Raw genomic sequence first — 243,793 nt, 5'->3', positions numbered from 1 at the left:
ATAAAACGGAAAGGCAGTAAAATATTGAGGTTGCTGGGAACTACTTATAAATGCCTCTACGCCACTCTTGCGTTATAAGGGCACCGGAAATTCGTGAGGCTTTATTAGTTCTGTATTTGGATCCAAGCCTTAGGAAATTACGGCTGTGTTTTGGTTAGATCATTTACTAAATGCGGCTGCTGATACGGTCTTAATGCCTGCATATGTGCTAAATATAATGCAATTTCATTGAGTTAAACTAATGGTCTTGAAGCTTTTATTAGGTGTAGCCCCTTCTCCACATATCGTGCTTATTTAAGCCATTTTTGATGTTGCCCTAATTGGCGTTTTTGGACCGATGTCTTTGTCGCGGCGACTATGAAGCACAGCGATACAAAGATTTACTGTAAAAGGACACAAATTAATCGGCGTGACAATTTTACAGGGTCGTATTATGTGGTTATGGTACCCGAGCAGGAAAACTAGTCAACAGTAATTTCATTCGTTAATATTGGTTTTATTTCCCGTTGACCATTTTACCGATCACCTTTAGGCCTACTGTTCTCTGTGTTGAAAGAGGAACCTCTTGTGCTAAGAAATGGAAAATGTCTCTTTCAGGTGAGACATAAAAACGTTTAATTATATATAGTCTATAACTACGTTAGTCTAATATACAGACTAAAATATTACCTCAGATTACAACTGTAATTAGGGTTATTGAAAATCTCACTGTCGTGTCGAATCCAGTGGCAGGTGCATGGTGATTTATAAAAGGGGGGGGGGGGGCACAGTGTGGACAGTTGGAACTATAACCAAAAATGTCATTTTTCTTATTTTAGTAGGTCAGCTATACTTATATGTAATTTTTGCTTTCCTTTCATTTTGTAAGAAATGATCCATTGTCCTGCTATACCAAGTGATTTGACCATTTTGAACACGTACACAGCTTATCACAGAACACATTGAAAATAAAACAATAAAACTCAAAGCCTGATGCCTTCGTTTGTAATATTTCCAAATGCCAGTGGTGAAAGATCACTAATGTTACCGGTAGTTAGTCCTGTCTGGATGAGACCTTGCACAGTCACCCTGTAGAGAAGCCTGGCTTCCAGGTGGGTCTGAAATATCCGACTGCAGGTCTATCTCTCCAGTCAACGTTGCCTAAGCAAAAACTACCAGTGAAGCACAGCGTTCAAGAGGGCTTTGAAGACACATCACCGCAGCATTTTCACCACTGAGCTTTTGAAGACACATCACTGCAGCATTTTCACCAATGAGCTTTTGTTGACACATCACCGCAACATTTTCGCCACTGAGCTTTTGTCTACACATCACCGCAGCATTCTCACCAATGAGCTTTTGTCTACACATCACCGCAGCATTTTCACCAATGAGTTTTTGTCTACACATCACTGCAGGATTTTCACCAATGAGCTTTTGTCTACACATCACTGCAGGATTTTCACCAATGAGCTTTTGTCTGCAAAGTGAGATACAAATATTAAAGGTACATCAAACACAAAATGGACCCTTTTTCTACCAATATTCAGCTAGCTGTAGACAAACTGTAACCTGTAACTGTAACCCTGCTAGTTGCTAACTAGTGTTAGCAAGACCTACAGGGCTTGATATTCATTTCTCACGGTGGGGGAGAATTCCCCCCTTATGTATGTGAAGCACATGGGGAAGAATTTTAGATTTTCGGCGGTGGGTAACACTGTGTGTAGCATTAGCCATGGAATTTTTAGTGGAATAGCATTGTTTGCTATTGACATCTGGGGGCAAATAGCATCTGCCATTATAAATTGAGTTGATAATGCATTTGGCCTCCTCAAATGTTATCAAAATGCATTTTTGTAACTTAAAATTTTAAAAAGAAACAACAGCTGATTAAATTAATACATTTCTTACCAATTAGTTCATTACATCAACTATATGACATTTTTGTTGACATAGGTGTATATTTTAATATACCTATTTATAAAACTAGCAAATGTAATGAAACATTGCAAAATGTAAAACAAATCATACCGATTACAATCATGGCGGCGTAACGAAATTCATCTGGTTTGATATAAGGTGTTAAAAAGCGGATAACTTCAGGCACATTTTCAAAACGCGAATTATAATGAATTTTGACCTGCGCCGCTTTTCGTAGCACGAGGTCAGAGGCTGAATCCAGCATGGAGTCCATCATCTCAAAACGTATGTAAACGAAGAGTCGAAAAACCTCATCTTTCCTCTAGCGAGCAACGTACGACAGTGAATACAGGTGAGATGCAAGCCATTTTTGGCTTATAAACATACAGCTTGTGAATTGTTTGTTGTCAGCTATTACACAGTACGTAATTACATCAGTCCACACGCTGGCTAATTAGAAACTATTTAGTTGATTAAGTATCTATTAAACACATTTAGCTATTAAACACATACGTCGATCGCATGTTATCATATAAGCAAAGTTGTCTGCTACTCTCCAGTGTTCTGAGGGAGATGTGTATATATAACCCCACACACACGTAGATCTTCTACTAAGACTACCAAAACAAGCTGATTACGCGCCAGCTGCAGTGAATATACAGCCCCCTGAATTTATTTCAGATTAGATTCGTTTATCTTAAATTAGATAAACTTTATTGATCCCGGGCGGACATTCTGCTGCATACAGAAGTGAGGTACATAAAGTGAAAACAAATAAACATATACTGCCAAATAAGACGACACACAAATTTTTAAAAGCACAGAAATGGAATCCTGCAAAACGGATTGTGGAATGTTACGGAAACAAACATTTTTCAAATAATATAAAATAGTTATAAAGTAGCAGATGGTATATGTGCCTTTTAATATTACAAATATGGGGTTTGCAGTGCGAAGTGCCTGATGGCAGGATGCACGCGAATCCTCCTGTGTTCCTCATAGCATGACCGTCGTTTGATGACTCCCCTGCAGGCGATGCCGGCTGCCTGCGACTCCCATGTGGACGACATCGAGGACATGGTGTCGGGGCTGGAGCCTACGCCCCATGACCGTCTATCTGCCAGGCGGGGCATTGTGCCTCGGCCACGGAAAAAAAACCAGAAGGAGGAGGCGGAGGAGCTGAAGGTGGACAGGTAAGGAGCCGCTCTCTGCCTTCCCACCGTGATGGGAGACGGGGGCTTGTGTCTCGTTTATAGTGCTGCTATTTGTTATTTTTCTTCTCAGCTCCGTCGTTCTCCCTCAGTCTTTAGGAGCCGCTTTCTTGCACTTTATTTCTTAGTCCAGGCTGCTCATATCCTGAACTGCATTGAAGGAGTAAACCGCAGTAAAACTGCCAGAAGAAAGCAGTTGTTAGAGGTAGCAGAACGTAGCAGAAGAATATAATTTATACAGTTCATCTGCATCTGGGCTGCGTCCTTTTTTGGGGGCGGCATGCGGCTCAGTGGATTAGGGCCTTGTGTCTGTGATCAGAAGGTTGCCAGTTCAAATCCCAAGGTCAGCGGGATGATTTCACTGTCAGGCCCTTGCGCTCCCAGTTGCTCCAGAGACTGACTGACCCTGCTTACTCAATTGTACAGTGCTGTGCAAAAACTGTAAGGTCTCTTTTTGGCTGTTTAGACTGTGTTTGGAACAGCAGCTGATGTTGCAGGGTTGCGCTTGTCTTTTTTTTGTCATGTCTGGGTGAGAGGGCAGCAGATAGGTGATGTTATCCTAAATGACGGACTGTCAACGTAATGAAAAGAGGGGGAGGCGGCGGGTTTCCCCACAAACCTGTAGCTTCCACTGCAGCATCACCTTGTCCTGCCGTGAGACTCTTCCCACCTGGATGCACACAGACGCCCAATGTATCAGCCTAGAACTTAACTTTTTTGGGTCGGAGCTGTTTGGTGCCTCAGATTTGTCTTCCTTTATCTTTTGGTTGCTTAGCTCTCATACTGCTCGTCGCCCTGTTGCCTTCCTCTACAGTGTCATCCCCGGTACTCAGAAGATCTGGGTGAAGACGTGGGGATGCTCCCACAACAACTCCGACGGCGAGTACATGGCTGGCCAGCTGGCCGCTGGCGGCTACACCGTAACGGGTAGGTGCATCCGCCTGCCTGTCTGCTTCCTTAATCGGGATGTGGGCCTGGCGAGCTGTTGTGGAGGGGAGCCAATGACAAATGGAGTTACAATGGCAACCAAAGTTAAATTCCTTCTCATTGGTTACTCTGTTGGCTCTTACTGGTTGACTTCTCCCTATAGTCCCGCCCACTCCATGTGCATCCTTACAGTCCCTTGGTTACTTTTAGTTTTTATTTACATTTTAAGGCTTTAAGAAGCTTTTTACAGAGCTGCCTAGGTAAATATCCCCCATACAAAAAGCTGTAAGGCTAACGTGACGTCATTAGTATATTCAGCGCTGTGATATTTGGATTGTGTGTGTGTGTGTGTGTGTGTGTGTGTGTGTGTGTGTTTGGCATGTGAAGGTCTTATCGCCCAGGCAGAGAAAAGTGACCAATTTCCAGCGTGGAAATAAAAACCTTATTAGGCTGTTTTCAAATTTTTTATGATGTCTTGACATTTTTTATTTGTTAAATCTGTTTTACTCTCCATTTGTTCACCATGAATACATCCTTGATGTCTGGCCTGGCGTTAAGGTTAACATAACTGACTAACCACCCAGCATGGAAATTGGTGTCTTGCCTCGTTTGGGGACTGAGCCTCTGCCCTGCCGGCTTGGGGCAGCGCCTGTCCCTCATGTTTGTGAGGTCAAAGGCTCTGGGAACAGCAGAGCCTGTATTCCCTGTGTTAATGTGGTTAGTATCGCTGATATAATATGTACTTCATCGCAAACTTTATTTGTTTGTCTGTCTTGCCGAGTTCTCTTTTTGCAGGTGGTTTTAAATTTAATTAAAATACATCAGTCTTTTTCATTCCATAAATAAATACTGCAGTGGTATTTTCGCCCCTGTTGAAGGCTGTTGTTTTTCTGACCACTAGATGGCGACCTCTGCACACAGACCCTGTCTGCTGGGTAACTGCTGAGGTGGGGTGGGGTGGGGGGGGAGATCTGCTCGGCCTGTGCTTTGGCGCGGCTTTGAACCAGCCCCAGTCGGGAGGGGGCGTGCCCCAGAGTTCACCGTGGTTAATGAACAGTGGGGAGCTTTTCACGGCTATCCCCGAGGAAACGCAAGCCCCCCCCCCCCCCCGCCTGCCTGAAGAGACATCTGGTTCTTATCAGTTCCTCAGTCTGAAAATAAACCCATTGCTTGGACTAATCGGCTAGCGGGGGGGGGGGGAGGGTTGGTTGGGGGGGGGCGGGGGGGGGGCGTGTGGACGCTGACCAGACAGCTTCTTAACCTGGAGGATTGGGAGATTGCTCCACTCTGAGGCGTCTGGAGGCTTTGCTTGTATGTCATTAACTGGGGGCATCTCACTCAGGACTCGGGTGAGGAGATGAACAGCGCCCCCACGTGGCTGCCCCGACCACTTCCTCCAAGTTTGCTGATTCCTCCTCCTGTTTAATTGTGCCTATTTAGCCCAGTAACATTTCAGGAGCCCTGTTTTTGGTCATATCAAAAGAATGAGATGTAATCCCCCCCCCCAGTCTGGGATTTAATTTATAACCCAGCCCCCCCTCTGAGGGTCTGCTTCAGCTTCTAAGGTGACACTTTATGGCTGGAATGCGTCTGTCTGCGTTTCTAAGTCTGTCGGATTAAATACAGCCCCCCCCATCGCGCTGCAGCGATTGCACCTTCAGAAAGGGTCCCTTTGGAAAGACGATGCGTGTGTTTGTTGTCCTTCGTTTTAGCTGGGATTTATGCAGTCTGAAGCCATAATCGAGCCCTCTCATTCCTCCCTGTGGGGGTATTTCCTGTGGGATCGGGGGGGGGGGGGTTCAGCAAAAATGGTGAAATAGCATGCTGCTTTCCTTCGGAAATCCCAGGAATGAATCGAGTGATTCCAGTCAGGGATCCGTCCAGCCCCTGGCATGAGTGTCGTTTAAACGTTCGGACATGGTATCTGAAGGTGCCCCCCCAGACCCCGCCCCCCCCCCCAGACCCCGCCCCCGCACTCCCTCCCGCTGCCCCGCTTTGCATGCGATTTGCATGTTGCCCAGACAGCCGCTGTAGGTGCTGCCGCTGGGACCGTTTCCTGGTGGATGAAGTGGTGCTAGAATAGAGGGGGGGGGGGGGGGCAGACAGAACATGTGGATACCCCTCCGTAAAGAGGCTGATTTCGGTCTGAATGTATTACCCCTCCGGGCGTCCTCCCAAACAGCGGTTTGGGTCAGTGGTGTTGGTGGGGGGTGGGGGCATTAATCACATACCTCGAACATGCAAATCGCCCTCGCTCGCGGGTCCTGAGGCAGCGCTGTGAAACACGCTGTAATTGTCCCGGGTCCTGCTGAATTGTAATGTTCCACTGGGGATGAGGCAGGTGCTGGAGTCCAACTCTGCTCCGTCCAGCTCCGTCCCCTGAGCTTCTCGCCGCACAGTGTGTGTGTCTCCCACCCCCCCCCCCCACGCCCCCCTCGATTTGTGAACACACTGGAACTGGCAGGACGATTGTGTGTCAGGATGTTTGCCTTCTGATGTTGTTGTTGTTGTTGTTGTTGTTGTTCCAGTAAAGCGCCCTCCCAAGTCAGTTCTTTGTCTGTAACTGCCCCCCCCCCACACCAGCCCCAGTCAGTAGTTTGTCAGTGACTGTATCCCCCACCTAGTCAGTAGGCACGTTTCCACCACAGGAACCTTCTTCAGGAACCAGGGACTTCTATCCTGTTCCCACTGCAGCCATGCCTGACTGTACTTCATTGGAGGCAGTTCCGGAACCTTTTTTTAGTCTCTACTCTGAAGTTGGTACTTTTCACTTGAGCAAGACTTACTGATAAACTTTGCTGATTGGTCGACCACAAGCACCAGTGCTAACAGAAGTGTAGCGTAAAGATATAGAAGTAGCAAAGAAAAAAATTGAGCAGATGAAATTATTTCTTGTATCTGTCATGTTACATACATTAGATGCTGCATCTCCATATTTCTGCCTCAGAAAATTCATTTGATGACTGACATACTTCTGTCTAATATCCGGTGGCGACAGTGAAACCTGCCAGCGCTTATTAGCAGAATAACGTTACACCATTTTTTCTTTATTATGAGGAAAACAAAAGACTAACCTGCTGGCCAGACGTAATAATGAACTGTCAACATTTTAAGGGGCTTATAAATGAAACACAAATAGAAGGTTGTGTCCTGTTATTCGGACTGCATGACCGACTGCCCCAGTAACTAACAAATCAAAGTGCTCTCCCTGCCTTGTTATGGCGTGGTGGGGTCGCTTCTTATGAAATTACGTGTGAAGTTTATCCTGCAGGCTTTTTGTGTCTTCCGTGTTTATTTAGCATAAAGTTCCCGGTTCGTGTTGTGAGGCACGAAACTGACACACGAAAGTGGCCGGGAATGGCAGGAGTTCCTAATTGAGATGGCACAGGAACTCAGAACCAGGAACTAGGATCCTGAGCTTTGGTGGGAAAGCGCCTAGTGCTTTGTAAGTAAGCGTCCAGTGGTTTCTGCCAGCAACCTCCCCCCATCCTTGGCCCCCTTCCTGCTGCACCGTGTTCTGACAGTGTTTCCCCGCGTTCCTGGCTGTCCTTCAGGAAAGGCAATCCTGTTGGTGTAATTAGTCTCATCTGTGTCTAATATACTCATAAGTATGTATAACCTTAAATGCGTCTCGGTGCAGGAGCGAGTAGCCAGCACGAGCAGAGCACATACCTGATGTGTGCGTGTGATGCCGTGTGTATGGCAGGGAGGGGGGAGAGACCGGATTGCTGCCCCGGAGAGGCAGAGAGGGGAAGGGAGGGGAGAGAGAGGGGAGGGGGAGGGAGGGTGACTGGCCTGCAGCTGTGCCTATGTGCCCCCCCTCAGTCCCCCCCCCCCCGCTCCTGTAATGGGTCAGACGTGTTTCCAGCTTGTGAATGATGTGAATATTTTGCCCTTATATGTCTGTCTGTGAGTCTCTGGTGAAGGTGAGTCGGGGGGGGGGGGCTGTTTGTGCCCTTTATCATAAGGGCACAATGATTGTGTTGGTTCTCCTGCTGTTCTGAAGCTACTGCTTTTTTTCCCCCCCTAGTGCCGGGGGGGGGGGGGGGGGTCTTGTCCACCTTCCCCTTCCCATAGTGCCAGCGGAATCCTGCCTTTACACACATGCTGGAGATGGTGGGTATTTCAGGACAGGTTATCCGGAGAGTGACGCCTGCTGTATTTGGGAGGCTGAGCTCCCCCCCCCCCCCCGCCCTCATTTTGGTACCTGCTTCTCCAGCTGACCCCAGCTGATGACCTAGGTGTCTACGTCTCTATCTGAACAAAGCTACCGCACCGCAGATGCTCTCCAGCCAGCGCCGACACAGGGCAGTTCACACGGCTGCCAGCGGGTGGCAGTATTAGCCCTGAGTTGGAGGCTCGCGAGGCGCGACCAGCGTCACACAAGCGGTTTAAACGCGACGCCGCTCTCAGCGCTCCCCGAATCGCATGATGTCATCCTCGATTTGTGGAGACACTTGTTAAGCAGCGAGCGCCTTTATTTATTTCGTTCTCTGCAGCGTCGTCGGTTCTTCGCCAACCTCCGTCCCCTGTAAGAAAGCCTGGCCTCTTGGGGGCGCCAAAGCACCCCCCTGTGCCCGTGATGGCGTGTCTCCTGCCTGCCCCTGTATCACACGCTGGTCTTGGTTTTGTTTGGATGACCCCAGCTGTGAAAGGTCGCATGAGGGCAGCGGTACTACTGCAGCTGCGTCTCCCCAGCCCGCCTGTAGGTGGTGCTGTGTACTCGGTTACGCCGCGCCATTCTGCTGCCCTTGGCTGCTTTGCTTGCTTGCGATAACCCAGTGACTTTCTATTAGGTTTATTACCCCCCCTCCCAACCCCCGTGCTCCACGTTTATAACTGGAACAGTATAATTATGATTTACACGGGACAAATATTGCCGCCTGTAGCCATTAACAGTCAAACCAGGCTGTTTCCTTGTTGCACGCAAGTGCATTGTGGACCCGTGGTGGCATTTATGGGGGGGAGGGGAGCCAAGCCCCTCCTGGTACGTGCGTGGACCTGCCCAGACCAGCTGTAACGGGCCGTTTGTAATTTCTCTATATTGCTTACTTGATTTGCCTGGAATTTGACATTTCGGAGCTTCTGTTTTCTGTGTGTGTGTGTGTGTGTGTGTGTGTGTGTGTGTGTGTGTGTGTGTGTGTGGTGCCAATGCAAGGGGGTCGGGGAAACATGAACACGTGTGTGTATGTATGTGTAGTATTTGCAGCTCGCGTCTGCGCAGACGGGACGTAGGCTGAAGCCCATTCATAAAACAGGTGCCCGTCGGCCGCAGCTGAGTGGCTGGGTGGCAAGTGAGGCAGCCAATCAGAGGCTGGCGGTCTTGTGTTTTTTTTTCTCCCCTTCTCTAGGAGCCGGACGGTGCGCTCTGCTGCTGCTCGCAGAAAACATCTGGGGGGGGGGGGGGGCGGCGGTGGCGTGTACCTGTGTGCCTGTCTGCATTTTTATGCCGTTTTGTCTTCCTCCCTGAATCGATTTCCCTCCTAGAGTGGCGGGGTTCTGACGGGCAGCTGGGTGACCCTAGCCCCTGCCTGACCCCCCAGGTGGGTGACCCTAGCCCCTGCCTGACCCCCCAGGTGGGTGTGACTAGTCCCCGGGGCCCTTGCTCCAGTACCATCTTGGGAAAGCCGTGAAACTCAATTGGTCGATTTTAATTTGATTGTCCTTCGCCCTCCCCAAACCTATTGGTTGAAATGCATCATTTTAAAGTCTGATAGCTGTTTAGATCAAGACCCTCCCCCTAAACGTCATCCCAGGGGGTGGGACATTAACCCCACATTGCCTGCAGACATTAGTCATGTTTCAGGCAGGGAGTTTCATTTCTGTCGCTGATGACTTCCTGTTGACCGCTATGGTGTGGGGTCGCGGCCCGATTCAGAGTAAGTGGACTGGGTGATCCAGCTTGGCACCCCCGCTCGTTGTCCTGGAGGACGAGGGACAGAGGGAGCTATGATTAAGCTGTAAATCAAGTCGTAAATGCTTACGTTCACCGAGAACCCCCCCCCCGGCTCAGCCATGAGCTGCAGGGATAAAAGCACTGCTGTACCTTCATCTCACCACAAGCACTGCCCCCCCCCCCCCCCCCCCCCCCAGCAACGGGCTGTCCCTGTGTCCCCTCTCCCCCCAGACATTTGGATCCTGTCCAAATGAATTGGCCCTTGAACCCAGTTCTCACAAAACAGGGGCGATCCAATAAGCGTACCCCCTCAGAAGGGGGGGGGGTGGCCTTCTGCCTGGTGCCTCCGACCTCGCTTATAAAGTTTCCCCGCCTGCGGTGGTCGGCGCCATGACCTTTGACCCCTGTGTAATAACTGATCTGATGTTACGTTACCATGAGTGGTGGCTCTTGGTGGCCAGCTCTTCAGATGGGGGGGGAGTGATTCCAATATGGGTGTGTCTGCTGTGGCCCCGGTGGGCTCACTAAAACTTTATCTGACCCCTGTCTGAAAAGACGCCAAAATATATTGGTTGGTGGAGGGGGGGGGCGGGGTGCTAAAGCTGCAGTAGGCTGCTGTGGGGGGGGTGAAGTAAGCAGGGCTCGCTGGATGAAAACGGATAGATTGGACTTTTAGTTGCTGTTTGTCCAGCTGCTCTGGGGGTGTCCCCCCCCCCCCCTTGACAAAAAGTCGTTGACTGTCCCAGGACCGTTTTCAATCCCTGTCTCTGTGTGCTGAATGGTGGCTGATATTTGTGAGCAGCTGATGTTTGTGAGGCCCCCGCAGCCTTCGGGGAAGTGATCAGTCATCGATATGCTCTTTTCCCTTTCGCCCCTGTCCCGGGGGGGGCACCGAAGCGTGTTAAGCGGCGCCCTCCACTGGGCTGCTGCAGTGAAAGCATCGAAGTGGTGATGTAACTCGACGAAAGCGTTGTAAGCGGCGCGCTGTGAATACCCCTATGCCCCCCCCCCCCGCCCCCAAGTATCCCCATTTCCGCATTTCCAGAATCCTTGCTAGGGCTTGGTCGTCCAGCCCGCCTGTCTTCCTGGGGAGCCTAAGCTAGTAACTGCAGTGGGTCACCATGATCGGTCATATCTGTATGGCTGATATGCCCCCCCCCCCCCCAACCCTGGGGACACGCCCATAAATTCGCTGCCCTGTAGCATCGGGCCGCTGTAACGGATATCCCAGCACAGCAGGTGGGCATCGAGGGGGGGCAGCTGGCACTTGGGGTGGCGGAGTTGTGTGTGTGCATGTACCTGCAGATCCTGCCCTGGGTGGGCAGGTGGGGGGGGGCATGGATCAAGTTGCTAGCGGCAGCCGCAGACGGAGCTGAGGCCCGGCTCGTCCCCCCCCACCCCCCTGGCATGTTTATCTCCTGCGGCCAGGAGGTGTCGTCCCCCCCCCCCCCTTTGCAACAGTAAAGCGTGGCAAGGCGTAGGGGGACCCTCTCGCGGTCGATAAAGCCCCCCCCCCCCCTCCCCGAAACACTCATTTGCATTAATGGGATTTTTATTATTATTTTTGAGGTGGCGTGTGGCTGTGGGGTCTCTTCATAGAGTGGGATAAAGGGAAGGCAATCTCCGTGCCCCCCCACAAGCGTGCCGCTTCATCCCGTCCGCTACGCCGTGCCGGAATAATCCCCCCGCATTTCCCAGAAGTCTGTGGGCTGAGGCTCTGCTGCCTTTTTCTGGTTAAAATTAGCTTCGCCTTAATGGGTCCCAGCTCTCGTCTGACCGGCATTGTTGTTAGTTCCTTAAAACGCGCTTTTGGAGGCCTGACCTCACCTTACCACGGAGCCTGGGCCGCCGCTCGCCGCCGCGCGTCTGGGGGTGATGTCATCGCCGGCCATCTGCCGCTCTCTGGGCTGTCTGGCGGTGCGGCGCCCTGGGAAGGCGGCGAGCAGCCAGGCACGTGGCGACGGCAGTCTGCCGCGGCCGCTGTCCCGTCAGACGGCGTCCTGAAGCGCGGACCAGGGGCGGGCTGTTCCACCGGAGGGAGGGAGGGGTGGGGGGAATGGAGAGACTCGGGAGGGTCACCTGCTGGGTGGCATGTGTGCCGGTCACAGCCCCCGTGGCCGACCGGCTCGCTGGTCTGTGTAAACTCCTCCGCGTCCCCGTTCTGTGACAGTCCTCCAGAACAGCAGGGGGCGCCGCCCCTCATCCTGCCAGTGTGTGCAGATCGAGGCCATATGACACGGCGTTTTAGTGTTCAGTGTTTTAGATTAACAACTGATATTGAAGATATATAATTAAAACTCAAGATTCCTCTGGAATTCAGCTCGCAAACTCTGGGTTTCCATTCCCCGGTTGTCCTTGTTTTGCCTGAGCGATTGTCCAATATGTGGTCTCTTCTAGAAAGTTCTCTGGCTTTCTTATCGGGTAACTGAGGGCCTGAGATGCACAAGCTGAGTATCAGTGATCTCATTCCCATAAGCGAGAGGCAGTACAGAGTCCAGGTGGATGGTTCTGGTACACTCTGCTCTTTGTGGTCCGGTCCAGTAGGCTTGCAGGACTGTGGGCTTTAGCGTTTCTCTGTTTTGTTTGGTTTGGACCCTCATAGAACTTCTGGATGGGGAGTAGGATTGACTTTCCATCAATACAGAGTGTTTTTAACTGCGTTTTCTATTAACTTGTGCTGGGGGGGAGGCATGCTCTCCAGGTTGGGGGGGATCAGCCTCGTTTAAGTTAAGCTTAAGTTGAAGCTTACCTTTCCCCAGACACATCCGTGGCCTTCACTTCCCCACCGTCATTCGATGCTGGCGTCGGCCGCTAGATCTGCAGTGTTTCCTTTGTGAGATTCTGATCATTCCAGTTTCTGACCGTTTATTGGTTTGCGGTAAGAAGCACGCGGTATTAACGAAGAAAAACAAGAACAGGCCACCTTTTATCTCTTATCATGATGGTAGAGGTTTGAAAGATGGGGATGGCAGTGCTTGCTGACTTGGTGGTGGTGGTGTGTGTGTGTGTGTGGGGGGGGGCTGTCGAAGGTGATCTCTGCGTTTTGGTGGCTCTGGTGCAGCCCGCTTTGGCCAGAAGCCTGTGCTCTGTCCTCCCAGATCTGTCAACAGAATCACGGTTTTTGTTAATATTTCCAGACCGTCAAACATTTTGCTTCGTTGTGGGACAACGATCATCCTGGCTGAACGCCGCACAGCGGCCTTATCGGGGTGTTTATTTGAACAGGATAATTGCTGTTTTGGGGCCAGATTGAAAGAAGTGGCTCAAACCCGGCAGAAAGCTCACAGAGCTGCCGTACCCATGTGCCATACGCCCCCCCAACCCCAGGGGTCGTACAGCCGGCCCAATCTGGGAGGGGGGGGGATTTGAGGCAGGCCACTCAACTGCAGTGCCCCCTGACTCATTAACTCTTCTCTTTGGGTTTTGGGCAGTGGTGGCTTAATGGTTAGGGAACCGCACTTGAATGATTGGTTCGAATCCCCGACCAGCAAGGCACCACTGAGGTACCCAGAGCCAGGTACCGCCCCCAAGCACTGCTCCCCGGGCGCTGAATTAGCTGCCCCCTGCTGTGTCACGACATCATATATGGGTTAAATGCAGAGAACACATTTCGTTATTGTGCGCTGTGTGCTGTGGTGTGTCAACAATGACCACTGATCACCAAAGTTTGCCTCCCCCCCCACTGCCTAATTTGGTAGGTCCTGTTCCTCTATCCAGTAGGATACTGGAGATTTGCGGTTCTGGGGAGGCCGACACTGGCTCAATGTCCTGCGTGGGCTGTCCGGCGTCACGGTTCGGCTTGGACATCGCTGTAGCAATGTGATGGTGTTCGGGGGGGGGGGGGGGGCATTACTGTACCTGTCATTTGAAAGGATTGGGGGGGGGGGTGCGTTTAATCGTGCTGTGGTCTGTTTGTTTATCTCTGGGTGCTGACGGCCTCTCTGTCCCTGCCGGCTGACCTTTGCCGAGGTGGAGGGCGGCTCTGGATAAATGACCGTCATTTCCGGAGCTCTCTCAGGATTCCCGGGCGTGTGGTTTTCCGGTACGGTGACCCCCGGGGTGGGGCCGTCCCGTGCTGATGAATGGACCCGGCCAAGCGTGAGCGTCGTGCCGGGCCGGGCCGGGGTGCCGTAACGAGCTCCGGTGCGTAAGTGGGTCAGTAGCTTGCCGTCTGGGAGCAAGTCGCTCCGTCTAATTAATCTGCAGGCGGGGGCCGGCGGCCGGGTGGCCAGCTGTCCTGCCGGGCCGTTCCTCATTGCTGCCCCCCCCCCCCCCCCCCCCGTTTCTCTCGCTCCTCTTGGTGGCTCCGTCTCTCCTCCCCCCGCCAAGCTGCCCATCTCGCTTGCCTGTCCGGTCTGGCCGTCTGGATGCTTTTCGTCCGGCATATTATGGGGGCGCTTTTGGGGCGGGGGGCCCCCTAAAGGTGGTTTTGTGGACCCTGGGCCCAGGCCTCACTGGGGGTTCTGACATGGGGTTGGGGGTTCTAAATTTTAATGTTAATTACAAACGCGTGCTGTGAACTCGCCCCAAAATAAAGCAGGCCGCTGGTGTCCCCGTTGTTGCCGTGGAGATGGCCTGACCCACTGCCCACTGAGAGGGGGAGCCGTCACATGACTCGTTATGAGTGATGGCCTGCCCCCCCCCCCAGGTGTAGCGTGACCACCTCCAGATGTGGGACACGCTCTCCCCCCCGCTCCGACCTGACCAGTGCTGCGTCGCCCCCTTCTGGCCTTCAGATCACGGCACTTCGGGGCCGGTCACATTCAGCGTCGCTGTCTTGGCCGTGCGAGTTTTATACCTGAATCCCTGTTAATCTGGCTGCTTTAGGCAGATAGAGCCGGAACCTAGGTTCCGAGGTTCTGCGTGAGGCTCAGAGGGGAACCCCACAGCGAGAGCATATTCACAGCACGATCACGTCACATTGCAGAACAGCCCCACGTGAATCCGGCGTAAGCTGCCCACCCCCAGGATCTGATGGGGGCCAGGGGAAACTGTCAGAATAGGGAGGAAGGGATGCCCCCCCCCCCCCCAGGCGACCAGGGTGTCACACTTCACATCCCTTAGTAGTTGGTAAGTGCAGGTGAGTGAAACATTGAAGAATTATGCTGCCCCCCAGCCTTCTGGACGGGTCTGGGACCCCCCCCCCCCCCCCCCAACCCCTTGCGTGAGTATTGGTTCCTTCCCACGGCAGCATTCCCGAGCCCCCTGAAGGCAGCCCCCCCCCTTCCACCCGGTGGTTATTATGGGGTGGGTACAGACCCCGCTCTTCGTCTGCCGGCCCCTGCGGCGTGCTTTCCCTTTGCTGGCTGCCGTGTATGATACCCCCCCCCCCCCGCCCTTTTTCCACGTGAGCGCCCCTCCTCATTTCCTCTGGTCCCCCCCCCCCATTGGTTTAACCGCCCCTGGGACGCCGGTGTCCTCCCACTGACCGGGATCGCCGGCCCTGTCGCTGCACTCGCAGGCGTTGAGTTTTCGGGGGGGGGTTCGGGACGTTATCTTGAAATGAATGCAGTTTGGGGGTATTTGCATGCGATTTGCATAGAGCCCCTGAGGGCTGAGCATGGTGCTGAGAGGCTAAGTTCTCTGTTTATTACCCAGGCCGTCACTAGTTTTGGGTTCTGCTGTATTTGCATGTCATTTGCATGTCATTTGCATGGGAGCAGCCTGCCTGGGAATGGGGGGCCAATGGGGAGGGGGGGGGCGACCTGGATTGTTCTGTCTCCCCAAGAAGTTGCAGAGGGGCCCCTTCATTGCTGTGGACTGAACTGGGACGCTTGAAAACTGCAGTAAACATGTGCCTGGAATTTGGGTAGAGAGGGGTGGGGCCCAGCTATCACTGGGGGGGGGGTGTCTGTAGAGGTCATTAATCTCCTCAACGGCTCCCCGGCGTCAGTTGGCTTACCATGTGAGGGGCGGGGCCTTGAGCGGGGCATCTGGTGTTCGTCCAGGAAACAGTCCCCCCCCCCCCCGTGTACCGTGTAGTTCCCAATCCCAACCGTCATCGTCACGCTCATTCTCACTGCCCCCCCCCGGCAGGTGGCTGACTGGAGGAGTCCCAGGTCCTGTTTGCGTGATCACTGCACAAAGACGCCACCTGCCCCATCCGGGACCTCCCCATGCTAATTAGCCTCAAATATTTACCTTCACCCTCCCTGCCGCCCCCCCCCCCCCCACCCACGTGCACCCTGAGTCTTTATGGTGAGCATGTTTTGCCTTCACACCCAGATTCTTAAGGCTAAAACTGGGTGAGATGCGACCTCATCACCACGCCGGGCTCGTTTGAATTATTAGAAACCGCTTTTTAAATGTTTTAGCTGCTAACGAGCTCGGGGATGGGAATCGGGGCTGGTTGGACCCCCCACTGGCAGTATTCTCACCGGGGAGGGGGGGAATGGGGTGACTTATAGGCTCTGCCGTGGTCACGCGCCCCCTTCTGGCGTGATTAAGCACCCGGCAAACCTGGGTCAGCATGCAAACCTGCAAACCCCCTCAATCCCCACCTATAGTGATCTCACTGTCACACACACCAACCTCCCCATGACCAGGGAACCTCACGGGACCCCTAACCCTTATATTCCAACTTTTGTCTCCCTCCCTCTGCAAAACTCATAATGCCTGAAACTTTTATAACACAAGCTACTGATTTAGGGAGAAGCTCGCCGTGCCCCCACCAGCAGTAATTGGCTGTGATCTGCACCCTTCCCATGTCGTCCCCCCTCGTCCCCCCCCAACACAGCTCCTGTTGACACACCCTAAACGGCAGGTGTGCCTTTCTTTGGGACACTGTCAGAAACAGCGGCATGTGTAAATATTTGCCTTCCTTGCGATGGCTGCCGCTCTCTGCGCCCTCGTTAACCTCTCAGGGTCGCGCTGTCTGACGTTCTCCCTTGAGGTATCCCGAGTCGCCGAGGTCCCCTTTCGGCTACACTGGGCTGTTTTTTGTTTCTTTATTGTGAGCGGTTCACTTTTGGGCCCTTGTCCAGGATCAGAGGGTCTCCTTACGGCTCCTGGGGACCTTCTGAGCTGTACGTTGGTTTGGTCTGCTGAGCGAATAAAAGGTAGATGTCAAAATGTCAGGAAATAAACAGACTCTGTTCCCAGCTTCATGCTTTAGCTTGCTGAGACCTTCCCAGACCTCCTCCTCCCCCCCGTGTGCTTCCTGGCATCAGGTTCACGCTCACCACCGCGGCCCTCTGCCCTACAAGGTCCTACAGCTCGCATGGATCAGCAAACTGCTTAGGAGCAGGACCCCATAAACAAAGCATTGCACAGTTAGTTGCACTGCTCTTGGGTGTCAGGTCTTGGTTTGACTCGTCGGGGAGTCCTGTCCAGTCTTGCATGGAGACCACCCACCCCCGCAAAGATCTAGTTGGTAGTGCCCGGCAGTGATGGTCATTTTCCCTGAGTGTTTATACATCTGAGTTGGGATTCTTTGGGTCATTTTTATTTCAAAGCCTCCACGTGCGTCTGTGTTAGACGGACTTTGCTCCTTCGTAACAGGCACCGTTCTGTCTATGGTTTCCAGCCATGACTTCTCCTTTTTTCGGAGAGGAAATTGAAAATTTTGCTCTGGATATTTACTACAGTGAGTTTTTTTTTTTTCCATTTCAAAAACAGTGGGTCAAAAAATATTTTAACTCCTTTAGGTTTTTCACAAACTTTGTCTTAATTAGCTGGTTTTCATTTCTTTCTTATTCTGACAGTCCTGATGACGTATCTTATTTCTGCATCTGATCAGCGTGTTTGTTCTGTAATTCAGAGGCTTGTGGTTCCACTGACCCTCATAGCTTTTTGGTGCTGATAAGCAACTTTAAGGGTTGGTCTGTCCGTCTGATTTAATGCAAGGAGATTTCAGTCTGACAGGTTAAAAATCTAGCGGCTTGTTCATGTCCGATCTTGTCTGCACCGTCTTGCCGAGTGTGATGTCAGAAATTAATGTTCAAGATGATTCCGGACGGAAGTGTCTGGGGGTATTGGTGAGGTCGCCTCCTAGAGGTCAGCGGTGGCCTTGCGGTGACTGACAGCTGTGTGAGGTGTTGGTGGATGGTGGACAGCGATGAGGTGGAGGCAGAGGTCCCCACTTAAGGAGGACCGGGGTCTGACCGAGGTTAATTTAAAAGGAGATTGTCGGTCGATGTTCACATCGACGTGTTGACCGCTCAGGACGGCTTACAGGTGCTGCGATGCTAATTAAGAGCAGCTAACGATCGGGCTGCCAGCAGGGGGGGTGCAAATTAGCGTTTCCCTCAGCGAGAGAGTCTTTGCTCCCCTGATTAGGGTGTTTAGGCAGAACCTTCACGTGGGCTGTCACTGGGGGCAGGGTGGAAAGGCCGCTGGATTGAAACGATGTTCATCTTTATTCTGGCCTTCATTCCAACACTCAACTATAAACAGGGTTAAAAATACTTTTGCAATTTCACGTGGCAAGAACCAAGAACCACGGCCCTGTTGTAATATAGTTATCTGCTGCTTTTTTAAAAGTTGGTTTTGCTTTCCCATGATGCACCTGTCATATACCGTGTGTGAGTTCTTTAGATTAACTGTCGGACAGATGCTGAAACGTCCTCTGTGCTTTATGCCGCACATCACTTGTTTTTGAAATACGAATCACTTTTTTTCTTTGACATTTCTTCGCGTAAATGATTTACTAACTGCAGATCCCTCGGGTGCCAGATACTGCAAACTTCGCTGACTTTCCTGTTAGAGAATAAAACTGCCTTGATGATTTTGTGGTTAAATAATAATCACAGATCAACAGTTAAGACACTGGGATGGTTTCTGGGGCCGTTAATATTTCCGAGAGGTGTGAGTTTGTCCCAAAAGCGTGTCGCCCGGGACCTCAGTCGTTGGGTGTGTGGAAGTATCCAGAATCCCCCCCCCCCCCCCCCGGCGGGCTGTATCCTTGCTGCGGCGTGTGAGAAACACGCCTCTGCACACTCTATATCGTAATCGGGGGCAGCATTTGCTGGTTCACTGGTTTAAGGCTCCTTACCGCCTCTTTTCAGGGCTCAGCGCCTGGCCGTGGCTGGAGCGTGTTAATTATGGAGCGCCGACATCGCGGAGTATGTTACTCCACGCTGCCCGGCCCGGTGTCTCCTCGCCACCTGATCCCGCCAAAGACCACGGCGGGTGCTGGAAGGCCTTCCTGGCTTCTAATCCGCGTTACGTGTTCAGACTCCCTGTGATTGTGTCATCAGAGCTGTGCCCCCCCCACCTCTCCCAAGGTCGCTTGGCTGCTCTCGGGACCAGCATGAAGGATGAGGGCTGGGGGGGGGGGCATGATGGGAGGGAAAGTGGGTCATGCTCTCGTCGGGGTCCTTGGCACCTGCCCCCCCCCCAAGCCGCGCATCTGCGCAGGAGCTCGTGATTCACATCCGAGCGACAGGAGCCCGGGGGACGGTGATGGGTCGCGGGTCCGAACGGAAGCGTAATTACTGGCACAGGTGCAGCGGACCCAGATGGGGTTGGGAGGGGGGTGCCGGGGTGAGTTAATGTTTCATGGAAATTAAGCCCCTTTATTGCAGGAAATCAATTAATTAATGACCGTTGTCAGAGCCGCTGATGGTATTGACCCCGCGGATGCTTCCGGAAAAGTGTATAGCACAGAAACAGCAATAAAAATTATTAACGAACCAGCAAAAAAATGGATTTCCAGTTAAAAAGCGAGGGGCCGAAGGTGAGAGGTTAGCAGGTGGTGTAATGATCGGCTGGACCCGTTCTTGTACCCTAAGGGCCTCGGATAATTTGAATTGCTTCATTGAACGACTGTATAATTGTGCAAAAACGAAACACTAAGCAGAAAAGAAGGAGGGGTATTAATGTTTCCCGTAACATTCGGTGACGCCGTGTTCCGAAGGCTTGGATACAACGTTTTGCATTTGTTTAGCGGATTCTGTATCCAATGTGACGCACGTTTTTGAGAAAGCAGCATCCAGCAGTCTCAGGATTTGGGGGTTAAGGGCCTTGACTTGAACGGGACTTGAACCAGCGACCTTCCGATCTCAGGCACAGCATTCTAAGCTGCTGAGCCACGCGCTGCCATAGGGTGAGGATGTCACTTCCTGTCGAGGGAGTGAGCGTGTCTGTTGGTGCTCTGTGCCTGTTGTTAGCATTCCCCCTTCTGGAGGATTCTGGAAGATTCCGGAAGCAACTCTGGCTGCCAGCTCTGTGTTCCAAGTCGCTCTGGGCCCGGTTCAGCCTGTCATGGCTCATTTTGGATCCCCGGTTCCTCCTGATGCCACCGCCCCCCCCCCCCCGGCTCCTGTAATAGGACGTTTCTTTTTCATAACCGCGGGGCTCGTTATGCTACAGGTCATTAAGTCGTAAAGGCCCAGCATGTCTTTCTTCTTAATCCTAATTTTAGAATCTGCTGTGGAGCCTTTAGTGCTTTATTAAATGGAACGGCTAAGCTGAAGTTTACCAATATGACACAATATGTCCCCCCCCCCCATGCCCCCCTGCAAGAGTCCTGGAGTCTAGCCTTGGAGTCTAGAACCGACGTGGAAGTTTCCAGAAGGAGATATTGGCAACGCAGCATCGCGCCGCGTGAAGGATGGCGCTCGGCTTCTTCGGCTGCTAACAGACCGGCCGCGCTGATGGAATCGTTAACAAGGCCTCGTCCCGGTGGGTCCTTCGGATCCGGATTAAATCCATCCTCCGGTACAAATGAAATCCCGCTGCCCCACCCCCGCTGTCTTCGTGTCTCAGTGACCCGCTGAAGTTAATATGTGGGACGTGCATCTCTCAAACATCTCAGGCAGGGCTCATTCGGGACCCCCCCCCCCCCAATGGTGTGTAACAGCAGTGTGCTCTTGATTTACGCCCCGGGTCCTTCCGGAAACCCCGCACCGTATATCACAAAAACAAGCGCGCACTGTGGCGTCGTGGCCCGGTCGCTGCCGGCGACGCGTTTCCACGGGGACGCCCCGGCGAGCCGCCGCCGCAGTGGCAGCGGGGCGAGCAATCAAAGCGGGGAGCAGGGACCATTCATGACGCGCAGTTTGATCCGCTTCCTTTATTTGCTATAAATAATGGATGATGGATGTATGTTCCTCTGCCAAGCCGCCAAATTCATGAATTTTAAAATATCTGTCGGGGAGGAGGGGAGATGGATGGCACACGCGGCGGGTCCGATTCCCGCAGATTCACGTGTGATTTGCAGAGGTGTGAGGGCGTGTCACCAGCCCCCTGCTGTGTCCCGTCTCTGTCACCTGTAGTTTGGTGTTGGGGACCTTGAGCCCCAAGATGCTGCTGATCCCATTCAGGGATCAGGGCTGTTTCCCGCGTTTCCCCAAAGCTCCCGCCAGCCAATCGCAGAGCTGGACCCATTCAGTTGCATTTTTTTCAACTATGTAGGTTGCTAACATAGTTAGCAAATATGCTTTTTGGAGACGCGCCCCAAGCCGGATTGTGTGTTCGTCTTACAATAAAACTGACCGCTGAATCCAGGCCGAATCCTCGCTGTCTCGAAATCTGTGTTTTCATGTTAAATGAGAATGAAATGCTGCTGGGGAGCCTGAGGCTTGTCAAGCTACTGTTCCAGCCCTCGCCCTAAGGGGCGCTGGTCCTGCTGGAGCTGGTGAAAGGGAGGCTTTGCTGGGTGCCCAGTTTGCAGACTTGGGCTGTTTTGGGTATGTGTGCGTGATTCATTACCTTTTCGACGTTGCCTCTCTGCCCTGATCTAGTCACCCTCCCCCTGTGCCGAAAGCAGCCCTGTCCTGCGGCGCCCCCTGTAGGTTTTGCGTGGGGTTGGAGCGAGAAGTGTCAGTCGTGCACCCGTCTCCGCAGGGGTTGTTTTTGCCGCAGATATAAGGGGCGTTCGGCTGGACGTGTGTAAACAATGGCTCCCCCCTGTGGCTAAAACCGGCCTCCGTGGGGGGGGGGCTGCCTTCCATTCCGCTGTCATTTCCTTGGATTTAAGTGGAATTGCAAACGCAGAAAGGTATTTCCGTGTCCCGCTGTGCTGATTTCGGTGCGGTGGCAGTTGGCTGCCTGGCGTTGGGATGCGCATTTCCATTCAGAACTCGCCACGCTCTGTCCCCACGGGGGGGGGCACGCTCTGTCACCTGCCGGTTTAACTTCGAGGACGTGCCTCCAGACGCCCAGACTCCACGCCCAGTGACTGGAGATCCACCGCCCCTGGATGATCATCTTTTGAGCTAAAACCCCCCATGTCGTCATGGACTTTGCTTGTTGTGCTCAGTCATACAGGGAACTTTTTTTTGGGGGGGGGATCTGCACTTTAGTGCTATCATGAGGCATTTTAAGGTCTGTTAGGATAAATGTGTATCTGTGGCAGCGAGGACTTGAGGATGTTTTAGGATTTCTGCGTCTCGCTGTGGGACCTCGCCCAGAAAGCGCACGTCCAGCATCAACGGGGGCTGTTACCCCAAAATGTCCGGGGTCAATCGAAAATACATGCGAAATGGGGGGAGGGGGGGCTCGCGGGGCCCGGGGTTCGCGGCGGATGGAGTCCTGTTGGAGTGTCTCATCTCCCGGGGCGACGGCGATAATTAGACCTCCGCCTCGCACCTTTCCGCTCAGCTGATGATTCGGAGAGCGGAGACGGATCCCCCCCCCCCCCCCTTACCCCACCCCCAGCTGGAGTGTGAAACCTCTCGACGTGAGACGTTCCGGCCGCGGGTACGAGGTGATGGGGAGAATGCCAGGCAGGACTCTGTTCGCTCCCGATGAAATGGGCGACGTATCTGGCAGGAGAGGACCTGTCAGATACAGAAACACTAATATCACACCCCCCCCCCCCCAGCTGAAACATTTAAGGTGCTATTAAGGTGTTACTGATGTTTTTTTTTTTACTTTATAATATGTCTGTGATGATCTTCTGTTTGACAGGCAGTAGGTAAGTCCCCCCTCCCCCCAGCTCCCCTGGTGAAGAGCACAGTAGTGTCAGGTTGAGCAGGTCAGACCAGACCTCTCTCTCTCTCTCTCCCCAGTATGTCCTAGGGCCTCCCTGGGGCCTCTGCCCAGTGGGCCAGACCCGGAGCAGATCCCTTGGGGTTCACCCAGCCATCTCTCTGCACCACACGTCTGTGCCTCCTCCGCTTGGACCCCTGGATCTGGAGGAGCAGTGGTCTGTCGGGATCTGCGGGCTCCTCGCCGCGTCGCAGAGCGAGCCTCTAACCCCGCATAGAAACCTCGTGACCCCGCCCGTCTGGCGGTTACCCACAGCTCCCGGGTGATGGGAGGACGGGGGCCATGGCTGGGGGGCGGCCGTGGGGCTGGGGCTCCCTGCTGTGTCTCTCTAATGGACGCATCCCCAGGAAAATGAAAGTAACTATTCAAGCACGAGTGTCTTGACTCCTGGCAGCTGACTGTCTCTTTGATTCAGGGTGTTTCACTCCCCCAGCACGTGTGCCTGGGGGGGTGCCGTCATCTGGCGGTTTCTCTGACAGGGCCAATCCGCTTTGTACTACGGCTGTGTACCTTCTGCCTGTATGTACCTGTAGAGGGACATGCAGGCTCGGAGCCGGAGGCTGCGTCTTTCCGTGCTGTGGAATCCCGTGTCTCTCCTCTGCTGTAGGAAAGATGTTTTTCCAGCCGGGGGCGCCTCTGTAACGTTGGCCAGTGGAGCTGCAGGCTGATGGGGGCAGGATGTTTCGAGGGGGGGTGTCCTTTGGTCGAGGTTCATCTCCCTCTGTCCTACTCTGTGAGAAACTGAGCTGGTACAGACACACACACACACACACACACACACACACACACACACACACACACCCTTGTTGTACCTTAACCCCAGCGAACCGTTACAGAGCCCTCTGACGAGTGTTTACACGCAGCTGAGCGTTAAAAGCCACCTGTGACTTCGCCCTGTTTTTCCTTTATCAACATGGTTATTATTTTAGCCGTGCCCCCCCCGGGCAGGCTCTCTCACCGTCCTGCTGCCCCCAGGGTGACCGGCGTGTCCTGGGGAGCGAGCTGCTCCGTGATTCCCAGGCTCCTCGGGTCGCTTTCGCCATTCCCGGTGTACCCCCCCCTCCCCCTCCCCAGACAGACGTACCTGTTGGAACGCTCCCACCAAGAGGAGCCGCTCCTGTAAACACCCCCGGCTGGGGGGGGGGGGGTGGCTTCCCCTCCCTATAGGCAAATACATGCAAATACCCTGGTCCCTCCCTGGCCGCTTCCCACTTGAGCCTGGAACGTGCGGCTTCTCCACGTTTCCCGTGTGCCCCCCCCACACTGCGCAACTGCACAGATACCACACCCAGAGGGCTGTCCAGGGGGCCGCTCCCCCCCTCCCCACGTATCCAGCATGTGAGATTAGATTTTCAGGGTATAAAGCTGCTTTCCATCCCCCATGCTGGAAACCTCGACTTCCCTCTGAAACCCTCTGAGTCAGCAGATGATATTTTTGAGGGGGGAGGGGGGTTCGAGTGAGGCCCCCTGACAGACCGGCAGAGTCGTCTCTTGAGGTGCCCGTCTGACGTTTTATAGCCTCAGCGTGAGCATCGGGGGTCAGAGCCCGACGCCTGTGTCCTCCCAGCCCCCCCCACGGCTTTATCGTTTAACGCACTCACACTCTCTTTACTGCCTTTATTTGTTTACTGCGGCACGGCGCGGCTGCGGCTGGCACGGCAGGTTCCCACGGTGCCGGCACGGATCTCGCCGTGCCTGCGTGCGGCAGGAAAGGGCTTCAGATGTCACACGCTGAGCCCCACGGCGCTGCCCGCAGACTCTCCTCGTGTGGCCTGTAACGGTTGGTCTCTCTCCACACGGGCGGCCGTTAAGGGCCTGTTTTTAAAGCTGCATCTATTTGTTTTTGGTGATTGAAGGTTTTTTTTTGTTTTTTTTGCTGTTGGGACGGTTTATGAATTGATTCATTGTTTTTTATTTTACTTGGTAAATATTTAGTACAAATGCTAATGTTGGCAGTACCACTAATATAAATAAGCGATAAATTTGATAAAGCGATAACACTGTTTTGGCAGTGTGTGGCTAGGCTAGATGTTTATGTCGCTGGGCCTTAGATCAGATGGTCGCTGGTTCTAATCTCAGGGTCGGCAGAGTGATGTCACCGTTGAGCGCCTGAGGCAGTCCCTTAAACCCCAACTGCCTCAGAAGTTGTGTGAGCCTGTTCTCAGTTGTATGTGTGCCCTGCTAGGCCTGAACTGAAAAAGAGAATGATCCCAGAAGGTCTGCAGGTCGTATCCCCTTGCCCCCGTGCTCTGATCACTCCGGATTTCCCACTCCCTCTTTTATGGGAACACCGCCCCCCCCTTAAAGTATGTGTGACACGTGGGTGTTTCACTAGCTGAAACGTTTGTCCCCCAATATGAAGTCTGTACGTTCTGTACCATGAAATCCTGTCTCTCGCCGCCAGCATGTGTGCCAGCCGACACTGCCCCCTACAGGTCAGTGTGAGTCATCACGGCTGCCGGCTGTGTTTGTGACACAATGGCGGGGTCCTGAGTGGGCGGCTGGTTCCTGTGCTTCCCTGTGAACGTCCAGTGTGGCATGCTGGCCTGTCAGAACATCGACAAGGCTCGAGCCAAACATTTCACTTTAATATAAATGCCCGCCCCCCCCCCCCATCCTACATGTGTCTGTCGCTCAGGGGTAACAAAGCGACATTACTGTTTTGGCAGGCCAGCGCACCTCCCGGTAAACCGTCCATCTTCCCAAAAGAGTGCCACGGGTCTCGGGATGTGGCTCTGGACAGCTGTGGTGTTCAGGGATTGTTGGATGGATGGATGGATGGATGGATGGATGGAGTGCAGTTGTGCTAATGTGTGAAGAGCTGCATGGACATGGTACAGGGAGGAGGAATGTCTTGTGTGAGCCTGATGTTCCCTCGTTTTTTCTCCTTGCCCCCCTCTCCATGCTGGTGGGGTTTGTTGGGGTAGGTGGGTGTATCAGTCATGTGACCTGAGACTGAGTGACCGACAAGAAGCAGAACGTGGTTGTGTGCTTACGCTTAACGGCGGGGTCCGTTGGGGCTATCGTGTGTGGCCGCCCCACCCCCATGGGGGGTATGGGGGTCGTGGGTGTGTGGGTCGACGCTGAGGGTCTCATGTCACCCTCCTCTGTCCCCTTTGCTCCCTGCAGAGGATCCAGCTCATGCAGACGTCTGGCTCCTCAACAGCTGTACGGTGAAGAACCCGGCTGAAGACCACTTCAGGAACACCATAAAGTAAGGGGCGCACCTCCGCCGTGGTGAGCGTGGGTGGGGGCGGTGTGGCGCCCCCCCGGAGACTCCCTGGGGCCATTTCTGTACACGTGGGCCTTGTCTCCGCAGCTTCTCTCTTTGCTTTCCTCCGATGTGTTTTTCTCTGTGGTGTCTGAACTGCTGCTGAACTGGCATCCCCGTCAGCCAGTTGGGTGGGGGGGACTTAAGAGCGCCCCCTATGGGCTGGTGGGCAGTACTGTGGCGACGCATGTACTTCAGCCGTCACTGATCCATGCTTATCGACGGGGTCAGCCTTTGTCCTGTAAGGCTCTTTTTACTTTCCATGGCGTTGGTGTGTCGTGAGGATGCGCTTTAGGGCTGGCTGGAGCAGCTAATTAAGAGGAATTAAGCTAATATGAGAGGAAGTAGCCTGAGGCCTCTGTGCCGGCCTGTGCCGGCCTGTGCCGGCCTGTGTCCTGCTAACTCCCAACTGCACCTATTAATCTACCCTGTAACTGAGGAGGAACGAGGCTCTGATAGTGTCTAGCTGTCTGTGGTCCAGGTGTGGTTACATTATGGGGACATTTGGGGACAATCGGATAAAAACCTCTTATTTTGACATTTTGGGGACCATTTTTTCAGAAATTCAGTTTTACAAAAATCCGTGACTCCAATCAAAAAACCAAAAATACCGAAAGACTTGTATTTTGTTTACTTATAGTTGTGGTTAGGCCTGGGTAGGGGATAGGGGTGTCATTATTGGGAATAGGGTCTTGCCCATAGAAATGAATGGATGGTCCCCACAAAGGTACAGGTGTGCGTGTGTGTGTGCATGTGTGTGTGTTTGTACGTCCAGAACTGCAAGGTATATAACCAACCTTGGCTGTAAGGGAAGTAAGAGTTAGTGTACGTTTATGTTTGGGGGGGCGGCAGGTGGAAGCTTCCCCTGGCTTTGGCAAGTGCCACGCTGTGGTGTTGTGGGGGGGGGGCGGGGGGTAAAGGCTGATTGCCCCACAGTTTTCCCAGAAGCACACATGCATCAGGACACCCCCGATCCAGCCAGGGCGGTGTCTGGAGGAAAAGCAATCAAGATTGTATAGTCCCCCCCCATGAATGTCGGGGGAGAGACTTCCAGCGCCCCCCCCCTCCAGGATAATGCGATTACGTGCTGTTGTTGCATGTGCTTGCGCTCCGCGGTTTCCTGCACTAGTGATTAAAATGCGCCGGACAGCCAGATGCGTCCCTGGCAGACCGGTGAACCCTGCAGCGTTTGCATAAAAACCGTCAGATTAAACCACAGGCTGCTTTACATGTTTATTGTTTTCCCTTTTGGGGGGGGGGGGGGGACGGCATTTGAAGGTGAACTTCACCCAGCACTCCCACCTGAGAGTTTTAGCTGTTGTTTTTTTTTAGGTGGGGGGTGGGGTCATTATCGGGGACAGTTTTGCAGGAATGTCTTCCTGATGTTTGCACCCAGTGAGGTAGGTGGGTGGGAGGGGGGGGCAGTCTGTGCTGTCATCAGTCACATGCTCCAGTTTCAGTAGCTGGATTGGGAGGCTGCGGGTTAAGATTTGGAGTGTCATCTGAAATATCTGATGAAGGAGGGAGATGGCCGGTATGGTTATTTTTAACTGGGATGGCGTCGGGGGCCGTGGGCCGGGAGAGGACGGCAGCCTGCCTGGGGGGGGGGGGGGACACGCCCTTCAGCTGGCCGCCGCCTTCGTGCTGCTCTTCATGGTAAGTGGACACTTCTCAAGTAGGGAAAACATGAAGCCCCCTCACCGGCACCTCCTGGTGTCTGATCCCGGAGGCGACATGTTTGCACCCCCCCCCCCAATCTTCGGCGTCTCCCCGGTGACGCAGGCTGACTTAGAGCTGAGTGCCATCACCGCTTAAACCCTAATGAATATGCTAATGGGTGGGGGGTGGGGGGGCTCTCAATGACGAGCCTTTTGGAGACAGCGCCTCAAACACTTTGAAAAGGATTTACCATGAAAGGGGGTGGCTGCGCAGTGGGGGGGGGGGGCGGGGGTGCAATTAATGTGCCATTCAGCTGCAGCGGGCGACTCGCGCCCTGTGCCCGCTTTATGTCTGCTGGGGGTCTCTCTCACCCCTTTGTTCCCCCCCCCACGAGGCCCCATCGCCGCTGGATTCAGGGTGGGACGCGTCCCTGAGGGTGGGGCATTTCCCGGGGCAGAAGCCAGCACCTTTCTGTAATAATCACGTGTCTTGGCCCCCATGTGACTCCTGTTGTCCTCGTCTAGTCACATGACTTGGCACTGTGCCCCCCCTCATGACCCTGGTATGATGGTGCTGGCTAGCCCTTGGTCCCCCCCCCCACCCCCCACAGCTCACAGTGGTCACGAGCTTCCCGCTCCCCTCCTGGTACAGCAACGTCTCCGCCACAATTGGACCTTTCTCTTCTTATTTTTATAATATGTGGCACCCCCCCCCCCCCATTTAAAACACTAATGCCCCTTTACCTCCTTTACATCCCCCCCACAAACCCAGTCTTGCACACTCAAAGGCTGGTCTGTTGTCTCTTGTTACCAAACTGGTCTGTAGGGGGCAGTGTCCTCTCACAATCTTCACTTGTCTCCAAGCTCAGCTTCACTAGGATGCTCCGGGAGAGCAGGGCCTGATGGGTAATCTGTGTGCTCGGGTGCTCACCCTTCACCTGGTAAAATACGCCCCCCTGTTCCATGTGGGTGCTGTGCCCCATGAGGACTGAGAAGGTGTCTGTAGGATTATCAATTGGTGGCTCAGTGTAAAGGCGTGTTCAGTGTGGTCTAAAGCTGCGTTCAGTGTAAATCTGCGTCAGTCTGCATTTCCAGCCTAAATCCCAGATGCTTTGTGTGTTATGGGTAGGACACATAGCTTTGAGTTGAAGCAGCAAGGGAATCAGATCTTGGCAGAATGGTGCCACCCTCCATTGCACTGGATGAACAGGACAGGCGTCTGGCCAGCCTTGAACACCAGGTTACACTGACGGGGGGTAATTCTGCTTATCCTCACTCCTCCAGGATAAGGATTTGAATCCTGATCAAGAGGAGGGCTGTTAGTGATCCATACCCATCCCAAGATCAGTGCCCCTCCCGTGATCTGTGCCCGTCGGTTATTACTGCCCCTCCCTCAGTTAGTCGTCCTTAGTGATCAGGACCCATTTCAATTATACGTGGGCCTCTCTGACCATTAGGGTACTACTGCCCATGATTGTTGATCGTTAGTGATCAGTGTCCCTCCTGTAATCAGTGCCCCTCGGTGATCACTGATCCTTAGTGTCCTTCCCGTGATCAGTGTCCCTCAGTGATTAGTGTCCTTGGTGATCAGTGGCCCTCCCCAGATTAGTCTTCCTTAGTGACTTGTCTCCTCAGTGCCTCTCCCATGATCAGTGGCCCTCAGTGATTAGTGTTCTTTAGTGATCAGTGCCCCTTTGGTGATTAAGATTCAAGATTCAAAGTGCTTATTGTCATATGTACAGTAGAGAAGTGCATTTCTCTGTGCAATGAAATTCTTACTTTGCTGTCCACACAAAAATGCCAAGGTACAATATAATGGAAAAAAAATAGAAAATAAAAACTTTTGAGTGTAATGTGCAAAAGAGCATAATGTGCAAAAATGACAGTATGAGGTAGTATGGTAGTATGGTATGGTAGTATGCTAGTATGATATCCATTAATCATACTCCTGTCGGCTGTTTAGGCAGTGGGGAAAAAGGAGTTAAGTCGGGAGGTTCTAGATTTCACACTTCTGTACCTCCGTCCTGAGGGCAGAAGTGTGAACAGTCCGTGTTGGGGGTGTGTGGGGTCTTTGAGGAAGGAAGCAGCACTCCTCTGGACTCTGCGGTGGTAGTTTCTCTGTAAAGAGGGCAGCGGAGTCCTGATGATCTTCTCCACAGTCTTCACCACTCTCTGCAGGCGTTTGCAGTCCATAGCTGTAGTGCTACCAGACCACGCTGTGATGCAGCTGGTCAGTGTGCTCTCCACGATGCAGCTGTAGAAGTTGCTGAGGATCTTTGTTGACATGCCAAACTTCCTCAGCCTCCTCAGGAAGTACAGCCGCTGTTGAGCCTTCTTGACCAGCTGTGTGGTGTTCAGTGTCCAGGTGAGGTCCTCACTGATGTGGACGCCCAGGTACTTAAAGCTGCTCACGTTCTCCACTTCAAGCTCCCAGATGAACAGTGGCTGATGAGGCCTCTTCCTCTTCCTCATGTCCACTATCATCTCCTTTGTCTTGTCTGTGTTGAGGGTGAGGTTGTTGTCCTCAAACCATGACACCAGACCGGCCACCTCTCTCCTGTAGGCTGCTTCGTCCCCTCCAGTGATGCGACCGATCACTGCGGTGTCATCCACGAACTTCTGGATGATGTCGTCTTTGTGGGCGGCGACACAGTCGTGAGTGAACAGGGTGTAGAGGATGGGGCTGAGGACACAACCCTGTGGGATGCCAGTGTTTGTGGTGATGCTGGCTGAAGTCCTGTCAAGGTCTGCCAGTCAAAAAGTCCAGGAACCAATCACAGTGCAGGCCGAGTGTGGTCAGTCCGTGCTCCTTAGTGTCATCCCTGTGTGTGCTCTGTGTTGGTTGCTGCCCCCCTTCCTCAGCGGATCTGGCCTGGGGAGTTTATTACTTTTGGAGATATGGGGCTTCATGGCATCAGGGGTGGGGCAGACAGACGAGGAATTTCACCTTAATGAGGTGGGGGGGGGGGGGGGGGGGGCACAGAGGAGCTTCTAGCAGCTTTACCCTGGCGCTTTTTATGGGGGTGTAATTCAATTTGCCGTGTCTGGGAGGTTGTAATGAGGCTGGGGCTTATTAATAAAGAGGCTCGAGACGTGGGTTTGGTGGGGGCGGGGGTGTCATTCAACCTCTCCGTCCCTCCCTGCTGTTCTGAGTGGGGGTCTGTTAGCCATGCGTCTGGGCCCCCGATGGAGCACTCTGGTCTCCGTGTGATTGGAGGAGGTTTGGTTTGCCCCCCCCAGGGGTGTATCTACATCTGCCTCTGGCTGCATGCATCTCACCCGGTTCTTCTGCGGATGGGTTCGTCAAGCTCTTCTGGCCCTCAGGCTCTCGGGTCCTGACGGTGACCTAAACTGGAGTCGTCACTGGCTGTTCGGGTTGAAGCAGATCAACCCTCTCCCAGCCCCCCCCCTCTCTCCCAGCCCCCCCAGTTTGCGGGTCCCGTTACGGGAATCAGGGCACCTGTTGCCTGTTATTGCTTTCATGGCCTTCACTCTGCATTGTCTCTCGCTGAGTGAACAGCAGGTTCCTTGTCTTGCTGATTCCTGCTTCGATTCTGGCCCACGACACATCGACTGTTTGACCTTGTTCAGAACGAGACAGAGAGAGAGACAGAGAGAGAGACAGAGAGAGAGACAGAGAGAGAGACAGAGAGAGAGACAGAGAGAGAGACAGAGAGAGAGACAGAGAGAGAGACAGAGAGAGAGAGAGAGAGAGAGAGAGAGACAGAGAGAGAGAGAGAGAGAGAGAGAGAGAGAGAGAGAGAGAGAGAGAGAGAGAGAGAGAGACAGAGAGAGAGAGACAGAGAGAGAGAGACAGAGAGAGAGAGACAGAGAGAGAGAGACAGAGACGGAGACGGAGAGAGAGAGAGAGACTATTGCACTTCACCTAATGTTCTGATAACTTATCAACATGATACTTAGGACCTGCATTTGGTTTTCTGCTCTGACTATATTGTACAAATGTAGCCCCCACTTTATTATTTAATAACATGCATTAGTCAAAATGGTTAAAATGATTAAAATTAATATTTTTTCATATCAGTGAAATGTAGCCTAGACAATGAAACTATTGCGAAAGCTGTCAGTTATGTAATTTTGCTGGAGTGATGTCAGTATAACTATCAGTGCATCTTCTAACTGTCTACTTTGGCTGCGAACCGGCGCCGCTCTGACTCCCCCGACGAGGCGGCGCTCTGACTCCCCCGGTGAGGCGTGAGCCGCGTCTCGCGCTGACAGTGCGGCTGCTCTAAACCGTTAACATGGGCGCCGAAATGACAATCAACACGTTCTGCCGCCACAGTCACACACACACGCCGCGTGTCCTGGGTTTCTCCCTCCTCGATATTCCGGTTTCCCTCAGGGCAAGAATATTTTTGGATTAGCCCCCCAGTGCTAGGCAGTGACCCTGCGAGGTTTGGTTTCTCTCCACTGCAGAGACAGAGTTCTGTCTTTTTCCCTGATTCGCACAGACATGTGCGAAGGGGCTGCATGATGCACTGTGGGAAACCTGTCTTTACACACACATAAAATTTAATGACATCCCATTCTTATTACATAATTTAATATGGAGTTGACCCACCTTTTGCAGCTAGAACAGCTTCAACTCTTCTGGCTGTCCGCAAGGTTTAGGAGTGTGTTTATGGGAATTTTTGACCATTCTTCCAGGAGAACATTTGTGAGGTCAGGCACTGATGTTGGATAAGAAGGCCTGGCTCGCAATCCTCCGCTCTAATTCATCCCAAAGGTGTTCTATCGGGTTGAGGTCAGGGCTCTGTGCAGGCCAGTCATGTTCCTTCACACCAGAATCGCTCATCCATGTCCTTATTTACCTTGCTTTGTGTACTGGTACATGCTAGAACAGGAAGGGACCATCCACAAACAGTTCCCACAAAGTTGGGCACATGAAATTGTCCTAAACGGCTTTGAATGCTGCAGCATTAACAGTTCCTTTCACTGGAACTAAGGGGCCAAGCCCAACCCCTGAAAAACAGCCCCACACCATAATCCCACCTCCACCAAACTTTACACTTGGCACAATGCAGTCAGGCAGGTACCGTTCTCCTGGCAACCGCCAAACCCAGACTCGTCCATCGGACTGCCAGACAGAGAAGCATGATTCGCATCTCCACTGCTCTAGAGTCCAGTGGCAGTGTGCTTTACAGCACTGCATCTGGATGCAGCTGCTCGGACATGGAAACCCATTCCATGAAGTTCTCTATCCACTGTTCTTGAGCTAATCTGAAGGCCACACAAAGTTTGTAGGTCTGTAGCTATTGACTCTGCAGACAGCTGGGGGCTTCTGCACACTGTGCACCTCAGCATGCGTTGCCCCCGCTCTGTAATTTTACGTGGCCGACCACTTCATGGCTGAGTTGCTGCTGTTCCCAGTTGCTTCCACTTTGTTATAATACCACTAACAGTTGACCGTGAAATATTTAGTAGAGAGGAAATTTCACAAATCGACTTATTCCACAGGTGGCATCCTATCATGGTACCACGTTTGAATCCTCTGAGCTCCTGAGAGAGACCCATTCTTTCACAAAAGTCTGTAGAATGAGTCTGCATGCTTAGGTGCTTGATTTTATACACCTGTGGCTATGGAAGTGATTGGAACACCTGAGTTCAACGATTTGGAGGGGCGTCCCAATACCTTTGCCAATATAGTGCATGTGTGACCGTCTACTGCGAAGGAATAGCGCACAAGCCCAAACACATACAAATAAGAATAGAATAGTGATACTTCATTCTTCCTTTTCTCGCTTACCCCAACTTGCTCCACTTGAGACAGACAGACACACATGCAGGTGAGAGTTTGGGGGTCACAGCACAGGGTCAGTCAGCAGGCAGCGCCCCCGGAACTGGGGGTTAAGGGTCTCGCTCAGGGTCCCAAAGGCAACATCAGTCAGCCGACCCGGGGATACAGACCGGTCGCCTTTCGATCATGGGAACGATTCCTCCCCCGCCCCAGACACACAACCCCCACCAACTCTTATCTGTACCCCCATAATGTGGAGGCATTTTTAAAACTTCCATAAATAATCACGCAGCAGCTGATCTCTCGAGCAGCGTTTGATTGAATGTCTCAGATGGACGTGGCATGCGGCTGATGTGTTGAATTATCTGCGGCGTTGCGTATTTGCGAATGCGTTGCTGCATTTCATCTTGCTTTACTGTGCTCTTTCAGTTTAGCTCTGTTTCACGTTTATATCAGCATTAATCTTTATAATGATAAATATATATCACCTTATATAATTTGCATAAATATCTATATCAATTTGTCAATATTTATTTTGAAGTATTGACTGTTGATTGTGGTGCTGATCGTCCCCATCGCTCTCCAGTCCCTGGAAGCCTCACGCCAAGCCAGTAAGCTGCGTTCTGCTCCCGATCCCATCCTTAAACGTCTTTAGTTTAGCTGATCCTGTGTTAAACATGTGACTATGTCCTTAAAGTGGGTTTTGTTTAACCTGTCCTGTCCTTCAGTTTTGTCTACCCTTATTTGTCTTGTTTGTTTATCTGACTCTGACCACATCCGTAAATGTTTTGTTCCTCCTTAAATGATTTGTTTGGTAGTTCTGTCCTAAAACAGGTTTCGTTTGACCCATCCCATGCTTAAACCTGTTTTGTTTTGCAGATCCTTCCCTTAAGGGGATTGTATTTAGACGGTTCCCTCTTGAACATGATTTGTTTAGCAAATTTGGTCCTTAAACATTTTTCATTTAGCTGCTTTCTTCTTTAAACGTGCTTTGCTTAGCAGATCCTGTCCTTAAGTGTTTTGTTTAGCTGTTTTCCTCCTTAAGCGTGTTTTGTTTAGCAGATCTCGTCCTTAAATGTTTTGTTTAGTCGCTTTCCTCCTTAAACGTCTTTCGTCTATCAGATCCTGTCCTTAAATGTTTAGTTTAGCCGCTGTTCTCCTTAAACTTGTTTCGTTTAGCAGAATCCCTCCTTCCACCTTTTGTTTAAAAGATGTGTTTTGTTTAGCACTTTTCTTTTTAGCCACTCTTCTGCTTAAATGCTTAGTTTGGCAGGACCCCGGCCTTAAATGCCTTCTTCCAGCTCGCTCCTCTGGCTGTGCTGAGGATAGGTGTCAGCTGGCCAGCAGCAGCTCTGTCACGCCGGAGCATCGCCGGGAATGATGCCAGGATGAGGGTGCTTTGTCTGACGGGCATCCCGATGTGTTCGGGCAGCAGGTGGTATGTGGTGGTCGGCAGAATCGCTACCCCTGCCCTTACAGGAACTGACCAAGGGCTCCGTTTCGGGGGGGGGGAGTCGTTAAGGTCCTCTACTCTTTTCTTTTGTGAGGGACTCCTTACAGTGGACACTCTTACACTCTTGCAGTGTGAATCCCTGCACACGGGGGCCCCTGCCCCCCTGCACGTGAAGGTTCTCCTCTGAAGGCACTCCTGGTGCCCCTGGCATGTCGTCCTCCCCCCTCCCTGCTTCCCGGGGTCTCCTCCCAAGCCTGTACTTGCTCTAAGTATAGGATCAGGCTTGAAGGGTCTGTGAGCCCCAAAGGTCACCAAATATGCTCTAAGATGCTATAGCAGGTAAAACCAGGTTTATCCTGTGTAACGGTGGCCGAAACCTGAAAAAGAGAGAGAAGTAAATCCAACTAAATTAACCCAACCAGACCCCGGAGATATTGGCTGTCATCACCCTGATGTTTGTGAGTTTAACTGGCATTTTCTTGCAATCAGATGAATGCGGAAGTGTGATCCTGCGTTGTTAGGGACCTGCATGGGATGCAGAGCGGTAATCAACCAGATTGTCAGGAAGCCTCTTCCCCTGGAAAGGGTCGGGACAACGCTAATTTAATCTGGCCGCCTACGCTGACGTGTCCGTGAGGATTGGCGTGTTTGGGATACAGCTGTTCGCCTACTCTATCATCCATGAAGGATATCGATCAGAATCCCACCCTCCCCTCACGTTAAAACAAACGTCAATCTATAAGCTGAGTCTGCACTTCAGTCAGACGTGGGCGTTCCTGTTCACAAGGCTGGGAACCGTTGGGTCTCATGGATGTTACTAGAACATGTAACCAGCATGTGTTTACGTGTGAGCTGAGCCGTGTCAATATTTAGGAGCGTGGCATTAATATATACGAGGCTGTCTTCCAATAATCGATGGCAGTTAAAGTAAAATATCTGCAGCAGTGTGCGTGACGGTCGATTTACAGCGATCCACGTCAAGTACAGACGCACTGAGCCCACTGTCAGGGAACATCGGCGACAGTGAAAACATGCAATGTTCTGTAAGGGGGGGGGGGTGGCATGTTAGGGCAGGCCTCGCTAGAGAGTGCAGTTGTGCTGCATACCATTTTCTGGGACCCCTCTCTCCATCGGCACGACCCTGGGCGAAATGGGTCACCCATCGATACCCCGACATTTTCCAGGTCCTATTAAAAAAAAAAAAACTGTAGTTCTGAAGGTGACCTCTCTGCCGACCTCCTGCCCTCTGATTAGACTATGGCGGGTCACTTTGTGGCTTTGAAGGGGGACTGGAGGGTTCTGCCTTTGTCCTGTGAAACCCTGGCTTTGGTCTCGGTGTTTGCCCCCAGCCTGGTTGTGATCTGATTGGTTGGTCCCGCCTACTGTAGCTGCATGGTATAGGTGAGCATCTCTGGTTCTGTTCCATCTCTAAATCTCCTCTCGCTCTCCTCCCTCGCTGGTTCTTCGGGTTTGATCCGCGGGCGAGCCCGTGTGGCTTTGGCAGGACGGCATCTGCACTCTGTCCCCTCGACAGGATTGGTTCATTCGGGCTAATTCACTTCCACTGTATTTATATGCAAATAGGAAAGTGAGGTCGATGTGGTGGATGATGAGGGCTCAGCTGAAGCTGGGAAACTGCGTGAGAGTTTTTGGAGGCGTCGTCATCATGAATACATAGATATAACTGGTCAGCAGACGTCTTTGTTGTTTTGCTGTGTGGGGTTTGTGTCTTAATTACGACATCCATACGAGAGTCTCAGAAATAGCGTAATCCAAGCTGGGAGCCCGTTAGGTGTTTATGGGAGGTATTGTGAGGTGTAATTGCATGCAGTAGGCAGGGCTGTTGTCTGTGTGTGTGCGTGTGGAGTGCGTGTGGAGTGCGTGTGCAGGCCTCCCTCCCAGTTGCACCATGGGTAAACAGTGAAAACGGCCGGTGCCTGTTTGTTTGTTGTTCCCACTCTTGTAAATCCCGCTTGGGCAACAGTCGCTCCTCAACCGACGCGGTGCCCGAAGCACAATCCGTACGGCCGAGCCCTGGCGTGATGCGGAGTGGGCGGTCCTGCCTGGTAGCCCCGCCCCTGAACCAAATCATTCTCATAATTTGCCTGGGAACAAGGGTGTACATGGTGGTGGTAGTGGTGGTGGGGGGGGGGGGGTAATCCTTTATTCTTGTGTGTGTAAATGAAATCCAGGGGTACGCCCTAGTCGCTGGCAGGAGTGGCTTACTCATTAATCAGCCTCATGTTTAGGTCGCCTGCCCGATGTCCCTCCCCCTATCATGAAAAACAAGAGCAGATAAACACACCCCCCCCCCCCCCCACAATGTAACTGCCTTCTGTGGTTCCTGTTTTTTTTCTTTTTTTTTCTTTTTGCAAGTAGGGAGGAGTCCGGGTTTCTGCCTCAGAGGAAACAAAATCTGTTTGAGTCTGTCAGGGGGGGGGGGGGGCGGGGGTGTCGTTCCCTGAAATGTTTGGGAGGCAGGGGCCGTCCTGTGGGCCCCCACCATCCTCGGGGGGGGGGGGCGTTTTGGGCTCCCGCACTCCCCCTCCTCGTCTTTGCGCACGTTTCTTTGAGATCTTTCCTTCTTCTTTTCGTTTGTTGTTTTGTTTTGTTTTTGTTTTTGTTCTGTTGAATGGCAGATGGCAGACAGGGTTAATCCCAGGACCCCCCCCCCAGGTCCGACGCTCAGCTGCTGCTCTATTTACTCTGGGTAACTGTAGCCTCCCCCCACCCTGCATCTGTTTGACGATCTCCCTGGGCTGCTGCCCCGTTAGTCACCTGTCTGCGAGGGCCGGTGGGTGCAAGCTGACGGGGCGTCGTCCTCCCGAATCCCCCCTGGGGGGGGGGGGCAACTGGCCTGTTGGAGAGTGCTGTCGAGTGCTGTGTCACTGCGGGGGCGGCGTTTGACTATCCGAGGCCCGTTTACCTGCCGGACGCGTCTCCATAATGAAGCGGCACGTGAGAGTAGCGGCGGTTTGGAGAAGCTGCTGTCTTTCAGTTTATTTACTGCCTATTTTCCGCTGCTGCCCCTCGGCTGCTGCCATGGCAACCTGGGCCGCTGAGCAGCACGTTAGAAGCAGCGCTGTGAGGGTTTTATAGTCCTGTGCTCTGCGCCGTCTCCGCTCCCGTCCCTGTGTACCACCTGCCGCGCCACCTCAGCCTCTACTTACCGGCTGCCTCGGCGAACACTAACAAAAAGCTATCCAATTTGCCCCATTCAGGGGCGTAATAATAGCTCCTTGGAAATTTCCCCCCTCCCTTTTTGCAGGGACAAGCCCCCATTAAAGTGGCTGCTGTCAGGGAGCCTGACCCTCCGCCAGCGGTTCCGGAATGATCCGGTCCCTGCCGTGACCTCAATGGAGGCCCGCCTGCCTGCTTTTCATGGGACCAGCTGCATTCGGGATTTTTTTGTTTGTCGCTGCAGGTCTGTGGGATGGTTGGGGGGGGGGGTGCCTGGCAGGTGGGGCTCTCCTTACTTGGGGGGGGGGGGTTGTCTGTGTATGTGTGGTGGGGGGGGGCAGTCCCCTGTCTCCATTTGTGGTCCCGAATTGCTGAGCCAGTGTCCCTATTAGTGACTGCATGGAGGCCAGGGGACGGGGAATGAGGGAGTTTCTCTACCAGTGAATAGGTTAACCCCCCCCCCCCCCCAGCCTGGCTCCGAAGTGCCGGATTGGCCTTGAGCACCGTCTATGGCAGCGTCCCTCATAGAGCTGCTGCGACTCACCGCCAGCGAGCGGATCCTGTGTGTGTGGGGGGACAGGGGGGGAATCGGGGATGTACCCGCCCCTTTCAGGAAGTCGCACAGGTGCCAGCCTGAGATCGCTAAATTCTTGCTGGCTCAAAGGGCCAAGGGTGCGAGTCCAAACCAAGCCCCAGCCCCCCGTGCGCTATGCCCCCCTTACTGAGAGCCTTCACACGTGGCTCGCAGACTCCTGTTAAAAACCCAATCCTGGGTGAGTGTTCAGGTATTCCCAGAGTGAAATTCTGATCGATCTTGTCTGGGTCACCTGTTCTGGGACTGTGGCCTCCTCAGAACAGAGCAGTTTCAACTGACCAAATAAATGACCATGTACCACCCGGCTACCTCATTGGCTGGGCCCTACCCTGCTACTTCATTGGCTGGGCCTTGCCCAATTACCTTATGGGGTGGGCCCAAATAAATGATCATGCACCACCTGGCTACCTCATTGGCTGGGTCCTACCCTGCTACTTCATTGGCTGGGCCTTGTCCAATTACCTTATGGGGTGGCCCCCACCCCCGCCCTGCCTCGCCTCTCCTCACTTTGCAGGAACCCCCTTCCTGTTTTTAAATGAAACAGCTTGTGCTGTGGTGCTCTGCGCACACAGGTGCTAATCCTCAGTGCGGAGGCCTGGAGCTCGGCGCGGGGGGCGGGGGGCGGGGTATATCTGCTTGAGAACCTCCTGCACCGCGCGTGTTTGGTGCTTGTGATTTCTGCCCTCCAGCGGAAAACAGGGAATGTATCTTCCAGTCCCTCATGTAGTGCAAAGCCACCGAGCTGAGGACGTGATTCCTGTACTGCTGTATAAAATAGGAATTTTGTCTGGGCCGTGTTGGTGCATCCAAAGACAAAACAGGACATAAATGAAAAAATAATGAAATATTAGCAGTAATTGCAAACAATCGCTAAATAATGCAAAGGAATTGAAGAGTGACCCTCTAACCACTGCGGGATGCACTGGTACACGTGGCAGACGGTTAATAATACTTTATTCGCAGAGGTGTGTAGGTACAGGTGGGCGAGGGGCAGAGACTGCTGAGAGAGTGATGCTTGGGTGCAGGGCACGGGGTCAGCCATGTTTCTGGTGCCTTGAGGGAGTTATTGGGGTTACTGACCTGACTGAGGGGTCATTTGACGACCCTGTTGGGCTTGGGATTCCTGAGGCCTGATCCGAGTCAGGAGGGAAGCTCCGGTTTGCTAGATCTCTGCATTCAGGCTGCCCCGGTTTCCCGGAAGGGAGCGACCGGGACCATGCCAACACCGCAGGTGGTATGTCCCCCTCGCACGGCCCTAGTGACACGCAAGCATGCATGCACACACAAACACACACCTCCATCTCTTCCCATCCTCCTGTCCGTTGACCCCCCCCCCCCCCCATGCCTGTCCTTCGTTCTCCTCTCCCCCCGGTGTGCAACAGGACCCCGCGTGTTCACTGGGGTGTGCTGTGTCCCGCCGGCTCCAGTTGCTGGGGCAGATCGACACACATTCCAGCCACCGGGGGCCGACACTGAGTCATTAATCATCACGGCCTGCCTCCACCTCTTCCCCAAGGCCCTGACATTCCTCTCCGAACAGCTCTTGAGTTCAGCCAGGAAATGCTCTGTCGCCTCTAAAGCATCTAATGATTCAGTTGAAATAGCACCGGAGAATACAAACTTTACCTTTAAGGCCGAGCTGCATTCTGATTGGTTCTCTTGCGGCTGTAGGAGGAGCCTTCGGTCAGCCATCCCATTACGTTCCTCTGCTCCTGACATCACGGTGCCTCTCCTGCTGCTGTTTTCATTATTTATGCCTTTTGTCTTTCCTGCTCTTTTTAATTGTTCCCCTGTACTGTTTATTTGATCGAGAACATCTCGGGTGAATTCCTTTCACGCGGATCTGCCCCAGAAAAAAAAAAAAAAAACACGGAATTAAGAAACCGTTTTGGGATCCGCAGAAGTTCTGCCATTTAAAGTTTGCTGAAAATCTGCCTTAGCTATTCATCTGGGTTTGAAATTGTTTTTGTTGTTTTAAGAACTTCACAAAACAGCTTTAGGAATCTCAGTGAATAACGAATGACTGCAATAAATAAAAAGGAACATAATCGCGGAAGTACGTGGTTTTAAATGAAAGCCTTTTGTGGTTTACCGCTGAATTTTTCCCTTCAGTTTCAAGCATTAAACAAATTGTCAGGCTTTTGTTTATCGCTGTGTTTCGTAACCTTGTATGACAACAGATTTCTAACAGTTTTTTCGTAGCCTAAATGTATGCTAATGTGGTGAACAGCACTCTGGTCTTGATTGTCTTCAGGCAGGTACACAGACAGCGTTTGTTTTCAGTTTGCAGTTCATTAATCCTGACGGCATCTCCCTTAACGCCCAGTGCTCCTGGACACGCAGCCTCCGAGAGGCGTCATGCCGGCACGCCACGCTCCCATCCGAACGGCTTTTAATTGGCCCAGCAATTAGGCGACGTTTCGGCATATTTCAGAATCGGATGGATTTCTTAATGCATAGCCGGTGTCTGTGAATGTGTCTGCGCGGCTTCAGTTTGATCTACTCTAGCAGAATTACACTTATGGGGGTAAAATTAGAATTAAATGCACATGTTTTCATCTGGTTATGTTTTAGGATTTACACCTAATGAGGACTGAGAGGTTTTTCGTATATGTTGAGTCTGTAGTCTAATTCTTGCTGCATCAGTTTACCTTTTTAGACTTCCGCTTGTCGGGCTTAGAGGTCAGCTCTGACATGAAGGGCTTCGTTGGAGTGTTTCTGAGAATTAGGGGGGCAGTGTCCCTTTTCACAGGCCAGTGTGCTCCTGTGATTGTACCAGGGACGTGCGTATTTTTAGTCCCTCTTCAAGATGGACAAGAGTAGAGGTAGGGTTCAGTGGTGAATGTAGGTAAACCATTTCTCTCATGAGCCGTTATTTTGGAGTAACTCCCGTTTGGTTATGCTGTGGTGGTTCTCCTCTAGGGGCCATTGGCGATGCTCTGCGGCTGCTCTCTTCTCTCCGTGCCTCACGTGACCTCCATGGCGCGTCTTACAGACCCTGCCTCTTTGAAAGCGAGTTACCGTCCACATGCAGCCGTGGAATGTGACGATCCATTTGACTGTTTTGGTGATCAGTATCGAGTGTAGTGGTGCTTGTTTGTTTTCTGGGGTATACTCTAATTCTTTGGTGTGGCTTACTTGTTTTTTCAATGGAGTTTGTTCTTTGGTATGGTTTTCTCTTTGTTTACTCTTTAGTATTGTTTACTCTTTTGTTTATTCCTTAGTATTGTTTACTCTTTTGTTCATTCCTTAGTATTGTTTACTCTTTTTGTTTATTCTTTTGGTGTGGTTTTCTGTTGTTTATCCTTTGGTGTGGTTTCCCGTTTTTCTTTGTTTTTTGGTGGTGTTTCGTCTTCGTGTTTATTCTTCGGCGGGGTTTTGACAGTACAGCATTGTAACGGCTCCATGCTCAGCATCGGCGCGCTGTTCCGCATTTTGTAGCATGTTTGCGCCATGAGACTGTGGTGGGGGGAGAATGAGATGCGCGCATGTGTTGGGGAGCCCGCGGACAAATCCGGAATGCTGGGATGAGCACGGCCTGCGTCTAGCAGGCAGCCGTTGGTTCTGCAGGGATCCCGTTCCTCCCTTGCCCCCCCACCCCCCACCCCTCTCACTTGCCTGCCTGTCTGCCCTACGGTTGCCTCTCCTGCCCGGTTCATTACTCCACAGCCTGCAGAGCCCCCCCATCCTCAACCCGATGCTGGGGGAGGCCTTTCATTAAGGCTGCTGCTGGGAGGTGACAGTTTGTTAACAAGGCCGTGACTCTCAGGCACCTCCGTCCTGAACAGGCCTCTAATGATGGTGCAGATACTGTTTGCTGCATTGACACGGAGCCTTTTCCTCAATGTTGTTATAGTGTTATTTTAACGTGCATGGTGATGGGATGCGTGCATAATGTGTTTAGTGTGAAGGCTTCATCTGAGGGTGCTGCCCATCCCCTATGCCTCTTAAAAGTCGCCTGATCTCCCGTGAGCGTGATCCTGCTGCTGATCCAGATATGTGTGTGTGTGTGTGTGTGTGTGTGTGCGGGGGGGGGGGGGAGGGTCTCTAAATAGGCTCAGGTGCTCACAGCCTTTGTGTCATTTGTCACCCAGCATGTGATCAAAGCCCTTTACAAGGTCAGCCTTAATACTGCCTCCGTAACTGGAATACTTTTAGTGGCGAAGCCAAACTCAATTAGCCGGGAAAAAAGATGATTCCCGGCGTACCTGGGAAAGTCTCTCAGAGCTGCGGCGCGGGATCCACAGTCCGATCGATGGGGACTTCCATGGCCGGCACGTCGCAATCGTACGTTCCGGACTAGCGAAGCCGGCTCTGTGTTCTGGGAGGAGGGGGCGGTGCCTCTGGAATCAATTAGGTCCGTGGGTGGGGCCCATCTCATTCTGACAGCTTGGGTCCTGAGTGCTGTACAGCTGCCCTTCAGTATGCCCGCGGACGGTGCACACTGCTGTGTTTCCTGGGAAATAAATGGCACCAAATTAAGCTTTTAAAGGTATTGGCCAGAACATTCCATGTGGCCCTGCTCCGCCTCATTCTGTGTCACTCTCCCGGGGTGCATTACGGCTTTTAAACAGCTGACTAATTTTATTTTCTTTTGGAAAATCAAACGTCGGAGGGAGTACAGTGCTTCACCACTAACGTTTCATCATCATTAACAAATCATTATGATATCCGTGCTAGATTGTAGGATGCGGGGGTGTGAGTTTAGAAGTCATTCAGTTTTAAGCTGATTCCTGTTTTATTATTTCTGGATAAAAGGTGAAGAGAATGTAATGAAAAGAATGTTCTGGAAGGGAGTCTCATGGGCAGAGCGGTCTTGGCAGTGGACTTGCTGTCGGTGTCACTGGAATGTGACGGGGACAGAGGCAGCGTTTGAAAGGACGCAGTAGGGATGAGACCGCACCTCTCTCAAAGACATGCCGGCAGACAGCCCTTACCTGCTTTCTGGAAATTGCTTTTTTTTATTATTATTATCTGTGACGATCAGCTGCTTAGCTACGCGCCCCCCAAACCGTGATGAAACGCTTCGGCCGTCACGGGGCCGTACGTGTGCCGCGAATTCCTTCTGCGTTTCCGTCTGTGAATATCACGGAACGGCACGAGGGATTGGAGCCTTTTAGCCCTTGAATATTTTATGAAAGGAATCATGGGAGACGAGACGTTAAAAAGGAGGGACGTGTGCTAAACCTGTAAGGGCTACAAAAGGCGGGTGGGGGGGGGGGGGGGGGGGGGGGCGCTTCGCTTCCTAACGAGCCCGGCTCCAGGAATCCAGCTCTATTAAAATCATCTTCCCTTTTTTAAAGTAATAAACCTTGCCTTGAACCTTTTTTTTTTAATTTGCCGCTGCATGCATTTGATGAGTGGATAGGGGTGGGGTGAGGTTGGGGGGGGGGGGGGGTAGAGATTTTTTTTTTTTCCCCCCGTAAATTAATTTTCAGGGAGAGACAACTGAATAGCTATTTAATTAGGCAGTCGGCTTGGTGCCTGCTTCGCTCTGCTTTTAAAGACTCTGTTCAGAAATAAATAATAATACGCGGAGTAAGTGGCTTTTAAACCCCCGGTCTGTATGGACGCCTGTGACGATAAGCCCGGCTACAATCCGCCAAAGAAAAATCAGCTGGGGAAATTAAGTGGGGAAAATAGTCTTCTGTATCCTGCCTAATGAGCCTCTGGCTCTTTGGCACCCCCCGGAGGACGGGCTGAGCTGGCGTCTCGCGGCGTCGATGCCCAATGTCCGCGGCTTGGAGCGTTTTCAGATACTTCGGGGCCTTGTTGCCTCGTTGATTTTGGCTCTCCTTGGTAACTGTGCATTGTAGTCGCTTTTCCGGGTATTTCCGTGCTCGCGTGGGAGGCCCCGACCTTGTTTTCATCTGTTGTCCGCGCCGTTTTCTCATGGCACCTGTCCGTTAAGATTTCTACTCTTTCTGCATTTTCTCAGCACTCCCTTTTTATTTGAGCCAATCGTCCCCAGTCCTGTGGGGGCTGTCAAGTAACGACATTGACCTCGGCGCCCTTAGTGATTGTGGAACGGCGTGGCCCAGCATTTAACAAGCATCACCCTCTGGAGTTCGAGCCTAGCTGGGTGACCTTGTTGTAACACGGTCGGCGTCGTTGGCGCCCATCACACACCCGTGCTCTGGCTTTGGCGCTCAGACATGCGCTGCGAGTTTCCGTGTCCGTGGAGCTCCGACGTCAACCATGCGAGACTCATCAATCAGCTGCTCCACTTCTCTTGACGAGCACCGCCAGCGGAGCATGAGGTCTCGGCCTCAATCATAGCCTGCCGGCCGCAAGCCCAGCGATGGGACCCCCCACCCATGGCGACACCCTCCATCGCATACAACAGGTGTGGCTCCGCTCAGTGTCTTATGGCCAATGAAAATCTGATCACTTAGTCTGCTGTGTACCTACTGCATTTAAACCCAGCTTGAGAGACCTTCAGAAAACTGCCCAGTCGAGCTGTGGACCGGACGACGGCTGCAGTAGGACTTCATGGTAATCCATGTAACCTTCCAGGCAAATGTGCTAGCAGTTAAACGAGGGGGCCGCGTTGACTGTCGACTTGCTTTGAGGGACGCATCAAGATGCTTGTTGGAGTGAGGGGACCCATTGGTTTACAGGTGACTGCTAAGAGTTCCTCCCTTGCTCTCTTCAGAATCTAATCCAAACTCTTGTAGGTCTGATGCCTGCTGTATGGTTTACATTTTGTAAAGCTCATTGATCCAGGAGCAGCTAAACCTCATTCAAAGGAGCTACTTAAGGCGATGCTTTTGGGAAGTTGTTCCACCACCATGGGATCCCCTGTGTTTCTTCAGTGCTTGAGTCTTTCTCTGAAATAATACCAACCAGCAGGCAGACAGGGTTACTCTGCCGTGTTGTGTAATGTCGGCGAGGACCGGAATCCCTCACACGTCATGGTGCTTTACCTGCTCATGAAAGAAGGCGCCACAAGCTCCATCAGCCACCGTGTCTTTGCTTCTGCTGGATGCGCCGCTGATCCATGGATCATCTGTGACAAACGGCTGGATGGAGCTTTTCAGCTGAACTCCAAACCACAGCCCCTCGTTTTATTCTCGTGCCCCCCCCCCCCCCCCCCCACCCCGTGTTCTTGGCTCCCCGTGCGCCATGTGTGTTCCCTGGGCCTGTCGGTACCCGCGGTTCTGGGCCAGCCTGCCTGTTCCCTGACCCCCGCGTCTGTCGCCGTTGGTCTGCGGCAGCTCCTCATTGGTTCTGCGCAGTTTGCGCCAAACAGGCCCTCTGGCATTGGCTGCGGCGTCTTGCTGGTCGTCGTCTTCTGTGTTTCCGTGGCGTTGATGCAGAAAGGCAGCATGTAGCCTTGACACACCGCCCCTCCCCCAGCCAGCATGCTGTGTTGCTAGTGCCCATGCAGAGCTGTCAACATGAGGGGGTCCAATCACCAGCACTACTGGATCCAGTGGCATTGGGGGTGGAGTTTGACATGGGGGGGCTGAATTAACCCCGACGACGGGGGTGGGGTGGGGCGCTCGCATGCCATAGTAACATCGTAAAAGGATGCAATGCAACAAATTCTAAAATAATTTAAAAATCTTTCTTACTAATAAAAATCATTTAAAATAAGACTAACACTGTTTAGGGCACATTTTCACAAATAAACAAATTAATAGCTGATCCATATGATAAAAACAAGTGTCTGATATAGGACTACAGTCTCCGTATTGGCCTTAGAAATGTGCGGATTCATATTAAAAGATAAGGAACATACTCTTTATCTATCTATCTAATCTATCCAATCCATCTATTTATTGGGGGGGGGCACCCATGGCTAGGTTCTGCTTGTTTTGTTCTACATTGTGCCTTCACAGCCACCTGCATGCTAAGAAACTAAGACGATCCTGTGGATATCCTGTCTAGGATAGCGTGTTGCGTATCGACCTTGACCACGCTATGTGGTAAGACTCCAACAGATACACTCTAGTTTAGTATTTCTGCGTGTTGCGTGCCGCCGCAGAAGTGCATCATCACTGTGACTCGCTGGATAATCTGTCACTGTTGTACTGGGATGGAGAACGTTTCACCTCAGGCAGTCTGGGCAAAGTTCGGGGTGATGGTGGCACTGCTTGTTAACCTCAAAGTCATGTTGTGATTCGTCTGAGAGGTTCAGGGTGGCATTTCCTTAGCAACGGAAGCTTCCAGAAGCGAGCTTCCGTCGCTCACCAGCCCCTACATTCTCGGGTAACGTAGGGCGGCAGCTTGAGAAGCTGAAGGGGTCTTCGAAGACCCCGACCATGAGCTGTAACTCGTAGACACATGGCAGGTTGGGTTCATGGAATACTTGTAGTTTGAGAGGAACAGTCTGCTTTCCATTTCATGAACATGTTTTCCTATAGTTAACCTTTTCAGTTCGACTCCTTCCTTTCCTTAGACTTGCGCCTCTCGATAAACAAATTCTTGCCAGCCGAAGTGTCAGCGCCCATCTCTTCATCTCCGTTGTCCTCCCGGTCCATGGACCTACCAAACCAGAGTGGTCTGAAGTTTTAGCTTCTGCAAGACACACTGAGGACGGAATTTGATTCCATGTGTTAGTATGTCAGCATGGCAGCTGAGCTGAAATTACAGTGCCCCCTCACCCCCGCCCATGCCCCCCCCCCCCCACATAGCTATGCAGAAGCAGCAGTTTTACCTTAGTTTACAGGCTAGCATCATGCTGCTCACCGGCGGGACATGGGATCATAACCCAGCAGGTCGCACACAGTCCGTTGCCTAGCTTTCTGCGTTCTCGGGCAGCGAGGCGGCTGATTCCTGACACCCCCGATGTGACACAGCTAATCAGGCTAACATGCCAGGACGTCTCTGAGTTGGGCCCCTTGAGGCTCTGGGGGGGGGGCGCAGGGTCATGTTTGGGGCTGTTGTGCGGGCCAGTGACCCAGATGCAAGCGGGTGTCTGCAGAGATCAGCTCAGAGATCCGCTGGAGCCAGTTCAGGTCCGTGAGGCCCGAGCTCCGAGCGTGTCACCCCCAAACTCGGGCGGGGGGGGGGGGGGTGTCAGGTCCATGTGCCTGGCCCGTTCACATGTGGTACGCCCCCCAGCGGGGTTTCCTGCAGCTCGTGCTGACAGACACAGCCCAAAACTGAGAAGTCCATTAATTCTGCACTGCACTGGAAGCATCCGGAAGCATCTTTCTGATTGTGTGCGTCTTTGGCTGCCGGCTCCGACGGTGGGGATTTGGGGACGCCCCTCACATGATGCGGGTCACCGACACGCCTGACTGCCCTTCCTCCTGCCAGGGTGCATCTGCGGCGTGATGCTCAGCGGGTCACGATGCCAGCCTATGACCGGAAAGTTGCAGGCTTGTCGGTTTAGGGCCGGCTAATTTCGACGTCGGGCCCCTGAGCGAGGGCCCTTCACCTCCAGGTGCTCCAGCAGCTGGTCTGACCCTGCCTTCTGAAAAATCTACGTCACTTTGAATAAAAACTTATGCTAGATAAAAAACATAAACCTGCCCAGATCCTGACTCTAAAAGGTTTCTCCTCAACCCTGGGGGACTGGAACTGTGATGATAAACCACCACCACCCCCCCCCCCCCCCCGGTTTATTTTTGTGGCATTCTGTGACATAAGGGCACAGACTTTATGGTCTTGTGCTGCAAACAGTGAGGCTGATGGAACCCCCCCCCCCCCCCTCTCTCTAAGAGGATTTAGATGGCTTGATAGAAAAATTGTGTAAAGCTGCTCGAATCGGCCTGGCTTGAGGCGTCAATTTTGCCTGTGTTGTGTTTAACCTGCAGTGTCAGTGTGTTTCCTGTGATACTTAAACTTTGGTCAGATCAGGGCGTCTCTTTCGTTCGGTGAGATGTCGCTTTGGTATCAGGGTCTGTTTTAGGACATGTAACATCTCCCGCTTTTCTGCCTTCACTGCGGAGGGCCTGTGAAATCTCATCTTTTTTTTCTGTCCATTTCTGAACGCCGTCTCAGTTTCTAACCGAGTCTGGTCCCGTTTTCCCATTAACGTTTATGCCTCCGTAAACTCTTTTGATAAAATATTGAAGAGCTAGACGGCTCGAAAGCTGTGTTTCATTTTGCGTGGATTTCTGGAAAACGTGCCCCGGGGATTTCCTCCTCCTGCTCTCTGGAATATTCTCTCCTTTTATTTTATGATAGTCCTGGGATTTTTTTCCCCCTGTGGTCAAACCTCTTCAGAAAGTGACATGTTTCTCCCGTCTGTAGTATTGTGACCTGTAAATTATTGATGTCGTCCTGGTGTCTACCTTTGATTTCTTACTTGTTCCGTTCCGTGTGGGATTTTGCCCGCTTCTGTCCCTCCCCAACCTTCCTGCTTGGGCCTTTATCACAGAGCCGGTCACAAGTTTTGTCACAGCTGACAGATGTTGTCTCCAAGTTGCCTTTCTGACTTCTGCGGTGTGACACACATACTTGTGCATCTCACCAGGGTCTAGGTGGGTCATTTACAAAGTGTGTACCCCCATCCTGTCCATGCTGCCTGAGATAGACTCCAGCTCCCCCCACCCCCCCCCAACCCCTCATCAGGGCTAGAAGTGTACGGAGGGCTAGAAGTGTCTCTTCCTCCTGATGTCGCTTTGTGTGTCCTGCAGGATACGGGACACTCAGTGTGTCTCTCCCTCCAGACTTGGTACTTTTCCCACGAACACAAACTGCTGGGGATGCGCTTACAGCCATAGCTTGCTGATTGGTTGCTGATTGGCTGACCACAAGCCCTGGCACAAATGTGGAAGTTATGCAGAAGTGCAGAAAGAGATGTAGCGGAGCAAAAATTGAGCAGAAGGAATTATTTTTGTAACTCAGTGCATCGGTAGATTTTTTTGCTTGCGTCTCCATAATTCTGCATCAGAAAATTCAATTGCTAACCAATATTCTTTTGTCTAATATCTCCAGTGCTGGCGGTGAAACTTGCCCGCGCTTATCAGTGGGAAAACGTTACGTGGTTATTTTATTTTGTGGGAAACGAAAGATCGATCTCCTGGCCACATTAAATAAGAATCATGAACATGTCGCGGGTCATATAAGTGAAATATAATTAAAAGGCAGATTGTTATCGCAAGGATCGATAACTAACAAATAACTAACAACACGACTTGCTCATCCTCCATTAAGTAACGGACTATTCTGCCTTTAGTCTTTATACTATCGGTTGTGTCACTGCCAAGCAAACCGACGGAAAATAGCCCAACAGAAGAAGGAAACAGTGCAAAGATACAAGACTAACATTACATGTGCCGTGTCTTTGATACTTATCCAGCTGGAGCGGTAGACTAATTGTGAACAGACGTAGAGGGAACATAATAAAACGAGCATATGCGAAAATGAAGACTGTGTACCAAGACTAAGCTTACTCCCGGGGGCCGAGTAAGACAGAGGTTGTCCTGCACTGCAGCCTAGGGCCACAGCAAAAGAGGGAACAGTTACACTGCTTAAATTTGGCCGATTTGATCTGCCGGTGCGATACCCATCCCCCCCCCCCTTCCCCTGATTTTACCGACAGCACTCCCGCCCCCTCCCTGATCAGTCAGCTTTACCGCTGGCCCCCCCACTCTCTGATTAGCCTATTTATTGACGCTCCGTCGTTTTTAATCCCCTCGCATTTCTTTTTCAGCTCCAAAAAATGGCCCCCCTTGGGGTCCCCTACCAGTGTCTAGGGCCCATAGAGAAGTTCATCTGCACCTGTGTCCCACGCATCTGTGTCTTGTCTGTCGATATCCCTGCTTCTGTGTCCTGTATGTCTGTGTCCCGCATGTCTGTGCGCCTCTGTCCAGTCGCCTCTGTCCAGTGCGCCTCTGTCCAGTGCGCCTCTGTCCAGTGCGCCTCTGTCCAGTGTGCCTCTGTCCAGTGCGCCTCTGTCCAGTCGCCTCTGTCCAGTGTGCCTCTGTCCTTTGTATCTGTTTCCCTTGTATCTCTTTGTTTGTGTCCTGTCTATGTGTACCCTGTGTGACATCTGTGTCCTCTTCATCCTCGACCTCCTCCCCTGTCTGGTCACACTCACCCGAGTCTCCACCCCCTTAGGAAAGCCCAGGAGCAGGACAAGAAGGTGGTGGTAGCCGGCTGTGTTCCACAGGCCCAGCCTCGCATGGACTACCTCAAGGGCCTCAGTATCATCGGGGTGAGTGACCTGCAGGGGGCGCCATCGGGCCCCCCGCTGTCTCCCCTTCCGCCTCAGCAGCTCTGCTCCTCCTCACTAAAGGCTGTTGGGTGAATTCTGATGGATGCTGAGATCATTTGACACCTAGACTGACTACAAATAAATTCCCTCCATCAGGGGTTGAGACCCATCGGAGTTTTTGTGTTTGTTCTCTTTCACGTTCATAATTACAGCTGAGTTTTATTTCTCCTTTTTTAGCTAAAAAATAAATAGTTCACCAGCCTGGATGTTTTTCTGTAGGACATGAATATAGTACCCTCTCCCTTTCTCTCCATGTCAGTCAGTCTCTCGCCGTCTGTCTCCTTTGCTCTCTGGATTGCCCAGCTGGGATATCGGTCCGATGTGTAGCGGGGGATGGGATGGGGTTCACCCCCATGTTTGCGTGAGAGGACAGCTCAGCCATCGTCTTGTGGCACTGTCAGCGTTTAGTGAGGGAGCTTCGGGTCCGGGTCCTGATGTAGCTGCCCATGGGGATGCCTGCTGCCTCACTCTGACACACACATTACCTAGCAAGTTGGGGCATGTGACACGGAGAATAGTAACTGTCTGTTCTGATAGGTACAGCTTTGCAGTGACCGGGGGCATTCCCACTCGGCCTTGCGTGCTCTCTCTCTCTCTCTCTCTCTCTCTTTCTTTCTTTTTCTCTCTGTTTCTCTCTTGCTGTTTGTCTGTCTCTCTCTGTCTCTCTCTCTCTCTCTCTCTCTTTCCCTCTTTCTCAGACCTCCGCTGTGGACTTCGTTCCCCTGACCACTTCATTGACGATTTCATTCGATCTGAAAATTACTCTTTTGGGTACCAGTCAAACACCAATTTCACTCTGAATTCTCTGACCTGCCGGACGGCACTCTCTCGCAGACCTGAGCACAATACAGATCAATGCCTTACCTTATTTTGTGACTGCTGCCTCGCTTTGACGACTATTTTTAGTTTTTATGGATTATGGTGATTTCTATTTATTTGTCTTTCTGTCTGATGTCTACCTCACAGCGTCGTGTGACGCCCTCGCTCACCTCGGTGTCTGTGTGGAACGTGAGCTCTGTGTGGGTCTTTAATGCTGTATAAAAGTCAGAGCCACAGGCAGCCCTGATCCATGGAAATGCAATTTCTGGGGGGAAATACTTGTTCTGCTGGAATGTAGGTTATCAAGATGGAGGCAAATTAAAGGACGGGGAGGTTTTCTCTGAGCCCCAGGCTGCCTCTTGAAATTGCACAGCTCCTAAGCTACTTAAGAGAGTGTCACCATCAGAGGTGCTGCTGATGGAGCCCAGAGTTTGTCTTTAATGTGTCGCCGGTACGTTATATGGTCCCGCCTTGGAGTCACTCCAGATGAGCTGAACACCTAGCGAACAGGTGACAGGGAGCTTGACCGTGGTGATGCACACAGGACCCCCCCACAGGTACCATCCTGCCCCCTCTCAGGACCCCCCCCCCCACCAAGGTACCATCCTGCCCCCTCTCAGGACCCCCCCCCCCCCCCCGGGCACCATTCTGCCCCCTCTCAGGACCCCCCCCCCCCCGGGCACCATGCTGCCCCCTCTCAGGACCCCCCCCCCAGGCACCATGCTGCCCCCTCTCAGGACCCCCCCCCCAGGCACCATGCTGCCCCCTCTCAGGACCCCCCCCCCCCCCCCCCCCCCCGGGCACCATCCTGCCCCCTATCAGGACCGCCCCCCCCCCCCCGACACCATCCTGCTCCCTCTCAGGAACCCCCCCGGGCACCATCCTGCCCCCTCTCTGGAGCCCCCGGGGCACCATTGTCTCCCCTCTCTGTTCACCTCCACATAGCTGACTTCACAACCACCTCCCTGCTGTTGCAGCCACTGAAATCTCCTGATTGCTCCCTGTTGGGTGCAGTGACAGTGGAGATGAATGTGATACTGGAGGCTTGTACAGAATCAGCTGCTCCTTAAGATCAAGAAGATGAAGGAGCTGGTGGAGGGTTTCCATCATACCAGGGACTCTGTGAGACTGGGGGAAGGGGCACAGGGACGTCTGTCTGTCTCTATAGTTGCATCTGTCTGTGTCTGGCTGGCTGTCTGTGTCTGGCTGTCTGTCAGTCAGTCTGTCTAATTGCTGTCTATCTACCTGTATGTCTGAATTCTGTCAGTCTAATCACTGCCAGCCTGCCTACCTGTCTGTCTCTCTATCCAATTGCTGTCTGTCTGATCACTGTCCATCTGTCTGTCTGTCCGTCCATCTGTCTGTCTGTGATTCCACTCTTTCCTTCATGCATTTAACATTCTCTCTCTCTTTCCCGTCTGCTATCTCTCCTGTTATCTACACATTTCATCACCCCCCACAAACTGACGGTGCCTCATAGACGTAGCTGGGGGAGGGTGAAAGATGGATTTCCCCTCCCTGTGTCGTCATACATCACCAGTGTGTGCCCCCCCCCTCCCCCACTGTGTTGCAGGTGCAGCAGATCGACCGCGTGGTGGAGGTGGTGGATGAGACTGTTAAAGGTCAGTCGCGGTTCCGTCGTCCATGGTGGGTGGAGCGCGGTTCATAGAGGACGGTGTGCGGAGTGCGGGGACCAGGCCTTTGGGGGGGGGGGCGGGGACGTATCAACTTCTGACAACAGAAAGGAAATGTTCAATTGGGGTAACTGAAACAGCCGTAGCAAAAGGTCCAGCACCGAATGCGCCAGCCGGATACTTTTTTTGGTACTTCAGTACTTTGGGTTGGGACTTGAAACGCTTTCTTTGTTGAATGTTTACGCAAATAGCCTGCCGCCGAAACACAATACATCCGCCATCTTGAGAACAGTTGCAAACTCAGAAAACAGCAATAAATGAGATAATAATAATGATGATGATGATGATGATGATGATGATGATGATGATGATGATGATGATGATGGATACGTGGACAAATGAAGTGACCCAAGCTTTAACTGCGATCTGGTCGGCAGAAGCAGAGATCAGGGCAGCATGCAAAGTAATAAAGTATTTTGTTACTAGGACAGCACAGTATTGGGAAAAATTCTGAGTATTGCAGTGTCATTTTGTTTTAATAAATAGTGGGGTATTTCAACATAATTTCTCAAAAATCTGTGTAGGATTTAAACAGCATGGATGAAAGTGATTATGATGGTCTGTGAGAACGCATGCAGCATTCATGCAAAAGCAGTGTGTGTATATCACACATGGAGCGGCCCTATAATACACTACAGCTACTTTTTGAATTCTGTACAAAATACTCCGCCTCGCGCTGTGATGTCATTCAGTGCAGGTACCGGTTTTTACGCTAGTGGAAAGCCAACACTTTGAAGTAGCGTACTTTTGGTACTTTCTTGAAGTACCAAAAGTCAGGTACCTGCTGTGATGGGATAGCGCCCTATAATGCTTGAATTGCTGCCTGATTATGGCTTATTAATGCATGTTTAAGTCTCGCGTTCCCCCAAACATCCCTCACCGCTCTCATCCAAATATCTGGGCACCTTTTTTTTGGTAAAATATCACAGTGGACGTGTGGTGAGTATCTGGAAAGTTCCCCATACGTGACCCGGGCGGGACACCCCTGCTGTCACAGTGATCCTGGAATCTGGTGCTGGTCCGTGGTCTTGGGGTTTTCAGCCTCTGACGCTAAATCAGCGAGGCGGAACGGCGCCTCCCAGCTGCAGGATGCCGAGGGTTAACCGCGACGCGGAGCCATCGCTTGTGTAGAGAGCTGAGGGGTTATGGGGGGGGTAGGGAGATTAATGACCGTGTGGGCCCCCCGAGAATATGTGTATCAGACGTGACCTTGAGATCTTTTCTGTCAGTGAGCCGTCGGGGGGGGGGTTGGCCGGACGCTGGGTACCGGCCCAGCTCTGTCGGCCCTCTCCGGTCTGGTGTGCTGTCTGGGCCCCTCCCAGTCGCTGGTTCGTTACTGGGGAAGTGAATCTGTGTGGTAATAAGGCAGGACTGCGCACGTCACCCAGTAAATGATTTATTACGTTTGGGATGCATTCTGTGAGCACTTGCCCTGGAGTGACAGCAGGCTTCTCCGCCAGTAGTTGGGGGGGGGGGGGATGTATCACCCATCCCAGAATGTAGTGGGGGGGTGGAGCTTCCACCCACCTCCGAAGCATGGGGAAGGGGTGGTGGCTTAAACTCCCCCCCCCCCTTCCCCGAATGCATGCCATGTAGCAAAGCGCTGGGGCATGGGCATCCACCCCCACCCTACACGTCCCAGCTGGAGGTGGGGGGGCTGGGGTGGGGTTTGGCCTGAAGTTACTCTGGGTTCAAAGTGAGGCTCTCATTTGAAAACGGGTCATGTTCTTAAAAAGAATAAAATGAAATAGCCTCTGCCCCGTGTCCCCACCATTCTAATCGCATTTTGATGGTGAGGCAGGGCACCCCCCCCCCCCCCCCCCGCTGTTCCCACTCGTCAGACGCCTGTGGCCCCCGCCTTGCCCCTGTGGGTTACTGCTCCGGATCCCTGGCGAGTTCATCACACCGCTCCACCATGGAACCGGGGGAGCGGGGGTGGGGGCGGGGGGGGTCCAGTGGAAAACAAAAGTGTAAAGAGCGCTGCTCCCCGTAGGCTGCCTGTAAACTTCTAAATCGGATTGACTTGGTATGGGGGTTGGGGGGGGGGGGGGCAGGGGCTGCGGCCTCTCTTCAGACGAGCTGGCCGGCCTGTTTCTGATCGGGGGGCTTACTGAGCCATAGGAGAAATGCTGTCACGTCTCCGGGAGGTTCTGTCCCAGGACGGGTTTCCTCCCTGAGATATCGACCGGCTCACTAAATCTCCAGTGTGGGATTATATGAGTGTGCCCCCCCCCTCACCTCCATGCCTGCCCCAAATTACTGCCTGGTGAATATTCTGTTCTTCCTCCTTGCTAATGTCACATTTATTATTACTATGTTTGGTTTAATCAGGTTGTAGTGTGATCTGGCTGGACTTATGACCTCAGCGACTTATTTTGGGCAGAAAGGGACCTCTGTGCATCCATCAGAGCAAACGGATAGAGTGTTAAGGACACTTCCTGTTTTTAATCATCCATTCCCTCATCACATGACCAGACAGGGGGCCACTGATTGGCTGCCTGTGATGGATGGCGATGGCCACAGTTGAAATCTGGTTGGTTGACAGAGGAAACAGCTGCTTTGTAAAGGAACAAGACCGAGCAGCAAGGATGTTATTGGGGCTTGGGGGGGGGTTAACAAACCCAAAATGATGATAGAGGAGCATCTGTTCTGGACTCACGTAAAAGGGGGGCAAATCACAGGGGCAAAAGGCAGGCGCCAAGGCCTGGGGGGGCAAGTGGCTGGGAGAATTACCATTATCATTAGTTACAGTTGGCTGGCACTGTAGCTCCACACCTCCAGGGCTGGGGTTTGGGTTCAAATCCCATCCTGGCTCAGCCTTCCAAGTAAAATGTGCAGTTAGTCGGATCAGCGTCCCTGAATTGTGTGTGTGTGTGTGTGTGTGTGTGTGTGTGTGGAAATGAAGCAGCTCAGGCAGTTATGGGTTTTGAGCCCAGCTGAGAGGAGGGCCAGGCAGTGGTGCCGGTAGGTTATGAGCCTGCTTAGTAGTGGTGCGGCTTGAGATGCGTTTCCTCCCAGAACCAGTGAACCGAAATTGTCTTTGAGACATTTGAGAGAGGGGTGCAGATCTGGCAGGACGCCTCTTTCATGAAGTCTGAAATTAAATTTGGGTTTTGGTGCCATTCTGTACCCGGAGTGTTTCGTGATTCTGGTCTGTGGATTCCTGCCATGTTTTGTTCTTGTTCGTTTTGTTTTGTTTCGATTTGGGACGTTGCGGACTGATGACAGTCTGGTTATGGGGTTCAGCGCGAGCTCGTCTGTCGATGGCATCAATGGGGGCCACCGGGAGTTCAGCTCCAGGCACTGGGACAGAACCCGGATCCTTGAGCCCATCACTGGGCCCCACTGTGAGCCCCCCCCCATCCTCTGTAATCGCGTAACTGTGGAATTTCCACGTGACCGCTGGCTTGTTGCTGGTTGGTTCTTTGCGATGATGATCTTCACTTTGTTCAGGTTGCAGACTTGTGAGCCCCCCACTGATTCCCCCCCCCCCATCCCCCTAACCATGCTTGATTTTATTGATCTTGTTATCTGGATCCCCCGAAGGAAAGGGGGGGGGGGGGGAGGGTTCCCAATGGTACGAAGAGTAATAGCTGTTGTGATTTGGGAGGAGTCTGTGGCCTTACTACAAGCATGCTGGGATGGATCTCAGGGATGGGGGGCCTGCATCCATCCATCCATCTCTGTCCACCACACGCTATCCTTTCTGTAACCTCCCCAGGGGGCCCTTCTGTCTCATGCCCCCTGCCAATGTAAATAGTTGCTGCTTTATTGCCGTGCTGTGGGGGCTTCACTGTCCTGACTGCTGTTTGTTTGCCATTTCAAGGGCACTCAGTTCGTCTTCTGGGTCAGAAGAAGGATAATGGCAAGCGCCTGGGGGGGGCCCGTCTGGACCTGCCGAAGATCAGGAAGAACCCGCTGATCGAGATCATCTCCATCAACACAGGGTAAGCCCCCCCCCACGCCACCCACTCGTTGAATATTCAGCACCCACCCCCCTGCCGATCCTCTTCTTGCCTCTGCTGGATGTGATTCCAGACGGAGACGAAGTCCCACCCCCTGTATGGTGGTCATGTGGGGGGTGGGGGGGGGTCGTTGTTTTTTTTTTTTTTGTTAAATCTGTTTGCTAGATCTCCTGCATGTTCCAGGGCTTCCACCCTGATCCACACCTCCTGAATGTGACTGAATTCAAAGAGAAACTGGTGAAGGTTTAATGAGTTTCGAAGATGTGTCGTTCTCATTGTGAAAAAATTATTTTCATTTAGGGATAATTCCACATGTCGTGACTTGCTGATGGTTCTGTGTTCCAAGGGCTGCAAGGTTTGCTGCATGTGGTGAATCTGATACACTGTGTGTCTGCTGTTTCTGCTTTGGATTTGGTGAATGTTCGGTCCAGTCGGGGAAGGGACTCCATCCTATCAGCGGTGAATCCCTGCGACTCGCTGTTCAGCGCTGTGCGTTTCAGGGTTTCTGAGAGAGTAACGGGCGTCGGGCCGACTTTGACTGAGAGAGAGGTTTGCCTTGGTGCCGTCGCTGGACTCATCTTATACCGAACAGACTGTGGACGCGTTTCCCCATCTGGCATGGGGAGTCCTTCAACACGGATCTCCGGGTGTGAAAGGGGAGCGATCACACGGCATGCCGCAGTCGGGCCGCAGCCCACCATTGGGCTGCTTGGTCTACGCCGGAGCTTTCCGCCATTGGTCGTGGCTGCAGGCTGCTTCATTATGAATGTCATCTGGGGTCTCCTCTTGGACCCTTGATGGAGGCTGAGTGATGAACCACATGGTTGTTCTGGCCACGCCATCACTGCGGGTTTTTGGTGTTACCCAGGCAGCCGCTATTGCCTGCGCCCCCCCCCCGCGCTGCTCCCAGTTACACCAGCCCCTCCCTGCGTCTTCCCCCACTGTCGCTCTGCTTTTGGTTAAGATGCTGGTAACATAGAGGAGGTCACGACCTGCCCCCCCCCTTCCTGCTCATGGCTATGATCCATTACTGTGCCAACGTGACTCTAGCAGGCCAACCAATGGCGGGGCTCCAACCCTGCCTTCAGTGAGGGGGGGAGGCAGTGCTGGGGGTCAGAGTGCCGGGTGAAAGCCATCAGTGCCCCCGCTCCGGCCCCTCCCCCACCGTCCTGACCCCCGCCGTGTGCCGGCCCGGGGTGCTGCCACAGATCGCACTCATCTCTGCCGTAACTGCTTTTCCATTCGCCCCCGTCCGTCTCCCCCCTTCGGCCCTGATTGAATTTATTGGCTCCCCCCACAGGTGCCCGTGTCCTTTTCAAAACAACTGAGATTCAATGAATTATAAATTTTAAAAGTAAATAACGCCCCCCCCCCATAAACACAGTGTTTGGCAGAATCTTTCTTGTTCCTGCATTCCCATCTTGGAGCATGGCTCGTATGGGGATGGGGGGGGGGGGGCCCTCTCAGCTGGTTATGGGAGGTGAGGAGGCACAAGCATAAAATGATCACTGGGCTCTGGAACCCAATTTATCACCCTGCTGCCGTGTGATAGTGTTCATATCTTTGCGGTGGTAAGGAGGGGGGGCGGGCGGGTCAGGGGGGCCACCGCCTTTGAACTTAGCCAGTCACCCACTTTGACCGGGCCTTGTAGGTCCAGGTGTGATGTTCCATTTATGCATCTGGCTTTTCCGATTTGGGGGTGGCAGTGCGGTGAGGGATGGAGCTGATTGGCTGAGGCAGCCTCACTTGGACACGCCCCCGTGTTCGATGGACCTCCCCGTCGGCCATCTGATCCGCCTTCCCGCGTCTGCTTTGCTGAGGTGCCGTTGGCATTGTGAGGTAATTGGGGTACGGGGGTGGGGGGGGGCTCCGTTTCCGGTCCTAGGAAGGTGAGACGGTGCCTCTGGGCTCTGTCTAGAGGACGTCGCCACCGTCGTCTGAACCGGGGATTCAATTACCTGGATGGGGGGCGGGGGGGCACGCGTGGGGGGCACTGGCAGTTCCCCAGTTAATGTGGCCCCCAGCAGCAGTAATGTCACCTGGGGTCGCCATGGCTATCAGAGCAGAGGGTTCATTAGGGATCCTCTGCAAATGACGGTTTGATACGAATCAGGTGTGAAGATGCAATGAGATGGGAAAGGGATCATCAATCGGGGGTGGCGGGGGTGACCGGTGACCGTCGGGGGGGTGTCTGGCATGCCTCAGTGCCGCAGCAAGCCAAAAGGCTGCCCTCTGGGTGCCGAAAAAGGAAAGGGGGGCCCAGGGTCCTGACAGGGTACGGCTGTGGGCTGGGGGGGGGGGCACTGTGTGACAGTAAGGGAGGGAATGGGTTTGGGAGTGTCCCTTGGGACAGACTGGTTCAGGCCCCCCGGCGAGGCATTTGCTGTTCGGGGAACGAGGATTTGGGAGACCTCTTCAGATTGATTCAGGTTATGGTGATGGGGGGTTATTTTAGGGTACAGCAGCTTGGCCTCCTCTGCCCCTCCTCCAGGAGTCATGGAAGAGGTGAACCTCCATTTTGGGTTCTAAGGAAATGTTCAGGTACTGTTATGAATGTCAGTGTTACTTTCTACTTCCTGCCTGATCTCGTGCAGGGGGGGGGTGCATTAATCACATGTCTGATTATAGATTTGTACCTGTTTTTATTTCATGGGGCCTATTCTCTCCCTCCCACCCTCTCTGTCACTCTTTCTCGTTCCCTCTGTGTTCATCCCTTTGCTTTTTAATGGGTTAGTTGGTCAGTTTTTCATGAGCACTGCACCCTGGTAACTTTTTTTCTGCTCCCTCAGCCATTGGTCGCCCAGCAGGAGCGGAGGTGGGGTGGGGTGGTGGACTGGCCAATGGCGTGGCCTGTGAGATTTGGCTTGTCGTTGTCATGCAGACAGACGGACCTTGCCGTCCCAGATGTTTGTTGACTCGCTGCAAGCCGAATTGCTGTTCTTCACAGGATCTGTCCCGGTGTCGTGGCTTTATGTCTGCCAGTGGCACCCGCTCTCGATGATGTCACAGGCCTTTCAGGGAGCATGGCCAAAGTACCACATCATCTGTGTTTTTGATAAAAAGGGAGGGGGTGGCACGCTGGTATTTTTACAGATTTACGCGTCTCCATGACTAAACAAGCTGGACATGCTTCACTTTGCCATGAAACCGTCCTGTGGTGGATGAAATATTCGTTTCACAAACACACTGGGAGCGTGCCGATGATTTTGCTTTGGAGACGGTCCCTGCCGTGTCACAGGCGGTCACTTGATTGCCCACCTGAATGGCAGGAACCTGGTGAAGTGCCCCCCCCCCCCCCCCCCCCCAGAGCTCCCAGAAGCCCCGTCATGGTAAAACCCTGAGTCTGTTGTCTCAGGCTGTTTCATTGTGCGGATTCAGGTTGGTGAGTCTTAGTTGCCTTGTGGTTATTGGTCGATCTCATGTCGGTCTGACATGTCATGAGGTATGGTGGTCCGGTGTGGGTGGGGGGGAGCACCGCGGTTCCTGGAGGTGCCCTCGGCCTTTGCCTCAGTGAACTTTCAGATCCCACGCGAGACGCCTGTCCAGCATGTTGTTCTCTTCGTGGGGGGGGGGGGGGCTTCATACACCAGAAAGAACAGAAAAACATGTGGAAACAAATTAGGCTCGTCTTCATCAGCGATGTGATCCACACCGCCCTTGTGGGGTCTCTGCACGCGCTCCGCTTACACGCGTTACAGCAACATTACAGCATTAGCTTTTCTGCTTAAATAACCTCCACCTGGCCCAGCATTAATGTCTTATTTTAATTGCACTAAAATGTTAAACACATTAGCTTACAGTCTGGTGGTCTGTGCTTTTGTTAGGGGGATTTTTTATTTATTTATTTTTTTGTGGGGGTGGCACCTAGGTTCCCTGTAGACATCATTCCCCCCCCCCACCATATATTTATGACTCTTTATTGTCTGCCGTCACTTGCCTCATGTCAACAGAATGGCTTCTGGAAGGTTGTGAAAGGGTTACAGCTGGAAACACCTATGAAATTCAATTAAGTCTAAAATTGATTTGCAATATTAGTTTCATTAGATTTAGCATTAATTTTTACACCTATTAAATTAAATTGAATTTTACACCTATTAATTTTTTTCATTAAAAATAATAAAAAAAAAAAATGTAATTCAGTGCAGTTGTGTCTAAATGCCCCGTAGCCATGTTAAAGCACTTTCTGTGTGCAGAAGGAGCGTTACTGTGCCTGATCCCACTGCAGCTGCCTCTTTGGGGTGGGGGGATGCACTGCACCCTGCCGTCTTCGGGCGAGCCCCCGTTTCCCGGGTCCGGCAATGGCCCACGAAGTTTTCGACTAGGATCTGGATGGTATGCGACGTCTGGGGGTAATTGGATGAACTTCGGGGAGACTGGAGGCGAGCATGTGGCTCAGGGACTTCTTGGGGGGGGGGGGGTGGGTGCTTTATGATGTAGAGGTCTGTCAGGGAACGGGCAGCGGCTGACCTCATAATTGTGACCCCCCTCGGCCCCACCCCTTGGGCTCGAACGACACCTGTGAGGATAGCTAACCTAGTTTGGGGGATCCGCCAGGGACACCGAGGGAGGGGGCCGCTCACTGTGGGGGAAGGGGGCACTTAGATTTATCTTGGTGGTTATGGCTGAGGACCCCCCCACCGCCACCACCCAGACCTTGTATCCCTGAACGAGGCTATGATTGAAAGGGCCCTTATTGTCCATCGGACATCTTGTTTTGCTGTCTGTTTATAGAGGGAGACAAAGTTTTTCTTGAGGGAATCTCCTGTGGAGCTTTTTGAGGCAGCCATTTTAAATCCGGCCTGGGGGTAACCTCTGCTGGGGGGTGGGGGGTTCTCCTTTACGGCAGGGCCTGCTTTATACCGCTCCGTCTCCTCCGACAGGATGCGTGTGCGAAATGCCCAAAAGCACTTCCCTATTTCCGGGAGCTGCGAGTACGACGGTTACAGGCCAGAGGGACGCCCTGGGCTGTGCGCCTGGGAGGGAACTCATTTACGGTGTTCTGCCACTTTAACAAAGAAGTAAAAAAGGTGTTGTGAGATGTGTGTGAGCACATTTGGCTGGAGTGTACTGACCAGCGCCTCCTACTGGGTGGCGTGACCACACTGCCGCAGTGCTCCTTCGTGTTTCTGTCTGTTGCCTTTCCGATACCTGTAAGTAAAACACAGCGTCCTTTAAAAAATGAGGCTGTGGGTGGATTTGTGGGGTTTGGCCAGAAGGATTAATGTCTTTTAGGGATACCTTTAATTTATTTTTCCCTTCCTGTCTACAGTAAAATTAAAAAAACTAATATAGCCCCTCAAAGTTCAATTAGAGACCTGAGGAATTCCAAGGGACTGTATGTGGGATGGGTTATGAAACTGTCCCCCCCCCCCCAATCCCCCCAGCAAGGGCGCAGTGCAGGGCTGCGCTAATGTTTGTTTGGGAAGAAATAATCAGGGTGTGAATGAAGATGTTAAGAGAAAATAATAACAACAATAATTAAAACCCGGGTGCTATTTGCATAAGCGCAGCCGGCGCGGGGAGAGCCGTTTCCGCTACACTCCGCGTGGCTCTGCTCCGCTCAGCGATCCTGAATGGGGCTCATAATCTCGGAACGCCGTTTACATGATTGGAATATTTATCTCGGACGTGCCGCTTTCGGGGGTTTAATTGCGTTACGTGGCTGGGGCCTTGTTGCTAGGCGCGGACGGCAGAACGTGGTGGGCCACGCTTACTGCCGGAGCTTCTTCGGGGCGGGGGGGGGGGGTGGTCGCGTGTGGAACATGAGTGTGTGTGTGTGTGTGTCATAAACATTTGTGACTGCAATCAGAAAACTAAAAATGGCAGAAGTCTTGTATTTTGTTTGGTTGCTTATGGGTAAGGTTAGGGCTGGGTAGGGGTTAAGGTCGTCATTGCTGGGATTAGTTTTTTTTCCATAGAAATGAAGGAACAGTGAGACAGTCCCCACAAAGGTAGGAACCACCATGAGTGATTTTGTGGGTGTGGGTGTTACTCTGAATACAACAATGCGTTACACATGTGTAGTTCCCGAGTCGTTACCCGACCGCTGCAGTTCCTGAGCGTGTCTGGCCAGCTCGATGCCCTGTGGAGATTGTATGTGCGTGGAGGGAGGGGGGGGAGGGACTGGGGGGGGGGGGGGCAGACGCTGTCTGCTTCCTGAGTGATTTCTTCTCCCCCGACAGGCCGTGTCCCAGAGGCTGAGACGGCCGGGAAACAATGGCCCTTATCGGCAGCCAGTCGCTGACCTGAAAATATGAGCCTGTTATTTCACAGCCTTTCTGTGAGCGCTATCGGGCGGTTATTGAGGAGGGGGCGGGGGGAGGAGGGTGGTGGGGTCAGAGGGTTTGCGGGCCTGCCTAGAAGGAGGGGGAGGGGAGAGGAGGCCTGCCTAGTAGGAGGGGGAGGGGAGAGTGCATTGTCTGCTGTTAGCCAGCCAGACCCCTTCTTACAGACACGTGTCCCATGGATCGATGTTGCTGGTCACATGACTGCTTATTGTCAAACAAGGAGAAGCTCCTTTGGAACAGCCCCCCCCCCAAGTCCCTGCCCGGCACACACGCGGGGGGGCTCTTCACACCTGTGGCATGACGTGGGGGCATTTAGCTAGCATATGTTTCAGAGATGCATTGATGTGCATGGGGGGTGGCGTTGGGATAGCAGCCCCCCCCTCAGGACGCCAGCCTTTCAGACAGATTTAATTGTCCCCCTCCCATGAAGTAGGGGGTAGATACATTGGATTTCTCGTAGCGTAATTGCTTATGGAGTTAGAGTGAGGAGGAATGGTTTCTGTCATACTCATTTCTTTTTTTTGGGGGGGGGGCATATGTGAACAAGCTCACTTGATGGTGACCTGCGTGGCCATCCCTGCAGTGATAGCCCCCAAAAGGGACAAGCTGCGTCGTGGCCCCCTCGCCCTGAACCACACCTAGGACAGCCGCGTCGGATCGTCTCTTCGGGGGACCCACTTGGACTTGGGTTCTGCGTGGAACTGGTGGTGACCTTCGGGTTTAGAAATTTCCAGGCCCATTAGCGAGGCCCCTTGAGGAGGAGGGGGGGGCGGAGCCTGTGATTCATCTGCGGGAGCGAATGTAAACACGGCTTGTCGATTTCACTCGCAACGGCATTACGCTGTCCAGACCACGAGTGGTGCCATGTTACCCTTTCTGCTTAGCCACGCTGCTAGCCCTTTAGTTTCTGCGTTTTGTTTTCAGAACGTCACATGTGGAAGATTTCTAAAGATTTCATTTAGAACGAAAAGTGCACCACGATTCCCCTTAGATGTGCAGGAAGCCTGTTAATTTCTCTTCCCTCGCCAGTGCCTTTGTAGAATATGACTGTTATATTCCCCCTCCCACCCCCCAGCCCTCCCAGCCGTAATCCTTTCCGTCGTGAGAATAATTCGCTTTGATACCTGGCTTTTTAGATCGGCGCTGGGGGGCACGTCGCTGTGTGTATTTGAACAGGCACACGCCAGCAGTGCGATTGGCTAAAGGGGCTCCCTCACTGGAGCATTGCAAAAGTTTGCAAGAAAAAATAAATCATTAGTTAAGCTTAAAGCGAAATTAAATAGGCATACGCGCACTTTGTAATTTAAATTTTCTCGGCAATTACAGCGTAGTGGTCTCCGGCTTTGCCGGTTTATTGTGACAGAGATGAAATTGGAACGGGGGACCGTCAGAAATGGCATCTGATGATTGGCTGCCTGGCCCACGGGCGATTTGAAGGGGTCGCACCGTCAATTGATTAAAAGACAATCCGGCTCTGGCAATAATGGTGCCCCGATGATAAATGGTGTTGCAGACGGTTATCTGTAAACAGCGAGTAGGTAAATGTCCCGGCAGGAAACCAGGACCCAGGGAGCTGAAATTCATTCAGGGGTGTTGGAGGAAGCGAGCTTGCGGCACTTCCTGGGGAGTGAGCTTAAGACGGCGCGGTGGGGATGCGTACGAGGCACGGAGCTGGGAGGCCCTGCCGTATTACATTAGTCGTCCCCCCCCCCCGGTCTGTAAGGCCTCCCCCGCATTCCCTGCTCCGGACCAGCGCTCCCCTGCTGTTTATCAAACAAATGTATGGAGTGGCTTTTCAGCTCCACTGGCGCGGGCAGATTTTTCCATTTGCCGGGCCGGACGCGCCCCCTCCCTCACAAACACGTGATGGATGGCCTGCCGACATTCACGCACTTTGGTTAGGGGGGGGGGGGGGAGGGTGTTCTCATCCTATGCTCATTCCTTCCCAGATAGTCTTTGCTTCGCATGTCTGGGGAATGTTAAACTTCATTTAAGACTTTAGTAGTTCTTTAAATCTTCATAAATAGCTTATTTGAACATGCTGCTTTATTCGGACGTTTAGCTAATCATCAGCTGTTTAGCAGTAGTTTAGTTTAGTAGTTTTTGTTTTCGTTTGTTTGTTTTTGGGCACGTTCTATCGTTCCATCACATCCAAGTCTGACTGCCATGTTTTGTAAAGCTGAAAGGGTGTTGGGGGGGGGGGGGGTCCTTCTACTGAGAGTGGAAAAAAATCCCCTTGCCCCCTCAGACCCAGGTCTTGGAAATATAATTCACAATTTTTTTTAATTATTCTTTGTTCCGGATAAGCAGAATAAGCAGGGACTGTAAATAATAATTCCATTAGATGAGCGTGTGCTGCACAGACTGTCCCGAAGCTGCTGCCGATCTGGGATTCAGGCTCGCTTTAGACTCCCAGATGACAGTCGGACTTTGTCGAGATTAGGCGGAGGCTGTTTACAGATTTCCTTAATCCTAATAACCCTCTCAAGTGCCACCGCCGCCGCCAAGGCGTAATTGTCCTCGCCTGTACGGTCGAGGGCTCTCTGCCTCGCCGCCTGTTGAACCGCCTCGTACGGCTTCCAAAAGGTGCTTAGCGGCTGCGAGGCACTCGGAGCTGACCAGCTTAAGGACGCTCGATGCGGTTTACCCCCTTTTCAAGGTGCTGAGTTAGGAGGAAACCTGCAGTGCGGGAAACGCAGAGGAGACGCCGGCTTGAAGGAGGCCCGGAAGTGTCAGGCACCCAGGCAGCATGATGAGCCACCCATAAGTGATGAGCGGAAATTCTCATCGCTCCGCCGGCATGCTATGGTCAGCACTGCGTTGTGGGTCAACAGCTCTGGAATCATAATGAAAGGAAGGTGTATAAACCCCAAATTGTGGCTGTGTTTGTAAGCTGACCTAGAGCTGCATGGGGCAGTCCAGTCTGAAGCGAGTAGCGTAGAGTAGAGTAGAGTAAGCTGACCTAGAGCTGCATGGGGCAGTCCAGTCAGAGTAGAGTAGAGTACAGTAGAGTAGGCACAGCTCTGAATGAGCCAGTGTGCCGCGATGCTGCTGTGAACTTTAAAGTCATGACAGATGCGTAGCTGTGGAGGTATTTGAGTGCTTATTCACTCAAGATCTGATTTGAGTTTCTACTGACACAGTGCAATTCAGCCACAGAGCTTTCCTGTTTTTCCGCTACAGTGTTCGATGAGTCCTTACACCTGAAAATGACTGGTCCAGAGAGAAAACCAATCAGATTGTAGACGAGGTGGGTGCAAGCGTAGAGGAGGCGGGACCAAGATATCTGGTTGGTTGGTCCTACCTGCTCTAGTTGTGGGTTAGATCCTTCATGCCTGAACTGATTTGTGCCGCTAAGAGCGAAGTAGCTCTTTGCCGACATCTGACTCAAGAATAACTTATTCATTCATTCATTCATTCGTTTTTTTAAGAGCAGTTGTCTGCATGAATGACGTGGCTAACTGGCTAGCAGCTCGCTGTCTCTGTCTCTCTTACCAAAGCAGGCAGTGGTGTCTCTACACCCCCTTCCACATTCCAGGTCACCCAAAGGTGATGGTCTATTCATACCGCTGCCGTTTACTGGAGGGGGGGGTAAATATCTTTGTTATTATTCTTATATATTTTTTGCTCTTTGAAAGTTTTCCCCTCCTTCGTTCTCTCCGTATCTGTGACCTTTTCCCTCTCTGGACGGCTTTCATACCCGCCGTGCGATTTGACGGTGCTGAATCGCGGAGCTTTGAAATCAAGCATAATGATGATGTGGCTCGTCGGTGAGACTTGCAGTGACATTTTCCGCATTAATCCCCGCAGCGGCATGACAGGTGTCCTTTCTTAGATGTGCGACGAGCCGAGCGGGAATCGCCGCGGTGGCCGGAGCAGAGCGGCGGCTTACGTTATCGCCGCCGTCTACCTGCGTTTCGCTTTGCACCTGATCACAGTAAAGCAGTGATGCTGAATGATGGATGAGTGTAAATCGGCAACTGGGTAAACGATGGCGGGCCGGAGAGGGCCGGTCACTGCGCGTCTGCTGAGTTCGGAGACGCCGGCACGTTACGAGACTGGTGCCGTTATACAGAGGCTCCCCGCCTTGGGTCACATTGGTTACAGACGGCTGTTGGCATGGCGACGCCCCGAGCTTCCATAGGCTGAGAGGTGTGTCTGTCTGACCTCTTGACCCCTTTCCTTTTCAGCTGCTGTGTGGGCCTAAGCCCCCCCCCCACCACGAGTTCCGCTGGGTCCTCATTATCAAAGCGGCCTGGGTTTGGCCCGTGTACCTCACCTGTCCAGGCGGTATCTGTTGAGGCGCGGGCCGGGGGGCGGGGGGCGGGGTAGGGGGGCTGGGGTGGGTGTGTTTTCCATGCTGGCTGATGACATGCAGGGTAAGAACCCGCCGTCCTCATTTGACGCCTGTCGCGGGGTCGTCGGGTTCCTGTGCGTTGCTGGCCTCTGCTGGCTTGTCGCTCTTTTCCTCTTCTCTCCTCTTCTCTTCTCTCCTTCTCTTCTCTCTTCTGTATTTCTTCTCATTCTTTCTGCTCCTCCTTTCTTCTTTTCCTCCCTTTTCCTCTTCTGCTCTTCTGTTTTCTTCTCCTCCTCCTCTCTCTTCTCCTTTTCTGCCCTCCTTCTCTTCTCCTCTTCTTTCTCTTTTCCTCCTCTCTTCTCTCTTCTCCTCCCCCGGCTCAACGCTCTTCTCATCCTCTTCTCTTTTCTTCCTCTTCTCCTATTTTGTCCTCCTTCGCTCTTCTCCTTTTCTTTCTTCTCCTCTCCAGCCAGATGTTCTTCTCCTCCTCCTCTTCTCTCTCTTCTCCTCCTCCTCTTGTCTCTCTTTCCCCCAGTTTCTCCCTGCCAACTTCAGCACCTGCTGGAGCCTTTTCACACGACGTCACACAGGACAGGAAGACTCGCCTGCAGTTAAACCTCCATTAGGTGGTGTCTCGTGAATTTAGCGCGCGGCTAACAGTTAGCCGTGAGTGTGACTGCTTGTCTTTGGCTTCCCCTCTTCCCCTCCACCCTGCCAGATGGGCTCGGATCTGAGCGGGGCACGGCTAACTGTCGGACGGCTGCTTGGAGGGGGTGGGGGCTGTGTAATCGAGCCTCAGGTCGGTTTAGGCATCTTGGCGAGAATCAGTTGGGGGGCGTCAACAGTCTTCTGTCTGGCTTTCAGTGGAAGTCGAAGATGGTTAAATAGGACAGACAGACAGACAGACACACACACACACACACACACACACAGGTTTGTAATTATACCTTTGTGGGGACTCTCCATTCATTTCTATGGGGAAAACTAATCCTAACATGACGACCTTAACCCCTACCCAGCCCTAACCTAAACCAAAAGCAATCGAACAAAATACGAGACTTTTGAGATTTTTAGTGTTTTGCTTTCACTTATCTTAGTGGGGCCCTGAAAAATTGTACCCACAAAGTCACAATAACAGGTTTTTATTACATTGTGAGGGACATTTGGTTCCCACAATGTAATATAAACATAATCCACACACACACACACACACACACACACAGGACTTTCCTTACCATACATCTGGCAGTTTAATTTACTTTATATGGTTTTCTGTTAAATTCATACTCATTCCTGTATGCCTTTCTTTCCAATCACAGATGTTCAAAGACCTTTTATTTTGGATGTAATGTGGGGAGGGAATCTGGGGAGGAGGGGGGCTGGGGGGGCCCGTCTCGCCCAGGCAGCTCTGGCTGAGGAGAGACGAGGCCACACGCAGCCGGAGGCGCCGTCTGGCCTCAGGGTGGCGCTGCTCGCGTGCCGGGGCGGCCTCCATGAATAAGTAATAGAGCGGCTCGCATATTTAACCACGCCTTATGCGTTTGACTGACGGGCCTCTGCGGGGGCTCCTCAGGAGGAAGGCGTGTGATGGGGGAGGGGGGGCTCTTTACGGGTGGTGCTTTGTGAGCTGTCGGCACGGCGACGCTCTCACACGCGCGGCACTCATCAAGCGAGAGTAGGCATGTAATTCTGTAGGCAGCCAGTAGGGGGCCCGGGGTGACCTCCCAGCAGGACCCCCCTCCTCTGATGTTTCCCGCCAGCTTGGTGGCGCCATACCTGCTGTGTTCCAGGGGGTGGGGGGGCTGCGATAAAGTGCAATGGGAGGGTGTCGCTTGCATGCCGGCCTGCCGTTGCTGTCTGGGCTGGGTGGACGAGCTTTGTGGAAACTGGGAATGCTGGTGTGGCGTGGTGGGGGGGGGCATGTTTTGCTGGTCTGCATCCTGTTAATGAGGTTGACTGGGTTTCTTCACAGAAGACTGTGGGGGTGGATCATCCCCCCCACCCAGGTCAACTTACTGCAGATCTACATATCTTGCTCGTAACGCAGGTCTTAATTGCAGAAGCGTTTCTTGTCTCCTTGCATGTGAGCAGTACCATGAAGGCATCTGCTCAAGTTCCTTTAGTTCACTCTCCTCTTGGGTCTCTGTTATTTTACTTTTAAACTCTTCTTTTTCTGGCGACTTTATAACATGAAAGCGATATGCGTAGAATGACCGTAACCAACTGGGGGACTCGTTTCAGGTCATGTGATGTATCCCGCATCAGCCTGAACCGCATTCCAGTTTCTTTGCCGGTTGAATTTCAGCAGGCCGCTAGCCGATGTCAGGAGGCAGACAGGGAGGCTTTTTTGTGTACGTGCACTTCTGTCTCGTTAACTGCCGAAAAAAATACACACACAGCCTCCTCGACGGCTCCTGTGGACTCAGCAGATTGGGGACGATATCACCCCCCACCCCCACCCCCCCCCGGCTTCTCTGTGTACGCGGGCTGGGACGCCGGGGCTCGTCCCTCGGGCCAGCTGGCGTTATCGCGCTCGCTAACGGCTGTACCCCTCTGCCCCGCTTGACAGGTGCCTGAACGCCTGCACGTACTGCAAAACCAAGCATGCCAGGGGCAACCTGGCCAGCTACCCCGTGGAGCAGCTTGTGGACAGAACCCGGCAGTCCTTCCTGGGTGAGTGTGGCACACGAGGACAGCCAGCCGTCCGGAACAACACCCCCCCTTAATTCTGACTTCGATTTGCAACTTTGACACTCCGTATATATATATGAATTAACAACATTAGGGATTTCTGGGAAATATCACCGTATCGCACAGTGATCTGGGTGATTAGATCATCTTCATTGGGTTGTAGGGCGGGGGGAAAAGAAACTCCCCTGAAGCAACAGAGCTATTTCTGTAGTTTGTCACCATCATTCCCAGTCACTAGGCAGACAGGCGGGCTGAGAGCCCCTCTTGCAATCTGCTTAGCCAATCAGCATAGCCGATCAGCCCCAGCGGCCAATCAGCAGCCGGTCTCCGCTTGGCTCCAGCAGCCAATCGACGCTCCAGTCTCCAATTGGCAGAAAAGCTGCCGTCCAATCGCGGCTGCGTGCGGCCCACCGTGGCGTTTACCTAATGATGTTTTGTGCTGGGTTTGAACAGGTATTGTTTTGGGTGCCCCATATTATCGCAGGACAGGGAATTAGGCTTTGAATAAGAACAGCAGGCTGCTGTCTGCATTGGTGTGGACACCCAGGTCCATTGCAAGTTTGGTTTATGAGAACCTGGCTGTGATTTAATCTCCCCTCAGTGTTAAGTCTGTTTAAATCCACTACTGGAACAGACCTCTGATTTATTACTGTCCCTAAAAAGCAGGGGCTTTCTTAAATAGGATTAGAAAAACAATCTCAGTTTGTAACGTATGAAAATATGCCGGTGTTTTGGTCTTGTCGGATGGCCTTCTGGAGCGGATGAGGGTTTCAATCCAGACGTGAGTTTGAGTTGTGGATGTGACCCCGTTCCCCAGAACCCAGTGTACGGAATTGGATCCCTAATTGTTACCGGGTTCTGTGTGAGTTACTCACATCAGCTGCTCTGCTGGGTGGGGGGGTGGGGGGGCGGGGCACCAGTGTCAGAGCCCCAGCGGTAGCCGGTCATCATTACTCCTCACACATCTCACCTGTTTCTCTGTTTCCTTCTTTAATGTGGTAATTGCAGTAGTTAGTGATGCTCCACTCTGAAGATTGAATGCCCGTTAATTCCAGGTGTGTAAATATCTCACCAGAGTTTGCCTTGGTATCTTTGTTTTCTAACTCCGTGTCCGTCGCTGAGGCCGCGCCCGCCAGCTTCCTTGAGCCGCGTTACTCGCTGTGGTGCTCACGGGGAAGGCGTGGCCCTGGGGGGGGGTGGGGGGCAGGATTGCAGAAGTTCTCTACTGCGTTTGGGAACTGAAAAGAGGAGAGGGAAGGGGGGAGGTGAATGCGGAACAGATTGGAGCGGGCCGTTGGCGGTTCTCCGCAAGACGGAGATTGGGAAGTGGGCGTCCTCGGCCGTCCGGGGGGCGGGGGGGAAGGGGGATATCGCTGTCACACAGTGACCCTTTTAGTGATGTATCCGCATTGCCTGATGGGCGACCGTGTCAATCCGAAGATAATTAAGAACAATTAACTGCTATCTTAACATCAATGTCCCCCACAACTAAGGCTGATCAATGTGAGCGGAGGACGTTCTCCCTCCTCGGGATCTGGCCTTGGCCCCCCCCCCCGACTCATTCCCTAGACATGCACGGAAACACATCCAGTCTGTGGCTCTCGCGTCGGATGGTGAACCACTTCCCTCTCTTCCGGTCACGTGGCGGCATGGCGGCTGGCGATAGCGACCCGATTCCCGGGCAAGACGCCGTGGCAAGGCAGCCTAGCTGTCCCTGGCATTTCCACTCCACAGTCAGGTACGGTGGCTTCCCGTGCCTTTGCTCCCGGGTGACACTGGACCAATTAAAAAGCTTTGAACTTACATCTGGCCTCTTATTGGCTCCCTTGTTGTGCGGTGCTGACCGACGCTCGGATCATCTCGCCTCGGCTTTGCTGGCTTCCGGGAGCGTTTTACTGCCATGCCCCAGCAGGCTTTCTGCCCAACGCAGTGCTCTGATAGGTTCGCAACAGGGTTGTGGTGACCCTGGAGCCTGTCCCAGCATGCACTGGGCCTGGGAGCAGAGTGGAGGGGGTGACAGGACCAATCAGCTGCATGCGGGAAATTTGTCGCTGGTATTTGTCCAGAAAGACTTTTCTCACATGTTAGAAAAATCAGCGTGAGAGTCTCTGTCACACTCCTGCACCCCGCTTCTCCATCCCTGTGGACAGGTGGGGGAGGAGTCTGTCATTTAATAACTCAAGGCTTGTAGACATACCCCGCCATGCCTTTAAATAATTGGCACGTCCCCTCCAGATTCCAGAATGTCACACCAGGGACCAATGTTGTTGTCTCGTTGTTTTTACAGACTGGCTGTTTTTTGTTGTTGTTTTAAGTAACTGAATCCACTTATTTTGATTGTAACACAGAAGTACTTTCATGGGCCGGGTTTTGGGGAGTAGTGCTAGTTCTGCTTCACATTAATGACCGTGACCTGATCTCCTCCCCCTCCTTGTGGGATGTTTTTCAGAACAGTGTTCGTTATGTAGAGTGTCCTGTTTTTTTTTTCTTTTTCTTTAACTGTGAAGGCTCTCATTGGCTGGAGGTAACGATGTGAAATCCTCGCTAAGGTACACAGCAGCCGTTCATCTGTTTGCTGCTGCCTGTTGTGTCGTTCTGAGGTGATGTAATATTTTACTCCTGTTTCTCGCATTGTTTGAGGCCTGCTTTTAGCCTGAGGCCTGACATTGGACTCAACCTCATCTACTTCCCTGTCCTGCGTGACGGTCTATGTACAGTCTATGTCTTTATTGTTTTGCTGCCTGGATTAACTCCTGTTCTGCCAGCCTGGACTCTCTCCTCTTTGGTCCCTGTCACCAATGCATCCTAGCGCTGTAGTCAGGGAAACGGCATGAGGGCAACCGTCTGGTGTAACACACTGCGGGTCTGAGATGGTGGTTGGTACTATGCAGGTAGTGTAAGCGTGAAGCCGTGCGAGGGCGCCCCCCCGCTGGCTGGTCTGTTGAGCATGTGGGCGCACAGCACCAGGGTGTGAATGACGGAGCTCTCCTCGGATCTGTGGATTAAACGCACTAATAAATCCTCCATGCCTGATGTCGGCCCTTGGCGTTTTCCTCTGCCTGTTGCCAGCGTCCCTGTGTTGCGTCTGGTTGGATAAGGAGCCAAGCGCGTGAATCGAGCCAATGGGGTGTGATGACAGCACATGCCCTGGCACATCTCACCGCAGTGCCCCCTACTGACCATCTCGCTCTGTAGCGGTATGTTCATTCTCGGATTTGACTGGAATTTAAGCTCTCAGTCAAACATTTCACCACTGGTGAGGTTTATTACATGGGGTGAAATTCATCCTTGTTCTTCCGGGCTCTTCCGTGACATGGGGAATCCTCTTGGCATGTTGGGCAATGTTATCCCAGCCGAGTTTAAGGAGCATCCGTGAGTTACTCCCAACATCAAAGTCTGCATGGATTATCGTGTTTTATCCCTTATCCATTGTCAGCCATTTGCCCACAAGATTGTTCTAGAAGATTCGTTTGATTTGACAAGCGGTGTACCAGCGCTTTCCCCTTCCCATTTCCATACCATCTGTTTATCTCTGAAATGTTAATAAAGATACTTGTTAATTGCTTGACTGTGGGGTACCATCGCTGTGAATCCAAACAGAGCCATTTGACGGTGCCCAGTTGCCCGTCCTGCCTCTGAGGGGCTACCCCCCCCCCCACCCGCAAAAGATGTAGTTTGTGTACTGCTCCTGTTTCCTGTTCACCATCTTGTTGCTCTGTGGCTTGGTCAACTGCAGCTCTACCTGCAGTTAACCAAATTTATCCGCAGGAATCTGGCTCTATCCACAGGTCACTGGCTCTATGCGCAGGTAACAGGCTTCACCTGTAGGTAACCAGATCTGTCCTCGGGTAACCAATTCTGTCCGCGGGTAACTGGCTCTACCCGCGGGTAACTGGCTCTACCCGCGGGTAACTGGCTCTATCCATGTGTAACTGGCTCTGCTGGCAGGTTACTGGCTCTACTTGCAGGTAATTGGCTCTACCAGTGGGCAGTCAGCTTTATCAGTGGGGAACCGGCTCTATCAATGTCAGGTCAAGTCATGCCAAACTTAACTCTTATTTCACAACATGCAACACACAGTGACACGAAACAGCACTTGTCAAAGACTTTAAAAACGGCTTCACACATAATAATCATAAATGAATGAATAAATAATCATTCTGTACATGATGTGTCCCACTGCTAACTAGGCCTGGGCGGTATGTCAGCCTGCAGTGGCAGAATGCTGGGTGTATATACCAGCCTGCAGTGGCAGAATGCTGGGTGTATATACCAGCCTGCAGTGGCAGAATGCTGGGTGTATATACCAGCCTGCAGTGGCAGAATGCTGGGTGTATACACCAGCCTGCAGTGGCAGAATGCTGGGTGTATACACTAAAGTTACAGTGGCAGAATGCTGGGTGTATACACTAAAGTTACAGTGGCAGAATGCTGGGTGTATACACTAAAGTAGAGCGCGAGGCCACTCTTCCAGTGTGACGTGCATCTGATGTGGAGTGTGACCGTGCCAGTGATGTCTGGCCCGCAGTGTTTATTGTAGCTGCTTCTCCAAGGCATAGACACCCAGGGAAGGTTCCTTTTTAAGCCTCGGTCGGTCAGTGACCTGCTGCCTGTCCCTAGCGAGCCTTCCTGTATTCAGCACAACACAGTCCTCCAGAACAAAACAATGATGGGTTATTGTGTGTGTGAGTGTGTGCGCATATCTTCTCTCAGGAGGGTGCTAAGGCATGGTGGTGAGAACTGTCTCTAGTACCCCCCCCCCCCCCCCCTCATTTACTTAGTCAGGGGGGTCGTGGTTAATCTGGGCATCTCGCTCAGTCACACCGGAGTAAGCTTGGACCTTACGGTGGTGTTTCCTCTCTGGATCACTGGATGCCATGACATAAGTCACCTGCAATGACGGTCGTGAATGACGGGAGCGAGGGAGGCGGCTGGCCAACTGTGAGTGAAACATCGCCTCTGGACCATGTGCCCATCTGAGCGTCCTGTGGGTGGCCCCTCTGACAGTGGGTGTGGTTTTGGTGGGACTTCTGGGTGGAGTTCTGACATGGGGGGTGGATTATGCGAGTGAGGGTGTCATTTTCTATGTGATGGGAGGGATAGGGAGGAAGGGTGTCCCTGCGGAGGATGAGGAGCTGGCATGGGACGTCCCCCCTGCAAGTAAGGGGCCATCTCTGGCCCGTCAGCTGACGCACGTGTCTAACGTCCTGCATGAGTTTTCACTGATCGATCCACTTCCCCCCTCCTCGGCTTTATGGGTACCTCCTGTTGCCGTCCCGCTCCACCCTCATGCCTGGGGGTCCAGCCTTCAGCTGCCTGTGCATTTATGTGATTGTAGAATTTATTTAAATTTGGGTAATTTTACTGATTTTATATAGGTTTTCGGATTTATATAGGTCTTCGTTTGGCCAATCAAACAGCCCCCCCCCATCACCAAAGCCCACCCCCAGGCTGTGGCGTGTGCCGGGGGGAGTAGACATGGGGGGGGGGGCAATCGTGCAATCGCGGCTGCGAGTTCACAGACACCCAGACACCGCGGCCTGGCTAAACAAAGACCCCCCCCCCCCCTTAATGAACGGTTCCCTTAAATATTTACACGAGCGGGAGGTGATGCCCGAGTGGCCTTGCCGGGGGGTGACAGTGAGCAGATTTGCTGACGCGGCTGGCGTGTAGCGCTGTAGCGTGTCAGAGCCTGTTTACCTTTCGTCTTTGCTGTTATTGTGGGTATGGCTGGGTTGCTCCAGGCCAGCTGGCTGGTGATGAGCCCACCCCCCCACTCTGTTTGAGCAGCTGGGTGTTTTGCCCCAAGTAACAGGGACTGGGCTGACTGGGTGATGCCTGGTCATGTGATCTCCACGCTTAGTGGCCGTCCCGAGACGTCCGCCCATGACCCGTTTGGTGCCTCTTCAGCTATTCCCCACCTTGGGTTTGCCCGTACAGTGCAGCACGCCCCCCCCCCCCCCCCCCCATTATATCCTGTGATGTGGTGTTTCATTCCGTTTCTGCGTCTGCGGCTCGTGGGGTCTGAATCCCTCCCTGTCCTTCAGCTCCATGGATCGGCACTGTTCCCTGGGCACGAGAATTAGTAAAAGTGGACTCTCAGCAATAGCGATGTGGACTTTCCGATATATTGCTTTGAAATAATCGATACGCCGCTGTCGATATGAACCGGGAGGCCTTGAGAGGGTATTGAAGCCCCCCCCCCCCCCCCCACCTCAACAGCAGAGGCAGATAAACAGCCGTGGCTTGTTGTATAATTAAAGTCGTCATGACGACAGGGTAGGTGTCTGACCCGTGTCGTGCTGGGTATCATGAAGTCTTCCGGAATAATCCGGAGGCTGATGTCTGAGGAACTGCTCTCGAAGCTTTGAATGTACGGAGGCCTTGGAGGTGGGGCTGGGGGGTATGTGCCCCCCCTCCCAGGAACTGCTGTGCAGATGGAGTGTGTGTGGGTGTGTGTGGGGGGGTTAACTCAAAGGACTCTGCTTCTGACATGCTCTGGTCCAGATCCCACATCCTTGTGATATCATGAAATCCGGGTCTAGAGAGGAACCACCTCGGCTGGGATGGAGGGAGCAGAGAAGCTCATTAATATCAATAATGTTAATTATAAAAACGATGAAGATGGTTAGATGCCTCCTGTGAAACCCTGGTGCTCTCCTGTTCCCGGGGGGGGGGGGGGGGCAGGGCCTCATCTGGGTCCCCCCCCTGCACCTCTTTGCTTTTGGAATCCTCGCTCCCGGATACAGCGACGGCGGCTGGGGCACCGATATCTGTGGTGGCATAGTGGTGCCGTGACCTCTGACCCCGGCTGGTGGGGCAGGGAGTCTTTGGCATGATCTGGTAACTCCTGCTTCAGACTGGGGTTTGGCGTCGGTGCCAAGCGGCTGTCCCCGTATCAACACAGACGACCCGGTGTAACTCTCTTACTGTCACTACCCCCCCCCCCCCCCCTCCCACCCCGTGTCACACACCCGCTGCTGCTCTGACAAGGAGGGGGGGGGGGGGGGGAGTGTTTTCACAGAGCACGTGCACCTGCACACTGAGCCGGGCCACACCCCCCCTTCTCTATTACCATTGGTTGAGTGGAGAATGACATCATCGTTCACCGAGGCCAATGGGGACCCTGTAGCAAGGAGGGGAAAAAGGAAACAGTTTGTCTGCTGTTGGGCGTCTCAATAGGCTCTGAAAAGAAAAAAAAAAAAGCTCCAAAACAAAGTGTGGGGGGTGGGGAGGGTGTATTGCTTACGGCCTGTGATTTACCGCCAAGCCACCGCGCGCCAGTACAGGGGAGCGTGTAGGTAATCTTATCCCAGCCAGGTGGCATCCCCAGTGCACAGGGCACCAATAGCTGAGGGGCAGGGTGTGCCAACACACCATCTGCCAGGCCTCGCCCCCCCCCCCCCAAACCGATGCACCCTCCCTTCCCATGCCCGGCGTCGATCTTTAGAAGCACTTTGTTAAGTCTTGTTGCTCTCATTGACCCCAAAGAGGCGTCCACGTGCGTGGTAAGAACTCCGAAAGTGAATGCCGGGGTTATTCTGCGTCCCTCGCTGGGGGGGACCCGGTGTCTGGATCTGGGTCTTAATCGCCAGGGAGACGGGGGTTGCCGGGCGATCTCTAGCGGGCTGTGTGAGGCAGCCATTGTCCTGTCATGGTAATGGGTCCATTGTGCCGACAGCTCGCGCCCGGTGTCCTGAAGCTGCCTCGCTGCTCACCGCTGTGGCGCACGGAGCTAAACTCTGGAGCCGCGCCTTTTGGGGCCTGCCTCTGAGGATTGTGGGAAGTCCCCCGTCTCCGTGCTCTGTCCGAGGTTGCCTGGGGTGAAGTGGTCGCTTGGGGTTAAAGGCGACTGCTTGTCTCGGCTCAGTGGGAGGTCTGTGGACTGGGGGGGGGGGGGGAATTCTGGATTAAGCAGGGCAGGTGTGGTATGAACTTGGGGGGCTTGGGGTCTGACGATGAACACCTGGGAAACCGCTGGGGGGGGGGTGATCAGGCACGGTCAATCAGCGGTCAGCGTCGGGTTTAAGCTAAATGATCAATACCAGTCCCTCTGATAATACACGCCAACTGGGGCTTCTGGAGGCGGCCACAACTGGGACCAGTTTAACAAAGAAGGGAATTAAACTGCGGCGTAAATGGTGAGTAGGATTAGCGCCGTGGAACCGCAGTCGCTTGGAAAAAGTGTCCCTAATTAATCTCCGATTGAGGCGTTCCACTAATGGGGGTGGGGGTGGGGGGGGCTGCTGTGCTAAAATGCCAGTTTTGTGTCCAGGTTAAAAGAAAATCTAATCGCAGACTCTGAGCACGCAAGTGAGATTTAATAACAGCCAGACTTTAATTTGTCCTTTAAATATCTGTCCCTCCCCCCACCTAATAGAAACGGTATCCTTAGCTATTTTAATGTTAGCAACAGAGCAGTCAATTTACTATTTCTTTGTCTCCCCCCCACCCCCAACCACCCCCTGGGCCTTCACTGTCTGAGGTCTGCCGTGGAAGCGCGCTGTTTTGACTGGGGGATGGTAGCGCACTCCCGGCATCCGCCTGCAGGTGGCAGCAGTGCTTTTAACTTGCTGCTGCGCGGCGAGCTAATGGCTGTCCTGCCTTGACACGCGTGTTTTCTGGTGCGCGGCTCAGCTTCTGTTGCAGCTCCCGAGGCGACACGCGCTGCGGCGGCCGCCAGTTCACCTCTTCCCCGCTCTGGGTTACTTGCAGGCTGTACTGCCCCCGCCCTCGTGTTCCTGACACCAATATTCCAGCTTGTATCGTTGTACCTGAATGTCGCCTCTCTCCTGTTAGACCTTTATATTCGCTTTAGTTTGCCTGACTTACTGTTTTTACATGGTTGTACACTTTGGGTCTTACTGGGGTAGTTCGGGTCCTCCAGTTAAGTTCCTGTCCTCTGTAATGAACTCTGAGGCTGGGAGGGGGGGGGGATGTTTCTGTCACCTGATTTAAGAATCCTGGCCCCTATCTGGGGTTGGGAGATGCCCGTTGGCCGGCTCTGTTTACATTAAATAACGGCTGTTGATGAATCAGTAGCACTTCCCTGAAAACTGCTTTCCCATAAAGTACCTTTGGCACGTTTAACTCCGGCTGCAGCTCCATGGGACACGGTCACCGTGCTGGAGCCCCCACACATTGGATCGCACGTCTGGAGCGATCTGGCCACAAGGGGGCGTTAACATGCTCGCTGGAGAGCAGCACCGTGAACCTGTGTGAGAGGCTGTGCAGCAGGAGCTCCCTGTCTGGGTGTGTGCCCCCCCCCGCCCCCCATCCCCATGGCCACGTGTACCCGTCCCCCCCCCCCCCATCACAAAGCCCGCAGTCACATGCTTTGGTGACCTGGCCAGTGCCCCCAACCCTCTGTCAGAGAAATACAGACGTGTGAGACGCTGAATTCACCCCCGACCCCCCCCGTCCCCAGTGGACTTTGATAAAGGGGTTCTGCTGAGGTGTTTACTCCGCGGAGCTAATCTTCCGCTAGCATAGCAGCTACTTGATTCGCTTCTGGCCTGTCCTGATGTTTCAAACACGCCCCCCACCCCCGCCTGGGATGATCAGGAATGAAAAACCTGATAACATGCTTAACATTTGAATCACTTTATGAAATTTAAGTGCGTCAGTAAATCAGGAGTGGGGGGCTGGGCCACAGGGCCCACTTCTGGGGGCCATTCTCTGGGTCCCTCTTCTGGGGGCCATTCTCTGGGTCCCTCTTCTGGGGGCCATTCTCTGGGTCCCTCTTCTGGTGGCCATTTTTTGGGACCCTCTTCTGTGGCACTTTTCCAGAGATCTGTTCTGGGCTCTTCTCCAGAAGGTGCCCTTTGACCTCTCCTGGCGGCAGTCCAGTCTTGTGCCAGCCAGTGCCATCTTCTCAGACCCCTTCTGGAGCTTGTGCCTGCCCGGTCGCTAGCGCCCACCTCTGTCAATCAGAAGAATAGCCGGTCGCATGTCTCTTTGTGTTTCTGTGCCACAGGATACACGTGAGGTGATGCTCATGTGAACATGACCAGCGTGTCTCATAAACTCACTGTCGCTCTAACGAGGAGCGTTTATAATGAGGGGTGTTCATAACGAGGTCTGTGCCACCCCGGCCCCCCCCCCCCACGCCCTTTATCGGGAATGCTAACCTCGCAGAGATCGCTGGAGCTGCCCCCTGCAAGGCGCTTGATCATGCGTGGCAACGTCAATGAAAGAGATGGGAAATAAAAAAAAAATAACAAATGAAAAACTTGCCCCCCCCACCCCTTTATTCTCCCCGAACTGTCTTCTGGCCCCCGCCCCCACTTCAGGCAGTGTGATTTCCCTGCCCTGCTTTCAGTCTTCAGTTTCATTACCTTTGAGGTTTTCTAACCTAGTAAATAGTCTGTCAGACATTAGCCGTCGCTCCTGCCCATCTTGGTGCTGAGGAGGATCCCACGTCCTGTTGTGACCAGCGTCCTGTTCTCGTCGTCCCACTGGGGCGGCCGTGCGGCCGGTCGCTACAGCGATGTCACCGTCTGCTCAGGTGCTGGCCGCGGATCTCGGCATCTGGGCCGGCTGCCAGGAGCTCGCCGGGCCACGGTGGGCCTCTGAGGGGTCCCGCGATAGAACCTGCCAGGGATTGGCTTTGGCGGTGGGGTTGGCGGGCAGGGGGAGGGGGCTGGGCTGGGCTGGGCTGGGTGTCAGCTCAGGGAGTTATATGGGGCAGTGTGGGGGCAGCAGGGCTGAGACCAGTCCAGGTGTGCATCCCCACAGCTCAACATCTGCTATAACTCATTGAAGGCGAGGGCAGGTGGGGTGGGGGGTGCTGCCATTAAGGGATTGCCTCCCCCCCCCCCCCCCCCCTCAGTAGAAGCTGTAGTTAGCTGCTGTTCCACAGCTGCTCTTAGTAACATGTATAGGATGTATTGGGCGGGGGGCGTGTTGGACGGACGCAGGTGCCGTGTTGTGAACGTCGATCCGATTCTGAGGGGGAGGGGTGTTAAGTCATTAGCATGCGGGAAGGCACGGTGCTGCACTCATCAGGGGCCCCTCCCTGTACTGTACGCACCAGCGTGGTGCTTTTGGAAGTGGGGGGGTGCAGAGATTTGATGTGTCATTCCTGACAGTGTGTGCTTGGGCTCATTTTAAAGAAGGAGGTGGGGGTCTGTGACTTCATATGCAAATGATTTCTGACGAGATCCATAGCTAATGAGCTACTGAAGAGGCGCCCGTCCGGGGAGGGTCGTGGTGGTCTCCCCCCCCCCCCAGTCTGGGACGTGCTCTAAGAGCTGCTATGAATGCTGTTAAACTGCAGATCACCCTTCTGGTGATACAGTGGTATTTACAAAGATGAATAACAACAAGGTATGACCCCCACCCCCCCCGCAGAGGTGCTGGGGGAGGTGCACGTCTGCTGCGTATGTACGCTCGCTCCGGCTGCTTATGGCTGCTCACAGCTAATAGGGCACAGGGCGTCCCTGTGGAAACACCAAAACTCCCCCCCCCCCCACACATTTATCAGTCACCATTCGTTTTTCCCCCCCCCCCCATTAAAAATATTCTTCGGAGCTGGCCTTCTTCCGTAAATAAATAGTATTTCTACGCTGTTTATCAAGAACGCCTTAATTTTAAATGAATATTTTACAAGGATTTAATTCAGCTAGCAGTGTCGTAACAAAGATTTCTTTAAATTTTAAATAAAGGTATGTTTTATGGATGGGCCTGTTTCCCCGCACACGTGTCTGCGTGTTGCGTGTGTTAGTCCTGTGCGGTTCACCCACTTGGAATTCTGGGAAATACTGTGTAAATGAGCAAGTGTCTGTTTTATGGCTTGTTTTAGATGTGATGCTGTACCCCGAGCGAATCCTCAGAGCCCTTCCCCGCTTTCCCTGCTTTCGCTTTAGTTCTTTAACCGCCATCCCCCTCCCCCCCACCCACGTTGATACTGTGCCCCCCAAACAGTCTAGGTGGGACGCGGCGGTTTCCTTTCAGGGCGTCTATTTTTGGGTGCAGGTTGCGTGTGTGGGGCAGAGCGTGGCGAGTTTGATCAGCGTGTATGTAAACACAGCGTGTGGCTGCGTGAGGCGGCCCGCGCATGTAGGTCACACCTGGGGGGGGGGGGCTTCGTCTGGACGGGGGGGATGGGGGGGGGCTTCTTAGGTATTTAGGGCATCTAAAGAGTTGGGGTCTGTCTGAAGCTGCTGCCTCCTGTTTGTCGATGCTGATGTCTGACCATGTCACCCCCCCCGCCCCCCCAGCTTCTGCGTGGGCTGGCTCCCCTTGATTTAGGGGCAAGCAATTTACTACGGATGCCTGCCCCCCCCCACCTTTAAACCACCCACCCTGTGCGGATGGCAGACCTTTGCAGAAATCTCTTGCCCTCTCTGGAGATGGGCCCCCTCCCCTTCGCCCCCCCAGTGACGCGTGGCAAGGATTTATGCTCGGCTGCCACACTCTGCCCACTTAGCGGGGGGCGAACCTCCGACAGCAGCTTGGGACTCGCCTGTTAAAATCCCCCCATTAATGATCTTTATAATCAAATCTGTGCGTGTGCACATCACACGTCGGGGGTGCGACACCCGGACACCAACAGGTCATCGAGGGGAAGCTGTTACTCCTGACGAGTCTCCTGGTGCATTATGGGAAAGGTAACAGAAAAGCTCCGGTGCGTCTTTGACTGGCTTCCCCTCCAGCTAAATAATTAAGTTACTGGGAGTAGCTTCAGGGCAGCAATTGATCGTGTTAGTTTCGTTCACATAAGCAATATATCCATCTGTCCACCCATCCACCCATCCATCTATCCAATTATCCTGTCGTCATGCTGTTCATGGATCTTCTTGTATTAAGTGCCCGATAGATGCCAGTCCAGAGCAGGGCACACAATCGCACACCCAGGTGGGGTCGCAGTGCTGCCATGCCAATCCCAGCATTACTGCCTTTTAGTGTAATTATCATGAGTAATACCCTTAGTGTTTATTACTGCTCACGGAACAGCATTATAAGCAAATAGTGCTCAGTAGGCAGGAACTGAACACTGCAATAACTGCAAAGACTTGCAGTTAGCTTGTAAATATTTACCCCGGGCCACTTAGACTTATATCCACAACAGACATGTTGGGGGGGGGGGGGTCAGTGCTGACAGGGTGAGTGTTCGATTCTGCAAACTAGTGAAGGTTAACATCTGTTAATTTTTGAAAGACAGATGTAACCCAGGTCACACGGTGCAGCGTCACATGGTGCTGTGAATCCGGTCACATGGTACAGCATCACATGGTACAGTGTAATTTGATGCTTAGATACCAGATTGGTGCCGCGGCTCTCTGATGGTCTGTTTTTTAATATCAGTGTGGCAGCCATTTTTGCATCATGTCGTCAACCAATACCGATGCCGATACCGATACTTGATCTGAAAGGGCCTCGGGCAGAGTGCCATCAGCAGGGGGCATCACCCTCGGTGCTGACAGAGAGGTGCGTCCGTCTCTGACACTGGGCTTCTGGGTGGACACATACTTTGGACCCTGAGCCCAGATGGGAATGGACCCAGACCTTGTACCTTTGTTAGTGAGCGGGCGGCCCGTCTCGGGCGAGGAGGCTCTGCCCCCCCCCTGGGGGGAGCTCCTGACTGGCTGAGCCCGAGTGGCCGACGCGGTGGGGCAGGGGGGCCCGATTTAGACCGGGGCGTTCCGTGGCCCCTCAGCTGGTTTCCATGGTAGCGGCGGGGAAGGTGGAAAGGTGAAAGGGTCTGATGGTGCTGATAATGGCGATGTGATTTTCTGCAGGCTTTGTTTGTCCTTTAGTTCTCGTTAGCCGCCCCGGCCGCACACCTCGAATGATCCAGAGCCTTCCGGGAGCTCAGGGGTAGTGGGGCAGGCACAGGGTGATGGAAAGATATGTGGGGGGGGGGGATCTCAGAGAAAAGCGGAGTGACCTTGTGCAGATGAAAAGCCCATCTGTGGTCCGGGAGACATTAAGGGACGCATAGTCAGATCAATCCCGAGGAATTGGGGGGAGGGGGGGCATTAATTAAGACCTTGTGGTAGAAAAATAGGAAGAAAGGGATGGGAGCCTGGATTGGGGTCGTTCCGTCTTTGTCTGTCGGGGGGGCGCCTGGCAATCCACACGCCGTGTTTATGCGGCACAAGGCTGAGTGCCGCACTGAAAGGGTTTGAGAGCGAAAGCCACCGAGAGAATAACAGCACCCCCCCCCCCGCCACGCCAGAGCATCCTTGGAAAGCCGCGTGCTTTGTCTGCCAGGCCCGAGGCACATTGGAGCCCTCCCTCCCTCCAGCGCTGTATGAAATTTGGAGGTGGGGGACTCAAGGCTGCGTTATGCTTTCAGTTTGGGTGTTGGCGGGGGGGGGGGGGGGGGCATGCTTGTAGGTCTTCCTGTTGGGGTTTTTTAAAGGTTCTCCGGTGCTTTTTTTGTGGGGGGGGTGGTTATACTCCATAACGCCCCCTTCAGGAGAGCAGCACTGATTCCCAGGTGTTTTGGATGACTTTTCTCCTCCTAAATGTCTGGCTGCTGCGGAAACGCCCAGCTCGCTCGATTGGCCACGCCCAGCTCGCTCGATTGGCCACGCCCAGCTCGCTCGATTGGCCACGCCCAGCTCGCTCGATTGGCCACGCCCAGCTCGCTCGATTGGCCCCTCCTCCCCTGACATGCTGCTTGCTGCTCCCAGTGACCCAGCATTAGTACTTTGCTTAATGGCGGTCAGATGTCCACCGACATGTGTGCAGTGCCGAGCTCCCCGCCACATTCCCATGGTTTATGTGGCAAGCAGTTTGAGCAGCTCCCAGTCTCTCACTGCCTGACCACAACTTTAGCGGCCGGTGAAGGCCGCGATCTCATCATGTCCCGGTAACTGGTGTCACAGAAATTCTTTGCCGTGACACGACTGTACTGACTGTGGCCTCGGCTAACTGAGCAAATACAGCAGATATTGAGCTGTCTGCCTCTGTATTTGGGCCGCGCCCCCCCACGTTAATGCTAGCCTCGGCAGCAATGAACCGAGCCTCAGTAGTTTGGGGGGGGGGCAGCATCCTGGGTCTGGCAGCATCGGCAGCGAATCTCACTTCGCGTCTCTGGAGGGGCTGCCGCTTGATTGATATGTCAGGTTGTGGCATCAAGGCTGGTTTGATTGGAAGGCCAGTGGGGGGGGGGGGGGCGGGGGGATCCGGAAACACCCATGTTGCTGCGGGATCGTCCGCCTTACTCGCGGGATGGGCCATGGTGGGTGAGTCCAGGCCGCGGGAGGGCGCTTGGGGCCCCCAGGGGCCTCGGCTCTGCTACCCTCCTCCAGTGCGCATGCGCTCATTCCTGTCTTCACCTCCTTAGATGGCTTTAATTCTACAGGCTGCACAGTCAGTTCGTATGGTCAGTGAACAATGAGCAGTATTAATGTCATAGTGTTGATGGAAGCCCCCGCCCCCCCCAACTGACACCGGCCTGTCTGTCTGTGGCCTTCACACTCTAACACCCCCCATTTGATGTTATTTGTAAGAAGTGAGACCCCCCCCCCCCCCCCCCCAATCCTGTCCTGATCAATAATATAGCACAGCGACATGTTTTTCACATTTAGGTTCTTTCTCCCCTGGGGGGTTCAGGGGTAGGCGAGGGCGGTTGCCACCCCCCCCAGAAGGCTGCCGAGCTGTGTATCTGAGGGGCCCCTCGGTGGCAGGTGGGGGGACAGCGCTGTAACAGACAACTGTCCCGCTCAGGACAGCCTGAAGAGGCATCAGTCATCAGTTTTGGTGGTGACGATGACTGTCATAATGACAGTGACTGTGATAATAACGATGACTGTGATAATGACAGTGACCATGATAATAACGATGACTGTGATGTAGGGCTGACTGATTTCACATCGATATTATATCGCGCATGCTCAATAATCACCAGGGATTCAGATGACGGGCGAAATATTTGGCTGGACGCCAGCATTTCACTACTATGCCAATGTTTATATATGCCCACAGTTTAAGCAGATTTGTAGTACAACTAAAATAAGGCATTTTATGGCGCCCAAAACTTCAGTATAAATTCGGCACACTGAAGTATACCAAATCATAATATACCAAACAGTATTATGTGGTGTGCCCCGCTACAGTGCATCACACTGAAGTATACCAAATCATAATATACCAAACAGTATTATGTGGTGTGCCCCGCTACAGTGCATATCACACTGAAGTATATAAAATCATAATATACCAAACAGTATTATGTGGTGTGCCCCGCTACAGTGCATATCACACTGAAGTATACCAAATCATAATATACCAAACAGTATTATGTGGTGTGCCCCGCTACAGTGCATATCACACTGAAGTATACCAAATCATAATATACCAAACAGTATTATGTGGTGTGCCCCGCTACAGTGCATCACACTGAAGTATACCAAATCATAATATACCAAACAGTATTATGTGGTGTGCCCCGCTACAGTGCATCACACTGAAGTATACCAAATCATAATATACCAAACAGTATTATGTGGTGTGCCCCGCTACAGTGCATCACACTGAAGTATACCAAATCATAATATACCAAACAGTATTATGTGGTGTGCCCCGCTACAGTGCATATCACACTGAAGTATACCAAATCATAATATACCAAACAGTATTATGTGGTGTGCCTCACTACAGTGCATATCGCACTGAAGTATACCAAATCATAATATACCAAACAGTCTTATGTGGTGTGTCCCGCTACAGTGCATATCACACTGAAATATACCAAATCATAATATACCAAACAGTATTATGTGGTGTGCCCCGCTACAGTGCATCACACTGAAGTATACCAAATCATAATATACCAAACATTATGTGGTGTGCCCCGCTACAGTGCATATCACACTGAAGTATACCAAATCATAATATACCAAACAGTATTATGTGGTGTGCCCCGCTACAGTGCATATCACACTGAAGTATACAAAATCATAATATACCAAACATTATGTGGTGTGCCCCGCTACAGTGCATATCACACTGAAGTATACCAAATCATAATATACCAAACATTATGTGGTGTGCCCCGCTACAGTGCATATCACACTGAAGTATACCAAATCATAATATACCAAACAGTATTATGTGGTGTGCCTCACTACAGTGCATATCACACTGAAGTATACCAAATCATAATATACCAAACAGTATTATGTGGTGTGCCCCGCTACAGTGCATCACACTGAAGTATACCAAATCATAATATACCAAACAGTATTATGTGGTGTGCCCCGCTACAGTGCATATCACACTGAAGTATACCAAATCATAATATACCAAACATTATGTGGTGTGCCCCGCTACAGTGCATATCACACTGAAGTATACCAAATCATAATATACCAAACAGTATTATGTGGTGTGCCCCGCTACAGTGCATATCACACTGAAGTATACAAAATCATAATATACCAAACAGTATTATGTGGTGTGCCCCGCTACAGTGCATATCACACTGAAGTATACCAAATCATAATATACCAAACAGTATTATGTGGTGTGCCCCGCTACAGTGCATATCACACTGAAGTATACCAAATCATAATATACCAAACAGTATTATGTGGTGTGCCCCGCTACAGTGCATCACACTGAAGTATACCAAATCATAATATACCAAACAGTATTATGTGGTGTGCCCCGCTACAGTGCATATCACACTGAAGTATACCAAATCATAATATACCAAACAGTATTATGTGGTGTGCCCCGCTACAGTGCATCACACTGAAGTATACCAAATCATAATATACCAAACAGTATTATGTGGTGTGCCTCGCTACAGTGCATATCACACTGAAGTATACCAAATCATAATATACCAAACAGTATTATGTGGTGTGCCCAGCTAACTGAATTTAATAAACATAAAGATATGCAAGTTTATACAGATTACTAACTTTTGGGTGTCTCAAAATGCATATCACTGACATTTTAGCCGTATTACTAATCTGCTTACCAAATTGAGGGTGTAAGTAAACATCCGTATAGCACCGGAAAGCTGGAGTCCTGACAAATGTTTCGCTTGTTATCTGAAGCCCTGGTGATTATTGCGCATGTGCGATATAATATTGATGTGATATCGCCCAGCCCTAATGTGTTGATGATGGTGACCATGACGATTACTGTGATGATGACGGTGACCATGACGATCACTGTGATAATGACGGTGACCATGACGATCACTGTGATAATGACGGTGACCATGACGATCACTGTGATGATGACGGTGACCATGATAACGATGGTGACTGTGATATTGGTGACAGTGATGATAGTCACTGGCCGAGATTCTGCTCCTGCTCACTGACCCGATCTGTCACCTGTGAGTGAGAGTGAGTGAGTGAGTGAGAGAGAGTGAGAGTGAGTTGCAATCCCGTTTGATGGCATTCCTCTCTGCTCCGGTTACCCCATAACGAGGCCCATCGGCAGTCATTAAGAAAGCTGTGATTGCTAATTAGACAACAATGCCCCAGAATGTCAATGAGCCTTTAATGGCCCCTGATACTTCAGATCTGCAGATTAACTTTGCTTATTCCTGCCCTGTCAGGATGTCGATGGCTCACTTAATGGCCTTATCTGAAGTTCCGTCGCCTGTTTACTATTTTCAAAAAATATTTAGGTGTGCCTAATCGGTCTGCCCTCACAGGTGTTTGAGGGCATGTGGCTTCATTGTTTTCTCATGCAGCTGGAATGAGTGTTATGTTGATAGTATCTTTCCAGGTATTTACTGAGTTCAGTTACCCTCATAAAATAGCCTGATGCAATGGTTCTACTTACGTTCCGAAAATGTAACTGTCAGGCAGTCTGTCTGATGAAAAGAAAATTTGGGGAAAGATACTAAACCTTGTATTAGAGTACAGTACTTAGAGTAGAGTACAGTAACCCCTTCACATGGAGTTTGACATTTGCAGTTTCGGGTATTTGTGAGTTGGCCGTGACATCCAAAAACAATAATGAAAATGATTCAGATCACATAAAATCATATGTGTAATATAGAAATATTAGTGATATATAATATGTTAGTGTAAGTGCATGCTATGTAATATTAATAGTCTAGGCTTGGGTTCACCGTGCATTGAGCACCGAGCGGAGTAACTTTTAAAACTTTGTGTCATTAATTTTGCACATACAGGGACACAATTTAGATGGTTTGTATTTAGATAAAAGGGTTTACATATGAATTAACAAAGATAGATATTGGTAATAAATAGACTTTATGTGTTATTCAGGCTAGCAGACTGATATGGGTTGAGTATAGGAGGGGCCCAAATATTATTCACGAATTTTCACATTCACTGGGACCTTCCACCACTAACCCTTGTGAATGTGAAGGGGTTAGACATGCCCCCCCCCACCATATTCCCCAGTTTAGAAAAACACAAGCATGCTACTTGTCAGCATTTGCCATCATAAAATAATTATACAATCTTGGTAATTGCTGCAATTAAACACTGTTGTAATTAGTACAATTTCACCTGCCATTGCAAATTAAAGATTAGTGGCGTTTTATTGATAATGCGTTTTTTTTTTTTTTATTCAATTATTATTGTTATTGGGAATGAATTGGCTTTCTTATTACGGCTATACAAAATCCAGTCTCCCATAATGCACCGGGGCAAACAGCTGTACTGGCCTGTGGCTCTGACATCTATAGATGCATTGAGATAAAAGCTACATCACGGAAGCAAGACTGGCAGGTAATTAAATTTGCGTGAAACAGTGAGTAATTAGTGCACGCTAATCACCACACGGTATTCATTAGTCTCAGGGAGTTCAGACAAACGATACAATTAGCGTCTTAAAGTGTTTCGAAAATATTTCCGAATTAGGCTGAAAGCATGCTGGATTCAGAGTCTGTTTTGTCTGAGCTTCGATCGGGAATGGGGTGGAAATGGCATAGCCGGCACACCCGTGATCCTCTCTCTTGTCCTGGGGGCGGCACTCTCAGCCATGAGTGGGTGGGAACAACCCACATGTGTTCTACAAACGTCCTGTATCCTGCATGTAGCAAGAGAACTAAACAGAAATTATAGAAAACAGCTTCTGCCCTCTGGTCGCTCGCCTGCCCTCTGGTCGCTCGCCTGGTCACTCGCCTGCCCTCTGGTCGCTCGCCTGCCCTCTGGTCGCTCGCCTGCCCTCTGGTCGCTCGCCTGCCCTCTGGTCGCTCGCCTGTACCACCTTTATAATTGTTCCCCGGGAATCATTATGACATTTCGCTCAGCTTGCGGTGACTGCCCTCCTACCACCCCATCGTCCAACGTCATTACCATTCCTAGATGATCCCTGTCCCCAAGTGCCACCGTCATCACGGGGCAGCATTTTCCCATGATGCATTGCGGCAATGGACCTGTGTTTGTTGCCCGAATGATTCCCCTTCGCCACTGGAGTTCTGCTTGGCACCGATTTCACATGAAGCGACGATTGACGGACAGGTGTGAAAACGCGGGAAAGCCCGGAAAACTCCTTCTCCCTGCGCAGCTTTCTGGAATCTTCCATAATCTGGTGTTTACAGACCAAGTCTAATCAGAGCATCAGCAGGGAGCAAGGATTTGTTGTGATGCATGCTGGGATGTGAAATCCACCGCGCCTCAGGCTGTGCCAGCGTGACCTGAAGGGACCGCAAACATACTGGAGGTTTCTCATGGTCATTGGGGCTAATGGTTCTGCGTCTACCTGTGCTTCGGAACCCACATTTTTTTTGAAGAATGATCATGTCAAAATTCCTCGTTAACAGATAGCCTCTTGGGGAACATCTGGGTCATCTAGCTGTGTTGTGTTTTTTTTTGCAGCCCTAAGTGGATGTGGCAAGGCGTGTCACTTTGTGGTGACAGAGTACAGCAGTGACGTCCCGGGTGTCAGCTGTGGGTCTCGATGGATCAGGCTTGAGGGCGGTCAGGTGCTCCGCCCCTGTAGCTCGGGGTCCACTTGCCTGGCTTTGGACTGCTTGCCCAGGGCTATTTCTCTGTGGCCCTTGGCTGCTGGGATGCTGGCCCACCAACGACGGTCCTGTTAAGTTACCTTTTTCAGCGTCCAGCAGGTGGCGCTCTGGAGCTCTGTCTTATTTTCCTATTTTTGTGGTGAGAAAAGGGACTCGGTGTCACGCTCTCTCATGATGCTCGCCAAGCGATGGCAGGGGGTGAGCTGGGGGCTCTCGTCATTGCCTCCCCCTCCTTGGCCTGAACGCGGGGTGCGATCCTATCAAGTCCCTCACATCTCATTTTCAGAGTGAGTGAAGGAGGAAGGGAGGGGAAGAGAGGACGGGCACAAAGCTGGGGTGCTGGCCAGGAAAAGGAAAAGCGGGGGCTCGAGGGCTGCGATGTCTTTTTGTGGGGGAGCTACAGGTGCCCTCCCACCCTGTCAGACATTATCTAGTGCGGCATGTTAGCCTGCCAGCTTGCAGTAGAACTGGACACCCAAGCCTCGGAGATGTGTTTAATTTGTATAAGTATTAATAATGTCACTTTGACACCCCCCCACTGGGCAGACGGCCTCAGATCAGAGAAGGTCCCCCCTGAAGGACACTCCCCTTTGTATGCTTGCTGGTCAAGCGGCCTCCCCCTGGCTTAAATGGAGGGGGGGCAGTGTCAGTTCTATTGGTAAACTTTGGTTGGTCCCGGAGTGTGGAAGCCACGGGCCATCAACGCAACCCCCCCACCACCACCACCAAAAATAAAGTACGCAGTGAGCTGTAATCCGGCTTTTCCAAACCGGATGCTTAAGCCCACCCCCAAAGGAAAAGGGGGGAGTGACTGTCTGGTGCGAGAACTGAAGCACCGATTCGGTCACCATCAGGCTGAAGTGTTCTTGTGGATCTTCGCAGCCTGCAGTCAGCAGTGTGTGACTCTGCGAAGGTCGCTGGTTCGAATCCCACACTTGGCCGAGCTACCCAAGGCCCTTAAACCTCTGAAATACTCCAGGGGCACCAGATAAATGACTGACCCTGTGGTCAGACCCCAGGCTTCGCTCCACTTCATGTCTTAAAAAGGAGAGTAAAATGTGATATAAAACGAACACGTTCTGACATACATACCTGCTTCCCTTCTTGTACAAATGGAAAATGAAACGTTGTTTCTTTTTTAGCGTGTGTGTGTGTGTGTGTGTGTGTGTCTTGAGTGCTCATTTTGTTTAGATATTGTGTGTCCTTTCTAAAATGTTTTAAAAATATTGAGCATGTGGGGAGAGTTATAGGTGGTCTTCAGTTTTGAAATCTTGAAAGCAAATCGCTAAGGACCCGCTGACAGGGGAGAGGACTTAATGGGAGGCTGTGTGCATCACTGACTAGGTGTTCTGGCATTTTCTTTGGATTCCAGTGATTCCCCATCCTCTTTGCTTAAGGGCATGGAGACAATTGTAAGGGTGTCCGCATGGGTACGGCCCTGGGTTGGCGGGTGCAGTATTTGCACTGTGAAAAGGGTTCAGACTTGGAAACTATAGCACTTTTCTGGTGAGGGGTGGGTAAATACTTGAGTTTTGTCCCCTTATAAGCGGCCTTGTGATCAGTGGGTACAGTGGGCTTCGTGTCGTGTGTTTCCGCCTGATGTGTCATAACATTTACATTTAGATCTGTTTGTTTAGCGGACGGCGTACGAGTGAAGCAGATAGTACATGTCGGGCATACAAATGTCATGGAGCCCAGTAGGCTTAAGCGAAGGTAGGCTGAGCTTCCAGTGAAGGACCGTAGCAAGTGCAAGTTAGCACTGGAGTGAGAGGTGTGCAGTGCATTATAGGACGTTGCAAGAACCTGTTAAAATCAAAAACATTGTGAACACTAAGTTCTGACAAGCTGATTGCAGTCAACCAAGGAATAGCTGATGATGACTGATTAGCGAGATTAGGGGGAGGGGGAGTTAACTTAGGTGTCCCCTGAAATGGTGACTCATGGCAGGGATGCCACTGCCTGCATGTGAGTGGATAGCTTGTAGCTCCGAGCTCCTGCCCCTGTTTCCTACCTCCTATGATCTGTGAACCCCTGCAGCTCCTGTTTTGCGTGTTACTAGGTGTCCATAAAGCAAGGTGGGGTTAGCTCAGGTCATAGAGTGAAGGTGGGGTTAGCTCAGGTCATAGAGTGAAGGTGGGGTTAGCTTAGGTCATAGAGTGAAAGTGGGGTTAGCTCAGGTCATAGAGTGAAGGTGGAATTAGCTCAGGTCATAGAGTGAAGGTGGGGTTAGCTCAGGTCATAGAGTGAAGGTGGAGTTAGCTCAGGTCATAGAGTGAAGGTGGGGTTAGCTCAGGTCATAGAGTGAAGGTGGGGTTAGCTCAGGTCATAGAGTGAAGGTGGGGTTAGCTCAGGTCATAGAGTGAAGGTGGAGTTAGCTCAGGTCATAGAGTGAAGGTGGAGTTAGCTCAGGTCATAGAGTGAAGGTGGGGTTAGCTCAGGTCATAGAGTGAAGGTGGGGTTAGCTCAGGTCATAGAGTGAAGGTGGGGTTAGCTCAGGTCATAGAGTGAAGGTGGAGTTAGCTCAGGTCATAGAGTGAAGGTGGGGTTAGCTCAGGTCATAGAGTGAAGGTGGGGTTAGCTCAGGTCATAGAGTGAAGGTGGGGTTAGCTCAGGTCATAGAGTGAAGGTGGAGTTAGCTCAGGTCATAGAGTGAAGGTGGGGTTAGCTCAGGTCATAGAGTGAAGGTGGGGTTAGCTCAGGTCATAGAGTGAAGGTGGGGTTAGCTCAGGTCATAGAGTGAAGGTGGCATTAGCTCAGAGCAAGGAGCAAAGGTGGAGTTAGTTCAGAATCAGAATCAGCTTTATTCGCCAAGTGTGCTGGGCCACACAAGGAATTTGGTTCCGGCTGCTAGACTCCCTAGTACACAGACAATAAATGACACTGTGCAAACAATAAATTAATAAATAAAATTAATAAATAAAAATCGTAGAGCAAAGGTGGAGTTAGGTCAGAGCACATAGCAAAGGTGGAGTTTGCTCCATGATCTAGGCTAAGATAGAGTGTTCAAATCATGGAACCTATATTGTGGGTCACCCAGGCTGACAATCGGCTCTTTACCAAGCCTAAAACATTATCATGTTTGTTTTGGACAGTGTTTGTCATAGATGTAAATATTTACTGGTCTTACATCTGCATTTATATGCACGCTGCATAACTGTCTAGTGCCATGAGTGATATGATATGTCCGTTTCTCATTCATAGTGTGAATGTCAGGCAGAAAAGCTGACAAGCTTAATAACCTTTATGAAACACTGAAATGCGGATTAATGAATCAGCAATAAAAGATCTCTCTCTCTCTCTCTCTCTCTCTCTCTGCCCTTTTTGTGGGCAAGATGAAACTGTGGTGCATCTTTTTTTGAGGTGCGAAAGGCTCGGGACCATGTTCTCAAAGCTCGAGGCGTGGTTTGGTGGGTTTGAGGCAGATTCTTCCAACGTCATTTTTATCTATGATCCGAAATATACGGCACGTGAGAGAGTCAAATTGTGCTTGTTGAATTTTCTAGTGGGTCAGGCCAAACTCGCGATTCGGCTGTCTCGAAAAAATAAGCTGAGACGGGCTGGGCCGACGGACGCTAAGTCTATACTGGTGGGGCTGGTAGCGATGCGGCTGAGGGTGGGGTATGCGTACTTAATGGGGTATTTGTGTTAATGAAGAAGGTTTTAAAAGTCAAAGTCTGTCTCTCTCTCACTCTCACTCTCTTCTCCCACACTTGGTCTCTCCTGGAGGGGTAATAAAGATCTTCTCCCTTTCTGAACATCTCTACAACCTTCATAATTGCCACCTTGTTGGAGAGCCCCCCCACATCTCCCTTCTTATGGATTTGCTGTTTCCCTCCCCAGGAGATCTATCACCTGCCGGGGGTGACTGCCGTACGTTGATCCACAGTTATCCATGTGGAAACCCCCCCCCCCCCCCCCCCCCCCACAACTTCACATACCGGTGGGGGGGCTGTTTTCCCGCTTACATGTCCGCCGGGGGCCCCTTCAGGTCGCTCGAAGCATGCGGGAGAACACTTTCGTTTTCGCTGCCGCAACTTTTTCGTCTGTTTGTTTTGAAACATACTGGGGCACAAACAGAACCTGAGGCGATCAAAGGATTGTGGGTACTTATGGTTCTGGAGGGAAAAAACACCGGGAAGTGTTTGACCTTGGCTGCTTTCAAAACAAATCAAACATCATTTAAAAGTGTAATACGACCGTTAATAATTTAGCAGGCCGTAGGTGTGTGAAGCGGGAAAGAAGAGAGGTACCCGCATGTCCCAGAGCCCTTTGCGGAGTCTATATTACATATGTATTTCATTTTGTGTATATGCAAATATATTCTCTGGCAGCTCAATACAGAGTAATACTCCTGCAGCCTCAGTACGCTTTACCGGACAGAGCAATACTATACACACTGAACTTTACTCTGTCGTTATTCCTATTCCCTTTTTTTAAAAATTATTTTTATTGCATATATTTATACTTTCTTGAGCCATATCTTCAGCCATTTCTTCTCCTTAATTCATATTTACTCCATAAATGTGTACCTCCTACTTTGGTGTTTTGTGAGTGCCCATGTTTTGCTTATGCTTTCTAATTGTGCGTTAAATGTTACTGATTGGATGATTTCAGTAAGAACTCCGATGTACTCATGTGCATAAGGCAAATTCTGAATCTGAATACTGCTATTCTGGGCAGGCAGAATGTTTTCAACAACTTTAGAAGTGGTTACACATCGTGCTTCTTGCTTTTTGGTTATTTGAATGCTCTCTGGAGTTCAGCAGGAAAATAGCATTTATGGTTATTCACAAAAATGTTGTTTTGGTTGATTTTTCATTGTTCAATTTTTTGTTGTTGCGATGACCGCTGTGAAGGTTGTTAGAACGTGGCGCCGTTTATCAGCATGGCTGAGCTCCGCGTCCGCGACCTGAGCTGCTGATAGAAACTGCTAGAAACAGGACCTCCAGCAGCTGACAGGACCCGACTATACTGCTCTGTCCCAGCAGGTGGGGAACAGTGGCGATGTTGTGACAGGAAACAAGGACGCTGGCAGGCGGGGGGTGTGTTTGGGGATGTAGAGGCCGTCCAAAGCATCCCCCCGTCGTCCTGGCTCTGACGTCTTCCGTGAGCTGGGTGCCAGACCGTTTTAAGGATGAGCAGATTCAGGGAGACTCTTCCCAGAGTCGGCTCCTTCCCTTCCACCTTTTTTGGGCTTGGATGCCTGCCAGCACCCGAGAGGAGCTCCCCACGTCTCCGCCGTGATGTATGATGTCATTAATCCTCGCCGGGAGTTTGACTTGGGGCCCTGTCTCCCGTCTGAGCCTGGCTGGATCAGACAGGTGTCTCTGTCTGCCAGTTTGTGTGTGGGAGCCTGGATTCCCGTATGAAGACTGGAAAAGTAGCACCTTTCACATCATCTTCTCTACCAGGGAGAGATACAGGTGCCAAAGCTTTACACTTACGTTAGATTAATGTTTTCTGTTTATTTTTTTGTCCGTTAAGTTTTGTTTGACTAGATTTAGCAGTTGGTTATGCAAAATGAAAAGGAGACACCGTGAGTCAGGAACACAACTGTTTGGGTGTAGTGTGGCACACGTGAGTAACGGCGGGCTGGGTGCGAGCCGAGGCCCCCGGGGGCAGTCTTCCGTGATGCACCTGGGTCTCTTATCCAAAAATCTGCCCCCGCGTCTGTCCAGGCGGAGAGAGCGAAGGGCGTCTCTGCGATTCAGCAGTGAGGTGGAGGAACCGGGAATCCTGAGAAACTCCTGGATGTCGTGACTGCTCCATGTGCTCTCTGGGGAACGTTTCAAGCTCCCGGCCGTGTTCTTTGATGCGTAGCCGTTGGGTTTGTGTGTCGGCGCTGTGTGTGTGAGAGAGACGTCTCCCGTAGCACGCGGTGTGTCAGAAGACGAGTTTTCGCAGAGGGTTGGCATTGAAGGGCTAAGCTCATGCATCATCTTCTGGACACGTGCTATTCAGCACCTGCTGCATAGGCCGGGCGGCCTGTTTGTACACCTCCGAGTTTCAGTCTAAACAGTGAAGCTTCAAGACTCAGCAGTTTGTTTAGTCAGCATATTTCAATATTCAGCTACACTATGCAGTGAAAATCGCCCTGCCTGCTTTCTGGCTCCCAGTAAACACAGATTAAACAGAAGACACAGATACAAATAAAGATCCGTACAGTCTGGACAACACCTACTTTTAATGAATTTGTCTCTGATTTAACTTATTCCCCTTTATAGTAAAAAGCCTTGAGGCAAATAATGCATGTTAAATATTGCAGCTACCAATTTAGTGTATCAAAATAGTCTTAATTGTTAGACTTTTCAGAATAGCCCCCTTTAGCGTCGATAACACTGTAGACTCCTTGCATTCTTTCGTCCAGCTTCCAGATGTAACACCTGAGTTTCCACAAGTTCTGGACTCAAGTAGACTACCTTGCTCTTACCCTTCGATCCAACTCGTGCCAAACCAGCTCTGCAGGGATCTGACGGGGGATTGTAGGGGCTGGTCGTCTGTCACAGCGCTCCGTCTCTTACCTTCTTGTGGTCATTACCATGCTGAAATATAAATGATTTTCAGTAGGCGTGTCCAGACTTGTGAGCGGTAGATAACTGGCCATATTTTAGTGCAGCATACAGTGTGGTGTGCAGGTGCCCTGTGTAACGTTGTCCTGGTGGGGGGGGGGGGGCAAAATAGAGCAGCACATCTGTTCTGAGGCTGTGGCTCAGAGCAGGTCTGGTTCCCGGACTTATGTACTGGACAAAACAGGAAGGGGGGACAACAAGGCCGGTGCGGTCGAGGGGCTACAAACGCAGGCTTGTAGAAGTGGTGAGACTGTTGTCAACGGCAACGTAATGTTTATTACACATGGAAGACGACGTACAGGAAAAAGGGGAGGTTCCTGAGGAACGACAAACCCTGCCCTCCTCTTCATGTGACTCCCCCGCGGTGTCGGGGAATCTTCGGTGGTATCGCCCGCTAACCAGCTCGCGTTAATTTCGGCACATTCATTATGGGGCTTTGGGGGGTGGGGGGTGTCCAGTGAATGGTGACCTAAGGGCGCCCTGTAATTACCCCATCCAGCGGTAATGAGGATTCGCGACTCTGGAGCACATGCCAGCGATTGCTACCCGGGTGAGGGCCCGACCAGCGTTGGCTGAGTCAGGGGGCCCATGGGGGCCCAGGTAGGGAACCATCTCCATGACGCGTCATCCTGGCGGTCCCGATGACTCTGTAAGGTGCAGTTGTGCTTGAGATTTTGGGAGGAAACGGGGGCATTGTGTGATGTTAGGGTGACGTGTCCCGCCTTCATGTTAATCTCTCAGCAGGGTCAATAATAATGCCCCAAATGATGAGTTTATCTGGCAGACGGTTCTGCCCGGCAGGAGAGAATAGGGCTGGGCCTCTTTCCTGAATATTCATCATGCTATGGAGCAGGTCCCTCAGAGGACACTCCACGCGTCTCCCCAGACCTCCCCCAGGTCCCTCAGAGGACACTCCACGCGTCTCCCCAGACCTCCCTCAGAGGACACTCCACGCGTCTCCCCAGACCTCCCTCAGAGGACACTCCACGCGTCTCCCCAGACCTCCCCCAGGTCCCTCAGAGGACACTCCATGCGTCTCCCCAGACCTGCCCCTGATCTTGCCAGCGTTTTGTTTGGAGATCCTCCTCTCTCAGGAAGCCGGGGCTGGGCCTCTGCCCTTGCTGCCCCCCCCCCCCCCGCCAGCTGTTTCCTCTCCCCTCCACGCTCTCGCTGCCATGCGGCCCCTCCCTGGGGGTGTCCAGTGCCCCCCACCCTGCTGGGTCCTTCCCATTTCTGCCCCTCGTTTCCATCAGGGCACATTCCTCCCCCTCCCTCCCTGCGTTCCTCCCTCTCTCCCTCCTCGTACACACCTAGATTGAGATCATGTGACCTTTACAGCGTTTTTGACGTAAGACTTCAGCCTTTCGATGGCCCCACTTGGAAAGAAAACAGTGCTGGGGGGCAGGATAACGCGGCGTTGATGGCGGGTGGCAGTGGTGGCCACGTAATGGAAATCCCCTCCCTATGTCCTGTTTTGGGGACACAGTTAACGACGCCTTTCCTCCAGTTTCATCATGTTAATTTATCTGAGGCAGCCCCATGCCCCCCTCAACTCCCCTGGGCTTAAAAGATTCCCTAACAGCCTGGCTGAAATACTCTGAATTTAGGCTTGCTTCCTCTCCCGGCATGGGGAGCCCTTCAGAACGTGACCGACGCGAAGGGAGCACCGCGTTACGCTTGGGTTTCATTCTCTTGTCCGATGCGGTCGCCTCAGGAAAATGAAAAAGGATATGCGTTAGAGCGCCGCCCTGTTGGGAGGTTGTGTTGACTACCACAGAGTTTATATAGCTGTTTATTTTGCCACTTCTCAGTGCCCTATTTTGGACTCTGTTGTTGCTGTTGTTACAGTCGTTCCAGTGTTTTGTTATTTATGGATTTTCACTCCATTTCACTTTGGCAGGAGATTTTCCCAACTGGAAGTTGCGTCTTTCCATTATTAATGTCTGAGTGGAGCGGCGAACCGTCCTGTCGATAATTAATCGACAAGGAGGCCCCATTCCTGGCAGGCGAATTTAAAACGCACCCCCCCGCAGCGGAGCGTTAGCGCGGGAAATCGTAAATCCTCATTAAGGACTCTGCTGAACACGGCCCCGACCCCGGACCCTTCCGAGGCGTCTGCCGGGTGGCGTGTCGGCGTCGATCACGAGGCGCGCGGCTCGCCGGGGAATTTCCCGACCGGGCGGGCGGCCCGACCCGTGCGCATCTTGTTCGACACGCGTCCAAAATCAATCAAAAAGTCCGACGCAGACCCTGGTCGCAGGAGAATATGAACAAGCTTGTTTGTCTCGGGGTGGGGGGGTTCTCCTTTGCTGAGGATTGTGCCATCTTCCAGAGAGCAGAAGAATACCCCCCCCCCCCCCAGGCATGCCTACACACTTACAGTTTTATTTATCTTTGTTTTATTTCCATCTGCAAATATTGATTTAGAAATTTCTGACCTTGTAGTCATGCTTTTGTTGGGGGGGTGGTGGGGGGGCGCGATGGACAGGAGCTCACAGAGTTAGTGACAGATGTGTCTCAGTAATAAAGTAGCTATTGCATCCCTTCGAAAATAAAGGAGAAAGGTGAACGATTATGACGCATCTGCAGCAGCCAGTCGCATTGCAGGTGTTTCCTTGTTCGCATGGGTGAACGTGTGTCTCATACCACAGGGCCGGGAGAAGCCCCTTGACCTTTGACCACACGGCAGCTGCCGCCCCTTGTTATACGATATTTTTTGCCATATATATATATCATCTCTCCAGCCGTGTCGGCCCTCTGGGTTTGACCTGCGCTCTTGTGTGGGTAGGGTGAGCGGTTGGTGGTCTAATGCTGCTCCTGCCGTTCCGGAGGGTCAGTTCTGGTCATTTTCTACCACCTCTTCAGCTGGGTTGGAGGGAACTACTCTAACCCGTCTTCCCCAGTGCAGTGGCCCAGAAAGCCAGTGAGCAAAAAGGGAGGCTTTAATGCACAGCCAGAAGGTTGTTGGTTCAAGTCCTAGAAAGAGCCTTGGCATTGGTATGGAACCTCCCTCTTTTCCAGTTGTATCAATGTTTAGGTATGGTAATCCTGCCTGGGCAGTAACGGCCATGGCGGTTGGGTTGTCTCTTATGTCCCGGTTGGGCTCTCACCGTGGTTCCTCCTGTTCCCCTGACCCCACGGCTCTCTCCCCAGAGGGTGTGTGTGAGATCTGGCTCACCAGCGAGGACACGGGCGCCTACGGGAAGGACATCGGCACGGACCTGCCCTCGCTGCTTTGGAGGATGCTGGAGGTGATCCCTGAGGGCGCCAGGCTGCGTCTGGGCATGACCAACCCTCCCTACATCCTGGAACACCTGGAGGTGAGATCGGTGACGGCGGGAAAGCTGAATGCAGCGTCTGCACCCCCGGCACGGGGCTTTAACCACACTGCGGGCCAGCCCCCCTAGCCGCCGTCTCTGGTATACTTTGCTCAGGCTCCATTCTGTAAACTAACCTTCCGATCTATTTAACGTTTACGGCTGCGGTGTTTTGTGTTCTGGCCGTTTCTCGCACACCGTCCATCTTGAGAACAGAACCAATTCGGACGCTCATTACCGCTGTTGACGGGATGGAATTCTTTAATTATCCCGCTAAAGGGAACGGGGACAGACCCGAGTGCTCGCCCCCGCCACTGCGCCCAGCGGGGCTTGGAGGGGCTTCCTGGGAAGCCAGCATGGCTGGTGCTGTTGATCCAGGGATGTCGACGGCTGCCTCCTTGTCCAGAGTCGCGTGAGGAGGCTGCATCCATAATGGCAGGAGTACGCGTCTCATTTGCTCAGGGTTAATTGAGGTTGTAATTCTGTCCCCATATGTATAGGTTAGTTTTATGCTCCGAAACGTTCAAATTAAAAGCTGAGGAAGCTTTTCTTTTGTAGGGGGAGGGAAAAAAACAATTAAGCACTAATTAGAGACATGTGGCAGTGAGCGTTTAATGCTATTTTCTGCAGCAATTCAGAATACGCTAATAAACCCTCTTCTCCTCCGAGGCTTTCTGCTTGCTTCCTGTAGGGGGCGCTAATCAAATCGATTAGTCTCGTCTCGTAAGGTTTCGTGCAGCTGCAGGGTTCTTAGTCCAAAAAGAGTCGTTCTGCAAGGTTTCCGGGGTGAGATTCTGAACCAGGAGCGAGGGGGGACAGGGGTGCGATTTGATATCTGGTGTCGGAAATTGCATCAGCCGATGCTGTAAAATCAAGTGAAATGCCTGGGATTTGGGGGGTGGGGTCCCGCTTCCCCCATCTGACAGGTCTGCAAAATGACATCCCTTCCATTGGTGATTGGAAGTGTTAGGTCCCGATTGCTTCTCCTGGGAATTTCACTTTTGGCAATTTTCTGATTACGTGCCACCGTGACAGTTTCCTCCGAGCCGCTCCGGGTATCTTAACAAAGCTTTTTGCGGCTTCTTCAAGCCCATTCCCTACCAACTAACAATCGCATGACCACCATGGCCTCCCTGAAGTGGCGGCCATATAAACTTCCTGCGACAGAAAACCCGGGATTATGTGCCGCTTTCACCCACGGAGGGCCCGGCGCTCTCTGGTGCCCCGGCAGGGCCGCGGGTGATTAGAGGTCCCCTCTGCTGCTCGCTTAGTGACATTTCTCAGTGGCTGTCAGGCAGGGGAGGGGACTTCGGATCAGGGAGTCTGACGGCGGCACCCGGCTGGAAAGCCGTCGGGGGCGTAATGAGCTGGAACACCGGGCCGCTCCGGTCTGGAAAACGCTGATGATCTAATTAGTTTTCTAATTGGTGGACGGACGGCACCTCCCGGCGTCCTGGCGTTTCCTTGGTGGTGTGGGCTGTGGAGAGAAGGAGCGTATTCACGAAGCTGTTCCTCGACGGCAGTGGCTGGAGGTCGAGCCTGAACCGGTTGTCGTGATGATAGTTTAAAGTTCTTCAACGTCATTTTGCCGACAGGCATATTAGGACCTATGAAGCGTTTTAGCTCGTGAAGGAGACTTTGAAAGGTTGTCTTGAATATGCTGCGTAGCTAGTGCTGCTCGATATCACATCGCGATTATATGGCACGATAATCACCAGGGCTTTAGATGACAGACAAAACATTTGTCCGGACACCAGCTTTTTCAGTACTATACTGACATTTACTTAGTTGGTAAGCAGATTAATAGTATGCCAAAAATTTTAATAAGAGGTGTATTGTGGGGCCCAAAAGGTGTGGTATTCTGTATAAATTCGGGATATCCTTGTGTTTATTAAATGTGGCCATTGGCGCACGCCACATATTACTGTTTTGCTGTATCATGGAAGCGATAAGCACTGAAGTGGCGGTGAAGAAAGGGACAGATCAGCAGCCATGACATCTTTACAAAGAGGAGATATTTGGATCAACAGGGTAAAAAGACGTGGGTGGTGTTGGCTGTACTTTTAGCAGCTTAAAGTCCTACATAAGAAGCATAAGGACAGACATGAGCATACGGCAGATTTATACAGATCACTAACCTTTGTATGTTCACACCCATCATGCACCATATAATCGTGATGTGATTGTGCAGCTGTACTAACTGCTTTCACAAGTCTGTTTACAACATTTAAAAGCCCATATCTAACACAATCTCCACTGCCTTCCGTCACCTACATGAAGGTGAGAGGATCTTGTGTGGCGGTATGGTGACGGGACCTCTGTCTTCCTGGGATGAACCCGACTGTCCCCTTCGTCTGGGCCGTGATGCTGATGTCATCTGCTCGGAGCTCACTCTCCAACCGCGGTCCTCAAACCCATCCCCTGCTGTGTACCAAAGACCCCACTCCCGTTTTGTCATTCTGCCTATTTCCTCCCTTCCCGGTTGGAGGCCCGCCTGCCACGTTCCCAGAGCCCCTCCCCTTTCTGTACCGCTCCTGCCGCTAATCCTGACGCCCTGTGAGTTTCTGCCCTCTGAAGATGCTTGGCCAGACTGTGCATCTGAGGGCACTTTAGAGACATTTTTCCATTTTCCATGTTTGGTTAGTTAACGGGGTCAGCCAGCATCCCTGAAGCAGTTGAGGTTAAGGGCCTTTCTCAAAGGCCCTAATGGTGATATAATTACTTTGCTGACCACGGGATTTGAACCCATGACCTTCTGAACACAGTCATAGATCCGTAAACCACAAAACCATACATTGCCTATTTATTATTCTCATTTTATTTAAAGTATTTATTTGATTAGGAATCAAGCGTTTGTACTCCCCACTCTGTGTTGGGCACATGTCCCTGCATGTCTGTCTCTGTGGGGGGTGGGGGGGCTTTATCCCCTGCTCTCATTTGCCTTGATTGTTGCCTTGAGGTTGCTGGGACGCCCAGCCCCCCACTCGAGGTGTGGGAGATGAGTGCTCGACCCCTCGGGGGGGGTGGCCTGTAGCTCTCCTGGGGGTGAAGTGCCCCTTCATTGGAGAGTAGGCACTGGTGGGCGGGTGAGGGGGGGCCAAGGGGGAGCTAATGAAACGTTGTGCTAGATGAGCCGTGCATCTCATAAATGGGCGCCATCAGGCGGCCCTGGGGACAGGCACGGCAAGGACAGCCCAGAGCGGGGTTGAGGACCCCAGATCCACTGTTTATCCTAAAGTGGCCTTCCCCATTCAGTTGTGGGACAATGTAGATGGCTTTTACTATCATTTTTGGGCTTTTAAAAGTTATTAAAAATGTTTATTATATATATTTTTTGTGAGTTTCCTTGTTTTTGCTGGAACCTGGTGCCCTCGCCCCACCCACCATCTCCGGCCTTTAATCCAGAAAGGTGGAGATCTGAGAAACCTCACCGTCCAGTCAATTATCCCCGAGGCCCCGGGGGGTGGTTTCTGCAATTTGTATTTCAGGCCCTGACTGCTAATTTCTCGCAGAACACAGACCACTTTCATATTAATGAATCCCCTGGGACATTTTGCCCATTATGGGCTTAAGGTACCATTGTGAGGACACTGGCGGGAATGGATGGAGAGAGAGGCGCATGTCCTTTTGTTTGTATGTGAATCACAGCTCCCCCCTCCCCCTCCCAACCAGCTGAAGTGTCGTCTACGCACCGAACGGCAGCATGGTGGAATGGGGCAGGCGGTGGAGAGGCACCGATTAAAGACTCTCTGAAAAACTCCCTGGCCTGAAGCAGCACGCAGACACCTGTTTACACACATGGGCTCCAGCACGTTAAACATGGGGACTCCAGCACGTTATATATGAGGACTCCCGCACAGAGGCTCCCGCTGGTTACACAGGGGGACTCCCGCTGGTTACACAGGGGGACTCCCACTGGTTACACAGGGGGACTCCCGCACAGAGGCTCCCACTGGTTACACAGGGGGACTCCCGCACAGAGGCTCCCGCTGGTTACACAGGGGGACTCCCGCACAGAGGCTCCCGCTGGTTACAGAGGCTCCCGCCGGTTACACAGGTGGACTCCCGCTGGTTACACAGGTGGACTCCCGCCGGTTACACAGGTGGACTCCCGCCGGTTACACAGGGGGACTCCCGCCGGTTACAGGGGGACTCCCGCACAGAGGCTCCCGCTTGTTACACCGTGGCTTCCGCATGTTACACATGGGGACTTTCACGCAGAGGTTCCCACATGTTACACAGGGGACTCTTGTACGTTACACACGGGGACTCCCTCATAGAGGCTCCCGCACGGCATCTCCCGCAGATTACACTGGGGATTCCGCACGTTACACAAGGGGACTCTCCCACACATCACACACATTAGCACAAATTGTCATGCCGGCATTTTAAAATTCACATGAAACGAAATAACGTTCCTCCTGGGCTCCACAATGCAGCATTCATGACAGGACAGATATTACAGTGCTAAAGAGTTTGTGGAGTAATTTGCATAGTGCATATTAATACTTTAAGGGGAGGGGAGAGAGAGGGAAGACTACTGCCTATCTGTGTAACATAACATAGCATAATATAGTGTAGCACAGCATAACACGAACCCATTTCACATCAGACAATGAACAGGCCCCATACATGACAGTAAGAAATGAGTGCATGGCAGTACTCGGCCTGCAATGGGCTAGCCCTCCATCTAAGGTTGTTCCCTGCTTTTGCCCGTAGCCTCCAGGATAGACTCCGGACCCCCCTTGACCCTGAATAGGACGAGCGGTTACAGGAAATGGATAGACGGATTTGCGTTTTAGGGTTTGCGTTCAGAAGAGTTTGAACTGACCTCCTTATCCAGGGTGACACCAATGGGGTAAGGTCCAGACTCAGGGGGGGGTCATCACTGCTGCTCCCCAGGCACTGCCAGAGTGACGAGAAACACTAGGGGCACCTCCCAGTGCCTGTGTGTCCTCCTCATTGGCAACCCCCCCCCCCCCCCCCAAGTTATCATTCCCTACTCCCACTTTTACAGCAGTCTATGAATCATGTGTTATCTGGGGGGGGGGGGGGGGGGGGTGTTTAGCATGATATGAATTATATGTTATCTGCGGCTTTAGCATGTATAAGAATTATATGTTAGTCAGGCCTCTAGCATGTATATGAATTATATGCTGGCAAGGGATTTAGCGTATACATGAATTATATCTTAGCTAGGGCTTTAGCGTGTACATGAATTATATGTTAGGCGGGGGTTTAGTGTGTACATGAATTATATGTTAGCTGGGGCTTCAGCGTGTACATGAATTATATACTCTTTGAGTTGAGGATTAGCATGTTTTGGAGAAAAGCCTGCCATCTCATCAGGGTTTAGTAAGTCCAGACTTCAGATCTTTTCACAAACGTGACCAACTTATCTAGAGTAGAGTAGGATTGGTGAGCAGGTCAGATTTCTCCCCCAGGAACCAGATACCCCCCCCCCCCATCCCGGTTTCTTTAAGCTTGCGGGCTTCATGAAGCAAAAATATGGCACAAATAGGTAGGACTCGAGTCTGGGCCTTGAGGAACGCCGTTCCAGAGAGGCACCCAGAACTCCTGTCGACGGCCTTGTACCACTAACTAGCGGGGAGGCTTAGAATGTTCCAGCGCTTATTCTGTCTTCAAAGGTCTGATTGTAATGATGTCAGTGGCGTTATGGTCAGGTGTGTTTACTGTTGTGCCATACAGGGGGCCATCACGCACCAAATGGGGGGAGGGCGGAAGTTTTGTTTGCTGATTTCTGCCTAAATAAAAAAAGATGTTTTCAGAGCTGGAGATTTTATATATATTTTATAAACATTGTGGCCATTAATGGGAATTGGCAATAAACCCAGTGGTCGGCTCTTGTGGCTTGTAGCACGGGCAAATGAGGGTCCCAGTTCACATTCATTTATGCCACTAAAGAATGACATTTTAATGGATTAATTATCCTCTGCAGCATAAAGTAAGAGCAGGTTTTATTATAGAAAGGGAGCTAACTGTTCAACAGTCGGGGTCTAATCAGATAATAAATGGACCCTGGGGCGTCCACACACTTCTCTGCTCGTGACTGCGATACTCGACTCCGATGTTCCATTAAAAATGAGGTTTGATTGCGGTCGCTCCAGACTCATGGCCCAGTTTGCATTTGAAGTGCAGCTGATTTGCAGAGACCCTAAAGGGGTAAGTTGTGCTGTGGTCTAGGGGAAACCTAGTCTTAAAATAGCAGCTCTGCTTGGTGTGATGTGTTCCATTCTAATGAATATACCATTAGCGGCAAGGCGCTGTGGGACGCGTGAGGAGGACTTTGATTAAAGAAAATGCAAAGAGAAGATGAAGTGAAAACTTGTGGTTGAAGATGGAGGATTGGAAACTGTCATTGTGCATAAAGAGCAGAGTTTGCAGTGATAAATAGTAGCGGGTTTTTCCACAGTGTCTTTGGATGCACTTGACATGAGTCTATGGATGCTAATAGAAGGCCAAGCTAATGCTGAGGCGTGCCGCGCTGATCATCCGCATCTGCAAAGGGCGGTTTCTTCCAGAATGATCCGGGGAGATGGAGGGATGGGGGAAGTTCAACAGGTATCCCTCGCGCTAGCCGAGCCTGCGTTTTGGGGACTACACAGAGATGCGTGGAATGTCAGTGTTTCATTCCCTGAAGCTGTGGGCAAACTGGGAATACCGGGAATCCCTTCTCCTGGTATCTGAGCCAGACCGCTGGGCGCTTTTGCCCTTCATGTCCTGAAAATGTAGCGGCCTTCGATTCCCGGGCCGAGCCATGTGGGATTTCCCCGTCTGGCCCGGTCCTTTCTCCCCCACTATTGTAACGCTCCTGGCTGGGATCGCCGTTTCCCGTTTAAATATCACGACGTGTGACGGCTGTTAATTTCTGGCAGTCACAGTGTTTTTGCAGGCGCGCCGAGCCAAAACGCGCCGCGTCGGGTCCAACGAAAACAGTAATTATCGCAGAAACACAGATTCACTGGCCTGTTGGGGAATGCATACGAATTCATTGTATTCCACACTGGAGGTATGACATATAAATTCAACCGGTGAAATATTTTCCTATTTTGAAATCTCTCTTAATTGCTCTGTCCTTCGGTGACACCCAAGAGTTTGCCGTTTTTCTTCTGTCCATCATGCGTCTGTTATCGGGCTCTGCTGGACGTCCCTCTGCCGTGTCTGTGGCGTTTTTACGAGGGGGTGGCAGGACGGGCTGTTAATCTCTTGCCACGTGAATTAATGGCCTTCATCTAACTGGACATTATTACAGAACTTAATCACAAACAAGCTCAGGCCCGCTTTCGATGATAGCTGGATGTCCCCTAAAGTTAATTTAAATTAACTTTTGGTTTCGGCTCCTTGAAGGTGAGTAGTTTATTTAATTTCCATCCAGTGCATTGTTTTAGGGGATTCTTCCTCCATATTTCGCTTGATTATAAAATTAGGTTTTAATTGCCTTAGTTTAATGACAGTTTATAATTGTGTTAGAATAATGGTGTGTTTCAGCAAAAAAATTACTTCTTTTCTTTGACACTTTTGGTTAGAAGGTGTATATGTGTTCCATTTGTTTTTCAGTAAAAGTGACTATATTAGTCTGCTTATCAAAACTGTTAGCTGACCAGTGTAGTTGACAGACACTTGGGCTCGAAGGCGTCAGCAGGCTCGATTGTCGGAAGTTACTTTTTTGTGCGACATGGGACGCGCAGATCCATGACAGCGAGATGTTCAGCTCGGGTTTTCTCTACACACCTACACGTGTGAAGAACCCTCACATGTAGTGGATATGTGTAGCTAAATAAGCATCTTGGCTTTGGGCGGAATTCCCCTCCTAGCTACTTCCTGTTGTAATATGTTCTCTGTGATGTCACTTCCTGGGCCCGAGTGCAAGATCCTGCTTTGAAATGGATTACTGTGTCCCTGAGCTGTGTAGCATGTCTGGGCTTGACTGGGGTCTGCTGCTCCAGTCTGATACTATAAGCCCGGGCCAGTTGACCCCTCCCCCCCCACCACCAATTACAGTCCTCTGGATGGTTATTTTAAAATCAGAAGCCCGTATTGTCTTCATTTAATGAGTTCCCTGCACACATTACCATAGCTAAGTAAATGACTGCTTTACGGAGTAAATAAGATGGATATTAAACACGGCGCAGCTCCAGGGCGAGACACGAGCCAATCAGATAGTGTTGTTAACACGGGTTGTTTAATTATAAGTTGTTTAATTAACAAGTCCGCATTCTTTTCATATCTTAAACTATAATCAGATGTCGAACGCAATTTCTGTCTTCAGTAGGAAATTAAAGTTCTGTTTTTTTCCACTGTTTTATATTCAAAATACTCCCCCCCCCCCCCCCCCCCCCCAGCCCACCAGTCCATACTGACGATTTAAACATAGAAATTGAAATTCTTCTCACCTGTCACTCAGTCGCATCTCGCCTGTGATATGGCATCAGGTCATGTGACTTTGGGGCAGTGTGTCTTGTGCCCTCCTCAGGAACGCCGTCTCCGTCCCCTAGACCCCCTGTGGGGGGTGCAGCGTCTGGACAGCCCGTGACGGGACTTGGTGATTTATCCAGATTCCCAATCAGCCGGCATTCTTCGGGCTAATTAATTCCTTTAATTTGGATGTTCTGCCGTGTAACCCCACTGTGAGGCGAGATGCGGGGGGGGGAGGGGGGGTGCACAATACAATGTAATTGTGAAGACGGACCGTAATCAGCCGATTGCTGAGGGCTGGCTTGCCACCCCTTAGACGGTGAATACCGTATGGCTAACAAGGCGAGCCGACGAGGGCCCACAGTAGCTGGGGGCTCCTGACTTCATCCCCCCACCCGCTACTGTCTCTCCTCAAGAGTCTCACTCATTTGTCTGTTTTTCTTTCTGTGTTTTTTATTATTTTTCCCCCCCCAACCCCGACTCGGGACCCACACCGGTTCTGAGTTCTGCTGCGGAACAGACACAATTCGCTTTGGGTGCCGGATGAAACGTCAGACCTTGTGTTGGTACTGGCTCCTGGGTCCGCAGAGCAGGATCGTGTGAGGCTGGCTTCCCGGGGTGGGGGCCACAGCAGTGCGCCGTGAGGGGTCGGGTTCGAGGCTGTGAGGAGTGTGTCTAAGGTGTCATCAGTTCGTTACCGTGCAGAACTATGGGCTAATTAGCACTGCAATTTGGTAGTTGAGTGATTGTTTATGATGGGTGGCAGGGGGGGGGGGGTTGTTTGGTCTGTGGCTGCCCTCTAGGCAGGCCTAAGCCCCCCCCCCCCCCGGCGTCGCGAGAGGGGTTTGACTTCTCGACACGTGTAATTGTTCTGTTCGTTGGGAATTCAGTTGCAGCCTGCTGATCTTTCGAGAAATGCCATGTGACTCCTGGGTTTTGCGAGCTGCTCTCCCAGCTGTTTTAAGCACTGGGCGGCCTCGTCGTCGGTGGGGGGGGGGTTGGCGGCATCCCATGATGTCCTATTGCTTTGGAAGAAATGTCACCGGTCTTTTCTTTTAAAAAAAAAAAAAAAAAAAAAAAAAAAGGTTAACTTCTCCCTGCTGTCCTCCCCGGTGACACCGGGGGCCGGCGGGGGCTGGTGAGGGTGTGTGTGCGCGCGCACCAGTAACCCCGAAATTCACGCCCTCGTACCTCGTCACAGCCTGCATGGAGGTGAAGGGGGCAGCTCTGCGGACCAGCAGAAACAAACACCTGAACGGCTACTCAGTGTTTCTCATTCTGCGATTTTAGCTACCATTTGATTTGTGTGTTTTTTTGTGTAAGTTGCACTTACAGGGGGCTGGCGATTGAGGGGGGGGGGACGGGGACTTGTTCTTCCAGATGTGAAGGGGACTCCACGTAGGGCAGATGTTTATGCCCCCCAGTTATGTTAGAAAAGGTTAAAATGACTCGCAGGTGTGGATTGGCAGAGGACACCCCCTTCAGCTCTCTGAGGAGCTGTAACCCTCGCCTCTATGCCCCCCCCCCCCCCCCCAACCACAGGAGATGGCGAAGATCCTGAGCCACCCCCGGGTGTACGCCTTCCTCCATGTGCCCGTGCAGTCAGCCTCCGACAGCGTCCTCATGGACATGAAGCGGGAATACTGCATCGCTGACTTCCGCCGCGTCGTTGACTTCCTCGCAGAAAGGTGAGTCCGCCGGGAAGAGGAGGAGGAGGAGGAGGAGGAGGAGGTGGTGGGGGGGAGGGGTCTGTCAATCCTCAGCGCCCCTGTATTCTGTCCAAGGATGCTTGATTCCCCGGTTTTTTTGTTGCCCTGGGCCCTCGATGCGATCGTGTCCCCGTTTGACCCCATCCTCTGTCCATCTCTGCTTTGTCTTTTCCATCTTGTTAGAATTTGCTGCTTCAGCATCGCTGAAATAAGGGAAATGTTTGTACAGTTTCCCTCGGTTTTACTAGGTCTTGCTGTGTCCTGATTTATCGCCCCCTCGTGGCCATGGGGCCACCTCCATTCCTGAGGTGTCAGAAACGGGGCCGCTCCTAGCTGGGCGGGCCCCGGGGCCCAGGTCCCCGGTGGGAGTGGTGGTACTCTAATCGCGCCCGTTACACGTCGAGCCGTTAGCTGCGTGTCTGTGACAGTGACGATGATGGGATGGCGCGGGGCGACTTGTCAGCGGAAAGTGCGCGCTGCCTTTCTTGGGAGTCAGGCGCCTGTCGCGCTGAAGGTGTGGATTAAGTGCCGGGTGTTGACATTTCACAAATGCCAGCCTCTCCGAGGCGCGGCAAGCGCCTTTCTGCGGGACCGGGACGTCTCTCTGTCGAAGGTGAACCCTGACGCTTAAAAGGCCCCATCTGAGCCGTTTTCCGGAACATTCCAGAGAAGACCTTGGCGACAGTAAAGTGGTGCGTTCTCTCAGTGTCAACTTTTCGTGCATCGCTCTTGTGAGTCATGCCATGGTGTGGCCTTCTCACATGTCGCCACCTGATGCTCCGCCTCACGGCAAAGGCCTGCCCCGCCCATTACTGTTATACATGGGGGGGGGGGGCGGGTGAAGGGTATGGAAATACCTGGTAATACCTCGGCTGACTAGGGTGATGGTGAAATACAAGTGGTGTACAGCTTGCTTGGAATCGCCTCGGGTGTTTTCTGGCTCTGGTGAATGTATCTGGGGAGACTTATTGTCGTTAAGGGATGTTGACAGCTGCTTTGCATTATGGGTAATGCCTTTATTTCCTTAGCTGTAATTTGAGGGCTTATAAATGAGGAAGGGTATATGGTGCACATACGTCAAGCTGCGGGCTCATGTGGTGGGGGGGGGGGGGGCATCCCATGTCTGCCCCTGATGTCTTTGTCAAGCTGGCCCCCTCCCTGGCAGGAAATGTCGAGCGGGAGGTAGCGACTGGCCGCGACCCCGGGGGCAGCCCAGTCCTGCTGATGGCAGATTGGTGGCTACTACTCTGTATTAGCGGCTGGCGGAGGGGATTCAAGGAGGACCTGGTTGAGACCTTCAGGGGAATGGACACACCCTCCTGTGATGTTATTCTAAGCGGTGTGGGCTGGCGCGTGGCAGCGGGCGGCGGGCCAGGCACCATGCCTGAACTCGCCTGACCCTTATAAAACCCTGCCCCCCAACATCCCCCTCCCACTTCTAAAAACACCAGCGATCTGGGATGCCTTTTCCAAAACAACAGCTGTTTTTCAGATAAGGTGGGGGGGGGCCGGCAGGAGTGAGCGAGAGTGTGCCCCTTGGGTAGGGGTGTTGGACGCTAAGGATGAGGGGTGGAGGGTAGGGGGGCACCGGGAAGGGGGCCTCCCAGCCCAGTCTGGACCCCTGTAATCAACCTCGGGGTGATTTGGCAGCCTCCGAGGACTGAGCGAGCTCGGCAGAGCGCCAGAGCCCCCAGTCAGGGCATGGCACGCCGTCACCCTGGCCCGGCGCCAGCTCGGCTAGTCTGCGGTTTCGTTAGCGACGACGTGTTGTGGATACGGTCTCCGGTTTGCTGACTGCTCAGATATGCAACTTCACCATCAAAATAAGGCCGTGCAGGAAATAATGCTTCTCCTTGGCAGATCACTGTAACCTACTTTTAAGCAGTAAAATGTGCTTTTGTTTAATTCCATTTGGACTCTGGCCAGTAGTATCACTATACTGGTCCCACTTGGTGTTTTCCTGTTACTTACACTTGTTAGCAGTTATCGACTGCGAATCAATTACATCTAACACAGAAAATGTGAAACAACTTTGGACGGAATGAAACATTCTGTGAAAGAATCACAATTTTGAATGTTTTTTGGGTGGATCGTGGGGCGTTTGGGTGGTTGATGAGCTGAGGGATTTTTACGACATTTTGGTGAAATTATCCAGCATTGGACACCATCCAGAACCAGTTTCCTTGTTACAGGGTCTTACAGAGTTTAATGCAGGGGAGACAGTACCTGAAAGCTGTGTGGATGGGAACCCAGGGCATCAGCATTAGACAGGCAGGCAGATAGAGACAGACACAGGCAGGCAGGCAGATAGAGACAGACACAGGCAGGCAGATAGAGACAGGCACAGGCAGGCAGATAGAGACAGACAGAGGCAGGCAGATAGAGACAGACAGAGGCAGGCAGATAGAGACAGACACAAGGCAGGCAGGTAGAGAGACAGAGGCAGGCAGATAGAGAGACAGACAGGCAGGCAGATAGAGACAGACACAAGGCAGGCAGATAGAGACAGACACAAGGCAGGCAGATAGAGACAGACAGAGGCAGGCAGATAGAGACAGACAGAGGCAGGCAGATAGAGACAGACAGAGGCAGGCAGATAGAGACAGACAGAGGCAGGCAGATAGAGACAGACAGAGGCAGGCAGATAGAGACAGACAGAGGCAGGCAGACAGAGACAGACAGAGGCAGGCAGACAGAGACAGACAGAGGCAGGCAGACAGAGACAGACAGAGGCAGGCAGATAGACAGACACAGGCAGGCAGATAGAGACAGACAGGCAGGCAGATAGAGACAGACAGGCAGGCAGATAGAGACAGACACAGGCAGGCAGATAGAGACAGACACAAGGCAGGCAGATAGAGAGACAGAGGCAGGCAGATAGAGAGACAGACAGGCAGGCAGATAGAGACAGACACAGGCAGGCAGATTTAGACAGACAGACAGAGGCAGGCAGACAGAGACAGACAGAGACAGACAGAGGCAGGCAGACAGAGACAGACAGAGGCAGGCAGACAGAGACAGACAGAGGCAGGCAGACAGAGACAGACAGAGGCAGGCAGACAGAGACAGACACAGGCAGGCAGACAGACAGACAGAGGCAGGCAGACAGAGACAGACACAGGCAGGCAGACAGACAGACACAGGCAGGCAGATAGAGACAGACACAGGCAGGCAGACAGAGACAGACAGAGGCAGGCAGACAGAGACAGACAGAGGCAGGCAGACAGAGACAGACACAGGCAGGCAGACAGAGACAGACACAGGCAGGCAGACAGAGACAGACACAGGCAGGCAGATAGACAGACACAGGCAGGCAGATAGACAGACACAGGCAGGCAGATAGAGACAGACACAGGCTGGCAGACATACAGATGCAGGTATATGATAAAAATATATTCAAAAAATATACTGTATTAAAATATCATTATAAAAACTATGTGTTATAATTATTTGGACTGATATTAGTTGTCCAGGAAGTAAATTGTTGTCACCCTGTGCCTCCTGGTCCCTGTTCTTAAGCAGTAAAGCACGACGGCCACTTGCATTTGGCGTCCTGTGGCTCAGACCCTGTGTTTGGATCATTAACTGCGTGGGCCACGCGGGAGCCGGCGGGCTGCAGCCCTCTGCGCAGACACCCGCGTGAGCCGGCGGGCCGCAGCCCTCTGCGCAGACACCCGCGTGAGCCTGTCAGGTTTCGCTCTGCTGCCAGTGCTGCCTGAATGCGTATGAGTCACCCGGATGGGTTCGAGCCCCGTGTGTGTGGTGGGCGCTTTGGCTGCCGTGTGTTTATGGAGCTGAGCGTGGGCTCCCTTTCAGACGGGGCTGTGCACGCGTGACGCCGGTGCTCCGCCCTGCCGCTGTTGTTTTCGGCGCGGGGGTTTCGGTTTCGTAAGAGGCCGGGAATGCTGAAGCACACGCCTGATGGGCCGCTGATGGGGGGGGCGGCTCCTGACTCATTGATAGGTCGGTGTGCCCCCCCTGTTTCTCAGCATGCTCAGCATGCCAGGTGTTTTGAACAGGACACTTACCCCCACCAACCCCACACGTTTCCGGACCGCCCAGACATCAGCTGTTTGAGCACGTGTGGAACTTCCCTGCTTCCAATTCAGACCCTGTTTGCACGAATCTCCCCCCACCACACACACACAAATCTCATAAAATCTGAAGCTGCGGTCTTGGGGGCGTTAGGGAATCATCACTCTGCAGTCTGTACCCCCCCACTTCAGACCATGCAGGTAAAATGGTCACTCCCATCAAGCTGCCCCCCCCCCCCGCTCTCCGCAACATGGTCACATGATTGGTATGATGACAGATGGCCTCCACACGTAATAAAGGTTCTAGAAACATCTTTGCAGCATTAACTTTCATCACACTGCCCACTCAAGGCATGTTAGCGTGCTGAAAGGTGACGAACAGGCTGCATTAAATAATGCATCCCTGGCTTTGCTTATCAGAGTCGGGGGGGGGATCATTTATCTACAGAAGTGACCGCTGCTTTGCGAGATCTGCAAAATGTGGTTTTTGGGCTGGTCTTTAGCCTTTGCATCAAGGTCAAATCTGCACATCTGTGTGGCTCAACAGTCTAAGCCTCTGTGCCTGTGATCGGAAGGTCACTGGTTCAAACCCCGGTCTCAGCAGAATAGTTGCATGATCAAGACTCTTAACCCCCCAGTTCCAGGGGCACTGTCTGCTGGCTGACCCTGGGTTGTGACCCCCCCCCCCCCACCAGGCTCTCACCAGTAAAAGTGAAAGTGTACCTCAATGGGGATGAATGAAGTATTGCTATTCTGTTTCTTTATTCCATTCTATATCTGCAGCAACCGATGGATTGTGGTATCTGGCACATTACTGGAAGGGGCCAGGGAAAAGAGGCGAAAAGAGCCCCCCCCCCACGCCAAAGCATTCATTAGCATGTTTGCAAAGGCTGGCTGTGCAGGGATGGGAAAGGAAAGACAGAGGCGTTACTACCGTAACTGATCCTCTCCGATAGCCCAGCCACCTGCCGCCCTCGGCCCTGCTCGGGCTTCTGGGACGGCCCAGGAATCCGGACTGAAAGCCCGCTAATCGGAGGCGTGACGCCTTCACTCACACTGAGTAGCTTTAGCACAGGGGAACGTGTTACTTAGCGTACAGGTAAACGTGAGAGACCCCTGTGCCAGGGGTTCTCCAAGTTTTTGGTCAAAGGTCCACTTCAGATTTTTATTTAAAGTCAGACGTCTGGAACAATTTTCAATAACAAAACAGCATTTCAAGAACTTCAGTGAATCACTTTCGATACAGATATCGATATATACCAATGTAATCGGGACACGGTGGGCCCGGAGTCGGCACGTGGCTGGGAACCCTTATTTCTCATTGGGGGGGGGGGGGGGGGTTCATATAGTAATTCCTCAGTGTCAGATGGGGGGGAGCGGCTGATGAGGCTGCCCATTCTCCTCACCTGTGCCATAATCAGACCCCCTCCCCATCGAGTCCCTTGTCTTGGCACCTTGTGATTCATTACATCTTCTGAATGACTTTCATAGATCAGATTTTATTTTTTGAATGAGAAGTTTCTGGAAGCAGCATGACAATTTTTTGCTCCCTACGCATTGGGGGTGCGGTCACATTTAAGTATACAGTGACTGCGTTTCCGTTATGGTCAATATCGTGGTGTCTGATGCCTCTGGCTTGTTTTTATCGGCAGTCTGCGGTCTGGCTACAGCAGATGGCTTGACGTGAGCTGGCTTGTCTCGCTGGATTCTCTTTCCTACACGCAGGACTAGTTTTTCCCTCTTTTATGGGGTCTCCTGATGTTGCATCTAGTATGAATGCATAAATTCAGTATGTGTCAGAACGTTTAAATGTTTTACCCAGCGTTACTGGTAACATGGGTGGACACCATGAGAAGGTTTGACCCGTTTGGTCCATTATTCTACAATAAAATGTTTTGCCATGGAATGATGAAAGGGTTGGGTCACTTATATCAGGGGTGTTAAAGACCTGGGGGGTCGGAGCCCTACACATTTTTTGGGTTTCCCCTCATTTAACACACCTGACCTAACTCCTCGCACCTGCTCGTGCTAATTGCCACACAGCTCTTGAGCTGAATCATTTGTGGTGGAAAAGGGAAAGAACTAAGCTGCACAGGGCTCCGGCCCCCCAGGACAGAAATTTGACACCCCTGCCCTAGATGAATTCATAATCAGCCTTTTAATAGGTTATTGAACAGTTTTAGAAAAGACCTTAGTGAAAAGAAAATAAAATAAGGTTTTTGAGGAATTATCTTATTGGCAGGATCGGCATTGTGGGGGTGTCCCTCGGCTGCAAAAAGTTATTAAATCATGTTGTTTAACACGGGAAAGCCATTCATCCCTGGGTCTGAAGTTGGGGGGCTCCTTTGTCACCTTTCTGGTGTGTCACCGTACCGCGCTGGCATTTAATCACGCCTGACGGGAGCCAGGTGGAGGGGCTCCCCCAGGAACATCAGGACGGCGCTGACCGCCGCCCCGTCGCGTGATTCGCAGTCAGGCGACGCGACTCGTCGTCACACGCCGCGCGTTTAATGCCGTGCGCGTGAGTGCGGCTGTAAAGCTTTAAGGAAAAAGGCTTTGAAAAGCACGTATATGAATCAGGGCCCCTTCCTGAAAAACTCTTTGATTTTTACCCCAGTTAAAGCTCTGATGTTTAGGCGGCAGTCAGGTTTAAATGTTAAATTAGTTTAATAAGTGGTTGGATTTCCTGACTCTGTGTTTTGCATTTAAGAAATTAAGGATCTTCACACTGTACTTAAACTGTTTATTACGTAACAAATTATATAGCAGAAAGACTCCAGAGATCTAATGGTGCAGTCTGTATTTAGGAAGTGTCTTAATATTTGAAAATGCCTCGTTACCAGTAAAACATTTCAGAATAAATGGCAGGGATTTTGTGGCATTGTCAGTGTGTTAAAATTAAGGCAGTCTTATTTCCTCCCTATTAGATTTTGACTTCATGTCATTAGCTCAACAATAGAATTGACTTAGTCAGGCACGGTGTAAAATGTTTTTTTGTGAACTTTTAACAGGTAAACTCTTTTGTGTGTGATACCGGCCGTGCTGGATAGGAGCCTCAGTATTGTCTCTGTAGTTAGCTCCTCTCTTTTTTAAGATCTCACGCTGCTTGTTTCCTTGTAAATTCTGCTCACGTCTCCAGCTTGACCTTTACGGCGGCTCTGCCGGCAATCTCTGGGGTGTTCACTGTTCAACGGCGCCTCACGCGTGTGCAAAGCTCTGTAATGCGGGCCATGGAATCGAATAGAGGTACTTTATTCACCCACAGTGGGGCTACCTTTCGCATACTCCATCTTGCGCTATGAGAGAGACAGACACAAATGAACACACTTTGGGCTGCATGAGGTGGCTGACAGGGTCCCCGGAGCAGTTGGGGTTAAGAGACTCGTGATGATATTACTCTAGCGGACACGGGGTTTGAACCTATGACCATCTGGGAAGGGCACAGATCCCAAACCTGCAGAGTCCCACCCACAATGTCAGCTCCTTCCGACAGGATCATGTCACCAGGTTTTCAGTTCCGATTACTTTGATAGACTGCCAGATATTTAGTGTTGGATGACATGGTTGGAGCAGTAATATGATTACTCTACCAGCTCCGGGATCTGAACTCATAACCTTCCACACAGGGGCTTGGATCCCTAACGGTCTGAGTTCTGTAATGCACCCTCCTAGTGGGTGTCAGGAGGCCGATGAAGGCCAGTATGTGCTTGATATGTTTTAATCTGGTACCGGGCAGCGGTACCGACTGGAGGGTGCTCCCTTCATTGTCGAGCAACCGCAACCGGATCAGACCGACCGCCGTGGCCTGAACGTTCCTGTAATGTCTCATGTCCTGCTCTGCCGCAGCTCGTGGTGGCTGGATCACCGTCTCCGGTTACAGTTTCGGTCCGAACACAAAGCCGACCAAGGCTGCTGTCACCTGCCTGTAATCAACACCCCCTGAGCCCGGCCCCCCAACCCCCACCCCCATCACCATGTCTCGGGCTTCTGTCTGTTTCAGTACCTTTTTTGTCTTGGAGACGGTTACAGCTGCCGGGAGCTCAGAGGAGCGGCTTGAAAGGCCTGTTTCTGCTCCTACGCAGCCGGAGTGGAGCGGCGGGCGGGCGGGCGGGCTTTCAGACGAGCCTCGTTAGGCAAACCCGCGGCTTCTCCCTGACCTACATTCTACCTCAGGCTTTTAGTCTCCGCCCCTATTTAACGGGCCGGGCGCTTTCAGCCTGAGAAGGATCTGAGTTTCTCAGAGTAAACACTGCGAGGATGCAGCCCCCGCCAGCTGGGGGTCCCTTCGAGGGCCTTTCGTCTGATAAGAGCGGCCAGGGGGGGCATGCCAAAAAAGGGGTGGGTGGTCTCTAAATGGCCGGCATTGCCAACCTCCTTCCCTCATCCCTGGTGGCCAATGGATGCGGCCCAAACTCGCAGTCGGTGTCTTTTTTTTTGTTTTTTTTTTTAAACAAAAGCCCTTTTCTGGGAGCAGCTGGTTCGGCGCAGTGACTGCTTCAGACAGAAGCCGAGGACGCCGCTAGGGGAAGTGCTCGCGTCCTGCTTTTTATGACATGTGAATGTGGCGATTTCAACCCGCAGAGAAGGACCCCAGGCATGCATTTGACAAGTGGGGGGGAGTTGGGAGGGGAGGGAAGGGTGGAGATTTGGGGGGTGACAGAAATTCGTGATTATGCACCTGCCTTGAGTGTTTATCAGTCATAAGGGCTTTGCTTTACGGTGCACACTCGCCCTGTTTCGGTGTAGCAGAGAAGTCTGTGTTGCTAGGAATAGTTCCATATTTTATTGTTTTTTTTAATTAAATTTTATTTTATGGGTTTCCTTCTGGTGGTAAGATGTGGAGATCAGCCCTCGGCAAGCACTTTGTTACAACTAAACCAGGAAAACCCAGAATAAACCCAAAGTCGGGAAAACTGTGATTGAAGTGGTGGTTGGGGGGGGGTCACCCGCCCAGTGCCTTATCGGTCACATGAATGACTGTGTTCATCCCCATTTCCTCTCAGTGTCTCTGATCCCTGCTGCCCAGGGTGTGAGGAGTTTCTGTGTGCCGTACTGGGACAAAGCGATGAGGGGGTGCCCGCCTGTCCTCCTCTCCCCGCTCCCTGTCTCTCTGCGTTCTCGGTGAGCAGACAGAGCGGTGGGGGGGTGCCCGCCTGTCCTCCTCTCCCCGCTCCCTGTCTCTCTGCGTTCTCGGTGAGCAGACAGAGCGGTGGGGGGGTGCCCGCCTGTCCTCCTCTCCCCGCTCCCTGTCTCTCTGCGTTCTCGGTGAGCAGACAGAGCGGTGGGGGGGTGCCCGCCTGTCGTCCTCTCCCCGCTCCCTGTCTCTCTGCGTTCTCGGTGAGCAGACAGAGCGGTGGGGGGGTGCCCGCCTGTCCTCCTGTCCCCGCTCCCTGTCTCTCTGCGTTCTCGGTGAGCAGACAGAGCGGTGAGGGGGTGCCCGCCTGTCCTCCTCTCCCCGCTCCCTGTCTCTCTGCGTTCTCGGTGAGCAGACAGAGCGGTGAGGGGGTGCCCGCCTGTCCTCCTGTCCCCGCTCCCTGTCTCTCTGCGTTCTCGGTGAGCAGACAGAGCGGTGAGGGGGTGCCCGCCTGTCCTCCTCTCCCCGCTCCCTGTCTCTCTGCGTTCTCGGTGAGCAGACAGAGCGGTGGGGGGGTGCCCGCCTGTCCTCCTCTCTCCCCTCCCTGTCTCTCCCTTACCGATTCCCCCCAATGTCGCAAAGCGCTCTTACAGATCTATATAGCAGTCCACCAAGGATTTCTGTATAACTTGAAGTACTTAAAACACCAATTACCCAATTATTTAACACTAATTTGTGGGGCTGTTTAGTGTGTTCAGTATACAGCAGTACTGCACTGTATGAGATACGAATCAAGTTTTCCTTCTACACAGCAATGAAGGTGTTACTGTAACCTTAAAAAATGTAATAAAAGGTTAAAGTCACATAATAAAGGCAAATAACACTTAGCAGAATAAAATAGTTTCCTAAGTGAAGTGGCGTGCCAAGAGCAGGCGTTTTTCCGAAGCGAATTCATTGTGGCAGTTTTCGTTCCGGATGGTGCATTCTGGGTACAGATTTTCCTGCCTGTTCGGGTAGCCTGGGATTCAGACACACGTACCGGAGTAAGTTTATTTTGGGCTCATTCTGTGAGTTTTGGTAGTTTTTACTGTATTGTTTTAGCCGGTCCTTAGGAGCCTGTGTGTTTGTGTGAATAAGGAACAACTGAGTCTCAAAAAAAGATAAAACATCTCATTGGTCCAGAGGGTTAAGCGTGAGGAAGAGTTTGTAGCTATTGATTTAAATTTTAGTCCGTGTAGAAGGGGTGAGGGGTCCAAGCCTTTGACAATAAGTTGCGATCGGGTCTGGGGGGGGCATGGATAGAGTAAAACTCTGTGGTTCATATTTTGATGTCATTACATTTTAACTTTTGCTAAACAGTGATTTGGGGGGGAGGATATATGCTGTCCTCCACAATTCTGCCGACCCCACTCGGGTGACCCCAAGCAACCCCAAGTGGCAAGAGCTGAGACATCTCATCTCCATGGCAACGAAGACTACGCCTCCCAAAATCCTCAGTCTCTCGGTCAGAAGTGTCATGTTATCCGCTCCCTCCATGCCGGATTAGAGCGATTTCAGTCGACGGCGCCCTTAGATAAGGCTGCCGTGTGCATGTGATTAATGTGGCAGCAATGTGGGCTATTCAGAGGCAGTGCCGTCCTTCTCCCAGGCGGTGGCGTTGGTGAGCATGTTCAGCGTCTTGAGGAATTCATTAAAGTTGGTGCTGGGTGAGATAATGATCTGCTAATTCAGCTCTGAATTCATTAACCCTACCCTCATACATAATTCCGCTCTTAAAAGATTATTGTTTTATTAAAATCGTTAATTTGCTTAACTCTGCGCAGATAGACTTCTGTGATCAATTAAAATCATATGAGAATATGCTTTATGAAATCATACGTGGGCAGATTCTCTTATATGAAGTTCTGTGTGTGTGTGTGTGGGGGGGGGGGTGTCAATTAAAATGTAGAGATGATAAGGCGGGGGCAGTAGGAGATTCCTGTATGGCCCCTGGGCTCTTCAGCATCCTCCTGCCTCATCGTGTCCATCTGCCCCGACTCCCCACCATGTCCTCCTGCCCTGGCCCCAGGCCCCCCTCGTCCTGCCCCTCCACATCCCCAGGCCCCCCTCGTCCTGCCCCTCCACATCCACAGGCCCCTCTAGTCCTGCCCCTCCACATCCACAGGCCCCTCTAGTCCTGCCCCTCCACATCCCCAGGCCCCCTTCGTCCTGCCCCTCTGAGCCATTCTGCCCTGGGTCCCCTCCACATACCCCCCCCCTCCGTGTCCACGTTCCTGCGCCTATCCTGACGTCAGCCACACACGTGGGGCCTGAAATGCATCGAAAGCGCTGTTTTCCCGGAGCAGTAGTCAGGCCTCAGAGGCGACCTCCTCGGGTCAGACAAGCAGTCGTAAACCTTCCGGAACCTTCTATACACAGCGCTCGATTCTGATCCCGCCATAAACATCTTTTTTTCTTTAAAATCTTTCCCTCTGTGTAAAATTTCTCGCTGGGTTTTGCTTTAATTTCACCCGGATCCTCGATAACAGCGGCAGACACTCAGCTCGTGCCTTGACAGATCCGATTCTGCGGGCGCTCCTGAACTCATTAACACTTCAGCTGGCATCTGTAAGAAAAGCTAGAAAAGATTTAACAGCCTGAATTATTATTACAGATGGTTGGTTCGCTGGTAGAAAAAATAATAACCACAAAAATCGGAACAATAAATTTGTGATATGGGTGGTCGCCTAGGAACAAGAGTTCAGAAACTGAGGCTGTGCATGTTTTATTGAATATAGTTAATTTTCTGTTTGATATTTAATAGTATATAATGGCTGTTTGCTGTGGGAGCATGTTTTTCACCATATCCATCCTGTTACCATCACTTAAATGGGAAATATGTAATTTCCATGATTATTACCCTTCAAACACCCGAAGATAGTCTAGATCTATGTAGTCTGTGGCTCTCCTTCAAAAATACAGCAAATACTGTGAGGTCCGGTAGCTTCCCAAGAATGACACCACGCCTTTCAGGAATGGTCACCCGCCTCTAAGCCGTGTTGGGAAGGCTGTGCGGTTGGTCCACGGGAATCTCAGGCCCTGAATGTACCGGCACTATGTATGCTGGCATTGAGGTAAACATTATTTCCTTGGAATTCCTAAACCAAGACTTAGCTCTCGGGTCCGTTATGACTGCAGCGGCTGCCGGTGGAGGTTCCCTCACTTCCTGCTGGCTCATGCCATGGGTGCCAGCCACTCACAAGGGGAGAGGGGAGGACACATGGTCTGCTTGCTCAGCCGTTGTGGGAATCTTGGTCAGATTTGGTGCCAAGTGTCAACTGTCGCAGTAGTTATGCAAGGCCATGTGGGGAGGGGGTACAGGCCTGCCTTCCTCCACCCAGGCCAGGCTTAATCACTCCGATGTGGGGCGGGGGCACAGGCCTGCCTTCCTCCCCTCAAGCCGGGCTGGAGCACTATGGCATCCACCCTTTTTCCTCTTGGATGAAGGTGATCGGCTTGCTTTCCTGCTCTCATGCCCTCCCTTCCCTGGAGCAGATCACTATGCCATCACTCCCGTTACACTTTGCCTATCCCGTCTCTCTGTCCGTCAGACAGACACACGTGCAGGTGAGAGCAAGCTTGGAGGTGACAGCGCAGGGTCAGCCAGCAGGCAGCGCCCCTGGACCAATTAGGGGTTAAAGGCCTTACTCAAAGGCCCACAAACATGTGACTGTTCTGCGAAGTCCAGGACCGTCCCAGGGTTAGCAGAGTGACGTCATCATTGGGCCCCTGAACCCAGACCTTAACCCCCAGCGGGTCCGGGGACCAACTGACCCTGCTATCTCAAAAAGTACGTCACAAATCTACTGCTAAATAAATGCAAAAATGTAACAAGAATCTGTCCTACTATGTAACCCCAAAGGGGGCGTGAGCGGGGTGGGGGGGGCGTGAGCGGGGTGGGGGGGGGCGGCTCTCCAGGACGATGCTGCTGGGATGCTCCCCCTTCGTAGGACTCGGGTCAGGTCGGGTCAGGTTCTCCACATGCCTGTTGAGCTCGCTAGACAAACACCGGCAGGCGCCAAAGTGCTGGGATTGCCTCGTTACTTTTCTCGGCTCCGCCCACCCTAAGAGGGTTAGACCAGGCCATGGTAACGGGACCTCGACAGCCAGCAGCTGCGGGCCGAGCGTGTCGGTTGGCTGTTAACCCTCGCCTTGCCAGGCGGGCACTCCGAGGTTGAAATTCAAGGGACGGTAAATGCTTGCAATGCCAGCCGTGAATCAGGCCATGTTTTTTTTTGTTTTTTTTAAATAAAAAGTTTTCATGTTCTGTTATATGAGCTTGTCTTTACACTGATAATTATAATGAAATAAAAAGTGTGTTTTCCATGTCATTACGATTCGCGATGGAAGTCGCCCCGGAGAGGGAATACAGAGGAACCGGCTGTGCTGGTTATAACCCTTCCAGAAGTAATTAGCGTTAAGTAACACACCCTCTGTGGTACAACCTCAGACGAGAAGACTCATTCCTTCACTACTGGGCCACCTGCAGGATAAAGAATGAAGTGAACATAAAACAAAATTATGGGTGTTAAGGAACTGATTTCCGCACTGCCGATTCCACACTGGAGAAGATACCATGTCTTCTAGAAGGTAAACCTTAAGCCGTTAACGTAAGGCGGGGTCTGACCCCAGCAGCTGGCTGACACCAGGTGGTAATTAGTTCACAGCTCATGGAAAATGCCGCTAATAGTTTGAGAAAGTCCGGCTTTAGCCGGTGTGCTCTCTGTCTCTGAGACGCTACCGTTTGCAATCCGCCGGCGGTGGCGGTGAAAGTTTCTGCCCGTCCCTTACTCTCTCGCTCTCTCTTCTCCACCCAGTCCTGGAGCTCCATGAGGAAATGTATGCTCCACGCAGAGTACAGAACGTGATGCCCCAGCTGTAAGCTGACACCGGCGTGCCGCGGGCCGGTCCGCCGCCCCCTTCACCGTGTGCCGTGTACGTGGGCGTGGTGCCCGCCGGCTGCTGGAAACCCGAGAAGGCTGTGTGCTGGCATGTCAGCTTCGTGTTTCACGCGTGCGGGAGGTGGGTGTGACATGTCCCCACTGGGACCCCCCCCCCGTCCCCTGCCACTCCCCTTTTGACTCAGTTGACACCAATCCTGACTCACGCTCCCTGACACCTCCGCTATTCCCACAATGCCCCTGGCCTGGGGGGATGTTTGTGCCAGCGCCTTCGCGCTCTGCTCGTCCCGTCTCGCGCGCCTTGCTCTTGCCCTGTTCCCTATTCCCGCCCCAGCAAGCGAGCGATCAGGTGTACCTTCTACGGAACCAGTTCTGGGAACGTTCTGCCTATGAGTGTGTTAGCACATCCCCCCAGGTTACAGAGGGAGGGACGGGGGGGGTGGAAGTTCTCTCACCCTTCTGGGGAGGGAAATCAATCTTCTTGCACTGGGGTGGTATGGGTGCGCTAGACACCAAAAACAGCCTTGATTTTGCAGGAAACCAGTGTGAGACAGGGGGAACATAAAGGGCAGAGACTCAAACCCATAACCTTGGCGGTGTGTGGAATTTCTCTCAGTCCTTGCGATGTTCAGTCTGATCGTAGTGTTTCTGCGGTATACATGGTGACATTTTTTTCAGTGTGTGGCTCAGTGGCCGAGGCCTCAGGTGGTCGTTGGTTCGCATCCCATTTTTAGCTGAGCCACATCTCACGCGATCTCATCTCCCCTCAGAAAAGAGGAGCAAGATGGGATTCATATGTTCCTGTTCTCGGACTTGTACATGTGACAAATAAAACCGTTTCATTTTCACTGCAAAGGTTCAGTTGAAAATTGTTTGCAAGAGAGTTTAGTATCCTCTGCTGAGACCACTGGGTCAAAGCGGTACAATTCGTCATTAAATTACGTCTGTGTGATTATACAGAGTAGCTGTCATTAATGTCCCCTATCCACAGAGTCCCAGGGGAGTCTCTGAGAGTCACATGAGCAAAGACCTATGGTCTGACAGCAATCCTGGCTCCTGTAGTCACACACTGGCTCCATGGTCCTGCGCGTGTGTGCAGGTTATGCTGTTCTTGCCTCCCCCCCCCCCAATACACCACCCCCCCCCCGCCAAGGTCTTTCCATGCCGCGACATGCTTCTGCGGGGGATTGGCATGCGGAGGAACAGGCGGCAAATGAAGATGGGTCATCAGGTTTGCCGCATGCCACGAGGCGCGTGTCACTGTGGGGGGGGGGGGCGGGAATGGGGGGGAGGGGGGTAATGGGAGGCCTGTAATACCTGATTCCCACGAGGCGCGTTCTGGGGGTTTAAGGCCATTAGAGTGGAGAAACTGCACCAGAAACACTTCTATGGTGGTGAAACGGTACCTCCCAGTTGTCGCCCCCCCGGCTGATGTGACACCTGAGAGCGTCCGGCATCTGGCATGGGAGGGTGGGGTACTGGGGGAGGGTCAGTGTGATTCCAGTGTGACCCCAAGCTTGAGCTCATTGGCCCTCCCAGCTCCTGTTACCTCAGACATTCCCCCCGACTGTTGCTCACCCACCCAGGCCTTCGCCCCCCCCCAAAGATGCAGGAAGGGGCCGCTCTTGCACCCACCCTGGCAAAATCCCCTCAGCTCTAAGCACTCTGTGACTCCCCTCCATTGAGCTGCTCTGGTTAATTTCACTAGGAGGTCAGGGCAAACGCTACCTGCTAATCCACCCCCCCTCCCCCATAATAAGTGTTCAATTACCACTGGCTCATTGGCTAATGGCTTAGCGGGGGTCCCGGGGTAGGGGGGTCAGACAGGAGAATATGGGGCACGTCCAACCGACGTAGCTGCACTTTTCCCAGGTGGAAAAAGGAGCTCACTGCTGCGGTCACAGTCACAGTCACTCCTGTGAGCTGTGAGTGCCCCCCACCCCCCCCATTTAAACACTGCCGTATGCTGACTGACCCCTGAAGAAACACACACACACACACTTTTTTTTTCTTTCAGGCCTCTTAGCGTTACCTTACACTAAAGTAAATATGTCCCAACTGATCTCATACTTTTGGTAGAAACCCACCCCCTCCCTAGCAGGTTATGGATACCCCCCCCCCCCCCCCCATCCCAGAATTCTCTGACAATCGGTGGTGGATGGTATTTGCTGTCCTTTCCCAAAGTTCATAGCTGTCACCCATGGTGAGGTGTTGCCCCCTTAATGAACGGGTTCGCCAGTCGCCCCCACGCGGGACCGGCGTGGGCCCAGCTCCCCCGCCTGGGGGAGAGACAGCCAAGGGGTGTTGTGGGTATTGTTTTGATTTTATTGTCCTGTCAGCGCCTTGCGCATGAGCTCCTCCCAGCTTTGTCCCACGTCCAGCCGGGGCGGAACGCCACGAACGCTGAAGGTGTCAGACGGGCCCGGCTGAGGCGTCCCGGGATACGGAGCGTTAATCCGTCGCCGTGGCGCGGGGGACGGACATGCCTGCGGGAGGGGCACCTTCGGGCCTGTTAAAATCGCCTGAACGAGTCCGACAAGCCCGTCTGCGTGCGCCTGGGTGTGGGTACCGGTGTTCTCTGATTTTTAATAAATACTTCCTCCGTAACTCACCCTTCAGTAGTAGGATTAACTTAAAAAAGAAAAACAAAAACATTAGTACGTGGGATAATTGGGGAGGGGGGGGGAAGCAGAATGCAGGAACGCCGGTCTCAGGCTTACCTCTGTGACATCGAACTCCCCCCCCCCCCTCCCTCCAGAAACAAGCCCGGACATCAGCGAAATCTTATCCTTGGAGTCACAAAGGGCAGCTGAGTAAACAGTGTGGACTCCGCAGCCAAAAGGAGGGAGCTGTTCCATTAACTCCCCTACTGGTCACGGGCGGGAAAATGGTCCCAGCGAGCTGCGGCCGTGCCGTGCACGGGGGGGTGTGGCCCCTGGGATCAGCCTTCAACTGGGGTGAGGTCGGGGGGGGGGCGCGTGGATTAAGTGCAGCAGGAGAATGATTGGACACATGGCTTCCGTGGTCCCTTACCGACAGGATGCAGGTGTCTTTAAACAGGCCCCCATGTTTATGTGCGCTGGATCAGATACGCGTGCCTTCGGGGAGGCCGTCTCTGCTCTCTGCCCGTTTTTGATCCCTCTTTCCTTTGCGCTTGTTTAACATGAACAGCGGAGGTTTGATTGCGGAGCCCCGGGGTGTTTTGGGTTTTCTGAGGTCTGGAGGGCAGCAACAAGCTGGGGCTGGTGGCAGGAGGGATTCTGCAGGATACGAGGCTCCGTCGCTGGCTTGGTTTTAACCCGAAAGCCCTTCATGGTGACTCGGTCGCTCAAGCAGCTTAGGGTCACCTGGGTGTGTTCATTCCGGGTTTCTGTGTCGCGTTATAAATACGGTTGTGTGTTTAGTGGCCCTGCTTCCAGGTCATCCCAGAACATGCCGGAACCTTCCAGAGGGGCATCTGCGCCATGCTGTCATACATTTACACTCCAATGGCAGAAACCCGTTCGGGGGCTGCCTGGACACTGAGGCTCACTTTCTGATTGGATGTGATCTCTGCTCTACCCCTCCCCTGGCAGCGGGTCATTGTGTTTTCTGATTGGATGGAGCAGGCCAGACCCGATTCCCAGTCAGGTCCCGAACACGGCCCTCCAAGGCCCCGATTTGCCTTCTGCTTGTGTCTGGTGTGCGATGGCGGCCAAATCGCCAGCCAGCAGGGCGGCAGTAGTGAACAGCAAGGGTGGCCTCAGTTTGCATTTTTCCACCTGCTAAACATGCCCCCCATGTTTCCCGGGAGCTTGTCAAATGCAAACTATTTGCTACTCGGCCGTGAAGTCTAGCAGGCATCCGCGTGACTGCGCCGCTGTTGTCATAGCGCTGTAATCCCCCCCCACCTTGGGGCCCCTCCACCAAGCCGGGTCACGTGGTGCCACCTCGGAAGAGTCCCCGAAGATCTGAATAAAGGGAGCATGTCTGACGCAGCCCCCATGCGAGGACATGCGTGTCACATGCGTGTCACACGCAGCCCCCAGAGAGCCCTGCATTTGCCACCGCTATCCCTCTGCTTCCCCGCTCTGTTACTTAATTAGCTCCATAAGTTCACCGTTCGTTAAAAAGAAATACTTCTTGACAGTTTCTTTTATTAATTGCCTGTTTGGGAAATTTAAGTTTTAATTTTGGAATTTGCAGTAAATAGCAGGGATAATCGGAACTGGAGGAATGGAGTCCAGTCAGAACCGGTTAGGTTAATGTCAGCAGATGCCGGCCACACAGGCAGAGGTTGACGCTGTCGGGGCGGCAGGCGCAGTGGGGACACGCCGGTGACACGCCGTTCACGCGTGAAGGGCGAGTGTTGCTGTAAGGCGGAGCTCTTGGCAGCGCCGGATCGCCAGGTGTGCTATGTTGCTATGTAAATGATAGATTTCACATGCTGACGGGATTCTGTAACAGAGACGCACGATTGCAGTGTTTTCCTGCAACATTCTGAGTTTATGAGGAGGTTTAACATTGCAGAACACTGCTGTGATTGAAGAGATCCCAGTATGCGGGTACGTGTGCGTGTCTCTGTGTGTCTTTGTCTATCTGTCTGTGTGTCGGTCAGTCTGTGCGTGTGTGAGTGCGCTCTCTCTCTGCACTCTCAGGCATGATCTCGCAGAGGCCCCAGACGATAGGCCAAGAGGTAGCGGTCGCTGGATTCTATTGGCCAGCTAGTGTTTTCCTCCCGGGTGGCGCCACGCTATGATGAACTTGTTTGTCTGATCTGAGGGCCCCCGTCAGCTCTCACCTCCCGGAGACCCAGATCTCCATGTCGTTCTTTGAAGCGTCAGGCAGGCCACTGCGTATGGGGGCAGGCCACTGCGTATGGGGGCAGGCCACTGCGTATGGGGGCTGGCCACTTCGTATGGGGGCTGGCCACTGCGTATGGGGGCTGGCCACTGCGTATGGGGGCTGGCCACTGCGTATGGGGGCTGGCCACTGCGTATGGGGGCTGGCCACTGCGTATGGGGGCTGGCCACTGCGTATTAAGAATGCGTTTTAACCTGAGTACTTCACTCAATTCCAGTCGGGCTCTGTGTTTGAGATTAACTCTGGATGGCAGAGGAACGCTGGTTTATGCTCAGACCCAAGGCTGATGCGTCTCTGTGGAGGTCCTGGCTTCATGCAGCTGTTGCCCCATCTCCATGCCAGAAAGACTCCTGATGTCGAGAGAGAGGCGTGATTAACAGCAAGCCAGTGTTCAGTGGTGTTGAGTGAAATGCCGGTTTACTGTGATGCCGGTCACATTCCCAGCAAATTTCTCACCCCCCTGTCTGCTTTCTATGGCAGCGAAAACTTAAGCTGCATCTTTTTTTGGATCATTAGGGGGCGTAATGGTTAAGAATATGGGCTTAACTGGAATCCCCTGAAGTAAACGATTTGCTTTGGGATTCTCCATCCATATAAATATAGTAAATTAGAACTGACTTTGACAGCAAAATATCTGCTGGATAAATAAAATGTAAAATAATAATGGGACCCCCCCCCCCCCGGTTTGTTTGCATATGCCTCAAATTGCCGAGAGCGTTCATGGAGGATAAATCATCCTGAACCACGGAAGGATCTTTATTGATGTTTAGCCTGGTGACAAATGCGCATCTCCCGTGATGTTAATTAACGAGCACAGTATTAATCTAAACGGCAGCACGAGCCACCTCGTTAGCGGCGACGGGGCTCCCGTCTACCAGGTGAGCTTGTGGGTGTGTCTGTCAGCGCCCCCTCCTGGTGATACTCAGCCTGGTCTCTTCTGTTCCTTTTGCTAGATCCTACCTGCTAATTGACAGGCATGGTTTTTCTTCGGCTGTTTTGCAGGCATTGACTGATCAGTGGGGAGGGATCAGTCCCCCCCCCCCCACCGCCCCCCCGCCACATCATCGCCGCCCCATTCTGATGGCCTGTATTTCAGACACATGCACCCCCAGCCCCACCCACCTACCCAACTAATCAGAGACCAGCTCATAAACCTGAGTTTGCACACAGCATGTGCTACTGGCTGGGTGGGTCTATGTCTGACTGTCTGTGTGTGTGTGTGTGTTTCACCCCTATTTCTGATGCCGCTCTTCACCGCCAGTGTGTCTCACGCCGTGTCCCTGAGCAGCCCCCCTCCCCGTCAGTGCGGCGTTTCTCCTTCATTGGCTAAGGGGGGGGGGGGGGGGGACCTCACCCCAGCCCCTCAGTGCCATGCCCAGCCCCAGCGTTTGCCAGCGAAGTAGCCTGTGAGCTCGCCATGCATCCCTGAGCCGTCGCGACCCCGTCGCATCAGTCACATCCACATCCCGCCCACCCCCTGAAGTCCCCTTCTCCAGGGGGCCTGTTCCCTGTGGTGAGTGACGCAGAGCTTAACCAATCAGCTGGCTGTGCTGTAGGTGGTTGACAGTAAGGGCAGGCTACTGCCTTATACAACGTTTGCCTAGTGGGGGACTAGTGATGTAAACGCAGCCTAGGGGCATTCCTGCTAGATAAACAAACAAAAGCATGTTATACTATTACAGGTCTGCCCCTAATATGGGGGGGAGGGGTTTGTTTTTATGGGTGGGTGAGGGGGTAGGTAGGGGCAGGACTTTGCCAGGGGAGCCTTGTGTCAGTTGTGTCAATCCCCCCCCCCAACTTCTGCATGCCAGATGGTTTGAAATTTGGATGTTAATCAGGTGTTTGTCACATGATGACCAATAACTGCCGAGACAAACTCGAGCTCACACTGAGATCGTCCTCAGTCCCTCGGACGCAACATGTTTTGGCCATAAACGCGTGTTTTGGCCATCGCTACCGCCTCCGCGATCTTAAATCCTCAGGCGAAACCGAGTCACGCGTGTCTCCGGCATCGTCACTTCAAGTAACTGGATGTGAATCTCTTCCTGCCATCAAAGGGGAGGTCTGGGATGGAGCGGGGGGGGTGACGTGGCCCCCGTATTCGCTGGGCGGCAGGGCCGCTGATGGGGCTGCCCCCCCGGCTTTCCTAAGCTCCGTGGTGACACTGGAGTAATTGATAGTGCTCGTTTCGTGTCCTGTGTCTCACATGGCCGCCCCACTGGTGTGGCCCCTCCCTATTACGCCCCCCCACCACCACCACCTCGGGTGGCGCTAATGAGGCATCGAGAGCCCGTCACACGAGGGCAGCCCCCGGATCTTCATTAAGCAATCGACTTCCCTGATTACTTCACCGGTTAATTATTTACCCGAATTGCCAGTGCCGACCCCCACCTCAAGGATGGCGGACGGGGCGGAAACCGCGGGCCTCCGGATCTTGCCGGGGCTTCGGTCCGGCTGTGCAGTTTCTTTTCAGCAGTTGAGGGGTGTGTTGCCGTCTGAGCGCCCCCCCGCAAGCGCGTTACGCTCTGACTTACCCGGTGACACCCTTTGTCTCTTCGTTAATAAAGTCGCTCCCCAGTCGTCGGTCACCTTGGATGAAGGAAGCTCTCAGCCACTGGGGGGGGGCAGATTCAGCGGACGGCACCCGCTGTTTTCCCTCCAGCTGAAGGAGTTGTGCTAAATGACATCACTTTTCCTCCCTCTCCCTCCCTCCATCCCTCTATCTCTATCGGTATACACACACACACACGCACACATACACCTCCCCTGCCCGTCGCATCAAGTGGCCGTCTCTGTTTCTTTTAATCACACACTCACACACGCATGAGTGTGTAATCACAGCAGACGGGCGCAGACGGGCCCTCGCCGGTGATAATCAGCCCCCCCCCGCCCCCCATGCCCAGACTCGGATATCATCAGCGCCCCGCATGAAGTGCCCCCGCTGTTTGGCTCTTACTCACACCCACGCTCACACAAGTGGCCGCGCACATGCGCTCTCCCTGGCGCTCTCGCACACTCATGGGTGGATAGCTCATTGCCGGGGGTGTCTGTCACACCGGCACCATGGGCGCAGGAGTTCCAGGAGGGGCAGATCAAATCGGGTCAGAACAGGCTCCCCCCACACAGTCAGTGAGTGTGTGGCCTGCCCTGTCCACCAGGCCTCCCCCCATACAGTCAGTGAGTGTGCGGCCTGCCCCGTCCACCAGGCCTCCCCCCACACAGTCAGTGTGTGTGCGGCCTGCCCCGTCCACCAGGCCTCCCCCCACACAGTCAGTGTGTGTGCGGCCTGCCCCGTCCACCAGGCCTCCCCCCACACAGTCAGTGTGTGTGCGGCCTGCCCCGTCCACCAGGCCTCCCCCCACACAGTCAGTGTGTGTGCGGCCTGCCCCGTCCACCAGGCCTCCCCCCACACAGTCAGTGTGTGTGCGGCCTGCCCCGTCCACCAGGCCTCCCCCCACAGTTAGTGAGTGTGTGGCCTGCCCCGCCCCCCGGCCCTCCCCCTACACAGCTAGGAAGTGTACGGCCTGCCGCGCCTCCCGGGCCTCCCCCCACACAGTCAGTGAGTATGCGGCCTGCCCCTCCCCCCAGGTCTCCCCTACACAGTCAGTGAGTATGCGGCCTGCCCCATCCACCGGCCCTCCCTCCACACAGTCAGTGAGTATGCGGCCTGCCCCGTCCACCGGCCCTCCCTCCACACAGTCAGTGAGTATGCGGCCTGCCCCGCCCCCCAGGTCTCCCCCCACACAGTTAGTGTGTGTGCGGCCTGCCCCGTCCACCGGCCCTCCCCCCACACAGTCAGTGAGTATGCGGCCTGCCCCGTCCACCGGCCCTCCCTCCACACAGTCAGTGAGTATGCGGCCTGTCCCGCCCCCCAGGTCTCCCCCCACACAGTCAGTGAGTTTGCGGCCTGCCCCTCCCCCCAGGTCTCCCCCCACACAGTTAGTGTGTATGCGGCCTGCCCCGTCCACCGGCCCTCCCCCCACACAGTCAGTGAGTATGCGGCCTGCCCCGTCCACCGGCCCACCCTCCACACAGTCAGTGAGTATGTGGCCTGCCCCGCCCCCCAGGTCTCCCCCCACACAGTCAGTGAGTATGCAGCCTGCCCCGCCCCCCAGGTCTCCCCCCACAGTGAGTGAGTGTGCGGCCTGCCCCTCCCCCCACATGAAGTACCCATGGCGTGCAGACGGATAGCTGGAGCGTATACGTCCACCCGGAGAGCATTTCCACGCCATGTCACAGTTTACATATCCTCTGCATAACTCCTCATCGCCGGCCACGCTGAGGACTGTGTGTGCTGTGAGTGCTGTGTATATTGCGAGAGCAGTGTGTATATATAAAATATGACTCCATGTTTGAGGACTGGAGGCTGAATCACATGATCTGATGTTTGCAGTAACTGATCTTAGTTCCCTAAACGTTCTTCACTTTTTAAGTAAATAGCGTGTGATTGAAATGGCCTCAGGATGTTCTCATGCATCTTCTGCTTCTTCTGGGTGGTTAACAAAAATAAAACTGTTGTCCCTGAGATGATAGACAAAGCAGCTGCGTTTTTCAGATCCACTCTTGTATGAGTCAATCAGTGTCCTGAGAAGGCTGCCAGGGTGCATGCTGGGTAATACGAGGGCGCACGCCTGAGTCAGAAGGCCCTGATTATGGGGGTTTTGGTGCTTTGACTGTGGATTCTGGACTTTAAGCTCATTATTCCAGCGGTGACTTTCCTTCTCCAGAGATCCTGCCTTGTGTGAGGTCAGAGATCATCATCATCAACGCCACCATCATCATCACAAACCTTCAGCTCCCTTCTCTGATCAGTGCAATAGTGACCTTTTCTCAATCGTCCCCCACCCCTCCCCCCATAACAAAACTATATCCTGATCATGTATTTAAAATCCGTGTACAGGGAGGAGTCACGTCAAGCTGCACCAGGGTGTGATAGGGGGTGTTTTTCTGGAAGTTTTGTGGAAAATCTCCGTGATGGGAAAAAAGGAGGTAGAAGAGGAACAGATGGATCCTTCTCCTGTCCTGTTGTTGTTTAATGGAACACGGTTGGAGTCGTAGAGGGTGCGGTCGGGGGACAGGCCTCACAAAGCCCTGTCGGGAGATGGAGGTGGCCCGCAGATTTCTCTGTAAAGCAGAATTGAGAGCAGGATTGGCCACGTTTTTGTGGCCAAACAAAGGCTGAATGAATCATCAAACGACCAGGGCTAAGAAGAAGCCGGCGCACATGAGATCAAACGAGCGCAGTGCCTCCGCGCGCCCTGCATCTCGGCGCGCGTGTGCGTATCTCAAAGCTCTCCTCTTCTTGGAATTCACCTGGCCCTTCGATCATATTGTTTAAGAGTCTTTCCCGGTGACATTTTGCTTTCTGGCATTTATTTTCCTCTCTTCTTTTCACAACCTACCAATTAAAATTTGACTGAACCACAGACTGACCGCAATAGGAGGATATTAAGCGAGCGTCTGCATGGCCCTGATCGGAAACACGCCTTCTGAAAGAAGCTCTGTTCAGGGAGGACGTAGAGTGCAGGTTTCTGTCTCTGTTTCTGTTTCTGTCTCAGCACCAACCGAAAGCTCTGTGCTGTCGCTGTAGCTGCACCGAGGTCTGGGAGGAACTGCGATGAACACAGCTAGCTGGGGGTCATTTGGCTTTCAGAGCCGCGGTTGAGCGGCCGTGGGTGGTTGGGTTAAGTCCCACATGACACGTCGCTCTTGGTGTGGAAGATTGGGTTTAAGGTGTGTGTGTGTGGGGGGGGGGGGGGGGCTTTGCTTCCCCGAGGCCGTGTTCTGTGCTCCGCCGGATCGCACCGTTTCCCGCTGATGGCCCCGGGGCTGCCTTTCATCACGCCGTTTACACGCTCATCACCTGCCCTCGCTCGCTCTGTCCCGCACACGCCTCGCTGTGACTCATCGCGGCGGCTCCATCTGCGGTTTCGCCGCATAAGGGGCAGAAAGTTTCTCGAGTTTCTCGAAAGCCCATGGAGAGTTTCTGAACCCAGCACCGATTGTGTGGGGGGGGTGGGGGGTGGTAGAGGGTAAGTGTTCACCCGTCTTTAGAGAAAACACAGGAAGGCGAGTGCTAGTGAAGGTCTGCGCTCACTGACGACTGCCTGTGAGGTTTGACATACACCGCAAACACGCCAATAAGATGACAGGCGTTACCCTCCGTCTCCCCCAAGATGCCAAAAGGCCTTTTGCCTGCTGGATTGTGCCTTTTGGGGGAGCAGCGTGTCGCTCAGTGGGTCGGTTCTGTGATGGGAAGGTCACCGGTTCAAATCCAATGCTTGGCAGAGTAGCCACATTGCTGTTGGGCCCTTGATCAAGGCCCTTAACTCCCTGACAAATGCTCCAGGGGAGCAGAAAAACTCTTTGCTCACACCCCCAGCATCTCTGTGTGTGTCTCTCAAAAGAAGAGTGAGATGGGATATTCAAAAATGAAGCTTTCCGACGTGCCTGTACAAATAGCAATAAAGCATCATTTTCTGTGTACAGCTTGTTTTTTTTATATTTCTGTTTTCTGGCAGATTTCAGTTTAAGTACAGTTTTTAAGTACTGCGAGCTCTTGCTACAGAGAATGTGATGTTTACATGCTACGTAGCTTGTTATTATTTTCGAAAACTATTTTCAGATCGTTTGAAGACGGTCCAAATATAAGAAAAATGTATGTCATATTGACAACAGCTATTGACCTGGAACCGTGCAGACTGGGGGAGAAAAGGGTTTAACGCATAATTTAACGTAATTGCCACGTCTCGGATGCCTCCCTTTTCCCGGCTGCGTCACCGAATTTGAATCTGGGGAAGCTCATGTCGTGTTGCTGTCCTCTTTAATGATGGGGTCCATAACACACTATCGACTCTCTCCTTAATTCAGATCGTTTTCATATCCGATTCACGGACTGTGTCAACTTTGTAAAGTCGTTTTGTCCTGAGTGTGGGGGTGGGGGGGGTGTCCTTCATTTACGATCTCCTGATTGAAGATGGCTGGCTTTTCAATCGGCGCTGATTTGAATTGCGCAGCTGGGGAGAGTGTGTGTGCGCGTGTGCGTGTGTGTGTGTGTGTGTCCTGAAGGAGGATGTAATTGCAGAGCTCGGCTGAGAAGCGTGTCACAGATGGGGGGCGCTCTTCCAGGGGACTTGGCCTTGGACGTCGGCGAGTGCTTTTCACGCCCAACGCCCCTGCCCCTCCCCCTCCCCCGGTGGCGCTGAGCTCATCGCCACCTTATTGCCGTCTCGAATTATCACACCTAAGTGCATCTGTTACTATAGTGACAAGCCTTCTCTTAGATGTGTTTTACAATAAGGGACCAGGCGATTGCTCTCGCTGTTTGAGGTATACCTACTGCCTATTAATGGTCTGTCAAGTGCAATAATTAGTCATCTTTTTAACAGCTGAAGGAGTGTGATGTCATTTGCAGGAATCAGTCTGATTTTTTTTTTTAATTTGATTGAAATGTGGTTGTGTGTATGTTGATGATTGATTCTGCTTTTCTTTTTGTTTTTTTGAGAGCCCAAAACCTCTAGTGCTGAAGGCCAACATGCCTTATGGTCTAATTATTTGCGATGCGGGGGGAGGGGGGGGGGATGAATTTGGTGTGGTGAAAAGCTTCATCAGCCTCCGTCCCGTGTTTCTTGGAGAAGGTTAACAAGGCCTCTGTTTGGCCCTGAGATATTGAGAATTCAGAGTAGTTTAAATTAACTTTCGGCTGCAGCTTTACCTGGAGAGATTCTGGAGGTCCTGCACTTACTTGAATTTTGTGCTGTAATTTGGAATATAAATAAGACAAATCCCATGCTGGGATTTTGCACCGTTTCGTTCGTCCGTGTTGGTTAGAGGCTGAGCCATTCGCACTGCCAGTACAATGCCAGAGAGGTGCTTGAGTTACGGGGACTTGCTTGCGTTTCTCCACCCAGCCTGTCAGAGGCGCTAATGCCGGCAATCACATGCCAGATGCTGCCTTTTCAGAAATAGCGCAGTGATTGCAGAAATACCAAAGAGCTACATCCCCCCCCCCCCCCCCCACCACACTGACCAATTAGAGCAGTCGAATTGAGCAGCCGAGACATTGGATTGCCCATGGGTTGCACCCTTGCAACTGGAGGGGGTGAGCTGCAAACGAGTGCCTTTACCAGCCAGGCCCCCTCGGCGCCCATAGCCTTCAGATCCTGGAGGGCCCAAGGGAACGCAGAAGTGTCTCCATATGGTCTGTAGAACTTGGACGCAATTTGCACAAATGTCCTTTGTTGGCTAAGGAAAAAAAAAAATCAATTTGCATTTTTCCCAATTAACATAAATTTACAAATTCCGCGCCTCAGAACAGTTTGTGCTCTGAATTCGCACTTTCCTCTGGGGCTGGGGGGGTGTGTACTCTCCCTAGCGCACGTTCTCCTTTTCACTCCACTATCAAATCTGTGAGACGGGCAGTTTAATGAGCATGTGTTGCCATTTGGATTCGCCACCGCTCCTGTGCACCTGCCCAGATGCCAACCTGATTAAAACGCTGGTTGGGGGCATTCCTTTCCGCTTCCCTTCCCTCAGATGTCCCTACTCCTTCCCAGCCAATGACAATGTGGCTCAGACCCCCAGACTTCCTTGGTCCCAGCCAATGACAGTGTAGCTCAGACCCCCCATACTTGGTCCGCCCCAGGCAATGACAGCGTGGGTCAGACCTCCAGACTTGCTCCGTCCCAGCCAATCACAGTGCGGCTCAGACCCCCAGACTTGCTCCGTCCCAACTAATCACAGTATGGCTCATGCGCTACCATGCTTGACATTCACGGCAAGCCCTTAACTGCAACCACATTTCGAACATGTCACACGCACCTACAAACATGCTAGTGCGTTTCATCAGCTCTTTAAATGTCGTTCGACAGCTCGGCTAATATTTGTGTGAGAGCATCAGTCAGATGGAGATGGTGCCCAGTGGTGAATGGTACATTTACCAGTGTCCTGTTTTGGAGGGCGGAACTCAAGTAGGGGCATGTGAGATTGAGGGTAAAGAAAAATATCGGCCCAGCTTCCATCAAGTCGTGCTGCCACTAATTAAGAAGCATGAATTTCCCTTCACCGATTATGTCTGAAATTGCGAAAAACTATTCCCTCAGTAGTTAGCAGGAAAGTAGTGTGTCTAGATCTTTCTGGACAGGTGTTATCTTCCACTCATCACTGGTTTCCTTTATTCCACCTTCCCCCCCCCCCCCCCCACGAATCACAACACAGACTCCTACTCCTACTCACGCATGTGGAGTTTGCGGCAAATTTCCTCTTCTGATGCCTGAGGAGGTCCGGAAGCCACAGGAGAGTGGAGCATGCACATGGGGGAACTCCATGCTGCCGGATGAACCGGAGAATGTTTACCTTAGCAGATTGTCTCGATCCCTCTCATCCCTGATCCTCACTATGTGTTTTAACCCCCCCCCCCCCCCCCCCCGATCTTCCCACTCATTCGCATCATGTCCCTCCTGGTAACCGTGCATCTGTTGTGTAAACGCTCGCATCCGACACCTGGTTTTATGCAGAGCATACGTGGGGCTTCTTCTCCCGAGGAGCTCCGGCTTCCCAAAAAAAAAAAAACAAGAATAATTCACCCCCTCATGCTCCCCCACACCCCCCACCCCATACTCGCAAATCCAATTCTGAGCTTGTGATATACCCGGTAGCTTTTAATTAAAAAGGGTTTGATCCCCTCCTTGCACAGCACCTCTGAGTAAATGTAAATGCGAATAGGTGTAAACAGTCAGGAGAGTAAGCGGAAACCCAGAATACCGGAATAGCTCTTTTCCGTTTGAATGGGAAAACAGGGCTTAGGAAAGCAGGTCCGATTTGATCCCTTGTAGTCAAGACTGTTATGAATACATTTGTGATGTTTACTGTCTGTGCTTTTTATTATTTTTTCCCTGATGTGAATGTGCACATAAGGTTGGTTTTTAAAGTTTCGAGATGCTTTAGAGTTTCTGCAGTGTTTTTGCGGGAGTACATTTCTGAGGGTTCGGTGCTGCTGGATTCCTGGCATCGGTCTTCCCGGGTGTCCAGAGGTCCAAAAGTGCAGAAGTTGCACTGTCGGTATTGAGTTTGTGGTGGAGATTGAGCTGGGGCTGATGCACCCACGGTGTTGAGGTTTATACGCTTGCGATGGACGTTGTCGAAAATGGAGACGTTCCTTCGCAAAGGGGAACCGAAGCCTCGAAACCCTCGAAGTAGCCGGTGATGTGCCTGTGGACATGGACCGCCACAGCATGGCCCTCTTGCTTGTTTCTTCCTGCTCTTACTCTTGGTCGCCTCCCCTTGAGCGGTACCTGGAAATCTGTGCTCCCCTTACAGCATGGCTAGTAATCGACATCCCTGGATCACCACCTCACAAGCTTGGGTAAACCAGAAGGGTTTAGGCGTAATTGGACCGTCTACGTAAACAAAGGGCGGTGGAACGAGAGGCTAATTGGGAGACAGATGTCGTCAGGAATGTGTTTCGCCATGGAAGGAATCGTGCTGACCATGCTGTGTCTTCCTCCATACTGTCATTTAACCCCACGCAAATGGCGGTCTTCTCATCGCACACCAGCCCGCTCTGGGCTGAATTCACCCAACACGTCATGTCTCTGTTGCGTACATACGAGTCCTGTGCATCGTCATTGAGTTACTCTTTTTACATTTAACAATTTACTTTACAAATAAGGACTGTGGGGGGGTCATTCCCCAAAGGACCTCACCAATCACCCTTGACAAGCCAAATAATGCATCAAAGGACCTCCATCCTGCCTCAACAGGCCCACCCCACCCCCCCGCCATTCCCAAACTCTTGTCGTTTTCACTCCTTTATTTATTTGACTGTTCTTCCTGGTGCAGTCGGGCCGGCGGGGGGCCATGGGTTTGGCGGGGAGCCCAGCTCGCTCCCCGTCTGTGAGGAAGCAGACATCGCGGCATGGATCAGGCCGCTGTACGTGGGCCGCTCCCACGCTCCTGAGCCGCTCCCCTGCTTTGCCATGACAACCCGCTGCGTTTTTCCCGCATATGGCATTCCGGCCGGGCCGTGAGGGGCTTCGGGACCCAGCAGAAGTCATCCTCAGGATTACCCTGATAGAGATGTCTGGTTGTTATGTGCTGGAAGGGAGCAGATTCGGCTAGAGGCACCAAAATCCCTGTTAGAGCCTCTCTGTCAAGTCGCGGTTTTGGTGATGTGTTTTCTGGTTGTCTACTATGTGTATATCCTGCAGTGTGACTGGCACAAGACTGATCGCATGCACCCAGCCAAAGGCCACATCCTGATATGAGGCCACTGACAACATTCATTGCGCTAACTCTGACCGTTTTCGGTTCAGTAATCATGTTTTAGTTTGTAAATCCTCATTGTGTCCCTGTCTCGGCTGGAATGGAAGACACGTGGTTTGCAAAATGAATGCAGAAGTTTCTAGAACCTTGCTCTCCTTCCTCATTGGTATATGAGGAGGTGATCTCTTCAGTCCATCTGCGCACTTCCTCATGCTCTGAGTCAACAAGCCGGTCCTCCGTGTCAAGACCAAATGTTTTTTTTTCTTCTTTTTTCTTTCTTCTTTTTTTCAGAGGGAAGCCTCTCGGTTTGTGGTTGAGGTAATTAGGTGCGGGAAAGCGCAGAGCCAGTCTCCATGGGCCTGTCACCTTGCTAATTGGCTTCAGGACATCGAGAGCACGCATCATTGTTTGTGGAAAAAGCAACCTTTAAACAGCACTGGCAGGATTTTTATTCCACTGGCGGTAATTTAGCTAAAGCCACTTTAGGACGTGCGATCGTGTTTCCCGAGAGCCTCTGGGATCATATGTAAATCGTTAAATGTGGAGGGCGTGTGATCTTGCTAAAGAAAACCTTTATTATTTTAATTTGTCTATTAGCAATTCTTCATGGGTGTGGCTTTGCCGAGCCTTTAGGCCCCGCCTACTGTTTCGGCTCAAAATGGCCTCCCTGGGGCGTGGTCTGACCAATCAGAGGAATGGGCTTTACGTGGGCTGCTTCGGAGGGGCTCTGTATTCCCGGGCACCCAGGTGACTTTAGCCCGCGGGGTGGAAGGTTGGATTTGGAATGATAAACAGAAGGGACAGAAACTGTCCCCAGTAATGAATAAATAAAGCTGTGTGGCATCGTCCTTAAACGGCCAGTCCCCGGGGGAGTCCCGAGATTATCGTCTCGTGTTGCGGAATCCAGTGTTTATGCTCGGTATGGGCTACAGTGGACTTTCTGCGTTTTATTTTTTTAAAAGCTTGTGTTTCCCTCACAAACACACACTACACAGAAGGCTTAGCCAGCCATTGGGGGGGGGGGGGTGCTGTTACTGACAGCCTCTCTCTGATTAAACGGGCCGCGTTGAAACAGTAAGCCTCCGAACCAGCCACCGTTCACCGCAGCGCTATGAGCAAGAGTCCTAAGAGGCTTTGGGCAACTAGTTTTCAAAGAAGACGAATCTCCCTTTCAGAGTTCTTTTCTGTTACACCCCCCCCCCCCCCTCCCCTAATTTAGACTTAAAAGGTCAAGGATCTGTAACCGGCTCTTGTTTCTTTAGAATATTAATGACCTCAGTCTGAATCGCTGGCATCAATAGGTCAGAGGTTATCGGACGGTAAACATGGCGATAAAGCTAATGTGATTAAAAATGCACGGTACGTCCTGCTCGGTCAATAAGTAAAGATAAATAGTCACGCGGCCGCGATGGAGAGCGACAGAGCTGCTAGGATCTGGGACACAAAGGGGGGTAATTGGATTAGACAGGCTGAAGCCTTTCGTTTGGCCCGGGGTCACAGGATCGAGTTCTGCACGACTCGTATGTAACATCTTCTGAGACTCCATGCCGGGGCCGTCCCAACCTGCCACGTTATAAATAGCTGTTTTTTTTGTCAGTTTGAGGACGGAATTGATGTTTCAGTCACGGTAGCTGCCCGCCGCTGTATCGCGTTACGTTAAACCTTTCCACCTGTGTCATTTTGATCGCAGGTTTATTCTGACAGATCACATCAGCCTGTTTTTCTCTAAACTGTTTCCGGTGGTGGGCATGTAGACTGTGTGTGTGTGTAGTCGCAGAGGGCTTTTCACAAGCTGGGGTCCTGTGTGATGTTTTGCTGGCATCCTTAAGCAGCCCAGGTTGCTGGGTTTCTTAACTTGGGACTCTTAAAGGTAAGGTTGGCCAGCTTAATGTGTGGTTGGTGGACCTCTTAAAGGTGAGTTTAGTAGCCTCCTTATGTTGAGCATCTTAATGTTGATGGTCTCCTTAAAGTCTCCTTTTTCGAAGGCGTGATTGCCTCCTTATTGACCTCCAGGTGAGGTTGGCCACCTCCTTAAATTGGCCTCCTTAAAGGTGAGATTGGTGGGCTTCTTGAAGGTGAGGTCAGTGGCGCGTGGTGCAGTTCGTGGTGGAACCCTTGTGGGAGCACGGGGGGCCGTGAGCGTGGGGGAGCGTATAGCTGAGCTCATGGGGAAGCACATGGCTGTCTTGTGACCTAAGGCCTTGTCGACTGGTAGGAAGCGACTCTGCCACACAGTCCATCACACTCTCAGTCAACTTGTGTGTAAAAAAAAAAAAAGAACAATTCCCTCGTAGGCTGTTATTCATCTCCCAGTCAGGTTGTACCTGCTTTCGGTATGGATAACTTTGCCTCCATATGACAGGGGCACTGTACTTTAATTGTCCCCCCCTCCCCCAGCTATTTTGTTATCGGTCGCGTGGGAATCGATGGTAAGCGAATGCATGCATGGATAATCAATGGATCATTTCCCTAATTCAATCGGCTGCTGGGCCGATAATTGACGGCCACCCAGAGACCTAACCAGGGTCCCCTGCATGCTAATTGTCCATCTTTCTTTATATATTTAACACTTATCCATTCAGGCGCCTTATCATCCAGACTGCTGGTTATCTATTATAATCATGGGAATTGGCTTTAGCCCTTTTGGGGGTGGGGGGGGGGGGGGAGCTGTCTGTGATTACAGCAGGTTGTATGTGTTTTCAGAGGCCTGTCCATTTCGGTGATGGGGGGCTGAGGAGGGGGGAGGTAGACCCCGCCGTTTCCTACACCCGGTGACCGTTCTGCTTGCCACAGGGTCCCCGGCATCACCATCGCCACCGACATCATCTGCGGCTTCCCTGGGGAGACGGACGCCGACTTCCGTGAGACGCTGGCGCTGGTGGAGGAGTACCGATTCCCCTCCCTCTTCATCAACCAGTTCTACCCCCGGCCGGGCACCCCCGCCGCCAGGATGGAGCAGGTTCCTGCCCACGTGGTGAGAGGCGCTGCCGCTTTTAGCCCTGTTCCCATCTCAGCTTGCTGCCCCACCCTCATCCCTACTGACCCCCCAGCCCAGTTTGTGGAGGAGATATTCACATTTGCTAGTTGTGGGGGCAGGAGGGTGCCTTCTGCATATGACTGGAAATAGGATATGTGGGGGGGGGGGAAGACGTACAGTGATAGGAATATATGAAGCTACGTGTGTGATCTTCCCCGCGTCTCGTTTCGTCACCTGAACGCACCGGAAGGCACAGCAGACCGTGATGTCACAGTGTTCCTCTTGGCACAAGGACGCTTTTTCTGCAGCTGTGACTGCCGCTTGGGCTGGGGTCACGCTTAGGACTTTGCCCCCTGGTAGGAGACTCATAAGAAGCATCAACGAGAAGATTTTTCTGCTCTGCTGCGTGTTCAGTGACTACTTAATAGTTACAAGATGTGTTGAAGAAATTAATGTGGAGGCTGGAAGATCTTTGTTGTGATGATGTTAGAGAAAGCCCATTTGTTTATTATTATTATTATTATTGTTATGTATTTGGTGGCAAATATTAGTTGATTCCTTTTTGGAAATATGGTAAGAAACTCTTGCAAGGATCAGGATAACGCCTGTTGTCTGTATGGCTGTTTATGTGGGGAGAGTTTAAGGCATTTGCACCGAAGCTGGGGAATTATGAACTGCTCCAGTTATGTCAGAATATCAGCCGCTCACAGCCTCCGCCGCTTTCTGGCTCGGCCAGGATTAATGGCCTGAAAGATGCTGTTTCTGTGTCTGTGTCTTCATGGTAATTAATACACGCCTCTTCTCCAGCGCCCGAGTGCGGTTTGCCACAAGACAGCTGTAATCCCTCGTTTAATTTTGTTTTAGGATCTCCTTTGTCTGATTTTTTGGAAATTTCTTCTGACTGAGAATAAGCTGGGTCACATGCCAACACCACGGAGGTTTAAAATCATTATGGTTTTTGCTTTTGTGGCCATTGTACTGGTAGCTAGAACAACACAATTCAATCGCAGCCTTTCCCTGCTCACCTGTGAGACACACAGGATGCTTCTCCACCACACCAGGTACCATACTTCGAGAAAATACCTAAAGTACGGTAGTTCAAGGTGTTGGTTTTCCACTGGCATAAAAATTGGTGCTGCTGCTGATGACATCACAACATGAGGCAGGGTTTTTTGTACTGAATTCAAAAAATAGTATTTTATATTATATTATTGGGCTGGACGATGTGCAATATTAATACCAACATCACATGTTATGCGCATCCAATTCTTACATCACTAGTCAGCTTGATTAAGATCAGGCTATTACTTTCAATTCTGTATGGATATTACAGCGCAGGGAGTTTTGCTAAAACATTTTCACTCTGACATTAAAAAAACACTTAGCTAGCTTTGCAGTTTTAACTATTATTCCTTTTATAGATTATCTAATCAATGTTTAAAAATCAGCTTAAAGTTGACCTGCTTTTGCATGAGCTCTGCATGCGTTCTCCGAGACAATCATAATCATTTTCATCCTTGCCGTTTAAAACACTCCTAGATGGGTTTGTGAGAAATTTATTAACTCCTTTTGGCTTTATAAATATCCCAATATTTTTTACGGCAAAATCAAAATCACTTGGTTTACGGAAAATCACATCACTAGGACTAAACAAAATACTTTTTAAATTTCTTGTCATGCCATCCTCATCTTTTTCTGGTATCTGTTCTTCCGACCAGATTGCAATTGTTACTGTTATTATTGAATTTTTATTTTTTTTACTTCATTTATCATTGTTTTCTGAGTTTGCAACTTTTTTCAAGAAGTACCCCAGCTGGTTTGGCACATTTGGTACTGGTACCGGAAATCAATGGAAAAGCGAAAGTATCAGAAGTACTGTAACATAAGTACAGTACTTGGTGTGGTGGGAAAGTGCCCACGCATATATACAGGCGAGAGTGAAGCTCTCCAGCACCCCCATACCATCTGGGGTTAAAGGCCTTGCCCGAGCACCCAACAGGGACACAATGTTACTGTGGCTATGGGATTCGAACCAGCAACCTCCTGGGCACAGGCCGACAGTGTGGTGTCCCTATAAGTGAGGTGCTTCCCTCGATCGTGCTCAGCGTTTGCACATTTGTGTTGGGTGCATTATTATAGGATGGAGCCCGGAAATATCAGCCACCAACGCACTTCTGGATCCTGGTCCTCATGGCCCTGCCCTGCCCTGCCCTCCCACCCGTCGGAGGGACAGAGTCACGGATCGAACCTCAGTCTCGGTCTTACGAAGACAGCGAGTCAGGCGGGTCACAGTCATTCTCCACAGCGACATTCATTATGCAATCCAGCTGTTGACAGATGTGCCACAGATGTGAGCCCGTGCCAGAATTTCCTAAGTAGTCAACCTAATTCAAACATTTATCATGGCTAATGATGCTCTAATACTGTGGGAAGGAGGAACCGTCTCCGTGGGATTTATCTTGTTTTCCCGTCCCGCTCCATGCGAGAGATATTTGTTCTTCACTATTTTTGATTTTCAAGTGGGGAAAATATGGCACTGAGATGCAAATAAGCCCATAAATAACCCTCCGAAATGGTACCTCAGTACAGCAGTGTAGAAATACATGTGCTCATTAAGTCAGGTAGATGAACCGCAGGGTGTGTTAAACAGCAGACCCGTGTAGATCCTCGGAGTTTTCTTTGTTAAAGGTCTGTGGGTATCCCTCACATCTTTGTATTATCTACATCATCGACGGCTTGACATTGCTGTCTGTAATGATGTTCATTTGTGTCTCTCATTCTCGTTTTTAATTTATCTATTTTTTAAAAAGAAACATTCTGGGGAACTCAGAGACTTGGGGAGAATCCATTATACTTCGGTGGAGATCCTCAGCTTTTTAAGTGAAAACTGCGAGCTTGTTAATTTTGCACGCTGGCCCTTTAAGGTCGCGTCCTTTCACTTTAACCCAAGGCAAACTGTCTTCAGATGTGAGTGAATGATTATCTCCTAATTGAAAATCCATGGGGTTCGTTTATTGAGTTTATCGATTGTTAAGCAGAATTTCTTGGCTTGTTGCTGTGATTATTGAAAGACGTACAGGTTCGAGTGTCAGAGTGTTACTGTACTGTTGCTGTCAGACGGTCTTCTTAAAGGAAGACGTACAGGTTCGAGGGTCAGTGTTACTGTACTGTTACTGTAAGTCATGCTCCTTAAAGCTGTACCTTCCCTCTCTCTGTCCCCCTCCCCCTCCCCTTCCCCCTGCCTTCAGCCCTCCCTTCCTAGCCAGCAGCACCTGTTCGTACCCGCGCCGCCATGCCGTGTCTGTCACCGCCCTCCTCCCAGAGCCCGGCCCGCTCGCCTCCGCTCCCTGGGTCGCACGTTAATAATGCGTCCAGATGGCCAGTGTGCCCCAGGCTGCCCCTGTGGGCGCCAGAGCGGGGGCCCCCGTCTTCCAGGTCGGCTGGTAGACGCCTCCGTCATCCCCGGTGGTCCCGCAGTGATGAACACGCGGTTCAGTGTGCCGTAAATCCGGGGGACGGCGTAGGTCCTCAGGACGGCGGTGCTTGTAATTGCCCCCGTGCGGGTAAACGAGCTTGAGGTCTGCAGAGGTCCTGCCCTGCTGTTTGCCCCTTCAGGCCTCTCTGCCAGGGTGTCTGCCATTAACTGGCATTATTTTTCCAGAATAAATGGGCTGGGCTGAAAGCTGGGCTCGGGGGGCTCAGAAGTGACATAGAATATTCTGGAAAACGCTCATTCCATTGATTTACATGGTACCACACCTAGACTAGCCAGTCCTCTGCCCACGTTTAACTGCTACATCGTGATATGGTCATCATATTACATATCCTGTGGTGTTAACAGTGAGTTTTGCTCACTTTTTAGCACGTATTATCTGGGCTTTTTAAAGTTACACCTATGCATATTTAGCTGTGTGTAATTTATTGTCTTTGGTCATTTTTTAAAGTCTTATGTCAGTTTATCCTGTAATGACTGGAGAGCTGTTTCACTTTACAAACTCCTGTCATGCTGAGTTTATTGTTAATATGGACACATCTGAACTGGTTCATAAGTGTGTTTGCTTAGAAGCATCCTGGTATTCTGGTGATTCCCGCCTTTTTCTAAAAACGCTATCGGCAGAAGTGCCGTTGTTTTGAGAATGCATGTCCGTGTCATTTTTGCGGGCCTTGGAGAGCTCAGCCATTGTTTGTTGATTTATTAGCCTTTGAATGTTAGCTTTTTATTTTGTTTAGCATCATAGTACCTTTGTATTATATGTGTATATAAAAGATAACCATTGTAGTGGAGATGGATCCAAGCAACTAAACAATATGATTGGTTATATCTCTGAACTAGTCATTTTTTGTGCAAGTAAAACTCACACAAGCCTCTGAAACTCATCACCCTGGGGCAGGCCATTTGGAAGCTGCTCCTGGAGAGCAGCTGTGTGGATTGAGAGTCTAAACTGTCCACTTTACCTGAGACTGGTAGGCAGCTCTTTGGGTTCTGGAGCCGGTGAAGCAGACAGTAGGAGGATGTACGTCATAGACCTGCCCATGTTGTACGGTACACTAATGGGAATGGCAAACTGGCCCTGTGAGCCTCACTGGTCTCATCCCGCTGAGAGTCTGGATGAGGTTTGAAAAGGGCCGTCCGAAAAGGGCTTCCCAGGACCAGAACAGTAAGAGCTTCTAGAGACCAGAAATGTGAGGGTTTCCTGGGATCAAAAGCGCGATGGCTACCTGCAACCAGAAGGCAAGGGTTTCCTGGGACCATGAGTGAGGACTTCCTGGGAGCAGAAAGGTGGGGCACATCTGTCAGTCAGTGCACAGCTCTCTGCCTGAGCAGCCATTGGTGGCCCTGGCAAGGTGTGAGCTCCCAGCGAGAGTCGCGTGCGCTCCGAGGGTGGCGCCATTTCACCCGCACGCGTCAGCCAGGAAAAAGGGGGGGAAGGAAGAAAAAAAATACACGAGGCAGATGGACAACGTCGGAGGTGTGATCGCTCATCATCGCCGCGGCAGCAGACCCATGTGGTGTGTGGATGTTGAAAATTGCCACATCGTGCTGCAAAATTAACCCCTCGTGTTGAAGACGTTTTCACCTGAAGACTGGTGAGAAGGTGCCAGTCCGGACGTTTGGAAGACTGTTGTTTTCTTCCGGACGCATGTACTGCGTGAATCACACTGTGCAAGTTCCCCTTGCTGAGTTTAGTCATCTGCTCCATCCTTCCTGTCTTTTGTTGGCCCTCACTGCTGCCGCTTAGCAATAACTCCGGTCGTCTTTGGCAGACTTGCGCTGTTGCCGTGACATCATCATGGGACTGAAAGGCTTTGGGTTCTGGGAGGAGGAAGTGAAGTCACACCGGCTCGGACAGACAGGAAACGGCCATTGATTCCACTGCGTTCTGTGCTGGTCTACCTGATGGTCGATACCAAGTTGCAGTAGCTCACACAGAACATTCAGTCGATTCTCAAGGGAATCCGCAGCCCTCGGTGCCCTTGGATGACATTGGACTTTGGGTACCGTTTCAAAACAGATGGTGGGGGGGCAGTTGCAGGACTTATCAGGATTATTTTTCTCGCCCCGCGCTGTGGGAGTGTTTGAGCCTCCCTGTTAATAGGCTCAAATATTGAGGCTCTCAAGGTCAGATAGGGTTTCATCATTTTTGATCAAATTCCTGCTATTTTCCCCCGAATGAAGATATGTGATTTGGGGAAGAAAGAATGTATTCTCTTAAGGGCGGCCGCAGGTTATCAGCCAGCCCTAACCCCTCCTCATTCCCCCACCCCCCTGCGGTGGAAATCGAATGGAGGGCCGTGAGGCATTCGCCTGGAATAGAGGGGCTCTCAATTGACAGAATTGGATGCAAACATCTAAGCTATTGGTCTGCCCCCCCCCCCCCCAAAGACGGCTCAGCTCTCCAAAGTCCCGCCCCCTCACCAGCACGGCGTGCTATCGAGCGAAACCTGCTGGGACCTCATCGGCACCGTTCAGAAATCATAACCCCGGGTGATCCGTCCAGCCTTCCTTCGCATCCCTGCTGGGGGGGTTATTGGTTGGGGGAGGGGCTGGTTTGATGGTTGAGAGAGGACTGCGGTCACTGGGGTGCATGGTGGGGGGTCGTTAGCTACACGGATGTGTCTCTCGATTCCCCAAACCAGTGCCGGATGAGGACTGGGAATGTTTTAGGTCAGGCATCAGGTCTTCTCCTCCAGTCTTTGACCAGTGGTTGCCCCTCCCCCCAGTGCATCTATATCAGTCCTGCAGTGAGTGACCCCTCATGCCCATGACAGATTCCCTTCACTCTCTACTGGGGGGGCGGCATTAATGGTCTACATGTCACCTCCTTTTGAGGAGGTGTGGAGGTAAGTGCCAGCCAGCCAGCTGAGGTGGTGTCTACAGAGGGAGGGGGGTATTCCATGGGAGGGGGGTATTCCATGGGAGGGTGGTATTCCATGGGAGGGGGGTATTCCATGGCAGGGGGGTATTCCATGGCAGGGTGGTATTCCATGGGATGGTGGTATTCCATGGGAGGGTGGTGTTCCATGGGAGGGGGGTATTCCATGGGAGGGTGGTATTCCATGGCAGGGTGGTATTCCATGGGATGGTGGTATTCCATGGGAGGGTGGTGTTCCATGGGAGGGGGGTATTCCATGGGAGGGTGGTATTCCATGGCAGGGTGGTATTCCATGGGAGGGTGGTGTTCCATGGGAGGGTGGTGTTCCATGGGAGGGTGGTGTTCCATGGCAGGGTGGTATTCCATGGGATGGTGGTGTTCCATGGCAGGGTGGTATTCCATGGGATGGTGGTATTCCATGGGAGGGTGGTATTCCACAAAGCAGGATTTCTCTGTATGCTGGGTTAACCTAGGCTAAAAGTCACGATTGTCCAATAGGAATGCTCCTTACCTAAACTCTTATTGGCCACTCATGCCTTCTAGCTTAAGTTAACCCAGCTGAGGAATCCTGCTTCATGCAACACCCCCAAGGTCTTCACAGGCAAAGCCCAGCTTGTTGATGTGAGCTAATAATCTTTAGCATTCAAAGATATGCTCATTATTTTTTATTTTGTTTTGGTCTGTTTCAACAGAAAAAACAAAGGACGAAAGAGCTGTCCCAGCTGTTCCAGTCCTACAACCCCTACAATCACAAGGTAAGAGACCCCCCCCCCCCCCCCCCACCATGCCTGGGGGAGGTGAGCCTGGTTCAGCGGGGTCACAGGGTCCATGAGGTTACAGGCTGCTTCATTTCTCTGGGAATTTCCCGCCCGCTGACCCCGCCATGGTCTGGGCAGACAGAGGCCACCTGAAGGCTGTTTCCGTAACCACCAAGCCATTAGCTGTTAGCCATTAGCTGTTAGCCATTATCCATTAGCGGTTAGCCATTAGCCATTACCCACCAGCGGTGACTCTGTCCTTCTAGTTTTTAACACGAGCGAAACATTTCATTTAAACACACAATAACAGCCTGCAGTTGGGGCGGGGTGACGCAGCACCTTTTAGAAACGTAACTGATAGCTCTTTAGAAGATCCTTCTCGGTGCCAGTGCCTCCCACGAGACCTGCGATCGTCTGACGTGTAAAAGTGGCCCTTTCCGCACCCAAACCTCACTGCGTCCCCTGTGACATTAGCCCAGGGCGCGCTGTCCCGCCTGCGTTTCTGTGATGGGGGTGGGGGTCATTCCGGGACAGTCGGCGGCGGCCTCCCCCGTTCACTCTCATCACGGTGGAGCGACTTGAAGCACAGCAGGTGTTTGTACCCACTTTCGTCTGTGAAGAATAGGTGTGAAAGCTGCATTTGTGGCTAATCGTCGAAGTCGGCCATCGCCAGCGTTTTCATTTTAGTAGCTCCCTGGGTTTTGGACTTTTAAGATTAAGATAAAAACAAATTTGTACTATTGCAAAGATGGGACGCCTTTGACGTGCGAAGGCGGGGAGAGATGCATAAGAATGGGGTGCTGTGCCTGGTGTTGGGTAACGTAAATATCAACATACATTTGTATCGGGTCTGTATCTGTATTCAGACAGTTCTCGACTGACACAAGTAATACCTCCCATAAACCTTTATGTAAGTCAGATTGGTACGAATGTCTGATTTAGCTTCCCAAACCATTTAAGACACCTTATAGCAAAAAACGCATAAGCCAAAAGTGTATTATTAATACGTACTAAAGAACACAAATAAATGAAAGGATAAAGTGTAAATTTACTTGCAGATGAATGTCGCCTTTTTGCAATAGTGCGTCTGTGAACTCGATGTATGTTGGATATTTTTTGCTTAAGTCTGTAACTTGAGCTGCCTGTGTATATTTTGTGCACTAGTACTTGTGTACTTTGGGGATTGTCTCATAAGTTACAGGCCTTACAAACAGAGAGTGGTCGCCCCTTGTTGTTAATTAACCGGAATAACAGGCAGCTAATGAAATTAATCACATGAGTCTGCTGATGCCCCCCCGCCCCTAGCCCCAGTCTTGCTATTCCACCCATTGCCGTGAGCGTCGGGGGTGAATGGAAATTGGAGAACACTCAGCCCAGCCTTAGAAACTATTATGCAGATTGATGGCGCTGACCGCCCTGGCGGGCGCCTCCCACCGTACGGCCCGCCGCTCCCGCCGTACGGCCCCGCCGCTCCCACCGTACGGCTGGGACCTGGTGTACTGGGAGAAATGAGATGGGCAGGCTTAATGTGAGCTGTCTGTCCCTTCCTGGTTTGAATGGGGGGGCAGCAGTGAGGCTTGTACTGGGAAGTAGCTGGGACTGCTGGCTGATCCCTGCTCCGACAGGGTACCTTTAGTGACCTGTCTGCTTGCCCCCTCTGTGTGTGACATGCACTGTATATGGAACACATGGGAACTGACCACTCTGTAGCGACCAAGTGTCATGCATGCTGCTAATGAATTGGGTTCATCTGCTAAGCGGGGAGGGGGGGTTGAAGAGGTCGAGGATGCTGATGTTACACGGTAATTGAACGTTGGGGGTGCCGTGGAGGCAGTGTGCAATGAGGGGTTTACAAATGCACGCTCCCCTGACCTTAGTTGAGGTGGCGTCTATAGGAGCCTTTAAGGAGGTACTTATACAAAGTGAAATTCACTTTAATAGCTGGGAATGTATGAAGATGAATGTTTATCATTAAAGTGCCGTGAATTGTCATTGTCATTGCTGGCTATCTGGCATCCTGTATGTTTCTGAGCCATTGAAATTACTGTTCAGTCTAGATCGAGTGTGTCTGTGTGTGTGTGTGTCTGTGTGTGTGTGTGGATTAACCACTTTTCCTTTCCCCATAAAGATCTGTGAATGCAGTCAAAAAAAAAAAAAAAGAGCCAAAAGTCTCGTATTTTGTTTGGTTACTTATAGTTAAGGTTAGGGCTGGGTAGGGGTTAAGGTCATCATGTCGGAATTAGAGTCTTCCCCATAGAAATGAATGAAGAGTCCCCACAAAGATATAATTACAAACTTGTGTGTGAGTGTGTGTGTGTGTGTGTTCAATATATTTGTTTTGCAAAGTATTCCTAGAATTGACGGGTGTTGACGTTAAGTTACTAGTGAAATTCGGTGTCCAGTCATGAGAAAAACAGGAGCGGACTGTGTTCTGGCAGAGAAATTCGCACCTTTGGGGAGTCCGTTTATAAAAATTATCACTAAGGAAACCTGTTTTTGCGTGTGTTTGTGTGCGTGTGTGTCTCTGTGTTTATTCATTCCTTCACGTGGGCGTTAATCTGCTCTCACGCTCGAGTCTCCTTTAGTTATGATGACATCACCGCATGCATGTTGCATGTTGTCCTGTATGCAGTTTACCTGCTTTCTTCCACTTGGTCCTCCGCTGCGTTGGTGCTGCCTAGATTTGCCCCCTCTGATCCTCATCATTCCCTCTAATCTCACATTATTATCACTACAAAACAGCTAACAAAGCACCCCTTGCGAATTACCTCCAGGTAATTTTAAAATAATTTATTTATTTGCCTGGGTTTTGCCGGTGCAGACTGTGGTCCCTCCCTGGGCAGGTCGAGAGGAGGAGGGACCTGCGGTAACTTGCATTTAATAAACTAAGTTTTCGCCCACTTCTCGTTATGTATCCCCTCCTTTTTCCCCAGACTCCCCTGGGCCCCGTCTGTAGCGGTATCCCTCGCTCACCTGCCAGCCTGTGATATTCCACATTAAAGAGCGATAAAAGCAGAGAATGAGGGAATGGTTACTGATCTCTGCCAATCTGTCTTAAAGTGAAAGTCTGGTGCTATCTGCTCTAATTGCACATATCGCATTTCTAATGTGTTATCAGTGCTGAGCGATAAATTGTATTCTCATTGTCGGCGCGATATGAAAATGTGAGATAAACACGTTACAAAGAATTGCCGAAAACGCGATGAATAAGAAAACAAAATATTTTATTTACACTCATGCAAACATTTGCCATATGAAATGGAGGTGTCATGTGAAATCTTTTCCATCATACAAATTCTTGCCTCTTGTGCTGTGTTGATCAGCTATTGGGCAGATGATGCAATCACGATGATGCAATCGTGACCTTCAAGTTACCCTGTAAGTTTCAAGTTCACCCTGTGGCAACAAGCATTTACATCAATAAAATATGTTTATGAATGTTTTTCTTTGTACGAAAGATGTGTTATTATAAAAAATCATTTACAATTAGCTTGCTAGTATAACTGACATGTTTTATTAAGATTTTAATGTATATTTAGCTTGCTAGCGACGTTTAATTGATTACAACTGTTTGTTTCACTGATGTCTTATTAGATTAATAATGTATATTTAACTATATTGCTACATATTTTATTGATTTGCACACTCCAATATTTGTTTATCACAACTCATTTCGTCTTTGCACTATTGAACAGTTGAACAATGTTATTGCTCATCACATATTTTCCTCATATCTTGCACACCTGATTCTTATCTTAAAATATCTATTTCTGTAGTGTCTCAATATTCTGCTTTCAGGATATTTTGTTTGTGTGCTGTGTACCTTCTAAATTTGTTTTCACTATGTTTACAGTAGTTTGCCTGCAAACTTTGTTTTTCTTGGTTTCACACTATATGTCTGCCTGTTTGCACTTCACAAGGTCCATCTTAATCATAATCTTAGTTTGTGTGGTGAAATCGGCTTCTTCCCTGAAGGTCTGTCACGGCTGACTTCGGCTATCTCAGGACACCTACAGCAGGGCTCGTCATGGGACCTAGGGGTCCAGATTATCGCATCTGTGTAAACGTTACCGTGGAGATGATGCCTTTGGGTTTGACCCCCTTCCATCCGCCATGGGTTCGTGACCCGGCACCCTCTTACCGTGGCCTGTATCGTGGGTGGGGAGGGGAGTCCACGGTGCCCATTTAGCAACCGGGGGCCGCTGCCAGTTGGCTGGATTTGCCGTGTCGCCGGGGGCCCAGCTGATCCCCCCCCCCACCCGGCCTTAGGCTGAGCCACCGGCTGCTCTTGCCAGAAACGATGAGACCCCCGTTCACCTGCCCTCCCTCCCTGTTTGCGTGTGCCGGTCGATGCCAGGGCACCGCATCCCACCCCCCAGCCTGGCAGAGAGCCCCCCCCCCCCCACCCCCTCAGCGGGCTTTCAGGACATGGGCTTGTATCCATCCCTGTTCAGCTGCGGCCCACACACTGGCGGGATGGGGTGGTCAGGGGGGGTGGCGGATGGGTGGCACAGTGTCTTGGCACCCAGCTGCCATACTCGGTCCCCCCCCCAAGTCGCGGTGATCGCTTGGGCCGCATGCCCGGGGGGGTGCAGCCATCAGGCCACCCCTCTATACAGCAAAGGTAACAGTAAAAGCAAACAGTGAGCCCTGTCTGCCTGCTGCAACCCAACATCCTCCTGTTTCACAGGACGACTCCAGGCTGCGACTGCTGGGGAATCGGCTGCTCTGTCCACTACACCCCCCCCCCCCCCCCCCATTACCGCTGTCCTTTCCGTCCACATGCGTGTTCCTGCATGTCAGGCTCTCCTCCTACACGGCACTTCAAGTTTCACATCTCTCCTGCCCTGACGGAAACCCTTTCCCTAAAGGCCCCCCCCCCCCTCCCCCGTCACCAGGGACTCAAGTCCTGACAGAGGCTCCGCAGGTGTGAGCAGACCAAGAGCAAGGCTTTTCATTTATTATATTTGCTGTTTCACTTCAAACCGCGAACGCAAACAGGCCCCCTGTTACTCGGGTGTTCTGATTCCGACCTGCCTGCGTCCGAGACGTTTGATCTCCTCCACTTGTAAGCACTCCATAAATCCCCCTAAATCCTGATAGTAAAGTTAAAGAATCTTTTTTTGGTCTGCTGCTGTTTTTTTTTTTTTTTTTTTGTTTGTTTTGTTTTTTTTTTTTTCTCCTTTTCATTTTTGGCTCCGGCGGTTATTCCTCAAAGCCACCCGCCCCTCCCCTACGATTCGCGTCCGGATGTCTGCGAAGGCCTTGATGTTTGTTTGGATCCCCGTGCCGCAGTATCGACGGTCGAATCGTTCCGATGCTTTTAGACGATCCGTCAGTAGTAAAAGGAACCTGGAGGAGTGGGAAGGTTTAAAAAAAAAAATAAAAATTAAAAATGAAACCAGGAACAGACAGTAGCATGAAGGACGTGAATATTCCGAGCATGTGAGATACCGCCCAGTCCGTCTCTCTGACCGTGTTTTTGTAAGGCATCTCCTCTCAGCTTTGGGCTCTATCCTGAAGGGAATCAGACCTAAACACATCGTCTGAATAAATGACAATGATGGGGGGGAGGGGGCAGGGTGTGTGGGGGGCGGGGGGGGGGGGAATCCGATTACAGGCAAGCTCGGGCCCTAGGCCATCGCAGCACAGGTCTTGGTGCCAGCTGCAGCACAAATAAACAGCGTCCTCAATAAAACGCAGACATGTCAGCTGTACTTAGGGATAAATTGCTCTCACAGCTATGCTAATATCCTGTGTCCTGAATGAAGTAATTACACTGCCCCCCCGCCCCCCCAACTACACACAGGGAGGAATAATTACCAGCATTCTGCCTGGCATCGGGGTGTCTTCGCTGGGTTTTAAGTTTTAATGGCTTTTGTTCATACCCAGTGCTTCCCCCCCCCCCCCCTTTCATATTTTCTGCCGTTGGTCCAAATACCCAGTTTCAAAAAAACGTAAATGTATATGTGTTTGCCCCCCCAAGCAAAATGGCCCTGTGTCATTAGTGACTACAAACAGTGTGTTTGTTTGAACCTTATTTGAAAGCACCGTCACTCAAAGATAAAACACACAGACTATTTCCTCAAACTCGGCATCAGTATGTGACAGACAAACAGTAAACCGCAAAGGTTGCGCTGTTGAGGACTGAAGGTGCCCCTCCCGGTTTTCCTATGGTGTAGAGGGCTGAGGTGGGGCTGTTTATTGCCCTGAGGGTGGTGGGAGGGTGATAACTGTATACTGATGCATATTAAGCTGCCACGCTTTCCTTCTCAGTTCGGGATTTGATTAATGTGGTCTGTCTGTGGCCAGATGGTGCAGAACAAGGCCCATCAATCAAAATGAAAAGACCATTGAGTAATCCTCACAATGGTTTGTTTAGCAGCCTGGGCTGGCTGTGGCCCCCCTCCCCTGCATGCCCGGCTCGCTGGCAGGCCGGTCGGCTGCCCCACGATGCGTGCCTCCCCAAACAGAAATGGCATCTTGATCCAAGACCGGCCAGGCAGGGCCTGTTGTGGTTATGTCTCTGGTTTTACGGTGTAGTTTTTTTTTTTACTTTTTAAATAAAGACCAATAACAGAGGAATGAAATCTGAGCTTTGGGTCATGTGGTTCATCTTATTTATCATGATATGGTCTGACCTGTAGGAGGCGCCGGTGAGCATATCTGCCTCTGCTGACTAGACAGAGGACGGAGGCCATCTGCTTGACGAATCCACCATTGAGCCAGGGGGACCCAAGGTTCTGGCTCTGTGTATACTGGGTTATTGGAGTGTATTATTTTTTACATACTGTGATATTAATCACCGGTTAATTAATCATCAGATCGTCATCAGTTAGTCGTGGAGTTTTCTGAGCAGAAAGTGGTTGTATCTTGTGATAGTTTCCCTGTAGATACACTGTATCTCACTTATCACAGACCTAATGATGAGTTATTTAGCTACTTTTTTTATTTTTGGGACACCCTGCAGCTCTGCCGCTGCCCATACCACTCCCCCCTGTGTGCCGGTGCCGGGCCCTGTGTGCCGGTGCCGGGCCCTGTGTGCCGGTTTTGGGTCCTTCATGCTGGTGACTCCTGAACGGCTCCCGAGTAAAAAGCTTCTGAAATTATCATTATTGGTGAGGGGTTTAAAGTTTATATTACAGAGTCACAGTTATCATTCACAAATGGCAATTATGATGTAAGCTAATATAAAATAAATTGATAATGGAGAGCTGGAGCTTATACCTTAATATAATTTCAGGGTTTTATATAGTTATGCTCATTAAAGTTGCCTAATGCACCCATCCATCCAGTTTTCATAACCGCTTCTTCAGTACAGAGTCAGAATGAGGCTGGAGCTGATCCCAGGATGCCCAGGGTACGAGACAGGGGCCACCCTGGATGGGGTGCCAGTACATCATGGGCTTGCGCACTCTCTCTCTCTCTCTCTCTCTCTCTCACACACACACTTTCTGCTTACTGAAAACTGCCTTAAAGAATGAGCAGAAATTCTCTAAATGAGAGTAAAATTGAACACATTAAAACAAGCTGAACTAGCTGAAAGGGCCCTATTTAGCATTTATTTTTGAAGTATTGAAATTATTAGAAATCTTTGAAGTTATGTCCTGGAAAAAATGTGTTTATTTTGGACTCAATACGACCTCGCACGCGTTTGCTGTTTTCGGCTACAGGGGAACATTCACACTCTGCATACTGCACAAACAAAATAAAAAGACAATTAACCAAAAAAAACTATTATGACCAACTTAGGACTTGGGTAACAAATCAGCTGCAGAACTTTTTAATTATACTAAGCCATCAACATGCTGGTTAAGTGATTTAGTGCCAACAGTGGCCCCACAATGCATCACAGTGTGATAAAAACCTGTAACTATTTACCTTGTGGGGACATGTTTTCGGTTCCCACAAGGATGACCCCAATTTCATGAAAGTCTATGAATTCAGTCAAAAACCTAAAAACACCAAGTCTTGTAATTTGTTTGGTTATGGTTAAGGTTAGGGCTGGGTAGGGGTTAAGGTTGTCGTCGTTGGGATTAGGGTTATGCCCATAGAAATGAATGGAGAGTCCCCACAAAGATATAGATACCTAATGTGTGTGTGTGTGTGTTTCATTGTGTGCTGCTGACACTGCATGCCTTTTGTTCATTTGGATTTTAAAATTTAAAAAACAATCATACTTTGCACCCCCCATGACAGTTCCACTCACCCTTAAAGTCCGCTAGATCTGCCCTCATCAAATCCAGTCAGACACCCCCTGTGTGTTTAATTACCTCCTTTTATGGTGCATCTATTTATATCAGTAACGATTACAGAAGGCTAACCTTTAAACTGTCGATTGTCTGACAGCATCCGACGTTTAATTGGCCCTTTTCTATGCTAATGAGCAGGGCCCGGGAACCTGAGAAAGGGGAGGAGTCCCAGCTTGTGCTTGTCTCTGATTGGCTGCAGTTAAAGGTTGTCACCCAGGCCACTGATGGGAGCTCGGTTGTTTAGATGGACGTCTGCTGTCTGGCTCATGTTAAATGTGAGAGATATGTCGCTCATCGGGTTGGGACGCCGTCCCTGCGACCGGAAGGTTGTCGGTCCCAGTCCCCCAGTGGGAGGAATGATACTGCTTTCTCTTTTGTACGAGGCTTTGGACGCTTTTGCTAAATAAATAAAATGTGAATGTTGGCTGCTCGGTCAGGGCTGGTCATTTGGCTGCTGATCAGGGCATCACTAGAGGTGGAAGTGTTCAAACAAACGGGGGGTGGGCTTTGTGGGGGGGGGGAGTGAAATCCAATCAGGGTTATATTAGAGCCCCATATGAGTGCCTAGACCCTTTAAAAATGGGTCCCTCTTGTTTCTGAGCTGCTGGACTCTCGTTGGGGGGCACCGGTTTGCATTAAAGACTGTTAAAAGTCGTATCTAAATTTTTTACGGTTATCGTGGAAGCAGGGCTTTCCTGGTACTGGTGTTTGGGGAGATATCCCACACCTCAGTCTTCAGCAGGTATAGGTGACTGCTTTAGGAATGGGGGGGGGGGGGGCATTCAATATAAGCAAACGGTACAATAACAGTAACCAAAGGTGTTCAAATGCTAACTTGAATAGTGGTGACTGCTGGAGGTCCCATCCAGGACCCCAAAGCCAGAGCACTCTGCAGCCAACAGAATTAAGTAAACAAATAATTCATTATTATAAAAATGACTTAATTCTTTGCTTTCTTTTTTGTGATTCTGTCGCTTGTTTTAGTAGTTTTTTCATTCTCTTTTTTTAATGAGAGACACGGCCCCGGTAAAAATTTCCGGTGATATTTCAGGACGAATAGGATGGGGTATTTTTCAGTGGGGGGTGAGAGAAAATGCCCCCCCCCCACCCTCCCTTGCCTATTAGAGACGCTAACACGATAAGCAGACTGTTCATTACAGACTTAGAGACAGGTTAAGCCAGGCTGTGATATTCTGTGAATACATTAGCACTCGGGATGTAAATGGAAATGAAGAGAGGCTACAGAGAACCGACCAATTAGATGGCAGCCCCCCCCCCCACACCGGGCACGGTCGGCTACACTGTTGCTGCGGCGAGCAAAGGTTCAACTGGCCACACTATCTCCAATCAGACTCCAGTACCAAATGTAACAATTATTGAATGGTCTCCATTGAAAGATTTCTGTTCTTGACCATTATTTAATTTTATTCACATCTTGCCAAACACCACAACTCCAGAGCACTTTTCAGCAGATGAGGAGATGCGGCCTGGGGGGGGGTACTTAATGCTTTTTAAAAATTGTGTACATTCCCTGCTTTCCTTTGCCAATTATCACATTACGTACCGAGACTCAGGCTTGTGTTTCTTTTTTTTCTTCTCTTTTTTAACCATTTTCACAGACGACTAATTATGCTTGTCGTGCGGGTGGCTTCCTGTCCATTCGTTATAGTCCCCACGGTTGTCTTCGTTATAATTACCGCGAGGTAACTGATTGTGTCACGTTGGGAGAATGGTCGGGATTCTATTCTTCTCCCTCCATCAAGGCAGCACAAATAACACATTTCGATGTTTAATGTTGCAGACTCTCCTTCCATCCTTCTTAGGGGATTGGGTCTTTTTAACGAGAATTGCATCTCCCAACCCCACCCCACCCCCCCACGCGATGGGATGACCACCCATCTCTGTAGCTCTGTGACAGATACCGGGGTGGAGAGCTTCTCCGACGGATTTGTTGGGCCCGGGTTCGAGAGATTGGGCGCCTGTGCTCTCAAGTAGCCTTACCTTTAGTTGTAGGTATCTGAGCAGCTTATGGAAATGATCAGACTGAGGAACCTCACGTGGGTTCCTGTGGGTTCCTGTGATTCTGGCATGGAGGTCAGAAGCCAGGCACGTGAGAACATCAGACCGTCGTCTTTTTTGGGGGGAGAATCCATGTTTTATTTGCCCCCATCCATCCATCGCAGGACACAGATTTTTTACGAAGCCAACGAACCAAACCTTTGGTGACTGAAATAATTCAATGCTCTGTTTTTTATTGAAGGTTAATAGCAAATCACTGCTAAATTATGCAAATGTCATAAAACGCCCATGTTTATATTACAATTCTGCCAAAAGCCATCCATCCAGGTAAAAAAAAAAATAAAAAAAATTGTCCTCTTTACCAGCAGGAAAACAGCCAGAAAACATTACTGTTCTGTTTAACATGGACGAGCCTTTAGTAACTGCCAGCATGAAGGGGCTGTTTATTTAAGAAGCAGAAATTAAATATGAAGAATTATTTTAGCAGTTCAAAAAAGAAGACGATTGAATTGTAATCTTAAGAGATCTGTTGGATGGTGCAATTTCAGCTTTTCAGGATGCACTTGTGCAGACGGGTTTTGTTGCTTGAAGGCACTCCTTTATTGTACAGATAACGCACCCCCCCCCCCCCCCCCCCCCCCCACACACACACACACCCCATCTTGGTGGTGATGCCTGTATTAAGTGCCTGTAATCATCAACACTCTCCTGAAGCAGCATCTCATTCTGGGAACAGGTGCTGAAATCTCCAGCACAAAAAGGCCCTGGTTGACATTTCATAGAAAGAGCAGTTTGGTCCTTCAAGCGTCCGGGGGCTTTAATGCCCAAAATATGCAGCAATACGCACCAAAAGCTGCGTAGTTCAGCAGTCACTCTGCTGGTATTACATTTTACTTATTTCAAAAGCAACATACGGCTGAAAATACTGATCCTGATTCTGACAAAACAGGGTCAGTGAGTCACTGGAGCAGTTGGTGGTTAAAGGCTTTGCTAAAGGGACCCAGCAGTGACATCATTCTGCCTGCCAGCGCGGTGCCCGTGTCCTCTGAGCAGACCAATGCGGTGCCCGTGTCCTCTGAGCAGACCAATGCGGTGCCCGTGTCCTCTGAGCAGACCAATGCGGTGCCCATGTCCTCTGAGCAGACCAATGCGGTGCCCCTGTCCTCTGAGCAGACCAATGCGGTGCCCGTGCCCTCTGAGCAGACCAATGCGGTGCCCGTGTCCTCTGAGCAGACCAATGCGGTGCCCGTGTCCTCTGAGCAGACCAATGCGGTGCCCGTGTCCTCTGAGCAGACCAATGCGGTGCCCGTGTCCTCTGAGCAGACCAATGCGGTGCCCGTGTCCTCTGAGCAGACCAATGCGGTGCCCGTGTCCTCTGAGCAGACCAATGCGGTGCCCCTGTCCTCTGAGCAGACCAATGCGGTGCCCGTGCCCTCTGAGCAGACCAATGCGGTGCCCGTGCCCTCTGAGCAGACCAATGCGGTGCCCGTGTCCTCTGAGCAGACCAATGCGGTGCCCGTGTCCTCTGAGCAGACCAATGCGGTGCCCGTGTCCTCTGAGCAGACCAATGCGGTGCCCGTGTCCTCTGAGCAGACCAATGCGGTGCCCGTGTCCTCTGAGCAGACCAATGCGGTGCCCGTGTCCTCTGAGCAGACCAATGCGGTGCCCGTGTCCTCTGAGCAGACAGGCGAGGTGCCCAGGGTTTATTAGCCCTAACTTGGATCAAAACTGATCTTACCCCTGCCCAGTTTCACACCTGCGGGATAAAAGAACACGTCTAAATATATATTTGATATTTTGTTACTTGCTAGAAGACGGGAATGAGGTGAGAGAGAAGGCAATCCTCCCTGAAACACACATCCACACATCCTTTCCTGAAGGTGTGAGGCCTTGGTGTTTATATGAATCCAGAATGAGGCAATACCCGTTTCTTAAAGGCACGGTGTCGTTAATTTTTCGTTGACCGCTGTGGAGGTAATGGGCACCTTTTGAAACCCAGCGGGTGTCATGGCCTGACTCCCCAATCATGGATTCATGGTTCACACTTCTTTGTTCATGAGACAACCACCCCCCGAGCAAAGGTCTTTGCTGTGGGTTTTCTTTATGTGTCGTCATCCTCGGGTAAGGTGACATCTTTAAGCGGGGCTGATAATTACACAAAAGTGGCCCCTGGTGCATTGTGGGTATGTAGCTGGCACTTCCTCTGAGACACTGGGGCACAGAGTGCCCTCTTTATCACGGGCCTGCTTGCAGTGTTATTGCATGATGATGTGCTGGAACAGCGATATTAACTGTGAGGAGGGAGTGTAGTGTGTTTGATTTGAATGGGTAACTTCTCGAAGGACTGACAGACAGCAGGATTTACGGTGGATTTGCTGGCACTGGTCATCATTGCCAAGGAGATGTCTTTGCGCTCAGTCTGATGGGCCAGTCAGTATTTCTGATTGGTGCATTAGTGCATTTGAATTCCTACCTGTCCATTGGCTCTGTTTCTGTTGGTTTTCGGGGCATGTTTTTATGAACCAGACAGTCTGTACTTACAATACTTCCCAACATGCTTTGCAGTTACTCAGTGTGTTTTGTTAGCAAGAGCGTCCATGTTTGGAGCAGCTTATCACTGCTAAATGCCCAAACTTGGACTCTCGTGCCCTGTGTTTTTTTTTTCTTATGTCCCTGTCCTGACTTTTATCTTCTTTTCCATTGGCCAGGATCTTGGCTGGTCCCTCCCCCGTCTCCTCTGACAACCAGTAGCCAGGCTCAGTTTGGTTTTTTACTTCCTGTCTAGCTGTGGCACCTCCTCTGATTTGAATCTGGCCCCTTGCCGGCGCGTTTGTTCTTGGCATCACTACGTTCCTGTCACAGCCCACCGTGGTGGTGGTGATGGGGGGGGGCGCTTGTAAGGGGCGAGTGGCTTTTTTCCCCTCTGATAATTTCCTGAAGAAATCAAAGGCTCTTTTCCACGTCTGCCTTAGTTATTATGCCCCCCCCCCCCCCCGGCTGCTGTGTGACTCAAGTAATGGGTTCCTGATTGCTTCCTTCTTCTGGAAGAGGGTTTGGGGATGGGTGGTGTGGACTCGGGGGGAGGCGAGAGCCGGCGCACTTATTTTTTATAAATGCGCTTGGAGATTGACGCCTGAATGCGCCCCCCCCCTCCCCCCCAAGTCCAAACTCATAATACAAGCCATAATGACAGCTCAGGCCTCATTTTACAAAACTGTATTCAGAGGAAGCAGGGAATGGTCTTTGGAGAGGGGGGTGTGTAGATTTCAGTTTAAGCAAAGAAAAGGATGAGCGTGTTGAAACTGTGTGTCCGAGCCCGCTTTACTCGCCGCTATGAGTTTGTAAAGCGTTTTTTTTCTTCCTGAGTCTTGTGAATGTGGAGTGGAGCTGCATGTCCCACACCCCTCCAGTGTGACGTTCACGCACTTAAACGCTCTCTTAAGGGCTCCCGCTTCACGCTTCATTACATGAACGTGGAGAGGGAAGTTTGGGCTGCCTTCGGGGGGGGAGCGTGTCCTCAGGCTGCTCCGTTGGCAGCTGCTTGCAGGGGGCAGGCCGATGATTTGCCCAGGAATTCGCTGGGTGACTGTGTTTGCAGATAAGTCTGCACTATTAAGTTTATTATAAACATTTGTATAGCTATTACAGTGTGTGGGGGGGGGGGGGGGGGGAGCTTTGCCTTTTTTTAATAGTACTGTATGTGAAATGGGCTTAATTCATTCTTGCTACCACCGCAAGATTAGTCTGAAGTAGCTCCATGAGAACATGTTTAGTAGAGCACCAACTATTTTCTTAATATTTTAATATAGTTGAAAAGTATATATTTTTTCATAAGCTGTGAAGTATAATACAAATAGGGTTAGGGTATCTCGACAGGTTAAATACCGAAGGTAGCATAATGTGATAAGTGTTTTGGGGCTATCAGAATATGCTACCTGTGGTTTATGGCCAGTAAAGTGTCATAATTAATATGTAAATACTGATGTCAATATTCTTCCTGTGTTTTAAGAGCTGCTGGTTATCATTTGCACATTTCACTTGTAGAGCGAAGTATTGGGCGACATTTTGCTTACTAATCCAAGCCAGCAGTAATTAGGTTACACTCCTGGTGGGACTGTTTGATAGCGCAGCAAAAACCAATAGATACCGCTATAAATATATGCTGTGGTAGGAAATTTTGACAAGGTAGGAAAATCCAACAGAACGCCAGGCCTGGATTAAATCCCCCCCTCCCATGCTGAGACCCTGCTGTTTATGGGGGAGCGGGGGCATGGGGAGGCAGACTGTGACACAGGAGCACTAACATTTCAGCATTGTGAAGAGCACGTGGTCGGCTGGATTACTCCAATGAGTCTGTTTACATCTGTACATACCTAGCATAGTACAAACTCCGTCCCCCCCCCCCCCCCCCCCCGGCTTTCTCACCTGGATGGGTTTGAGGTACAATAGCAAATGTTGGTGTATCGGGGTTTGGCCGTGTTGCGAAGACACTAGGAATGAAGTGCATTCAGCAAGGACAAAGTGAAATGGGAAGAGGTTTCGAAGATGGCGAGCGATGTCGGGTTCGAGTGGATACCGTCAGGAAAGGCAATAGCACTCGGTTACTGGCTAGGCATCCTTGGAAGTATGACAATTTGCTGGATTTATTTTTGTATTGTGATCCGGGGGGGGGGGGGAGGGGCAGAGTGTAGTTCAAGGCCGTTCCGGCGTTAGCGTGCGGCTGCATTGTCAACGCGCTCTCGCCAGCCCCCTGAATACCTGCGTACTGCGCTGACATTATTCTCCCACGAGTCTGTTTTTCTCGCTCCGCTCGCCGCTTCTTTCCTTCTTGGCCTTGCAGTCGTTTGTATGGATTCGTTTTTTTTTTATTATTTACGTGTTTTTGAAACATCTGTTTAATTGCGAGCTTGGCAGCGGATAAATAGGTATGGAGACGGACTTTCTGACGGCTATGGCAAGGCAGCCTTGCCCTTAGTTTGGAGGGGGGGGGCATCTCCCCTGTGCTACCCCACACATCCCACCCCACCCCACCCCCACGCCGCTCTCTGCTCACGTTCGCGGCTCGCAGTCATGGCCCGGCAGCGGCACCCGATCACCACATGAACCGGGGCCCTCACACGGGACGGAGCGCAGGCCAGCTGTGTCTCTGAAAGGCTGGGGGGTTCTGGTGGGACCGTTGCTGTGGTGATCAGTGATGGGCCTGGGAGCCTGCTGATTGCATGCGGAGGGCCGAGCTCGTTTCGGGGCCTGGAGCTCCTCTCAGACATGCCGAGGATATTGTGGTGGGTGGGGTACTCAGACCCTCACATGCTCCACTCGTGTCCACAAGGACGATCCGACTCGGGCGGGGTCCACATGCTGGGGAGCCCCCGTCCTTTGATCCCCCTCTGCAAGGTGAACGAGGGCCAGAGCAGGCCTCCTGGCCCCAGGGCTCCCAGAATCCTCAGCGGCCGGATGAAAGGCCCGTCTAGACGGGCGATCGGAGCCGCTGTCCCGGCTGTGAAGTGAGCCTGGCCAGCCAGCCGCATCGCCTTTAAAAACATGCCCCCCCTTCTCTGCAGGCTGTTGTTTATATATATATTTTTTTATATTTTGAAAAAGTTTCAGACTGGAGTCTTATTGACCGCGGTCCTGGTGGAGTTTGCTTTGTACTGCAGTATCGCTGCCCCACGGAGCCAGAGCCGGGGGTCATGGGGGGCTCGCTTCCTCTTCCGGGGGGGTCCTTTCTTCACACACTATTTCGCAACTCAACTTCTCTGCTGTGAGATGAATGTCTCGCTCCGTGTCAGACAGAGGCGGGACGGCCCTGTTTTTCCCGATTCCTCCGTTTCGCCGGATACCCCTATTGTGAGCGTGGAGTTATTGCACGAGGAGGTAAGTGGCCAGTGTTTTTAGCCGCTCCTGTGTCCCTTCCTGTCACCGGGACAAATGCTGGTCAGTCGATTTGCGAGCTGACCAGCAGCCACGCGGATTTTATCGCGGTGTTGATGTCCGGCGGAGATATAGGCTTCCCCAGCTGTGCTTTGATTTAAAAGCGACCTTTTTCTTACTGTCTTGGGCTCAGTTGCCTTGTTTGGGAAACAGCAGACCATTTATAAGTCTGCAGAGCATCTTACCTCTCATTTTTGTAGTACACAGAACAGCATGTTCAGCTTCTCCTGCCATGTGCCTGCTTGCTCCCCCCCCCCCCACCCCCCCAGCCCCACTGCTCCATGACCCTGACAAGGATGAGTGGCTTGAGGGAGAGATGGATGTATCTTACGTTTGACTTATAATTTTAGTCATCATTTCGCTTCTCACTGCAGATATAAACAGTATGTCATATATCCCTGATGCCAATGACTCTCATATGTGTAATATATTACTGACAGCATTTAAAACAGGGGTGTGAAACTCCAGTCCTGGGGGGCCGGAGTCCTGCACATTTTTGGGTTTCCCTTCATTTAACGCACCTGATTCGACTCCCTGCAACTCCTCGTGCTAATTACCACACAGCTCTTGAGCTGAATCATTTGTGGCGGACCAGGGAAAGAACTAAGCTACACAGGGCTACGGCCCCCCAGGACTGCAGTTTGACACCCCTGGTTTAAAACGACCGGGACCTGAAGTGGGAAAACAGGACAGAACCGTAAATGGATTTTCTCAAGAGCAAACAGTTAAAGTTAAGGAAATGAACGGCGGGTGGTTCAAGATGAATGGCTGTGTACCCCCCCCCCCCCACCCTGGCGTGTGGCTTCTTCATGAAAGGCCCCACTGTAGGCAGGTCGCATTAAACCCCGGCCTCGGCCTTAATAACTCAACCCCCGAGGAGAAAAATTAGGGCCTTGGGTTTGGGTTGGGTGGGGGCGGAAGGCGGGGGGGGGGGGGGGTTTCCTCCCAAGTTTTCCTGGCGCTGTGCTGGACATAGGAGACAGACAGTCTCTCCTGAGTTCTGTCTGTGTATGAGGATCCGAGCGTAAGCGGGGGGGGGGGGGGGGATATGATACCACTGGTACCTGATAGATGACAGCATGCAAGCCTGTGTTTATACTGTCAGCCCTGCTGTTAGCCCCCACCCACCCACCCGTAGTGCACTTAACCCATTTCAGGACCTTTTTTATATATTGTACCTCTCGACCGTTTGCCTAATAACCCCCTCAGCAAGGCGAATGGTCACCTTCTTTTTCTTTTTCGGGGGGGGGGGGGGGGGACACACTTTCTGAGAAGCATTTGCCATAGCTAATTATGGCGTTCCTTTCTCATCATATGCACATCATCATTCATCTCCCCCTCGAAAAATGAGATGGAAAGGGATCCTTGCCGGGATGCATGGGCTCCAGGTCGGAATGATCAGAACGGGAAGCGGGAGAATTCCCACGGTCTCCCAGCACCTTCGTCGAGGGATGGAGGGTGGTTTGCCTGTTACAGACCCTATCTCACCTGCCTGTTAACCGCCATCCTCTCCAGTTCCTTTCCGGCGAAAAGTGCTTGTTCCCAGAATGCTTTGCACCCGGCACCCGCTTCACCCGATGCCGCTGGGAGCAGGGGGTGTTTGACGCCTGTCTGCGTGGGAGTGCGTTAGACACGGAGCTCATCTGGCAGCCGGCTGGGCGGTGACTCATCTCCTGGAGTGTGAGCGCGCTTTCTGCCAATGCTCAGAGGGGGGCGCTGCGACAGCTCACCATGGCTGCGGTACCATCACACCTCTTAAAGGCAGAGGCGGTAAATACCCACCTGCCCAAAGAGAGAGCAGTCACCTCACCTGCCCTTTGTGGGGTTAGAGCACAGCATCACCTGGGATCCAGCACCCTTGCAGCAGTGTTTTAGGATTTTGAGCCCAACGGTGATATGAACATTCTGCTAGTCCTGGGATCGGAACCCATGACCTTCTGATTGGGGATTCAGATTGATACACACTACCATATTCATAGGACCACACTCTTCTGGTTTATTCAGGTGCCGGCAGGACACTGGGTTTCGGTTGGCTGTAAATCGATCCCATGATGCCTCTGACTTGCCCTAAAACCACAGTCACAATTGACCACCACTCCTTGCTGCTTTCCCATATGACCACATCTCATTGCAGCTAATCAGGGGTGCGTTTCCAGAAACCTTCTTAAGTCGTTTGTAAGTTCTACCTTAAGTTGTATCCCAACGCCGTTTTCCGAAACTTTCTTAGTTAAGTATACCTTCAGGAAGATATTCTTTCGTAAAGTTGGTCTTAGCCTCTCTTAGCTGTCTCTTGTCACTGTTGTTGACTCATACTGCTCATTTAAAATAAGACTAACATCATTAAGGTTTTCATAACCAAACATCACTTAACTAAAAAATAATTCATCCATATGATAAAATGGTTTGTGTAATTCGTGACTGCATTCTTCGTTTGGTTTAGTCCTTGCGCTCTGAATGTGCAACGAATTGGCCTCACTAACGCATGGATTCATCATGAAAGATAAGGAACGTGGTTTTAATGATGTATTTATGGGGGAGCGATATTGGGGTGGGCGTGTTCCCCTTATTCCCGACACCCCTGGACTGCGCACACACCTCTCTAAATGTGCCCGAAGTCACAGTATATCAAAACTTTGGTTCATGAGGTTGGTAATGATCGACTGCAGGTTCATTTACATATTTCTCTAATATATTTTCCCCAATAAACACCCTGGAATTGTCTTCAGTAGTCAATACTGCAGCATATAGGACATTCTCTTATGTTAAGACGGTACTTTTCTTTCACCTTTCGGCCCATTTCTCGTCCCAATATCAACGCCATGCACACATATTGGTGCATGCAGATGTTTTGTAGAACAAATAAAAATAGACTGGTGATACCACAATCTGGGGAGGCGGGTTCACGCACCCAATCGGCAAAAATCATATTTACGGTTAGAAGACACAATTTAATTTTGTATGTTATTTTTAGCTTCTCCCCAGTTTGATTAATGCAATATTTTGAGGGATTCCTGCAGTGTTATGTTTACAAAGAACACCACTTTCTCTCATGCAGCAGTTGCAGTTGCTGCATTGTGGGAATAATCAATTCTTGAGTCATTAATATCAGGGCTGGCAACTGTCACGCATCTGCCGTGACTCTCACGCTTTCTGCCGTGACTCTCACGCTTTCTGCCGTGACTCTCACGCTTTCTGCCTCACGCTCACACAAGAAATCTCACGGCAAATCTGTATTATTCCATTATTAACCTAAAATTAGCTACATCAAAAGTTTTGGGGCAGTTTATAAACCGTTCATACTATTTACAAGGAAATAAAGCGCTTACATACATGTGCATGGTTGTGCAGACTTGTCTGGAATTGAAAATCTCATGCCAGTTAGATGACCAAAGTTCACATCTCTGCGATATTAACCAATCAGGTGTTCCGGCACCTATTAAGGTGACACTTAAGAAGCTCTCCCTTAAGCAGTCACTTAAGAGACTGTTTGGGAAACAGACGTAGGAAAAAAAAGAAAACGTTTCATAAGATATATCTTTAGAGTCTTCGTAAGATGCTATGATTCATCGTTATCGGGAAATGCCCCCCCGGTCTCTCGGTTCTGCTTAGTGTTCTGCTCTGCGGTTCTGCTCAGTTCTTGCAGGGGCTCCTAGTCCCTCCCGCCTAGTTCTCTCTCTGGCTGGTTCTGATGGAGGCGGATACAGGGTCTTTGGAGGTTCCCCGAAGCCTCCGTAATGCTACCTCATTCGTAGGTTCTATCTTCTGACAAAGAACTTATGAACAACCTACTGTTAAGAAGGCTTCGGTAAACTGACCCCTGAACGTGCAGGGTCATGACCCAGAGTGACCAGCTGGCCGAAAGACACTCAAAGTCACTAGTTTCATGAGAAATTTCTATTCATGAAATGTAGATGAAAATGATTTTCAAATCATTCCTTTCACTGTTATGCTACTATGAGTTATGAAAGGAAGCATCCATGCATATATGTTGTTATAATTAAAATGTCTGGTAGCTGATTATGATATAGCCTGTTTCTGTGCTTTTGAGCAAGCAGTAGAATAGGTTTGAGATTATACTGCAGGGCTGAGCTGTCTGAACCAAAAGAGTTGTTCATTTTGTTGGTATAAATACACAATAAAGAACTGGTTTTCTGGTCAGTACTGGTCAGGCTGTGAGCTTCAGAAAGGCCGGCGCAAATTTAATTTGAAGTATGCACATGTTTTTGCACAAAGATCCCCGATCCGTTGTACTTGCACCAAATGACTTGACTGTTCATCCACCTGAAATGGGTTTGTAAATGAAATGTTAGTCCTACAAAATGATAGAGGGGTAAAAAAAAAAATTTAGGGCGAGGCCAGATTCTCAGTTAAACCACTGCAGAACAGCGGAGTATGAGGGTTAAGATGGTTTAAGGTACTCTGAGGTGCTTTTAAGGGCAGCTGATTTTTGTTTTCTTGGGGGGTAGCATGGGAGGGGGCCGTTTGTTTGGCAGGGTGAACTTTAAGCCAGAGTCGTGCCTCTTTTGGGAAGAGAGGGGCCTTACAGATTTTATTTTTATTAAAAAAAAATTCGGATTTTGCTTCAATCTGAAAAGGGTCAGAGTGTTTTGAAGCCCCCCCCCCGCCCCCACGTGGATGGGTCCTGCCCCACAGACAGTTCCGGACGAGCCTGGCGCCGACCCAGCTGAGCATATTAAAGAGCGCGGTTCTGCTGGGCCCTCCACGCTGGCTTCCCCCAGGTCCGGTAAGCCCTCAGCTGTTCTAACAGAATTATCCCCAGAGCCGTCGTGTCTCTCTCTGATTTTTATTTTTCCTTTCTTGGGGAGAGCAGAAATGTCAGTTTCTGATTCACCAGTTATAGGAGGATTACGGGATTAAATTAACGAGTTTAGACAGCGGTCTCCCCATTGCCGCGGTAATCTCCTTACTCCAGTCGCGGCAGATGACGAGGCCGTCGGGATGAGGCCGGGAGACGGACAAAAAGGTGATTATTCCGCGTCCGGTGCGGCGTCGCCTAATTCTCACGGATCAGCCCCCGCACCAGTTACGGTGTAATGTGTGTAATGAGCAACCGGACAGTGGGCTTCTTTTGGCTGGTAACAAGGCGAAATGAAGTGAAACGCTGCCCCCCTCCCCCACCCCCCCAAGAATCACAGGCTTTTCATTTATTCCCCCTAGAAGGCTGCGAGGCAGTAAATCCTTTTATCAGAGCTGTTTCCAGCATGCTGCACCCCTCTCCTCTGATCCCCCCCCCCCCCCCCGATACGTCCTGTGCAGTGTTTGATTCGCACCCTGTCAGATCCATAGGAATCAGTGGTGCTGGTGCCCCCCCCGCCCCCCACATGTCCAGACACTTGGCCCCTGGTTTTCGTGACGCCTCTGGTCCTCTGGTGTCCCCATCCGCTCCGCTAACCGGCTCGTTTTGGTCTGAGCCCCCAGGGCCCTTCAGGTCCGGTCTTGACGGCTGTGGGACTCTCCGCACCTCCCCTCCGAGGCAGGAAACACCCCCACGGCGTGCAACTCGCCCAGAGCTGCCCTGCTCCCCTCCACCTGCACCCCGCGCCCATCAAAGCGTCCCGCTTCCTCTAAACTGCCCTGATTTACGGCCCCTCGCTTCTTTTCATCCCGCCGGGTTTTACCTTAGAGGGGAGAGTCAGCTGTTGGCTGCAAGCTTTTCATTTTCTCTCCGTATTTTAATTTTCTTTTTGTTTCCTTCCCATCTCCCTTCGCAGCCCGGGGCGTTTCTCTTTGCTCTCTTCTTTTGCTGACTGACCTGCGCTGCCTTTTCTCCTCCTCCTCCGATCGGGCTCCTCAGGCCCCCCCCCCGCTCCCCCCCGCTGTTCAAACTGTCAGCCGTATGACAGCATAGCCCGTTGGCCAAGCCGAACTGCGGCTCTGGTTTCTCCGAGGACGAGCCACTTAGATGGTCTGTTTCTGCGCCCGTCTGTGACGCGGCCTTTCAGCTGGACGGCGTCTGGCTCTAGCGCCCTCCAGTGCAGACAGGCATTGATGGCTCTGCTTCCAGTCTGCCGCAAAGCATTCTGGGAACAAGAGTCAGCAACCTGTTCATCTCCGTGAATTGTGTTTATTGGGCAGTGTGTGGCTCGGTGGATTAAGTCACGTCTCCATAATCAGAAGGTTGTTGGTTCACATCTCATGGCTGGCAGAGAGCTTTGGGCCCTTAAGGCAGGCTCTTCGCCCCCACTGGCTGACCCGGTCTTGTATGCCATTTTGGCATCTGCTAAACGGCCCATCTCTCTTTCAGATCACCCATCCACGTGTAACGCAACGCTCTGCTGCGGCAGGTTCTCGCACCTTTGTGTGAGTCATCGCTTGTCGGCTCTTTGGGCAGCTGCTCGTGCAGCTCCTCAGAGAGCCCAGGACACGTCACCATCACCGTCACCATCTCTAATCGTTAAAGGACGCCCGGCCCTTTGGGGTCTAGCTAACAGCCTGTACTGCATTGTTCCGCACCCGGTACTTGACACTTCGGCAAATTATCGTTCTTGTCTTAATTTTTTTTGTATATTTTTATTTGCTATATTTTTAATGCTTATTTTATTTCACACTCCTTAGGCATCTGGGAATTCTCCTCCCCTCCAGTCAAACCAGCACCCCCCGGTCTCCTGCCCCCCCCCCCCGGTCTCCTGCCCCCCCCCCCCACCAGTTTCAGTGTGTTTATGTATAATGTATACCTGCAGCGCTCCGGGCCGGCTCACTCCAGAGCGCTGTTTTATAGGATAAATCTAATTCCGCCTCACTTCCTGCTGAAACATGCAGCACAGTGTTATTCCCGGCCTGCTTTGTGCAATACAGCGAGTCTTGGACTGGGGTGGGGGGGGGGGGCACGTTCTGCAGCAAGGTTTGCGCCCGGGGTGGGTAGGGTGCCGAGCAGGCTGCCTCGAACCCGGAGCCACGTCTGACACGGTGACCTGCGGTGAATGTAAACATCGTCTGTCTTACTCATGAGTCCTCCTCTTACGTTCTTTTGTTTTGCTTCAGAATGAACTGGGGGTGTTTTTTTCTTTTTTTTTATTGTGTTTGTTTGTGTTTGTACTGGCATGTCCTCCATTCTCCATTGTTTTGAAGCACTCTTGCTGCACGCTGGTGAGTTCAACACCCCCTGCGGTCTGCGGGCCATGGTGTGGTCCAGACTGCGGGAAAGCAGGCTGAGGGGGGTCGAGGGGGCCATACCGCACATCACCCCCCCCCCAGCGGTTACCCTTCAGGTTCTCCTTGACACCCCCCATTCCTCCACTGCTGTACCTTATTTCTGTGCCTTTTGGGGGGGGGGGTCCACAGATGGATGGGTCCGCCCACTAATGGCAGAGCTCGTTTGCAGACGGGGGCCGGGGGACGTGTGACTGAGGGGCCCCACATAGCTACCAGGGATAGCGAAGGCGAGTGCGCGGTGCGTAACACCCCTGTCCCACTATGTTTAATGGGGGCCACTCCAACCTCCCACACCCCCCCCCCCCACACACACATCCATCACGCTTAATGGACCCCATGTCGTGCTCCTGGCGCCACTGACAGAAAGGGGGACACATCCGTTTTCCGTCCAGTCCATATGCCGGCCCCCGTCTCCTGCATGTGCACCCCTCCCTGTGAGGGCCCCCACTGCAGGTGCCACGCATCCTTGGAAAGAATGGAATGAATTTATGCAAAATCATTCCAGGACAATTGTGCGACGGATGGAGAGATCTTTACTCCTAAGCTGGTTTGCATCATCTGCGTCGCCTCCAGTTGAAGTTAACAGCCTAACGTTGCGTTTCCGTTTGATACTCGTAACTTGTAAATTCAGAGTTCCTAGACGGAAATTTCGACCGGAACGTCGCCTGAAGTCAGAATCCCGACTCGTTAACTAGGAGGAATCGACACACCCTCAGAATTCAAGATGGCGGCGTCCTTTATCAACATAAGTGAAAGTTGTAGTTTTACACTGTTTATTAGCACGTGCGTAGTTGTGGCTCATTAAATCGGTCGTACGCACAAGTACTGTCCAACCGCGATCTGTGGACGTGTTGCTACGGTGTTTTTATGTGCAAAATACTGCCTAATGCGTTGTTATCCACTCATATTGCTAACAATGGCTAACAAATAAGTGAGGCCCAATTCATTAAGCAGGATTGCTTAAGCGGACAACAGATTGAAGGTGGTCTGGCCTAAATGTAAGTACGAAGGTAAAGGAAATTGAACTGGGGTAAATTAAATCCGGGTCAGCAAGAAATCTTGCTTTTTGAAACGGGTCCCTGGTACAGCGAAATGGCTTAGCGACTTGCTGTTAACTTGGGTGTGACGTCATTCCCAGTTCTAAGTTCCACTAAATGGAACCCCTCCCCGCCCGGGGCTGCCCAATAAGACGCTCTCTGTCTGAAATATGATTGGAAGGGGCGTGGTCTCATCACAGCAGGACGGGGATCTTAGAACTTTATGTAATGTCGTGGTAAACAAGAACATGCACAGGAGTCAAGCCTGTCTTGTGTGTCTTTTGTTCTTTCCTTGGGCGATGTTAGAATTAGTTCACTCTCAGTGGGGGGGGGGGATTTGTTTATCTGAGGAACCGGTTTCACTGTCTTCATTGTCAGATTATTAACTGCGTTATCTGCAGTGTGCGATCACGTCCAGGACGTCACACGCTCTGCTGTCTGTCTCCGGCGTCTGTCATACCCTTGGCGGAACGCAGGTCCACCTTCATCCCACTTTAGGAGCGCCGGCACTCTCCTGGTGGGGGCCTCGAAGACAGACGGGTGCCGTACCCCCCACCCGCACCTCCCGAATGAGGGCCTGTCGGCGTTAACCACCGGCAAACTTTTTTCCATGTTCCCCTAGGGAGTCAGGAAGGTTTAATTAGGCGACTGTAAGGAAGCAGGAAAAGCGGGAATCTGGAGCTGAGGATGGAGATGGTTTGAGGGAGGGGGGTCAGATGTATGAGTGGGATATGGGATCCTGTCATTTGCCTAGCAACAGGCCTGCCGGCTGCATCTTAGACTGCAAAGCTGCGATTCTGCCTGCTAATTATCCCTGTGAACAAACACGGGCAGTTAGCATCAGCCTCAGCGTGCTACGACTTTTTTTTTTCCCCCATGTGATCAGAAGGTCGCTGGTTCAAATCCCCGGGTCCACAGAGTGATGTCACCATTGAGCCCATGTGCAGTGCTCTTCATCCCCAATTCCTCTGACCTTGCTTTCCCGAAAATGTACGTCGCTTTGGATTGAAGTCTCAGCTTAATAAATGAAAATATAAATGTATCGTTAGCTGATAAAAGAATTAGAAGTTCTGATAGTTGCACTTAAAAAGGCTTATGAATAAGATACATGGAATACATATTGTAGGAAGAAATTAGCTGAATATTCTTCTAGCTTTTTATGTATTAAATATTTCTGATAACCAGCTCTCAAGCCCTAACTCTGATCGTCATCGTCCCGCCAGAACTCCCCGCCTGTCTACTCCGTGTGGATTTCACGCGATGTTTTGTCGCGGAGATGCCTCCTGTCAGATGCGGCTGTGGGAATTTGATGACGGATTTTTCTGTTATGCCATGACAGCTCTTACGGCGTCACGGAGCTCTCTGAAGAACAAGGATCGGGGGGGGGGGGGGGGGGCTGAGTCATCGTGGCCTTGATCTGCATCGGGGGCACATTCTCACCCACCGTCACCAACCCCTGGGGGGCCGTACCTTTTATCCGAGTTTTGAGCGGCAGTCTGGGAGTGATTCCTGAGTTGGAGTCTCCGTCTGATGGCAGGAGACTTCCTTAAGTGTCACCGTAGGTAACCCCTCCCCCACCACGCTCTGGGGGCCCGGCCGTCAGGAGCATCAGCCGATGTTGTGGGACATGTGCCGAATCTGGCCTTCCAGCTCTCCGCCTTGCGCATAGCGACGTGTGGGGGAGGCCAGATCCGCAGAAAGGGGGCCGATCTCCTAAATGGATTTTAAACTGTGTTTATTAAAGCACTTTAGGCGGCGGTCATGCGGCCTTTACTGCAGACGGCGTGCTGGCCGTGTGTGTTTCTGCTCCGCGGGGTCTAGAGAGCGGATCCGGAACAGATTCACGGGTTAATCAGAAACACCCCGTGGTCGGATAGACGCGGATCTGGCCGTGCTCCAGAGCCCGTTTATCCGTTGGAGGGAAGTGTGTGTCACTGGCTTTTGCCGTCTTGATGGTGGCATTGTCATTTCGTTAACGTTTTAGCTGATGCCCCTAAAGTTATTACTCACTATTGCTGATAGTAACTTAATTACGCGGCATTATTAAAATCTGTTTATAAACGGTGCGGCCGGCACGGCCTGCTCGCTGCACCTTACGGTGCCGCCCCCCCCCTTACGGTGCCGGCCCCCCCTTAATGATGATCTTACGTCGCATCGCCGGCATCGCTCTGCACGGGAGCCCAATCTTACTCGCCGCCCAGTAATTGTAAATAATTAAAGTGCCCGCATTTCCACAGGCATTGGGGGGGGTGGGGGCGGGTTATGGGGCGGGGGGGGAGCCTGTGAGATATAATGCATCGGACGCAGGTGCAGAGCAGTGCACCAAAGAAGCTGCCCCAAAAAACATGGGGGGGGGGCGTTAAAATGGGGGGTTTCAACAGCCAAGAAAGCATTAGTAAGCTGACAGGACCCCAAGCTGCACGCACACAGTACTGCCAAGCGCTATTCAGCGTGGGGGGGGCTGATGATTGTTATTCAGCTGTCCTTAATGAGATGCAGTGCCCAGCGGTGGGGGGCGGCTGCCTCACTGCCTTTCTCATGCTAATCAGGCGCCATTATAGCCCCCCCCTTCATGACCCCGGCCGGCAGATCTGCCCCCCCACCTTCCCCACGATGAAGTTTTGTTTGTTTTGTTACAGGGGTGTTTACATCATCACCCCCCCCCCCCTTTCAGTTTTATCATGGTTTCTCTCTGCTATGACGTGGTCCGGTACAGATGGAGCCTAGAGAGAGAGAGAGTGGGGGGGGGGGGTTTGTTTTTAATGTACCAGTTCTGTGCGTGTAAAGCAGTACCCCCCAGGGTCCAGTATGAGTCCCCCCCAACTGGGGAGATTTCACGCTCTCCCAGTCCGACCCCATCAGCAAAAGCACAGATCCACCGCCCCCCCCCCCCCCATTACTCAGCATGAATGTGAGTCTCCCTTGTGGTCCTGCTCCCGGGGTGTTCGTCTCTGTCTGGGATGGCTTTTTTGTCAGGGAGGGGTGTGTGCAGCCCTCGTAAATTCGGCTACTCTGTCTCTAAATACGGAGTGTGGGTGCAGTAAGGGGGCAGCATCTGGCTACTTCCTACCAGGCCTGTCCGGCTCGGACAGTCCCTACATGGTGGAACCTGCGGACAGTCCCTACACGGTGGAACCTGCGGACAGTCCCTACACGGTGGAACCTGCGGACAGTCCCTACACAGTGGAACCTGCTGCCCTGGTTCTTTGAGTTCCAGATTTTATCTGTCCCATACACAGACAGACACCATGTACTGAAATGCTTTCCACCTTCTTCTAGGATTGTGCTCGTAAGGAAAATGCGTAATATGAAGAATAATTGTATAAAAGCATAGATAACAATAAATAAGATTGAAATACCAAAATAAGAGTAGAACTAAAAAAAAACAATAAAGACAATAAAAAGAAAAGCAAAAGATGTCAGTATCTGTGTGTTCTATCTTTGTATAGAACAGCTGTGGTTCTGATTGGAGAACACGGCGTTTCCATGGCGCTGAGGAGGGCGTGGCTATGCCGTCTTTAATCTCAAATGCGATTCCTTCACACTCAGTATTGCGTTATGCAGCTTTTGTTGTTCCCTGGTCGAAGGTCTCACACCTCTGGGACCTGGGTTCAAGTCTCTGCCATGGCTCCATGTGTGTGGAGTTTGCATGTTCTCCTCATGTCATCATGGGGTTTCTCTGGGTACTCCGGTTTCCCCCCCACAGTCCAAAAACATGCTGAGGCTGATTAGAATTACCAAACTGCCCATATGTGTGTGTGTGTGTGAGTGACTGGTGTGTGAGTGACTGGTGTGTGAGTGACTGGTGTGTGAGTGTGCCCTGCGATGGGCTGATTGTCCCATCTTGGGTTGTTCCCTGCCTTGCTCCCGTAGCGTGTGGGATAGGATCCGGACCCCAACAACCCTGAATGAGGCAAGCAGATACAGAAAATGGATGGTTGTTCGCTGGCATCAATGCCGAGTTTCAGTCATACTTGTGATAAAGTTTGTTGATCTTAATTTTTTTTAATCAGTTGTGACTCACCTGTACTTTACTTATGATTTTAGACGTTAGTCATTATTTGTTCAATTTGTATAAATCGAGGTTTTTAAAGTGGATCATGATTCTGCTAGCAACAATCTCTGCAACCACCGAAAAGCCTTGATGTTGTATTTGAAAATCAAATCACCCATAAATAGATCCTACTGTACGTAGAATTGCTATGAAAAGCTTTCTTCATGAAGTGTAAATGTTTGTTCTTGATGAATGCAGAGTAATTAATCCCCGCTGATAGTGTGCTCTTTTTCAGGATGGGGAGGACTGGCCTTGTTATGGTTTCTGCTGCCTTTTGGTGGAATGCAGGCTTGTCTTCTGCTCTGAATGGACGAGGCTTTAACTCGCTTCCCTCCATTTAAAAGACTCCCACATGCAGTTCTTGTGTTTTTCCGTAGCAAAGTTCAACTGGGGGTCAGAGGCCAGGTCAGACTGTGTCTCTGGAGCAGTTGTAGTTAAGGGCCTCTGTCATGAGATTTAAACCCACAACCTACCAGACATTGGCAAAGATTCCTAACTGTCTGAGCTACATGCCACTGCTGACATCTTTACAGAGGCAGCCATGTCTGACTCCACCCACATCCACCCATGTCTGACTCCACCCACATCCACCCATGTCTGACTCCTCCCACATCCACCCATGTCTGACTCCACCCATGTCTGACTCCACCCATGTCTGACTCCTCCCACATCCACCCATGTCTGACTCCACCCACATCCACCCATGTCTGACTCCACCCACATCTGACTCCACCCATGTATGACTCCACCCACATCCATCCATGGCCCCAGCCTGCATTTGAACCCTCTCTAGGAGGTGCCACTGACATTATCTGGTGACTTTCCCAGCCGTCCTCCATGCCTGGGCTGCAGAGACACTCCTGTGAGCGGGAATTAATCTTTGTGGGGGGAGGGGGGGGGTTATGGCCATTAGCCTGAGAACAAATTTAGCAAGCAGTATGCCGTAATTGCAGTGCGTGTTTTCTACTCAGTGTGTGTGGGAGGGGCGGGGGCAGTAGAGTCATTTATAAAATTAATGTATATAATTTGGCTAAAAAGGAAATATAAATGTTATTTTGTATTAAGTAATACATTCCGTTCATTAGTATCTGTTTTAAAAATGTATTTTCGCACTGGTCTTTACACACCCTCGCCGTGGTAAGCGGTTCATTTTTAATTCCGTGGGGTAGCACAGCGAAAGCTCGACCCCCATCACACATAGCCTTCATCCAGAATCATTTCTTTGTCAGGTGGACCTTTTCCTTTCTGAAGGGGGGGTGGGGGTGTGTGTTTGCGTTTGCTTGTGCTGTCTGTGACCCGAATACAGCGCGGCTTTCCTTCCCCCTCGCCTGTGTTCTGTTGCAGCTGTTATTTGTAATGATTGAAATCGAAACACCTGGAGATTTTGCTGTGCACCTCCGGGTTTATCGGAAGGTCGCCGGGTTGAATCCCTGGGCGGCAGAGTGATGTCACCGCTGGGCCCTTGAGCTAGGCCCGTAACCCCCAGTTGCTGCAGGGGACCGTCTGGGCCGCATAATGCAAAATGTACGTCGCTTTGGATAAAGCGTTTGCTAAATAAATAAAATGTGATGTAAATGCAGTCTGCCCTTCACCTGTGCTCAGAGTTTGCAGTTATTTTTCATATGATTAAAATCAAAACACCCTTGGATTTTAGGTTCCTCACAAAGCCATATAAATGCAGATTTCCCCCACAAACCTCCACCTTGGCTGTTAAATTTTCTGCCTGATAGTGATACAGTTTGGATCCCCTCGTATCGGCCGCCATCTCGGTTTCCTCCTGATTGTTACTGTCGCTCCCTTGCTTCATACTTAAGTAGCTGTTTGCGGAGAGCGTCGTCTATCTTTCCGAAATGCCAGTCGGAGGCGATGCGAGTCGAAGGGATTTGCCGTCGGACATGGCGCTGTGTCACGTCCCCGCCTCAAACCCACACCGCCTCGCATAAATCTCCCCGTATCAGAGCCGCGTTTGTATTGCTTGGGGAAGAAATCTGTGCCGTCTTTATGCTGTGAGATGAAAACATGACCCAGCATCGGATCTGGGGATGATTTCTTTTAAAATCTTAATGCAGTTTGGACGTGGCGAGCTGGGTGTAATGAGATCTGTGTGCGAGATTATAATGTGATCGGGACCTGCGGTAGGTGGCTTTTATCCCACCAATGAGGCCTCGCATCACAGACCCGCGTCAGCTTTTATTCCCCTAGGAGGAACCTGCAATAATTTTCTGTGTACAATTGGAAGTTCCTGTGCAGAATTCTCTCTCTCTTACAAAAAACGATTACAGAATTTATAAGGATGAGTTATGGAGTCCATCTACCGCTTACCATGTTATATATGATTGCCGTCGATAACTGAATTACGCTTTTTTTTTTTATGCTAGCAATGCAGATTTCCCACAGTTCCTTGCATATTCAACAGGTCCAGGAAACAGATCCATGAAAAATAAATCCTTTCCCAGCTCCGTCCGGCCCCACAATCGGCCCCCTGCATGGAGGGGTGGTCGAGTGAATGTCCAGCCCTGAAGGGGGGGGTTAACGACATCTTACCCTGTGTCTGGCCGTCCCTCATTGACGAGACCCATTAACCGCACTGCCCAGCCCCCCCCCCCACAACCCCCCAGAAGCTAATTCTACATGTTCCTGGTGGCTAAGGATCGCCTGATGAAGTGGGCGCCACACTGCTCCCCGTCAGTCTGTGTGTCTCTCTGTATCTGTGTCACAGAGTCTAGCCAAGGGCTGCTAATGTTCCCCAGCTGTAAGAACAGAACTCCTTCTGTCAGAGGCCCTTTGCAGTCATGGTGCCCATCAGTCTCTATCGACATGGCCCTAGACTCTGTGTGTGTGTGTGTGTGTGTGTGTGTGTGTGTGTGTGTCTCTGTGTGTCTCTGTCTGTCTGTCTGTCTGTCTTTATGTGTGTGACTTATGTATATATTACATTATGCGGATCAAATATCGCCACAATCTGATAAAAACCTGTTGTTTTGATTTTGTGGGGACCATTTTTGGGTCCCCTCATAGGGAAATTCAATTCTATAAAATCGGCAAACAAAACTGAGAAAAGTCTTATATTTTGAGGTTTCGGCTGAGTAGGGGTTAAGCTGGTCATTGTTAGGATTAGGGTTTTGCCTATAGAAATGAATGGATGGTCCCCACAAGGATATGAATACAGACGTGTGTGTGTGTGAGAGAGAGAGAGAGAGAGAGAGAGCGAGATCACAGGACCAACTGAAACACTGAGAGAATTTGAGAGAAACTACATAACTGAACATTTAACTTCTGGTAATGAACAAGCCGTGTAATAATCATACTTGTAAAGGTCCTATTTCAGACACATTAGGTTTTTTTTTTTTTTACTCTCTAGCTGGTATGCTGCCCCCCCCCCCCCCCCACAATAAGCAGCTAGTACATTACATGGATGTATTTGCTTCTCATTGGTAGCTTGATGTGTGACATCCCACTGTCTGCTCCTCTTCCCAGCCTCTGCCTGATAACCTGTATATATCCCCCTTCACCCCCCCCCCCCCCCCCCCCCAACCTTGTTTCCGCAGTTGCGATCTATGTGCTGTATCTATGTTTATTTACATATATTTCATTTCTGTATTTAGCTGCATTACAAACCGACGTGCCGGTATGTCAGTACTCTTTTTGTCGGGGGTGTGAGGACAGCCGGCCCCCCAGGTGACAGCCCAGCACAGCAGGGACCTTATCTGACCTGATGTGCCTTGTCTGTTTTCTGGCCAAAAGAGGGCACCATGGTGTCATTCCGTTTACTGCGGGGTGATAATCAATCAAGTGTTAAGTAACGGACGGGGGGTGGTGTTGGGTCTGTGGGTGCCTGCTGCGTCCTGAGGGCGCGGCTGACCCAAGGGTGTGCTCACATAACTACCATCGGCGTTTTCTTAGCGTGATAATGCGTAAATTAAATCATGCTCATGCGATAGCTCATTTCAAAGCTGCTTTGCCTCTGAAACCAGACGCTCTTCTTATTAACATGTGTGAATGTGTCTTTTTGTTGAACAGCTAGCATTATACATATAAAACGTATCAAAGACCCCCCGTCCACCTTTTGTTAGAGCCCTCGTTAGCTTGCGTGCTCACAGAGGCTAATCCGCGCTAATGTAGCAGCCTGAAATTCAGCTTCATCCTTTTAGAATTCATCAAGGTTTTCGCCTAAGTTGCTCTGTAATTACAGAATCTGCGTTCCGAATACGAGGATAGGGTTGTTCTTCGCCTTCCTGCCTAGCAAGCTTGTTTACGGGAGCAGAAACGGGCAGGGGGAGAGGCCTCGAGGGGTGACGGGCTTCGAGCTGCACAGGCTCTGTGCTGGACCCTCCTGGCTGGGATATTAGGGATGGATGAGGAGGCCAGCAGATGAAAAGCCTTCGCCTTCTGCATCAAAGGCCTCTCTGCACTGTTCCGGAAGGAGGCCTGATACGATTCTGGGTCACTGAGATTGACTGGGTGAAGCCCGGCTCTGTCTGGTGTGCGCAGCTAACCAGGGTGTTCCCAGTTCACACGCTGACCTTTCTTCTTGACTGATGTTTACCTGAGCAGAGATCAGCCTGTTGGGCCGTTTCGCACTTTTCAAGGTGGACGTGTGGCTTTCACCGGCCGACAGGCCCGAATGCGAGAGCGATATACACCCACTCAGGAACGGAATCTCGGTGATGTGGAAGGACCGTTTCACCTTTTAGCCTGCGCTTGGCCATCTTCTTACGCTTTTTGTAGTGTGGTGGATTTTGCATGATGAAATGATCGTTTGTGAAAATAAATTGTAGTTTGTTCACAATACACATCAGCTGTTGGTAAGACTGATGAGTTTGGTAAAAAGGCCAGTGTTTCTCTCCGAGCGGATTCAGGCGGACCGGCTCTCGCCACGGCACTTCGCGGCTCTGTGACGGCTTCCTGCCGTTCTTCACCCTTCCCGTTTCCACCGGGGTTTTAAAGCCAGAATCCCGCCCCCTGTGACATTCAAGAGCAGGTCCGTGTTTGCACATGGGGGGGGGGGGTTCTATTTGAGGGAGTAAAGGGGAGACTGGGGGGGGAGGCCCAGCGGTGTGCGGACAAGCGCTCCTTTTGTGCTCGCTGACCTCGCGTCAGCAAGGGGGGGGGGGGGGCTGCCAGGCCTCCATGTCGGGTTAATTTGAAAGTGCCCCCCCCCGCCCCCCTTCCCGGGCTCTGTGTGGGACCGTGAGCACATGTGCGAAGCTCTGCACTTCAGCAGATATGAGCTGCACAGATGTGGTCTGCACCCCCCCCCCCAGCCCCCCTTGCAAGCTAGCTGTTGCATCGCTATGGAGATGTAGCCCTTTGTTGTAATTGGGCGCGGCAGATTGCCATCATTACCTGTCTGTGCCGCTGGGGCCATTCTGCGAGCTCCATTAAACTCTGCATTCACCCCCCCATCCTGTTGCGCCATTTGGGTGGGGGGGGGGGTCGCTGGTGAATTTCAATAAGCCCTAGAAGCCTTTGCAAGGTGTTCTGACATCAGGGCTCCAGCACACACGCCCCCCCCCCCCCCCTCCGCCTCCCCAGCCATCCCCCTCTTGCCTTTTCATCTGTCGATTGGGGGGAAAGAAAGGAGGGGGGTGCGTGGGGGGGCGGGGGGCAAACAAAAAGAGCCCCTTTAAGGGGGCGAGTGCTCAGACAGCCTGCATTAAGCTAGCTGTCGTCTCAAAAGGCCAGATGCTGCCTGCCGCTTTAAATAAAGTGAAAGGCGTTTGCCCCCCCCCCCCCCACCCCGCATTGCAGAATACGCTCCCTTCTTTTATTTGGAGTGCTACAGCGCCAGAGCCCTTCATCAGTGTTGTACATCTAGGGTATCCACAGCTGCCCATACTGTGCTAAGATGGGGTGCAGGGCTTTGGGGCCCCGTACAGGTGGGCCCCCGGGGCCCCACGCCAGAGCTGGACACGCAGTGAGCCTCATTGCAGATCCTCTCCCTCTTTCAATCTTGCCAGGTCTTAGATGCTTGCTATGGTGTTCGGCTCTCAGCAGGTCTATGGATCATAACCTCGTCTTAGACCCTAAGAATGGTGCACTTAGGAGGTCTTTGAGTCTCAGCTGGTTCTTAACCCCTCACGAGGTCTCACGCCTCTCAGACGGTCCTTGGCCCTCAGCGAATCTTGGGCCCTCAGTAGGTCTCGGGCCCCTGTGTGTGGTGAGGTCAGCCTATTCCTCTGTGTGATGACTTTTATCCAGTCTATTCCATTTTAGCAAGAGCACATTGAAATGCACAGAAAGGAGCCTGACGCGTATCATAGGTGGTCTTCTGTGCGACTAGCAGACGGCCCTGACCGTCTGGTACATCAGTCAACGAATGGGTTATGGAAATGGCACATATGCAGTGCAACAAACGTTATTGAATGGGGGAAAAGACGGCGTGTTGGAAACTGCATGTTCGGGCAGATCAGACCATCACTGCAGTCAGCTGGTAGTGATTGTGTGGTCCTGACCTCAGGTCTGTCCTTAAGAAAGGTCAGGGGGTCAGGTCACAAGGTCATGCCTTTAACCAAACACTGACGGCCCAGTTGTACTGCATCTGTACTGCATCTGTATAACTGTCAGCTCCGGGTGAATGTAGATAACTTTGGTGATTTCTGGAAGCCAGTGGAATATCTGCGAGCGAGCTAACCCCCCACCATCTTGTTTCAGGTCGGGGAAAGGCATCGCGTCCTTGTCACCGAGGAGTCGTTCGACACCCATTACTATGTGGGCCACAACAAATTCTACGAGCAGGTAAGCAGCAGGGGGCGCTCTCCGTGATTGGCAGGGCACGTGACCTGCTGTTTGATCATCTACTTCTCTTAAAGTGCTGAGTGTAAAAACAGTGGCTTTTTACTTTGTGTATTTAGATGCATTGTGGCCCATCGGCTGGCTTTGATTGGTTGGACGTCGAGCTTGTGCTTGCTGGCTTTCCTGTCTGTCCTACACCTGTTTGCTTAAAGCGTCGTTTTTAACGAGGCATGTAGACGCATCACAGTCGTCTGTCCATCGCCCAATAAAGTTAATCTCTTCCTCTTTTATATTTTTTTTTATTACTTGCCAATATTTGGCTGGCCCCCAGTCACATTCCGGCATAAATCCCTCCGCACCGGGCTTCAAAGGAACCCCAGGAAAAAAACTCTGCTCTGAAATGTCTTCAAATAAATCAATTTCCTCCCCATAACAGTCATTGGGAAGATGATTGAAGTTCAGGATTTTTTTTCCCTGATAGGCAGAAATGGGTAGTAATTTTCTCCAGCGTGTCCCGGAGCTATGAACTCAGCTACAAGTGTCGTGTGGTTCTCTGAACATCAGGAAGTGGGGTCGGGGGGGGGGGGGGGGTGACACAGAGCCTAGTCAGTGATGTCTGTAGCATTTCATATCCAGTCTGCCGCGGTATGCCGCCCTTAATCACAGCCTGTCACCTGTGTGTGTGTCATGTAATCGTCTGCATCGCCGATCTTTAGCGGTCAACCCCTGTTAAAAAGAAAAAACTGATGGTTGGCTTTAAGAAAAAAAAACATCTTCTGGTGCTTTCCGGGGCGCATATGAGGGCAAAGGCTCTATTGAAGATCAGAACATGTTTCTTCAGGCCGTTCCAAGGATCAGGGCTTTCTGGTCTCTCTGCGATTCATCCCAGAGCTGTCACCCAGCGGGAAACGGCATTCTGGGAGCCCTTTTAATTCTACCTGCAGCTTAAAGGCATTTCTGCCATGCTGTGTGATGCATGCCTGCACAAACCCCCACCCCTCACCAATGACCCCCACGGTCCCCCAGCCCCCAAACCCCATAAATGAATCACCCTGGATTCTTCCTACAGGGTGAACCGATCAAATGTAAAACATCTCCCGTCTCTTTATGACCAGTGCTGAATGGCATTCGCAGTTTGGGAGCTTCTCCAGAATATTCCGCATTGTGCCCCTGTTAGGGTGGCTGTTTCCAAGGCGATGTGGGTGGAAGGAATCGTGACCCATTCGGAGGGATGTGCGAGTTAAGGGAGCCGGGCATGAGGTGATATATACTGACCCTCCAGCCCGTGTTGGGTTTTTATGGAACATGCCACATGCGCTGGGATTGAAGATCAGTGTTTGGGCTCCGACAAGAGCTTGAATGATCGAGCTGGAGTAACGTGGTAAATAACGGCCACTCGGACCCAAAATGCTAACGAATCCAGAAAGAAGCAGAGCTGTCTTACGGCTGAAGATGCATCTCCTGGCCGCCGACAAGCAGGCCTGCCGCCGACACGCAGGCCTGCCGCAGAGATAGCGAGGAATCAGATAGCTGTGGGTCATTTACTGTTTCAGCAGCCACTGTAGGCTCAAGAGACTTTTTCATCCTGCGATTCCGATCACCTGCACTAAAACCCCGCAACCGCTAGAAGGTATATGGATGTTTGAATAAGCAGCTATTATGATATAAGTCTTCAAATCCCAGTGCAGGATTTGCCGGAGTCACCCGCAGAAGCCTTTCTGCTTGCTTAACAGCTATTTCCAGCAAGTCTCCAGCTAATAGAATGAGCTGACAGGACACAGAAATAATTTTAAAATGGAAATGCGAAGCCCTTCAAACCGTTTGGAGCTGCTGAATGGAATGGAGATCCAGCTCTTTAGCTGAGCATGGGTCAGTACTTCCTAGACAAGACCTTTAAGATGCTAGGTCAAGTGAGGTATGATTGTCCGGCTGAGGGAAAAAAAGATGCCCACAATGCACTTGTATTGTGTCTCATTTTGTGGCATGTCTGACAGCAATAAGGGCCCTGACCAGTGGAATATAGGTCTCATAAGTAAAGACAGAGAATCCCTTTCAGTCTCGCCTGACCAGTGCTACATGATGCCTCTTCTGGTAGCTTGAGCCAAGAGGTACAGAATGGCCACCAGTTAGCCTTACGAAGGTGTTATCAAAATCCTTGGTTCAGGCTGGGATTCGTATCATAGATTGAAAAACGTAAAAAAAAAAAAAAAATTCCTTAATTCACAAGGCATAATTAAAATTAGCCGTGGCGCAGAGAAAACACATATTTAATTTTGAGTTAATTGAAAAACTTAATTGGCATCCGCAGACATTTGATAAGTCGGATGGATTATCAGGCACATGAATATAAGAGCTCGACTTTCGTGTGTAAAGGACCCATTGTGTGCAAGTCTTTGATGAAGGCAATTTTGGTCTAAACTGTGTGTTTCTCAGTAGAGAGCCATTTAATCCAATCCGTGGTTCGCCCTCAGGTTGAATTTGCTTCACTGAATAGTGCCTTGAATAGATCTTAAGCATAAAAAGGAGTTTGTAATCTCACGGTACTGTCGAAAGATGTTTTAAAGACCTTGGTTTAAAGTGATGAGGCAAACCACCAGGTTTTCGGTTAGGAATGAGGGTAGGCCATGTGCCTCGGGGGTAATTTGTGGCTCACGGTAAATATGTCGTGATCGGCTTCGATGTTCCGTGCACTAGCACGGCAACATCGCACATCCTGGAGTGAGACGCAGCCGATCGATGCTTACCCACAGCTGTGGTGTCGGACAGCTGGTCATTTGACTTTCTGCCGTGACGCGGGGTGGGGGTGGTGGAGGGATGTGACCTTGCCGGCTGGGGGGGGTCTTGGCACTCAGTTGACTAGCTTTGCTAATTTGTCCCAGAAATCTCAGACTCAGCACCATTGATCTCCATTGACTTAAAGGCGCTCTCCTATCACTGCGGATGGCTGCAAATCAATGACGTTTTCCAGAGGCCATGGACCCGGAATACAGTCGAAACTTGCTCTTTAGCCCGTGTCTTATCGGGGAGGAACCTGAAGCTTTCCCATAGCCCTATCCATATTCCATCCTCTCTGCAGCTGTTTTTTCCCCAGAAGCACCAGGGTGCAGCGGCCCAGACCAGATCCTTGGCTGTGAGCCGGGCCGTTACTTTCATTCATGTAGTTCTTCCTGCTCGCCGTCTTCTGTTGAGGTTAGTGCTTTCGGTCTCCTGTGAAAGTCCCTCTGTAGCTCCCTTTCCCTTCTTGCTGTTGGCAGGTCCTGGTTCCGAAAATCCCGGAGTTTAAGGGTAAGATGATCGAGGTGGACATCTATGAGACCGGCAAACACTTCATGAAGGGCCAACCCGTCGAGGCCGGTGAGGTCTTCACCCCTTCCATCGCTCTACCTCTGAAGAAAGGGGAGGTCTCCGGGCTAACGCAGGTGAGCCCAATGCAATATTCTGGAAATTTTCCCGAAGGTCATCGAGAACATTGCACTAATAAACTATTCTTTCTGTGTTTCTTCAGTTGCAAAGTCATGTTAATTATGTTGCTGCAACATTTATCAGTGACACAGACGAAAGTCGGGTTGAGGTATCAGCTTCCTTTTCAGCTTTGACACACTGATATTCCTGCATCTCCAAACACCATTAAAATTTAACTGTCCATTCCATTAAAATTGAATCTTCTGCGTGTGCCTGTTTCTCCTCACCGGATGCAAGTCTGCTCCTGTTTTGCAGACTTTTTCAGAACCGAATCGATTATCTGGGCTGAGGGGCGGGGAGTGGGTCCTCCAAGGCCAGGCCAGGCCATGTTGTGGTAACGCCTCTGTGAGCCCCAGCGCTGAAGGCCCGTGTTGAGGTAGCGCCTCTGTGAGCCCCAGCGCTGAAGGCCCGTGTTGAGGTAGCGCCTCTGTGAGGCCCGTGTTGAGGTAGCGCCTCTGTGAGCCCCAGCGCTGAAGGCCCGTGTTGAGGTAGCGCCTCTGTGAGCCCCAGCGCTGAAGGCCCGTGTTGAGGTAGCGCCTCTGTGAGCCCCAGCGCTGAAGGCCCGTGTTGAGGTAGGACCTCTGTGAGCTCCAGCGCTGAAGGCCCGTGTTGAGGTAGGACCTCTGTGAGCTCCAGCGCTGAAGGCCCGTGTTGAGGTAGGACCTCTGTGAGCTCCAGCGCTGAAGGCCCGTGTTGAGGTAGGACCTCTGTGAGCTCCAGCGCTGAAGGCCCGTGTTGAGGTAGGACCTCTGTGAGCTCCAGCGCTGAAGGCCCGTGTTGAGGTAGGACCTCTGTGAGCTCCAGCGCTGAAGGCCCGTGTTGAGGTAGCATCTCTGGGAGCTCCAGCACTGAAGACTATGTTGAGGTGGCGCCTCTGTGAGCCCCAGCGCTGAAGGCTCGCGTTGAGGTAGGACCTCTGTGAACTCCAACGCTGAGAGCCCATGTTTACTGTATTTGACTCTCCCTGCCGGCCCCTGGAGGATGGGCTCCCTCTTTGAGTTTCTTCCTTCTCGGGAGTTTTTCCTCGCCACTGTCGCCTATGGCTTACTCACTGGGGGCTTTGGGTGAGGATGCTGTAAAGCGCTTTGAGGCGATGTAATGTTGTGATAACGCGCTATACAAAAATTAATTTGTTGTTGTTGAGGTCCGTGTTGAGGTAGGGCCTCTATGAGCTCTGGTGCTGAAGGCAGGATGTGCATTGGGCTTTAAAGTAAGCTGGGATAGAGTAGGAGAGAGCTCTTCAATGTGACGCTGAGTCTCACTCAACTCCCTCCGGTGGCATTTATGGAACCCAGAGGTCAGCTCTCCCGACCAGGATATTAAAGCTGACGATTGCGGCGGTATTCCCAAAGTCAGTCATATGCAAACACACACAAACAGCACTACTCTCAGATGGTTTCTCACCACACGATCGCACCACATGATTGGTGCAAGTAGTAGCTGAGATTTCCAGTTTGCTGTGGAAATGAAGCCCACTGACCATTTACCTTGTATGTATTTAGCAGGCATTTGGGCTGTCGTACGCAGCCGACGCCCACACCGTGTTCCAACGGTGGACGCCCTGAGGCCCTGTTCCTCCGGGGCGGAACTGCTTCCCTTCGCCTCCTCTCGACAAACCGGAAACGGGAGCGGGAGAGTTTACCATCAGCCATTTTCACCCATAAAGCCCTCCGAGAGTGATCAACTTAGTGGAAATAATTAAGCCTCTTAATTAACTTTTTTAAATCGTCCGGTAATTAGAGATGGGCTGTAGCTGGCTAACTGCTGAGAAAGGTAACATCCGGGGGGGGGGGCAGGGGCGTTTCCTTTACAGCCCATTACCCTGCTCTCCCATAAACCCGCACGCCTGCCAAGTCGTTTGCTGATCCCGCCTCTCTGGTGATGAAACATAATTATTACGGGACAGTAAAGGTCAAAACACCGGCTTGAGGACGCTTTGGCAAAGGCGGGGGTTAAAACTTCGGAAAGGGCAACCCTTGGTCAGACCTCTCGGACTATCGGTCCACACCATTCAAAGCAAAAGCATGATGTCATTGCACAGCTATTTTGCGAACATGGCCGCCTTCCAGACATTTCTTATATAACATATATATATATCTATATTTTTGTATGTTCTGCCGGAGCTGGCAGTAAAAGGCCATGGAGTGTGAAATTAAAATGTGTCTCACATTTCTGTGCATCATTTGACGTCCTTCCCTCCGGTACAAATGTTCTTAGGTGTCCGTCTGAAAAATATCTCGAAGCTGCTGATTAACATACGGGAGAAAAATAGCGACAGTTTATCCGGCCGTATAATTTCCAAATTGCTGCGTGTGCACGGCCGAACGAGCTCTGCTCCCTCTCCGGCCCCCTCCCTGCCATTAATAACGTCTGCACAGCATTAGCTCTGTTTTCCTACTTTATTACTCAGGACGGGAATCTGCACGCCGAGGGCGCCCCGACCGTTAGCGGTAACGGGATCCAGCGTGGCCCCGGGGCCCGTGTTTGCTTAATAAACTGCTCCCTGTACCACTGTTTCTGTTCACTTTAGGAGCCCCCGCCGGCTCTGTTACGGGGGCCCCCGGAGGGAGGAAAGTGAGACTTATGTGAGGAATCTAGAGTCTCAGATGAAACACACACACCGTTAATGTCCTGTGAGGAGAGAACTGACAGTCTGAATGGGTGAAATTATACTGGTTTGGCTGGTCCTGCATGGCTTTGAATATGCATTTGTTGGGGAGAAGGTCTGCAGTGTATAATTGCAACTTTATTATTAGATTACATAGAGAATTAATCAGTGGAATGGAAATTAAGCATGATGTGGGAATTTGATTGGTATAGAGATGTGTAAACTGCACTGGTAGTATGGTACAGGAGCCATCTGAAGGAGGAATAGTATTTAATATGCATTTGTGGGGTAGAAACTCCTGCTGTGTGTAACTGCTACTTAGCTCAGAAGGAAGACTGATCAGCAGAATGGAAATTATGTGTGATACAGGTATTAGGACAGAAACACAAATCTAAGTGTGCGATATGAAGGGGATCTTCTGAAATCAACGTTTTAATGTGGGAGGGTTCGCAAAAACTGCCTGACTGCTAAAATCCATAGTTTTGTTTTTTTTTCCCCTAACCTTCAAAGTCACCTGCAGCATGGATGTTGGTTGTACGAAATGTCGTTTACGAGTAACGTTACTCTCACGAAAGCACTGGAGTGTTTTGAAGCCTCTCTGATTTATTTACTTTTTTATGGGATGTGCTGAAGACTGTGTGTGGAGATCACCCAAGCTTCTGTCATAGTTTATGAATTCAGATATAGTAATAATTGTCTCTCTGCCTGTGTACTTCCGATAATAATAGTTATGAGTGACTTAAAAAATATTCACTGCTTTACCGAGTCAGCGGACAGAAGCTAATGGGACATCCGCTTGTTGATGTCGACGGCGAGTGACAAAGGATGGTAATTTATTCAGGATCTGCATTCGCACCAGTCCGTGTTTTAACGCTTATGTCCGCACTCGACCCTTTAGAGCGGTTGTTGAACGCAGCGGTTTCTGTGTCGAGCGGTTTCGGGGTGTCTGCCAGCTTTACGTGGTAATTCTCCCACGGATACGGTCAGCCACACTCTGCCGCTGCATGGATACCCCTGATCTCCACACCGCAGAGGAACTGGTGAGAGGAACCACGGGGTTAGTGGTTGAGCAGGGAGCCATCTCCGCTACCATCGGCTAGAGGTGATGAAATGACTAATATCTGACCTCTTCAGCGTGGGATTAATCTGCAATAATAAGAGGAGGAACTGAAACTGTATATTTAGGGAGTGTGTATTGTATGTTTTGTGGGCTAGGGTGTGTCAGGAAGCTGCCCGAAGGGGGGGTAGTGGATGTTCCCTTTTTTTTTTTTGCACAGCGGCAGTTCCCGTGTCACCCCGGGGGGGGGGGGGGTGTTGTGATGGAACATCAGCTTCAGCCGAAGCTGTCTGATCACCAAAACGTCCTCCACGAGGCCCTTCTGTTATCCTCTGCAATTTTCCATTTTGTTTCAGATTGCCCCGGCCCCCCCCCCCGGCCCGTCGCAGCTCAGTCGCGGGGCTTTTGGTCACCGTTTCTGGTGACACTTTTTTTGTCGCTTTTAGGAATACTCGGTTTTACGCAGACGTTTCCTCCACCTCAGACATCACCGTAAGGTTCATGCTGACTGGGTGCGATTCCATTCACACGCTGAGCTGTATGCTGGGCAGGTTTGAGTCTGTTCTTTGTCCAGTGCTGGTCAGTTAATAAACATGCCTGAGTGTGCAGTTAAGCAAGCGGGGGGGGGGGGGTCGTGCTACGTAAACCGTTTGCCAGAAGTTTAAACTGGCGTTCCAACCAAACAGCACACAGCGTGCTGATAACCATAGAGATGGGGGTGCTAATGCCAGTACTAACGGTGTGAGAAGATGAGGAGTGTTAAAGAGGGGGGGTGGTCACTCCCGTGCCGTGGGCCCCGCATGACAGCAGAAATATTCACGTGTAGTGTCGTAACCAACCCTTCTAATTAAATTAATTTAAATATGAATGTGCGTGCACGTTTACTGTACAGTTCGCTGTGTAGCCACGTCACGTTCTGCTGTTACATGCTTTGGAGACGCCGTCGCTCCTCGGAGTCAGAGTCAGAGTCAGAGTGAGAGTGAGAGTGAGAGTGAGGACACCATGCTGTGTGGTAACAGCAGGAGCGCCGTAAACCTGTCACCACATGCCCGCTGGTCTTCATGCCGTCAGGGACGCGGCGTCCTCACGTCCAGCCCAAGCTGCCCCGAGCTCTGATTTGCGATCAGTAAAGAATATTGTTCACACGTGACGTTATGTAAATGACATTTACAGTGAGGTGGAAGTCTTCTGGAGGTCCTGGAAGACGTCCTCTGCGAGTTTCCAGTCACTTAGAGCCACCCTAACCCCCGCAGTGGGACTTGCACGCTCCGTCCGCGGGGATTGATGGCTTGAGTCTGTCGCTCGCAGCTCGAGGTGGTGTCGATCGTCAGCCTTCTGCAACACGGCAAACCTCGATTTCTAAAACCGCTTTTAAACAAAACACGATTGTAAATTGCGAAAAGCCATCAGGAGTTCATAGTTTTCTGGAATGTGTTCCGAGGGCCCGAGAGCCGTCGCTGTCCTGGGGGGGATACGGGCGACCTCGGCTCGGATCAGGTACTGGGTGACCACTGGGTCTAATGTGGCCCACGACTGGGGTCACCGGAGGTCTCGGGTAAACAGAGACACTGGTATTGGGGGCCATCGAGCCGTTGGAGCCGCTGACTCGGGTTCGTGTGCCCCCCACCCAGCAGGGGGCGGGCTCTTTCCCGCGGCTGAGCTCCGATTGCGCTCTCGGGACTCACTGGGAGTTTCTCTGCTTGCTTTGGCTTCTGTCATGCCGTCCACTGCCAGGTTTCTCTTGAGATGGTGCCAGAGCTGGAGGGTTGGGCTCCTCTGTTTGCTCTGTGTAAACTTGATGGATGAGGTACATGGCATTATATATTTAATAAAAATACAGGCTGTATCCAAGAGCCCCTTGTAGTTGTGCATGTGAAGCAGTACTCAGCTAGTAAGGATCAGTACTCAGCATGTAAGGATCAGTACTTAACTTGTAAAGATTACTGCATATCGAGTAAAGATCAGCACTCACTGTTTAAGGATCACTACTCAGCACTTAAGGATTACTACTTGGTGTGTAAGGATCAGTACTCGGCACATAAGGATCAGTACTCAACATGTAAAGATCAATACTAATGCATGTAAGGATCAGTACTCAGCACGTAAGGATCAATACACAGTGCATATGGATCAGTACCCACCCAGTAAAGATCAATACTTAGCACATAAGGATCAGTATGTATAAATTAGTACTCCGTGCATAAGGATTAGTACTCAATGCTTATGGATCAGTAAGATATTCACACTCCCAGTTTACCATTCTGCATTCATCTTGGGTTAAAATTGTGCACTGCTATTTATTTTTTTTAACAGAACTGATGAAAAGGGCTTTCAGGTGTGGGCCATTCCTTTAGCTTTTGAAGCATGCACTAACCTCCCCGTCCAACTACCCATCCAACCCCCCCCCCCCCCCCCCCCCCGACCCGCCAAACACACACACACACACACACACACACAGGTTTGTAATTATATCTTTGTGGGGACTCTCCGTTCATCTCTATGGGGAAGACTCTAATCCCAACATGACGACTTTAACCCCTACCCAGCCCTAACCTTAACCATAAGTCACCAAACAAAATATGACACTTTTGACATTCTTAGTTTTTTGATTGCAGTCACAGACCTTTGTGGGGACCTGAAAAATGGTAATATTAACATAATACACACACACACACACACACACACACACACACGTGCCATGGCCATTGTGTGAAGCCGGGGATCTCATTACGGCATCTGCTCACCAGCAGCGGCCTTTTCCGATTGGGGGGGACATGGTGGGGGTGGTGTGGGGGGGGCGGGGCTGTTCTGAGCACACTTACAAATGTAAGTACCCTGCACTCAGCGAGAGAGAGAGAGAGAGAGAGAGAGAGAGAGTACACCTTGGAATAATCTAACCTTTACAAACAGTTGAATCCAAAGCTGAATTTTGGGGAGGGGAGGGAATGGTTTGGGGGGGGGGGGGGTGAGGATGTTGGGGCAGGGTGGGGGGCATATTTCATCTGGCATTGACAAATGAAAGAGCTCCTGAATCTCGCCATGTCAAATTGCCGGCTCCCCCCCCCCCCTCCCCCTCCCCCCGCATTCGTCTTCCTCTAATTTATCCCTTTCTGTCTGTTTATTCCTTTCAAGGTCTTTTCGGAGGCTGCAGTGGTGCTGGGAGGTGCCAGCCCTGCCACGGGAGCCCCCCCCCCCAGCCCTGCCACGGGAGCCCCCCCCTTAGCCCTGCCACGGGAGCCCCCCCCCCCAGCCCTGCCGTGGCACAATAACGCGTGTGCATTATGTATGTCAACAACATGCTGCGATTCAGGGAGGTGGGGGGGGGGGTGGTAAATAAATCAGGTGATCAGATCTGCGCTAACAGTGGCCTTACCGGGTGATGCCCGGGGCTCTGGCGTTATCCGCGGGGCCAGTGACACTTTAATAATTCACCGGTGCCCCCACCTCGACCCCGCAAACACCTGGAACGGCGGAGCAGCTAATTGTCGCGCGTTCCCCACCCGCCCGCCCGCCCGCCCGCCCCTCTCGCCCGCCCCTCTCGCCCGCCCCTCTCGCCCGCCCGCCCGCCCGCCGCGTGCGGGTATTGCCGGCCCTTTGCATCATGCAGACTGACAGCTCCTCGGAGACGCAGCCGGCTGCTGCCCGGCGACAGCGGATCGCCGCACCCAGGCCTGCCTCCGAATCGCTCCGAATCGCTCCTCCTGGCTTCTGGGTCCGCTTCCACTATTCAGGTTTATTTTTAATCTGATGGCTTCCTCCTCATGTCCTTTTCCTCTCCTCCTCCTGCTTTTTTTCCTCTTGAATGTGACATTTCAAGATGCAATCCTTACTGTTTGTTGCTGTGCAGTTGCGTTATTTGATGGGGTTTTTTTTCCGCTTTTTCCTAGAAATACTACAGGCTTATTAGAGGGTCGCTTTAATTTAGCCGCTCTCCTTAGCGGCAATGAGACCGCGCCGAAGGTCTGGGAAACGCATTCATTATTAACATGTGCCCCCCCCTCTGGCTGACCAGAATTTAGATGGGGATGGTTTCCTCGGAAAGCCCCCCCGTTTCCGATGGCCCCGTCCAGTCTGGCCTCCTCGGCAGATGAGCATTTTGTCGCAGCCCCCCTTCCTGTGTCAGTCAACCCCAGTGGTCCCAGTTCTCTCTGGTGTACCATCTTTAACGCTGAACCATCAGACCCGGGGGGGGGGGGCGGGGTGATCAGGGATATAATGCCACACGGAAAATAAAATTAGCAGCAGAAGCTGGATCGTTTCTGGGTTTCTTTTCCGCCATTCCCAGTACGGGATGCGATCCCCTTTATTTCCCTGTTTAATCACGTCTGCCAGGCAGCTAAGAATGGTGATTAATCATCGGCAGCCGCATGCTGTTCCCCGTTGCAGTGTCAGGCCTTCCAGCGAAGGGGGAGCTGTTTGGGAAGCTGTAGCCAGGCAGAAGTGCTGGCTGCGATGCAGACGGGACAGAGCCTCCGCCTCGTTCCCCTGCGGCTGCGGGCCCGTGACCCTCAGCGATGCCATCGGCGATGAATCCGCAGAACGCCCCGTTTAGCATTCCTCATTTCGGATCGCCGCTGCGTCTCTGGCAGGCTTGCGGCCAGGGCACCGGGGAGGGGGCGTCGGTGTGGGGGTTAACGACACACCGTCCCCTTTAAAAGGCCCCTGACCGGGGCAGGTGTGCTGGAAGTCGTGTGCACACCCCCTAGAGAGATTGGGCAGTGGCCGGGGAACCTTTCAACACTCACAGATTGAGAAACAATATTGGACTGAAATGTCACGGGGATGAGGTTGGTGGCAGCTTTGCAGAGGGTTTGGTCTGGCTCTCCATCCTGGCTGGCGATTTGGCGTATAGTTTGGTAAACATAAATATTTTGCCTACAAGCTACTTGTACACAAATTCAGCTTTGTTTCCTAATATAGATTTATGTACTGGTACCCCCCATCCCCCCCCCCCCCCCAAACGCCGTTGGGTGTTTCAAGGTGCTCCAATCCCTCTGGGTCCCACGTATCCACGTCTGTTTTCTGCCAGAGCCACCCGACTGGGATCTAATCAATAAATCCAGAATTACGATTGCTTTAAATTCTGCAGGAAATATCTGCAGGTGCTTGCTCAGCTGTGGGTTAGGCAAGCAATCTGAGGTGGAACAAAAAATAAAAAATAATAAAGAAAAAAAAACCGGCTGCAGATTGATGGATATGGACCCATAACCATAGTACAAGTTGGAAATCCAATTCATTTTTTTTTTTTCTTTTTTTACACAAGTATGAAGGTATGAAACGTTGAGTTGTGAGGCATTCTGGGTAATTGCCTCCACTAGCGGAATAAATAAGACCTTGCTAGCGGCAGTAATCCTGTCTGATGGAGGGAGAGCTTTCCCTGGAAATAACTTTGTGCTTGTGTGACGGACAGCGAGGGGGCTAGCTTGCACAGTCCATAATCCTGTTCAGCGTCTTTAGCGTTTAGCATCCTTGCAGTCAGCCAGTGGCCGGGTGACGAGTTGGGGGGTAACTGGGCATCGTCACGACGAAAAAGGCGAGGAGCCCAGACCTAGATGTGCAGGCTTGAGGCGTGCAGTGGTGGGGGGGTGGGGGGGGGGAGAGAACTGCTGTTTTCTCCGATGTCATACCGGTGTGAAGGCAGCAGATGCACTTTCCTGTGTTCAGGCACCTCATTTGCTCACATTGTCATTTAATTTGCCACCTGACTTTCTCCCGTCGACGTGTGCACTGCAGGTCTTTAGTCCTGCTGACTTCTGAAAATACAGTGCAATTAGTTTCTGACAGTTAATCTGTACGGTATAATTAATGTGCAGTGCTGTAATTGGTAAATGAATATGTTTTTCTACAGTGAAGTACATTTTATGTTGATGTTTCTCCCCATACTGCATACTTTTTATCGGTTTGAAGCAGCGTTTGAAATCAGACGATGTCGGCTGAGTGCCGCTTAAAAGTGCATGAAGGCCTTCAGTCAGCTTAGTGAATTCCCAAATCCCATTTATTAAACTCTAAAACACATTTGTGGGTAGGAATGCTGTTTAGGTATTAAAACATTTATGCACTATTAATAATAATAATCTCATGCCCTGAGATGGGTTGGCGCCCCATCCTGGGTTGTTCCCTGCCTTGCACCCGTAGCCCCTGGGATAGACTCCTGACCCCCCCGTGACCCTGAGTAGGACAAGAAGCTACAGAAAATGGATGGATAATAATCTTTATTTAAACGGCATTTTTCATACATGGAGTGTATGAAAGAGCTTCAGAGTCAAAGTGCTTCAGATTATGTGAATAAAATAAGAGCAGAGAGGCAGCTAACGTACAGGTCAATGAAATTATAGAAAGACGGAATACATCTAAATAACATAAATAAGCGAGATTAAATAAAAGCTAAACGCAAATAAAGAAATAAAATACCATAACATATAAAGGAATGAAAAGGTTAAAGTTATAAGCCAATAATTTCATATTTTATGGATGTTAGTGATAATTGCTTATATACTTTTGTTGCTTTATATATTAATGAAAGCCCCCTGAAATGTCGCATCCGTACAGTTATGCATGGTGTCCCCCACCCTGCTTTGGTCGTGAAGCATCGTCCTGTTGCGACGACGATCTTACGAATGGAAATTCGCCGGCGACACGTCTGCATTAGTGCTGAGGTGGCAGAATCGCAGCCGCCAGCCCATGTTTCACAACGCCACATCTCAGGATGTGCGTAATGATGCGAGTTGTGCCGCAGCAGCGTCACGTTTAAAACGATTTGTTTTTTTATTTATTTATTTATTTAAAGACTCTGACTCATGTTTGAGTGACACGCTGCTGTCTCGCAGTACGGGCTGGCTGACTACATGCGGCAGTCTGCAAGCCATGCGCTGAAGGCTGTGTGTCAGCCCCAAAGTTTATCGCTGAATAAAGAGGCTTTTTCTGCTGCTCCTGTCACTGGGACAATCGTGATGGTGTCGCTGGCATAGGCAGGTTTTGGATCCTCAAAAAACATATTTGATAAAAAATAAAGAGATGTGGATCTGAGCAGCGCAGTGGCCGAGTTACCCACAAGCCCTGGACACTCGCGTCTGTCTTGGTCTGCCTGCCTCTGTATCTGTCTCTGCCTCAGTCTCTGCCACATTCTTTGTCTGCCTCAGCCTCAGTTTCTGTCTGGCTCTTTCTGTCTGCTTCTGTTTCTTTCAGCTTCTCTCTCTCCATCAGCCTCTGTCTGTCTCTCTGACATCTTTCTGGCCAGCTGTTTGTCTCTCTCTCTGCCTGTTTGTGTCTCTTTCTATTAGCCTCTGTGTCTTTCTGACAGCCTCTGTCTGTCTCTCTCTGTCAGTCTCTGTCTCTTTCTGTCAGCCTCTGTCTCTCTTTCTATCAATTTGTCTGTCTCGCCTTCTGACAGCTTCTGTCTGCCTCTCTATCAGTCTCTGTGTCTCTTTCTGACAGCCCTGTTTCCGACCGCCTCTGTCTGCCTCTGTCTGTCTTTCTGTCTGCCTCTGTCTGTCTTTCTGTCTGCCTCTGTCTGTCTTTCTGTCTGCCTCTGTCTGTCTTTCTGTCTGCCTCTGTCTGTCTTTCTGTCTGCCTCTGTCTATCTTTCTGTCTGCCTCTGTCTGTCTTTCTGTCTGCCTCTCTGTCTCTGTGTCACATTCCTCTTTTCCAAGGTAACACTCCCGCGCAGCGCTAACGCGTTGATTAGTCACACATTTCGGAGTCCCGCTCTTCGTGAAGTGTGTGTGCACTAGGTGTCACCGTGGCGCGTCAGGCAGCAGGATGCCGCTAAAGGCAGCCGCAGATGTGAAGAAAAGGCGCTTTAAGGCTTTGGGCTCCAGCTCGAGCAGGGGTTCGGTTCGACATGCTTCTCTGTCCCTCCTCCCTTCCTTGTGTGAGTCTGGTGGATCAAACTTCACTAGTTTAAACATAAAAAACAGTGTGAAATACCTGAAAACTTCAGGACAAGGAAAGCAGGCAGAGTTTACAGTGTCTCTGAACTGTCTTTGTCAGTGAAAGTCGTCTTTTATCAGCTAAAAAAAAAGAGAAAAGTCGGATCAGCTCCTGTGCTGTCGTATCTGCACTGTCCTGGTATCTGCTCCTCACCGGCGTGTGGTTTTCCCGTCTGTCCGGCTCTCTCCGTTCGGTAAAGCCCGTAAGCCGGGTGGGTGTCCTTGCACCCCCTGACACCATGGCAACAGGAAAGATGGGTTGAAAATGCAAGCAGTAAGCACAGGGGGTGAAAGGGTAAGGTTGGGGTATAGACCCCCATGACAGGAGCGTGTGCATCAGAAGTAGGTCATGTTGTCAGAGGCATGTGTCAGCAGGGGTGGTGAATGCCTATGCATATGTAGTGAAAAGGTGGGTGGGGGTCGGGACACTGGGGGAGGGGATCACCCCCCCTTGGCTCTCTGTCTGTACTAAGGGCTGCTGGGAGGGCTTGCCTCGCAGACGGTGGAATTTCTAACTATGAGCTTTTCGTTTTTTTCCATCCTAAATTGAGTTAATGGTAATTATTGGGCAGGATCTGTGACTGACTGTGCTGTCCCCAGTACGTGGTTGCTGTCCCCAGTACGTGGTTGCTGTCCCCAGTACGTGGTTGCTGTTCCGTGACACGGCTGCACTCCAACCCTCCGATGGACCATCCCAAGCATGAGGTCCCCAGTGTCCCTGTTTCCTGCTACCTGCTCGATTCACTGTACTCCTTCACAGCACTTCTTCACTGCAATCATTCGTAGCACTAATTCACTGCAGTCTTTCACTACACTCCTTCACTACACTCCTTCACTGCACTCGTTCATAGCACTCTTTTACTTCATGTCTTCACGGCACCCCTTCACAGCACTTATTTACTCCACTCCTTCACTGCATTTACTTCACAGCATTCCATCGTGGCACTCCTTAACTACACTTCTTCACTGCACTCATTCGTGGCACTCCTTCACTGCAGTCTTTCACTACACTCCTTCACTGTGCTCATTCATTGCACTCTTTTACTACACGTCTTCACGACACTCATTCACTCATTCCTTCACTGCACTTCTTAACTACACGTTTTGTTGGATACTCCTTCCCTGAAAATGCAGATGGCTGCTGCTTTACTTAGTCGGGAGTGAGACACCCTTCTCGGTGTACACACTGTCATGAAAGTGTGCTACGCACTCACTCCCTTTACAGCCACTTTACTCACTTCCCTTTACAGTGAATTGCAGTGGAGGACAGTGTCATTTTGGACTCATAACCTCAAGGAGGAGGAGTGCAAGGATAAAAGACATTAGGCAGGAAGGAGCAGAGGTGGGTGGTTTCAGGGAAAAACAGGGAAAAAAGATGAATATACCACAGAAAGTATATCAGAGAAGAAGTTGGATTATGAAGGAGAGGCTTCCTTGTCAGGTTTGAAATAAGTAACCCCCAGCTATCTGAAAAAAGGCCTCCCTTCCGGTCTAAGCCTGCTTAAACAGCAACCTCCCTCAGTAGGCCTCAGTGATGCTGATAGCCTCCAGTAACAGGGTGCCCCACCTTTGAAAAATGGAGATTACGCTGCTTGGTAAAGCACATGTAGGGAAATGCAAATATAGACTAACTGCTCCTAGTAGAAGCTTAATCTCCGGTGAAGTTTGCATTACCACGTAACCGCGGCGTGGTTATTACAATTAGGGTCTCTGCACTAGTGAAATATTGACCTCATAACATGGTCCTCCAGATTGATCTTCCGTATTTAATGTGTGTGTTTTCTCCCCCATCAATGAACGCATTATTGGGTTGGCAGTTTGCCCCCCCTCCCCCGCGTTCTCTGGTGAGAGACGTCTCTCTTGTACCATCTCTGTCATGAATGAAGCGTTAATGCAGCAATGCATTGTGGGTTAGTGCTGATTATGACGGGGAGTCTTGGGGTGGCTGGCGGAGTAGCCTGCTGTTTACTCTGCGGTAATTTAACACCGTTAAGGTGCCTTCAGTGACTGATGATGGATGAGTTTTGTGCTCTTTGCTCCCCGGGCGTCTCTCAGCAGTGACATGGGCGTCATGCGCCCCCCCGCCTGGTCTCCCCCCGTGAGATTGTCAGCAGCTTCAGTGCCTCATGATGGGCAGCGGAGCTATTTACCACCACTCGAACCACGCATTTGTGTGGGACCCCCGAGGTTTGGGGGCCCCCTGTTGGATACAAACTGTTACTACACTAGAGACCCATTTTTGAGTGGGGCCTTGGAAACGAGAAAGTCGCCCCTGATGGAAAACCCCGGGACGGGGGGGAAGGACCGTCTCTGAGTGCACAACGGAGGCCATCTCCAATGTACGGCTGATGATGCAGCCAGAGGCGTTTTGAAATTGCCAGTATGTGGCCCTGCGGTTACCGTGACGACCTCCTAGCATCTTACTGGTCATCAGTCAATGAGTATTCTGCACCCCCCCATCACGTCTTCATACCAAACTGCCTGTGTTACACTCTGTTTGTTCTTTTTGGAGAAGGGAGGGGAGACGCGACTTTGGTGAAGCAAGCCCATTGTGGGGGGTGGGGTGGGGTGGGGGGGGGGGATTCAGAATTCCAGAAACAAACGTGTTCGACCACTGAGCTGCTGTTGACCAATGACATCATTCAGAGGGACAGAGCTGTCCAGCACCTGCCTGTCAGCCTCTTATTTTTCTCCAAGCATTATTATTCATCTTGTCTCTAAAAACACATTTACATTGTTTTCTTAATTATTATCATCGGTTTTCTTACAAGAAGATATGCGTGTATTTTTCACATCGCTATTGTAACTACACGTTACAATACGAATTAATAAAATTCCAGTGCGTAGCACAATGAACAGAACATAGACCAGTGTGCACTGACATTAAGCAGCAAGTTTTTCCATAAGGCCATAAAGGATTAGTAATTAAGGAATTACATTAGTTCGTCTCAAAGGTGCCAGTGGACCTAATCCAGTGATTACAGGCTCTGGGTCAGACTGTAGGCTTAAGAATATATTCTGTCGACCCACCACAGCGTTGGGGCGTCAAGCCCCACATCATGGCTAACTTTTAACCGCTAATTGCTGCTTGTTTGAGTTGCTGATTAATTTTCTCTCTCTCTCTCTCTCTTTTTCTCTCTCTCTCCTCCAACAGGAGTGGGTGACTTCCTGTCAGAACAGCACCATGCCGGGCGGGTCGGGTCATTCGTGGACCCTGAGTGGCATCATGCTGAAGTTGCTGTCTGTGGGGGTTGCCCTGATGGCCGTCGCTCTCGCCGTCACCATGAAGCTCTGGTGAAGCCCCCAGCATATTCGCCCCCCCCATGCTAAACTGGAAGGGAGAGCTCTGACTGTCAGATATTTATTTTGTTTTTAACAAAAAAATATGAGGGACATGAGATTATCTTTTTGGTAATGAGTTCCCATAAAAGTAGGCCATCCTATTTCAAAAAACACTTTGTAATGTTTGTTCAAAGACTGTTTTCCATTGCTTTTAATCGCAGTCTGTATACCCCCCCACCCACAACAGCAAACACTGATATTAGATTCTTTTTTTAAATCTTAGCCGTGTTTTATTTTCAGAAGCATATTGTCTTACCTTGATAGTTCCTCATATTTTCTGCCTCTTTTTGAAAACTTACGGCATCCAATACAAGCCGATTTCACACAATCCTTTACTGCCTCTTGTCTTTTATGTTGCTTCTGATTCATGTCCCTGTAGGACAGCTGCTGATGTGTTTTGAGTTCTCATCCACTCTCTGTTACATGCTGGTGTTCTCTATCAGGCTATATCCCTGCCATCAATAATGTATCAAACCTCTGTCCAGGTTTAAATTTCACCCTGTTACACTGTGACACACTGCTTGATACATTGTGCTGTATCTTCTCTGGCTTTAATTTTGGTTGCCCAAACACCATGAGGACCAGATATGTTTAGCTACAAGCTAATTAGCTGCACGCTAATGTGTGATTAGCGTGAAACTTTTGAGTTATCCATGAACTGTCCTCCATTCCCCGCTTCGGTTCATGCAGGATTCGAGTCCCACCCTGGTGGTTAGTAATTTCTAATCCTCTCTAACTGCTGTGAAAAAGGCAAATGTGTTTATGGTCTGACTTCACGATTTAATTAGCAACTGGGCTGATACCTGGCAAATGAAATTTAATGTAGATAAATGTAAGGTAATCCATGCAGGGAGCCGAAATATAAAGTACAGATATTTTATGGGTTCCACGGAAATAAAGGTAGCTAATTGTGAGAGAGACCTTGGTGTGTATGTTGATGCTTCCATGTCCCACTCTCACCAGTGTGGCATTGCTGCCTTGGAAAGGGTTCAACGTAGGGCTACAAGAATGATTCCTGGTCTTAGAGGAATGTCTTATGAGAAGAGGTTAGCTGAGCTGAATCTGTTTAACCTCAAGCAAAGGAGACTAAGGGGGGACATGATCCAGGTATATAAGATTCTAACAGGTCTGGATGCTGTTCAGACAAATGACTATTTCAGTATTAGTTTAAATACTAGAACTCGTGGCCATAGGTGGAAATTAGCGGGAGAATATTTTCAAATGAATTTGTGGAAGCACTTCTTTACACAGCGTTTAGTTAGAGTATGGAATAGTCTTCCTGTTAGTGTAATACAAGCTAAAACCCTGGCTTCCTTTAAATCAGAGCTAGATAAGATTTTAACAAGTCTGAGCTATTAGTTAAGTTCTCCCCAAACGAGCTTGATGGGCCGAATGGCCTCCTCTCGTTTGTAAATTTCTTATGTTATTTCAACAGGCCACGTTGTTTGCCCAACACAGTGTCTGGAAAGGTGATGTTGTTTCCCCAGTTACAGTGATACTGGTGTGTAAGAGCAAATCAACAGCTTCACATGACCAGCTGGTCTTGCTCATATGTGTGTCACGGTTTCGTTTTTTTTTTATGCGATGAGTGGATACCGTCAGATGAACCGAAGGAATCCGACGTGTTTTATACGTATCTGTCACCTTAAGTAGAGCCCAGTGTGTGGTGATGCACCTCTATGTCCTGTTCTTTGTGATCTTATAGATGTTTTTCAACCTACACTCTGCTACCTTTGGACATTTTGTTTCCTCAAATGGGGTGGAGGGGGGGGACACTGATGGTTCATGTGATGGGTCATGGTACCGTTGAGAATCTGCTAGGTGTCACTCTGGATCATACTTCACATCCCACCAACGTACTCACTGGGCAGGACTTTGATGCATGCTTTAGCGTGACACGATGGACGGGGCGGGAGCAGAAGATGTCGGCCTCTGATGGAGGTGAGTGCCCTCGCCTCTGACACACAGCTGCTTTCCGGCACGTCGGCAGCTGGAGCTGGAGGTGGGAGACGCTACCCAGCAGGCTGTTAGCGCAGCCAGCAGCCCCTCAGCGTGACACCGTGTCTTATGAGGGGGTCCCACTGGGGCTCGGGGCTCCTTAAAGGGAAGAAGGTCCACAGTCTGAAGAGTCGTTTGTCAGCCAGGAGCCAAGGAAGAATCCCGGGAGAAAGGGAACGCCGACGGATTCTGCTGACGTTCCGTGTCAGACGGGTGGAAGCTGGTCTTCACTCCACTCAGCTGCTCCGCGGTACTTCTGGAATCTTCTAGCCTGTGTCTTGCCCCCTCCGTAGCACCCAGCTCCCATAATCCCGGCAGCTTGTTATTTTTTACTGCCTCCTTACCGGTTCCCGATCGTTGGGCTCCGCCGAGAGCACGTGGAATGACCCACACGCGTGTTCTTTTCATCACGCAGGTTCTTGGCTGCACTCCGCTACCTAATGAGCGCCGTTTCTCTGAGGATGTGACCTCGTTTGGGCAGATTCTCCTCTGATCTGGATTTCGAGACCAGCTTTGATACCTCCGGGTTTCCACAGGAAGGATGAGGATGGGGCAGCCAGTGAGCTTATATCCCTTTGTTTATATTTTTACAGAGAATAGACTGGGTTTCTCTTCTGTAGGCCTGTAGTGGGGATATTGGGTCATTAGAGCATTTTGGTGCATAAAAATACAGTCAGCTCCTATACAGTAGTTTGAGCTCATCTGTTAAGTATAAGAGATGTAATGATTTTTTTTTTCTGGTTGACAGGAAGTTGTTGAAGAGGCCAGCATAATTAATTAAGAATTTGACATATTTTCTGTTGACAGTGTGACAGCTATGAATTCTTAGAGGAGTCCGCTGTTTCTCTAAAACACCTTTAATTGACAGACCACATTATGTGACATGCTGAGTTTGGGACGGGAGGGGCAGAGATGGGATTGAGGGGGGGGCGGGGGCTCAGGCGGAGAGATCTGATTGGCAGGTGTAGTGGGGCTACGTGAGGGTACATCAAAACCCCTGTTTGTTCTGCATAAAAAGCCCAGCCAAGGGGGACTTGTCAGACCGGCAGGGAGCATTTGCTCCTTATTACTCCAGCGATGTTGGACATACATATGCATGTTGTGGACTTTGTGTGGGCTCTCGTAGGAAGGCGCCCCCTCTGGCCGCCATCCCATCCTCGTGTGTCGCGAACTTGCTACCTTTACAGTTCATCACGGGCACTGTGAGTTCATTTGCCCCAATGGCATTTTGCTGATAGATCCTTTCAGCAAGATTGTCACTTGGCTGCGTGAAAGCTGATTAGCTTATAAACACTGGGGTCTTTATTTCAGGGTGTGGTTATGTCTTTGTGTAGTGACCGACTCACTGTTTTTCAGCATCTGTACTTTGGGGGTGGGGGACATGAGTGTGTTTGATCACTGAGCCACTGCTGACGAATGGCGTCATTCAGGGGGGCTGAGCTATTCTGCACCTGTCTGTTTACCTCTCATTATTCCCACATTTGCTATTCATATTGCCTCTGAGTAAATATAGGAAATAGATCATATATTTCTTTGCTCATCCTTTTTGGATGTCATTATATACACATCGGTTCTCTTATTTTTACAAGTATCTGTCACATTGTTGCGAACAAAACGCGGACCAGTGTGCATTGATATTACACAGCAAATTCTTCAACAATGACAAAATGGATTAATAATTAAGGAATGATATTTTATGATTTGGTACGGTGGTGTATTCATGTGTAGAAACAGCCCCCCCTCCCCCCCAACCAATGATGCCCTACATGGGCCAGCTGTGCGCGTCCACGGTGTGGTGGCAGCTGGCTGCGTTAGCATTCTGCTGCGTGCTGTGCCTTTCAATGCATGCTGGTCGCCCCCCACCCTGCAGTGGAGCATCCGGGCCTGAGACGACACTGTAAGCCATAGGCAGCTTTCCGTCGCTCCCCCCCCTCCCCACCTCGGCTGGCCATGCCGCATAAGCATTTATTAAATTTCGCTGAAGGGCCAATCCCCCCAATACTGACCATAAGCACCTCCGGCATCCCTCTACAAATGTCATGGATTCGGAACGTACCATCTGAAAGTGGGTTGTAACAGTAATTTCTTCATGGAATAACCGTTTGTGGGAATATATTAAGTTCGACACGGTTGGTGCGTAAGCAGACGGCTTTGCCAGCCATTTATTTGATCTAAAAATCAGCAGTTGGCTTGAATTCCTGCTTGTTACTTGTGGCGTTATGGGAATGTTGAGCAGAACATGATGAAAATACTAACAATGTAACTGAATTTACTCATCTTTCTTTGTGATAAGCAGGCTTCGACGGAGTCTATGTTAGCAAGTCCACACCATTCGGGAAGTGTCCCAAACTACCACAGCACCTCCTAAACTGCAGTCCTTCTGCAAGCAAGTGATTTGGGAAAATGGCCATTGACACTAACGTGTTTGCTGGGAGTTAGTGCGTGTGTGTTCACATCCATTGGCCAGTCATGAAATCTGTAGCCTTCAAGATACATTATTCCCATTCCGGTGAGCTGGAACTTGATGACAATAGATAATCAGACCTGACGATCTTTAAGCCTCTCACCCACTGAGGGTCCATTCAGGGGCCTGTGATTCGTTCTGCGGATCCTCTTTGTATATGCTCTAACCTGCAAATTGAAAGCATCATGTAGTTCAATCAAACTCACCCACGTGGAGCACGCTCTTGATTTATTACGGAGATGCTTCACTTATTCATACTGAGGGTTAGCTCTGGAGGGCGAGATTCCTCTATTACCAACATCGATTGGAGAAAGGAAAGACAACCTTGATTTTGAGGCTTATCGCATGCTTGCAACCAACTTCATTGTGTATTTCTTTTTCTTTTTTTTTCTTTTTTATCTTATCAAAAACCACTAAATGAAATCTGACAGGATTCCAGGAAACGGAATACAGTAGTTGCCTGTGTCCGTGGTGATACATTCGAAGACCTAATCAAAGCTGGCAAAACTGTGGATAATAGCGAACCATCTGTGGACCCCATCCGTGGATTTTTGTGTACATACATATGGTAAAGTTGAATTGATAAATTATGTTGAGTACGACATTACCAATATTAAATACAATTATAATAAAGTGCATTGCACATTATTATACAGTATTGTACTTTCTTCATTCCATTTATTCTCTCAAATGAAAGAGATTCTGACTATTTACCCTAATTCTCAACAGATGATTTAAAAAAATTATGTATCAAGGGATGATAGAGCAATGAAAATCATGCTTTTTTTTACTCCTCAAAGGACGATGGAACAATGGAAAAAAATATTACACATTTTGCTATGAAAAATATTGCATCATGTACTTTGTACATTAGGGTGGTCCAAAAAAATTGTTAATGAGATATGACCTCCACAAGTCTAATTTTGTTCTTTGTCTGGCTGCTGTTAATTGTGCCAAATTACAAGCCTTTTGGTGAACATTTAGAGGTCAGCCGAAGATAATTTAATACATATAATGAAAATATGGAATTAAAACTCATTTTCCACCAAACTTTGAACTGTGAACAAATGCACATGCAAAGATGCTAAAATACATACTTTCTTATTTACAGCTGGAAATTGGCCTGCTGGCCTCATGATTTATGATCCATTATTCAGTAATACCTGGCAGCCAATGTCATCATGCCTCAATAAGAATAAAATGTTTATGTGCGAATGCTGAATGTAAACGGCAGTCCTGCATTCACTCAATGTTCATCCGTGTGGCTTTGGAGCACGTTGGATAGGTCTTCCTGTGCTGAGCTACAAGGTAAAGGAGGGACCGCTTCTGCTCCCAATCTCTGTGAGACTGCTGCATTAAAGCAATTGCTCTTTCAGCGGATTTGTTGACCACTAGCGTGGCTAGTCTTACCTCTCGTTAATGCCCTTGTATGATTCACTCCAGTTGCCTCTCGTTTTGCTCCCTCGTTAGTATTTTCGCAAAAGTGCTTCCCAGTCCAGGTGATAATGTCAATCCTGTTTATGGCCTGGTCTGTTAGCTGTGTTCTGTGCTCCCAGTTTTGATCACCTGTGATCCTGTTCCTTTCTGTTGGGTCCTTTGGTTGAAATACGCCCGGTTTCTGCTGCTCCTGCATCTTTCATTCCTCAGTGCATGACACAATAAAATTTTGTTGTCAACAACAGCATCGAAAAATAGCTATTTTAATGTGATATTTCTAAACATCACTAGTACCCAACCGGAGGAGTTTCTAGCTATTGAAAAGATCAGGAGCTAATGCTTGACTTTTTTTTGGGAAGGAAGACTGGCATCTGGGCTAAAACACTTGGGGTTCAGCTTAAAATACTTAGGGCTATAGCCCCAAGTGATTGGACCTAACGACACCCGTGTGCCCAACCAATATTTAGTGTTAAGTATCAATTTCTAACCACATTACCAAAGTATCACAGCAAATTTGACCTAATAGTGAATATCGGGAAAAGCCAGTTATCTAATGATGATTATTGTAAGACTATGAGCAACCTCTGAATTTGTCCCAAACTGCTTCAAATTTTAATGATATTTTGTCTACATGGGGTAGAACAGGTTTTAATTAAGCCGAATCTTAATCATAGTCTTGTGGACCACCCTACTGTATCTAACTTGTAATGAGGAAATTTTATTTGTTAAAAAATATCTATTGTGGGTACTCACTGGCTAACAGCCTGTACTCGCTTGGCACACTCCTTCATTGTGCGTAAAATGAAACCCTGGTATAACACAGAAATTAAGAGAGGCATAGAGTTACCAAAGACCTGGGTCATTAGCAAGTAGCCAAGTCTATGACACTATCCTTTGCCCAAAGACACTCTGTACTGGATCCCTGGATCTTTGAGTACTTATCAGAAAATTAATGTAACTGCTAAACTCAACATTTATTTTCCCAAACTGTCTCGTACAGCTTGTACTTGCTACCCTCTACATCTGTACTGTGTCCCTGACATGATTATGCAGCTCATGAGTCCAGCGTCACGCTGGTGCTCGATGTCCAGCACGATGACCAGAATGCCGCTCTTGCCTGCCCCCCTGCCCCCCATCTGTCCCTGAAAATGACACCCTGAGCTGGGCCGTGCTCAGGCACCAAGGACACGGCACAGGGGCCTGAACACCAGCTGAGGCAGTGTGGTTCTCTAACGAGGTGGATTCCTGTGCACCCCTACAGGGTTAGACGCGCTGTGATAGTGTTCCGCTGGGGGGTGAATGGGGCACAAAAGTAAACAAAGACAAAATGCTTTTTTAGATTATATTTTTTTATCCAGTCTATGGTTATTGGAATTAACTCTTAATATGCTTGGTTACCCTGTAAGACTAACATCACAGCTTAAAACCACATACAAACCATCATTATCCTCATTCGCCAGATTTAAAATGTTTATTCGATGCTGTCAGTGATTGACTGATTTATTATTTGCCATCAGCTGACACACCTAACACTGACTCCCCCCCCCCCCCCCCAAAAGCTCCACCCCAGCAGTAAGATCACAAGCCCGGGTTGCGTGGCACCAAAGGTGGACCTGGAAGCTTGCACTCCATTTCCAGCACGTTCCTCTGAAGAGCAATATGATATGCATCCGCCCCCCACAGGGCTCCCACCCCCCCTCCCCCCCACTCCCTCCAGCATACGGCATCCCTGCCAATTACCGGCCTCTGCGGGGAATCTACCTGCCTCCGGCCTGCACTGAAGGCTAGCTGCCATCCTCTCTGGTTGGGGCCCAGGAGTAATTGAGGGAGCGGTGCTGAAGGCCCTCCCCCCATTCCCAAACCCCCCCACCTGACTCCACCAGCCTCCATGAAAGGTGCCCCTCTTGGCGGGTGTCGCTATCAAACGCCATCCCGATCAAACAGGTCTGGAACCCCCGCCCCCTTGGCATCCTCTTCTCAGCAGAATTGGCGGGGGTGGGGGGGGGGCGGGGGTTAAAGATGGCTGTCATCTTGAGCAGGCTTCTGCGGTTGGCCGCTTCCAGTCTGGAGCGAGTCATGATTCCGTGTTGCTAATTAATCGCCGCTCAACTTTAGCCTCGGAAAAGTGGAGCTGGCTGCAGTTCGCAGTGCCCAGCAAAGGACCACTGAGCCGGGGTCTCAACAATCAAAACGCAATCAGGGTCATTTATGCAGCCAACTCGCAGTGCAGGGGAAAGGGCAGCAAACGGATAAGAAGAGGGAGGGAGAGAAAGGAAACATAACTTAAGAAGCAGCTGAGGAAGATTCTCGTCGCATTTTGTCATGTTGCTTTGCCCCTCCTTTCCGGAACAATCTCCTGACAGCTCTAGTTAATTTAGTGTCAGCTCTCAGACTGCCTTTCACACGGAGAGCCGGACTGATCCGGGAACAGAAGCTGCTAAAGCGGGGAAAGGGGGGGGGGGGGGTTCTGATATGGCAGCCTTGACACCCAGTTTTACAATGATGGTTACCCACAATCCTTTGGTTCCTCCAAGAGAAGCAATTACGATTTCACAAGTCGAAATTAAAATCCCCTGTGGTATGTGGCACGGTAGCGCAGACTGTCAAAGTGATTTCAAGCTGTTTGTCTCCTGTGGGGGTTAAGAATGAAAACAGATTCTTGCAAGAGAAATCGTAAATTTATTTAGGGGTAATTTATCTATTTAGGCATAGCCGCATAGGCATTAATGCTGGGGAGATGTGGAGGGCCATGTTTCTCCAAGGGAACAGAAAGCAAACCACCTGCGACATCAGAGCGCTAACTCATGCTTCGGAGAGCCCACCTTCCTCCTCCATTTTCAGGTAATTAAAAAAACATTTCAAATATGGCTGAATTTTACTAAAGATTGTGGTTTCTGATAATCTCAGGGCATCCGTTTCAGCACAACAGAGGGAAATGTGCGACACTAGTTTCTGTTTTGTTTTTGCCCTGTGATGTCAGCAGCACTTGTATAACTTGTCGACAACCGCGAGCTCTAGCGCTTCCTGCGAATCGGTAATAGGCGAAATACACCGCAGGGCTGAGAACTCGCTCTTTCGGAAATGTTTCAGGCCACAAAAAGGCGTCTGAATCGGGGTCGTGGCTTTGAAAGCGTTCGGGTTTAACCAAAAAGGTCAGGCTAAAATCGAACGCAGTGCCTCCCACTTCTGGACCCATTCTGAATTGGACGCTCTTGTCACATTTGCCATGCGACCATCCTGCTTCTCATCACGAGTCCGAGTGCGTCGCAGGTCAGCTGCCGGCTGCGGGACACCTGCCCGTCCTGAAGTCCTCTGCCACTGCTTGCTGAATATGCCACACATTTCATTTCTATCATTGCAATATATTACTGTTAGTTTTCCAGTATCATGCGCCTCAGGACTTCTGTGCCGCAAACCTGGAAGCTGTAAAATGATGATTTTTGAATCTCTCCTGTGGTCAGGTGGCTCCGCATCCTGCATTTTCAGAACGGAAACATGCGGCTTCAGAATGGCAGACCGCTTTTTTTTTTTTTGTTGTTGTTTTTTTACTATTTGTCCCGCTAAAGCTAAACAGTTCTTACTCTGGCACCTTAAAGAGACAGTTTGACCACTTACAGGTTTGTCGTGGCTCCTGGGCAAATCTGTGGATAATTTAAGGTGGTCTGCAGAGACGTCAGGTGTCTTTTGGATTCACCAGATATATTCTTCCACTCTTTTCCCACAATTTCTTGTAAGACATGCGCCCTTCAAATGTATTCTTACAGGAACTGTGGCTTTCAGTGCTATTTGTTCTCATAATTCACCCAGTGCCAGCCTCCCGATTACTGAAATAATTACATAATTAACCGGAATACTGAAGTAATTACATTTGTGTAAAGGATGTGTATTTGGACCAGTACTACTCAAAATGTAGAGTCAACATTAGAACCTGTGCTGCATTAACTTAGATGTGAAAATATCTTCTAGAAGCTTCTTCAGAACAGGGGATTTCAGCCTGATGGCTTTGTTTGGATGTGATGGGTTCTGGGAGGATCTGTCCAGCATTGTAACGGTCTGGTGGGTTAGTGTCCCTGCTCACAAAGTCAAATCTGGCTGCCTTAAAACAAATAGCGTTATAAAAGAGGACAGTAAACCTTCCATTCCAATGAAAAAAGCCTTTTTCTCTGTTGACCATTTAAAGAGGAAGATTAACATTATTTAATCTCTTTTTCAATTTTATGCCTTATGCTATGTAGCGCTACCCCATGATAAGACTTACCAAAGCATCCAAATAGTTTCAGAATTTTTTCTTTATTCAGATTGCAGCTTATTCTCCTGCCCGCTGCCTTATTTGTGAAAAGAACTCGGTTCATTCATGAAAAATAAAAATGTTATTGTGTCCATTCGCCAATGTGAGCATCCTGTTTTCCAGTCCTGTGGCACTTCCAGAGCGACGTTTAACCCTATCGCTGAAATCCTCCCACGCACACTGACTATTAAGGAAAGTCTGCATGAGTCCGTGGCGATATGTCCGGCTGACCCCGTGTTGGCGTGTGATGGTCCACGGGTGGCGATAGAGGTAGAGAGAGAGAGCGAGCGAGCGAGAGAGAGAGAGAGGGAGGCCACAGGCCTCACGTGGCACCTGCAACCCCCCTTCTCCCGCTCTCCCACCCAGTGTAGAGCGAGCTGACGAAACACCATGTGCTAATTCAAACTTTCTCTGCCTGACGCCCCCCCCCTCCCCCCCCCCCTCCCCAATGTGGGGATAATCTCCCTCAGGCCTGTCGCTGGGCTCTTTATCTGAGCTCTGTCTCGAACCTCTGACACTTTTAATCAGGTTAGACATGGGGGATTCACACCATTCTCTACCCCTGTATACTGCTATAGATATATAAACACACACACACATGCATAGTTGTTTTTTCCTGCCGGGACATTCTCACACAGATGTTTTTACCGGATGCAGCCCCCACCCCTCCCATGTCTCACCTCCCACCTCCATTAATGAGGTGCGGGACTGTCAGGGAATCGTGTTCATCAGCCGACACTAATACCCCCCACTGGGGGGCTCCGCTAACGGAGTCTGTCAGGGGCCCCGTGGAGGAGTGGCGAATGTCCCTGCCTGACGGGGCCCTCAATCAGACTGCGGGTCACACCAGATACAGACCAGGGGAGGGCTGTGTTCTCTTAACAACAATTACAAATGATGGCTCAAAAAAGGGAGGGAACCCCCCCATCCCCCACAGCTGAGCTTTGATTTTTGTGGGCCGACGTGGGGGTGTCACGGGGCGGGCATACGAGGCATCAGGCCTGCCGAATGGGAACAGGCTCCGGAAACATGCTTCTCACGTTGGAAAAGTCCGTCTGACACTTCAACTGGCCGAATCCTGCAGTCCCCTGCGGCACTGTGGACCTTCCTCTCAGATATTTGTTCAGCAGGGGGAATTTGTAATTACTAGATCATTTTATGTATTGCTTATTGATGTCTGACTCATTTGCTGAGGTATGATGATTGAAAAAATCCAGTAAAATCTGATGTCTCTTAGGCATGCAGGGGTATTTTACGGCATTCTTCAACACCCGTCTTGCTGAGATTACACTCAGCCGCTCCATCTAGAAATTTCCAATTCTATGATAAAGAGCCGAGGGTATATTTGCAGATCTGTGGGCCCCGTGACCTCGCACAGAAGCCATGTTTTCTGCTGACGATTGAGGTTTTACGGAGCAGCGGGACTTTCAGCCGAATGAAGTCACCTTCTTGGCTGACTCGCTACCCTTCCTCTTTTTTTTTTATGTACCGTACGGGTTTCTGGAACCTTCTCCCCAACTCCCCGAGGCCCTTCGGTAATGAAAGCATCAGAACGGTAGGGGAAGCTCATCCATCAACGCCGCAGTCGGGTGCAGCGGCCCGGCCATGGGTCACTCCAGCCTCTGGGAGCTTCCCGGCTGCGACTGGGATGGAGTCGAGGTGACCACGCCACGCCATGCCATCGCCAGATGGACCGTGTGGTCGACCCCTCTCGCATTCGCGAGTTCACGCGGTCATTTAGCTCAAACAGCTGTCCGAATGCGCTTAGCATGCTCAGGATTAGCGAAGGCGGTGTGTGGGCCGGGATGCTGTGCGTGCAATAGAACACTGCAATCTGCAAACTGAAATCCCGGGGTGGGACAGTGTGATGTCGTTACTGGGCCCTTGAGTGAGGCCCTTAAGCTCCAGTTGCTCCAGGGCTGACTCTGCTTCCTCAAAAATGTGTCACATCGGTTAATAGTGTCTGCAAAACGAGTTAATGTAATTTTCATGACCTAACGTTTGCATGCTCTGTTCACAAAATGGAAACCGTTAGACGTATGAAATCGCCAATTGATCCCCCCCCCCCGCACCCCTACATTTTACCAGTCCATGACATTTTTGTACGGCCAGACTTTGAACCCAAAATCTACCGGCTATTTTGTCACTGATGGCAAGACAGAGTTAGTGCATGGATACACAGTGATTCTGATTCCAGGCTGCAGCATCATGTTGGACTTTCTTGGTCCTGACTGGGGTCTCCTGTGAGCTGTAGCTGACACTGACGTCCCAGTATACATGAGTTCATATACTTGATCGGGTTGGGGGGGGGGTCAACCTGCTTTTTGTGCTATTTCACCCCCCCCACATGCAGGCTCTGCAGTGGTCTATATCCCGCTGAGTCACTCACCCCACCCAACCCCGGTCTTCAGGACTCCTGTCATGGCCCCCCCAAGAGTTAACGGCGCCTCCTGCAGGACCGATTGATTTTACACCGTGTTTCTGTTGCCCATTCCTCTGCTTTCTCCACTCTCCTTCATCCATCATCCAAATTGACGGATGCGACCCCCCCCCCACAATACAATCTCAAATTACCGCCATCGCAGGAGGCAATCGGCACGGCGACAGGCTGCCCAGAGATGGCTCATGCGACCGTCTCTCTCTCTCTCTCTCTCTCTCTTTCTCTTTTTCTCTGACTCTATCTCTCTCTCTAATTAAAAAAGGTGACTTGTGGACACCCGCGAATCGGAGGGTGGCAGGGCCTCGCCCCGGCGCAGCCTCCCGTCTCAGATCAGCCGCCGAGCGGCCACCTGCTTCCCGCTGTCGCTCCGCAGAGGCGGGGGGGAGGGGGGGGGAGTGAGAGTCATTGCCGCCGTATTGCATCACTCCACAATAACAAGATGAGATGTCGGTCTCCGACAGACTAATGGGTTTTGCACGCTGTCAAAGACGGTGGAAATACCCCCCCCCCCCAAATCTCCCTCAGACTTGTTCCTGCCTGGTGCTGAAGCCGCATCACCATGTTAACACCAGCCCCCCCTCCCACACACACACACACATGCTTCATGTTATTAGCATGTTTGTGTTGTCCACCCCTGTACTTCATCTGATCTTTTTTTAACGGCAAATTGCCTGATCCTATAAACTATTCCTATTAAAGGGAGAGGGAGGGAGGCAGCCGATTGGATAGACCAGCCAAGGAAGGCGGGGTTAACTTGGCTGGTGGTGGGTCTTCAGAGGGTCGGGAAGATGCCGTGCAGCCAGTGCCAACGCGAAGCAGCTGGTATCTTGGAAATGGGGCTGCATCATAGAAATATCCACAAACAGCGGTCAGGCAGACATGGTTCCTTTATTATCGGAACACCAATACCATTGAAAATGGTAAAATAATCATTACATTTTCAATTTCGCCGCCACGAGGACAGACGCACATCTCGGTGTATTTCTTATGAAGAGAAGCCATTTTGATTTGGGTAAATCGGGTTGATGTAATAGATGGTAATTGGTGTGGGTGTCGGGAGATTAAAGCCTTTTCCCCCCTGAAAACGCAGCCGTGTCCCCTCGCTAATCCCTCGCCGTATGCCTGGGCCCCGTGCCCGCCGTGCCCGCCGTGCCCGCCGTGCCACAGTCAGTCACGGCGGCCGCTGTTGCTGCCACGTTACGACATCCTCGACGTTCTCGAACTGGCCACACCGACTTGCGTTAATCGCTTGGAAATGGTCATTAGTCACGTCATCATCGCTTGATGAAACATTAGAGAAGACGTGGGATCGTAGAGGAAAGAAAGGGAAATATATCTGCAAAGCAGAAATGTCAAAACAGAAATGTCAAATTTGAGAGAGAAAAATGGGGACCGTTTTCCCCCCACAACCATGAATTGTACTCATTTTTACCCAAGTATGAAATATAATAGATATGAAGTAATGTACTCCGCTTGGAGGGAAAGATCACTTGGGTGTGATTTTCCAGGTACGTTTTGAAATTTTCTTTCCTGATGTACCTCTTATCCTCAGGATGGACGTAGATCCCTCACAGCGACAGCAGGTGAGCCAGGGAGGCTGGCAGGCTGGGGAGGAACAAGTTAGCCTCTCCGCATGAGCGGAGGGCCCCCACGGGCCTCGTCTGTCACTTCCCCGGTAAAAACCTGGCCTCCGTGCTGCAGTGCACCCTGGGAGCGGCGTCTCCCTACTTACCCGCGAGCAGCACAAGCAATTTCATCAAAGGAGCGTGATTTCATCAGCGCTGACTTTGGAGGAGTTTAGCTAGTGTGCAGAACGTGGCTGCCTTTCTGTGAAATGTCGTGCAGATGTTCCTGTATTTGAGGTTTGAAGAAGATACATCTGATAAGACACCTGAGAGCATTATGGTGAGTAAACATTAATACATGAATATTTCATCCCAATTCCCAGTTCCTCAGGCTCTAGAATCCATCTTTACGGAGGAACCTGGTTCTAAGATGACCTACCAACACAAAATATTTCTTGATAAGAGCATTTGGGACCACATGGTCCCTTGATGCTCACATCCAAACCCTCCTCCAGTTTCATTAAGCTGCAATCCAGGCATCTTTATGTGTGTAGAGGTTAGTGTGATTCAAGCTTGCTATCATCATGTGTTCCCCTCTATGACCCAAACCACTGGTTATTGTGAATGTGTCACGTCATCTCCAGGCTGAATCCCAGGGGCTTGTCAAGGAATTAGGAACCAGATCAATAGGCCTGTTTATGGAGTCTCCATTGATCCTAATGATAGGGCTGATAAATGTGTGTATGTGTTTATTGCTGTGACTGATTGTCCTCCCTTTTCTGATTTTGTTTTGTTGATTTTGGATTAGGTATAGGAGTGGGCAGTTGTAGGCATGGTTGACGCACCTCTGGGACCAGGGTTTAAGTCTCTATATGGCTCTATATATGTGGCATTTGCATGCTCTCCCTGTGTCATCGTGGGGTTTCCTCCAGGTACTCCGGTTTCCCCCAGTCAAAAAACATGCTGAGGTGAACCAGAGTTATGGAATCGCCTGTAGATGTACGTGTGGGAGTGAACGGTGTGTTAGGGTTGGCGCCACATTCTGGGTTGTTTCCTGCTTTGTGCCTGTAGGTTCTGGGATGGTCTCTGGACCCCCCGCAACTCTGAATTGGACAAGTAGGTTCAGAAGATGGATGGATGGATGGTTTATGTACAGTCTCAATGCCTGAGAACAGAATATGGTGTCCCACTGCTGTTCTGTGTGTGGAGTTTGCATGTTATCCTCAAGGCAGCTGCTCTAGTGATCCCCCACAGTCCAGAGACTGGCTAATTGGCGTCTCTAAATCAGCAATTGTGTTTGAGAATGTGAACTGTATGATGGACTGGCATCCCAGCTGGGGTGTTTGTCCTACCACCTCCGCAAGGTCCATTCCCAATCGTCCAGCCAACATGCGTGGACAGTGTAGAAAAGCAGCTGCCCAAGCCCCCTAAGAGAGACTTTCCTGGCAGGACCAGAGACATGCTTTCAGTTGCTGGGAACGGTTTCAGTCCCGACACAGCGTGATCTTTTTCAGGACCCAGCGCTGAAACCCGATGCATCTGGCCCAGGTCTCCTACGCCTTCGGCACGCTGCCGCCTCCTGCCTCAGAGACCACTTCAGAGAGACCAGGTTCCGTGTTGAGTGAAGGATTAGCAGCTACCTCATGGCGGTGGGTAGTGGTTTCTCAGGTTGGCCATGACACCATCTTCCTCGTTTCATTTGTACCCCAGCGAAGGGAGTGTGCTTCCTCAGTCTCGGAGATGCCGGCGTTGCCGTGGCGATCTTTCTTCGTGGGCTGCCAATAAGCACTGATGGTGGTTCCGTTTAATTTGACAAACGTTTACGCAGAGCTCTCGGTAACACTAGCTGGGCTGTTTGACGTAGCTGCTAGGCTTCAGTGAACTATGATGACAATAACCATTCAGCTGATGGTTTTATATAACACAAAGTCTTACTGCACTCTTACCATTTATTGTATTTAGTAATGAAGCACCTCAATTCTCCATTTTTGTAGCAGTACTCGCTAAACACCTAGAACATTGCATGGATGAACCAAAGGGCTGAGGAAGATGTCCCCATAAGTGAAGCTCTGTAAACAGCACCTGTCCCTAATTTTGGGTGGATGAAGGCACAGTGTTTGTCAAGGGTTGAGACAAAGTAAAATTAATTAATTATTCACTATTCTCACAGTTTCACACATTACTGGCTAACCAGCTGACCGAAAAACCCACCTGATCTCAGAAGATGTTCAGCTCAGAAACTGTTTTCCTCTGTTACCGCCCTGTTTGCTGTAAGTCCAAGTTCATCTTTTTCTAACTTGTATCTCTATAGTGGCCACTGTAGAGCAGCTACTAAATCCTTAATGTGGTCATAACTGATTACCGTGGCAACGCTGATCAGCTCGGGCAAAAGAAACTTCTGACACACGCTTTTTGTTGTTGTTGATGCTGCTGTTGTTTTTCTTTTAGAGTCCAGCACCTGGCTCTTGAATAGTGGGGGCCGCGTAATCGACCCCCCTCCCGGAAGGCGCTGCTCTGTATCAGCTGCCAAGCTTTAACGCGGTACGCAGTGTGTAATGAGGCCCAGTGTGTTGGAAGCTGTTCTGGATGAACGCGCTTGCTGCGTACACGTCTCTGTTGATGCCACTTGGGACTCCATGTTGTGGTATGTAGGATGCCCCCCCCCCTACCCCCGCCACCCCCATGGGGGTGTGCACCGCGCACTGCGTCTGCTTGCGGGTTCCCCTTTCAGCCGCGTCCTCTGTGTCACCAGCTGCCACTCCGGCCGAGCATAAAGGACACATTATTCATGACCGTCTCCATCTTCGTCAGCCGCAGACGTGCTCACTGTGTTTGCCAGGCTGAACGGTGCCTTTTTCCACTCGGTTATTGTCATTTTTCCTGGTAATTGTTCAGTTATCCTTTGCTATTGTTTGCTGCTGAATGCTGCTGTTTGCCTAGCCGCTAGCCCGCTTGTAGCGGCAACACGCAATGGTGAATCTGACCTGCCACCGCGGGCCGTGTGGTAACCTGACACTCTCCCACCGTTACCACCCCAAGACACATTCACTAAAATCCCCACAATGGCTATATGAGTATAGTCTTAGCTTGAATGATTGCTATTTGACTAGCTAGCAAAAAACACTCCCCTTAATGTAGCTTAATGAATTTCCTGACAAAAAAACAATCTACTGAAAAGAAGAAGCAATATTCATGACGTTAACTGGCAGCAAGTACTTATAAAGAGAGAAATATACATGTCAATTGAAAAATGTCTCCTTTCACACAAAATAATTATATTACACTCAAGTGTTGCATGTTTATTTATGTAAACGCCAGTGCACTGAAATGTTAGAAGGGTGTGTGTGTTTATAGCTCTGTTTCCCTGGCATTTTAATACCCTCTCCAAGCGCCCGTATGCGTTTTCCATTATGTAAAAGCTTGTCTCTCTCTGTGTCTCTCAGACGTGTGCTTGTCGCTTGCCTGTTTTAGCAGCGCGGAGTTCATTCAGAGTGCTGTGCGCCCCCCACCTCCCACCCTCCCTCCTCGGCCACAGTACAGTGAGTCGAATCGTTTATAACAGTTCAGCTGAGGCCCATAAAAGCGGAGCCGCGTCGCCCTGCTACAGCCAGGCCCAGGCCTACGGGGAAGCCGCGCGGCAAAGACTCAATTAAGCGCCATTACGCGGATTGTCTGCCACTGTGGGATGTATGTGCTGGTTTCAGCGTTTTGGAGAAAGGCGCAAAAAGCGGAAATAAAGACCCCCGAGTGGCCCTTTGTCTGCTTCCTAGGGGCTACGTCGATTGTTTTAGCAGGAAGTAAGCCGAAGATTTGTGTGTGGGTCTTTTTGAAGCCGCGGAAAAGCGTGTCTTGCCAGAATTGCCTGGGAAGAGTGGCTGATGAGAAAGCTGAAGGAAAAGAGGGCTACGCTAGGTTACCCCGCCGGCCCGCTCGGGGAAGTGGCGATCCACACTAATCGTTTTCTGAAGGAGGTTATTTGTAATTTGAACAATAATGTAATCCGGCTTCCCCGTCTTGTAAACAACGTCCAGAGGGAGTGTGTGCATAAATTGATTTGCCTAATATGGTTGGAAGAAACAATAAACTCTGTGCGAAAGTGGCCTTGGTGATTGTAATCTACATTTTTATTCATGTCCTTACATCTAGCTAGCTATAATGAACATTTGAACACAACAAACGAGTTTCGTGTCATTAAATTTTTTTTTTTGAGCATTTTTAGCAAGTTATCTGTTGCATCTGTTTAATTATTCAGGAGAGCGCTCTGATTAGCTAGGAATGTAATTATGTAAATTATTTATATACAATTTAAATATAATTATTTAGAAATCAGCCTGTTGCTGACTCGGTTGTCCTGGTTGTTTTTGAGAATGACCAGACCGGTTTTTTTTGTCGCTATGGGCTGTCTGCTATAGGCTGGTTGTCAAACAGAATGAGAGTAAAAATTAAATGTTATAAACCGCCCATGAAGAGCTGCCCAGCACCAGAAAATCCTATAACGGGAAGCTTGTGAAGGATTGCTGCTTTACAGTTGTTACCCATGTTTGGGGCCTGATTTATTACACGCAGACACCAGTCTTGTGTTTGCAGTTTGTGACAGGAGCAGGTGTGCGGTTTTATAATGGCACATTGTGTGGTTTCGTGTTAGGGCAAAGACCCGAGTCTCTTACAGCCTGTATGCCCCGGGTTTACTATAGAATTCAGACACTGAGCTCCTTTTATATATACAATGGGTGTACGCCCTGAATGGATCATATATACAGCAGTTTATTAAAAGGCAGTGTGCAGGCGGGTCAGGTGACCTGGCTCATGTGACCCGCTGATTCATTCCACCTGTCCCTTGTTTTGAGCTGAGTGTATAAATTGGTGGGCTCTGTTCTTTCTCTTTCCTGTAAACCCCAGCAGGTCCTGACGCCAATCCTGGATTCTGTTATGCCTTGTTTCTTTTCCCTCCAAAACATATAACTGAGCTGTGTTTTTTTCTCCCCAGTTTCTTGCTCACAGAAATGACTTTTGTTTCCCGTTCGGCCGAAGTGGAAAGTTCAGGTCGAGAAAGTAAAAATCCAGACCGAGATTTTGTTTCAACCAACTACTTGAATCTAGAGTCACAGTCACAGAGTACTCAACTGGCTGGTTGAAACAAAATCTTGGTCTGGATTTTTACTTTCTGGACCTGAACTTTCCACCTCTGCCATCCAGGCCATCCCATCACTGCCTGCTCCCTGCAAAGCTTGAACGCAGAAACCCATCCCCAAAAATGTGTCACCCCTCACACGAGGTCTCTATTAATCTTTTAAAGCATCCCATGGTACACAAGATTGAAGCTCACAGAAGGAGTTGCAGTTTACTTAACTCACCTTCCTGGGAAGGATACTTTGTGTGGGAAACAGTCCGCTTTTGCATTTATTTCTTTAGCAGACACTTTATCCATTGCAACATATAGGTTTAAGAAAGCAAGGTCAGTCCCTTGGGGTTTAAAGGCCTGGCTCAAGAGCCAATTGGTGAAACCACTACGCTGACCTAGGAATTGACCGGATGACCCTCTGATCACAGGCACTTGCTGAGATGTGCACCATCTTGCTGGTGGAGTGAACCTTTGGTCAGGGTGTCCTAGTCAAAATGTTTTACCAGTTACCAGCTTTACCAGTTATCCTGTAAAATACTGCATCAAGACAACTGTCTGCATGCCAAAATACCTGGATGTTGATGAGTAAATTAACTAATTCCTAAAAACACTTTAAGATCGCCTGGTTGTTTCTCGTGTGCTGGAGCCTGAGGATTCATGTTATTTGTTAGACCTGTGAGTTCCACAGCAGACTCTGAAAGTGAGACCCAGAGGCCGATGGATACAGACCAGCCTCTTATCTTCGATCACGGATTTTTGTCATCGATTCTCCATAAAATGTTGACTTAAAATGAGTCAAATGATTTGCTGACCTTTCCCGGTTCCTGGTACCGTGGGGAAATACAGGCGGGAATTACACAGAGAATTATTCTACCTTGACATTTGAGGCCAGATCCTGGTTTAGCATGCTAGAGCTAGGATGCTGAGAAAATGTCACATTTTTATTTACTTGGGGAATACTGCAATTAAATGTGACTTTGATGGCACATGGGCGCTCTGTGTGTACACTCTGACACCGCAAAGTAACTGTCCTCTCTTCCTCTCTGACATTTGCAGTTAAACTAATACTTGTAGGTGCCCACCATAATCGTTTGGTAACCAGTTTGGAGTTTCATCCTCATTATGAAAGAATTTTGCTACCCCCCCCTTCTAAAAATGAGCTTTACATCTACAGAATAAAGGATGGTGGAATGTGAAGAAGAAGCTGCAGATCCAGAGCGTGGTCTTCAATTCTTCTTACAGTTATTGATCACATTAAATAAAAAATTAGCTGAAGCAGAATTAGGTCCAAGTAGTTTCTACCTCTGCCGTCCAGGCTGTGTTTATCCAGGAAAATCAAAGAAAATAACCAATATCAGCTGAGGTAAGCTATTTTGTGCAATTTTTACCAGAATCCTGCTCAGCACAGCACAAGTTAAAGACCTCTGTGTATCCTGGGTAAGTTAAAGGCCTCTGTGTATCCTGGGTAAGTTATAGGCCTCTGTGAATCCTGGGTAAGTTAAAGGCCTCTGTGTATCCTGGGTAAGTTAAAGGCCTCTGTGAATCCTGGGTAAGTTAAAGGCCTCTGTGTATCCTGGGTAAGTTATAGGCCTCTGTGTATCCTGGGTAAGTTAAAGGCCTCTGTGAATCCTGGGTAAGTTAAAGGCCTCTGTGAATCCTGGGTAAGTTAAAGGCCTCTGTGAATCCTGGGTAAGTTAAAGGCCTCTGTGAATCCTGGGTAAGTTAAAGGCCTCTGTGTATCCTGGGTAAGTTATAGGCCTCTGTGAATCCTGGGTAAGTTAAAGGCCTCTGTGTATCCTGGGTAAGTTATAGGCCTCTGTGTATCCTGGGTAAGTTAAAGGCCTCTGTGAATCCTGGGTAAGTTAAAGGCCTCTGTGAATCCTGGGTAAGTTAAAGGCCTCTGTGTATCCTGGGTAAGTTATAGGCCTCTGTGTATCCTGGGTAAGTTATGGGCCTCTGTGAATCCTGGGTAAGTTATAGGCCTCTGTGTATCCTGGGTAAGTTATAGGCCTCTGTGTATCCTGGGTAAGTTATAGGCCTCTGTGTATCCTGGGTAAGTTATAGGCCTCTGTGAATCCTGGGTAAGTTATAGGCCTCTGTGAATCCTGGGTAAGTTAAAGGCCTCTGTGAATCCTGGGTAAGTTAAAGGCCTCTGTGAATCCTGGGTAAGTTAAAGGCCTCTGTGTATCCTGGGTAAGTTATAGGCCTCTGTGTATCCTGGGTAAGTTAAAGGCCTCTGTGAATCCTGGGTAAGTTAAAGGCCTCTGTGTATCCTGGGTAAGTTAAAGGCCTCTGTGAATCCTGGGTAAGTTAAATATGCTGTGTATCCTGGTGCCTTATATATTGCAGCCTTTCCTGCAGTTGTATTATTTGTAGTAGCTTTTTAAATCGCATCTTGTAGAATGATGTTTACAAGACAATCAATGATCTTCACGAGGCCGTGAGTTTTAATGGGGTCAGAGGCGGACTGAGCCGTACATCTGTTTTTCTTGAGGCAAATTAGACATACGGCATGATGGATGGCATTTGTTTACGTGGTATTTATGTGTATTTAAATTGACTGATGGAACATTTCAGGATTGAGCAGGAATGCTGTCTCACAAACGTGCTGCTGCATGTAATTAGCGTAATTACAGCACTTTCGCAAATGTTTACTGTATCAGAGTTCAGCGGATTCTGTTATGAATGTTTATCATGCTGGATTTGCGTGTGAAGTTGAGTGTTCCCCTTCTGTTCTAGCTGTCATGTCTGTTGGGCTGTCACCTTTGTGGTTTAAAACTTGGTGACACTTATTCCAAGCCCCCCCCCCACCACCACCACATCCACTTGCCTATTCAGAATGTCAAGTGCTCCCCCTCTTCAACCCATCGTCATGGTGATAATCCAGCCCTGTGGTTTTTTACAATGAAGATGGAGCTGGAGATGCAGGTGCTGATGTGAGGGAGACTCACTGGTGTCATACCATTCACATGTCATAAACCATTGACATACAAGTCATCAGAATTCAGCGTAAAACTACTACTTTTCCAGTTTTATCATTGATTGGGCAGAACACATAAGTTCTATGCACCCAAAGGCATGTGGTTATAGATTATCTATCCATCCATCTTCAAATCTTATCTTGCTCAGGATTGTATGGTGGCTAATCCCAGGCAACATAGGGCATAAGGCTGGGGTTCACCCTGGACGGGATACCAGTGTTGTGGTGAATCCATCCATCCAGCCATCCTTTAAATAGCCACTTCTCCTGGTCAGGGGTGCTTGGAGCCAATTCCAGGCAGTATAGGGCACACAGCTAACACCATAAAAGGGATGCCAGTCTTCACAGAGAATGTTCAGCAAAATAACAGGCAACCACTGTAAATGCACCTTCATCCTCTTTCTCCTCTGTCATTTTAAGGGTGGTAATCTCCCAGTGAATTACAGTTCCAAGAGCAGACCATTAGCATAACTGCGCCAGCTGAAGCAGGCTGGAGCTTCAAACTGAGCAGCTTCAGTGCTCCCTGCATTAGCTGATCAGAGTCTGCTTATTGTTGCAGCTCAGTAATTGGACATTAGTTGCTTTATCTAATTCACCTTGTCACTTGCTAAAAAGGTAAGTGTGTAACACGAGGGATGCTGGTCCAAAACGTGTGGCAGAGGCGCCATAATTGTGTATTTAAATTAGAAAAGTTCTAACATGATGCAGGTACTTTCCACAATGACATTAACGCTTCTCGGGGAAAACGCCGTGCAGAGGGGCGGAGAATATGCTGGCTGCCATGAAGACTCGCGCATCTCCCCAGGGTTCCTCTGGAAGTGGTCCTGAGAGCGGCTCTCTGCTCAGGCTCTTCTTGATCGCCCATGTTGCTCTCAGATTCCTTTTCAGAAACGGCCAGGAAAACAAAAACCAGCCTGGAGGTGTGATTCGTAATGCTTATGCAAATTACAAAAGAATTTCCTGTATAACTCACAAAGCACATCTTTCTTTTTATAAAGGGTATTCTTCCATACACATTTTGGTAGATCTGAAAATAAAGAACACTATTAGACTGCAGGGTTGCAGGTTTGAATCCCCTCCCCCCCTCTGTATGCATGAGTCAGCATGTTCTCACTGTGTTAAAAGGTTTTGTATGTATTATATATTCTGGTTTCCTCTGGCTGTTAAAAAGCTCATGGTTAGACATGACCATGTGTATTTATTAATTTGCAATAATCCATTTTATATTTGCTGTGTTCCTGAAGATTCTTTTGAAACCATTAACTGAATACAAGCAATTGTTACAAATGTGATGTACGCTTTGTAGACAAAAGTATTGGGACACCTGGCCATTGCACCTACAGGAATTTTTATGACATCACATTCTAAATCCATAGGCATCATTATGGATTTGGTTCCCCCTCTGCAGCTATAACAGCTACCAATGATCTGGGGAGGCTTTCCACAAGACTTTGGAGTGTGTCTGTGGGAATTTTTGCCCATTAATCCAGGAGAGCATTTGTGAGGTCAGGCACATGTTGGATGTGAAGGCCTGGCTTGCGATCTGTATTTTAATTCACCCCAAAGGTGTTTGACGGCATTGAGGTCAGGGCTTTGTGTTGGCCAGTCAAGTTCTTCCATACCACACGCACCCAACCATGTCTTTATGGACCATGCTTTGTGCACTGGGGCACAGTCATGCTGGAACAGAATTGTCCAAAATGTTTTGGTTTGCTGAAGCATTAAGAGTTCTCTTCACTGGAACTAAGGGGCCTAGCCCAACCCCTGGAAAACAACCCCATACCATTATCCCTCCTCCACTAAACTTTACAGCTGGCACAATTCAGTCAGGCAGGTAACGTTCTCCTGGCATCATCCAAACCCAGACTCATCAGTCCATCAGACTGCCAGACAGAGAAGTGTGATTTGTCACTCCACAGAACACGTTTCCACTGCTCCAGAATCCAGTGGCAGCCAACCACCCCATCCTTGGCCTTATGCTTGGTGATGTGAGGCTTGCATGCAGCTTCTCAGCCATGGAAGCCCATTCCATGACTCTCCCTCACAGTCTTTATGCTGGAGTTAATGCCAGAGGAAGTTTGGAATCTGCAGTTACGGACTCCACAGAGCATTGGCGACTTTTACACACTATTCGCCTCAGCACTCTGCGACCCCGCTCTGTTATTTACATGGTCTGCTACTTCATGGCTGGGTTTCTGTTGTTCCTAAATGCTTCCCCAGTAATACCACTTGCAGTTGACCGTGGAATATCTAGCAGGGAAGAAATTTCACAAACTTACTTAGTGCAAAGGTGGCATCCTGTGACAGTCCCACGCTTGAATTCACTGAGCTCTTCAGAACCCTTCATTCACAAATGTCTGTATCCCTGACTGTATGGCTAGGTGTTCGACTTTATACACTAGTGGCAAGGAGTCTAAATGAAACACCTGAATTCAGTGGTTAAAGAAGTATGTTCCAAAACTTTTGTCCATATAGTATATGTATATGGAATGTATCCCAGCCTTGGGATACGCCCTGCACACTGATGGATGGATGGATGGATTGGAGATCTAACTGGAGACTTCTTAAATATTTTCTCAATTTATGAGAAAATGAGAGTTCATCTTCGACCTGCCACATTTCTACATTTCTCCCAGACAACAACGATTTTTTGTCAAATATTTCTGCTTCTCGAAATCTATACAGTAAAGAATACTCCACAAGTTATAGATATTAGCAGAGCTTGACCTACAAGCAAGTATGAGGTATAAAAATGGCCCCCCTTTTCCTTAATATATCATTCTTCATTTTGGCTGAGATCAAAGTGGCTGGCAAGGGTGGGTGGCATCTGGCTCATAGAGAGCCCATCCCCATCGATGTGTTTGGGATGGCGTGATCTGTGACTCAATGACAGCTCAGCTATGGGTTCGAGACTCAGCCCATGCTGTCATGACGCCATTAACCGGCTCTGAATGTGCAGTCAAAACACGCGTCAGTGTTGAGGGGAGAGATCAGCACGCCCATAATGGCAAAATCAGCCCCTTAAAGCACATTCTAATTGCGCTCTGCATGGGGTAAACAGTTATTACATCTTGACATGCAAGGATTTCATACTTCCTGGATGTGAAGGGGGAAGACGATCCGTCATTCCTTAGTGGCTCAGCTGCTTCCAGGGAAGCTCCTCCGCTTCCAGACAATCCTTTAATGTTTCCCTCTTTTCCTCATATTTTTATTTATCTACTCGCAGCCCATCCATACCCCTCCCCGTGGATCGGTTTCCCTTTAAATTTATTTTTGAATAATTTACAAATGGAACCAAAATGCGTATTTTTAGTTTGGCGCGCTTTAAACAGAATGGTTAATGATCGCCGATGGGGCGAAGGCGTTAATCCCACTCGCGCACGGGACCTTTCAGATCTCGCTGGCACCCATGGCACCCTTGGTGAGGGAGTCTCTCGCTCACCCCTGGGTACTGCCGCCATTCCCACCCCCCCCCCATTAGCCTGGATTCCCCGCTCCCCTCCCATCGCCGTGTGCGCCTCTCACTCCTTGAAGAAAGACGTGTCCCCCGTGGCCAGTCCTGGGCCGCCTGGTTTTCTGCGGAAAGACTTTGCTCGAGTTTTATCGCTTGTGGGTGTCGTGACTTTTTAAATCTTTTTGGCAGCCCGTGCTCCCCCCCCCCCCCCTTTTGCTGTTTCTGAACTTTTTGGAGGCTGGGGGTCTCTCTAATTTATTACAATAACTCCACTGCAGTCGTGATCCGTTTCGCTTCTTTGTTGCTGTGAGTTGCAGTTTGCATCGCAGCCGACAAGCACCAAACTGTCAGAGGACCCCGAAGAGTCTCCTCCTTCACATCACAAATGTCAACGAATATTACTATTAATCTTTCACATTTACTCATTTACTGTCCAGAAATATTACGGAAATGAGTGAAGCTGCAGTGTAATGAAGACCTAAAGTGCTTAGAGATGTGTAGTTTAGCTACTTAGAAATTCTGCTCAGATTAATACATCCCATCTCTTCTTCCCACGCTTTCTCCTGGCAGGGGTCAAGTTGGTCAGACTAGACCTCTCTCTCTCTCTCTCTCTCTCTCTCTTTCTCTTTCCATGTTCCATGTGTGCAGATTTGAAAACATTCAAAGCTGCTCAGCTGGTTCCCCTGGATCTGAAAGAGCAGCAGATCTATTTCAAAGTCTCTCCAGATCTCAAACCTTCCCATGCTGTCATGGACAATGAGGCCACTAACCCTGCAGAGAAACCTAATTTCCCCACTTCTACTCGTGACCTGGTTCTTTCAGTTGTTACCCGCAGATAATGACCGTAGGTGAGAATAGGGGAACATATTGACCCGTAAAGCAAGAGCTTCATCTGATGACTTAACTCCCACTTCACCACCTGGGACCACTGGACTGATCCGTCTTTATGACGAACTGCAGGTGCTAATTACTAATCGTGAGCGAGGCCAAAACCAGGACTAAACCAGTACCTGAAGATGTGGGGGTCGGGTTAGGCAATGAGCCTTTGCAGGGGGAGACTGTGGTAGTGATTAGCTGGGAAGCAGGAGGAATCAACCTGGGGAGATCCCAGAACCCCCTCCCATTATGGCCAGGGCGTGAGCTTAAGATCAGCCAGCCTACTGTGTCCTCATGATGCATACAATCGAAGGCGAAGCTGGAGTCTTTGGCACTTACCCTCTATGGTCATTTGCTTTTAAGTCGCACCCATCCCCAAATGGACAGCTAACGTGAGCCAAAAGCTTCAGGTCCATGGATATGGTCTGAGCTGGACCTCCAGCCACCATCCCCTCATCATCTCGCACTACCTAGAACACCTAAGCCAGCAGGGCTTCCGCATGGGCTATCTCCAGCTTAAGTACTGTAGATATGGCCGCCCATACCACACGATCCAGGGTATTCTGTGGTCCAGGTGCTTCAGCCTGTTCGTAATGAGCTCTTACTCAGTCGCCATGTTTGTGGCCTACAGCATTTTACGTGTCAACCCCATTGACAAGCTGAATGGGCGGCTCTCATTAGCCACTCCTGGAAGCCACATGGAAGGAAATTAGTGTTACCATGGTGCTTTAGTGGCATGGAGTGGAAATGGTTGCAGAGACGCCATATTAGTTCAAAGTTAATAGTTTATACAGATTTTGCACTAATGTACTGAGCTATGACAAAATCCATCCATCTTCTAACCCCTTCTGGGTCAGAGGCACTGGGGAACCTTGAACTTATCCCCCGGAGCTCAGGGTGGGAGATAATTGTACTAATGCCTGCATGGTTTTAAAGCGAATTAAAACTTAATTCCCTCCGGAGGGAAGAGGAATTGGCAGATAACTCAACTATTAGCTGTATGATTGATCCGTAAGTAACATCATTTAAGCAAATGCAAAACCTATACCACAGTATCTATTTGTCTTATATTCTAAAGTGAAGAGTGTCAATAAACACTGATATTTTTGATCTCTGGTTTATTTTCTGAACTCCTCCATGTGCATCGTAGGAAATAGTTTGAAACCAAAATGTTTTGTTTAATTGCGTTTAACCCGAGGGGACTTGTAAACGTTTCTCATAAGCTTAAGACGAGAGATGCCTGTTAGCAGCAGAGCAGGTCAAAGGGTGAGAGTGCCGGACTTAGCAAGTCTCTCCCTGTACCAAGGAAGCTTCACTTGAGCTGGAACCTGATGGCTACGCTTTTAGGTGGTGGCTCCGGCCAAGAGCACCCATGACCAGTGTCCCCTCCAACTGGCCTGGGCTGCCTAGTTTGCCTATGCCTAGATCCAGAGCTTGGAACATGGCTGCGACCAATGAGGTATCATTTTAGAATACTGGAGGCCAATCACAGTATATCTGTATTTTCTGCACCCGTGTTTTTCCCCTTATAAAGTGCGTGTCTGAGGATCATTTCCGACTTCCTTCAAGCCAATATTTCCCGCTTTACGTTTGAGGCTGACTCCTGCTGACATATCATTGTTGGAACATCATGGGTAACTGGTGCATTTGGTGGGCCGACTGCTTTCGACCGGAGCTAATCGCCAGGCCCGGGTCCTCAGAGCAGTGCTACGCCACACATAAGCCTGTTTGTTTTCACCCCAGCATGTGGCACAAAGCCGTGCAGCTTCTCCGCTTCCCCTGCAGGCCTCAGCCCGTCTCACGTTCACTGGGGCACCCTGGGTCAATCCTTTACTGACTCGTTCACCCACTATTCCTGGATTTTTAAGCCCTCGTCAGTTGCATACTTCCTAAGGCTCGGGACCAACACGCTCTAATTGTACAATCAGGTTAAGCTATTTAATGCATAAAAATCCTCTGGAAAAACATAATTGAAAAGCCAGGCGGCATGCTGGGATAATTTCATATCTACCTTTTTCCCCGAAGCTAGTTTTAAGTCTATGCTTATTCATAAGGGACGGCTCTATACACTGTAGTTTAACACATTCATACCTGCTCCTGGATAAACAACAGTAAATCACCTCCCTGCCCCCCCATTTCAGTGGAGGCCCATTAGCATTAAAAGCAGGCGGAGAATCGCCCCGTCCCGTGTGATTGTGCAGTGTGGGCGTCGTGTTCCCACTTTAATTCCCGGCACATCGACGCCATCTCCAGATGTTACCCAACCTGAGCAGAGCCTTCCCATGTTCCCTGTGTATCTAAGATCTCCTTTTTGATCTTCTGGCATCTTTGCTTGCATTCCCTTTTGATTCTTGGACGTATTATCCCACCCGGCTGTCTGTGGCTTTGGACAAAAATGTCTGCTAAACAAATAAACGTAAATATAAACCTACCTATTCCTGCGCCCGCTGTACCTCAGACACATTTGAGGGCTCCTGAGGGAGGGATCCACGCTGCTGTGACACAGGACGCTTCTGAGATGCCTCCTGCCCACCTTACAAGTGGCGTCCTCCATAGCTAGCAGAAAGGGATCCTTCCCAACGAACATTGCCTTGTAAGGTTTGTGTTCAGTAAACTGACCAATGATCCTACAGCTGTCGAGGTGAATGTCGGACCCACCTAGGGCCATTCATCTCGCACGTGCCGAGGCACCGACCGGGCTGTGTAGTGCATGCCTGCCTCACTCCTGGACGCATTTCACCCAATCGCCACGTTTCGATCAGTCTGTCTGGTTGGCTTTTTATGGTTTACTTACTGCTTTTGAAGCAGAGTCATAACAACACCAAAAGACTGGACAATTAAGCATGTCTTTAAAAACAAAAGCCTCAACCTGGACACAGCAAGTGTCCAGGGTGGCACTGGGTTGAGTCCCTTTCCCTTCAGGTATTTTAATATGCTTAATATAATTCACGGTGTTTGAAGTCAGTCTGACACCTTCAGCTGGTCTGATCCCCTCTCACCCCCCCCCCCCCCACCCCCCACTGGCAGACGGGCTCTAGTGAACACCACGCGAATGGGCTCATTTCACGTTTCACACTGTTACGTTATTTTGAGAAAATGAGTAAACAACTGAATATGAAAGAGCCATTGTGTAAAACAATGGAGATATTGAAGCCTCTGCTTGTCAACAATTATTAACCATTTTACCAAGGTAAAGCAGAGAGAAGATTACTTCTTACTCATTTTCCCATGAGTTAGTCCAGTAGAGGGTTACAGTGGCCCTGGATCCCATCCCAGGACCATATCTGGGCTCCGTTCACTTTCTTTCATGTTCTTGGATTGTAGGAAGACCCTGGAGTAACATAAGAGCACTTAGAGTATTTATGAGTACTTAGAAGCAGCATGTGAACACAGGGAGAACATGCATAGGTAAACATCAGGGGGAGGCGTGTAGCTCAGCTGGTCCAGACGGTCATGGCTTCGGATCCCATCACCATTAAGCCCATAACCCCAATTGCCTGACCATGGTCTCTGACCCCAAGCTTTCTGTATGCAGCTCTGGACAAAAGAATCTACTGATACAAAGAGCAGTGGGGGAGATTGGAACTCATAGCCCTGGAGGTTTGAGGCTACAGTGCTGACTATTGAGTTTTATTACCAACTTGTAGAACCTCGGACAGGTTTTGGTTACCTACCTACATGCCTTGATTTGAACCCCTTTGCTATGCGTACGCATATACTCAGACGCATCACATCTGACCACACTGCTGATTTATCAGCCACAGTATTAACAGAGTGTTGTCATTAATGGCTGAAATTAATTTGCAACGTGTGCAGCAGTTATTAGTAATTTGATTAGGGGAAAAAGCAGCCGTGTACTTTGTGATTTATATGTGGGGGAGTAACATTTAAATGGCTCTTGATCGGGGGCAATTCTAAGATTCCTTAAGGTTGGGGGCATAAGAGGAGCCATAATTCATACAGAGGGGGCCAACTTTATTATTAGCCAATGATATATTTTGAATCAGTGAGATACAGGAGAGGGGGCTCTCCAGGGGCCAATCAGCTTTCAGGAGGGGCCAATCAGCTTTCAGGAGGGGCCAATCAGCTTTCAGGAGGGGCCAGGGCTCATGTGACCCCAGTCCTATGTACATTCCTGCTCTTGACATATGTGTGCTCTGAACTTCAGACATTTGCTCCTGATGATCTGTGGAACATTTCTCCTTGTGAGATTTGCTCCGTTGAGTCTGGACTGTGTGCCACGCCCCCTAGGCTGTCATTGTAAATAAGAAACTGTTCTTAATGCTTTGCCTGGTAAAATAAAGGTTAACGAATGATTGAATATTGGCTGAGCGAGCCAGGGGGACACCTTTGCCAACCAACCATGTGACAGATGAGATTTAATGTCCCTCGTCCTTCCTGGGTCTGACACCACACCACAGATAGATGCCACGTCATGCGCTGGGACTGGGAACGTGACGGCCCACGCAGCCCGAAACATGGTGTCCGCGAAGTGCAGCGCCGACACACATGACAGACTGTGTCCAGAGTGTAAATGTGCGCCGTCTGGAGATGGCTGGCAAAGTGTCTTAATAAAAGCGTGTGAAACGCAGGAGGGTGTGCATGTTACAGGGGGAAGGGCAGGGTCTGGGGACAAGTCCTTCGATTCCCCTGTGACTAATAGCATTAAGAGAATAAAGCGAGCTTGCTGTGTCGGTTAGGGAGACAGATTAGGAGCCCCTGTGATTAAATAAGAAAGAAAATATATCCCAATAAACAGTCCTTAATCACTGTCCAAATGTATGTGTTGTACTACTGTAAAGATGGAATTAATATAGTATCATCCATCCATCCATCCATCTAAGACCCAGCAGTTCATTTTTGTCCTCTGAAGTGGACATGAGTCTCTGGTCACTATTTTTAGACCCATCTATTCCTCATGTTGAAACGTCTGATCGCTGTGGTCTACACATCTGTCCGACGTCACACAGAAGCAGGTTTTCCACACAGCTTCTCTCTTTAGGTATCAGGTTGGCAATCTTTACCCTGCATAGGTCACTGCTATTCCCCACTTATCGACATGAAAGTTGAGTCCATCTGAGTCCACCATCGCGACAAAAGCAGCAGGTGACAAAGGGACAGGCGACTGGTCACCGTGGCAACGCTCCCGGTTAGCGGCCGTACCGAAATCCCTCTTAGAGCCACTCGGGTCAAGGTGAAACCTGTCAGAGGCAGGATGGGGAACTGATTAACAGCTCTAATCCAGACATGACCGCACCCAAAAGCGACTCCCCTGCTGAAATGCGTGCCAGACAGTGCTGGAAGGTTCCGGTTCTGCCCGCTATGCCGCTGCCCAGCAAAGTAGCCAGGTGGTCTCATTAAACTCGTGGCAGCTAATGAGCACCAAAGGCCGGCTGCTTGATCTTCCCGTGAAGGGCTGGAGATCTGAAGGAACGTGCTACTCCTTTTTAATCTCCTCGCGTCCCCCTGGTGAGGGTTTAGCGCGATAGCCCCCGTCTTGTATGATCAAATACACGCTTTAGCTCTGGGTGGTAAGTCTGCAGTTTCAAATTACCCTGTGTGCGTCAGCAACAGAGATGGCCTTTCTCGTAGGATGTCTTTGAGGCCACGGTCGAGTCCCGAGCCCTGTGAAAGTAACTCTGACAGGTCCAAGTGAATTCTTACGGAAAATCCTATGGCTTTTACATTTAGCATTTTCTAGATGATTATTTCTCTTTTCCGCTGCGTTCTGTCTATCAGACGCTTGGCAGAACCCCCCGCCGTTTTCACAGTTCCCTGCACCGCCGAACGCCAGCCTTTCATTCCTCGTATCTGCTACCCTCCAGCTCGTCACTGGCGCCGATACCAATGTTGTGATTTGATTGCCCGAATTACCATGTGAATATTTCCTGATTGTGCCGCGGCGCGTCAGGAATTCCGGGAAGCACAATCCGGTTAAACGGGAAGCGCGCTTCAGAGGTCGCGGGCAGATGCGGGTGAATACAGTGCCGGGGCTGGCATACAGGACCAATTACCACCCAGCCCGTACCGAGTGCCAGGGAGTTAATGGTGTTGTGCAATTGGCGGTGATTTCTACGCGGTAGAGAATGTTTTGCTGTCTGCTTTGTAGCGGGCTGTCGAACCCTGGCTGATGCATGGGGACCAGGCCACGTTCCACACGCCCCCCCTCCCCCACCCCCACCCCAACCCCCACCCCGCTTGATGAATATGCAAAATGGAATTAAGTGAAACATGTGCATTAATTAACAGAGGGCTGAGATTTCGGCGGGATTCCCACCATGTTAGGATGGGATTCTGGGCGGGAGAATTAAAAAATGCACACAGCACCAACCACAGCTCAACTCAAAGGCGTACACATCCACACACTGCAGCACCAACCACAGCTCAACTCAAAGGCGTACACATCCACACACTGCAGCACCAACCACAGCTCAACTCAAAGGCGTACACATCCACACACTGCAGCACCAACCACAGCTCAACTCAAAGGCGTACACATCCACACACTGCAGCACCAACCACAGCTCAACTCAAAGGCGTACACATCCACACACTGGCTATAATTTGGTCCCTGTGGCCGTAATTTAATTTCTGTGACCCTCAGCAAAGTGGAGGATGTTTCTACATTGGTTTTGGCTGGCAGGGATTGAGCTGAGGACCAGCCGTAGTGTGGTGCATGAGAGGGGCTCATTAACATCACCAGCTACGCCTCTTTATTTATATATCCTACCATATAGACCACATATTGACGCATATGTCATATAGGCACCAAGTAATGAGAGGTGAAAAATTACATATGACTGGATAGCATATAGCTTAGGTAAGCGAATTGCCGTCGGCTCATGTTTCGCCTCTGCTTGGACGTTGTTACCTGCTCCTGTGTGGCCACTTTATTCCGTTGGCCATCTTGACTGTAAATCTCACCATTTGCATGATTTGCACGAGCGACAATGAGATTTGTACTACACGGCCAATTCTGATTGAATTACAGTAACCCAGTCGGGACGGGAGACGAATGGCGGCTTGGCAGCCTGTCAGGGAGCCACCCTGTGTTGCAGCTGTTTGTCTTCATCCTGAGCCCGGCGCTACATGATTATCGCCATTGTGCCGGACCGGGGCATCGTAAATCGCTTGAACGCGCAGCACGTTAATAAACACACAGGCGGCTTAAATGCCCCTGAATTGTTGCCCTAATCCCGAGGAGGCAGATAGGCCCTGGTATGTGTTTACGTGCCCTGACTACAGACCAAACACTGCATTCTTCACTGGGTTCACTGCTGGTTTTCCTCTTTGTTTTTTTTCTCTCCATAGACTCCTAAGGAACACTGCAGAAGAGCCTTATTGTGCAAGCAGAAGGGAGGTAATTGAGTTCTCCACTAGAAAAGGGCGTATGCTAAATTTTTCAGTTAATTAAATACTGAGTTATGGAAATCATCCTCTAAACTACACCCTCTGCTCGTTTAGTGACCAAGTTCCATTCCAGCGACTAGGTCATTAAGCCAAAGAGGCCCAAAGGAAAATCATGGTAGACTAGGTGTAACTGCTACTGTTTTTCATGCAGTGACAATCACTGGTTGCTGCCGTCTCACTTAGATAAAGTTCTTGAGCAGGTTTGCCAGCATTACTTTCACTCCAGTGCGCATTATTATCAGATATACAAAATTTAGTCGGAAATGCGTTAATTGGTTGGAAACTAACACTAAATGGCTAGGAATTCAGTTAGTGGGACTCCCTATATAGAAGTAGGTGCCTACAGGTAAAAGTGGAGAAGAAGACAGGAAAGGGGAGGCATGGCTAACAGTCAAGTTTGGCGCGTTTATAAAAATCAGTTAAAACTATAATGACTCAACTCAGTTTCAGTAGACATTCATTACAATATCCTGCAGTACATCAAAATGCTGGGGCTGGCGATTTGGCTCAGAACAGGTCCAGTCAATGCCCAGAACGTTCAAACGAGGCACTTCCTTACTATAAAGGTCATTAAATAATTCAAGCATACTTGCATTGACAAAAGGAATTTCCTTCTTAATTATGGAGATCATTTCATGTGCTATATTAAAGGGCCACAGCAATTTTAACATTGAATTGATCCCAATTAATAGCAGGCCTTCGCTAATGACTTTCTATGATTGCAGCTGAACTTTCTGAAACGCACTGAGTGGCGTAAGAGGAGAAATCTTCAACGGGATGCATTTGGTGCCAGCGTTTGAACTTTAAGCAAGAGAGATTTGATTTTAACGTAATTGTGAATGGAAATGAGCCAGAGCTAAATGTGTTTAATAAAGGAATTAGCGTTAGCACTTTAGATAAGAGTATGCAAATCACATTCACGCGGCCACTTTATTAATTAGAGCGTGCGGTTTTAACCGGCAAGGGCCGGTGGCTTTAATCTTCTGAAGGTTAGTCTATAGGTCGATGTCATATTTCAATTCAACTTCCAAGCTGGATGTCTTTCAGTTCAATTTGCTGAGTACAGGATTCACTTACATCCTTCATTGGCTCTTCTTGGGAGTGACTTCTCTCCAGATTCGAGCTGAACGACAAAGCAAACAGTCTATCAGTTTGTAATATACAGGTAGTATGAAAAGCCTCCATCTGTCCATCTGTCCTCTTTAAGTGCTTGTGCAGTACTGGGCAAAGGTGAGACTGAAACAGCAATTCAGCACAGGGTCAAGCTGGACCAGCAGCCAATCACAGGCAGCATGGGACACAAGGGGGCGGGGCGTCGCTGGGCACCCACACAGGCACACACTGTGGGCAATCTAAAGTATATTCAAATATATATGTATGTATGGTACATTGTAAATATCTCTAAATTGCCTCCAGAGGATCATGTGTAAGTTTTCTGTGATGGATTGGCACCCCATCCAGGGTGTACCCCCCCTCCCCCCCATGCCCTGTGCTGCCTGGGATGGGCTCCAAGCCCCCCAGGAGCCTAACCAGGATTACCAGGTAGAAGGTGGAAGGATACATCTTAAATAAGATCATATTTGACTCTGGGTGTCAGGGAGTGTCAGGGAGGGAAGCAGCGTGACAGACAGACCCACAGTGACTCTGATTTGGAGTTGAGTTCTTGCTGGCTGCAATTCATCCAAGACACATTTCCAGCATCAGAGGAAGGAGGAAATCAATTACAATGTAATGCAAGAGAGTAAATTCCGTGTTGTACAATAAAGCGTTAATGTCTCCCCCTAGTCTGTGACTGATCGGCCTCTAATGTGGGGGCCGTGACACTGGCAGTCGTGAGTCAGCGTCTGCTGAGCCCAAAAGAGGATGTACAAGCAGCAGAGCCGCCTGCCACCTCCACGTCCTCACCGACGTTCTGGAACAGTGCCCCGCGCAGCACAGGAAGGCCGGCTGCAACTGACCTGGCCTGCTATCCTGTCATGTGACCAGCTTCCACCATGTGTCACCGACCTCTTCCCCAATATCCCCGATATGTAATACTATCCTATGTCTCTCTGCACTAAAAACGAATCTGCTGCAATGGCAGAATGCACATATAACCTCAGGAAGGATGTGACATATCATTGTAATTGTCTGAGAGGGGTGTCCCTCTCTGATTGCACATTCAGCGCATCCATAGAAGCACCTCTGAGGGCTGTGAGTTCACGGTGCCCTGGGGTGTCAGACCCAAAGCGTCCCTAAGCCTTACAATCCGTGAGACGGCAGTGGGTTTGGAGCGAGCAGGTAGCTGGATGCCTCTCGCGCTTGGTGGAGACGGTGAGGCAGGCAGAAGATGCTCCGCAGCCGTGGGGGGGTGTCCCTGCCGCGCTGGAGCCGAAATCACCGAAAGGCTCCAACCCCCCACCACTGCCAAAGTTCCAGTGCGGTGGCCCGATATTTATTGCATGACGGCTGCCTATTAACAGTATTACTATTAATACAAATATTGAATGACTGTGCTGTATTAAAGTTACAGAAGACAGTTATAGAGCCAGTATGAATCCCCCCTCCATTTCCCATTACTATTCTTCTGGTACTGGGTCAGAGGGAGTCTCTCAGTATCCAATGCACACCCTGGACAGGAAGTCTGTCCATCTCGGGCTCACACATGTACAACCCAATGATGCCAATTAGCCTGCCTGCATGTTTTTGGCCCGTGGCTGGATTGTGGAGCACCTACAGGAAGGCTGCACACACATGGGCCCTGGAGGTGTGATGCTGCAGTGTTAATTGGTGAGCCAGTGCTGCCGCGTGGATGTTATCCCAACCAGTCATCCATCTTCAAGCCACTCGTCCTGGCCCAGCGCCGGCTGAAGCCCATGTGGAGCCTTAGGCAAGGCTTACCTCTGGTGCTGCCCCCTCTCACCACAAGCTTCCCCTCCGTTGCCCCCCCCCTTGGCAAGTTTCACTGGGGTAGACGCCAGCGGTTTGTTAAGAAGGTGGCGCCCTAGGCGGCCGCCTGTGTCGCCTAATGTGTTGACTGGCACTGTCCTGGTCACGGTTGCGGGTCTAGCGCATGTGAAATGTCAGGACGGGCTCCTCAGAGAAGCCTTCTAATGAAGGCCTCGTCCTGACAGCTGCCAGTCCACATCTGTCCCATCCTGTGATGTTTGGCTCTTCCGACGCTGTGGCCCAGGCAAGGAAACGGCGCAAACAGATGGGTAAGCTGTGCAAACCGCCCCAGACAAGCACTGTCATGCATTATAAATGATGAACATGCACAAACATGCATTAAACCTGCGGCACTCCGCAGCCGTAATAAATAAGTAAATAAATAAAAACTTCACTGCTTTCCATAGCTAAATTATCATCCATGACCTGATCGGCAGGTTCTTTGTGGATGCTTGCAGTACATCGTTCAAAAAACATGCCGCGTTTCATCAAGGAAGGTTAATATCAGCGGATTTTCATTAGGAATCATTTTGTCTAATTGTTGGTTCCCTTCAAAAATGTCAGTGATACCCCTCTGGCATTACTCAGGACAGCAGAGCTACAGTGTGTGCTACTGGCAGTTAAGGGAGGAGGGCAGAACAACATGAATAATGATATTTATCATGTTGCTTTTTAAAATCTGTCACTACATTATAAAATGTGCATTGCGGTGATAAACAGGTTGAACATCACTATCAGGGTTGCCAGGTTTGGTCAGCTGGCTGGAGTGGGATTCTAAATTCAAGACAAGTCCGCACAAACATGAGCACGCATTTACATTCATGTAACAGTTTTATTATCGTGCAAATAGTCTGTACGATTTGCAAACTACCTGAACACTTTTGATGTAGCTAATTTTAGGTTTATGATGCTATAATATAGATTTGCCGTAAGATTTCTTGCGTGAGAGTCTGAAAGCGTGAGTGTCACGTCACATGCATGAAGTTGGCAACCCTGCACTATTAATGTAAAGCAAGCATAATAGTTCTTCAAGTAATTCTTGACAAACACAAATATACTTTCTGATCATCAACATATGGAAAGAGTATATTTGGAGTTTCTGTGGTCTATCTGGCAGCAGTTCTGATGAATGATTGAAACTGTCAGACTGGACTGTATAATTTTATATTGAGCCGTTTTGTTGTTTTTATTCTTGTTTTTATTTAGTCACCCAGAATGCAAGGAGGATGAGGGAATATGAAGGCAGCACATTGCACCTTCGCCACCAGCCATTGTGTGACCCCGTAGAGTCCGACAGCGAGTCCATTACAGCCGC

The 243,793-nt window shown here is 50.7% G+C and overlaps 1 protein-coding gene across 1 annotated transcript; it reads left to right on the top strand.

The window, feature by feature from the left end:
- The first annotated feature begins 2,117 nt into the window (after positions 1 to 2,117).
- On the top strand, positions 2,118 to 205,844 carry cdkal1 (CDK5 regulatory subunit associated protein 1-like 1). Its single transcript, XM_072716755.1, has 15 exons — positions 2,118 to 2,251; positions 2,932 to 3,092; positions 3,925 to 4,037; positions 25,996 to 26,080; positions 50,797 to 50,893; positions 53,346 to 53,394; positions 57,293 to 57,413; positions 70,585 to 70,688; positions 101,352 to 101,518; positions 111,494 to 111,639; positions 144,606 to 144,786; positions 151,856 to 151,918; positions 187,039 to 187,122; positions 190,374 to 190,538; positions 205,329 to 205,844. The coding sequence occupies exons 2-15, from the start codon at positions 2,935 to 2,937 to the stop codon at positions 205,470 to 205,472; spliced, it is 1,677 nt and encodes a 558-aa protein (XP_072572856.1). The 5' UTR covers positions 2,118 to 2,251; positions 2,932 to 2,934; the 3' UTR covers positions 205,473 to 205,844.
- Positions 205,845 to 243,793: the final 37,949 nt, after the last annotated feature.

This window comes from Paramormyrops kingsleyae, chromosome 9, assembly GCF_048594095.1.
Source record: "Paramormyrops kingsleyae isolate MSU_618 chromosome 9, PKINGS_0.4, whole genome shotgun sequence".
In the NCBI taxonomy this organism is placed as follows: domain Eukaryota; kingdom Metazoa; phylum Chordata; class Actinopteri; order Osteoglossiformes; family Mormyridae; genus Paramormyrops; species Paramormyrops kingsleyae.
Note: the sequence above shows the minus strand (reverse complement) of the source record. Positions and strands in the feature narration are given on the sequence as shown.

Bases quoted from the DNA above. Each gene is read 5' to 3' on its own strand.
- cdkal1 (XM_072716755.1), top strand. From the start codon at position 2,935: ATGCCGGCTGCCTGCGACTCCCATGTGGACGACATCGAGGACATGGTG. The intron at 3,093-3,924 runs GTAAGGAGCCGC...CTTCCTCTACAG, and splicing joins GAGGAGCTGAAGGTGGACAG to TGTCATCCCCGGTACTCAGA. The intron at 111,640-144,605 runs GTGAGTCCGCCG...TGCTTGCCACAG, and splicing joins GTTGACTTCCTCGCAGAAAG to GGTCCCCGGCATCACCATCG.